Raw genomic sequence first — 252,266 nt, 5'->3', positions numbered from 1 at the left:
GTACCCGGTAACACTCATATTCTCAATCTCTGATGACCACAGTTAGATCCGTGTGCATTTGTTCTTGCAGTATCTTAAAATTAGGTCACTTTGTTTGTTAGCAGCCAGCAAGCCAAAAGTTCCATTAATAATTAGAATATTGAATTTTCGCTCTGCTTTTATGAAGTATATGAATTGGAAGTCTGAATGTTATGATTTATATATATTTTAAAGTAAATCTGTATCAGATTGCTTGTGTGCACACACCCATTTAATATGGTGTGTCAACAGTTGGTTGAAGCCTTTTAGGAACTAGGAGGCTGAGTCATTCCTTATTCAGGAGAGTGAATTCGTTTTTGAGAAGCAGGTCCATTGTGAGAGGTTTCAGATGAGTTGATTTTCTTTCCACGTAGTCTTACTTTAAAAATACGAGCATATGCGTATAAATGTAGGCAGTAAAGTAGAGAGGGTGTTTCTTGGGAAGATGATGCATCGCTCCCCAGGCAGAATGGAATGAGCCTGGCGAGCAGGAGTCCTTCCTCGGTGCCCCTGCTAAGTGTCATTCGCACTTCGTCATACTCGTGTGTGGTTCTACCATCTTGTTATTTTCAAACTCAAAAGTAATGTACGCTTTCCTTCGAGGAAATTGATGATTCTCATAATTTCGAGTCAAATCCTTTTTCCCAGCACTCATCTGATTCCCGCTGACTTAGGTCCTCGTGATCAAAATGAAGGGCCCCGGAGTTCCCATCGTGGCGCAGTGGTTAACGAATCCGACTAGGAACCATGAGGTTGCGGGTTCGGTCCCTGCCCTTGCTCAGTGGGTTAAACGATCCGGCGTTGCCGTGAGCTGTGGTGTAGGCTGCAGACGCGGCTCGGATCCTGAGTTGCTGTGGCTCTGGTGTAGGCCGGTGGCTGCAGCTCTGATGCAACCCCTAGCCTGGGAACCTCCATATGCCGCGAGAGCGGCCCAAGAAATGGCAAAAAAGACCAAAAAAAAAAAAAAAAAAAATGAAGGGCCCATTTCCCTTCCGGTCAGCTGGGTCTCCTGCCAGCTTCCCTCCCTCTGTCCTAATAGCTTCCCAAGAGCCCCAGCTTGAAATACGCAGTTGTCCCCCTTCTCCATTTCATCACTGGATGTGCTGGCTCCTTAAAATGGATGGTTTCCCACTAGTAGTACAGCATTTTTTGTTGTTGTTTTAAAATAAAATGACATCATGGAAGTATTGCTATGGACTTCTGAAATTTTAATTTTGTCTTCATTCTGACTCATCGAAGTGGTCACTGTCAAGCTAGGGGCTAACACTGCATTCTCTGTGCCAGGTATCGTACATTTTACCAGTTCTTTTGTGGAGAGAGAAAACAGGAGCATTTTCAGGATGAGGAAGCTGAGGTTTAGAGACATTTAGAAACTGCTCATGGATCAAGTGGCAGGTTCAAGATGCAAACCCTATGCTATTCAAGTTCGTGTCCTTTTCCTAGCAGAGCTGTTTCACCTGCTCTTGTCATTTCTGTTTTCTGAAATCATTAGTGACTCCCCATTTCAAACCAAGTCAAGTCTTTGTAATCTGTATCTTTTATCCTTTACCTAATCAGTTCTCAAGTTCATTTAAACACAGCCAGACTGTTCAGATAGACAGTGTTTATTTCCATCTCTTGCCTTTGTGTCATTTTCCTCTTCTGGAAAATTCTCTTTTGTTGGTTGTGTTTCCACAAACCCAGACAATCCTGCACGCTTCCATTTCTCTTCCTAAAAGAAGCAGCACATTATGGACGGCCTCTTAGAGCATCCTGCATTGCACCAAGCTATGGCGGAACCACATCAGTGGATACGGTATTTTCTACGGTGGAACAGGCGTGAGCTTTGCAATTCTCTACTCTGATTTTTTCACTCTGGCAATTTACTAGCAGTGATCTCTCTGAGCTCTGGTGTTCTTATCTATAAAATGGGAATAATAACTAGCTTAGAACCTGGTTTTGAGAGTTAGATGAGGCAAATAAAGTACCTAAGTGATGAAGGAAACATCGATATGAATGAAAAAACGGATTCTTTGAACAGAACGATAAAATTGGTTAACTCCTAGATAGACGGATCAAAAATTAGAATGGAAGAGAACACTACAACATATACAACACAAGTATTTTAAAAGGATATAACGAAAAACCATATGCCAGTAAATTTAACAGCTTACATGAAACAGAAAAATTGCTCAAAAGATAAGTTAGCAAAACTGACTCAAGAGGTTTAGTAAATTGAATTTGTAATTAAAAATATTCCCTCAAGGAGTTCCTGTTGTGACGCAGCAGAAACAAATCCAACTAGGAACCATGAGGTTGTGGGTTCGATCCCTGGCCTCGCTCAGTGGGTTAAGGATCTGGCATTGCTGTGAGCTGTGGTGTAGGTCACAGACGCAGCTCGGATCTGGCATTGCTGTGACTGCGGCGTAGACCTGCGGCTACAGCTCCGATTCAACCCCTAGCCTGGGAACCTCCATAGGCCACAAGTGTGGCCCTAAAAAGCAAAAACAAAACAAACATTCCCTCAAAACACCAGGCCCAAGTGTGAATTCTATCCAACATTTAAGGAAATCATCTTGATTTTACAGAAACACTGACAGTGGACAAAGGAACACATTTTTTGAGACCAACTTTAACCTCACACCAGAAACAAAAAAGAAAAGAAATGCCACAAGGAAATAAAATTACAGACCAATACATACCCTTCTTGAACACAGACACATTCCTCAACAAAATATTACCAATGCAAATCCAATGATAATTTCATCAGGATAATGTCAAGACCAAGTTATGTATTCCACAAGAATACAAAATTGGTTTAATATCAATAAAATGATGAAATTGTTAATAAAGCTTTCTAGATATTTCAGCATCCATTCATGATTAAAAGCTTCCAGAAAAGAGGTAGACAGGAATTTGCCTAAATATAAAAGACATCTATCAAGAAACTTAGACCTCATAATGGTAAATGAATACTTTTTTCCTCCCTAAAGTAAGGAACAAATCCAGAATATCCACTATCACCATTATTGTCCAACGTGAATCTGGAGGCCCAGCTTGTGCAATAGGGTGCAGGGTAATAAAGAGAGTACGATGATAAAAGGCAGAGCACTTGGAAGGGAAAAAACTATGTGCCATGTGTGGCATGTGTGCCTGGAAAAGCCTGAGGGAGCTACCAAAATGCTACTAGAACCAATATTTCCATACATCAGCAGGGAGCTATTGGAAATTAGAAATTTTAAAATGCCATTTTCGATAGCATCAAAAAGAGACTACTTAATGGTACATCTGAAGACATACGCAGAACCTGTACACGGAAGACTACAAAACAATGCTCAGAATGCAGAGGAGATAAATGAGTCGAAAGATAGAGGACAGTTTGTAAAACACAACACTGTTAAAAACATCACTTCTCCCAAAACCGACTGATGTAAGGCAATCCCATGTAAAATCCCAGCGGATGTTTGGAAACAAATTAGCAAACTGACTCGGAATTTTAAATGGAAATGCGAAGGACCTCAGAATATCCGGAGTGAGTCTGAGAAACAGCGAAGGTTGAGGGACGTAACATCTCTGATTCTGATACAAAAGCTGTAGCAGCCAAGACAGTGTGGAAGTAGCATAAGGACAGAGAGGAAGGCTGACGGTACAAAGTGGGGAATCTAGAAATAGATGCAACACTTGGGGTCAGTTGAATGAAGGAGAGGTCCTGCCGTTCTCCATCCTTCCTTGCCAGCGTTTGGTGTTTGTCAATGTTTTGGCTTTTAGCCATTTTTTTATTCTTTTCTTTTCTTTTTTGGTTTTTTTAGGGCCATACCCGTGGCATATGGAAGTTCCCAGGCTAGAGGACGAGTCAGAGCTATAGCTGCCGGCCTACACCACAGCCACAGCTCATGGCAACGCTGGATCCTTAACCCACCGAGCGAGGCCAGGGATAGAACCTATGTCCTCATGGATGCTGATCAGATTCGTTTCCACTGAGCCATGATGGGACCTCCAGATTTTAGCTATTTTAATAGATGCACAGTGATATCTCATTTTAGTTTGCATGGAGATACCTAGATGCCACAGTGCCATTTGTTGAAAATGTCATTTTCCCTTTCAATGACCTAGGTCCCTTTGTTGAAAATCAATTGGCCGTCATTATGTATGTCTCTGCTTATTGATCTATCTCTATCCTTATGCAGATACTTGCTGTCTTGATCACTATAGGCTAAGAGTAAGGTTTAAAATCAGTCCTTTAATTATGTTCTCCTTTCTACCTGTTTCTGCCCATTCTAGCTATTTTTCATTTCTATAAAAGTTTTAAATTGTCAGCATCTTTTAAAACACCTGCTGGGGTTTTGACAGGAATTGCACTGAATCTACAGATCAATTACCATCTCAACACTCTTGGGTCTTGATTCAAGAGCATGGTGTGTTTCACGTTTGTTTAAATTTGTTTGTTTGTTTGTTTGTTTTCCCAGCAATGTTTTGTAGTTTTCCATTTTCAGATTTTGCACTTATTTTGTTAACTTTATTTTTTAAGTGTTCGATTCTTCTTGATAATATTGTAAATGGAACTTTCTCAGTTTTGTTTGCAGATGTTGAATTACTAGAATATAAATAAAATTGATATTTTAATATCTTGTATCCTATGCCATTGTTAAGCTCACTTATTAATCCTAGAATTTTTGCATTTTTTTCCAAATATTTTCTAGGGAGGAAACTAAGGATACCTTATAGGTAAATGAAATGTAAGATCCTGAATTGGATCCTGGAACAGGGAAAGAAAAAAAAAAAGACATTGGTGGAAAAACTGGTAAAGGTCTATTAACATCTATAGTGAAAAGTATTGTATTGATAGTTTCTTAGTTTTTATCATTGCATGATGGTTATCTGAAATGTTAACATTGGGTGAAATTGATTAAAGAATACATGGGAACTCTGTACTGCTACTTCAACTTCGGGATAAGTTGAAAAATTACTTGGAAAAGTAAAAGAAGAAACAGTGAAACGATGTGAACTATTGATTGTAGTTAAAAATAATGTATAAATACCGGTTCGCTAATTGTAACACATCTGCCACATTAATACAAGATGTTAGTGATAGCAGGAACTGTATGTGCAGAAGGAGGGTATAAGGGAAACTTCTGTTCTATGTGCTGAATTTTTCTGTCATTCTAAAACTGTAATGTATGTTAATTAAAAAAGTTAAAAAGGAATGTGAAATAGATATATGTATATGTATATATACATATATATAATTTTGTCTTTTTAGGGCTCACCTGTGGCATATGGAGGTTCCCAGGCTAAGTTAAGGGTAGAATCAGAGCTGTAGCCACTGGCCTACACCACAGCCACAGCAACGCCAAATCCGAGTCGCATCTACGATCTACACCACAGCTCATGGCAACGCCGGATCCTTAGCCAGGGATCAATCTTGCGTCCTCACCATTACTAGTCAGATTCGTTTCCACCGAGCCAGGATGGGAACTCCAATATATTATATTTTTAATTTGAGAAAGAAAAGAATTCTGTAAAATTCTTACAAACTGCAGACAATTTAAAGCTCCAACCTTGAAACACTGTCTCTAGAAGTCAGTCTTGCTCAGAAAATCAGATAGGAAATGCATCTATTAGAAAAGTTTTCTGCCTTCTTACAGACAGCAGGGGAGCATCAGAAGATTGAAGGCAAACTTTAAAAAGACAGGAGAATAAGAGAATGTTGTTTGGGAGAAAGACTGAGGTCTTAAAGGCAGACTGGCCAGGTTTCAAGTAGAAAATGGGACTTGGAAAGCCACGGCGGGCTGACATGAGCGGGTGGTGGAGTAGCAGTTGTTTTGAAAAGAGCCACTAGAGAAAGCAGACATTTGTTAATTGTTAGCAAATCCGACAGACCTGAGAGGGCTGGCCCAGGCTGCCCTCTCAGGTCCTGGCTCTCTTTTGTTGAATTTTTACAAAGAGAGACAGGCCTAGGCTCAGGGGACTATTGAGATGCTCCCTGTTAAAGCCACAAATGGAGGGCGTGTAGTAAGAGTGAGGGGAACCATTACTCCATAAGGGAACAACACTCACCATCCCCCAATGTCTCTTAGGAAATGTGGGTTATTTAAGCCGGAAAAAAAAATCAAGGCATGAAAGACATAGGAAGAAACATTGAACTTCCCCAAAACTGTCTAAAAGAATTTAGATGCAGGGCTTGTTCCAGAATACAGCGATCGCTGGCGATGTCTGCAAAGAATCTGGCTGAGGTGTGGTGGGGGCAGAGAGACCACAGCCCACTCTGTGTCCCACTGTCTCTGCAGGGCCCAACAAGCGGGCATTTGCCAAGCATTGCCTTTCCACCCTCATGCCAGCTGCTCTCCTCCCCTTCGACATCTCAGATCACTACTCCCCGTATCTGTTTTTGTCTTTAGCTGAAGATGGCTTTTAAGGTTGACACGTTACTCAGCTCTCCCGAGTCTCTCCCATATACACGTTATTAAACTTCTGTTTGATTTCCCCCTGGTGACTTGTCTCATGTCTGCTTACTTCTTAGATTAGCCAGAAGAACCTAGAAGGTAGAGGAACATTTCTGCTCTCCGACACCTTAAGTGGGCCACTCTAGGGGATGCTCACAGAGAATCTAGACACACAGGAGAAGACGGGACCAGGAAGATCCGCACAGCATATACTCCGAGTAATTTCACTAAGTTTCAAGATGAGGCAGGCAGCTTCATGCAGAAGAGGAGGTACAGATATTACTTATGCCCTGAGGACCATGCCTGAGAAATTTATCAAATGATAACTCTAAAGTAAGGCACAGAGATAAGAAACCCATTGAAGGGAAGCCAGGCAGAACATGGCAACATTCAAGTCTGGTTTCTTGACTGGATGGCAGAACACCTTGACTGCGACCGTAGAGGAAAGAGCAGCTGACAAGATTGGTCTGAACAACTGATGCTTTGGCAATTCCAGAGTTTTGTGGTTTTCTCTCTTCCAGTCTGAGTGATCCCAAAGGAAAAAAACATAGAAACCTATGTGCTTAGAATGTGTATTTTCCATAAGGAAAAGCTGGGAGAGAGAGAGAACTCCAGCAAACAATACCAGTCCAAAGTGAATCAGAGGGAAAAAGTGAGTGACCTAAGAAACTACTAAAAGTGTTAGAAAATTGGCTGAGCCTTCCAGGAAGGAAAAGGGGAACGGCCATGAGTGAGTGAGGGTGATTCTTCAGCTGGGAAAAAAAAAAAAAAATCGTGATGAGGAAAACATTTCAAAGGCTAAGGTTTAAGGAGGTGGCAGATTGAGTCAGGAAAGCAGTCGCTGTGGGACAGGACTGTGAGTGGCTGTCCACCCCAGCCGGTGGACAAGGAAACTGCCAGATATACCCACCTTCGGTGTGGCACATATAGCTCAAAGAGGAAGTGCTAATTAAGAGGGCTTTAAATATGTTGAAGGAATAGAAAGTCTTTAAAGGAGACTGATGTCTGGACCTGCCACCATTGGAAATGTTTTATTTTTTATTTTATTTTAAATTTATTTATTTATTTTTTTGGTCTTTTTGCCATTTCTTGGGCCGCTCCCATGGCATATGGAGGTTCCCAGGCTAGGGGTCTAATCGGAGCTGTAGCTGCCAGCCTACGCCAGAGCCACAGCAACGCGGGATCCGAGCCACGTCTGCGACCTACACCACAGCTCACGGCAACGCCGGATCGTTAACCCACTGAGCAAGGGCAGGGATCGAACCCGCAACCTCATGGTTCCTAGTCGGATTTGTTAACCACTGCACCATGACGGGAACTCCGGAAATATTTTATTTTCACAGGACAAATAACAGTGAGTGCTCACTGTAAGCCAGGCGCTGTACTATACATCTTTATCTATTTAAGTTATCGATTCATCCTGTGAGCTTGGGCACTCCTAACATTACAGCTTTACAGATGAGAAAGTTGAGTCACGGAGAGATTAAGTAGCTTGTCTGAGGCCACATCTTTGGTACCCCTAGAAGGATCCCATTAAGGTAGGATAGGACTACTTTGATGGAAGATCTTCGCCCCTCCAGAAACTTAGCCATTCTGCTTTTCATGGTCAAGGCCATTGGCTTTATGGGTGGAGGAGTATGGCAGAGAACTGTTTGAAGGGAAACGCCCTGCCTCCTTTCTGGTTTTCAGTCCATGAGAAGGGATTTTCCCTAAACGCTCTTGGCCTCTTGTTCCGTCCCTTCCATTCGATGGATGTTGATAGTTACCTGACTGGCAGGTAACTTTTCTTCTTTTCTAACATAAACATTGTGCTATAACTTTCCCTCTCAGTACGGCTTTATCTGTGTCCTACAAATTTTGATATATTTACATTTTACTTTTTTTGAAGTCTATTAGCATATTTGTAAATTTGCTTGTATTTTATTTTTTAAAATGTTTTAATAGTTGATTTACTATTCGTGAAATGTTCTGTCAATTTCTGCTGTACAGCAAAGTGACCCAGTTATACATAATATATATTCTTTTATTCACATTATCTTCCATCATGTTCTATCACAAGTGGTCAGATATAGTTCCCTGGGCTAGACAGCAGAATCTCACTGCTTATCCATTCCAAATGCAATACTAAGCCTGAACTCTCAGTCCCTCCCACTCCCTTCCCCTCCCTCTTGGCAAAATGTTTACATTTTAATTCACTTCAATGTATTTTTAAATTTACCTTGAGTCCTCTGCTTTAACCCATGGACTCTTTACAAGTCTGTTTAGTTGTTTGGAAATTTTCCTGTTTTGTCTTTCTGGTATTAATTTCTAGTTCATTTCCATTGTCGTCAGAGTAGGATTTCAAATCTTTTAAATCTGTCAGGATTAGTTTTATGGCCCAGGAAATGGTCTCTGTTAGTCTCTACATGCCATGGGTGTTGAGCAGAATGTATATTCTGCTCTTACTGGGTGGAGAGTTCTATGAATGTTGATTCGATCCTCTGGGTGATGGTGTTGCTGGGTTCTTCTCTATCCTTCATGATTTTTTGTCCAGCTGTTCAGGTTGGGTTATTTTTGTTGTTCCATCTTTGAGTTAGTGGATTTTTTCCTCTGTTCCTTCCATTTTATTGTTTAGCCCATGTATAAAGTTTTTTGTTTCGATTCTTTTATTTTTTAGCTTTAAAATTCCATATGGTTCTTTTAACATTTTCTGTTTCTTTGCTTCAGACTGTCTTTACTGAAACTTTCCACATTTTCACTTGTTTTAAGCACATTTATAATTGCTCATTGAAGAATGTGCATGATGACTGCTTTACAATCCTTGAAAAATAATTTTAACATGTGTGTCATGTTGGTGTTGACATTGGTTGATTGTCTTTTCTCATTCGGTTTGATATTTTCCTAGTTCTTGGTATGATGAGTGATTTTTGGTCAAAACCCGTAGAGTGTGCGTGTTATGTTAAGAAAATCTATATCTCATTAAATCTTGTTTTAGTAGAACTCTTTTTAAGTTATAGGTGATTTACAAGGTTGTGTCAATTTCTGCTGTACAGCAGTGTGACCCAGTCCTACACATATAAACATTCCCTTTCTTATATTATCTTCCGTCATGGTCTATCCCAAGAGGCTGAATACAGTTTCCTGTGCTGTATGCAGGACCTCACTGCTTATCCATTCTAAATGGAATAGTTTGCTTCTATGCTTTTGTAGAAATCTTGATATACTGGGGTAGAAGAAAAGGGACCCAACCTCATTCCTGCCAGTGGGGACAGACGTCCAAGCTCTTGCCCCACCTCCAGTGATACCGGACAGAGGGTATCAGGTGGTTGGGGTGGGAGTTTAGACTTCTCCAGTAGGGTGGGAGAGTTAGCATCTGTCTCACTGCTGGTTGGGGGCAGAAGTTCGGGCTGCTCACATGGTCTCCACTGACTGCAGAGAGACGGGGTCATTACAGCTCAGCTGGGGTAAAAATTCTGGCTTCTGGCTTCTGGCTTCTCACATGGCCTTTCAGTCAGCACCCTGACTCCCTAGGAAGAGACTCCTTGGCTTGGCAAGGGGGGAAATCCAGGTTCCCCAGCTGGCTTTTGCTAACATGGGTGGGGTAGGGGGCAGCCACAGGGGTTTTTTTGTTTTGTTTTTTCTGTGAGGTTTGCTGGAATAGAGCAGTTATTGTCTAAAAGTTTTCTCTTGGGCCAGGCCACCCTTTCCTGGACCTCTGGCTTGAGACACTTTTCTTGGGGCTCTTTCTGGGGTCTATGCTCCTTGGCATTTCCAGTTGCGGCGTCTCCAACCTCCAACCCGAGGCAAAACACATTCAGGAAACTTACTGCCATATTGTTCCTCTGGCCTTGAGGTCACCAGCTGGCTGTCTCCTTCTATCCATCTTTGAGTGTCGTCTTCTGTTCATGTGATAACACCAGGGGTTCTAGACGTACTTGGCAGGAAGAACAGGGGAAACTGTGTCTATTCCATCTTCTGGAAGCAAAAGTCAAGTTCCAGGAAGTGTGATGATTGCTCTGGCGACCCGAGAGAAAGAGAAACGAGGCTTCAAGTCACTGGACATGTGCTGTCCAAGGCAGTGGCAGGGGATCCCGTGACACGGTGGCCAGTGGGGTGAGAGGAGAGAGGGCTGGTAAGCAGTCCTCTGCCATGGCCCCAGCAGATCGATGTCAGAAGCAGTGACATCTGATGTTTGTTTTAAAGCAGTTTCCTCCTCTGCATCCCACTCTCTCTCCATTTCCCCCCATCTCCAGTCGCTGGTGATTACCCAGAGCGCGCTGGTCCTCCGGAGGGAAGGGATGAAGGGGAGGGTGATGTGCCTGCACCAGGATCCAGGAGGCAGGGCGAGGTGACAGTGCCAGTGGCCAAGAGCCTGCAGAGCGATGGATGGAGGCCTGGGCCTGGACCAGTCCAGGGCACTGCCACCTAGAGTCACCGCGAAAGCTTGACTGTCCTCCCTGCTCAGGGGTGACGAGGTGAGAGCAGCAGGGAGCTGAGTCATTATGAGACTGAGGTTTTCACGGTGGGGTGGGCGGCGGTGCCTTGGCGGGCTTGGCTGTAGGCTCGCCGCTCTGTCGCTTGGGTGGAGAGAAGCACCTCTCCTCTGGGTACTCTTCGTGCTGACTCTGCAGGGAGCCGGGGCTGTTCTGGCTCACTGACTCCACTCTGATGCTTCCCAGGGGCCAGGCCAGCGAGAGTGACTCAGCACACGGGCCCACCTGTACCTGTGCGAGCTCCGGGCCTGCGCTTTGGGGATGGTGGGGAGCGTGGGGAGTGGGGTTCCTCGGAAACCTCTGACCTTGGTTCCAAAAATGTATGAAACTCATCTGCTTTAGAACATCCGGACCTGGAGAGATGACAGGCTGCACAGTGTGTATTACTTTTACTATTACAGGGTCTCCAGAGCACGGGGTGTGACGTGGCCTGGGGCTCAGGGTGGCGGGGGCTGGGCGATGGGGCGTTCTCCCCTACTTTTCCAGTAAGGCCAGCACATCTGCTCAGATCATCTCTGCCCAAAATCTACGTCTCATTGTTAGTGACCTCCCTCACGCCCCATGGCCCGGGGGTCCCCAGGACCTGACTGTGCTGCCTTCCGAACCCCATGGATGGTCTCCCTCCCGCACCCTTTCACCTGGAGAAGCACCTTGAAAAAACGCACTGCTGGACAGGTGTCATGCGGAAGACACGCTTCCTGATCCCTTTCGCTTGGTGACGTCCCCGTCCCGGGAGGAGGGGAGGGAGGCTCAATGTGCCCGAGTGTGTGTGGGTATCGGCGTCCTCACCCACATGCTTACATTCGGATTAACGGCTCTGTGGGGTTTTGTTGGTTTGTTTGTTTCCACCATTTCTCATAGCCTGGAATAATGTCCGCTCCTGTTGGGCTCTAAACAAATACTGTTGGGAAGAAGGCTGCAAAAAGGAAAGGGGCAGGGGGGAGGGGGGAAGGGGGAAGGGGGAGAAGGCAGGAAGGCAGGGAGATGGGGGGGAGGGGAAGAAGGAGGAGGGATTATGTTTTCTTCTCCAGGGACCTGAGCTTGTCGCCCACAAAGCCACGGAGCTTGGGCCTTTGCCCCTAAAGATGAATTTCGAAGCCCTGCCCCCAGCTCCACTGCCCCGCAGCCTCCACAAGTTCTCATCCCTCACTGGCCACTTGAGTGTCCTCAGGGGATGCAGACGCAGGTGGAGGGCCTCCCTGTGACCCGCAGAGAAAACAGGGCGGGCTCTGCTTCACTGACTGCCTGCGGACGGGGACAGGCGCCCACAGCAGCTCTATAAAGGCTCCCTGGCCAGAGCCCTAGAGCGGGCAGCGGCTCCTACCCTTTCATCCTGGAAGGGCCCAGAAAAATGGCCCTGGCCCTGTGGGTCTTCGCTCTGCTGGGCTCAGCCTGCTTGGTGTCAGCCAACATCTTTGGTGAGTTCTGTTCTGACCCTGAGGCCCTGGGGCAGCGGCTCTGGAGGGAGCTCCCAGGCCAGAGCTCCATGGCCTCAGAACACTGGTGATTTCATTTCATCCTCTCAATGTCCCAAGGTCATTTATTTGCGCTTTCCTTTTCAGATGAAGAGACCGAGGGTCTGAGAGGCAGACCGAATGGTCTGAGGTCACAGAGTCAGTCAGTGGTGGACAAGAGATGGGAAACCAGATCTTCCCCCCAGCCCCACCCTGTTTGCCATCTTTGGCACTGACACTGGTGTTCTTTGTTCCCTTAGCGACCTCAAGTCCTAGGTCATCCGTTGAGGGTCTGAGAAATAGTCAACAGGTGTGAAAAACACCAGCCTACCTGCGGCATGAGATAGACCTCAGTCTGAGCTGCAGCTCAGCCACTTAATGGGTGACTCTGAATAAGTCTTAGCTTGTTTCCTCACTGGGAAAATAGGCAGTTGCCATCACGATTTCTGAGTAAGCTTCTGCATGATACATGTGTTCTTAGTGGAAGATAAGACGGGTAGGACTTATTCATTAATTTGTACCCCCATGCTGTGCCAGGGAGGTGCCCTGTCTGCGGCGAGTGCCGCGATAAAATCAAGAACAGCTCCGTTCTGGTGTTCTGACCTGACCCAAGCACGCCCGGTCCAAGGGTCTATTCTGCATCCTTCTCTTGCCAGCCGTGTGGCCTTGAACAGGTTACTTGCACTGCCCAAGTCTCAGTGCCACCTGAGTAGGATGGAGCTCTATGCTCCCAGGTGATGCTGGGAGCTAACGTCCTAACAGAAGTGTGAGTGGCTGCAAAGTGGCAAGTGAGAGCAACCTCGTTGTTGATGCTGGTGCTAGAAATAAAAACTGGAAGAGCGTCCATGCCTTTAGGGAGTGTCTCTGCTATGGAACCCGGACCCACGACTCCTCCCTCACGAGTGGCTTCCCTTCGCAGAGTACCAGGTGGACGCCCAGCCTCTCCGCCCGTGTGAGCTGCAGAGGGAAAGGGCCTTTCTGAAGCGAGCAGACTACGTTCCCCAGTGCGCAGAGGATGGCAGCTTCCAGTAAGGCTCCCGTCAGTCGTGGGGACTCGGGCCCCAGACGCCCTAAAGCACAGGCATCCCTGTTCGCTGTCCACCCTCTGCCCTTGACTCTCCTCCTTGAACGAGGGGTGTGGCCACTGTCATTGGGAGGGAGGGCGCCTGCCCCTCAGTTCCCCAGACGAATCCACCCTGAATAGCCTGACCAAGCCTGTCCTGATCCCTGCTTCATTCCAGCCAGACCAAAGACTCCCTTCCTTTCTTGTCAACCTCTTACCGTAATTGCTTTAACAGGAGGTGTGCCTTGTGGGGAGGGTTTCAAACAATTTATGCTTGGGTGTCTCCTCTCCTTCTGCATCCTCTTGAGAAGTCAGAGGTGGAAGAAGCAGAGGACGCCCGGCTTTCATGTCAGTGGCTGCCGCAGGCCCTGCTGGGTGCAGCTCTATCCCCACTGGGCTCCTCTGGGAAAGGGGTTTATCAGGCACCCTAACGCGGTCGGGACTCTCCCTGCAGAGTGCAGTGATCATTGTGGAACACTCAGGAACCCTGAGCGCATGCGTGCAGGACCACATTCCCGGCGCCGTTCTAGCCATGCTGAACTCGGGGAAGCCCGCCTCTAGAACTGTGTGCTGGGAAACATCCGTGCCACATCCCCGCCCCCTCTGTTGTGTTCACACCCTCTGTGTGCCCAGCACAACTCCTACCGACTCCTGAGAGTGCCAAGGCCAGTCCCCACTTGGAGCCCTGGGAATTCTAAGGCTCGTTCACCTTTGCCGCCTTAGTTATGCCCCACGTCTCTTTCCCAGCCGCATGCGGGTCCAAGCCAGCCCTGCTCCTCCTCAGGAGGTTTTGCATACGATGTTCTCTCTGCCTGGACCCCCTTTTACCCCTGATGCGCCTGGCATAACATCCAGGCACCCCTCCACCTCAGTTTAGCCATCATTCCCCCTGGGCGCATACAGAGCGCTTCCTGAGTGACCATCACCGAGGCCACTCTCTTCTTGCTCCTGGTCCACCTAAGGACCGCCTCTACCCCCTGTGGCCTCCATGTGGCAGCAGCGTGGACACCAGGGTGGGCATTTGGGGAATGAATGGCCAAGGTGGGGCTGTCCCAGGTTTTGGCGCTTTTCCCGTCTCCAGTCACCTGCCCCCTGATCCATGCCAATCTCCCCCCAACTTAAAGGAACCACAGCTTGGAGGGATGGGAGGGGAGAAGAAAGGCACCTCACTGTGTCTTCCGGAGCTGATAACGGTGTCCTTGTCGTGTGTCCCCTCCCTCAGGACCGTCCAGTGCAAGAAGGATGGTGGCTCCTGCTGGTGTGTGGACGCTGACGGCAGGGAAGTGCCCGGCAGCCGGCAGCCAGGGCGGCCTGTGGCCTGTAAGTGGGAAGGGGGGACCCGCCGGGGACAAGGCACATCCTGGAGAGAGCGCTGGGCTTGTCATGGACAAGTGCCCCTCTGCGCTGCTGGATCTTCCTTTTACAATCAGGCCCCATTTCCTACAGGGCCGCTGGGAAAAGAATGAGACAGTCAAGTCATTGCCATGGCACAGTCAAGTCCTCTGCACCAGGCACCATGCCCCCACGAGCCAGGCATGGTGCCTGGCACAGAGGAAGCGACAGCCTACAGACACCAAAGGGCTTTGAAGCTAGAAAGCGGCCACGTGCCCAGGAAGGCTTCTCTCACCAGGGGTGTTTCTAGAATTTGAGACAGGGATGAAACCTTTCTGGTCAAAATATTTTTATGATGAGTCATCAAAGAGGCCCAGCCCCCATCTAAAGTGTGACGTAGTTTAGCCTAAAACGAAGGTCAGTTTAAGCTGGTCACCTTAAAATGGTGAAATCAAGCCTAGGACCAGTTATCCTTTAATGGAGAAAAGCTCTGGTTTGGGTGCTGGTTTGGGGGGCCAACACACTGGCTTGAGGAGCAGGCTGGCCCCCAACACTGCAGCTGAGTGACCTCTGCCAGGTCTCACAGCCTCGTGGAGCTACAGTTACTTGTCCCTAACACGAATGTGGAATCTGCCATAGGACCAGCTGTGATGGTTGTGAGGATTTAAAGCACACATAAAACACCGGGCACACAGTAGGTATTCAACAGGAGCGGTAATCATGAATGTCCCTAGTCCTCAAGTACCTGAAGAAGACAGGTGTATTTCAATTCTCTAGATGAGGCAGGTGGGGCACAGAGAGGTTAAGTGACTTCTCCGAGGTCACACAGCAAGTGTGTGGGGGAGATTCACATTCAGACAAGCTGTTAACAGCCAGCCTGTACTCCATTCACACCCATCTCTGTGGCACAGTGGCTGTGGGGTGTCACGCGGACCAACGGGGCAGGATGAGATCTGCCCCTCCCTGGCTCGGTCTGCACGATGCCAGAAGTCCTGGGATGTGGAGTCGGGCAGTCAGAACGCTGGTCCTGAGGCTGCTGCCCACTCTTGAGCATCCCTGGGCTCTGGGATGGACGGCCTTGCCTTCCCGCCTCTAGGGAGAGAGCTCGAGGCCCCTGGGCTAAGCCCCCTGCGTTGTGGGCCCCCCCCCCCCCCACCGGCTCTGACGCGGCTCTTTGCTGCCCCAGGTCTGTCGTTCTGCCAGCTGCAGAAGCAGCAGATCTTGCTGAGCAGCTACATCAACAGCACCGCCACATCCTACCTGCCGCAGTGTCAGGATTCGGGGGCGTACGCGCCGGTGCAGTGCGACGTGCGGCGGGAGCAGTGCTGGTGTGTGGACGCCGAGGGCATGGAGGTGTACGGGACCCGGCGGCTGGGGAGACCCGCGCGATGTAAGTCTCGCCCGCCCGGCACCTGCCAGGACCAAGCCGGGACCCAAACCGAGGCGGGGCCCCCCCCGGGGGGGTGGGGTGGTGAGGCAGAGGGCCTGGCCATGGCACAGAGAAGGCAGGCACCCGGGGAGGTGGTATCACCTCTAATAGTTCCGCACCGTGAACAGCAATATTCCCCGGCGGAGGGTTAGACGCGTAGGCGGGACGTCGAGGGGCGTTTTCGGCCCCGGCTGGCTGAGGGTCACGTGTCTAGCACGTGACGGTCACGCGTGTCACGTGTGCAGCGCAGCTGCCTGCGTCTAGACGGCAGACGCACGCACCTTCTCGTTTGGAAGAATTAAACGGTGTTCTTGGACGTGTTTAGGTCCGGGGAGCTGTGAGATAAGAAACCGCCGTCTCCTCCACGGGGTGGGTGACAAGTCGCCGCCGCAGTGTTCTGCCGATGGCACCTTCCTGCCCGTCCAGTGCAAGTTCGTCAACACCACAGACATGATGTTTTTCGACCTGGTCCACAGCTACAACAGGTGAGCGCCACTGGCCCGGGCTGTGCCTTTCCCCTCTCCGCTGGGGCTGGATCCCGGGAGGCGTGTGTGTGTGACACACACACAGCCTTTGGGGGCGGAGGGAGGCCTCACGCGCATTTGCTGCGACGGACAAATGACGGGCTACAGCATCTTCCACGAAGCAAGATGGCACTAGTAGCTCTTCAAATGAGAATTACTCGAACCCTCTGGCCCAGCAGCCCGCAGAGATCAAAACACCAGATTATGAAGTCCGATGTACCAGGGATGTACTAGGGTGTCTACCGCATCTTTTTTCTCTTTGTTTTTAAATTATTATTTTTTGGCTGCACTTGTGGCATATGGAAGTTCCCAGGCCAGGGGTCAAATCGGAGCTATAGTTGCCAGCCTACACCACAGCCACAGCCACACTGGATCCAAGCCGCTCCTGCCGCCTACACTGCAGCCGGCGGCCACACTGGATCCTTTAACCCACTGAGCGAGGCCAGGGATCAAGTCCGAATCCTCATGGATACTAGTCACGGTCTTAACCCACTGAGTCACAACGGAACTTCCTGTTTTTTATGGTAGCCAAAAACTGAGAACAGAATGACTTAGCACCCCAAGGTGGATGGCCGGATAAATACGTACCCACTGTAAATATTTATGCAGCCCTTAAACAGAAGGCATTAGGACTATATCAGTTGATGTGCAGAGGATTCTGCCGCATATTATGATAATGCGACATAAGAGATAAGGTGCAGATACTATAAGAGCGTTTAATTTTTAGAAAACAAACAGTTCCTTCTATGTGCCTCTATGATTATGCTGGTGTCCATAGAGGACTAGGTGAGCACAGAGAAAAATATGAATAAGTACATACTGGGTGGCCGTCACACCCACCTTGAGGCTCAGGTTGCAGTGCAGATGGAGGAGTCGGGAGGAGGAAATCAGCAGAAAAGGAACAAAGATGGTTCTGTCATAAACATGGGCCATATTTATGCATTTTTGTAATGACGCATGTGAATGCATCTATAGTAAGTGTACAGATATAAATAACAAATATAAAAAGGGAGCTGCAGTATAGACCTCAGCCTAAATAACAGGTTAGCTTCTCGTCCTTCAAGATGGCTGCTTTTATTTCTGTAAAGGGCCACACAGACTTGAGCTATCATGGAAACAGTCTGAGTAAAAATAAAGAATGTGAGTCTGTGACTACTCATAAGAATTCTCTTGGAGGACTTGAGCCTCTACATCACTGACTTGAAAAGGAATCAGTTTCTTGCCCCGAGAGAGGGGATTTCCAGGGGCTGTGCCAGGAGGGGACACAGAGGAGCAGCTGATAAACAGGCAGTGTCCCAGAGACAAGTCTTATCTGAGCTGCCTAGGATTTTAAAAACTGGAGGGGAGTTCCCGTCGTGGCTCAGTGGAAACAAATCTGACTAGGACTGCTGAGGTTGCAGGTTCGATCCCTGGCCTCGCTCAGTGGGTTAAGGATCCGGCTTTGTTGTGAGCTGTGGTGTAGGTCACAGATGCGGCTTGGATCCCGCGTTGCTATGGCTCTGGCGTAGGCTGGCGGCTACAGTTCTGATTCGACCCCTAGCCTGGGAACCTCCGTATGCCGCGGGTACAGCCCTAGAAAGACAAAAAAGACAAAACAAAACAAAAACTGGAGAACTTTAAGTTGAATCCTATGAAATTTCCATGCATGTCAGTAAAAATACTTGAACATCAGCAATTTCGTAGATTCAACCAAATACACAAAACTCTGAGTTCCTGATTCTGAAGGACAAGGGTGGGGCTGCATGCGTTGTTCCAGGGCACCAAGGAGCTGGCCTGGGACTCTCCTTTGGGGACTGAGCGCACACCCTCACTGCTCGGGGTCCCACCGGGTCCTGCTGCCACGCTGCTCCTGCTCCATCTGTTTGCATTGCCTGCCCGGCCTCAGAGCATTTGCCCTGTGACCCTCATCCTGACTCTGCCACTGCCGGCAGAGTGACCTGGTCACTTGCTTCCTTGAGCCTCAGTGTCTGTAAGCCCATCTGTAAGGACAACACCTGGCTCCTCAGGTCCTGGTGAACATATGCTGAGCCCTTGTCCGTGAAACCACCGTGAAAATCGTAGGTCATCAGTGTCTGCAGGCACCCTCACGCCTCACCAGCTTCAGCAAACCCCACCCCAGCCCCAGGCCTAGAGAATGGCTTGCCCGTGCGCACGTAGCCATCTCCAGGCAGCCTTATTTACTGATGCTTCTTGATGCAAACCACTGTGTGCTCCGTTCAAGTTCAACTGAATGCTCACTATATACAGGGAAGAATTTGCGATCCTTTAATCCACTTGGATATTTACACAGACAGAGAATGATGATCTCTAGCAAACACCGGAAGAATCTGGAGCACAGAAGTTAAGGAAGCCACCCTAGGAAGCACACTTAGTGCATTCCAGAGCTGTCTGGCTCCTTTTACCATCCCACAAAAGCTCAGTTCACCTCTCCTCTTCAGCGCAGGCAGCGCAGAGCCTTGCATACAGTAAGTCTAAGGCGTCAGAGAACCTCTTGCCGGCTTGAGGCACAATGCATAGCTCCTTCCACTAGAGGGCAGTCGAGTTAAAGGCAAAAGTTCAGGACTAAGCGTCCATTGTTGAAGAAGAAGAAAAAAAATTTACCCCTGAAACAGGATCCTTTCTTTTATATAAGCAAGCATGTTTCTGAGTGAATTCTGATTTAGGAAGGTCATGGGAAGGGTCGGGTGGCTGGTTACTAGAAGCCCCGCCATATTCAGGTATTTTCTGATAAACAGACCTGGGCAGTGCCAGCCCCGGGCAGTGCCAGCCCCAGAGACCCCACCGGGCAAAGTGTCAGGAGCCTTGGAGCCTACACGCAGAGTCTAGACATAGCACTCATGGTTTCCAGATGAACAAAAAAAATACCGATGGCCAGTGATATTTGAATAAGCAGATAAGCAAAGAGTAATTTTTTTTTTTAATATAAGTATGCCTTCAATATTGCTTCAGGAACTTTAAGCCTGAGTGGGGCTTGGGTATATCTTATTAACCTTTGGACTTGGTTTTTAAAGAGAATGGATTGGGGTCAGCGAAGAGCAGAGTGGGTGCTGGGGGGTGGCTGCAAGTTTGGAGGCTCCTGTACTTGGCCGGGTGAGAGGTGCTGTTGGCTTGGACTAGAGTTGGGCATGGGGGGGGGGACGAGGGGGCGGAATCGGAGAAATGCAGACCTAGTGGAATCCATGGAGCTAGGTGACGGCAGAGAGGTGGGCGGTGAGGGAGGGAAGCAGTTAAGGATGATGCCCAGGTCTGGGTGGATGGCAGAGGATAAGTCCGGAGAGGAAGAGTCGCATGTGTGCTTCTGGAGTATTGAGTCTGGGAGATTTCTTTGGGAAGTTCAGACAGAGAAGTGGCAGAAGGCAGTTGACCTACTTCCGATGGGCCACAGGGAGGCGGCAAGCCTGTGGGCAGCTCATCGCCAACCTGCTGTGGGTTCTCCATGTGCTGGGCGGTGATGTAGCCTTGAATTGGCTGGAGCATTTGTGCATTTGAAGTCTGTCCTTTTGCCTCTTGCAAAAGGCTGCTGCTGACTCTACCTATTTGGGCTGGTGACTGAAAAACCCCAAGTCCTGGTGGGGAGTGAGTTTGGCTAGTTCTGACCCTCCCCTGCCTTTCCCACTGCCCTTGCCTAGCCGCCAACTAGGGAAGCGTTGTGGCTAAGCCGGTGGCAGGTAAAGGTCTTAAGAGCTGATGCCGTTATCAAGACCTTAGTGATCGAACTAAAATTCAGCCGACTGATTTCTTTTCTTTTTGTCTTTTTAGGGCTGCACCCGAGGCGTATAGAACTTCCCAGGCTAGGGGTTGAATCACAGCTGCAGCTGCCGGCCTACACCACAGCCACAGCAGTGCGGGATCTGAGCCAAGTCTTCAACCTACACCACAGCTCATGGCAACGCCGGATCCTTAACCCGCTGATGGAGGCCGGGAATCGAACCCTCATCCTCATAGATACTAGTCAGATTCATTTTGGCTGAGCCACAATGGGAACTCCCCAATTTTCTTTCTTGAGGACACTTTCATTATCATCCTGAGGTTTTGCCCTTTATTCAACAAAAGAGAAGCATCCTTTTCTGTTCGTTGAAAGTTGAGCTGGGCCCGAATTGAACTGGAAGAACATGGAACTGAGTGATTTAAACTTCCTGTGCCTTAGGTGGGCACGGGCTTCAGAACGTCAGGCCAGCCAAGGGACTCATCCCCGTCTATTAGATGCCAGGAAAAGCTGGGTGTTGGGCTTAGAGAGAAGAGGGTCTAAACAGAAGTACATGCCTCCCAGGATATGGGGCGGGAACCAAGTACAGCCTAGCCCACTGAGTAACTCTCGTGGCGGTTAAGGTCTGGACTTGAACCCTAGCTCCCACTGTTGGTTCAAGATGGTGACCAACATACCTCATTTTTTTTTTTAACCTCTAAAATGAGCATTAAAAAAAAGTACATCCTGCGTTTTAGGAAGATTAAATGCGTCAGTGTACGTAAAACACTTTGCAGATTTCCTCTTACACAGTCGTGTCAGTAAATGGAAATGCTTATTGTACTGTTATTAGCACATTTATTTATTTATTTATTTATTATTTTTATGGCCGTACCTGTGGTATATGGCAGTTCCCAGGCTAGGGGTCGAATCCAAGCTGCAGCTGCAGCCTGACACCACAACCACAGCAACACTCCATCCAAGCTGCATCTGCAGCCTGTGCCGCAGCTTGTGACAATGCTGCATCCTTCGCCCACTGAGCAAGACCAGGTATCGAACCGGCGTCCTTAGGGGCACCACGTTGGGTCCTTCCCTCACTGAGCTCCGACAGGAACTCCCTATTAGCACTTTTAGAATTGACTTCTCTCAGGTTCCGATGAATGAACTTCTGTCATAGATGTCCAACCGTGGGAGCAAGTGAGGTTTTAGGTTTTATTATGCAGCTCACTGACTATGACATTTAAAAAAAAGATGCACACAATCATAGACCGACAACATGGGAGAAGTTCCTGATTCTAGAGCGCGCTCACAGCTGTGGTTTGTGTATTCCTTTCCACTCACGTTAACTCATACTTGCGCGCCCCGTGTTCAGGCTCTGAGCGACTCCTGCACGTTCTGCCCCTTTCCAATCCTGCTCCGTTGGCATAGGAGCAAGTGCATGTATGTACGTGCCCTTTTTTCATAAGGTTATACATGTATTTGTTCGGAGGCTTACTATAATTTACTTCTTAGTTTTCCTGTCTTGGGACGTTAAGGTTGTTTTCAGTATTTTGCTGGAATAGATGACACGGGAATAGGCCTGTATGGAGAGCTGCTGTTTCTGCTAACTTATTGGTTGGGAACGTATTTCCAGACGTGGGAACGCATTATGCTTGGTTTCATGGACTTGCTGTACAGCTTTATGTCACCCAGGCTCCCTGTTACTTCCAGGATGGGGAACCCAGCCAATTAGCTCCTGATAGCAAACGCCAGGTCAGGGGTGATTTAAGCATCCAATTCATAGCCCTCGTTAGTGATGTCATATTGATGGGGTGTCTTTTTCCAGCGATGGGACTGGAAAATGCCCTACATAAGAATCTCCTGTAGCGGAATCTGGCTTCTTTTCAAGCTCTGGAAACGTTGTAAAGGCCCTGAAGTCGTCTGATCTTCCCCAGCGAGCTCACGGATGATGCGTACATATGTTTATCAAGCACACTTGGCCTGTAGTCTCTAGAGTTACATTCACGGAGAAGAACTCGTTAATGCAGTGTCCACGAACCATTTTCTGCCTGATCCTAGGAGACAAACGCTTGGGCATCACTTGGTGCAATGCCATGAGTGAGGAAGGCGCTAATTAGTAGATGACAGCCAAGCACAGCTTTATTTGCACAAGTCCAGCCTCGCTCTGGCCAGGTAAAGCCAGTTTAGGGGAAAAAAATATGTTTATTGCAGGAAGCCTGGAGCAAAACTCATGAGATCAAGGAGCAGACACTCCTCTCCCCAGATGAGACGAGGCCACTCGGGCATATTTCTACAGGAAGATCTGATGATTTGCCTTTTATGAAGTAGTGACCATAAATCCCGTTGTCTCCTAGGTTCCCAGATGCTTTTGTGACCTTTAGCTCCTTCCGGAGCCGGTTTCCAGAGGTGTCTGGGTATTGTCACTGCGCTGACAGCCAAGGGCGAGAACTGGCCGGGACAGGTAAGCGCACCTCAAGCAATCCAAGGGGAGGGAGGGGCAGCCACCCAACCTGAGAGCCCAAATGTCACTCCCTGTAGAGCAGAAATAGTAGTGTCTGGGCTGCCAGCTCCCCACCCGGGTGCCCTGGCTATCGAAGAGGGCATGGCCTCCTCCAACCTTCCAGGGAGGTGCTTAGAATCCAGTGGCTGCTAGTCCTCATGCTGCCTTGCCCCCCCCCCCGAAAGAGGCGCCCCTCTCTGTGCATGTGCAGCACTGAGCTTGGCCAGCGGAACCTGGGCTGGATTTCAATCTGTCACTCTCTCAGCAGCGCTCCCTTGTGCTGTGAACAACCTAGGCAACCATACACAGCCGCCCCGACTTTGGAAACCATGAAAGCCTTGTTCAGGCCTGAAGCACAGTGATGCTGGTGCAGGCTCCGGCCTTTTCACATCTGTCTGCCCGCTGAGGTGAGGGCTTCCTTTCTGAACTGAACTCATTGCTCCAAACGCTTGCTGTCTTTGCTCACTCAGGCCTGGAGCTGCTACTCGATGAAATTTACGACACCGTTTTTGCCGGCCTGGACCTCGCTTCCTCCTTCACTGAGACCACCCTGTACCGGATCCTGCAGAGACGATTCCTAGCAGTTCAACTCGTCACCTCTGGCAGATTCCGATGTGAGTACTAGGGGACAGCAGAGGGGTGTGTTGCTGCTAGGAGGACCCTGCTTGGGTTTTCAGGTCACTGCCGTCTCCGTGGCTGTCCCTCCAAAGTGGAGGCAGGGGTTTACACCAGTTGACCCACGTAAACACACCTGCCATCCTCTCCTCTGCCGCGTGGGTCTCTCCTAGGCCCTACGAAGTGCGAAGTGGAGCGGTTTGCAGCCACCAGCTTCGGTCACCCCTACGTTCCGAGTTGCGGCCGAGATGGGGAGTACCAGGCGGGGCAGTGCCAGCAGGAGGGGCTGTGCTGGTGTGTGGACGCCCAAGGACAGGAGATCCCGGGGACGCGGCGGCCATCGGAGCCACTGTCTTGCGGTGAGTGCCCTCCCCAGGCCTCCTCTCCGGTTCTGCTCCCATCGTGCTACTTGAACTGCTTCTCCAGACCAAGCACTCCAGAACCGCTCACTTCCACTGCCTCCTGAGACTGTCCGACAGGCCCTTCAAGTTCAAATGGTGGAAACCTCTGTATCGTCATCAGTCCTGTGTCAGACACGGTTGCTTCCTCAGGGAGCTCAGAGAATATTAGGAAAAAAGAATTGTGTCCCTGTGCCACCAGAGAAGTGTGTATCAGTAACCAGAGGTGCACAGAGAAGCACACATGTCAGGTCTGCCTTGCAGCATGTACGGTGAGGAGACATCCAGGAAGGCTTCATGGAAGAGGTGGCACTTGATGAACACCTTCGAAAATAAAGATGCTTCCTGGAGTTCCCATTGTGGCGCAGTGGAAATGAATCTGACTAGAATCCATGAGGACACAGGTTCAATCCCTGGCCTCTCTTAGTGGGTGAAGCATCTGGCATTGCCGTGAGCTGTGGTGTAGGTCCCGACGTGACTCAGACCCGGTGTTGCTGTGGCTGCGGTGCAGGCCGGCAGCTGTAGCTCTGATTCGACCCCTAGCCTGGGAACTTCCATATGCCTTGGGTGCAGCCCTAAAAAGCAAAAACAAATGAACAAAAAAGATGTTTCCTGAAGGAGGAAAATAAAGAGAGGTGTTCCGGAGAAGCGGCATTATAAAGACGTAAATACGGAAGCTTCCCGACTTAACGGTGGTTTGATTTAGAATTTTTCGACTTTGCAATGGTGTGAAAAATGATATACAGTCAGTCAAAACAGTACTTAGAATCTTGATCTTTTTCTGGCCTAGCGAGTGATGCACAGCGTGGTATTCACCCTTGTGATGCTGGGCAGGGCACCAGCCGCAGCTCCATCAGCCGCGCCTGTAACCCACCCCTCAAAGCCATCCCCAGACAGCCGTGCTGCTTTTCACTTCCAGCACAGGAGTCAATAAGTTGCATGAGACGTTCAGCGCTTTATTCTAAGATGGACTTTGTGTGAGGGCGACTTTGCCCAACTCTAGGCTAATGCGAGTGTTCTGAGCGAGGCGAGCGAGGCTCAGCTATGATATTAAGTATTCAAGGCATTTTTGACCTAATGCTATTTTCTCCTTACCCACGTCACCCCTTCCTGGTCGAGGGAGATCTGCAGTGGGCATTGGTGGGCTAAGGAACACAGCCTGCAAGAGGGCAGAGAAAACTACCTGTTGGAACATGACTGGGGAGGCTGGGAGAGGCCGGGGGTGAGGAGGTCAGAGGAGGTGTTGAGGTTCGGGGCTGGAGAGTGCCGTGGGGGGCTTCGTGTAGGAAAGACAGCTCGGGCATTTTGGAGCAACAGTTGGACAGGAGCATCAGGCTGCAGGCAGTGGGGCATTTGAAGGTCATCGCAAGGTCCTAGAGAGAGAGAAGGGGGCGATGTAACTCTCCTGGGGCTGCGGTAATGAATTGTCACAGCCTAAGGGGCTTAGGCCAGAAGGATGGTCTGACACAGCTCTAAAGGCTAGAAGTTGAAAATCAAGGTGTCGGCAGGGCCAGGCTCCCTCTGAAGGCTTCAGAGGAGACTCCTTCCTTGACTCCCCCTAGCTCGGGCCAGTGGCCAGCTGTCGTGAGCATCCCTTGGCTCGTGGCAGCGTCCCTCCAAGCTCTGGTTACATGGCTGTCTTTCCTGCACGTCTGCATCTGTGTCGTTTCTCCTCTTCTTAGAATGACACCCGTTATGTAGATTTGAGCCCACTCTACTCTGGTCTGTCCCTTACAATGACCCTATTCCAAAGATCGTCACCTTCCAAGGGTCCAGGAAGGACATGAGTTCTGGGGAGACACTCTTCAACCCAGCATGGGAACCAACGCTGACGCAGAAGCAGTGGGCTGTGGAGGGGGCTGCGGACTTGAGACAAGCCCTTAGCATTCCACAAAGACTCAGTTCCACCTTCCAGTAAGGTTCTGGAGGGCATCAGTGATGGAGAGGAGGAATCTGGGAGCAACGCAGGCTTCTAGTGGCATCGTCCGGGGGAGGTGGGTGGATTCAGCAAGATTTGAAACAGTGACGGAGGAGCACAGCCTCCTTAGAGCCTCAGCGTAGACAGTATTCGTGTTCCTTCAATGATTCCTGGTGAACCGTGTGGTTTCTCCCACGGAAGATGTTGAGGAGTCGGTACTCAAATACTCGGCAGAGTATTTGGTAGCGTCCTGTCTGCTAAGTGTGAGGATGTAGAAAAGGAAAAATTTCAAGCTCTGCCGTGAAGGTAGTATTTACAGTTACTCTTGGTTCTGTTAACCAGAGACTATTGTGCCTCCAATTTCCAGGCGAAAATGAAGAACTGTGATCTTCCAAACGAAAACCAAAAGTACTTCCAAATGCGTTGATCATGCGGGTTTTTGCTTTTTCTCTCTGATGTATGGGTCCCATCTCCACGGAAACAATTGCCACATGGAACCAATATCTGAATGGTTTTTTTCCTTTGCCTTGGTAACACTACATAACAAATGAATGGACAGGACATGCTCTTAATTTGGAAAGAAAGTAAGCTGAGCGGTGAACTTGCTCTCTTCCATACCTTCCTGTAATACCCATTAGAGGAAGCCCTGGCCTCGTCAACGGATGTGTTCTGTGTTCTGATGTTGCCAGTCTCTCTCTCTCTCTGACCACATGTTCCAGCTCTTTCTCTGTTGCCTGGTTGCAGAGGGAAATTGGTTGCCTGCCTTTTTGGCACCCTTGTGAACTGAGGGGAAAGAATTCCTTTGAAAAGTGGGAGTGGGTGGGTTGAAAGGACTTCTAAGATTTAGGGTTTTGTGGAGGAAAATTGAGTTTCCCTCCTTCCCTGTATGTGAGTGACTAAAACAGAGCTTCAGTTTTTTTAGTCTTTTTAGGCCGCACCTGTGGCATATGGAGGTTCCCAGGCTAGGGGTCTAATCCGAGCTGTAACCGCCGCTGCTGGCCTACGCCACAGCCACAGCAACACTGGATCTGAGCTGCGTCTGTGACCTACACCACAGCTCATGGCAACGCCGGATCCTTAACCCACTAAGCAAGGCCAGGGCTTGAACCAGCAACCTCATGGTTCCTAGTCGGATTTGTTAACCACTGAGCCACGACGGGAACGCCTGAATTTTTTTTTTTTTTTAATGGCCGCACCTGCAGCACATAGACATTCCCCAGCTAGGGGTGGAACCAGAACTCCAGCATGTGGCAATTCCAGATCCTGAACCCCACTGAACGAGGCCAGGGATCGAAGCCACATGCTCACAGACACCGTATCAGGTTCTTAACCCATCCAGCCACACGGGAACTCTCAGAGTTTGAGTTTAAAATCTTTTTTTCTTCATGTGACTGCTGTCAGCTTAGGGTATTCATATAGAATGGCCTGGCCATGCATGGAGTTGCCTGAGTTGATAACTATTTAACTAATAACTTCGAGGAAAAGTCAAGATGCCCAGAAGCCTAATATGTTTGCCAAGTGGGCATCATTATATTCTATTAAGGGAACTGTCCTAATTGCTGTATTATAATGTGTGTTACAACAAGGAAACTATTTCTTCTTATAGGAAACATCAATAGCACTTAAACTATGGCCTTTATCCTCCAGTGGACTATAAACCAGTTAGCGGAGACGAGACCACCCACAGGGTGGAATTAGGCAGCCACTGAAAGAGCATCTCATGAAGCATTAAAGTTCATTAGGAATTCCAACGGGAGGACACTGGAAAACAGCACTTCATTATAAACAAATAGGAACTTGGTGCAGTAGTTTCCTGGGGCTGCCGTAACACGTGGCTACAAATTGGGTCTCTTAAAACAGCAAGCATTCCTTCTCTCGCAGTCCTGGAGGCCAGGAGTCTGAGATGGAGGTGTCAGCAGGGCCACACTCCGTCTGGAGGCTCAGAGCAGAATCCACCCCTCCTTGACCCTTCCTAGAGTCTGGTGTTCGCTGGGTGTCTTTGGCATCCCCTGCTTAACAGCTGCATCGCTCTGGGCCCTGGCTCCAGCTTTTTGTGTTTTTCTTCCCTGTGTTTCTCTTCTGTGTCTTCGACACAGCATTTCTTAAGGACACCAGTCACTGGCTTTAGGGCTCGTGCAGTAGGCCTTCAACTTAACCGATGCCATCTGCAAAGGCCCTATTTCCAAATGAGATCCCATTCTGAGGTTCCAGGTGGGCATGAAAGGTGGGTGAGGTGGGGCACCGGATGTGAGATGCCCCTGCAGTGAGTTCATGTGGTGACTGTGTGTGGTCAGGCTTCCAGAAAGCGGGCGGTGGTCTCTGAGCCCTGCCTCGGGAGGGGTCTCCCTGCAGTGAAGCCAGGTGAGGAGGTCCAGTCGAGAGACCCCTCCCTTCCCAGGGCGGCGCCACACGCTCGGCCCGGAGGGGAGGGAAAATGAACACGGAGAGGAGAGAGGTAGAAACTCAGTCCATGAGCGAAGTTTTCATCTCACTGCGGAAAGGTCGGAGGGCTCGGGTCAGGACCCCTCGTGATGATAAACCACTGCTCTGTTTGCTCCATCTCCCGCAGCGGAGGGCCAGTCCTGCCCCTCGGAGAGGCGGCGGGCCTTGTCCAGGCTCCACCTTGGGCCCTCGGGCTACTCCGGCCAGCGCGGCTCGTTCTTGGCTGCCGAGCGAGGACCGGTGTCTCAGACAGTCCCCAGCTTTGCTGCATCCTGCCCGCTCCCGCTCAAGGAGCTCTTTGTGGAGTCCGGGATCCTGCAGCCAGTGGTTCAAGGGCAGAAGAAAGAGGTCACCGCCGCCACAGAAAGTCTCCTGAAGGAGGGTCTCAGGGGGATTTTCCCCTCCCGAGAGCTGGCTCGTCTTGCCCTTCAGTTTACCGCCAACCCCAAGCGACTCCAGCAAAACCTCTTCGGAGGGAGATTTTTGGCGAACGTCGGCCAATTTAACTTGTCTGGAGCCCTGGGCACAAGAGGCACTTTTAATTTCAGTCACTTTTTCCAGCAACTTGGTCTCCCAGGCTTCCAGAAGAGACAGGCACTAGCAGATCCAGCCAAGTCCCTCTCGGTGGGACTGGATTCAAATCCTGCCACAGAAGCCCCCGAAGCCTTGAAGATGGGCGTTGCTATGAATAAGACAGTTGTGGGCAGCTTTGGCTTTGAAGTCAACCTACAAGAGAACCGAAATGCCCTGACATTCCTTTCTTCCCTCCTGGAGCTTCCAGAATTCCTCCTTTTCCTGCAGCATGCTATTTCTGTGCCAGAGGACATAGCAAGGGATTTAGGTGACGTGATGGAAATGGCACTCAGCTCCCAGGGCTGTGAGCAGACACCTGGCAGCCTGTTTGTCCCGTCGTGCACTGCAGAAGGGAGCTACGAGGATGTCCAGTGCTTTGCTGGAGAGTGCTGGTGTGTGGATGCCAGGGGCCGAGAACTTGCCGGCTCCAGGGCTAGAGGCGGACGACCGAGGTGCCCCACAGCGTGTGAGAAGCAAAGGGAGCGCATGCAAAGCCTCTTGGGGAGGCAGCCCGCTGGGTCCAGTGTGTTTGTCCCTTCTTGTACCCGCGAGGGCCACTTCCTCCCCGTCCAGTGCTTCAGCTCAGACTGCTACTGTGTGGATGCTGACGGTCAGCCTATTCCCGGAACTCGAACTGCTCCTGGAGAACCCAAGCAATGTAAGTCCATTGGGTATCAAATCTGCAGACTCTCAGTCTCTTCTGGGGCTTGACACAGCACCATGCAGTCATAGCTAAAGCCTGAACTTCTGGGGTTTTTTCTTAAAAAAAAAATATTTAGGGCCACACCCATGGCATATGAAAGTTCCCAAGCTAGGGGTCGAATCAGAGCTGAAGCTGCTGGCCTACACCACAGCCACAGCAACACCAGATCCGAGCTGAGTCTGAGTCCTACACTGCAGCTCACAGCAACGCCGGTTCCTTAACCCACTGAGTGAGGCCAGGGATCAAACCCGCATCCTCATGGATACTAGTCAGGTTCTTAACCTGCTGAGCCACAACGGGAACTCCCGAACTTCTCTTAATAGCACCACCTGCTGGCTGATTTAAAAATTGTCCAGTGAGGAGTTGCTATTGGTGCAGTGATTAATGAATCCGACTAGAGACCATGAGGTTTCTGGTTTGATCCCTGGCCTCGCTCAGTGGGTTAAGGATCTGGCATTGCCGTAAGCCATGGTGTAGGTCTCAGACTCGGCTCGGATCATGTGCTGCTGTGGCTGTGGCATAGGCTGGCGGTACAGCTCCAATTTGACCCCTAGCCTGGGAACCTCCCCATGCTGCGGGTGCAGCCCTAAAAATAAAGAAATAAAATTGTCCAGAGAGATCTCGATAATGTTAGGCATTCGAATGAGTGAATAGGGAGGTTTATTTGCCCTTAAGGACCTGCCACGTTCGTTTCCGCTGTGCTGACAACAGCTGGTCTCAACCGTGTCGATGTAGCGATGGGCGCGGTGGTCTTTGTCTCTGGGTGATAGTTACAGGTTGAAGGTTGATGGCGTTTCTGTGGCCGTACAAGGTTTCAGATGGAGTTTGGACAGTAAGGGCTTCCGTCTTGGTCCTTTGGGCTTATTTTAACTTCTTCACCCAACACACCTGTGCTTTGTCCCCCCATCCAGGCCCCACACCCTGTCAGCTGCAGGCTGAGCAAGCCTTCCTTGGGACAGTGAGGGGCCTGATCTCGAACCCCAGCGAGCCCCCTGTGCTCTCCAGCATCTACATTCCTCAGTGCAGCGCCAGTGGGCAGTGGAGACGCGTGCAATGCGACGGGCCCCCTGAGCAGGCCTTTGAGTGGTATGAACGATGGGGGGCTCAGAGCAGGAGTGGCCAGGAGCTGACGCCTGCAGAGCTGCTAATGAAGATCATGAGCTATAGAGAAGCGGCTTCCGGAAGCTTCCGTCTCTTTATTCAAAACCTGTATGAGGCTGGGCAACAAGGCATCTTCCCAGGGCTGGCGAGATACTCTTCTCTCCAAGATGTCCCACTGGCCGTGTTGGAAGGGAACCTGACCCAGGCCACAGGGAACATCCTTCTGGAGCCCTACCTCTTCTGGCAGATCCTAAATGGCCAGCTCCCCAGATACCCAGGACCGTACTCGGACTTTAGCGCGCCTTTGGCGCATCTCGACCTTCGGAGCTGCTGGTGTGTGGATGAGGCTGGCCGCAAACTGGAGGGCACCCAGACTGAGCCCAGCAAGGTCCCAGCGTGTGAGTTAAACCATGAAGAACTGAATGTGTGTGTGTATGTTTAAAGGATATGTGGTGGGAGTGTACCTGCTGTCAAAACTGGAGTCAAGTTTGGAGAAGGCTAAGGGCTAAGAGAAGGCCAGGGCTAAGAGAAGGCTTTGCACATGGAAGACATGCAATTATAATTTGAGGCAATGATTTAGATAGTTGATTATAAGAAAATTTAAAAGTGAATGACACTGGGAGTTCCTGTTGTGACTCAGTGGGTTGTGAACCTGAGTTGCATCCATGAGGGTGCAGGTTTGATCCCCGGCCTTGCTCAGTGGGTTTGGGATCCGGCGTTGCTGTGAACTCTGGTGTAGGTCAAAGATGCAGCTTGGATCCTGTGGCTGTGGTGTAGGCTGGCAGCTGTAGCTCTGATTTGACCCCTAGCCTGGGAACTTCCATATGCCATGTGTGGGGCCCGAAAAAGACAAAAAAAGAAAAAGTGAATGGCGTTAACTGTGCCAGCAGCTGACTGTGCAGATGTAGGGCGATTGCTTCCCTTTTCTGGGCCTCAGCGTCGTGGACCGACTGTGTCCTTCCTCAGTGGATGTGCCGAAGCCCTGGTCCCCAGAGCTGCTGGTGTGTGGATGAGGGCTGTAACCGTAACAGACTGAGGGCTTAACCAAGAGGCATTTATTTCTCACAGTTCTGGAGGGTGGAAGGTCAAGGTGCCATATTTGATTCCTGATGAGGGCTGCTGCCCTTTCTCACAGGTGGCTACCCTCTCGCCATGTCTTCACATGGTAGAGAGAGAAAGAGTTATGGTCTCTTCATCTTTTTATTAAGACACTAGTCCCATCAGGAGACCCTCACCCTGTCATGACCTCATCTAAACCTAATCACCTCCCATAGGCCCCGTATCCAAATACCACCCCCTGGGGATGAGGGCTTCAGCATATACTTGGGGAAGACAGAGATGTTCAGTCCATAACACCATCCATTCCCTGATCCATCCATCCATCCATCCATCTGTGCATCCATTCATCCATGCATCCATTCCCCCATCCATCCATCAATTCATCCATCCATCCATCCATCCAGTCATCCATCCATTCATCCATCCATCCATTCCCCCATCCATCCATTAGTTCATCCATCCATCCATTCATTCATGCATCCATTCCCCCATCCATCCATCAATTCATCCATCCATCCATCCATTCATCCATGCATCCATTCCCCCATCCATCCATCCATCCATCCATCCATCCATCCATTCCCCATCCATTCATCCATCCATTCATTCATGCATCCATTCCCCCATCCATCCATCCATCCATCCATCCATCCATTCATCCATGCATCCATTCCCCCATCCATCCATCCATCCATCCATTCATCCATGCATCCATTCCCCCATCCATCCATCCATCCATCCATCCATCCATCCATTCCCCATCCATTCATCCATCCATTCATTCATGCATCCATTCCCCCATCCATCCATCCATCCATCCATCCATCCATTCATCCATGCATCCATTCCCCCATCCATCCATCCATCCATCCATCCATCCATGCATCCATTCCCCATCCATTCATCCATCCATTCATTCATGCATCCATTCCCCCATCCATCCATCAATTCATCCATCCATCCATCCATTCCCCCATCCATCCATCCATCCATCCATTCATCCATGCATCCATTCCCCCATCCATCCATCAATTCATCCATCCATCCATCCATTCCCCCATCCATCCATCCAGTCATCCATCCATCCATTCATCCATGCATCCATTCCCCCATCCATCCATCTATCCATCCATCCATCCATCCATCCATCCATCCATCCATCCAGTCATCCATCCATGCATCCATTCCCCCATCCATCCATCCATCCATCCATGCATCCATTTCCCATCCATTCATCCATCCATTCATTCATGCATCCATTCCCCCATCCATCCATCAATTCATCCATCCATGCATCCATCCATCCATCCATGCATCCATTCCCCCATCCATCCATTCATCCATCCATCCACTCATCCATGCATCCATTCCCCCATCCATCTACCCATCCATCTATCATTATCTCCCTATCATCCATTAATCCATCCACCTGTCCATCCTTCCATTTGAGGCAGCTGGTCAGGATGGTTGGTTCTGGGGTCATACTGACGAGACTGGAATTCTGAAGCAGCTACTTGCCAGCTAGGAGCTTGTTGAAGTTCTATGACTTCCCATGACTCAGTCTGTCATCTGTAACACACAGATAAGAATAATATCATACTGGGCTATTGCATGGATTAAATTAGATTGTGTAAATGTTCATAGGACCTGCCTGGTACTGGTATGGAATAAACATTAGCTAAGATTAATCTTCTTACAAATTAGGTACTCCATAAATGTTGAGTGAAGGCAGTTGTGGAGATAAAACAGAAACAAGAGTCCAGGTTGTGGAAAGTGCAGGGGTGAAGGAAACAGCGGAGGCAGAAATGTGTGTGTGTATGTGTGTGTGTGTGTGCATGCATGCGCACGGGTGCTCACATACTTCGAAGGTCAAGAGGAGCCACGCATGGTCTGCCACGTCTTTACTCCCCAGGTCCTGGCTCTTGTGAAGAAGTGAAGCTTCGCGTCCTGCAGTTCATTAAGGAAGCAGAAGAGATTGTCATGGTTTCCAACAGTTCTCAGTTTCCTCTGGGAGAGAGTTTCCTAGCGGCCAAAGGAATCCGGCTGACCGATGAGGAGCTGGCCCTTCCCCCACTCTCCCCATCCCGGGAGACTTTCTTGGAGAAGTTTCTGAGCGGGAGCGATTATGCCATTCGACTGGCAGCACAGTCCAGTGAGTGCCCCTTGCTTCTGGTTTCTCATTCCTTCTTTGGGGGAAGCAAGAGCTGGAATTAGTTCCTCTTCCATTATCTTCGGGACTGTGGTTTCCCTGGGCCCATGGGCGCCAGAAAAGACAAATGCATCTTGTGGTCCCGGTCAAGGCAGGAATATTGCCCACCTCTCCAGGATGCCCCCGGATCCTCCAGCAGAGCCGTGGGGCCAGGCTCCACGTTTTGTATTGCAGATGGTGCCTGCAGCCCACCAGGAAGCCAAGAATTCTGCTGGTAGTTTGGCCCCCAGGCCTCTGCCCACTGCCCCTTTGCTCCAGTGTGGCTGGGCTCAGAGCCCAGGTCTTTCTCATCTCCCGCTCGTCCTCCTCCATGGGCAGCCTGCTGGGCAGCAGGACCCAGGCCTCTTGCCGTCTTCTCACTGACCCACCACAACTTGGCAGGACACACGATTCATTTATCCCCAAGCCTCCCTGAGTTCCCCACCGCTGTGTGGCGGTCTTGGCTGCTTCTGTGGCTGGGTCTCTGGGCCTGAGTCACAGAGCAGCACAGCCGTGCTCCCCGCACAACCTGGGTTCTGAGACAGAGCACCCACACCCACAGGTGGGAGCCTCGTCCCTGAGTTCACAGCTCTGGCAGGCCTGCTGCCGCTTTGGCGTTGGCTCTCGCTTGCCTTTGGTCCCCTAAGCCCAGTGCCATCTTTGTTCCCTGCCCCTCCCTCTCCAGCCATCTCTTTGGGCGGCGGGGGGACAAGGCACCCCATCTTATCTTTATATCCTGGGGCCCGGCCTGGTGCCTGGCAGACAGCAGGACCCAGGAAATGCTGGTTAAGCATCCCCTTGCTCCTTCCCGCCTCGTCGTCTCTCCTCTCTCGCCTTCCCTCCCCGGGCACCTCTTTTCTCTGTTCCTCGGAGACCAGGAGATTCCGCCTTTGGCGAGGAAGCAGTTTCTGCAGACCTGTGTGTGGACAGGCATGACGTAATCCAGGGGCCAAAGAGGGACTCGTGTTCCCCGAGTTGTGACCATGTTGGTTCCGGAGGGAAATTTAGAGGAAGCGGGGAGAGAGCTGTTGGTGCCAGAGGGCTCCCTGAGTGTCGATGCCATTTTCTTCAGAAGTCGGGCGGAGGCAGCGCCCCTCCCTCCACGGAGCCACAGCTCTGACGACACCTGTCTCAGGCCACTGGGAAACTAGGAAGGGTCTTTAGCACAGGACGCGGGTTCCCACTTTTCTTGGGACCCCTCCAGATGAGCAGAGGCGTCTCTGCTGTTGCGTAGTTGGGGGGTTCTTTTGGGCAGACCTCCTGGTCCCCGAGAGTCTGGGGATTGAAGGCCCAGCACAGAGACTGAGGCGACTGAGCGCCTTTGGCCAGCAGAACATGGCAGCGGTGCCCGGGGCCTGGGGTGCGGGGGGTGGGGTGGGGTGGGGAGCAGGGAGGGAAGGGAGCTGGCCTGGCGCCTGGGAGACGTGCAGTGAGCACGTTATTCCCACACCAGAAGACACCATGAGATGAGAGTTCATTCAAACTTCAGCCACCATTTTTTTTTGTTTGTTTGTTTGTCTTTTTAGTGCCTCGCCTGTGGCATATGGAGGTTCCCAGGCCAGGGGTCCAGTTGGAGCTGCAGCTACCGGCCTAGGTCACAGCCACAGCAACACCAGATCAGAGCCACATCGGTGACCTAGTTGCAGCTCATGGCAATGCCGGACCCTTTGACCCACTGAATGAGGGATCCAACCCGCATCCTCATGGATACCAGTCAGGTTCTTAACCCACTGAGCCACCATGGGAACTCCCAGCCAATGGTTTTGTTTTCACATTTTTATTTTGAAAGGGCAGTGTGGTGAGGGCCTGCCCGCTGCTCAGGGTCCCTCTGTCCTCCTCGGGGTGGAAATGTTTGTCACATAAACAAAAGCCTGCCAATTGGGCAGGGACGTGCTTGCTGTTCTTAGGATGGAGCCCACGCGGCTCTGCTCACGCCTCTGCTTCTGTCTCCACCTCCAGCCTTTAGCTTCTACCAGAGACGCCGTGTTGCCCTGAGTGATGCCCCCCGCACATCGGGCCCTCTGCAGCCCTACCCCTACGTGCCCCAGTGTGATGCACTGGGAAGCTGGGAGCCCGTGCAGTGCCACGCCGCGACTGGTGAGGGGGCCGGGCAGCCTGGAGGGGGCGAGCAACACCCCTCATTTTCATTTTGGGAAAGAGCCCTCCCCTGGGGGCAAGCGAGCTGGACTCTAGGCTCCTCTTTGGCAGCTGGTGGCCGAGTCCCTTGGGTCCTCTGGCCTTTGGTTGTCCCATCGGTACTATGGGAGCAGCGACCTTCTAGCAGCCTGAAGGTCAAGTGGGTGGTTGCTGGGGGGATGTGGGTGCCAAGGCCTGTGCTGTGGACAGTGCTGGGGAGGGCAGACAGACCAGGATGGACATGGGGTCTTGCTGGCACTGCTGTGAAGGCAAAGGAGGGAGGTTGTCTGCGGGATGCCCGGGGCAAGTCCCTCAGGGCGCCTCCTGAGCCTCCGGCTGTGGCTCTTTTCCAGGGCACTGCTGGTGCGTGGATGGGGAGGGAGCATACTTGCCTGCCTCGCTGGCTGCCCGCTCCCCACAGGTCCTGCAATGTAAGTGAAGCCACCTGACTTGGACAGCAGGGGGCGCTCTAGCTGGTGGTGAAGGTGTTCCCCAGGCAGGGCTTGGGGGGGTGGCCCAGGGTAGGGGGCAAGCTCTTCACACCGGTCCTGCATGCCACCAGGCCAAACGTCCCCCAAGTCCCAGGCCCGGAAGGTTCCCTGACCTTGGCTCTTTCCAGCTGGTGCTCCTCGGTGCCGGCGAGAGAGGCAGCTGGTGGGGGGTGGAGGCCCAGGTCTGCCCCCGACCACCCTCCCCACTTTCATCCACGGCTATAGTTTCAGCAGCCACCTCTCGCCATTCCACAGCCCAGCCCTCTCCTGAGTCAGACGCTCAGAATCACAGGGTCATATCATCTCTGCTTTACCTCTCACCCAACATGGCACAGGTGATGTGCCCCAGGCCGGCCTTGGTCCCTGTGGCTCAGCCTGCTTCTGCATAGGGCACCCCGTCCACCCAGACCCATGGCCCTGACACTGGGGCTCAGCCTGCCCCCCCCCTCCCCCGGCTCACTTGGCGCCCACGGCCAGTCAGTCAACAGTCCCCCCTCCCCACAGGCCCCAGCCCCTGTGAGACATCCCGCGTGCGTGGGCTGCTTTCTGCTTGGAAACAGGCTGGTTCCCAAGTCAGACCATCTCCAAAAGACCTGTTCATTCCAGCCTGCACAGAGGTAAGGCTCTGAAGACCCAGGACCTTGGAGGGAAGCCAGAACTTCCTGGGTGGTGATTTTTCTAGTTTTCAAAAACTTTATTTTAGTTAAAAGTGCACAAGTGTTCTACACCTGTGGTTTGTCCCAGCCCTGGCAGAACCTAGCTATGTGATCTTGAGAAATTTACTTACCTTTTCTGTGCTTCTCTGGGTTTTGTTTTTTGTTTTTTTCCTTTTTAGGGCCTCACCTGTGGCATATGGAAGTTCACAAGCTAGGGGTCGAATTGAAGCTGTAGCTGCCTGTCTATACCACAGCCACAGCAATGCAGGATCTGAGCCACATCTGCAACCTACACCGTAGCTCACGGCAATGCCAGATCTTTAACTCACTGAGTAAGGCCAGGGATTGAACCTGTGTCTTCATGGATACCACTTGGGTTCATTACCCTTGTGCCACAACGGGAGGTCTTGGGCTTTCTTTGATCATAAGATCAGCCCACATTTTATCCTCCCTGGTGCTAGGATTGTATTGAGACTCAAAGGAAATACATTTCATGAAAACTCTGAAAAATAGTCTACACGTATGCAGTTCCTGAAGCCATCTGGCCCTGTCACCATGTCCATCAGATTTCAGTTTCTCATAAATGAGAAATAATATTTCACCATATTTCCCTCCCCAGCTCCCTGGATGTCATGATTTAGTGCACTGACTGATGTGGAAGCTCTTAGAGAATTCTTGCTGGAATCAGCCTCTTACATGCTGACTGATGAGAACCTCTGTGCCTTGTGCCCCTTTCCCGAAAGTAGGGTTGATAGCACCCCACCCCCTATCTGCTCAGCTCCAGGGGCACCAAGAAAATCAGACGACACCAGCAGTGTAGACGTTAGCAAAACTGCAAGTTACTGAGCAGTTTCGCTGTTATTATCATCCCATTTGGCGCTGGGAACGTGGACCCCGGTTAGCGCTGAGCTTTGTAGAGAGAGTAGCCTGTGGGTCTCTTACTTTGGCTGACAGCCCCCTACCCCTGGGCTGATCATCGGCTCCATCACCCTGTGTGGCAGTGTCACCCAGGGAGCAGGAGACGGGGAAGCCTCGGCCCCGATGGCCGGAACAGGGATTCAGAGCAGGTCTGGCACCCCCTCTGGTGGTGTGCTCTCCTAGCCTGGCTCCTGGGCCACTGATGCAGGGAAACAGGACCCAGACGTCACAGCCCAAACTGGACCGCTGTGCCTTTGCCCCAGCTCCCTGGTGTAACCGGCTAGAATGTTCTCAACTTTAAGTCTTCATCCCATAGTTTCTCAAACCTCTGCTTGGGTCTGAGTCTCACCTGTGTAGCCTGAAAGTCGTGCAACCTGGGACACATCGCCTGACTTCTCTGGGCCTCTCTCGGTGGAGTGGGGCCAGTGGACTCCCTGCCTCCTCGGGACTGAATGGCTCCCAGTTTCCGGGGGTGGCTCCCCCAGGGTGGGCCTCCTGATTGTGTTCTCTGAAAATGTCAGGAGTCATTATGACGGCGATTCCTTGTCTGTGAACAAGGCACAGCAGAACAGAAAATGGACAAGTGGCCCACAGATGCTCAAGGAAACCCTCAGTGATGGACAGAGCTTGGATTAGCCATCCCTCCAGCACACCTGCTGTCACACGTGTGTGTGTGTGTGTGACATGGGAGAGATGGCACTTTCTTCCCCTGAGAGTTCCAAGAAGGAACGAGCTCCCGGGTCCTAGTCCCGCTTCCTCTTTTGAAGATGGGAAACCAGGGCTCACGGGGTTGAAGGGGCTTGCCCAGTGTTCCCCAGTTAGCCCTGGAACAGGCTGGGAGAGAGGGGTCCCGGCCAGACTCAGGGTTTGGTGGCTGCCTTGCACTGTTTTCTTTTCTCTTCCTTTTATGGCTGCACTGGCAACATGCGGAAGTTCCCAGGTCAGGGGTTGAACTGGAACTGCAGCTGCTGGCCTATACCACAGCCACAGCAACACCGGATCCAAGCTGCATCTATGAACCCTGCTATAGCTCACGGCAATGCCGGGTCCTTAACCCATTGAGTGAGGCCAGGAATCCAACCTGCGTCCTCACAGATGCTGGTCAGATTCGTTTCCACTGTGCCACAGCGGGAGCTCCAGGAACACTCTTGACATCTGCCTGCCAACCTGTCAGCCACAAATCACCTTCCCCAAGTGACCTGACCTCGGCTTTGTCTCAGACAGGAGAGTTTGCCAGGCTGCAGGCGTCGGAGGCCAGCACCTGGTGTGTGGACCCGGCCTCAGGAGAGGCCACACCGCCTGGCACAAACAGCAGTGCCCCGTGTGAGTGTCACCCCTCCCCCTTGGTAACCCCCCTCCCCCACGAGCGCCGGGTCTGGAGTCCCAAGAGCTGGCTTCACATCCCAGCGCTCCCGGAGCAGTGGCAGCCTCCCACCTCATAAAGTGGCAGTGACATTCCCTCACCCCAGCGAAACGCTCTCGGGAGAAGCACCTGGCAGGGAGCTGGGCTGCTCTTCGTACCTGCGAGGCGCAAACCGGGGCTGCTCCCTATTAAAGTGGGCACTGTGGCTTTTGTCACAGGGGACCAGCTGCGCAGCACAGCCTGGCCGTGCAGTCTGGTTTCCACAGTGAGGTCAAGACATTGTCCCCAGAATGCACATGTATTAATGTCCCTTCGTTGCCCCGAAACCACCGACACTCCCCGTGGTCCTTAGGGCCGGGCCCAGGCGCCTCACCGTGGCCCGTGGACCCCTGAGTGTCAGCTCCTGTATCTTCTTTTACTTTTCTGTGTGTCCATCTCAGCAGCGGATCCAAGTGTAATAAACCACAGGTAGACTTTATACGTGGGTGAACATTCTCTCCCGGGCCTTCCTGTGTTGTGGTCCAGCCTTTGCGACACTCTCCCCACCCCGCCTGGCTGACGCTCGCTCGGCCTGCCCGTCAGTCCCTCCAGGAAGACTTTATGGGCCTCCGTCTTCCATAGCCGAGTCCAGTGCCTTCTGACAGGCTCCTCAAGCTGCCCTGCGCATCTCTTCTCGTGGCCCTTAGCATCAGAACTGTGGTTGCTCACATGCTGTTAAATGTCCTTTAAAATTCCACGCTCCTTGAGGGAAGGCAGCGCGTGTGTGTGTGTGGGGGGGGGGGGGGGGCGTACAGAGCTGAGTGAGGCCCAGGCGTTGCCCTGTCCTAATTCAATCCCCCAGCGGGGAGGCAGCCCCAGACCCTGGGGCCCTGCGGGCAGGTGGTGGTGGGTGGTGGCAATGACAAGGGCTATGGCAGCGGTGCAGGCCAGGAGCCCATCTGGCTTGTCTTTGCCACAGGCCCAGGCCTCTGTGAAGTGCTCCAGAGAGGAGTCCCCTCCAGGAGAGCCAGTCCAGGCACCACCCCGGCCTGCAGGGTGGAGGACGGAGGCTTCGCCCCAGTGCAGTGCGACTCGGCCCAGGGCAGCTGCTGGTGTGTCCTGGGCAATGGCGAGGAGGTGCCCGGGACCCGCGTGGCTGGGAGCCAGCCCGCCTGTGAGAGTGAGTGGTGACATCCCGAGGGGCTTCCTGGGCTGGCGGGGGTCCCGCTCGTCTTTACCTGTGCCCAGGCTGGGGCTGGGGGGCTCCACAGGTGCCAAGACAGTGAGGGTGGGAGGGGAGATGAGTGAGCCGCGTGAGGGGTGTGGTTGCAGTTGAATCCTGTGATGTTGACCCTGTCTGCTTCTTATATGTGCTAGGCCCTGGGGCTCAAACCAAGGAGAGCCGGGCGCTCAGAAGCTGGGGTGCTGGCTGGCTGAGGGGCTCTGGGTCGTGGCCCCCCCATCCTCCCCTGGGGAGAAGGATCTCCATGGGGGGAGGGTCCATCTCAGCTGGGAAGCTTCAGGAATCCATGGAGGTGTTGACTTGTTTATACCTAGTTTAAAAAATCTTTTGAATATTTAGTATTGAAATATATAATCACGTGAATATATTGTAGGATATTGAAATACATTATTACTGATGAAAAGATATTATTTAATTATTAATTACTTTTATTTATCCTACATACTTAAGTCACAGGATGTTACAGTTATTTAAAAACTTACCTGAGCAAGGAGGTTAGATGTGAATTTCATTTCAGAACAGTAAATAGAGACATTCAGGGGTTCCCGTGTGGCTCAGCAGAAACGGATCTGCCTAGTATCCATGAGGATGCGGGTTTGATCCCAGGCCTCGCTCAGTGGGTTAAGACCAGGTGTTGCTGTGAGCTGTGGTGTAGGTCGCACACATGGCTCGGATTCCTCGTTGCTGTGGCTGTGGTGTAGGCTGGTGGCTATAGCTCCAATTCGACCCTGAGCCCCTGAACTTCTATGTGCTGTGGGGGCTTCCCTAAAAAGCAAAAAAAAAAAAAGATATTAATTACAAATGGGGGTGCTGGGCCTGGCAGGGTTGAGAAATCTCATACTGAAAGACTCTGATTTCCTTGCAATTGCCTTTCTTTCGCTTTCTTTATTGTGTTGTTAGCTTTTGCAGTCTCTAGGCAACATTTTGGAACTGCAGACACATCTCATTAGGTCCAGTGCTTTCCACGTGTGAAGGGAATTTTTATATTTTTCAGTGTATGTTTATATTGTAAGAAGAAGGGGGCCCTCGGAGGAAGTCGCCCCTCTCTGTGGGGCTCTGTCCCCTTGGCCCACTCCCTCGCCTGCCCCTGACCTGCAGTGCGCCCACAGCTCTCACCGCACGCCCCCGACTCGCCCCCTCTGCCTGGGCCCTTCTGGTCCCCTTTCTGGAAGGGGCAGCGAGGGCTTTGCCTTGGCTGGGAGGGCATTTCCTCTGTCATCCCAGCATGGCCTGAGACGCTTCCCTGACGCATCTCACCCCGCCCAGCTGCCCCACTTTCCCACGGCCTTCACCCCAGTTTCACCACAATGCAGATTCCCTGGCTGTGGTTTGCCTCATCCCGCCCCGAGGCCGGGGAGGAGGGCAAAGGAGGAAGTATGGGGACCAGAGTGAACAGAAAGCCCTCGGCCCCAGTGTGGGACGGGGTGCTCTGCCTCCTTGGCTCTGCAGGTCCTTCCGGAGGCTAACGCGTTTCTGCCGCTTTTGGTGCCAAGGGAACCGAGGCTCAGAGGGGCTAAGCAGCTTGCCTGGGGGCTGTGCATGCCCATGCGCTCAGCCTGGAGGGGCGGCCTCCTCCTCTGCCTGCTGGGCTCTCCACGCAGCCCTGAGATGCTGTCTAGGCTAGAAGAAGGGCCAGGCCCCGGGAGAGGTCCTGGGCCATTGTAACAGTGACGACAGGGTCATAACGCTGACAGCAGGCTGCTGGCCGGGGAGCCCTGAGGACGAGGACGGGCACCCTCTTTTGTCTGAGCAGGTGCTGGCCTTTTCCTGCTGGGGTCGTGCCTAGGTTCACAGAGCCCGCGCTCAAGCCCTAGCTCTGACCCTCCACAGCCTCACACCTCAGTCTCTTCATCTGTAAAACGCAGATGATAAAACCAGGGGCACCTGCTCCGTGAGGTTATTTCGAATGAAGTTCAGGTACACACTCATCACGACAGCGTCCCCGACCTGAGAGTCACGGCAAATATCAGCGAATGTTTGAAATTTACCCTCAGACGCGAGTCCACTGTCCTGAAAGGGAGGATTCACATCCTAGAATTTCCATCCTAGTCAGTAGGTATTGCTCTGTTGTTAATAATGATCATTAATAATAATGTTTAATGACCATTTAGCGGGTGTCAGTAACTCCTCTGAGCTGTTTACACGGTGTCATTTGTTTTCCTTCAGACCGCGCATCCCTAGAAGGCAGGTACGTTGCTCTCCTCACCATTTTATGGGTGAAAACGAGTCCCAGAGATGTTAATGAACTTGCTCTAGGGGCTCAACTAGTAAGTGATGGAGCCAGGGTTCAAGGCCGGGAGACCTGCCCCCAGCCCACAGGCCGCCTCTCCCCACCCCCTGACACGCACAGCACTTGGTAAGCGCCCTCTCGAGAAGCCCACTGCAAACTGCCGTGCAGAATCATCGCCAGAGGCCATCACCCTTATTAGATAAAAGCCCAGGCTACTCCCTGGAGGTTAAAAGGGGTCATTCTCCATCTCGCAGGCGCCCAAGTACCCTTGAGTCACGTGTGGATTGCAGATTTTTAAAGCCAGACGTATACAGGTAGCAGGGCTGTGCTTAGAGCCAGATAATGAACTAAATCTCTAGTCAGGTGTGAAATTGCCACACTGAGTGTGTCTGTTCTTTAATTTACTCATCCCCCCACTTATGTAACAGGCACTCAGGGAGCCTGTGTTCTGGGTCAACATGGTGCCACCATGGCCTGGGCGAGCAGGGGAAAAGCATCCCCCCCACCCCACCCCACAGAGGCTCCATCCAGCGGGGAGACCAGGACGCAGATAATTAGCCTTAAATAATTGATACCGTGAAGGAAGCCTGAGTTGGTCTAGGAGAACCATAGAAGGTGTTTGAAAGTTAGAGAGGCGGAGCTGATAACTGAGGACCAAAGAAGGAATATTCTAGGCAGATGGGTAGGCAGAGGGATGGGTGTGCAGCGGGTGTATTTTCAGGGAGTGACAGCTATGCCCTGGGGCAAAGCGGGGCTGGCAGAGACCACAGCAGAGAGAGGAAGCCACGTTAGCAGCCTCAGGGGACTTGGGGCTGGCTCTACACAATTTCTTTTCTTTCTTTATTCTTTTTTTTTTTTTTTTTTGTCTTTTTGTCTCTTTAGGGACACACCCAGGGCATATGGAGGTTCCCAGACTAGGGGTCTAATCAGAGCTGTAGCTGCAGGCCTGCGCCACATCTAGAGCAACTCAGGATCTGAACTGTATCTGCGACCTATATCACAGCTCATGGCAACGTCAGATCCTTAACCCACTGAGTGAGGCCAGGGATCGAACCTGCGTCCTCATGGATACTAGTTGGGTTCATGAGCCACGACGGGAACTTCATCCATGCAGTTTCTTTGCCGGCCTTTGAGACTGGATTGGACATGGGAGCGGAAGGGCAGGGACGAGGCCCCAAAGCGGGGAGCTGGTGAGGAAGCTTCCATAGCGGTTCAGGCAGAAGATGGCAGTGTCTAAAGGAAGGAAGTATGGTGGGGATGAGAAGGCATCAAGAAGGTGCGAGCCCTAGCCTCAGCTGATGGGCAGAGGAGGGGGACTGGGCAGCTTGGCCGCCACGTTTCTGGCTGGGGACAGCTGGGTGGCTGGAGGTGCCGGGCTGTGAGCCAGGACGGCTGAAGCAGGAGCAGGTGTGGGCAGCAGATGCGGAGTTCTGGGCCCTGGCTTTGAGGTGGAGGAACCGGTAGTGAGTTGAACTTAGAGCTGAGAAGAAGCTCGAGAGGGTCTGAGCTGGAGGTGAAGGTACAGGAATCACCCCTGCTCAGGTGTCTGCTAAAACTGAGAGGGGACAGGCTCGGCCAAGAGGAGAGTGGGGAGGGAGGGCAGCAGGCCCAGGCCAGGCAGGAGGGTAAGGTGGGGGGGTAGGGGGTGGAGGGAAGCTGAGGAGGGCCCGATGCCAGTGAGAAGTGGGAGGTGGGAGTGTTCAGCCCCCAGTGCAGGCCAGGTGCCCACGGCTACCTCCTTTCCTCCTCCCAGGCCCGCGATGCCCACTGCCCTTCAACACGTCGGAGGTGGCTGGCGGGGCCGTCCTGTGTGCAGCAGCCTCGGGCCCTGGAGGCGCCGCCGTGCAGCAGTGCCGGCTGCTGTGCCGCCAGGGCTACCAGAGCGCCTTCCCGTCGGATCTGCTGCTGTGCAGCCTGCAGAGGGGACGCTGGGAGTCACAGCCGCCCCACCCTCGTGCCTGCCAACGTGAGTGGCCCCAGGAAGGCCTGCCTGGCCTCCTGCTCCCTCTCCAGGCTCCAGGATGAGGCCTTCAGGTTCCCCATCCAAGGGTAGCTTGTCCTCGATAAGCCAGGTGGCATCAGAGCAGGAGAGAGGGCCCAGTGGGGCATTTTCTTCTAGAAGGAGCAGACGTGCTTCCAAGTCCCCTGGGCTGAAGCTTTATTTGTGGCTTCTGTGGAGGGATCTGCTCCTTGGCACATCTGCTGTCATCACGGGCTCTGCTGCGGTGACTTGGATACATGACTGTATCCAGGACACACATGCTCCAGTGGCCGTATTGGCTACTACGGCGTTGGTGAGCTTGGAGCTGCTGATCCAGCCTCTGAGAGTGACACTGCCACACCTGCCTCTCCCCCATGTCTGTCTGGAGTTCCAGAGCCAGTGCCTGGCAGAGCCGGAGCCAGATGCTGCTCCAGGGTGTGGCACCTGTTCTGATCGCTGTGGGCCCGGGGCCCTATTTAAAAACAGACAGAGCTCCTGTCTCTGGCTCTCACATTGAACCCACTTTCACATGCATGCGGCTGTGAGGCCACACCAGGGTCTGACTACACCTTCCTGGCAAAGGCTGGCTATGGATGCCAAGACCAGCACTGGGTCCAATCAGGGCAGTGGAGGGGCATTCAGGAGAGTGACCCAGATCCTGGGACCGTCACAGGCTCTAGGTGGTTGGTAGAGGGTCAAAGGACAGTATTTGTTGCAGAGCGTTCTGAGATAGAGAATGCTATCCAAAAAAATTCAGAATGTGATTTGGACAAATACGTGGCCTGTCCCCCCTGATGATGACAGAGTGGCCTGAGCTGAATCAAAAGACCAGACTAGTCATGAGCAAGGGACTTGGAAGAAGAGAGGCGCAGGCCCTGAGCTCCTCAAGTGGCGTGCGTGCAGGGCCACCCTGCATGATCGTGCAGGTTGTGCACTGAACAACTTTAGAGTAAGCCTTTCACATGGGATGCGGGGTCCCCTTTTAACTGGCGAATCCAGGGCAGTGGCCCTATTTGAATGCAAGATGGTTTGGATGATTTTTCAAGAAGAATGTCTAAGACTCCATATAAATGTAAAGTAGTCTGGTTTAGAGCTAAGACAGGACCGAGCTTGCTACAAGGGCGTGAAGTAATTTCAGAGTCAAGCTATCTTACTAAGAAGTAGCCTCAGCAAAGGATCGAACCTGCACCATAGCAACAACCCAAGCTGCTGCAGTGACTATGCCAGATCCTTAACCCATTGTGCCCCAAGGGAACTCCCAAAGATGGGTTATTTTTGCAGAGGAAAAACCAAACAAGGGAAGAACACCACATGGAGTTCCCGTTGTGGCACAGTGGTTGGCGAACCCGACTAGCATCCATGAGGATGCGGGTTCTATCCCTGGCCTCGATCAGTGGGTTAAGGATCCGGCGTGGCCGTGAGTGTGGTGTAGGTCGCAGATGTGGCTCAGATTCCGCATTGCTGCGGTTGTGATGTAGGCCGGTGGCCGCAGCTCCAATTAGACCCCTAGCCTGGGAACCTCCATATGCTGCAGGTCTGGCCCTAAAAAGACAAAAGACAAAAAAAGAAGAAAAGAAAAGAACCCCACAGCTGGGTCACCCTGCCTGCTGACCTCTGGTGCCCACCCGCCCGCAGGGCCCCAGCTGTGGCAGACCATCCAGACCCGGGGGCAGTTCCAGCTCCAGCTTCCGCCAGGCAAGGTGTGCAGTGCCGACTACGCGGGCCTGCTGCCGACTTTCCAGGTCGTCATATTAGATGAGCTCACGGCCCGCGGCTTCTGTCGGATCCAGGTATGTGCCTGGTCTTCCCCACAGGCAGGGGCTTGGTCTGAGTTTAGGGTTACCTGGCAGAGAACTTCAGAGCTCAGATGAACCTAGGGTTCCACCCTGGGCCATTTTCCCACTGGGCAGACGGAGGCTCAGAATGAGAACGTAGGTCAGAGGCTTACGTACCGAGCGGCAGAGGCGGAAGCGGTATCCAGCTCATCTCTGGCCCCTCTTTCCACACGGAGAAAATCGGATCGGCTGTGTGCTGCACGCCTAGACTGTGCATCCTTGGTGTTGCTTAGCTAATGCAGTCCTCTCAGGGACGCTATTATTATTGTTAGGGTTTTGTTACTAGAGGGTTAGAATGATTGGCCAGAGTCGCAGAGCCGGGAAATGGTGGAGCCAGGCTGGGTCATGTGAGGACAGAGCTGAGGTCCCCACCCATGAAGACAGAGCCTGGGGATGAGGGGCAGGGAGGCCGAAATGCCACAAAGTGCTCTCTTAACCTCTGAACAACCATATTGGTTCATTCTTTCCTTCATCCTTTTCTCGTCTTCATCCCTCCACTTAGCAGGTGTTCGAGGGCCTCTGACAGGCCAGGCGTGGTTTTAGGCACTGAAGATTGTCAGAGATAAACAAAGCCAGGCACTAGTTAAAGTGGTCGGGACAGCGTTAATCGGCAATCTGCTGATCCTCGGCAGCTCCCCAGCCTCCCGAGGCTAATCTTTCCGTCTCGTGGGTACTGGTGGTCCAGGCTCCACAGGTCTGTTCTGGAGACTAAACTAGCTCGTAGGTTAAGCACCCGACAGGGGCCTTACCTGATGGAGGATGTTCGAAAAGGGTGCGTGTTGGCTCCTGGGGGTGCTGAGTGCCTGGCACGTGGCGGCGGTGCTCATCCAGTGACAGCAGCATGAGTACCTGTATCCACTGGGCCCCGTGTGGCACGTGGAACACAGTCGGTGCTTGGTGCCAGTCTGTGGCCGTGTGAGAGGGCGTTGTCCAGCCCCTCTTTTTTCTCTTACAAAAGAAGCATTTTTATTTTCTATGCAAAGGTGACTCAGAGAATCTATATAAAGTTGGGAGAGGGACAGAGCAGGGAGCTTCTGGGGCAGCCATTGCCCCACAGCCATTGCCCCAGCAAAGGGGGCCACCCTAGCCTTGGCTGTGCCTATTCTTACCAGGGTGCCCAGCGCATGGGCCTTGGCTTAGCCTGCGCTCCACCCCATCTGAGTTTGGGGGTGTTAGAAGCGGAGAGCAGAAGCAGAAGTAAATCGCCTTCCAGAAGCATGTGTTTCCTTGTTTATCCATTTTCTTGGCAGCCGAGAGCTCTCGTGCTGCAGGCTGAGGGCCTGGCCCAGACCCGACTCTGGATCGAAGATTTGACCCACGCCTTCGCTTCCTGTCCAGCATCTTCCTTTTACACAGAACAGTCTCCTTCGCCTCCAGACGCCCAGGCTTCTGATAAACTAACACCCCTGGGGCTTGAGGTGGAAGCTCTCGTGTCTCTACCTTTCAGAGGTCACAACGTGAAGAGAGCACAGTGAGGCTTGTGTCACCCCCAGGCTAGCCAGGCCAACACTGCACACCCCCGCCCTGCTGATGCTCAGGGCGCCCCGCCCAGGTTGGGAGGAGAGGCCGGGCCACGTAGTCACAGTGAGGGAGGGTGGGTACTTCCCAGGAGGGGGTGTCCTGCTGGATGTAGGTCCTGGGAGAGTTGGCAGAAGTTGTTTCTCCAGTGACACGTGGCCCCGTGAATTCAGAGTGTTTGGGCTCCTGAAGCTCAGGTTTTACTCCACCTAGCCCTCTCTCTGCAAGCTGCGTGCCCAGGGCAGGCTATTCAACCTCTCTGACCTGGACCCTCCTTTTCTAGCTCTCTCAGGGCTGCATCCTTGCAGAGGGCTCCCACGGTAGGAACAGGGTGGCGGGGGTGGGGGGGCAGAGCAGACCTCCCAAGGCCAGGGTGGGGGTGGGGAGCTCTGATCGCCTCGGGCCAGTTCCGGTCAACCTGCCGTCGGGTCCTCTGCCCGACCTCCGGCCATTTCGGCGCCTGCCGTGGGCTCAGCAGCGCTGGCTTCCTGCTCCGTGTTCTCGCAGTGACGTGTTCTCCACCTCCATACAGGTGACAACCGCCAGGACCCCCGTTTCCATCCCTGTCTGCGATGACTCCACGGTGCGGGTTGGGTGTCTGAGCCTGGATCGGTTAGGAGTGAACGTCACCTGGACGCTGCGGCTGGAGGACGCCCCCCCCGCCTCTCTCCCAGATCTGCGTGACATTGGTATGGCCTGCGCTGCCTCCTAGAAGCCCCTTCGTGTCGGTGCCCCCATCCTCAGATGGAGCCGGGGCAGCCCCCACCGCCTTCCTCTGGGGCCTGGGGAGGGCGTCACATGCCTGGCCTGGGGGACGAGCTGGTTACTAGAAGCTTATAAAGAGCAATAGAGTTCTGATCAATGGCTGACTAGAGCTGAATGCTATTGCCCGACTGTGCTTTTGTGAACATTTTCCAATTCTTCTCTTGGTTGTCTAGGTTCAGAGAAGGGAGACTGGTGGGAGGAAGGGCAGAGTGGGGTCAGGGAGTCTCCGTTGGTTTATAACGTGTATCCCGCCTTTTTCCAATCAGAGAACCTCCAGTCAGACCACGTACACTGTCTCCACCACTGCCACACTATTTAAACCAGGGCGGTGATGAAATGGATGAATCCAGAGTAGAAAGATCTCAGGGGGAGCAGGTGGATCCTCTGATCATTACCCTGAGCCCGGGGCGGGACCCTGTCCATGGATTTCTGACCAGAGGGTGGAGCCTTGGGGGTGGGGGCTGCCCCACTTCCTCCCCCCCCCATCTGGTGGCCAAACACCCAGGGTCGAGACTGGCTGGAGCTTGACCTGTGTTCTATGAGGGGAACTTCTGGAAAACACCAGAGTGTCACCAGGAGGCAGCTGCCTCTCTGCCATTCTGCAGTCCTCGTGACAATAATTACCCCCCTCTCCGCTTTGTGAATTAGGGGCTCCTTTTTGTTTTCCCCTGGAAGGAGCCTGCATAATCTGGGCATGTCTGAGCTGCAAATACGTGAGGTGTTTACTGCTGGCATCCGTGGCCCGGGGCGGCCTTTACAGTAGCCTGTTGGAGCGTGACTGTGTGTCCTTGCTGAGCCCATCCCTGCTGCAGACGTGGGGCTTGCTCACCTGCTTTCTTCCTGGGAAATACCTATAGATCGACAGCTGGAGGCCTTCTCCGCACTGAGCTGAAGGCCGAGGCGGAAAGTTCTGCCCGGCCTTGACCAGTCGGTCCCCTGATACTCTCTCTCGAAATCCTCACCGACTGCAGAGAGGAACCCCCAGCCCATTTTTCAGGGGGGAGACTGAGACTCGCAGGGTGGCTGGGCGAAGGTTGAGAGGGTCGTGTCTCTGGATTAAGGACTGCAGTCAGGGCATCCTCCGCTAATGGGGTCACACCGCTGGCGGAAATCTCGGAGCCAAGGGCCTGCATTGGAGTCCCTCGGGCCCCTGTGTGACTTTGGGTCCATCACCGCCCTTCTCTGGGCCCCAGTCACCCCCTCCCGCCCCACAAAATGAGATGCTGTGTCATGCCTCTGTCTCCTCCCGTCGTGGCTGTTCCGAGCGGCTCTGCACCTGGACCCTCCCTGGCCCTGGCAGGACACTGCGGTGACACTCCTACCTCGTCCTGTGTCTTGCAGAGGAGGCCTTAGCAGGCAAGGATCTCGTGGGGCGCTTTGCAGATCTGATCCAAAGTGGAACATTCCAGCTTCACCTGGATTCCAGAACGTTCCCAGCAGACCCCTCCATCCACTTCCTCCAAGGGGACAGCCTCGGCACCTCTCCCAGGACACGGTTTGGGTGCGTGGAAGGATCCCGCCAGGTCCCGGCCACCAGCAACACCAGCCAGGACCCGCTGGGGTGTGGTAGGTGCCTCTCCTCTCTGAGTGTGTGAGGTTGTGCGAAAGGCCACGCGAGCCCCCAGAGTGGTGGTTCCTGCATGCAGAGCCGAGACTCGTTCATTTATTTACCAACGAAGCTTTCCGATTGCCCACTGTGCGTGGACGTGCGGTTAGTGCCCACTAGATAGTAGCTGAAACTAGCAGCGACAGAAGGAAGAGCCCCCGCTCCCCAGTTTGAGGTAACCCTTCCTTTTAGCCCTTGACAGGCTGGGACCCTGTGGCCTGGGCTGCACTGGCTTTGCAGAGAAGGCCGACGTGTTTTGTGACATGTCCTGGTCTGGTTACAGTAACACTCCCCTCAGCCCAGGACCTGACGGCCTAGAGGCACTGGTCCCTGGTGGAGGTTTTGGGGGCTGTTCTTGGCCTTGCACGTGAGCAGCCTTGGAAGCCACTTTCACTAGACCGCAAATGCCAGTCCCTTGAGTGGAAGCTGTGTGAGTTTCCCTTTGCCACCATGACAAATCGTCACCGTCTTAGTGGTTAGAAACAACACACACTTGCTAGGCTGCAGTTCCAAAGGGTTGAAATCTCCTAAGGGTCTCACTGGCTTCAAATCAAGGTGTCAACCAGGCTGCACCCCTCCCGGAGGCCCTCGGAGTCTGTTTCCTTGATTTTTCCATCTTCTGGAAGATCTTGCACACAGATCTTGGCTCCCGGCCTCCTTCCTTCATCCCAAGCCAGCAGTGCTGTAGCTCCCTGGCTGTTCTTCCATAGTCACAGCTGCCTGGGACACTGTCTCTCACGTCTAGGGACGCTTGTGACTGCACACAGCTGGGTAGTCCAGGACGCTCTCCCTCTTTTAAGGTCAGTTCTTAGGACCTGATTCCATCCGCAGCCTTAGGTTCCCTTTGCCACGTGACCTAACACACTTACAGGTTCCCGGGAGTAAGTAGGCGCTGGACATCTTCGGGGGCCATGGTTCCGTCCACTACTGAAACTTCCAGAGTCTCATGGTGAGAAGCCTTCCTCCCATGTGACGGGAGACAGAGAGGCATTTTTATGGAGCTAAAGAGAGAGAAGATTTTTCTCATTAATTTTTCCACTATTTACATTGGTTGCCACACAAAAGCTACAAGGCCTTTCCTTTCATGAAATCCATGCCAAGTTCTAAACTCCACGCTGGATTTCAGATGCGGCTACGTCTTAACACCGAAACCAGAGGCACAACTGTGTCTCGCTAACATTGACAGACGACTTTGCAGTGCACAAGATACCTTCACGGCTACCTCCCTCTCACCGTCGCCCCCTGGTCACCTCCCCATTTGACAGATGAAGAAATTGAGGCTCAGATGAAGTGAGGTCACACACCGGTAGTGCCCAGAGCAGGGCTGACTCAGAGGACGGACCCGGGGTCACGAAACCATTCTTTGTGGATGGGTCACCCCAGGTCTTCTTGGACCAGAGCTGCCCAAACTAAGAGGATAAGAGGTAGGAGGAGGAGTGGATGGTGCCACTTGCCAGGGTGGGCATCACAGGGTCACAGCAATGGAGGTGTTTGCAACACCTGCCACCGTGTTCTCAGACTCACTGTGAAGAGCCCTGGGCTCCACTGCCAGAGACTTGGCATTAGTGAAGGGGTGTGTGTGTATTGGGAGGAGTCGGGCCAGGAGCCTGTGTTTGTAGTCACCCTGGGGAGTGTTGATTTGAGGCTCTGGGAGCCCCACTCAGAGGCTCCCTGACCTCGGGTGCCTCCTCTGGAGCGCAGAACCAAGAGGCGGAGAGAGGGACCAGCCACGCGCCAGGGCAGAGAACTGGGGTTAACTCTGTGCCTTTTTTTTTTTTTTTTTTTGGCTTTTTGCCTTTTCCAGGGCCGCTCCCATAGCATAGGGAGGTTCCCAGGCTTGGGGTCAAATCGGAGCTGTTGCCGCCCGCCTACACCAGTGCCACAGCAATGCAGGATCCGAGCCGCATCTGCAGCCTACACCACAGCTCACGGCAATGCTGCTACCCACTGAGCAAGGCCAGGGATCGAACCCGCAACCTGGTGGTTCCTAGTCAGATTCGTTAACCACTGTGCCACGATGGGAACTCCAACTCTGTGGCTTTAGGCAAGTCCCGTTCCCTCTCAGGGCCCCATTTTCTGTGTGTAAATTCAAGGAGGTGGACTGGAAATCTGGTCCCAGATTCCTTCTAGGGAACTCGACTGAGTGTTGGACTACTGGTTCCTGTCTACCAGGATGGATAGTCGAGCTCACCGGGCACATGGGCCGGGGATGCTGAGCCAAGAGCATGGGCAGACTTGCCCGAAGTGTGTCAACCAGCGGGCACATCAGAAATCAGAATCCGGCCTCTGGGTGACCGGGCTCAGAGGGAGTGGGAGCCACAGGGTGGGCCTGGGGAGGGGCCCGAGTGAAAGGGCTGCCTGCGCTGTGGGGCAGGAGTTGACCACTTTTTTCTGTCAGGGGCCAAAGCAAGGGGCTCAGGCCTCACAGACCCTATGGTTTCTCTCTGGAAGGCTGACCCCATCGTCCACTGTAGGGAGAAGAGCATTTGCCAAGGAGAAGCTGAGCTGAATTTGGCCCGAGGGCTGTAGTCTGCCTATCCTTGCTCTACCCCAACCTGGTTCTTTTCTCCAGCTCCTGCAGCCTTTTACCGATTGTTCATAAAGAATTGTCGATCACCCCATTCGGCCCCACCGCCTTGCTCCAGAGGGTTAGAAAGGTCTAGAATGGAATTCACAAAAGCAGCACCAAGAGTATCGCTGACACTGATTTTTTTCTCAGTATCAGTGATAACATGCATTCTCTCCTGAGTTTCTGTATCGCTCTGGTCCAGAGAGCCGGGTATTTTTAATCCCAGGGCATGGGCCAGGCGCCTGGACGGTTAGGAGCGCTATAGGAAACTGCTCTGGGAAGTCACGTGGACTGGGTTCAAGTCCTGGGTGCAACACCTTCTAAATGTGGGTTCTTGGGACTTTGTCCGTCTTCACTGAGCATAAGCTGGAAATGAGGGGCAGCCTCTCATTCACGGGGTTGTGATTCACATAGCAGAATGTAACCGACACACATTACATCGCTGCACACACGGGGAACCGTCAACAAGTGGTTTTGTTGTTAATTGGCCACGTGAGAGTCAAAGTCAGCTCTGCTGGTTCCACACTTGCGCTCTCTCCACCGCTTCACCAGTCTCCCGCCTCGGCAGGGGCTCTGAGTGCAGTCACGGCCTTGGATGCATGTATCTGTTCTTCCTGACTCTCTTGCCTTGGGAAGCACATCTGGAATGCAGCTGTGAGGCTACAAGCAGAGCTTTGTCCTGGGGCGATGAGGCAGGCTTTCTGTGTGGCGGCTTGGGGGGCTCATCTGAAGGTCCCCTGCGGAGGCGATGTCTCAGGGGGACCTGTGGGAATGTCCGCCTCCCGTGGTTCACGCAGGCGTGGCAGCCTTGGTCCAGGCAGCGCGTGCTGCGGGGGTGGGGGGGTGCCTTTGTGTGCAGCTCTGATGGGGCCAAGGCCAAGGCCTGCTTGCCTCAAGGCCAGCCAGATGGCTTCCCCTCAGAACTACCTGCTGGCCGCCTCCAGACCAGCTGATCCTTGAGGGAGAATCCCAGAGAGATTGTCTAGATTTTCAATTTCCATTCCGGATAACGTTCACTTTCGTTCCTTCACTGCAAGGCCTTATAATAGAGCTAATTTTCTACAGATTTCTTTCCCGAGGTAACATGTTCTATCTTGTTTCCTTCCCCCTCTTCCTTCCTTCTTTCCATCCCTTCCTCCATCCCTCCCTCCATTAGCCGTGCATCTGAGCTTTCAAAACAATTTTGCGTCAAACACGGCATCATGTACTCAGGGAGGCAAAAGTCAGGGCTCCACTTTCAAGGAGCTCAGGGTCCAGCTGAGGTCAGGTAAGAGAAGAGACGCGGAGATATTCCCTGAAAAGCTTTCTGCACCCCAGCCAGGCAGGCAGGAAGGCTTGCTGGGGTAGCAAAGGCTGGTGTGAAGTCTGAGAAGCAAGTCGGAACTGCCGCCTGGACCAGAGCAGTCAGGAAGTGATGGGTGGGTGTGTGTGCATGTGTGTACTTTGTGTGTGTGTGTGTACGTGTGTGTACTTGTGTGTGTGTGTGTATGTGTGTACTTGTGGGTGTGCCCCTGTGTTGAGGGTGCTAAAGTGATGAAGGGCATTTCAGAAATGGAGATGAGTGCAAAAGCAGAGAGCTAGGAAGTGCTGTGGCATTATGGGGACAGTTCACATGATTTGTGTGACCCGAGAGTGGAGGGGGGGCGTGGCAGGAGGTGGGGCCAGCGTGGGAGAGGCCTGGGGGCACAGCAAGGGGCTTTTAAGCTGGCGAGGGGCAGGGCCAGGGTGGGCAGAGTGCAGGACTGTTCTGCTTCCTGGGGTATTTTTCTTCAGCAGAGGGCCTGGCTGTCATTGTCTGGGGACTCTGGGGACAGGTCGGCAGGAGGGATGGCTAACCCCAGAGCATTGTGAAATGCTCAAACACAAACAGGCCACCTTGCCTCATTTTACGAAGGAGGGACCTGAGGCCTGAGGGGCTTTCTCGTGCTTTCCACGGCGGGATTTAACTGAAGGGTGAACACCCAGTTGCTACTGTGGACTCAGGGTCTCCAAGAGGACCCAACTTCTGGGGAAGGAGGCTGGCGATGGGGCTGCGCCCACCCTGTGAGGTGCAGTTGGAGGCGCAGGGGAGCAGAAGGCAGGCCCCTCGGGCGGGGTCCGAGGCTGAGCGTGTGCAGCCCAAGCCAGCCCCCAGCGCCCTTCTTTCCAGCCGTGCACCCGGGGCTCAAAGGCAGCAGCTGAGGCTGGCTCGCAAGGTTTTGGTTTCCTTTGGCAATGACCTTGGAGACTATTTGAAAAAACAGCCCTAGTACCGAGGTAAAAATACTAGAGATGACCACAACGTGACTCATAGAGGTAATGAAACTGCCCTCTGAGCGAGGAGGCTCACTGCGCAGCGCAGACCAAAAACCACGCCGTTCAGTTTCCAGGATGGGCCTTGAGTTTCTGATTTACTCAGAGACGCCGCGCCCGCACTCGGGCTGGGGAGAGTGGCTGTAAGGTCACCACCAGCTCGTTCGGGTGCGTCCCCCTGTTTGTGCTTCTCAGCCAGAGGGACAAACGTGGCTGAACTGGTGGGCGGAGGACAAGCCCTGGCTTGGCAAGAATGCGGCTCAGGCCCACCCTGTGCCGTCACCACCTGGCTGACCATCAGCCTTCTCTGGCTAGAGTGGCGGTGGAGCCTTTCCCACGCGACGGTGGGGTGACCCGTCAAAACACCTGGCACTGAGATGGGCAGAGTCTAGCATCTTACTCCCCCCTCCGCCCCTTTGCACAAAAGCAGGCTGGGGCATCATGCATGCATGTCTTGGGGCTCGGCTCTGTCATCTGTGAAATGGGGATAAAACACGAGTGCCCAGGTGTGCTGTGGGAGGTTCACGCAGTGGGCAGGGAGAGCGGGCACGGAGGGAGCGCTCCCCGGGGCGGGCACGCTCCCGGCTCCCAGCCTCACTGGGTACCAGCTCACTGCTTCTGGCGGTTATTTGGCAAGCTCCCAGGAATACGACCCTGAATCAGAAAGGCAGCACCGAGAAGCCCCTTTCAGCAGCCGCAGCTCTGAGCTGTCCCAATCACTGCGGCCAAGTTCATGCACTTGGCTCGCACAGAGCTCTTGGACTCCAGTGTAGAACCTGATGAGACAGGTGTCTGTGCAGCTTGGACTTCTGGTTTCTCAGCTCACAGCACCTTAGGGGAAGCAAAGTAGGAAGGACCGGGAGCATTACAATCAGAGCACAGGAGCACCAAGAATCTGCAGATGGACGGGGTGGGTGGCTCAGGAGGGAGACGAATGCGGTGAGGGAGGCATCGGGGTGCGTGATGTGAGGAGCCGCTCTCAGGGCCACACTTGGCATTTCTTTCTTTTTTCCTTTTTCTTTTTTTTTGGCTGAGCCCTCAGCATACGGAAGCTGCCAGGCCAGGGCTTGAACACGCGCCATGGCAGCAACCCAAACTGCTGCAGTGACAATGCCACATCCTTAACCACTGCACCACAAGGGAACTCCTGGTGTTCCTGAGTGTGTTGGAAATCCTCCCACCTGACCCTCAGGGCCTCTGTCGGTGCTGCGCCAGGGGCGTCTCGCTCACCTCCCTGTAGCCCCGGGACTGAGCCAGGCCATCACTGACTGACCCCGGGAGAGGCCACGTGTCTCAAGTGCATAGACCTTGAGGTTGGCTGCAAGGAAGGACTCCCCCAAGTGGAGAAAGAATTAGCATCTGTGGAGCACTTATGAGTCTGGTATTTCTGTCCATTGTCACCAGACTGCGACGAGATAATGTTATTAATCCCTATTTTCTTATCCCTGTTTAAAGCAGGGAATGGAGCTTCTGAGAAGTCCAGTCATTTAGGAATAGTGGGGGGACGGACTAGGCCCAGTCTGTATGACCCCAGTTGGCACCCCCCACTGCGCTCATCACAGTCCCATGGCAACCTGCAGACGGACCCTCGTCTTTCGAGATGTACTGTAACTCCGTCCCATGACAGCCCTGCCTTTGTCTACTAAGCTCTAGCTCAGTAACTGGCTTTGTTTGGCATTTATCTTTCCCTTCCTTGAAGAAGTGAAACTTATTCCTGCCTCAGGATCTTTGCACTTGCTGTTCCCTCTGCCAGGAATTCTCTCTTGTATCTTTGCCAGGGAGCCGTCCACCCATCAGGTCTCACGCATCCCCTCTCAGAGGGGCCTTCCTCGCCAGCACGCCTTCTCTGTGGCTTTGTTTCGGATGCCCTCTCATCAGCTCCTGGAGAGCAGGAACCTTGTCGGCTTTCTTTCCAGCTCATCCTTGATGCATAGAGGCTGAAACACAGCACGTTCTCAGTGGGCATTTGTTAAATGAGGGAGCTTCCGTGCTGACTTCGGAATGTCCCTGAGCCCGTGTACTCGAGGCTCCGGCTGTAGAGCAAGTGTCTTGTTCTCCAACGTCATTGCTCTGTTTGTCTTTTCTAGTGAGGTGTCCTGAAGGCAGCTATTTTCAGGAGGAGCAGTGTATTCCCTGTCCTGCTGGATTCTACCAGGAGCAGACAGGTAGCTTGGCCTGTGCCCCTTGTCCTGCGGGCACAACAACCACTTCCGTTGGAGCTTTCAGCCAGACTCACTGTAAGTCCTGCTTCCGAAGAGAGACATGGCACCTGGGGACACGGCGGGGCTCAGATGTGGGGACAGACAGCGCTTCTCTGTGGAGGGCCGTCCCTTGCATGAGAGCATGTTTAGCAGCATCATTGGTCCTTATCTGTTGGGTGGCAGTAGGATCCCACACACACACCAAGTTGTGACAACCAGACACGTCTGCCAACAATGCCAAGAGACTCTTGGATGGAGGGTCACATTGCCCACCCGTGAGAACCATGGGGTCCACAGTATCGTAACTGCCCTGCCGCGCCCAGGCCAGACATTTTACCTTTGTGTTTCCTTCAGTTCTCCCGACTCCAGGTAAACATTGTGGGCCCGACTGTTCCATATCAGAAGCTTAAGGCTCACAGGAGATATTTAGCTCAAGTCACTCAGCAAGTAGGTGACAAAACTGGCCTTTGATCTTGGTATTGTCTGATTCTGAAACTTCTGAATTTTGTAATCTGTTCCACCTACGGTCATTGGCACCATGTAGCTCCTATTCCCTCTCTGGCCCCATAAATCTGTCAGGACTGTGTGTATGCGTGGCTTCCCGTATGTCACGTGATTTCACTTGGCCTGTTTACCCAGTAGCCATCTGGGTGTGTTGGGTTTTCCCTAGCGGGGACCCATAACTTGCCTTGTCGCAAATCTTTTCATGTTGGTTTGAACGTGTGTCAACGTGAAAATTAAAATCTGAATAGTATTTAGAATTTTTAAATAATGAATGGAAAAAGAGAGCAGGTCACCTTCTGTGCTGAAGGCAGTTTCCTTGGTCAGGAGAGCAGTGGAATTAAAATAAAAGTCAGAGGAAGAAAAGCATGGGGCAGGTGCGGGGAAGGGAGGGAGCTTCCATGTGCCCTCCAGGTGTGCCATTCTCGCTGTCCCTATGTGTCTGCCCACCCGGAAACTCTCTGACCCCGTCCTTTGGGGTTCGTGTGGCGCCTTAGTCACATAGACACAACGGATTAAATCATCAGCCGTTAGTAACTGATTCAACCTCCAGCCCCTCTGCCCTCAGGGTTGAGGGTGAGAGTTTCCACCATCTAATCACTGGTTGGTCCCCCTGGCACCAGCCCCCACCCCCCAGGTGGGTCCAAAAGTCCCCTCATCACCATGACAAAAGGCTTCTTTGTGGCTTTCATCCTTTAGGGAATTCTGAATTTTGGGACCTCTGTGCCAGAAATAGGAATAAAGACCAAATACGTATTTCTTTAAAAATTTTTTTAAAGTATAGTTGATTTACAGCGTTGTGTCCATTTCTGCTGTACAGCAAAGCGATCCAGTCTTACATATATATACATATATTGTTTTTCTCATATTATCTTCCATCGTATTCTGTCCCAAGAGACTGCATATAGTCCCCTGCGCTATTCAGTAGGACCTCATTGCTTATCTATCCTAAATGTAATAGTTTGCATCTACCAACTGCAAACTCCCCGTCCATCCCATCACATTTCTTATCATAAATCACAGCATCACAGGGAGGGGTGTGGGCTGATAGCAGAGTGGGGGGCTTCGCTGAGGAAGTGAGGACTGGGCAGTGAAGAGCCAACTCCTCGGAGACTGGGGCGAGCTGTGCCTGGGAGCAGCAGGTGGCAGACCCTGGGTCCCAGTGTCAGGGAGGCAGTGCCTTCAGGCTGCAGGTGGACTGTGGCAGCCTGGGTGGCCAGCTCCCAGGGGCCTCGGTGCCTTGTCCTTCAGTCAGGGTGGGGACACCCACTAGGTTTAAGCTGGAGAGCGCCTGGCCCAGGCGTGTGGCTGGGACGTCTGCTCCAGCACGGGGAGCCCAGGGCCCGGCGTGAGGGGACCCCAGAGGTCTGGCACTGAGTGAGAGTCGTGTCCATCTCTCGGTTCCAGGTGTCACTGCCTGCCAGAGGGATGAGGCGGGCCTGCAGTGTGACCAGGACGGCCAGTACCGAGCCAGCCAGAGGGACAGGGCCAGCGGGAAGGCCTTCTGCGTGGACAGTGAGGGGCGGAGGCTGCCGTGGTCGGAAACGCAGGCCCCCCTGGTGGACGCCCAGTGTCTGAGTATGTGCGGGCCGCGGACCGAGCCACGGCTGGGGAGGGGGCGCCTGCTCTCAAGGGCTTTCTAGAGATGCATCTGACCCCCGCCTTTTATTTCTAAAACCTTTCAGCTATGTGGCAGATGGAAGATTAGTAGGGTAAATCAGTATTCGTCACCCAGATCCAGAAATTGGTCGTGTTCTGCTCTCTCTCTTTTGATCACTGGAAAGCGTACTTCAGGGGCTGTGGAACCTCACCCCTAAATCCTCCGGCTTCGTGAGAGATGAATTTCACATCGTCAGTGTGCTGAGGTTTCCTTCCTTGTGGGTGGTTTACCTCCGAAAAGCTGGTCAGCCTTTGCCCCTCAGTGGCCTGTGGCGGGGAGACTCCAGTGCCAGCCCATGTTCCCTTAACGCTGGGCGACCGAGAGCAACTGCTCAACTTCTCTGATCCTCGTCACCCCATCAGCCTCCTACCGGCCTCCTGAGACACCGTGAGGGTCAATATCAGCCTGTGAACCTGACCTTCACTGAGCCCGGCTCTTCAGTGATGGGTGTGGAAGCCCTGGGGGAGCTGACAGGCGTGCTACAATCCTCGGTGCCGTAGGGGTGGGGGCCGAACTAGCCTAATCCCAGTTGTGCCCCTTACTGGGCAAGGCCTTACTTTCAACAGTTTCCCCATCTGTAAAATGGGGGTGTTGGTGCCTCCCTCTGGGGAAGCTGAGCGCGTCGGTGGTGCCGTGGCTAGAAGAAGTCGTAAATAGTTCAGAATGATTGCTTTATTTCCTCATCTGTTAAGCAAGGAGGGGGCCTAGAGGATGGGCATGGCCTTTCCCGTCTGGCCTCCGTCAAGTCCTTAGGACTCGGATTTCTGTCTAAAGAGAGGGCCGGCACTTGTGGGCTTCCTGTGCGCCTGGCCCTGGGCCCGGCCTTTGGGACAGGCCATCGCCTGCAAACCTCAGCATGCTTCTGAGGGGTCGGTAGCATCATCCTCCGTGATTTAGTTCAGGAAACTGAGCCAAAGAATGTTGACGTGACTCGCCTCCGTCCCACAGTCAGGATACCCCATATCTAGGATTCCAACTGGCGTGTGTCTGACTCCCAAGCCTGTGCTTTGACCTAGATTTTCTGCCTCCTCGTGCAACACACACTCCCATTGGCACACGCACACTCGCACACGCCAACATGCTTGCACACACATGCACGCAGAGCCTGCCCGCTCTCTCTGGGACAGCTAATGATGTGAAACAGCCAAGCAAACCTAAGTGAGAGATTTCCGTTTTCTAACGCTCAGAGCCATCACTTCCCGTCTCTAGCAAAGTACTAAGGAAACCCAAGGATGTGTGTGTGTGTCCTTGGATAAATCATATGCCCGACGAAAGCCGAAAAAGAAAATATTTCTTCCCAATATCCCTCCTCTCAGGCAGACGTGGCCTTCCGGGCAGTTAGAGCCGCGAGTACCTTCAGAGGTGAGCCAGGCGGATCTGTGCTCTCCGTCTCCACTGAGGAGAGGGTGTTCTCCGAGGGAAACAAGCTGCCCGAGGATTACCCGCCCTCCTGGGTGCTTGCATCTTCACTCCAGGCCTCTTTCCGTCCCTGTCACTGGCTCGCCTGGGCGGATCGTAATATGCGCTTTGTGCAGCGGTTCCTGGCTTGTCTCGCCCGCATTCATCTGGAGCAGAAAGGACAGTGTAATCGGTGGCACCAGAAACATTTACGAGGAACAGCTCAGCTCTGCCAGCTTTGCTGATGCTCCCTGGGGTCCCGGCTTATGAACAGCCTCCAGATGGCTCCTCGGCATCCTTGGCTTCTTATGCAAAGCTCTGAGCTTGAGTTTCCTCTCTGGAAATATGGAAGGATTTCCCTGTTAAGAAGCTGGGCCCCCACTGGGATGGTAACACGCCTTCTCGGAATCCTCTCAACCTGACTGTGAGAGGAACTTTCCCTTCGTGGGTGGAACTGCAGTCTCATTGTTGAGGCCTTGGTCCTCTAGAAAAGGCAAAGATGCCGAGGCCAGCTGCATAATTCCCCAAAGAGCTATCGACCCGGGAGGGCTGGGCCCCTCTCCACCCCCACACCACCTCTCCCTGTCCAGCCTGGGTTGTCAGCCATGTGGCTGGAGTGATTTCTTGACCTAAACCTCTCTTTGGCTTCTCTGCAGAGGCCCTAGACCCTTCAGCGTCTAATCACAGATCTGCTTTCCTTGCAGTGATGCGAAAATTTGAGAAGCTTCCAGAATCGAAGGTGATCTTCACTGCTGATGTTGCTGTGCTCGGGTCCATAGTTCCCGATTCTGAGTCCTCGCTGATGCAGTGCTTGGCAGGTGAGGGCTGGTGGGAGGGGAAGGCCAGGCACCTGGACAGTGCCATAGAAATATGCTGCGCTGGTCTTGCAAGACACGGTCAAGTACGACCCCTGGAACGCTCATCCATAGTACTCTATCGGAAACGCTTTGTGAATCAGTGGGTTCCCAGAATGGACCTCCAGCTCATAATTTCACGTCAGAGTTTGTAGCGCATCCACCACCTGCCAAGAACGAGGCTCTGCCAAAGGTTAGGGAGCAGGACTGAAGGACGTTCGCGCCTTGTAGAGCTGCTGGTCCAGGTCAGGAGATGAGGCTGTCTGTGTCAGTGGTGAGGCCAGAGGAGGGTGGTAACAACTACCAGTTATTGAGTGTTTATCTTTACGAGCGTTGTCTCACAATCCTCCAATCATCCATGAAGCGTCACTGTGACCCCTGTTACAGACGAGTGTGTGTGTGCGTGTGTTTGGGGCAGGGAGTAGGGGTTTGTATCCGCTGGTTCTCAGCATCTCCTGGGAGACAGATGGGTGACTGTCCCGTGGTGCTTGCAGACTGTGCCCGGGACGAGGCCTGCAGCTTCCTCACAGTGTCCCTGGAGGGCTCGGAGGGCTCCTGTGATTTCTATGCTTGGACAAGTGACAACATTGCCTGCACGTCCTCCGGTCAGGTGAGTGATGGCAGCCACATGGCGGTTCTGTCTCTTGTCCATCCTGCGTCAGACACACCCTGATTGGACCCACACCAGTCTGATCAGGCGATGGGAGGAGATTGCCAGCAGCTGGGCCCACAGTGCCCCTGGGTCTTCAAAGCGATGGCACTCTGGGGGATTGGCGCTGCAGTGGACGAGTGATGGTTCAGGAAGAGGCTGGCATAGGGACTTCATCTGAGCAGCACCATTTCCTAACCAGTCAGTTAGAAGAGGATTTCAACCCTGAGCTCTGCCTCCTGTCCCCCAGCGGCTTCTCTCACTGGGCAGCTTGGGCCAGTGGACATGCTGGGACACCGGCCAGAACCCTGACTACCCTCTGACTCTCAGACTCCAGCAGCCCTTCCCATTGTGGAAATAAGACTGTATTATGGCTTAAAAAGGAAAAAAGTTAAATACGAGTTAGACCCACATGAGATGACTCTTTCTGCAGGTCACAGCTGGTAGAGTATCGGCAGTTTCATTGTTACCATGAGTTACGACAGAGGGGGAGGAAGCGAAAAGCAATTCTCCTAACTTCCTGACTCCTCAGCACATGCAAATCTCCATTTTCACGCTGTCGTTTTTTATGGATTAGAACATTTGGAACATGTCTTTGCACTTATAAGCATCTTTTTGTTAGTTTACATGCTAATATTTTAAAATACATAATCTTGATTTTCTTACGTAGTAATTATCTTCCTGTATCTAAAAAAACGAGCCTTGTTCTTTTTAATGGCTGCCTACTAATCCATTCTGTGGATTGTACCTACGTCATTTCACATTTAAGGGCGTGTGGATTTGCTAGCAGTTTCGCATCAGCACCAACACTGCTGCCTTACATGCCCTTTGCCTGGGGCCCAGGGCTGGCACGTGCGTGCATATTCATAAGCGACATCCCAAAAACAGCGTGGAAAGTGCATCTCTGAATTTTGGGACTCAGGCTGGGGCCGGGAGCTGCAGGTTCTCAAGGAGGGCAGGGAGGGGTCTTGGATCCAGTTTCAGCCCCAGCATCTTGGGGCAGGGGACCACGTGCAGGTTCCTTAAACTCAGTTTCCTCTCTGGAAGCGGGAGTCTTTAGCTCGCAGGAGTCGAGAGGCTGACCCGAACACCCTGTGGAGTGTTGAGGACGCGTCCGCTTCTTTGAGTTGAGGATTAAAGTGCTCCGAGGAGGAGGATGGTGCCTTCGTTTGCTTTTGCCATCAAGATTTGGACCTGCCTTAAGATATACCCAGGGGACAGGTGTGATCCCTGGCCCAGGAGCTTCCGTATGCCATAGGCGTGGCCAAAAAAAAAAAAAAAAAAGAGTTTGGGTGCAGTGGGTTAAGGATCTGGCATTGTCACTGCAGCAACTTGGGTTGCTGCTGTGGTGTGGGTTCGATCCCTGGCCAGGAATTTCCAGAAATTTAAACCAAACATCAGTCGGGAGAAAGAGGAAGGGGGCAGGGGGTGGGGAAATGGGCCTAGGCTGGGGACCTTCAGCAAGAACTCGCCACCATGGACTCATTAAGGCCAGGCCTGCGCTCCTGGTCTCGGTGTCACCTCCCTGTCCTGGGACGGTGAAGACCAGCAGGCCCCAGGTGCTGCTCCTCATCTTGGCTGGTCCATGGCAAGTGATCCTGCTAACGGGACACCACCGTCCAGACCTCTCTCAGTTCCTTTGTGGTCCAGGGGTCTGAGGGTACCCTGAGGGTCTGTGACAGTGGCTCCCTGGGGGACTGTCAAGTCCTAGGGACTCCTGATGTAAGGACAGTCCACTCTCTCCCTAAGGGGTCAGAATCAGCTTACAGAATGAATAACAACACAAAAACGGCTGACACCCGCTGAGGGCTTCCTAAACCGCTGGCACTTCGATGAGCAAACAGATCAGATGATTGGTCCTCTGATCCTCTGCTGACAGCTGTTTGTTCAGTAAGGGTGGATTTCGGTCCATGAGAAATCCAACACTTCTTTTATTATTTTTTTCTTTCTAGGGCCATACCTGCAGCATGTGGAGGTTCAGAGCTACAAGCTGCTGGCCTACACCACAGCCACAGCCACACCAGACCTGAACTATGTCTGCAAGCTACACCACAGCTCGTGGCAACACCGGATCCTTAACCCACTGAGCTGGGCCAGGGATTGAACCTGTGTCCTCATGGATCCTAGTCAGGTTCATTACCACTGAGTCACAGTGGGAACTCCCTCTTTTCTTTTTTAAGCCGAAAGAGGAATGATCTCTAACTCCAGCTCAGTCAGAGACACCCTCTCACAGGAAGAGTCATTAGGAGGGAGCTCTGGGTTCAAGCCCCAGCCCCGCTACTTGCTTGTTGCTCTTTAGTCCCCTGGTTCCTCAGAGGCCCCGTTAAATATGGGGTAATAATGGCATCCCCATCAGAGGGTGGTTGGGAAGTCACATGTGTAAGAGTTCACAGGGCGTTTCTGTCACAGAGGAGATACCCCATGACCTTTCTCACAGTTGTCACCATTGCTGTGAGTGTGTGACCCACTCGTCAGGTTGGCGGGAATTCCGTCCCAACCATGCGTAAGGCTCCTCTCGGGGCGGGGCCCTGTAGGACCCCTGAGCAGGAGGGACCCGGCCACACGGCCCAGAGCTGCAGCCTCAGTCCCAGGCGCTGCCTTTGGGCCGTAGGGCCTGGACCAGGCTTGGGGTGGGGAACGGACTCCTGCCCCAGGTTTGGGGGTCAGCCCGCCAGGTGCTCCCCCCAGCCCCGGCAGAGCCTGACTGCAGACAGGCCCAGGGCTCCTGTAACCTGGGAGGGGAAACTCAGTCCTCCTCAGCCTGCAGGAACCTTCCCCCCAAAGGCCCCTCCTCCCTCCCAGACCAGCACCTGCTCAATGAGTTCAGGGTTTTCAAACAGCAGGGAGAGCCATTGCCTTCAGAGAGCCTTTGTTGCGGCCTCCCCCTCCAAAAATTCCCGGAGTTAAACTGGGAAACTCCAAGTGGGGCAGCTTTGAGGGAGAGGGCAAGATACGAGAAACAAAACACCCGTGGGTACAGATCGACCTCACCTCGCCCACGCCTCGAGACTGCGGAAATACAGATCAGAGAGAGTGAGGGGGGCCGAGTCTTTAGAAGTGTGACCTCCTCATTTCCAAGCGAAAGAAGCTTCCTCTGATCCTCCCCGCACATAAGACGGGTGAAAAACAACGTCTTCCACAAGCTGGGCCCTGAGTCTCTCTCCCTCCTCCCACACCCCCCTTCCCATAACCCACAGTCCCTGAGAACCACCGGACCTACGTCATCAAAACAACCATGAGATTTCAGGTCTCCATCTCTGCTGCTTCCTCCACTTAAAATCCCCCTTCTCTTGTTTCCATCTGACAAACTCTTAGACATCAGAACCCCACCCAGATTCACTTTTTCTGGGAAAATTTTCTAGTTCCCCCTTTTCAATAGCATTAATCACTGCTTCTTTGAGAGTAGCTATCTCGTCTTTTATGACAGGTGTCTTTGCAGCTACTAACACTCTGGGCTGGGAGTTCCTGTTTACATGTCTGTGTGCCCCAAATAGAGAGGAATCTTCTCTTCCCGGCCTCTGTACCCCCCTGCCTAGTTCTGATTAGAGTTTGATCAATGGCAGTGTCTGTCAGATATCCCAGGATGATAACACAGCCTCCTTCCACCTTCAGGAGGAAGACGCATTGGGGACCTCGAAAGCCACCAGCTTGGGAAGTCTCACGTGCCAGGTCAAAGTGAGACCCGGGGATGGAGTCGCTCCAGCTGTGTACCTGAAAAAGGGTAGGTCAATGAGCTGGACGGCTCCAGGCCTCAGTGGTTTAACTCCTTCAGTGTTTGGAGCTACTTTCCCGCAGGGTGGGTCGAGAGGGGCCACACTGCCCCAGCCCAAGGAACCAGGAGGCCCATCCTGCAGGTGAGGAGCCGAGGTGCGCGGCAGACACAAAGGCTGCGGACCAAAGCCAGCTGAGGCCAGACCTTGTGCCCCGAGCAACTTCACAGGGCTGCCTGTAATGTGGGGGTGTCTCCAAAAGGGATGGGGTCCTCCTCCTCCCTCTCCCTTTGCTCTCTGCCTTCCCCGAAGCTGCCAGATCTTGTCATGGGCAGTCCAGACCTCCAAGCCCGTGCCTCTCCCCGCCCTGCGCGCAGGACCCTCTCCCACTGCAGTGCACCTGCGCATCACCTGGGGGCGGGGCCGGGGAGACTGCAGTGCGCATGCGCATCACCTGGGGGCGGGGCTGGAGAGACTGAGACGCCAAGGCAGCAAATCAGGTTAGGTCAGAGATTGAGCCTTTGAAGTGGCCTGGCGGGGCTGCCACAGCTGCGGGTTTCTGGACCACATTTTGAGTAGCAACGGTGTCTGGCATTTTGTAGCTTACAGCTCTCTTCCCCCGGCGCCTTTTCATTCCACCCTCCCTGAGATTCTTGGAAAAAGGGGAAAATTGGATCATAATGCTTGTTTTACAGATGAGGCAACTGAGGCTCCCAGAGATCAAGAAAGTTGCCCTAAGTCATATTGCTGGTAAATTGGGGAGCTAGGCTTCACAGAGGGAGACAGCGACATGTCTTGGTCCCTTATGGCATGTGCAGGAGACCCAGTGACGCTCTCCCACGGCCAGCACGCTTCTGACCTGTCTGTCAGGGCCAGGAGAGGTGACAGCTCTGCAGGGTCCTGAGCCTGGTGCCGCGACTAAGCTTTCCCGTGAGCTGGGACGTCCTCCTAGTCCCTGCTCTCTGGGCCCTTGTTTCCCACGGTGGAGCTGCGGGGGGCAGGGAGCCTCCTAGGTGGGTAGGCCCCAGCTCTGCCTCCAGGAGCTGTGTGAGCTGTGGGATCCTGAGCCAGTGTGAGCTGTGTGAGCTGTGGGATCCTGAGCCAGTGTGAGCTGTGTGAGCTGTGGGATCCTGAGCTAGTGTGAGCTGTGTGATCCCGAACAAGGTCCTTGGCATCGTGGGCTTCCGTGATTCCGTTAGTCACGGAGTCACAGGCAAACCGAGGCTGTCGGAAGGTGCGAACGAAGTGACACACGCTGTGCTTTTGGAACAGTGTAGGGCAGGTGCTAAAGGACCAGTGCGGCAGGGGGCTCTCCGATCCTTTTCACTCTTGCTGGAGAGTTTCCGATGACCCAAAGCTATGACTATGGACCAGAGGACAGGCGCGGCAGCCTGACTGGGGACTTGGGGGTTGGAATGAAGGTGGCAGGCATGGCAGTCCCCTAGGTCCCCAGCTCAGGGAAGGGGGCCTGGCTCCCAGCATCTCTGGACTCCCGGCAGCAATGCAGAAGACACCTCTGCCCAGGCCCAGTGCCCGGGCTGACCTGGGGAGCAGGCTTAGGCCACTGCAGGGACGAACGCCTGTGTATTTTTGTCTCTGATCCTTCTTTTGCCAAATATCTCCATCCTGTCTTGAATGAGCGATCCCCTGAGAGAATGGAGTCCAGCCAAGCTGGGTTTTCTCTGATCTCTGGCCAGAGTTGTAGAATTTCTGCCCCAGGGTTTATTCCAATTATTTTTACTACTTGTTTTTAAAAATGACAGAATACCGAGGTTATATTCTGAAAAGGAAAACCAAAATAAATAACTCCTCCCCAAAATGTTCTTTAAAATCATGCTTTGGCCTTTTATCACATTTTTAATAATTGTGATTGTATTTCTTGTAAAGTGTTTGTTATTTTTTCCTCCTCGTCTCCTGAAAGTTTGTACTTTGGGGGAAAATCGCAAGGGAAATTCTGAAGCTTCTTTGCTGCCAGACTAAACCAAAGGCAGGACTGTGCTTTGCTTTTTGTTTTGTTTTGCCTTTTATATTTTTCAAACAGAAAATGCACAGACTCAGCCATTCCAGATCTTGGTGTAATGGAAAAAGAAGGAGGATTGGGATTTAGTGGATCTGGCTTCAGACTCCCACCCCTTCAAGTACTAGCTCTATCTTTGATCAGGAATGACTTCTTTATTTTCCTTTCTGTGAAATGGGGATAAAATGCCAGCGCTGAGGGGGAAAGGACATAGTTTCTGAAAGTCTCCTTCACGGTCCGTGGGACCGAGGAAGTAGACAGCACGTTCATCCACCTGCCTGACCTTAGGTGACCTGGATGACGTGACAGCTTGATGTCTCCAGGACCATCCTCTGTTCATATCCACTTAAAGTCCATGGCCTTGACCTTAGAGGAGGAGCCATAGGGTATTTCAGAATCTAAAGTAGTCAGTGCCTGAAGATCTTTGGTTTTTTGTTTTTGTTTTCATAGAGATTTCTAGCTCTCACTTCACAGGTGCAGTCTAGAAAGAGGAAGCGTCCAGGTAGAACCTGGGACTTCAGGTGTGACCTCCTCCAGCTCGGGTAGAGCTCCCCTCCCAGACCTGGTCCATCGTCTAGGACTCCATTTGGGTCAGCCCATCATGGAGCATCTTATACCTGGTCACCAAGTACCTCTGATAGGATATGCACGTGGCCAGGCACTGTGGATGCAGTTATGATCTAAACAGAGTCACTGGTTGATAAAGGAGTTGGTCCAGAGATAAGAGTACTTCAGAGGATGATATGCGCTTTGATGAAAATGAAACGGGACATTGGGATAAAGATGGATGTGGGCTACCTAGAAAAGCCAAATTCTCAGAGAAGCACCCAGAACAGTGGTTCCTAGGGCCTGGGGGAGGTGGGGGAGCTGGTGTCGAATGGGGCCTGAGCTTCAGTGGGAAGGATGAGACAATTCTGGAGGTGGGTGGGGGTGATGGCTGCACAGCATCTTGAATGGTCTCCATGCTGCTGAAGCCTTGTACACTCAAAAATGGTTACAGTGGTCAATCAGTTGTTGGGTGTATTTTCTGACAATTGAAAAGGGAAAAGGAAGGTGGACATGAAGCTGCTTTGCCAGGAGCTTCAGAGAAGGGGTTGGGACTGAGGGTGAGGAGGATCCCTCCTGCCTAGACCTCAGGGCGGGTGGTCCTCTGGGCGGGGCTGTGGGGAGGAAGCCCAGGGGGCTGAGACATGACTCTGGCGTCCCAAGTGGTCCTGTGCAGTAGAGCTTCCTGCAGGGAGGGAAACGTCCCATAAATCTCTGTGCTCTCAAGTGACAGCCAGTAGCCGCATGTGACCAAAGAACACGTGGAATGTGGCCATTGCCACATGAACTCCCGCGAACTGAAATTGCTATATGCGTCGTCACGTGGCTGTGATGACTGCACCTGACAGCAGGGAATCACAGCTGCCGGGGGCACGTCGCTGTTGCAGGTGGCTTAATTGTAGGGTGAAGGATGACAGAGCCTTCGCAGAGGCACAGACGGAAGCTAAGAGAAATCAAGGGAGGGAGGAGAATCCTAAGGGGGACGGGTCCTTTAAGATAAGCGGGGCTTTGGTGGGGAACAGGCAGGGCTTTCGCCTGGTGCAGGGCGGTCAGGCTGAAAGGGATGAGTGAGCCGGTGCTGGCAGGCCGAAGATGCTGGCTTTTTGGAGACCTGTCATACATCCTCTAAGCCCCGGGCTCATCACTCAGCCTTTAAACGTACAGCGTATCTTTTTAACTGCTCAGCATCCGTGAGGATTACATACCATCAACCCTGCTTACAGACGGGGAAGCTGAGGACTAAGAATTCGATTGCCAGGGGTGCTGTGGAGCTTTGCACGAAGATCCGTCTGCCTCTGAAGCCTGCACACTTGGCTCCTACACCCAAGGTCTCCACCACCTTTAGGCGCATGAGCCAATTCAGACCCGGTGACCCGCTGAGCCACTGGGAGGTCAGGTTGGCCGAGAGAACAGTGTTCTCTATGCCGCTGATCAGCCGTGTCAGCCTGAGCCGGACTGTTCACTTGTCAGACTCTCTTTCCTCAAATGTCAAATGCATAAAATAATAGGACAGACATTTTGGCTATAGTGCAACACACACACACATTTATAGATATTATATGTAAATAATATAACATATATGTAGCATACATAATATATATGTATATGTCACTGAAAAATCTCATATTTGCAAAAGGATACTCTCGAAACAACAGGGCTTATGGGAAAACTAGAGTTAGGGACAGGCAAAACGCAAACCATGCCACTTCTAGCCTAAGGACGGACAAAAATAATAACAATGCTGTTTAAAATGTGAGCAGAATTTTTTTTAAAAGACACGTTAAATCCATCACAAACCACTGCTTCAGGAAATGTGAAGGGCAGAGCAGCTTGCCAAGAGAGGGTGCAAGGAGGGTTGAGGATGCTGAGCTGTAGGACCAGATATGTAAAGAGAAGGGAGAATCGTGGTGGTCACTTTGAAGACAGAGCCACTAGCCACTCGGAGGCCAGAGGAAGCAGGTGGGCTGATGGGCATCGGGTGGTCCTGTGTTTCTGCAGCTTGCGGCCTTCAGATGCATTTGTTAAGTGCTGTGTTGGCCTGTGGTTTGGTGGCATCAGGCGGTGACATGCCGGGGAAACTGCAGATCAACCAGTGCAACCCCAGCATTGCAGCAGCCGAGCTGCCCGTGTTCAAACCACTTTGCATTACAGAAACACGCATGAGGGGGTATAGCTCAGTGGTAGAGCATTTGACTGTGGAAACACACATGATAGCAGAGCAGGCTGAACCTAACTCAAGAGCAATGAACTTGAAGTGAGATCATCTAGGTAAAGCCTCCGTCCTGTGTCTGGGATCTAGTCAGAGCTCAATCAGTATTTGCTGCTGATAATAAAAATAGGTAGTTCCCATCGTGGCTCAGTGGTAACAAACCTGACTAGTATCCATGAGGATGTGGGTTCAATCCCCGGCCTCGCTCAGTGGGTTAAGGATCTGGTGTGTCGTGAGCTGTAGTGTAGGTCACAGATGCGACTCGGATCCTGGGTTGCTGTGGCTGTGGTGTAGGCCAGCAGCTGTAGCTCCAATTTGACCCCTAGCCTGGGAACCTCCATGTACCACAGGTGCACACCTAAAAAAGCAAAAAAAGAAAAAAAAATCACAAAAGCCAATTCTCCACACCTCCCCTTCAGCCCCTCAAAGGTATGGTGGGCATCTGTCCAGGTCTGCTGACTTGGGCCCATAGCTTTGGCCGGCTACATGCTCTTCACACACAGGAGTTCCAGAAGTTTCATGGTGCAGAGAGCACCGGCTGAAGGCACTCTGCACCTGGCATGATCAGAGGATCCACTCTCAGATGCCCAGCACACTCTGCTCAACTTGGCATTGTTTGGAGATCTTAAGAATTTTTTTTCCTGCTTTTTCCCAGGCCAAGAATTTGCCACAATTGGTCAGAAACGCTTCGAACAAACTGGTTTCCAAAACGCGCTCTCTGGACTGTACAGCCCCGTCGTGTTCTCGGCCTCGGGAGCCAGTCTGACTGAGGCCCACCTCTTCTGTCTCCTTGCCTGTGACCGAGATTCCTGTTGCGATGGCTTCATCCTCACACAAGTCCAAGGAGGTAACGTGACAGTGACAGCTGGGCCTCCCTCTTCCACGACCTGTGGTCTCCAAGTTTGGGGAAGGCGAGGGCTGTGAAAGCCAGGATGCTCAACTGGACGCGGCCGAGGGAGCTGCAGGCCCGGCGAGCCCCCCTCACCGAGCAGGTGATAGTCACACCCGCAAAGTCAGGGACATACTTGGACCCTTCCAGCAGGTCACCTACCAAAGGGCCGCTTCACATGGTCATCCTGCATTTTTCCTTCCTGCTGCCTCCATTGTACAGACTGAGAAACTGAGGCTCGGAATTTAAACCAGCTGCTCCTCATCACCCAGCTCATGACACAGGCACATGGTGATGGGGCTAAGGTTTGAGCCCAGCAGCATCTCCCTGCCACTTCTGTCTGAAGCCTGGGTGGCCATACTGGCTCTAAAATGTTAGTTCCTTCCCGTCACCCATGACCATGCACTCTGATTATTGAGTGGGCACCTGCTGTATGCCAGCTCCTGTGATCCAGAGGCCTGGAATTTTCAGTTCTCTCTCAATAGTGGGGAGGGACTTCTGTTTATAAGAACAAATCCATGCCCTTGGCTCTGTAGCCTGGTGCTTGAGAAGGACTTAGGTCAGATGGACCTGGGTTCTGGTTGGACTCTGTTGCTTTCTGGCTGTGCAGTCTTGGACAAGGTGCTTAGACTAAGTTGTAGTTCTCTTCTTCATGAAAGAGAGAGAGTGATAGTCCTATTTAACCTCTTGCTATAAAGATACTGGGTGTGTGGAGTTCTCACTGTGGCTCAGTAGGTTAAGAGCGTTACATAGTGTCTGTGAGGATGCAGATCCGATCCCTGGTTTCACTCAGTGGGTTTAGGATCCGGCATTGCTGTGAAGTGCAGTGTAAGTTGCAGACAAGGCTCAGATCCTGCGTTGCTGTGGCTGTGGTCTAGGCTGGCAGCTGCAGCTCTGATTTAACCCCCTAGCCTGGCAATCTCCATATGCTGCAGGTATGGCCCTAAAAAGACAAAACAGGAGTTCCTATCGTGGCACAGCAGAAGCGAATCTGACTAGGAACCATGAGGTTGTGGGTTCAATCCCTGGCCTTGCTCAGTAAGCGAAGGATCTGGTGTTGCCGTGAGCTGTGGTGTAGGTCGTAGACGCGGCTCGGATACTGAATTGCTGTGGCTGTGGCGCAGGCCGGCAACAACAGCTCTGATTCGACCCCTAGCCTGGGAACCTCCGTATGCTGCGGGACTGGCCCTGAAAAAAAAAAGATAAAAAACCAAAGCAAAAAAAAAAAAAAAAAAAAAGACAAAACAAACAAAAAACAAATTGAAGGTTTTTAGCAACCCTGCATCAAGCACGTCTATCGGTGCCATTTTTCCAGCAACATTTGCTCATTTCTTGTCTCAGTGTCAAATATTTCAGACTTTTCCATCATTATCACATTCCTTACGATGATCTGTGATCTTTGACGTCGCAGTTGTGAACAGATCACCACTTGCTGAAGGCTCCCATGATGCTCAGCCTGTTTTAGCAGTGTTTTTAAGTTACGGTACAGACCTTGTGTCCTTAGATGTGGCGCTGTGCTTACACACTTGGCAGACTGCAGGGTAGTGTGAACACAACTTTTATAGGCACTGGGAAAGCCCCAAATCCGTGTGACTCACTCTTGCGATATTGGCTTTGTTGGGGTGGCTCTGGAAGCAGACGCACACCAGCTCTGAGGGGTGTCTGTCCGTGTCTTTCTGTGTGTCTGTATTTAGGAGCATTTCGATTCAAATCCCAGGGCCCTTTTGCCTTCTTCAAAGTGAAGTCTCCTCCGAGGACACCGTCCCTGCCCCAGATGTCGGAATCCTCCCCAGACCCTAGGGTTTTTCAGGTTGGACAGGTTGATTTCATTCCTCTTAGGATCACATGTGGAATAGTTATTTTGTCCCATGGAGCAGAAAGCAGAAATGTTCTTCCAGGACATTTCGGGCGAGCCGCTTGCCTGCCCTCCCCTCCCCGTGTAACCTGCCATCTGTGCCTTACGTTGAGCCGAACCCACAGCTCGCAAGCCCGCCAGTTAAGCGTCTCTTCGAGACACACATAAAACATCAGGCAGATGTTTTTCCCAGTCTTGCCTGGTGGGCAGACCTGGAGTTTTAACTGATGAAGCTTTGTCTGGATCTGCCAATGGCCAGGGACAGACTCCCACGGCATCCTTTTCCTGCCGTCTGGAAAGTCACTTCGTTTCTGGTAGAGGCCCCTCCCGGCAACCGCCACCCTCCCGCAGGGCTCCAGCCCCTCCTCCTCCAACCCCGAAAAGGCTTTGTTTCCACTGATAATGAGTAATGAAAATGCATGAGGCTGCTGCATTTCGTGAGCGTACTTGTACCTCAGCAGGTAGTTGAGGCCACTTGGAAGTGGGGCTCAGGGGCACTCGTGGGGCCCGAGGCTCCCGGGAGTGTAACTGAAGCCAGCTGACAGGATCAGCAAAGTGGCTTCTCATCTCGGGCTGGCGCCACCTCTCAGGCACCTGGAGTTCTCGTCCTCCCTTGAGCATCCGTGAAGGAAGAAGGCTACCTGCGTCTCTCTCCCCGCCTCTCGTTTCATCCCGTGGTTCCGTTCTGTGGCTCGTGGAAGGGGCAGCCGCGGAACTCAAGAGGAGGTCTGGGGTCTGGGCAGGCTCTTCGGCACCTCTGCCGCCCTGGGCTCGGGCTCCGGCCAGGCCGGGGGAGGCCCTCTTGGCCTCTGGTCCTTCCTCTAGGGCTGAGCAGTCAGACAGCCATTCTCCCTCTCCGTGTCTCCACTGCCCCATCTGCGAAATGATCAGGTCTAACTGGGTCAGGGATTCCAGAGCCAGGCTCTGCGCTAGAATCATCTGAGGTGCCATTCACAATCTCTGAGTTCCAGCTGCCACCCCCACCCCCACCCCGCTCACGAGCTGTCAAATCAGAGCCTCTGTGGTTGGTGCTGAGAAACAAGCATGTTCAAAACTCTGTTTCTGACATAATCGGCCCAAGAACCGCGGGTTGAGAACCACCACTTTAGTGGGTCTCTAAGGCGGCTTCTCACCACAGAGATGCTAACGGTGATAGTGATGATGAGGCTTTTTATTTTATTTTATTTTATTTTTTGTCTTTTGAAGGCCGCACCCACGGCATATGGAAGTTCCCAGGCTAGGGGTCTAATCCGAGCTGTAGCCCCTGGCCTACCCCACAGCCGCAGCAATGCCAGATCCAAGCCGCATCTGCCACCTACACCACAGCTCATGGCAACGCCGGATCCTGAACCCACTGACGAGGCCAGGGATCGAACCTGAAACCTCATGGTTCCCAGTCAGATTCGCCTCCCCTGCGCCACAGCAGGAACTCCTGATGAGGCTTTTTAACTATTCAGGTTAAAAGTGGGACAAGAGAAAGCCCAAATGTCAGGTTCATAAGCAAGACATCCACAAGTCATCTACTTTGGGGAAATTTTAGTGAGAGAAATCTGAAGCTTATCTGAATTTTACATAAATTAGGGTAAGGAAGGGAGCAGTAGCTGGGAGGTGATATGTTTCCTTTTTCTCCCCCCTCCAGGAGTATCCGAGCCACTATACTGCCTAACAGGGTTACGTATCCAAATGATACAGGAATTATTTAATTTCAGGACCTTGGTAAATTTGGGTAATGTCCTTACCTTACAGGAGGCTGTTTCCCCATCAGTGAGGTGGAGATAATATTGTAATAAGAATTAAGGGGATTGGAGTTCCTGCTGTGGCTCAGCGGTAATGACCCAAGTAGCATCCATGAGGACCCAGGTCTGATCCCTGGCTTCACTCAGTGGGTGAACGATCCGGTGTTGCTGTGAGCTGCAGTGTAGGTTGCAGAAGTGACTCAGATCCCAAGTTGCTGTGGCTGTGGTGTAGGCCGGCAGCTGCAGATCCAATTTGACCCCTAGCCTGGGAACTTCCATTTGCCACAAGTGAGGCCCTAACAAGCAAATAAAAAAAAGAAAAAAAAGAAAAAAAAATTAAGCGATTAATGTCTTCACAGGCAGTGACACTTCATAGGCATCCAAAATATTCGAGGTATCTGTATTTACACACCACTTTGAAATTGCCATCAAATTCAGTTAGCTTGGAGGCCTTTCTACAACTAAATAAAGTCATCATATTAGGGCAGCCTTTTAACAATTCAGAGTTAGAAGATATATTCAAGACAAAATAGTCCAACACCTCCCAACCACCAAATCTAATAGTAGCTTTCTCTCTATTTATCCGGGGGATGTGGGCACACAGCTGTGGTTTGGCTACATCCAGAGACAAGAAGCTCATTCCTCACAAGGAAGCTTGTGCCATGGTACAAAAACTCCTGGCTTTTAATAGTCCCTTACTTTCAATCTAAATACTCCTTCCAGATTGATTGATTGAGAGTGAGTGTGTGGGTGGGTGTGTGTATGTGTGTGTGTATGAGAGTGGGGGCGGGGAAGGAGGGGCGGTGGCGGGGGAGAGAGAGAGACGGAGGGAGGGAGAGAGACCACTCTTTATTTCCTTGAAGCCTCAAAAAGATGGAAAATGGAGACAGAGGATTCTGGCAGAAGGACCCCTGGTGGCATCGGAGATGACCCTACTGCTGACCCCATGAAGAAGGGCTGTACGGGGGGAGGAGAGGGTCACAGGCCTGGGGTCCCCTTAGGAGTTTGCCCGTGAGACAACTGCAGGACCGTCAGGGAAGGATAACCAGGCTCCCGAGGTCCGGTGTCCCTGTCCGCTCCCGAGGGGTTGCTGCCTGTCCAATCCCACCAGCCTCTTGGGCACAGACGCGGCAGGTCTCCAAAGGGGCTCTGCTTGTCCCCAGCACATCGACCGCCCCTCCCTCTCGTGACTCTGCAGGTCCCATCATCTGTGGGTTGCTGAGCTCCCCTGACGTCCTGCTTTGCCATGTCAGAGACTGGAGGGACCCTTCTGAAGCCCAGGCTGATGCCACGTGTCCTGGGGTGACTTACGACCAGGACAGCCGCCAGGGGACGCTGCGTCTGGGAGGCCAGGAGTTCAAGAGTAAGTCTCGGCCTTCTAGCTCTGTGTGTTGCTTCACTGTCATTGTCCACACCAGCAAGGCGTGCTGCTCTGCTGTGCGTCCTCCCCGTAGCCTGGGGTTCCGTCTGCCTCTGGGTTGGGCTGAGTGAGAGCTGGTGTTGACCAGAAAGAGTAGGGGAGGAACTGAGCCGAGGTCAAGGGAGCCGTGTGGTTGGTCTCTCGAAGGTGATCCCCTAAGGGCTGGCGGAGACCAGGTCCTGCCTCCCAGAGAAGTTTCCGGGCCCTTCTTCACAGTGTACAGCAGCTCTTGGGAGTCTCATGGCACAGAGCTCGATGTCACCTCCTCCGAGAGCCCGCCCTGATTACCCAGAGAGCTTATTGCCTCCTCCTCTGCGGGGCTTTGCACACACTCCATGCCTTGCTCTTAGGCAGAGGGCTGTCCCCCAAACTGTGCCTTTTTCTGGCTGCTCACCAGCTCAGCTGAGAGTTTGCTCGTGGTGTTGCATCCCAGCTTTGGACACCAGCTGCGTGGCCTCGAGCAAGCCAGTGGATATCTTCAGGCCTAATTGCTAGTGGGGTAATGACCGTTCCCCTCTCACTGGGTTGCTTTGAAGATGAAAGGAGAGGTTGAATGATAATAGTAGTGACAGAAATGTCTGTTACATCATCACACTCACTAGGAGCCAGGCGCCACTCCAAGGTCTTGGCCTGTTCTTTTTTTCCTTATTAGGGCCGTGCCTGTGGCATGTAGCAGTTCCTAGGCTAAGGGTTGCAGGTCTTGACCTTTCTAACTCACGGATCCTTGACGGGATGCTTGAGGGAGGCTCTAATATTATCATTATCCCCATTTTACAGCTGAAGAAATGGAGGCACACGAGGTGAGGTCTTCTCAAGGTCTCAGAGTTTCTAAGGAGATGGGCTGGGACCTTAAAGCAGGCATCCTGGCTCCAAAGTGAGCTTCTTAACTGCTTCCCTATGTTGGCACTTACAGATGTTGCCTGTGGAGAACTTAGCACACATAGTGTTGCTGTTAGATGGTGCTATCATTCTCATTGAGGAATGTCATTGTTGGAGTCCCCACCGTGTCTCAACAGTAACAAACCCGACTAGTATCCATGAGATTTCGGGTTCAACCCCTGGCCTTGCTCAGTGGGTTAAGGATCCAGTGTTGCCATGAGCTGTGGTGTAGGTCAAAGATGCAGCTTGGGTCTGGTGTTGCTGTGGCTGTGGCTGTGGCCGGCAGCTGCAGATCCAATTTGACCCCTAGCCTAGGAAACTCCATGTGTAGCAAGTTCGGCCTAAAAAGCAAAAAAAAAAAAAAAAAAAGAAAGAAAAAAAATCTGTCATTTTTTTTTTGTTAAATTTTTAAGAACTGGATTTATTATATAACACACAGTAAGAGCTGTGTCTTATTAATTTCTGGATTCACACCATGGAGCATAAAACCTGGCATGGAGAATATACATAGTATGTGTGAAGTGCCTGTTTACCAAAGCCTGGAAAAAGTATTGTGGAATTTGGTGGAATTCCATGAGGATTAGTTTCTTTTGGGGTGAATAAAATCAAATAACTTATTTATATGATGGGTGGTAAACATATGGTATCCATTACTCTGAGAGGTAGCCCCGGGGGAAAACTAGCATTTGAAGAAGGACATACGATCCATTCACGGGCAATAAATCCAGAATGAATTGCTTAACACAGAGCACGTGCTTGGGTCGTGCCCAAGACATGAAGACTGTGCCCTCGTCTGGTCTCCTGGAGAAGGAGTGATTACCAAAGCCTTTTCTTTCTCTTTTTTTTTTTTTTAATTTATTATAGTCGATTTACAATGTTCTGTCAGTTTCTACCCTACTGCAAAGTGACCCACTTATACATTTAAACACATTCTTTTTTTCACATTATCCTCCATCATGTTCCATCACAAGTGCTGTACCGCAGGATCTCATTGCTTATCCACTCCAAATGCAATAGTTTGCATCTACTAGTCCCAAACTCCCAGTTCCAAAGCCTTTTCAAGTTTTCTTTTTCAGTGTCCTGTGTGTGTATGTGTGTGTCTATTTTGGGGCGAGGGCAAAGCCTTGAGAAGGGAAAATCCTTTGTTGGGGTATCTCAGGCAGCCTGAGGTGTATGCCTGATGTTCAAAATTGAAGGTTGTCCCCAACACTGACTGATCAGGAGTCCACCCCCAATTGAGGCAAGAGGGCAGAAATCTTTCCTTTCCACACGAAGAGGTCAGGGTTACTTAAGTTCTTACTAAAGTGTGAGTAGCTGATAAAAACCTTTCCTAATGGAAAGTACTGCTGGAGGAGTCCGAGTACCTGAACAACGGAAGGAGACCTGGCGGGATGCATTAGGTGCATGCGGGAGGGCGCTAGGATGACAAGGACCTACTCTGTCCCTCCCTTTCCTTCCACTGAGAAAATGGTTAGACGGTCCTTAAAACTCAGACTGGGAGCGGCCCTCGGGATTCGAATCCCAGGGTGAGTGCTTCCTGGCTGTACGACCTCCCCGCGCGGTGCTCTTTCCAGTTGTAAGATGAGGATAAGGATGACCTCTGACACGCAGGGATGTTGGAAGGATTAGAGGAGAAATGCAGGCGAAGAGCTCGATGTAGTGCCTGAGCGAGGTGGGTCCCCAGCAGATACTAGAGATCACCGGGCAATGGTTTGCATTTAAACTACTAGAGTTGGGAGTTCCTGTGGTGACTCAGAGGAAACAAATCTGACTAGCATCCATGAGGATGCAGGTTCGATCCTTGGCCTCGATTGGTGGGTTAAGGATCTGGTGTTGCCCTGAGCTGTGGTGTAGGTTGTAGACACGGCCTGGATCCTGAGTTGCTGTGGCTGTGGTGTCGGCCAGTGGCTACAGCTCTGATTGGACCCCTAGCCTGGGAACCTCCATGTGCTGCGGGTGCAGCCCTAAAACGAGCAAACAAACAAAAATACTGGCCTTGGATCCTGCTTCCCCACCCCTCCACCCCCAGTTCCATGACCTTGTCAAAGTACTTAAGCCCCCTGAGCCTCACGGTTTTTGTCTGCAAACTGGGGACGTTGCTTAATGCCTTGTGTAATGCAGAGCTATAATGCTGTCCAGGCTGCAGCTTAAGGTACTGTTTTCTGAACCCTAAGTCCCTGGTCCTCCACCTGCACATCTGGCGGAGGCGCTCTGTAGGCCGACGGGTCTGGACCCCTGCTTTTACTGACCAGTTCACTACCACTGAGCCACAGCAGGAGCCCCAGTGGGCCTCCTATTTGCCCATCCTAGCAGCTGATGGAGGATCAGAGGCCACAGAATGGCCTTCTGCATGTCTCTCCTCTTTTGTTGAGCCAGCCAATCCTTTCCTGGTCCTCGCGCGTTTAGCGCAGACTTCTCTTAGCCCCGAGAAATAAGCCCCAATCAAACATCCCTATGGATCACCTGGAAGTCATTTGATCCGTGCTTCTCACTGGCCGGGAGGTTTCCCTTTCCTGTCACTAGATTTATGGGTAACCCTTGTGCCTGGGTTGACTCAAGTGTGTCTCAGTAGAGGAGTCCACTCAGGGGCTGTGGCTCCCACCTTTCCAGTGGGCATCTCAGGAAGTGTTCAGCTATTTGGGGTTGGCTGGGTTGATCTTCTTGTTTCCAAGAAAAAGACCTGGGAAGCTCTGGGACTGCACGTGCCTCATTTGTGACAGTGTCTTTTCGTGCAAACAAATACACACCCAGACAGATTAGATGTTCCCTAATGCCCATAGGGATTTAAAATTTGATAGGAAAACAAGTCTGGGCAGAAATCCTCTTGGGTTTATTCTAAATCCCAAAGGCTTCATGATGTTGAGTGATGGCGTGGCTCAGCCGTTGGCTGGTGTTCCCTCCCTAGGAGTCTGTTTCATACCAGGGACTGTCATTATCTCGGGGTGCTGGGGGCAAGATGGAGGGACTTAGATGGCATATGTAATGCCCACTCACCAGCTGCATCTGGAGTGGATGTATGATGGGTCCCTACACGCAGGAAGGCCCTATGGCTCTTTACAGTAGCTCTCATTAGCACGAAGCAGAGCCTGAGGCGAGGATTCAAGAGTAGGTTTAGGTTTAAGTAGAGACACAGAGACGTGATCCAGAGAAGAAAAGATGGCCAATAAAAGTTGGACTCTGAAACCTGGGTTTTCCAGCTTGGGATTCTGCCTACTTCCAGGTTTCGGAGTTAAATGAATCACCCCAGATGCAGCACGTGATCTCCGAAGAAGTGGCCTGGAGTCAATTAAGACCCCACGGCCCCCCATCAACCCTCAAGAATCAGGCTCCATGCCAAGCACCTCCCACCCCACCCCACCCCTCCCCGCCAAATGTCTGTGTGTTCCTGCAGCCTTGGTTACAGAGAGCAGATGACACGAGTCAGGGGCTGAAGGCCTGTTTGTGTGACAGGGACCTTCTAGCTCAGTGAGCGAGGAAGGCACGGAGCAGACGTCTGGCATTAGCCAGAGGGAGGAGGAAGAGGGTCTGCTCTGTCTCAGGTACCTTCTCACGGTCAGCAGTACTGAGCTGGCACAGTTTGGGGGTTGGAGTGGAGCTTCAGAAGTCTGCACTAGGAAGGCAGGTCTGTGCTTTCTTGTGCTTGGGCAGCTGAGGCTCTGCGTTTGCCTGGTAGCCTCTGGAAATCATCGATGGCTCTGTTTTCCTCATCCTTTCCTCCTTGTGTTCCTTACTGGGCTGAACCAGCTGCTTCAGTGGCGGGGATTTTGCTGGGTGCGGGTCACATAAAGAGGAGGAAGGCCCAGTTCTGAACCTCTGGAAGCTCCCAGCACGTTAAGGAGCTGGACAGTTGGAGTCACGTGTGAGGTTAAAGATAGAAGCATTTGTTTAGCACTGTGCAAATCCAGAAGAGGGGCGCAGGACCCAGCCAGAGGCCGTGTTCAGGGCAGCCTTCTGGAAGGAGGTGATTCTTAAAGACTGAGTAGCAATTAACCAGGCGAAGAGAACAAGGATTCTAGGCAGAGAGAAGAAAAATCCATGCCACGATGCAGAGGCCTGCAGGCATTGAATGCACCTGCGAAGATGGGTGGGTGCCTTGGAGACAGGGCTGGGGGTGAGGCTGCTCAGACGGTCAAGAAGTGGACCTCAGGAAAGTAAAAGCTGAAATCTTGCAGGATTGGAGGTAGGTTTGCCTTTAAGGAGAAGTACCCCAGGGGCTGTACTATGTCTGAGGGAGGGGAGGGAACCAAGGGGCTATGGGAAAGTCTAATGAGGTGGGGAGATGGGCTGAGGGCTCAGAGGAGGGTGGACTTAAACAGTTTAGGAACGAGCCTGGTTGGGTGTGAAGATGGATGCCCAGGAAGGAGTCGAGGATGACTGGGAGGCTGGCAAAGAGGGTGGGGCCGTGGCCTGGTTTAGAAGGCGTAGGAGGAGATGAGTTTGGATGTAGGTGGGGGTGGGAGATGATAAAGATAAGAGGTGAATGGCACTATTATCCCTTTTTATTATTTTGGCCGCACCTGTGGCATAAGGAGGGGCCAGGGATCAAACCTGAGCCACAGCAGCCACTCAAGTCACTGCAGTGACAACGCCGGATCTTCAGCCCCGCTCTGCCGCAGAAGTCGGCCACATTCCCTCTTTTAGCTTAGTGTTGGTCTGTGCCTTCCTCTGGGGACTTGGTGATTGTTGTAGTCATGAAAACCACCCAGGGGTGAATAACCTCCCTGTGGCCACGTACAAAGACGCCTCCCACGACGTAACAGTCTCTGTGGATACTAGTCGGGTGACCCTCTGGATCCGCCAAGGCGCTCAACCTTCACGTGCTGAATTTAACCGCATTGCATTGGATTGAGTTGTGCTGAAATGCACAGAAACCAAGGGCGAGGTTAAGACTCACCATGTTTCCCAGGCTGGAAGGCCCAGGGCTCCGTTGCCTTGAAAGGGACGAGTGGCTCAGCAGGCCCGGTCCCCATCACAGCTGAGTGCCTTCTGAGCCAGACATCTGCACACGACCTGTGTGGAACACCCCCTTTTCTCTGAGCCATGGGGGCACGGGTGACTTCCTCCCCCTCTGTGCAGAGCTGCTCCCGCACCCAGGCACGTCAGGATGTCCTGGATGAAGTGAAAGGCTCCCCGGCGGCTCTCCCCAGTCACAAAGGGGACGGCCGAGTGGGGGCGGCCCGCCCGCAGAATTCCCAGAGGATTCCTATTCCTGGAAAGGGGCAAGAACGGAGACAGGCCCTGAGATGCGTGGCGGCCCAGGCTCTCGCTGTGCAGCGTTCCCCAGGGGAGCCTGGGTCTGCAGCAGTCATTGGCTTGACGCTTAGATCTGAGAGCAAACAAGCGTCCTGCAGATAAGCTGTCATTCCGCCCACGTTTCCAGGCTAACAGAGCATCATACTGCGTGGCCCAAATGCTTTCGAAAATTTTACCTAACGTACGTCTGTGTTAACCACAGATTAAAATAGGTCTCCGTCTCTATCGTTTCTAAGAGTCACTCTGCCACATAGACTTGGGTGTAAAAATCTTTTAGCGCAGCAGAAGCGAATCCGACTAGGAACCATGAGGTTGCGGATTCGATCCCTGGCCTCGCTCAGTGGGTTAAGGATGGGGTGTTGCCATGAGCTGTGGTGTAGGTCGCAGACGCGGCTCGGATCCTGCGTTGCTGTGGTTGGGGCGTAGTGCGGCTGTGGTGTAGGCTGGCAGCTATAGCTCCGATTTGACCCCTCGCCTGAGAACCTTCATATGCCGTGGGTGCGGCCCTACAAAGCAAAAAAATAAATAAATAAAATTTAAAAATAAAAATAAAAAATAGCTAAATCCTCTCATTTCACTTGTGACAAAGTTCAGCGTGCCCTGGCCTGACCATCGCAGTAAGCAAGTGTTATCATGAGGAGGTAGTGACAACAGAAGACAAACTAAGCAGAGGGCCCCTGCTGTGGATGGATGTCATAGGGAGACACCGTGTGGTCCCCTCTGTCGTGTCGGATAAGCCCCCGAATTTCGAGATCTAAGTATAGGTCTCACGGTGAACCTGGGGTGTGGGGGTACGTGCTTGGAAACAGGCCGTGCATTCCTAGGTCAAGATTTCTGAACGGGTAACTCGCCTCATGGACACCAGCAGGGTCCTCCTGATTTTGGGGTGGGGGGTGGCTACCAGAGCATAGAGGCCACCTGGACCTAAGGACCATTGAACAGTCTCTATTAACTGCAAAGCCCTTGGTGACAAAGAAGTGACTCACCGCCCAGTATGATCCGGGTTGGGTCAGTGGAAAGACGGAGAACTGCTTGGGCCCAAGATGGCATCAGTTACGCTAACAGCTCTACTTTGGCCAGCTCTGGATTTGTGCCAGGAGCTGGCAGAGAGCTCTGAGAAACTTCGGGGACGCTCCTTGTGTGGGAAATGGAGTTCTCAGGCCCAAGAGGGGCCAGCGTCAGGAGGTGAGGCAGTGCGGTCGTGGTGGGTCTCCGGTAGGAGCAAGCACACTCCAACTCATACAAATAAACATCTTCTTTGCAGGTCTGACACCACGGGAAGGAGCTCGGGACACCTTTACCAGTTTCCAGCAGGTTTATCTCTGGAAAGGTAAGCTCTGTGGCTGAGGGGGTTGAGCCGGGCGTGGACCACAGGTGACTGCCTGGCCCCGCCTCTCACCCGCAGGGCACTGGGCGCCCCAGAGAGAAAATGTAGATTTACTTTCCATGTGAGCGCTCAGCGGGGACCGAAGGGCCCCAGCTGTCATCAGATAAGATACCAAAGTGTAAGACAAAAGTGAAAAGTGTGGAAACTTAAGAAAGGGTGGACGAAGTAAGCACTGGGCGATCAAGTTCACTGACCACAGGCTGCCCTTGTTAGTAGGACGGGAGCTCTGAGCCTCTGCCAGCGACGGGAGGCATTTCTCCAAGTGGACTCGGCCCCCGGGGCCCGCCTCCCTGAGGCTCTGGGTGAGGGGATGGGACCCCGGGCGGGTGTGCCCTGGACCCCAGCATAGAGGTGATGTGACTGTAGGTGCGTGGAACAGGTCAGGCTCAGATGAAATGCACGTTTGGCGTCTCCTTTCTGCTTTGTTTGCCCTCATTTGCGTTTAATGACCTTGTGGCTTGTGATGACCTTGAGCTTGTGGCTACAAAGAGCCAGGGCCTCTGAAAGGCGTGTGGGAGGAGCCCAGCGTGGTGAGGGGTGTGAGCGAGGCATGGCCTTGACCTGGAAGGGGCTCCAGCCAGGGGGGAGGCAAGATCCCCCACCACTGTGTCACTTCCTCTTCCCACGATCCGTCCTCACTGACCCCTAGACCCCTGAGAGGTAGGACTGGTGACCCGATTCTGTACCTGTGCAACGGTGAGAGAGTGCAGAGTGTGGACTGAGGGTGACTGGGTATGAATTCTGGTTCCATCACCTCCCACCTGTGTGTGTGGTAATGTGTCACACCCATGTGTACCCTTGAACACATAGGTAACAGGACCATAGAACTGGTTGTCGTGACCTTGTAGAGTTGTGTGGACATTGGCTCCGTGATGGCTGTAAAGTGCCTGGGACAGCGCCTGGTGCATCCCCAGCGCTGATCAGCGTTCGTGGTGGCGGCGGCGGCGATGACGTTGGATGAAGAAAGAGCAGGAGGAGGAAGAGGAAGACGAGTGGGCGGGAAAGGGACAGGAAGGGCCCATCATCATGTTCATTTTCAGTTGATATAATGAGTTTATACACTTTTCTCATTTAGTCATACGTGTATGACACATGTGGGCAGTGACATTTTGTTCCTTTTTCCAAACAGCAAAAAAAAAAAAAAAAAAAGAGACTTGGAGAGGGTAGGCGAAACACTCGCAGCAGGTCCTGGGCGGGACCAGACCTTGGTTCCAACTTCTTAGACATTTCCGTGTCGTGTCGCACAACACAGCCTGTGGCTGAGGGCCTGTCCACGGAGTGTGACCTTTACACCTGTAACGTGTGTGATATTGTACACCCATGATACTTCCATCAAAACGAAAACGAAGAAAGAAATTGCTGGTCAGTGATTTGCTGGCTGGTGAGAAAGTAAAGACGTGCTTCCCCAGGACGTTTGCCCCACTGAGCAGCCGCACCCAAAGACCCGGCTAAACCCCCTTCCCCGTCATGGGAGACCTGTTCCCAACTTGGGAATGTCGTTGAATTTTTTGGAATTCCCATCCATCTGCTTTCTACCTGCGTGTTCTGGGTTAGGTTGTTTCACGTCTCCGTTTTCTCAAGAGTCAGATGGAAACTTTGCCCGTTACCTTTGCAGGCGGCGGCAAAGACCAGTGTTTACGAGCATGTTCCGTCAGCTCTAAAGGACTTGGCAAATGTTAATAGTTTCAATATTAAGGACAATCATGGGTCTTTTCTGGAGAGGTTGGCTGATGTTCCATAGAAGGCCAAAGAATGCAGACCTCCGTCCCCGGAGTTGTTCCAGATCTTGTGGGGGCAGCTGGCCGTGGACCGTGGGCATTTCGCACACTGGCATGACTGTTTTCTTGACCAGACGAATAGCTCCCCTTTTCCTCCCCAGTAGTAGAACAACAGTCTTTTTTTCCCCTCAGATTCTGACATGGGGTCTCGGTCTGAGTCTATGGGGTGCAGAAGAGACATGCAACCAAGGCCAGAATCTCCAGAGGAAACAGGTACCCGCCCCGGACCTTTGAATACCCTCGGGTCCCTGGCTGTGGAGACAGGGTGGTGATGCCCGAGGGTCTGATCAATGAACGGACCCATGAACACCGCTCCGTTCCAGGGCCGTGGGCTCCCCTCTGAGCTCCTAATCCACCACTCATTTCATAAATACAGACGGCTCCTCGGAGGGGCAGGCGGTGTGAGAGCCGAGTCCTGGGGGCCCCGGCTGACGGAGCAGATTAAGTTTTGTTGATTTGTAGGGTAGACTTTTAATTTTATTTAACTCAGCCAATCTTTTTAAATTAGGAGACTTTATGTAAAAATTCGTTTCCAGCTTCCGTAGAGAAACAGAGGAAAAGCTCCAGCAACATGGGCTTCAAATTTCTGCCTGGTGACCACCCTCTGAACTGAACTGGGCTTCCCCCTCCATCAGGGAGCGGCTCTCCTGTTTGCCCCAGGCCCCCCACCTCCACCCCCCAGCACCCTACACTCCTGCTGGCCCGCCTGCCCTGGGGCCTTTCTCTCTGGTTCCCAACCGTAGCAGCCCCTCTGAGGGGTAGCCAGACTGCCCGCGGCCCGTACACGAGAATGTTTTCCTGGTACTTGAGAATAGTCTGTAAAATCCATCATTAGCCACGGTGCCAGGGCCGCTTCCACGAAGCTATCGCCTGATTCCCACGGGAAGGAAGCGGATGACCTCGGAGGGCTTCAGGGTGACTAGAAAAGCCCAGCTCGGGTTTCCCTTCCCAGCTGATTACATTCCTGCCACCGAGAAGATAAGGCTGCAGCAGGAGGAACCCCGTGGGTGCCTCCTCTGCATGGGGGGTGAGGCGCCTTTACCCGGCCTGGGGCTCCTCCGTCCCCTAGGAGGGCCTCTCTGCGTTGTGTGTGAGAAAGAGAGAGAGAGAGAGAATGAGGGAGAGAGAGAGGCAGGCCATGGAGGTAAAGGCACAGGAAATTGACTCGCTCCTTCTTTTGCAGATTTGACAGCAGAACTTTTCTCTCCTGTGGACTTGAACCAGGTCATTGTCAGTGAGAACAGATCCCTCCCCAGCCAGCAGCACCGGCTTTTCAAACACCTGTTTTCCCTTCAGCAGGCACATCTATGGTGCCTTTCTCGTAAGTGTCCTTAGATCTCCTCCTGCTCCATCTCCACCCTGTGGCCAAGCATCACAGGCCTAGGTTAACAACCCTTGAGACCCAGACAAGATCAAGTTCAATAGGCATACCTTAGGGATAGCTGCAGTCTTAGGGCTCTGAGTGATCTAGAAGAAAGGACATAACCCATGTCTTCAAGAAGCTAATGTAGTTAATCTCCACTCTGCTCCCAGAACTTGTCATCTGTCCTTCCATCCACGCATTGATCCATCCATCCATCCATCCATCCATCCATCCTACCCAACAGGCATGTACTGTGTTGGGCATGAGCTGTGTGCTAGGCCTTGTGTTTGACCTTGGGGTTGAGAAAATAAAGCCTGACAGGAGAGTGGGAACAGGCAAGGTTTAAACCAAGGTTTGTAAATCACCAAGGTTTATAGCCTGTGGTCTGAGAGCCTGATGGCCTCTGAGATGGTCCTGGGCAGAGCCAGTGGAATTTCAACCTCTCTCCTGCCATATTGCTGGGTTTACAGCTCACCCCTTGCCCCTTGGACTCTGCCTTTATCCAGAGCCACACGGACTCTCTGTTTCATGCACAGCCTGCTCCCCCGCCAGCAGAACCCTGAGGTTTTTTCTTGGACCTTCCAGACTGGACAACTTTGACTGACCTGGGCCTCTGCCCTCTAGGACCAATCCCTACAGAGCTCTTTCCAGGAGCTCCTGAAGAGGTAAACTCTCCCCTGCCGGCCTCTCGAGGACTAAAGCCCAACCGCTCTCTTGCCTGCAGGCTGTGTCCAGGAGCCCTCTTTCTGTCAGCTGGCAGAGATAACAGACAGCTCACCCTTGTACTTGACCTGTACCCTCTACCCAGAGGCCCAGGTGTGTGACGACGTCATGGAGGCCAGTCCCAGGGGCTGCAGACGGATCCTGCCCCGCAGGCCGAATGCCCTCTTCCAGAGGAGAGGTGAGCTTGCTGGGATCGGCCCAAGCGGCATATTTGGTGGGCTGCTGGCTCTGTGGGTCCAGAAATATCCACATCGCTGCTTCTCCTTTTAAATATAAAGCTACCCACGCTTCTGGTAGAGATGCAAAGGCTTTTAGAAATGCATCAAATTGCCTGTAGAGAATAATCTCACTCTGGGATCCCACAGCTCACGGAACTCATGTTTAACGCATGCAGCAGTTAGAATTCCAGTTGGCCACACTCTACAGAAAATCCCAACAGCTGTGGCTTCAACGAGATGGAGGTGGATTTTGCTTCCGAGAATATTAATGACATTATTTGGGGGCGGGGCTTCACCCGACGCAATCTCCGTTTCTTCCACGATGTTGTGATTTTCTGTTTACTGTTCTATCTTCTCTGCTGGAGGCCCTTCTCAGGCACTTGGTGTCCTTTGATTTTTCATTCAAATGGAATAGAGGAACCCAGAAGCTGATCCAGAAGCTGATCCAGAAGCCCTGAGTGTGGGGTGGGAGCACGTTGACTTCAGGTTTCCCTGTAGGATGATCCAGTTGGGCCACCCTTTGGGAAATCCCTCATGTCTGTGGATCTAGGCCCTTCTTCCTCTAGAGGAATCTCGTAATATCCGGCCTGGGGGCATGAGCCTGGCTGCTCATGGTTTGGATGCCAAATAGGGTTGGAGAATGAAGACATCCCAGTAGTTACTTTATAGACTGACTGGAAAAAAATCCTCAGGTTTCAGTCCGTGGTCCCACCATTGCAACTCAGCCTGGTGCCCCCAAGAGACCCCAGGCTTCTCTGGGAGGCAGGGGGCAGTTGTTGGCTGTGGGGGAAAAAAGGGGGCACCTGGAGACCTAATTGCTCCTTCAAAAGATTTCCAGCCCATTCTCTTTCAGCTCACTTTCGTCCCAAGCTGCTGATACTTAGTCCTCTGGGGGGTTCCAGAAGGTGTACAGGGCTGCTTCTTGGTTCTGCCCACAGAAGGCTTGAGACATCAGCTTTCTCGGGTCTGTGAGATCAACTTTTACTCCTCTGTGTTTTTTTCAAGTTTCCGAACTTGCGTCGCCATATCCCCTCTCCCGTTCTGTTTTCCCCTGTGAGTCAGGCCTTCGTACAAATCCCTTTACTATTATTTCAGCGAGGTCGGGGACGGGAGTGGAGTGTGAGCACGTGGGTGTAAGACGCCGTCTTTAATTGGAAGCTTTCCGTGCGGTCGTGGACCTCCGTCCCCCTATTTTTGTGGCTACAACTCATCTTCCCTAAATTCTGTAACCACTCTCCTCCTCCTTGCAGTTGTGCTGCAGGACAGAGTGAAGAACTTTTACACCCGGCTGCCGTTCCAGAAGCTCACCGGCCTTTCCATTAGACACAAAGTGCCCATGGCCGACAAGGCCATTTCCAGTGGGTAAGCTGCTCCCTCTGCTCGCCCCTGGCCCACGGCCAGCACGTATGATGAAGACCCTTCTGTTTTCGTAAACACGGGGACAGGCTATCAGCTAAAGGTACAAGCATCAGAAACTGTAAAACCCAAAGCAGAGGGTGAAAAGGTAATGATGACTTGACTGTATCCTAACACCGTGACGCAGGTCAGTTTCCAAGAGTCAGCGCGGCATTTAGCCTTGAACCTCCTGTTAGCTGGGGCAAAAGGGAAGCACTGACCCATGTTTTATCAATTAATAAAAATGACCAAGCTTTGCTGTAGACTTTTCTTTTCCCTGTCCTTTTGTGGGCTCACCTGTGGCATACGGAGGTTCCCAGGCTAGGGGTCGAATCAGAGCTGCAGCGGCCGGCCTACACCACAGCCACAGCCACACCGGATCAGGGCCATGCCTGCAACCTACGCCATAGCTTGCAGCAACACTGGATCCTTAACCCACTGAGAGAAACCAGCATCCTTATGAACCCTACATGAGGTTCTTAACCTGCTGAGCCACAGCGGGAACTCTAAGAGTTGTTATAAACTTGATCAGTGGAGTTTCCTTGTGCTGTATTCAGAATCTGCAGAGTGAGTAGACCTTTCAGTAGGGCCACAGGTATATAAGGACTTTTAATTTGTTTATTATTTTTAAATGTATTTTGTTACTGATTTCGTTAGTTAGCTGTAATGTAGTTATTTTCATTAAAGGTAATGCTTCTTCCCACGTCTGTGGATCTCACCCATCAGAATCACAGGAGGAGTTGTTTTTTTTTTTTTTTTGTCTTTTGTGTTTTGAGGGCTGCACCCACAGCACATGGAGGTTCCCCGGCTGGGGTCTAATTGGAGCTGTTGCCACCGGCCTATACCACAGCCACAGCAATGCCAGATTCGAGCTGTGTCTGTGACCTACACCACAGCTCACGGCAACACCAGATCCCTAACCCACTGAGTGAGGCCAGGGATTGAACCTGCAACCTCATGGTTCCTAGTCGGATTCGTTTTTACTGCACCAGGACGGGAGCTCCACAGGAAGACTTTTAACAGACTGCATTCCTGGGTCCTACTGAATCCGCATCTCCAGAGGGCTCAGGAATCTGAATTTTAACTAAGCTCCGCCTGCTGATGTTAGAATTTGAGGGTCACTGATCTGTGAACTATCGACCTAAGAAGCGTTGTTGCTTTATGAAGCGATGTCGTGTTGCTGGCATTTCAGGTCTGCTTTAGAAAATGCAGATGAGAGGATGATATGGGATAGTCTGTCCTGAGATCTCACGCCGATGGGAGGCGGGAGAGGAGGAGGCTTGGCAATAGGGATCTGCCCGACCCTGAGCCTGGGACGGGGCTGTGGGAGCAGAGCTTGTGCGTCTGAACGCCGGGAAGCGTCCTCATGCAGAAAGCAGGCCCCCAGGAAGAATGCCGGCAGTCACCTGCCAATGGCCCTGTCCAGGGCGTGCCTGCAGGCCTGCTCTCTCTCCTTTTCCGCCAGCTTCTTCGAGTGTGAACGGCTGTGTGACGTGGACCCGTGCTGCACCGGCTTTGGCTTTCTGAACGTTTCCCAGCTGAAAGGTAATAATGGCAATAGCATCTTCCTCTGGCCTCCCTTCAGCACTTGGCAGTCTGGAAAACACGCTCACAGAGTTCCCGTCATGGCTCAGTGGTTAATGAATCCGAGTAGGAACCATGAGGTTTCGGGTTCCATCGCTGGCCTTGCTCAGTGGATTAAGGATCCAGCGTTGCTGTGAGCTGTGGTGTAGGTTGCAGACGTGACTCGGACCCTGAGTTGCTGTGGCTCTGGTGTAGGCCAATGGCTACACCTCTGATTAGACCCCTAGCCTGGGAACCTCCATATGCTGTGGGAGCGGCCCTAGAAAAGGGAAAAAGACCATAAATAAATACATGAAATAGAAAACACGCTCACATCCATGGCCTTATCTGAGCCTCGGCATGTCCTCACAGCGGGTGGGAGGAGTAATCCCCATTGGCAGATGGTAAGTGGGTCTTAGCAGTGCGGAAGGGGTGCTGGCTAAGACACCTGATAGCTGGGCACAGCTCCTGGACCGTCGCCCAGTCAGCTCTACACAGCACTTCCACCTGACCGAGGTAGGCATCCTTCCACGGCTCACTTAGCTGTCTGCCACTCATCCTTCAAGACCTGGGACGGGTCCCTCCATGGGGCGAACTTGGTCTCCATCCCTATGAAATGCATTTGAAACTTGATTCTGTCACTTACTACATGTGTAGTTCTGGACAAGTCGCGTAATCTCTCTGAGGCTCGGTTTCCTCCTCTGTAAGTAGGGGTACACCTGCTGCCCTCCTCACGGGGCTGTGTGAAGACCACGTGGTTTGATGCGGACCCAGCCCTGGGAACTTGGTGGCTTGTTGATAGGCATGTGCCGGCCCCGTCCCGTGCTCCTAGACCAGAAGCTCACGCAGGCTAAGATCATCCCTGGAATGTGGTGGTGCGCCCCAGATGTCTGCTGAAGGCTGAGTTTGCAGACTTGCTCTCATTCAGTTGGAATCTTCCCTCAGAATCATTTTCCTGGTTCTGGTCCCGTTTTGCTCCAGGAGGAGAGGTGACGTGCCTAACTCTGAACAGCCTGGGACTTCAGACGTGCAGCGAGGAAAACGGAGGAAGCTGGCGCCTGCTGGCCTGTGGCTCTCCTGACACTGAGGTCCGCACCTACCCCTTCGGCTGGTACCAGAAGCCTGGTGAGTGACTTGTTCCGAACAGCTCCATGGGCGTCTTTAGTGACTGGGTCTCGCCTCCATATGAAGATGATGTCTTTGGGCTGGGAAGTAGACTAGTCAGGATTCGTTGGGTGCAAGCAACAGAGACAAAAGGAATTTTTTTTTTTTTTTGTCTTTTTGCCTTTTCTAGGGCCGCTCCTGTGGCACATGGAGGTTCCCAGGCTAGGGGTCCAATTGGAGCTACAGCTGCTGGCCTACACCTGAGCCACAGCAACACGGGATCTGATCTGTGTCTGCAAACTACACTACAGCTCACGGCAACGCCAGATCCTTAACCCGCTGAGCAAGGCCAGAGATCGAACCCACAACCTCATGGTTCCTGGTCGGATTCGTTAACCACTGAGCCACGACGGGAACTCCGACAAAAGGAATTTATTGCAAATCTGCTTGTAGACTCAAAGGAAAGATGACCAGCTAGGTCTCAGCTCCATGGAATGAATGGACAGTCTCTGCAGCTGCCACTGTCACCATCAGTCTGCTCCAGAGGGTTTTGGTGGCTGTGTTCAAGCTTGAAACTTAAGGGAGAGAGTCTGGCCCAGCTTGGGCTGTGAGTCCCACCACTGCCCAAGTGTGGGGCTGGGGGCAGCTTGAGGGCTAGTCCCGCAGGACTGAATGCACGGGGGCGGAGGGGAAGGGTCCGCAGAGTGCAGTTAGGGTGCTGGTCCTGGACAGGGGAAACCAGCACATGTGCACCCAGCCAGGTTTCTCGTTTTGTCGCTTAATCAGGACATGGCACCTGGTGATCTCAGGGAGGGAAAGGACATCACTGGTGTGCATCTGACGGTGCCCATGGCGTTAGGATTTCAGGGCCAAGGCAGCGTTGGTCCAATGTGGGATTGTACCCCAGCACGTTTTAGGGGCTCGGTTTGAAACTGGAGAATGAAGGCATGAATGTTCTACACAGGGTGATGGAGAAGCTGCTGGACTCAAGTGAAGAGCTGGCAGCGTCTTCCCAGCTCTGCCACCTACTATAGGGTTGTCTTTAGGAAAATCACACGTCTTGCTTAGGTCCCCCGCCCATGGGGGCACTTATTGTGGCTCTATCAGCGCTTACCTGCTGGGTGTTTGTGGGCGTGGATACACTTGGGGAACAGCAGGTGACTGCAGGGACATCCTCACTGGGTGTCCTGGAAGCAAATTGGCACAGATGTCCAGACACAGAACAGTTGAAAGGCCATCGTGGTAGGAGTCCCAGAGGCTGAGCTGAGGTTCAACATCACAAGCCTCTCCCGTTAATGGCTTCCTCCATAGTTTCAGAATCCTTAGTATAGGATGGGGGCTGGCCTTGGCCTGGCCCTTGTCCTTGAAACAAGAGTCTTGGGGTCTCTGATCTAGAGGAAGCATAGAGGGCTGTGACGCTGATTCTCAGTTGGCACATCCCCCAACGCAGTGCTTTGTCCAAAGTAGGAAGGAGAAGAATCTGCCGTCACCCCTGTGTCTGCACCCCGTGTGTCTACACACGGGCCGGCCAGGGTTTCTACCTGGTTATACAGTGTAACTCAGTGCCCCTGGGGAGTAGACATTGTTTCCTTCATTTTAAGATGAGGTGAGTGTGGTGGAGAAAGTGGAAGTTATTTGACCTAAACCACAGAGCCAGCGAGAAGCCTCGTCAGGTGGCAAACTCAGCTCTGACAACTGCAAATGTCACTCTTCCCCTTTGCAAGTTGCCTCCTGGCGGGTCGCCTGTATCCCATAAGTGACCGGATGTGAAGATGTCTAGACACCTTGTCTGACTGGCTTTCCCCCAGCTCAACTCAACTGACAAACAGTCAATTGACTAGTAAACCAAAAAAATAAAACTGATTAGTAAACTAATAAATTAATCCAGGGTTAGGTTGGCTCCTGTTCCAGAGCCATGTCTGGTCTGAGAGGCCGGGGCTGGGGCTCCTTGGTGGAATCTGGTCCTTGGCCCTCCTTCAGGAGCCTTCTAAATCCCTGAGACGTTCCGCAGCCTCAGGGCAGGGATTTTCGGAGTTGATTGTTACCAGGCTGATGTCCACCTGATTTGATCTGAGTTTACTCTATTTATTATCTCTGTTTTATTTAAAACATCTTGAATTGTTTGAAGAAAAGCATCAGGGTTGTATGCTGAAATGGCCTCTGGGGTTTCTAGTTATCGGGGAGGGGGCATGTCCCACATAGAGGAGGCTTTAAATAACCCCAGGGGCTGGGGACGAACGCCTGCCTAGGATGGTGGTCCCTGCAGGAGACCCGTGCCAGCTCTGGGCACTTAGGGCGTCAGAACTGAACTCTCACCCCCCTAGTGCCACCCTGCCCATCATCCTCCCACACCTCTTCCCTTCTCCTCACCCCCTCAAGGCTGGAAAATGTCATTTTTTCATCTTTATCTTGCTCAGGGAAAAGTTGGGTGGAAAGAAGCTAAGAAATAATTCATGTGTTCCGAAATACGGGACTCAGACCAGGGTACTACATCATCGTGGCAGGAGTTGGCAGGACAGGAACCCAAGGTGCTGATTGTCCCAACTCTTTCCATCTGTTCTGTTTCTTTTTATCCCATTGCACAAACCATTCACTTTTTCCAACATGTATCCTGTAGGGTCAGGCTGGGGACTCAGGAGTTCTGACCGGGAACTGCAGGGCAGGGCATTAAAAATGCACTCAACAGACACTGACTGAGCATCAGCCATGCCCCGGGGGTCTCTGGTTTTACAGATCCAGCCTCTATTCCCTGGGCTCTTATGTGCACCAGGCTGGATGCCAAGCACCTTATAAATATTCTCACAACCATGGGCAGATGAGAAAACAGAGGTTCAGGGAGGTTAAGTCACTTGCCCAAAGTCACAGAGTGGGTAAATGACAGAATTTGGAGCCAGACTCTTTGGACCTTGACAGAAAGAACTGGGTGCACATAACCATAGAGCCATATTATATGGCTACACACAGCCGTGTGAGCCTTACCCCGTTATGTGACATGACTCCTGGCCTCCAGGCTCTCACAGCTTAAGGAGGAGTTCCCGACTGTCCATGAATAAGCCATCCTTTACTGGCTTGCTTACTCCGCAAGTCCAGAAGTTTTGCAATGTTATTAGACTTTTCCATACGGAGTCATATGCTGTGCTGGGCACCGGGAAATGCGAGCTTAATAAGACGTCGTCGTTTTTCTTAGATGCTCACATCCTAGTGAGGAAGAGGTGGGCATAGATGATTAATTGCCACATCATAGGCTCAGTTATAGAACAGTCTCATGCATAAAATGCTATGGGAACATGGGAACAGAAATGAATTCTGCTTCAAGTGATGGAAGCCGGCTGCTGGAAACCTCCTCCGGGGCCTCTGTGACGCTTCAGGGACCACCCGCTGCAGGCCCCTGGTCCGCTGTCATGGAGCTAGCTAAGCAGGCGGGTTTGCACACCACACGCTGCCTGCTTTCAGTGTTTGGACATGCAAGGAGAAAAATGTAAAACTGCCAAAACGGCCTCAGTCTCTCAGGCCCCCGGTGGAAAACACCTCGAGATGCCCTTGCTTATGGGAACCACGTGGTGTGAGTGGCTCCGAATTTCCCATTTCAGAGACGTGGAAGGAGGGGGCTAGCTCTCCGAGGGTTTAGGTGACCTGGTGGAACCCAGGGTCCCCATTACAGCAGAATCAGGCTCTCACAGGTCGGCCTTGCTCCCTTAAGCCATCTCCATTGCAAGTGGGCGGCAAGACACGTCCTAAGATTGATGGATGGTCTCCTTCTAAGACCCAGGCTGAGAAAAGGAATCTCACTCGAGGAAACTGGTTCGATGAGTCAGACCTTCCTCCCGGCGGGGTCCCATGGACCCTACAAAACCACCTTTGGACTCATGATGTATTCGGGGCCCAAACGCACTCACCTGCTGGATTCGGAACCTTTGTCCCGTCTTGTAGTCTGTTCTCTGTAGAAGACAAAACCATCCCAGCACACAAGCTGACACTGTTGCTACGTGCCCCCCTCCTTATCTTTGTATTAGATGCTCATACGGTCATAGGAAGGAGCCTCTGCAGGGCCAAGGGAGGCAGCGTGGGGGCGGGGGGGGGCCTCTGGGCCTGAGCCTTGACGGATAACCTCTGCATCAGCACTGGCACCGGAGGCATGGACTTGTACTCAGGGATCTTGGCAAAGAATTTGTGTAAAAGACGGGCCCTTGCTGCTAGTCCATGGCTTGGTCATTTAGTGTGTGGACGTCTTTACTGAGCAATGCGCATGGACCCCTGATTTGACGCCAGGCTGGGAGCACAACACAGGTCCTGTTTCTGAAGAACCGCGCTGAGGAAGGGAGAGGAAGGGCTGTGCGCGTGCTGAGCTCCCACTGCGCGGCCATCACGGAAGCGACAGGGCTAGAGGGGCCCCCAGAAAGGGCTTAGCCTGACTGGGAGACAGAGTGGGAGGAAGGAACTTTTCCCGAGCATGTCCTGAGGTCAGAAGCAGCTCCCAGCCCACTCCCTATCTTCACTTAGGGCCCCTGAGCCTGGGAGGCCCCGGCCTGCCCACAGGAAGCTCAGTTTCCCCTGCATGGGAGAACTGCTCGACCTGGGACGTGTGTTGCTGTGGAAAGATCCATGGGGCCTCTGGAGCACAAAAGGGGGACAGGAATTCTGTTCTGGAAGGGAAGACGCCAAAGCCACTCTGGGGAAAATCGAGAGATTAAGGAGAGAGGGGCGAAGGTGCGCGGCCACTGCTTAGGGATAATGGGTGGGGCAGCCTCCGGCCCCGGAGACCTTCGGGCAGCAAGCCTGACATGTCCCTGGTCCGGGGCGGGGGCTGGGGTGGGGGTGGGTGGAGGGGCGCTGTGTCCTCAGAGCAGAGGCAGAGGTCGAGTCTCCGCGGAGCCAGGAGAGAGGCACAGACTCAGAGCACCGAGCACCCAGGGGGAACTTGCAGTGCACTTTCTGATGACTGTGTGCAGCTGATAGCAAGTTCCACAGGTCTGAGAACAGAACTGAGAGGCTCAGGCTGAGCAGTTGTGAATGCAAATGAGGCTGTGCGCAGCTCCTTCCCGGCAGCAGGACCCAGAGAGGAAGCATCTTAGCAGCCAGGCAGGGAGCTCGAGGGGAAGAGGGCTCTCTGTGGTCCTGCTGCCTCAGCTCAGGGCTTCCTGCAAGGCTGGGCCTCTGGCACTGGTACCCTCTACTCTCAAAGAGAGCTGGGTGCCTTCACCCTGCAGCTGCACATGGCCTGCAAGTCGGGCAGGGGCTTTGGTTTGTTTACAAAGTCAAATGTGGCTTCTAAAAAAAAATCGGAGCCTCACAGCTCCTCCCTTCTTGGGCTGAGCAGATGCGCTAGGACCCCGTCACTCTTCTAGATACGGGAAGAACTTGGAAAGGAGGTGACCACCTCTTCTGATGATGCCTCTGCAGCCCGTATAGAAACTAGCACACGCTGGAGGGTTCGCTGTGCAGTCCGTTCTTCATCGTCACTCAGCTCCCATCAATAGCCTCTGCCACTGACTTAGCACAGAGCTGACCCCAGGGCCAGCCCAGGCTTTTGCAGGCAACGTCTTACCTGGTCCCCGTCCCCAAATAACCTGATGAGGTAGGGTCTGTCATTACCGTCTTTCCGTGCTGTGCTGGCAGACATGTGCTCCCTTCTGGAAATTTATCTGGACCTTTAAAGCAAGCTCGGTTTGCAAAGGAAACACATTTATACAACGCTAATGAGATGCTGCTGATGGCAAGGGTTGGGGGGAGGCCCTGAATGGTATTTTTGTGGAGGTTTTGCCGTTTCCCATGGTGTAAATACTCTGGCCACGGCCCATTTCAAGCTGCTACCAACTTGATGTCACTGAGAGCGGAGTCAGGAAGAAGCAGAAAGAGGGCCATGCATTTGCTTAACAGTGTGAATTAGCTGAGCGACTTGCTCGAGGCTGCGCAGTACAGTTCTCTGTAGGGGGCCCCAGGGACCGAGTTCCTCCCAGGATGGAGGGTGTGGAGGTTTCCAGTGCCCCCGGGGCCCAGGGAAGCTGAGAACTGTCGCGGCTCAGCTATTCCTGTGCAGGGAAGATGGTCCCACCCAAAGGGCTGCCAGCGCCCTGTTGGGAAACACTGATGGGGGAGGGGGAGAGTAGTAAGTTAGGCTGCAGCAGTAGAACTAGATGAGAAAGACGCAGCCGAGACGTGCACATAGCAATTCTCCCAGTGGATGTGCCGCTCCCCTAGGCGTTCTCACAGCATTAGATGTTTATACAGTCGCCAGCGTTTCATTACTGTTGTATAAATGTGTTTCCTTTGCAAACCAAGCTTGCTTCGAATGTCCAGATAAGTTTCCCAAAGTTACTGGGTCCAAGGGTTTGGACATCTGACTGCCCTTGCTGTAAACTCACCAACTGGCTCTCTGAAGACGGTGCTAGCTCTCAGGGTCCCTGCTCTGAGAAAGCAAAGCTGGACATTCAAATCAACAAGCTGGACAACCAGGAGCAATGGAGCGTGGCAGCTGGTTCTTGGTCCCTGTGAGTTTTGTGTGAGGAGCTCACAGAATGCCGATGGAGAGAGGTCTGAGTTCAGCGACCCTCAGCATGAGTCCCTCAACCAGCAGGGGCAGGGTCATCTGGAGAACTTGTTAGAAATGCCAGCTCTCAGGCCCCAGCCCAGACATGCTGAATCCAACACTCTGAGGGTGGGGCCCACACAGCGTGTGTTCACAGGATTCCAGTGGAAACCAGGGACCTAGAGTGGGGAGCAGGTGCTTCTAGGGAGATGGAGCCAAGCAAGAAACACACACTGCAGCTGGGGCCTCAAGAACCTGGGGAGGCTGGGTCATGGTAGACCTGACCACAGTACAGAAGGCAGCCAAGGGGGTGGAATGGGAGGGGACCCGAGCCAGGATGTTGGGGCCAGAATGGAGTATGACCCTGACCCAAGGCTTTTCATGTGGGCAGACAAGGCCGAGACTCAAAGGCAAGGGTGAGTCGCTATGATGGGCGACAGTAAGTGGGACTAATGGCCAGCCTTTATTGAGCACTTACTGTGTGCCCAAAGCTTTACATACGCCAGCTCGTCTAAGCCTCACAATCCCCATTCTGCAGATAAGGAAACAGAAGACAAGGAGGTAAAGCAACTTGCTCAAGGTCACACAAAGGAAATTGGCCAAGCCATTCCCACCCTGGGTCACTGACCCTTGACCCTGGGCCCCACTCTTGACCCCGGCCATACTACCCTGCAGCTCGGAGAGGGAGGAAATCCAGCAGCGCTCCTAGTTTGGGCCACTGGGAGAAGAGGCTGCTGAGGCTTGGTGATTTTAGTTTGCTCAGTAAGGGAAGAGGTTGGGGATAATTAGCACTCATGGTGACCCAGTGGGTGACCCAGTGGGTTTCTCATTTAATTCTCACGTCATCCTTGTGTACCAGGCTATGAAACTGGGTGCAGAAGAAGCCAGATAACAGGTCCTTCTGCATTGCTTCTAAGGGGCATATGGAGACCAAGCCCAGGTCCATGCCTCCCCACCCCGTGCCCAGCTCCATTCCCTGCCATGCCACCTGCCCTCCACAGCTGCTATTTAGCAGCTCTAACCCTGTGCCTGGCCCTGCATTCTCTCCTGTAACACTCACCGCAATCCTCAACCTAGATCGTACCCCCCGCCCCCTTATAGATGTGGAAACTAAGGCCTGGAGGGGCCACTTGCCTCCCCTAAGTCAGCAGACTGAGTTAAGTGACAGTGGTAGGCATTTCTTGTGCTCACATCATGTCTTTGACTGTCAAGTCTCTGCAACATGGTAGGTGTGCACTTCTTCCCCCGGCTTTGGAAAATGTTGTGAAAATGACAAAGAGTGTGTGTCACTCACAGGTGAAGCTCTGAGAGCGGGAGCGAGGTCCCCTGCCTTCTGTTTCCCCTGCTGCCCCATCTGAGAGGCAGGGGGCTGGATGGAGCCACCCTCCACCTGGCCTTGAGGGAGGTGACAGAGGGAGAGCGCCCCCCCCAACTGCAGCGAGCATGTGGCTCCACGGAGAGATGACCCTTGGTCCCTTGGTTGCTTTAGGCCCCGGGGATGCTGGGATGTCCTTCAGCATCGCTCAGTCCATCCTGTCGGATGCGGGGGTGGTGCCAGGCCCCACGTGAACTCTGTCTGCCTCCCAAGTACAATCTTGCTGTCACCGAGTTAGACCTCTACCCCTGCCTGCAGGACTCAAGGATCTAAAAGCTGAAGAGGAGCTAAAAGGTTGCCTTTATCTTCTTTCCAGCTGTTCAGAATGATGCTCCCAGTTTTTGCCCTTCAGCGGCCCTGCCTCCCGTCCCAGAGAAAGGTAAGCTCATTGTCTTCTTGTCTCTCTGCTGAGCGGGCCAGCTGTCTTTCTCGGCTTCCTCCTCGCTTTGGTTTAACAGTTCATAGTTCACACGACCCCCTCCGTTCATGAACTCCCGCTCCTCTCAGTCAACCACACGCACAGAGAGGCCGGACACCTGCCCCGCGTCCGTTTTACGGACGAGGAAACTGGCTCATGACAGTTAAAAGATTCGGCCAAATCCTGCAGCCAGCCGGAAGCCCAGTGGGTAGGGGCCCACTGCTCCCAGTTTGCCTTCTGGGGTGTGTTTCCCCTTGTCACTAATGTGTGCAAGGACTCGACCTGCACAACCCCGGGGTACCGTGTCAAGAAGAGTGGTGTTGATGCCCCAACGTCAAAGAGTCAGCTCTTCTGTGTGCAGAGGAGTTGGGGCTCAAGCCACCCAGGGTGGCATGGCAACATCTAGGGCCAGGCACTGGCCCTGAGCCCAGCAGCATGACCCAGGCTCAGGATGCCGCCCCCTCCTGCACGTGGCACTGTGCCCACCACCCCACGCCCCGTCTGGTCCCCTAGCAGCAGGAAGTGCGGGGCGCAGGCGGGCCTGCGTGGGCCTCACCGAAGGTCCCTTTCCTGCCTCCCTTAGTCAGGAAATGAGAGGCTCTCATCATTCCTGTCCTGTGACATCATGTCTGCAGGGTGCTGGGCGTCTGTCATCAGGTCCCGGCTGCAGGGACTGGGCGAAGTGCGTGTGGGAGAGAATCGTTTAGAGTCAAGGCTGGGCTGAAAGTACCCATGTCCTCAGCTGTGTTGCCGCTTCCTTCACTCAGTTAAAAGGGCTAACTTCGAGGCGGGAATATGGGTGCATGTGCACGTGTTTCCAGAGTGTTCTATCCAGAATCTAAGCACTTAAAGATTTCATGGCTAAGACTTGAGGCCTGTATGACCTGGTGTCGCTTCCTGAGATAGTGTGAGGCCGGGATCATGGCCCGGTTACAGGGCCAGAGGTGGGGCTCCGAGAGACGCTAACAAAGCCACTGATTCTGAGTTTTATCAAGATGATGCGCAAACAATTGAAAATCAAATAGTCCCCAAAGATTTGTGTTTTCTTTCCTTCCTTTCTTTTTTTTTTAAACAAACTGGTTCTCTGTCTCGTCTGCACCTGCCTGCCTTTCCCACTCCCAGGGCCATCACATTCTGCTCTTTTAGCTCTTTTTTCTCTCATCTTGGCCTCTATTTTTCTAAATAATACGTGACTCCTGCTATTCCTCCATCTGTCAATTTTGGAAATAACTCCTCAGTTCCCGCCTTGACGGATGAGGACTTAAAGCTCTCTTTTATCATCCCTCCAACAGTTTTCTCCCTTCATCCTCAAAACCTAGTAATAGCAAGACTTGGGGTTGAAGCAAGAGCGAGTGTTCCATTGTTATGGACCCGGAAATCTGGCTCCCAGGAGCCTGGGGGGTAACAGCAACCTGGTGTTATTACCCACCACGCTGTGCAGAGGTCCTTGGTGGAGCTTCCCGTTTCTCGCCTATGTTCCTCCCGCCCCCGTCTTCCGTGGCATCTTGTGCATCTCTGGCTTCCCGGCAGATCCATGGGGCAAACCGGTCACGTGATTTTTCCTTCCGGATCTCAGCATTGTTTGAATTTCCTCTAATAAATGGGAAAATAGGACCCATCTCTGGAGGTTTCTGTGACGATCAAATGCTTAGCACAGTGCTGAGACCAAATGGAATCTTCATTAAATGTTGAAAAGTTTCGAAAAATAGTATATCAGATGTCAAATGCACGCTGGGAGATAGGAATCGATCAACGCCTGAGTCTCCTCGGGTGGTTTGACAACGTTTCTGCGCTGTTTCCGCTAACATGTGTATTACTGAGACTTCAATTACCAACCGAAGAATTCAAGGAGTGGGGTGTGGCACGTGTCCCTTCAGACACACACAGAGTCTGCGGAACTGGGTGGATGTTTTGAAGGCGGAATGAGTTGTCCCGGTATTTTTACAAGTGGGATCTGAAAGCAGGAGAGAAGTGGGGGCTGACATTCCAACTGTGCTTCGAGTGCCCGGGTGGAATTAAGAGAAAGTGTGAGCATGGGGACTTCCCGTGGTGGCTCAGGAGAAGCGAGGCCGACTTGTATCCTGGAGGATGTGGGTTCGATCCCTGGCCTCGCTCAGTGGGTTAAGGATCCGGCATTGCCATGAGCTGTGGTGTAGGTCACAGCCGTGGCTCAGATCCAGAGTTGCTGTGGCTGTGGCATAGTGTGGCTGTGGCGTAGGCCGGCAGCTGCAGCTCCAATTCGCCCCCTAGCCTGGGAACCTCCAAAAAAGAGCGTGAGCATGTTTCTCTGACGTGACTCAGAGGGAGGGCGTACTCTGCCTACGGGGTGTTGGTGTGTGTCTGTGATTCTGAGATGGGGGTGTGTGTGCGTGCGTGTGTGTTCACGCTTATGCACACATGCATGTACATACCAAGCATGGGTAAAACCCTCGTCTTTAGGAGAAAAGAAGCAAGGTTTGCAGACAAGCTCAAACCAAATGCTCTTATCTGACTCTGGGGGGCCAGATGCTCGCACATCCCCGTCCCAGCCTGTCCCTTTAACCTAACAGAGCCTCCGTGGCCGCATTTGAAAAATAGACCCTGTTACCAACCAGCTTTCCTGTGAGCATGAAGTGTTTAGTAGATACTTCCTTTCCTCCCTGAATAAAAGGTGCATGAAGATGAGGGGTTTACGCCCTGGGGTGTGGGCCGTGGTGTCCCGCAGACCCCCTCAGGAATGAAGGGCTATTCCCCAGACAGACCCCACCGTCAGACCCCGCGGGGAGAGTCACATCAATGAGTGACAGTTTTGAGGATCGCCGGGCACCCCTAGCCGTGAGCGGAGGCCTCCGCTGAGGCTGCACTGAAGCTCGAGTTCTCCCTCTGCCCGGCCCGTGCCCTCTCCCACCCCATTTCCCAAGCAATGACCTGCATCCTGGATGCCGTCTCAGAGTCTGGTTCCTGGAGAACCCAACCAGCCAGTCAGCATCTTCAGTGAGGAGAGTGGGTTTGGATCCGGATTGGTTTGCCACCGGAGACATCAGGGAGCTGAGGAATCTGGCCCGGGAGTACGCAGCGGTTAAGTGATGAAACAGGACTGAAGCTGGCAGACCAACTTCAAAGCCCGTTGCTGCACCAGAATGCCCCAGTGCTTCCCTCAATTAGATGAGGGACTCACTCGCTGCCAGGGCTGACGTTTTTGAGGATCACACAACTATGTCTCCAGCCTAATGGAAAACACTTGCAGAAAAGATCAACTGAATTCCATCAACCCCTTGGCACCGCTGGGCAAGGACGGAGCCGACCGCGTTGACTGACTGCAGTCATGTGTCCCGAGAAAGACTGTTGGCGCAGCCACTGGCATCTCCACCTGTGCCAGACTCAGGCTTGGTCACTGTCTGGAGGACACCATGGCCTGAAGCATCAGGCACTGAACATTAGTGATCTCACCCGGGGCACATGTGAGGCTGGAATGGGTGCTATGGAATGACCCAGGAGCGCTGTCACCTTCCGGCTGCAGCCACGGGTCTGGTGGTGCCTTAACCCCCGCCAGCCAATTCTTAACCCTTTCGGCTTTGGGCTGAAAGGGCCACATGAGCAGGCACTGACTCCAGAATGACTTGATGTTTGTAGAAACCTTAAATCTCTTTTCCAAATATTTACACACACACATGCACACACACTCCCTGTCTTGCTGTCCTTACTTCAGGAGAAGTGCAGCCCAGGGATAGATCCCCTAATCCAGGGCCCCGTGGGGCGAGACTGGCAGGCTCGCACTGTTTCCTGCCTTCAGTCCGTGGAGAGCCGAGTGAATGTTCTAGGGAGCAGCTGCTGCGCGCAGCGGGACAGGTGGGAGACTCAGGCCAGTGTGCGCCCCGTGCAGCCTCATGGCTGGAATTGGCAGCACTGAGTGTGCTCTGGGCACGGGCTCCCTCGGGCAGCTCCCCGGCACCTCTTCTCCGCTCCTCTAGACCCAGGAGCCGGCACGGAGGAACAGCCAGCAAGCCGGGATCACAGCCAGGGTTGCTCCAAGGAAAGTAGGCCATGTGAGGGAGCGAAGAAGGCTTCGCTTCTCTCCAGGAGGGAGCCTCCGGCCAGCTGGGGAGGCGCTGGGTTAGGCCCAAGTTAGGTTTCTTCTGCCTCGGCTGCCATGCTCCCGTTCATTCGCTTATTCATCCAACAAGTCAGCGAGCACTTACTCTGCGCTGGGCACCCCGTGCTGGGGCTACGGCAGTGAAGGGGGTCTCAAAGAGCCCCGCCCATGGAGAAAGTTCACCCCCTGCATCTTCAGGGCTGGTCCTCTGCTCTGAGCTAACGTCACCTCCTCCAAGACACCTGCGACCGCCCCGTGGAAGCGGCCAGTTAGCACTCTCTACCCCTTCACCCGCCTTCATTACCTTCAGGTCTTTTTGCTGTGAAATTTTCTCACTTGTTTCCTTCTTGAGTATTTGTTTGCCTTCCTCTAAAACGGAAGCCGCACCAGGCAGGAACTTGATCTGTCTTGCTCCCTGCTGTATTTGAGCCCCTAGAAGCATGACTGTATCTAGGCAGTTCCCAGGAAATGTTTACCAAATGAATGGACGTATTCTTTTTGCTTGCTCACTAGATTTCCTGCTCCAAAGGGCAGGTATTTCGTCATTCATGGTTTGATCCTAAACACTTAGAAAAGTGTCTGGTGTGCAGTAGACTCGCGGTCTTATTTTATCATTTAAAAATGTGTATGCAAACACTCGCTTTGCTCCAGGTTGGTATTTAATAGTGATTCAGTTGATGTTTGTTGGAGGAATGAGCAAATGGAGGAATGGTAACCACATGTATGGATTGGAAATCACGTGGGATACGGGAATCCTGTCTTTGCCAGTCCTCGGGTATGTGAACTTGACCAAGTTAAAGGATATTTGTGAGTCTTAGTTGTCTCACCTATAAAATGGAGATGATGATGTCTTCAAAGTGATATTAGGCTTGAAAGAGGTATTCTATGTAAAACTGCTGTACCCAGTGCCTGGTGAAGGTTGGCTGTGTTGTTGGAACAGCTAGCTTAGATCAAGCCCTACCAGTTCTAAGGGATCCTTTTTGCAGATAATCTTGGTGAATTCTGCTCATGCAATTGTACAGTATACAACTCGTGCAACTGTACATAGTGTGCCTGAGAGGCATTTGCTGAATGTTTGCTGAATAATTGTGTCTTAAACATTTGTTAGATCTTAGACTAGGGAGCAAATTAAGGATATACTTTGATAACTTCCTTCCCAGACAGTGCCAGTTTTGTACATGGTCCATTGGGGATTTGCTCAATTGAATTTAAGGGAGATGGAGCCAAGAACAAAATATGCCAACCTAGGACCTACCTTCTTTTTTTAATATAATGTTTTCCCCAAGAGTGGTCGCATTTTAACAAGTGCGTAGACCAAAATGGCTTCCTCTTTAAGAGTGGAAATTCAGAGCATTTGGTAAGCATTTTGGGGAAAATGTTTCAGGTAGGTTACCCTTCCCAGGACCTCTCAAGTCCTTCTGTATGGCTGACTATGAATTAAGCCATCTCTGAATGTAATCCATTACAGTGGTAGATTTCCCTTAGTTTTATGGGTTATAATAATTTTAACTGTTGATTAAAAATGGTAATACTGGAGTTCCCTGGTGGCCTAGCGGTTGAGGATCTGTCATGATCACTGCTGTGGCACAGGTTTGATAAATGGCCCGGGAGCTTTTGCATGTCACAGGCATGGCCAAAAAAAAGGGGGGGGGGTAATACTAGGTTACCAGTGCCTAGTGTTGCATAAAGTTTTTATTTATTTTTTTATTAAAAAAGTATTTTATGATCCTTTGCGCATTCTTCACTGATTTCCCCCCACTGTTGAGTCTGTGCTGGATGTCCTGGCCTCCCTGGGGGAACTGAATTTGGTTTTTCAAGGAAGCAATCGCTTTCCTTCCCTCATGACTACAGTCCAGGAGGGGAGCCTCGCCCAGGAGAGACGGAGGAGGGGAGCTCGGTACAGACAGAGCGTCTGGCATCATGGGAGGAGCAGTGGGGGACAAGGTGAGAGGGGACGGGGTCAGAGGGTGGAGGAGGAGGTGTGTGTGGTCCTGCTGTGATGCAGTCAGGAGGAGAGGGTGAGCCCCCCGCCAGTGGAGCATGCAAGCATGTTGGCTATTCCTTTGCTGTGTAAGGGCGTGGCTTAAATGGCTTCTGAGTTTCTCTTTAAGTTTTCTATTTTTATAATTCTGATGATTGGCACAGTTGTGTTTTTAGGTGTGGCTTTTTTTTTTTCTTCTGTTTTTGTGATAACTTACCACAGGCTCCTGGCAGATGTTTTTAGAAGCAGAAGCAGTGAAGCAGAGGGACCTTGGCATTGGGTGAATCTGGGTTTCAATTCCAGTTCTGTTCCTACTCTGTGTAAGCAGGGGCCACTCACTTCACTGCTCGGAACTCAGGGTTCCTCAAGGCAGCTTTCGTGATATCACCTACCTTCACAGGCTGCTGTGAGGTTTGGATGGAGCCGGGTAGGGAAAGTGCTTGGCACGATACTTAACGGTCTAGTGGGTAATTAATTGGTTAAGTTGTGATGGCAGCAGCTCCTGCTCCCACAGTGACAGGAGAGGCAGAGGGCAGGGGTGCCGTCTGGGGGCTTAGACTGCCTGGGTTCAAACCTGCTCTGTCTGGGACCTTGTGCAAGTTACGTGCAGTCCACTGAGGGGTAGGGTGGCCACTGTCCCATGCTCATGCTCACTGTCCCTAGGGAAGCCTCTGCACTATTGGCATGACTTTACTCAGCTCATCTGGGTTCTCCGTAGGCATTTGTGCTTCTGAATTTCTGCAGGTTTCCACAGCTCCCCAGGATCACTCACAGTGACTCCAAGAAAGAGGAGTTCAAATGCTCTCAGCAACCCCCTCACGCCATCTCCCAGGTAGCCTTTGTATGGGGGTGGAATCTGGGGGCTTCCACTTGATAGGAGTCAACTTCTTAGAAATCAGAGTCAGTCAGAGGCTTTGAATTTCCACCAGGAATTTTGCTCGTGGTGGATTTAGTGATTTGTCACAAGGACATGGGCAGAGTGTAGTTCCAAGTCTGGTTTCATGTGTGTGCTTATTTCATAGTTAGACATTTCTCTAGAAGTGTATTTGAAGTTAGCTGTGTAAAAGATGGTTCCTCACCAACCCCAAGTTCATAACCTCAACAGATGATGGACCAGCTCAGACGTCTTTGTAAATCCCTGCCTGAGATGTTCATGCCACTAAGCAGAACCAATTTATGAGTCTGGAGCTGAGCCATGGGGAGAGAGGGGCAGCTCTAGGAGTGGGGGCTGGGAGGGCAGTCTGGGTCAAGTCCTTGGCTTGTCAATCATTCTATGACTTTGGCCGTGTTATTCCCCACCTCTGAGCTTCAGTTCTGTCCCTTGCAAAATAGTAATAGTAATATGATTAATGCACAGGTTGATGTCTTTTTAAACGCTGCAGTGTAAACCCAAGTGTCTCATAAACTGCAGTGCATCACATCAAAGTGAGGTATTATGAAATAATTTGCCCGTTATTTGCTTGCTATGTGATTCATTGATCAACTGATGTATTCAATAATTATTTGCTGAGGTCTTAGGGTATAAAAATAATTATAGCATTCATCTTTAGAAAGGTGAAAAAATAATTTGTATCCCATTTCTCCTTTATTAATTAAGGATCTTCGTTCATTTACTTATTCATTACATATTTATGATTGAAAAGTTCATGCAAAATAGCGATACTGTTATTCCTGTTTCATGCATAGAACCCTTAATAAGTGCTAGCCATGGCTATGTCTATTGTTAATAGTTTTATATGCTATTAGGATAAGACTTCAAGAATTAATGAAAACTAAAGCAGAGTTTTTTGGGTTTTTTTTGTCTTTTTGCTATTTCTTTGGGCCGCTCCCATGGCATGTGGAGGTTCCCAGGCTAGGGGTTGAATCGGAGCTGTAGCCACCAGCCTACGCCACAGCCACAGCAATGCCAGATTCGAGCTGTGTCTGCAACCTTCACCACAGCTCACGGCAACGCCAAATCGTTAACCCACTGAGCAAGGGCAGGGACCGAACCTGCAACCTCATGGTTCCTAGTCGGATTCGTTAACCACTGCGCCACGACGGGGACTCCTAAAGCAGAGTTTTGATCTCAAGAAGCTCATAATTGGAGTTCCCATTATGGCTCGTTGGTAAGGAACCCAACTAGTATCCACAAAGATGTGGGTTCAATCCCTGGCCTTGCTCAGTGGGTTAAGGATCCCGCATTGCTGTGAGCTGTGATGGAGGTTACAGACGTGGCTCGGATCCCACGTTGCTGTGGCTGTGGCATAGGTCAGCAGCTATAGCTCTGAATCGACCCATAACCTGGAAACCTCCATATGCCATGGATGCGGCCTAAAAGGACAAAAAGAAAAAAAAAAAAAAAAAGGAAGAAGCTCATAATTTAACAGAGAAAAAACATGCAACACAGCCTACTAGTGGAACACTAGACATATTTATAAGATGGTCAGAGCAGAAGGAAAACCATGGCAGAGTGGCGGAAGGCGTCTTAGAAGGGATTCTGAGGAAACAACATCTGGGTTGGGTTTTGAAGGATGAAACTTCATCATATGCATCAACTGGCTTCACTTTGTAAGTGCGAACAAAGGGAAGAGTGCTTGAGCTCAGACAATGCAGAATGTCTTGTGGACCAGCAGCTGTGAGGTTGGGGTGGGAAGCAGACTGATGGGAGATGAGGCTGTAGAGGCAGGCAGGGGAGGCAGCAGACGGAACACGGGGGGCCTTGGAGCAGTGGGTTTGCAAAGAAAATCAGATGACTGTTTACCTCACGCAGAGTGTCCTCTTCTAATGGTAGAATCTGAAGTTTAGACTTGAACAAATATTTATTTTGACTTTCCTTCTGTAGCATTCTTTCTAGCCGGACACTCTGTCTACTGAAACACCAGTCCAGGGTCACACTGAACGTGTCCGCTTGGGCCGCCCCATGGGTAGCGGTGCCGAGTCCAGGACGGAGGAGGTCAGGAGGGAGCCTGTTAGAGTGTGCGTGGGCCAGGATGGATGTCGGCTTGCAGGGTGCAGCTCAAGCCAACGTGCTGAGTTTGGGGCGTTCCGGGGCCACCTGCTTGGAGGTGTCTAGTGAGCTCTGAATGGCTCAGCATGAAGCTCGGGTGAAGGTCTGGCCTGGAGGTCCTTTTGATAATCGCTGGCATGTCGGGGGTATTTTAAGTCATATCATGAGCTCAGCCACGGAGAGTGTCTGGGATACACACAGTAGAGGTCAAGACAGAGCCCCGAGGAAGTGCAGGTCCCACGGGAGGAGCCAGAGAGAGGCCACGAGGCGCAGCAGCCTTCGGTGGTGTCATGGAAACCAGGGGAGGACGCTGCGGTCAGCAGCCTCAGGCAAGATGGGGCTGCCAACACCTTCACTGGCTTAATCACGAGGAGCCCTTTGCAAGTGCAGCAGGGTGATGAGGGAAGCAATGACAGAGGGGTGATTTGAGAACATGGAAACCACAAACTTTCCCAAAAATCTTTGTGCTAAAGAAAAAGAATGAGATTGAGAGCTAAAAAAGACCTGTGGAACATTAGCTGGCGACTGTCCATTTTTAGGTCATGAATCACCCATGATAATGTATTGAGAACAACACGTCCCTCCACGGGTACCACATTTTGCCTCTATTTCCAGGGAAATGAACCTCCTGAAACCCAGATGCCAAGTGAAGAAACCTTCGGGTACAGTGAGGGTTATTTCCACAGTGGAGAAATGGATGGACATTTTCACGCAGAGAAGAAAGCGTCAGCATCCAGGGTTAGACTGGGCATCTAGGAAGGACGGGAATGGGGCTGGACCGGGGGGCTAACTGGCAGATGGATGTCCCTGGGGGGCGGCGGGTGAAGGAAGAGCACACTGGCTTCAAACAGGGGGAGCTGGCTTCAAACAGCCCCCCTTTCTCTGTTTAGGAGAAGCAAAGAGGGCAAGACGGGACGGTTCATGGGAGGTTGAAGCGGGCAGGGGGTTGAAGCCAGTGCTGACAGTGGTTCCTCTTTCTCTGAGAGGCAGGAGCTCAGGCCCCGGCTAAGTGGGGCCAGGTCATGGCGATGCCGGTGCCTGGGAACGGCAGCCTTGGAAGCAGTGGTTGTGGAGAGCGGGAAGGAGAGAGGGCTGCGTTGTCAGGCTCTGTTGAGAGTTCAGCTGAGGGTGGAGATCTGAACGTTGTAAAGGCGCCCATCTGTTTGTGGGTGTTTCTTCAGCTGTGCTCAGGCCATGACAAGCTGCAGAGGAGGCAGGCCCATCCCTTGAATCCACCTGGGAGGGGAGAAAGGTGAGGGCCCTGGCGGAAGGGACGTTGAGGCAATAGACCAATGGATTCTCTTGGTTTATGCTAAGCCAGAGACTATGGATAGCATGGAGCAGGGAAGAGGGTGGGAATCACAGTGACATTAAGAGCTGCTTTTAGGAGTTCCCATCATGGTGCAGTGGTTAGCGAATCCGACTAGGAACCATGAGGTTGCAGGTTCGGTCCCTGCCCTTGCTCAGTGGGTTAACGATCCGGCATTGCCGTGAGCTGTGGTGTAGGTTGCAGACGCGGCTCGGATCCCGCGTTGCTGTGGCTCTGGTGTAGGCCAGTGGCTACAGCTCCGATTCAACCCCTAGCCTGGGAACCTCCATATGCCGCGGGAGCGGCCCAAGAAATAGCAACAACAACAGCAAAAAGACAAAAAAAAAAAACAACAAAAGAGCTTTTAGTGGAAGAAAGGATAAAAGTGCTGGGAAAAGGAGGATTCTGCAGAGTAACAGCACGTGGAGCTTCGGACAAGTAGGATTTACCTGGCCATGGGGCTCAGGGCCAGGATGCGGTTGTGGAGGAGCTTGGCTGGGGTGAGTGGAAATAAGGCTTTCTGGGACTGAAGAGGTTGGGAAGCTGAGACCGAAATGTGAAACAGGCCATCTACTTTCCCCGTGGATGAAGGCACTCGAGAGTTTAGCACGAGTTGGGGGGGGGGATGAAAATTCCCAGCTGCCTGGTAGAGAGTTTGAAGAATGTGGGAGCATGACCAGGCCTCCCTAGTTAAGGATAATGGGAATTATCACAAGGCTCCATAGCTGGAAGATTATGAGCCAGCATGAGGTCAGGAGATGAGCTGAGGGCACAGTTATGGTAAGAAACCTTGTTCCCAGGACACAGTCGATGGGGAAGGATGAGGCTGGCTCGAGGATCCGCTGTGACAGCAGGGACCTGATTTCAGAGAGCAGGGGAGCTGCAGGAGGCTGGGTCAGGAGTGAGATGAGGCCGCGTCAGGGGAGGGAAGACGGGCGGGGCTGGGACTGGAGGACAGCTCATTTTGGCCGACTTTTCATTCTACCAATAAGAACAGTTCTTGGAAAACAAAACAACTAAATCATCATCATTTTGTAAAAGGAGTTCAACAGGCCAAGTTAGGAAGGCCAACTATAAACATAAAGTTATAGAATTCCACCTTTCAGATGGCATCTTTCAGAGAACTCCTCCTTCCTGGACACAGGACGAAAACTCCCTGTCAAGTTTCCGGTTGGGTTTTTGGTTCCCAGAATGTAGACTCTCCATCCATCATGATGCACAGTGCCTGAACCCATGGCCCTTCTGGACCAGAGGTCAGCAAACCACAGCCTGCACTCTGTTTCTGTATAAGACCCAGGAGCTGGAAATTTGGCATATAGAGATAATTAATATGAGTAAGTGGCCAGCAAAACTTAAAATATTTACCGTCTGGCTTCTACCAGAAAAGCCTCACTGACCCCTGTCCTCTCCTGAAGATTTGCTGTTTTCTCCATCCTTCCAACCCCCAGATCATCCGAGCTTGTTGTTTCTGGTCCTCCCAGGCTGTATAACCAGAGCTACGCCCCACTGGGCAACAGTCTTGACCAGGAAGATGAGGGGGTGGCAGCAGTCCTATCAGTACTCTTAAGGGTCATATTTCGGTTGAAAATGCCTTATTTTGCAAGCAACAGCAGTATGCCCTCAGACATTCGGCAGCGTGGCACAGAGGTAGAAGCTCTGGTTTTTTGGAGGCCAATACACGAGGCGTACATTTTTAATAAAGGCTACTGAGTGCTTCTTATGCACCCAGCAGTTTACAGGTGTCGGTCCATTTAGCCTTCACCGTGTGTCCAGAGCCCACTGGCTTTTCATGCCATGACATGCACTGGGGCAATGGCATGGCATTGGGAAAGCTGCATGGGAGGACTGGCCCCAGCTGCCTCTACCCCTTCCCCCAGGGGAGCTAGAAGGATCGGTAGCAAACTCGGACCCTTAACATATGGGAAGCTCTGCTCTGTAACATAGGTGACATGACTCTTCCAGCTTACGGAGTGTAATTTACCCAAAGTCAGAGCTGGCAGTGGGCAGAGCTGGGGTTTGGGCCAGCAGAGTGCCCCCAGACTGGTCCCGCCCTAAAACGTGCCCTCAGCGGTGACCAGATCAGCCATGCCCATGGCTGTGTGTGGATTAAATGAAACAACTCCTGTAGCCCATCACAACGTGTCTGCCAAATCGGAACCGTTTAATGAATGTTAGCACGTTTAATGTGTGTTATTTGACATGATAAGAATTATCATTAGGATCAGCATTTCTATGCAACAGGAGGCATAGCATTTCTATGAACCAAGGAATGGGTATTTTTACTAATATTCAGTCACTCTGTTAATTCAGGCTGCTGTAACGAGATAGCACCAACAACAGAAATTTATTCTCTCTCACTTCCGGAAGCTGGAAGTCCAAGATTGAGGTGCTGGCAGGGTGGGTTCCTTCTGGGGGCTGTGAAGGAACGAGCTGTTCCTGATCCCTCTCCTTGGCTTTAGAACACGGTCTTCTCCCTGTGTCTGCACGTTATTGTCCGTCCATGCTCGTCTCTGTGTGCAAATTCCCCCCTTGTAGAAGGACCCCAGTCTGCTTGGGTTGGAGACCATTCTGGAGACTTCGCTTTAAACTTGATGACCTCTGCGAAGGCCCTGTCTGTCTCCAAGTAAGGTCACGTTCAGAGGTGGGGGGCTTAGGATGAATCCATGTATGAATCTTGGGGTGGGATGGGGGCACAACTCCCCCCATAGCACTCACTGCTGTCCCTCTGCTCAGCTGGGAGGGCGGGGGAGGGCCGCGTTTAAGATGAAGGCCTACTTCCTGGGAGCTCAAAAATACTCATGTGGGGACTGAGCAGAAGTAAACAGGTCTCTGGGTATTTGTCTAGTGTTTAAACATTAATACAGCCTCAGTAGGGTCTGCTGTGTCAGGCATTTCTCTTTGAAGACACGCTAGGCCAGCAGCGAGCTCTAGTCCCATTTTCATCTTTCAAAACGATTGCACAAGAACAAGGGCGCAAAATCTTCTTTCTGTTATCAAAGGAACATCTAGGTGTGTTTTTGTTTTGTTTTGTTCTGCGTTCAAATGAGGGCAAAAATAGCCCAGTGTGACGTGGCTCTCACTTGAAAGGCGTGTTGCCTGGTGAGAAAGGAGGATGTCTGTGTGTGGGTCCCGTCCAACAATGATAGCACTCAAGTGTCGCTCCCCCGCCAGCGAGAGCTCGTGGCCATAAAGCTGTGAACGTAGCACCAGTGAGTGTGGGACAAAGCTGTGAACGTAGCACCAGTGAGTGTGGGACGCTTTGCTCACGCCAAGGTCACAGTGGCTTGCTGGTGCCTGAAGGGCTTTTCCTGTCGGAAGAGCTTTTCCTGTCGGAAAGGCTTCAGCGCTTGGATGTTCACCCCTCACCCCCACCTGCCAGCCTGGACGTGGAAACCACCTCCAGTACTTCCTCCAGCTTCTTCCCTATTCAGCGCCCACGACTTTGATAAGTGATGGGGAGCTGAAAGGAATTCTTCCTGGTTTTCTTTGCAAGAAGAGCCGTAAGAGCCCTGGGTTCTCTTCAGTCGAGAGTTTCTACTCACTTCCTTTATTCTTGTTGATTCTTAAGAAAATCGTATTGGCCTTTTCTCATTTTAAAAAATAGGTCTGTGGTTATTTGAACGTTGGGCATCTGTGCCTTGTTTGACCTTTCTGCACTTTGATCTGATTAAAAAAAAAAAAAAAAAAAAAAAACGTTGACAGGCTCTCCCCATCCCCCACCCCCAGCATTTTTCAAATGAGAGCGATGGGGGCCAGAGCGGGAAGGTACCCTTGGCTACCCAGCCAGCAAGCAGCAGACCCATCCCTCCTGCCTTGACGCAGGCTGCAGTTACGTGGGTGTTTGTTTTGTTTTGTTTTAGCTATTTTTAAGAGTTGAAATGACTCTAAGCCATTTTAAATTGATGCCTGGAAAGGAGGACAGGAAGGTAGAAAGACAGGAAGGCAGGAAAGGGGGAAGAAAGGAAGGAAGGAGAAAAGGGAGGGAGGGAAGGAAAGAAGGGAAAGGAATTCAACACGGTTTTCCATATATTGGACATTTTCGAACATATTTTTAGTCGTGATTTTTTTTAAGCTTATTTTACATTAAAAGGGAATAATGCTGGAGTTCCCGTCGTGGCGCAGTGGTTAACGAATCCGACTAGGAACCATGAGGTTGCGGGTTCGGTCCCTGCCCTTGCTCAGTGGGTTAACGATCCGGCATTGCCGTGAGCTGTGGTGTAGGTTGCAGACGCGGCTCGGATCCCGCGTTGCTGTGGCTCTGGTGTAGGCCGGTGGCTACAGCTCCGATTCAACCCCTAGCCTGGGAACCTCCATATGCCACGGGAGCGGCCCAAGAAATAGCAACAACAACAACAACAACAAGACAAAAGACCAAAAAAAAAAAAAGGGAATAATGCTATCTGGAAGGGAATGGAATTATCTGGATGCTGTGCCAAGGAGGTTGCCGGCCACGCTGCCCCAGAGCCCCTCCCTCCCCTGGGCCCCGCCCACTCGCAGCAAGGCTGTGGGCACAGCGGAACTCAATGGGGGCTGTCCAGGTTCAAATGCTGACTCGCTGCCTTTTAGCTGTGTGGCCTTGGGCGAGGCATTGGCCCTCTCTGGCCCTCATTCCCTTTTCTCCCCTGTAAAATAGGGATGATGTCATCCGTCTCAGTGTTGTAAGACAGAGTCAGAGCATCTTGAGTTTGCCAGCCCACTAGATGGGAGCACCTGTCCCCATCCCAGAGGAAGGACTGGGTGACATGGGCGAGCCTCTCTCCCTTCAGGGTCACACTTTCCCCTCTGCCAGTGGACAGGCGAGGCCATGCTCCTCTGATGGCATGTTCTCCACCAAGGTCTTAGGACCTGTCAGTGATATTTCATACGCAGCTTGTCTTTATAGCATCAGAGAGTCACCAAGATTCCACAGGACAATGCAGGGATGGTGTTTGCTGCTGGGAAGGGGGTACGGCTACCGCCAGGCAGATGGAAACCATGCTGGCGGGGGTGGAGACCAGGCTCTACCTCTGACCTCAGCAAACACCATGTGACCTTGGAGAGTCCCTCTGTGACCGACCTTGGGGCGTGCCATGTAACTCTTCCTCTCTGTGGCTCAGTGTCCCTATCTGCTTGAAGTGGATGGATCTGAGCTGACATAAGGAACTCAAATGACGTAGTAAAGCAACATCTCTGTCTACTGAACATGTCTGGTGTAGGGTGAGAATGGGGCGCCCAGGCCCACCCTGAGAAAGTGGGAGGGGCGTGCTGCAGGTGGAGACCCCCGAAGGCTTGCCCTGTTAGCTCGCCGACTTAGGGCAGTGAGTGTCGTAATCAGATTTGGAGGTGACCCCAGCCACCAGGTGTGTCGACAGCCTGAGGGGGTGAGATGGGTCTGTGACAGAGGATGAGGCCAGGCTCCAGATGGAAAAGAGGAGCTGAGGGGCTGGGGGCTGGGAGGATGATGAGATCTCCGGGTTGGACAGCTGGGTGGCTGATGGAGACAGGTGGCAGCAGGGGGTAAAAGCAGGACGGAGTCGGGGGCGGCGACAGGTTCATCTGGGGATGCACTGGGCTCAAAAAACCTCAAAACTGCCGAGTACAATGTCACTGACTCAGCAGCAGGTGTCCTGTGGACACTGAAGCCTGGTGGCTGGTGGGGCAGAAGGTCTGGTTCCACTGCGCTAATGGCGTCAAGAGTCCCAGGGCCAGAGGCGGGAGGGAGGTGCCGACAGAGACCCTCCTGGGCTGGAGGCCGGTGTCCTGGGACAAGGAGGAGCCAGAGGAGCCGGGTCAGGGCAAAGGGGTTGACATCAGCGGGAGTGATTGGGCTCCATGCCTCTTAGAGAATTTCCCCCAGCGCCCCAGTCAGGTACTTCGCTGCCTAGTTTGGGAAGACTGTGACCCAAACACAGCAGGCACCCAGGAGCCCCGCCCAGGGACTGCGGGAGTGGCTGAGTTCACTAACCCCACCCCGCCAAGGCCCTCGCAGCTCGCCTGCAGTGACTCATTCATTCCCCAAGACCGCTTCAGGAGAGAGCGTCTGGTGATATGCCCATTTTACTGATGAGGAGACTGAGGCTCAGAGAGGCCGCGTGGTTTGTCCAGATTCACAGAGCTGTCAAGTGGAGGAGCCAGGGTGAACCTAAAGAACCTGGCTGCTTAATCATATGGGTCTCATTTACGCCGTCCTTCGTCACAGCTGCCAGGCGGCACGTCCTCCCTAAATCTGGAACCTAGCGTGGGCCTCTTTCCAAAGCAGTGGCCTAGACAGCAGCCTGAGCTTCGACGCTGTCTGTGTCTGTGAGTGAGTTCAGGTCCTGTTAGAAAACAAATGCACACAAATAAAGAGCTTTCCTTTCGGTCAACAGTAACCATTTAAAAAATGCAGTGAAGAAAAAAATCCCATTCTGTTCTTAGTGACATGAAAAGTTAAACATAACGTGAAAAATCTTTTTCTCAAATTAATGTTTCCATGTCATGTTCTCCCAGTGTTTTCTTGACAAAATGGCCTTGACTTTCGTCTGGTGAATAAATAGACAAAAAATATTTGTGAAAAATATAATATGGGAAATATTCTACCATTTGATGATAAAATACATTTGAAAGTGATTATAATTTAAGTAGGGTGGAAATAGAGTCAGAATTAACAGAGGTGACTGGGTAAGAATTGGTACTCACCAAACAAAATCCATTAACATGTAGGGACTTTAATATATGATCAACTCGGATTTCAAATTCAAGGAGAAGTGGTTTTCTTTTTCTTTTTTTTCTTTTTTTTTTTTTTTGTCTTTTTGCCTTTTCTAAGGCTGCTCCCATGGCATATGGAGGTTCCCAGGCTAGGGGTCTAATCTGAGCTGTAGCCGCCAGTCTACACCAGAGCCACGCAACGCCAGATCCTTAACCCACTGAGTGAGGCCAGGGATCGAGCCCGTAACCTCATGGTTCCTAGTCAGATTCATTAACCACTGAGCCACGACGGGAACTCCGGTTTTCTTTTTAAAACATGTGATGCTGACAATGCTATCCATAAAGTGCATTTTAAACAAAAGAAAAAGTAAAGGGAATCAGCAGACCACAGATGCTGCATTTCGGAGCAGGTTGTCCCTCTGCATGAGCCCGAAAGCCCCACCACGTCACTCACCTGGAGCGGAGGTCTGGCATTGGCGTAAACCACCATTTCTGAAGCTGAGGGAGCTGGTTCAAGCCTAAGCACTGCCGCTGGCCAGCCAAGCCCTTTGTGTGTGTTGCTGGGTCTGTTCCCTCATCTGTAGGTTGTGGTGTCCTCAGCACAGGTTATCGTGAACATTAAGTGGTATCGTCCGGTTCTTAGAAGATTAGTAAACGCTCATGAAATGCTACCCAGATGCCGCCGTTTCAGGCTTCCCCGTGCTCTTGCATTCACAGGGAACTTGTTCTCGGAATGTGTCTGAGATGCACGTGGAACCCTCAGCGTGGGATTCTGCGTGGTGGCTATGGCTTATCCAGGGGGTCCTGCCGGCTGCGGAGGGGGACGGGAGGGTGTGGCCAAGAGCTGGCTCCAGGCCCTGGGGTGGCGGCAGATGAGCTGGCTCTCACTTTGGAGGTGAAATTCGCCCTTCAATTCGAGCACTCTCCCCTAGACATCACCGTGAACGTGGAGGGCAGCCAAGGCTTCCTTTCTGAGACCTTAATTGGCAAGTTCGGTTCCAAGACCCCACCATCACCCATCTCTGAAATTGCAGTGGACTCACGTCTAAAAATAGGCAGCTCAGTTTGATCTTATTGCAAAAGTGTCACTTGTTCTGACCATGAAAATAGCAACACACAGAGGCCTTTCAGAAAATGAAAGGCCTGGGTCTCCTGTGGGAAAGCCACAAAGTCCCAGGGTCCCAAGGACGCAGCTCCGGACTCTGAGGCCGCCCCACCCCCTGACGGGTGGGGGCACCACCTTCCTCCTCCTGAGGCCGCAGCAGGTCTGACTGCATTATTTGGCCACTTCTCTGGATAAACCTTTTATTCTCTCTCTTTTTCTTTTTTAAATTAAAATCAAAAAGGGAGGTGGTGCTAGATTGTCCTGCTCCTTACTTTACCGTTCTCATTTTAGTGACCCTCAGGGCTCTGGTGTCAAAGACAGCTTCGAGATAAAAATGACAGGCTTCCTTCTAAAGCTAAGAACCCGGTGCTGTCAGAGACAAGGACCTTTCCCTACGTGGGGGTCATTTTCCAGAGAGGATGCTTAGCTCTGTAGGGAGCTCAGAGAAACGGAAGCAGCACTGGCTTAGAGCCCAGAGGCCAGGGTCTGTCTCTGGCTTGGTCACTGTTCAGCTCTGTGTTCTTGGAAAGTCGTGTAACCTCTCCTAGCTTGCGACACCTCATTTGTGAAGGGGGCATTAGAGCCCCCTCCTCACCTCCCAGCTGGGGCACCACGGGGAATCAAAGGGATGCTGTTTTGCAGACAAGAAAACTGAGGCCAGAGAGTAACAGCGCCAGAGGGCTTGGGTGCTAAGTAACGACACTTTGCAAACTGTAAAGCGTTGTATCTAAGACGGCCATGGCGTTCTGCCAGCCCAAGGTAAACGCTCACATGCAAATGTAATAAGGATAAACTACCATGGTCTTCTGAGGGGAAAAAAAAATAAATCAAAGACAGAAAGGAAAAAAAGCATCAAAGGCAGGATTTCTCTGTTAACTATCAAGGCTGCCCCCAGAGAACAGCTCTGTAGGGTGTTCTAGCATCCGTGCCCCTGTGTGGTCACAGAGGCCTATTTTGGGAGGTGCCATTGTGTCCAGTTTGATGCCGTCTGTGGACAGAATAATGCATCCATCAGCCTGGACCCGCAGGGACACAGGTGCTCTGGCGGATCCCTTCGCCTCTGCCAAGCATCTCTCTGGCAGCCACACCCAGAGGTCCCCCCCCCCCCCCGCCACCATGACCCCACCACCACTGAGACCACATGTCAGGTACAGGACTGGAAGACAGCTCAGCAGAGCAGTCAGAGAGCACAGACTCTCTGGATGCAAAGATCTGCTTTCGACCTCGTTCCCTCCTTAAGACCAGCCCGCTGCTGGGCAAGACATTTGAACTCCTTGCCTCGCCGTCTTCATCTTTTAAAGAGGATGTCTTAGCTGAGGTTTCCCGGGAAACAGACTCAGTCGGAGATTTGGGCGCAGGCTGTCTAGCGGGAAGCGCCCTTGGGGGCAGCGCCTGGGAGGAGGGGAGGGAGCAGGACTGGGCAGGGGGAGAAGTAGAATGTTGATGCAGGCCAGAGAGGGGCCCACGGATGCCTCAGTGGACTGTGAAGCCAGGCTGGCCCTGGGAGTTGTCCCATCTCGAGGCAAGGGGGCTGGGCCTCGGTATACCCACATGGACTGGTTTGGGGATAAAAGCTGACCTGTGGAGAGGCAGTAGCTGGCCTAGACCTGGTAGCTCCTGGAGAGGGACTTAGCTGGGAGCCGCAGCCACCAGATTCCCAGCAGATGGGGCATGAGAGCCTTGGTCCCAAAGGCAGCCTGGACGGTCACCTCACAGAGCACCGCACAACACACTCTGCGGGGCCTGTTCTTGCCATGGTTACCAGCATCATTCTAATTTTCGCCTTAGAAAAACTGTAGCATGATGTTTGTCTGTTCAGTTTCTCTCCCGTTCTCCTGTGAGCTGCTCAATAGAAATGGCCATGCTTTTTGTTGGTTGGTTTTGTATGGATGGATTTTTTTTTAACCTCTATATCCCTAGGTTTGAATGCAGAACTTGGCTCACAAAACAGCTCTTAAAAATCACTGTAGAGTGGAGAGGTGGACAAAGAATTGGGGTCACATGGGAGCGGAGGCCACCGGGGGGTGCCCTGGGGCTGTCCTTTGGGAGTATGGGGGTCACTCCACTGTCTTCATCATGCACCAAGCGATAACTCTGTGACTGGCGTTGCCTGCTTTCCCTCCTAGTTGCTCTGGACTCGTGGCAGCCGCTGCCCCCCTCTTCAGTGGTTGTTGATCCGTCCATCAGAAACTTTGACGTTGCCCACATCAGCACTGCAGCCGTCGGAGACTTCTCTGCTGCCCGAGAGCGCTGTTTGTTGGGTAAGGGGAGTTACCACCCTCCAGATAGGGGGCTGACTGGAGATCCCTCTCACCCCGTGCTGCTCAAGGTTCTGACGCAGAAACACAGAGGAGGGAGTTCCTGCTGTGGCTCAGCAGAAATGAACCCTGCTAATATCCATGGGATGTGGGTTCGATCCCCAGCTTTGCTCAGTGGGTTAAGGATCCAGCGCTGCCGTGAGCTGTGGTGTAGGTCGAAGATGCGGCTTGGATCTGGTGTTGCTGTGGCTGTGGTATAGGCCGGCAGCTGTAGCTCCAATTTGACCCCTGGCCTGGGAACCTCCATATGCTGCAGGTGTGGCCCTAAAAAGCAAAAAAAAAAGGGGAGCACATAGGAGACCCCAAGATAACCTGGAGTGCGTGGCCAGAAGGAACTCCCCTCCGGGAGGAGAACCGGGCTCTCCTCTGCAGCCTCCTCATCCTCCTGCAGGGTCAGCCCACGGTCAAGGACTCCAGGGCAATAAGCCAGCAGAAAATGAGCAGCATTGAAGCAAGTCAGAGGAAGAGTGGAGAAGGGATCTAGGGGGTTAGTCTGGCAGAAAAGATGGCTTCGGATGATAGGAGGGCCACCGTGGCAAGGAGGAAGGACATTGTGCTTGCCAACCTCATGGAGCAAAGCGAAGACCCATGGGTAAAACTCAAATTTCAAGAGACGTTTTTCAGTGCCACATGAAGAACTTTCTAATAGGCAAAGCTGTCCACAGGTGCATGCTTCCTTTAGAGGGTTTCGGTCACTGGTATTTAAACAAAAGCTAGGTGACCACATGATCAGAAAGTTCTAGAAAGGCTTTACCTTCAGAAAGAGACCAAGATTAGATGATGTTTATACTTCTCCAGCTCTGAGGGTCCATGAATCTCCATCTCTACAAGGATGGATAACAATATTCACCTGTTATAACCAGGACCACTGTGTACAGTTGTATAGGTTGTACATTGCACAACTCTGGGTGGTGCCATAGCACAGAGGCTGGGCTAGGAATAACACCTCTATGCAATGCACTGCTTGCTCAATCGAGTGAAGCAACACTATTTTCAGAGTCATTCTTAGGACTGAGTATCCTAATGCCGTGAATCATTTAAATTGTCTTGTGCACACCTGATATACATGGGAAAGGACATAACCTCTGTTGGGATGTGGTGGGCATGATGGGAAGGGGCCCAGAGGGAGATGAGGCTGAAGAAGAAGGCAAGGGTGGAGCATGGACAGCTTTGTCTTGTATGACTTGTTCCTGAGACCTGGAGTTTCAGGAGCCATGGAGGTGCTTTCAACAGCAGAATGATAGGAGAACATTTGTGAATAAATAAACAGTCAAAATCCTGACTGTTGTGTGGGAAATATATTATGGGATGGTTGGGTCGCCCACTACCACTATTCTATTCCCAGCCCCTAGCACTGTGCCTGGTGATTAAATGAAGAAGTGAGTGAGTGGGTGGGTGGGTGGATGGATGAATAGGTGCATGAGGCCCGATTGTATGGAAGGATGGCTGGCAGGCTCCTCCCCTCAGAAACTTTGACTTTGGCCTGACCCTGAAGGAGAATGAGGAGACTGAAGAGGCCAGCCCACCAAGCGTCTTCTCTCCTAGGTTAATTCCTTCTGTCCAGGAACCCCCGTCATCTTGGGAAGGAAGGAAGGAAGGGTGGGAAGATGAATGATACATAGCTTCATGGATGTGTAATTGAATAAATGGATGGAGGGGTGGCATGGATAGATGGGAAGACGGATGCATGGATTCATCGATGTATGATTGGATGGATGGTGCATGGATTCATAGATGATTGGATGGATGGATGGATGGATGGATGGGTGCATTCATAGATGTATGATTGGATGGATGGATGGTGCATGGCTCTGGATGCATGACCAGAAGCATGGATGCCCTACTGAGGTGATTTTGCAGGCCTGAGCCCCACTCCTCTCCTCCTACTCCAGAATGTTCCCGTCACCAGGCCTGCCTCGTCACCACCCTGCAGACCCGACCTGGTGCTGTGAGGTGTATGTTCTATGCTGATACTCAGAGCTGCACACACAGCCTGCAGGCCCAGAACTGCCAACTTCTGCTCCGTGAAGAGGCCACCCACATCTACCGGAAGCCAGGTACGTGCCAGCCGGAGACTTTGCAGCCATTCCTGAGGGCCTGGGTAGGGCTGGGAGGGACTGTCCAAGCTTGTCATGAGTTGTGGGCAGTGGCTTTTGATGTTCTTCAGGGAAAGTCACAGTCATCCTAGGCTACGTGGCGCTCACACAGGAGGGACGGACGGAAGATGAAAACCCTACTTCTGACTTAGAGCTTCTCTGCTCTGCCTTTATTCATTACTTCCTTGAGTTACGGAAGCCATTTTGGCCTTGGAGTTTCTGAGTGAAAGAATTAATTAGGCCACTCTGCATTTCCGTTTTACAGTTTAGAAATTGTTTCACATGTCTTATCTCATGTGATTCTCACGCTGTCCTGCGAGGTGGCAAGATAAGGGTTTTATCCCTGTCTCAGCAATTAGGAGACTCAAGTCCAGAGAAGTTAAGTTACTTCTCTGATTTCACACAGTTTGTGATGACGGAACAGAACGGAGACTTGGAGCCAGGTCTCCTATCCCTAGAGGCAGGGAGAGCAACATATAAATATATCCTTAAATGTAACACAGTACAGCCACTATGGAGAGCAATATGGGCGGTGCTTAAAAAACCAGAGTTACCATATAATCTTGCAATCCCATTCCTGGGCATCTATCAGGAGAAAACCGTAATTTGAAAAGACAGTACATGCTCTCTTATGTTCATAGCAGCACTATTCACAACAGCCAAGGTAGCAACCTAAGGGGCCACCGATAGTTGAGTGGATAAAGAAGATGTGGTTCATATATACAATGGAATATTACTCAGCCATAACAAATGAAATAATGCCATCTGCAACAATATGGATGGACCTAGAGATTATTGTACTAAGTAAACCAGACAAATATCCTTTGATGTTGCTTATATATGGGATCTAAAAAAAAAAAAAAACCGATGCAAATGAATTGATGTACAAAATAGAAATGGACCTACAGACATAGAATACAAACTTATGCTTACCAAAGGGGAAAAGTGGGGAGGGTTAAAAAAAGAAAAGAAGCTAAAAAGAAGTAAGTGCCTCCCTAAGTGAAATAGGTTAAGAGCTGAAGAAGAGGAAACGTGGGAACCACGGGCCTGGGGGTCACACCTCCCGCATTCGACGTGCTCATGGGATGAAACGAATAGCATTTTAGCAATGCCGACTGTGTCGGCTCTCTCATTTTAGCAGCAAATGTTGGCAAACTCCCTCTGATAACTTAGGCTTTATGGCCCAAGTCTCTGTTACAGCTGCTCAACTCCGCTGTTACAGCAGGAAAGCAGCCACAGAAAGGAAGGAATACACGTGCTTGGCTGTGTGCGAATAAAACTTTATTTACAAAACCCAGAAACAGCAAGATTTGTCCCCACTCCTTTCTCAGAGTATTAATGATCCTTCAGGCCTCTCTGGATCCAGTGGAATCTACTCGGCCCCCTCCTCCACCTCAACATTTATTTATTTATTTATTTATTTGCTTAGTTATTTTGCCTGCTCCCGAGCCCTATGGAAGTTTCCGGGCCAGGGATGGAATCTGAGTCACGCTGGTGACCTACGCCACAGCTGCAGCAGTGCCAGGTCCTTAACTGACTGTGCCACAGTGGGAACTCCTCCACCTCAGCCTTTGGATCATGGAAGTGTCCCCTGGCCCAGGAATGCTTTGATTCCTACAAGCTAAGGTCTTGGACTCAAATCGCAAAACTTGCCTTCTCTCAGGACATTTGTGTCCTTTAGTCAAGTTAGATAGATTTCACCCGCAGCACAGCCAGTCCGCAGGGTAGTCCGGCTGGGGGATGCCTTCCCTTTGAGGTTTGAGTTCTGTAAAGCAGATCAGACTGCTTCTCTCTTAAATCTGTGTGGCTCAAATTCAGTGTGAAACGCTCACTTCCGGCAGAAGATGCCCGCGTGTATCTACACAGATGCTGTTTGTTCGCACCTCTTGTGCACCTGGAACTACAGAGAATTTTCTTAACCTAGGTAGTCACATGGCCTCAATCTGTGGGTATTTGGGAACAAATCCATATTTCTGCAAAGGATTTAAAAAGGGAGAAATGCACAGCAAACGGTTTCCCCACGTTGGATCTCGTTCAGTCCAGGATTCACTGGGCAGCCTCTGGAGGGAGGTCGAATACCGCTGTGTCCGTGGGAAAGCAGGCTTGCATTCCCTCGAAATTCTTCAGCTTTTATATTTTCTGCCTTGCTCCCCCTTCAGCTGATGCCACGTTCAAGAAATGTGGCTGTTTCCTGCAGAGCAAGAGAGCTGACCTCAGATAGTTCTGCTGCTTTAGCACCCACTGTCCTGAAGGCTGGCCCGAGAGCCTGGGATTTGTAGTTGAAACCTTGTGAGAGGGAACCCGGGGATGGGGGGGCAGGGGCGGTGAGAAAAGTCATGATTTGTGATTGAGGCTAAATCACAAAGCAGCAACTAATTTCTTTCCATTCTGAGTTCATCCTCCTTCTTATTTTTTCAGGGCCGCACCCATGGCAAATGGAAGTTCCCAGGCTAGGGGTCAAATCAGAGCAGCAGCTGCAGGCCTATCACAGCCACCCAGCAACGCGGAATCCTTTAACCCACTGAGCAAGGCCGGGGATAGAACCCATATCCTCATGGATATCAGTTGGATTCTTAACCCACTGAGCTACAATGGGAACTCCTTCCATTTTGAGGTCTAACCCACAGGCCAGTATCTCTGCAACAGAGAAGGTTTCATTCACTCTTTCCCCCCCCCCCTTTTTCCCATTCATTCATTCATTCATTCATGTGTTAATCTCCTGTCATTTGCCAGGCACTGGGCTTGGCACATTACCGGCGTCATGTTATTTATTCCCAACATCTTTGTGTGGTAGAGACTGCTTCTGTTCCTATTATGCAGAGGGGAAAATTGAGGATCAGAAGAATCGCAAAGTTTTTCCAAAGTATCTGGTCTGTAACTCGAAACGCAGGTCTGCTGGCCTCTGCAGACCACCCTTGCTTCCTTCTCACCACGCTGACCCTCAGTGGCCTGGAAGTCAAGAGCACACGTCACAGCGGGGCAGGGGTCTCACCCTGGCACCTCTGACCTCCAGGACTGGACGACTCTTTGCTGCGGGGACCTATCTTCATTGCAGGACATGCAGCAGCATCTTTCGCCTCTGCCCTCTGAGATGCCAGTAGCCAGACTCTCTCCCCCACACTTGTGACAACCCAGAATATCTCCAGACACGGTCAAATGTCTCCTGGGGTGAAAACCGCCTCCGGTTGAACCCCAGCATGGTACCGAGCTCTTGAGGAAGGCATAGACTTCCACCTGCCTGTCTGTCTGTCTCCTCTCCCAGGCTCCTGTTTAGTCATCGTATATGTGTATTTTCAACAGAAGAAGCTGGAGAGGAAGCTGCCTCCTCTCCCTATCAGCCCACAGTGAAGCTGAGCAAACCAAACGTACCATGTGGAAATAACGAGAGACTTAAGCACACACACACACACACACACACACACATACACACACACAGCATCTCTTCACACTAGAGTTGGTTTCCTCTGGACAAGGCCCTAAGGTCTGTGGGGAAGCAGACACAGACCTGCCTTAAGTCCCTGAAAATGGCATTTGGCACCAAGCCAGGGCTCCGCAAAGGTGTCCTCAGTGCCTGCAGGAATGGACGAAGATGTAGTGGGGGAGATGAGATGGGGCCACAGGGCGGCTGGTCCATGTCTGGGGATTAGCAACTCCAGCCTCACCTAATAGACCGGGGGCGGGGGCGGGGGGGCGGGGTCGGGACACAAGCAAGGGACGGGGGCACTGCAGGCCTGGGCCGAGCCTGGCCCTTGACCTCGTGCGACCCTCTGACGCTGTGGTCAGAGTCAGGACTCAGGCAAGTGTGGCTTGGGACCTACATCACCCTGAGGTCCTGGCAGCTGCCCATCCTCCGCCCCTAAACCTGTTTGCTCAGCGGTGACATGCAAATACCAGGTCTTAGTTATAATCTGGAAATCCAAAAGCTTTGAAAGAAACATGTGAGGAGTTCCCATCGTGGCTCAGTGGTTAGCAAATCTGACTAGGAACCATGAGGTTGCGGGTTCGATCCCTGGCCTCGCTCAGTGGGTTAAGGATCTGGCATTGCCATGAGCTGTGGTGTGGGTCACAGATGTGGCTCAGATCCTGTGTTGCTGTGGCTGTGGCATAAGCTGGGGGCTACAGCTCCAATTCGACCCCTAGCCTGGGAGCCTCCATATGCCATGGGAGCGGCCCTAGAAAAGGCAAAAAGACAAAAAAATATATCTATGTTTGTAAGTTTGTGGCAAACTGGTCTGGGTGCGATGTCTGACTTGAAGTGAGCGAGGAAGTGGCGGTCTTCCTTCAGGCCTCTCACCGGGACCCCCGCGTTTCAGCAGAGGAGTACCTGGCGTGTCGGATGATGGGGCTGGGCGCCAGGTCCCCCGGGAGGAGGGAACCTTGCCCGTTCTGTGCCCTTCTGTTCTCTTTAAAGTCCGAGTAATTCAGAATCATGGTGACATCCAGCCCCAGGGCGCCGAGTAAGGGGCTGTGGCTCGGAGCTAGCCTTTCTGGAAGGACTTCGGGTGGCACACCTGGGAGAGGGGTAACTCCTCCTGGGGAAGGTCAGAGGTCTTTGCTGGGTTTTGTTTTTTGTCTTTTTTTTTTTTTTTCTCTCACATTGACCACTAACCAGAGTAGACTTAGGCTATTGGGACCTGGATGAAGAACTAACATTTTTCAAGTGCAGAAGGCAGTGTTTAGGCGTTTGGACTTGTTTCTTAAAGCGCAGTCAGAAAGAAGACCTGTGAAAGAAGTGCCTGTTCTTTCTCTTCCTCCTTCCCCTCCGCTGCCCCCTCTACAGACATCCCTCTGCCCGGCTTGGGTTCATCCGCACCTACTGTGACCATTGCCACCCACGGCCAGCTGCTGGGCACGTCCCAGGCCATCCAGCTGGGCGCTTCGTGGAAGCAAGTGGACCAGTTCCTGGGAGTTCCGTATGCCGCCCCTCCGCTGGCAGAGAGCCGCTTCCGGGCCCCGGAGCCCTTGAACTGGACAGGGACCTGGGATGCCACCAAGCCACGGTAAGGGTCCAGTGGAGGACATTTGGGGGAGGCCCAGAGACGTTCTCTCCCGTTCTAAGCCATCAAAGTGAGACTTGGTAGCAGAGCAATGCATTCAAGTTTGAGCCACGCGTGGAGGGGGTGTATTAGCTAAGGGGGCATTGAGCACTCTAACTCCAAAACCCCCGCTGACAGTGAGTTAACACTGACTCGATCCTGTAAGGTCCCTGTGGCGATGAAGCGGCTGGTGGCCTCTGCTCCATGCAGTGATGCTGGGGCCCAGGCCAAAAGAGACTCTGCCTTCTTCTGCACCCACTTTTCGAGGTTCCTTCCAGGAACCTTCCTTGACTTTGCATCAAGCAAAGACACCATAGAAGGGTCCACAGGGAAGGTCTGCACAGGCCACACCCACAGGTGTGAGAGCCCATCACCAGCCCCCGAGTGGCAGCACGGGAACTCAGCCTCCTGGCCATGACTGACTTCAGTGGAGCTGAAAAATAAGCAAAGAAGGAAAGGCATGCGAGCTAATGAAAGATATTTTAAAAGGATTTTTTATTCCCCAAATAGAAACGATATTAAAAAGAATTTTTTAAAAGGGAGAAAAAATGGAATATCAGATTATCCTTATTCCGCTACTTTCAGTTTTGCCCATTCGCTGTCATGCATATGCCACTGTAAGTAGTTGACAGATTGGATAAAATGTGAGTTTCTAATTAAAGCAGGTTCAGAGAACGGGGGAAAAGCACATTGATGCCTGCCTGTCTCGTCCCCACCAGCATCTCCCCTTCCCACTGGCACTTGTAGCCCTGTCCTGAGGCAGCTGTCTCCTCCGTGTCCATCACCACCCACAGCCAGTTGCTGGGCAGGTCTACAGACCCAGGGCCTGATAGGGGGACAAGCCACGAGGCTCTGGAATACTCCAGGCAAGGGACAATGAAAGCTTAAACGAGGACAGTGGCAAAAGGATGCAGAAAGCCATGACTCAGTCTCCACCACTGGGAGACAAAGGAAACAAATATGCACTAATTTGACCACTTTACCGTGTTAGGATCCACCCATTTGTCAGATGCGGTGATTGAGTCCCATAGGCTTTGCCGTGGGGGATAGTTGGAGAGCTTGGTTCAGCAGGGCCCGGTGTTAACGAGGCATGGCCAGGTAACTGTGCCTCACCAGGCATGTCCCGGACTCGGTCTCAGCTCTTATGCCAGGAGATGTTCCCACTGGCACACTTGGACTCTGTACTGATGTACAAAACAGCTTGGGACCCCTTGTCTGGGCAGCCAAGAAGGGCCCAGGTCGCAGGTGACACCCACTTTCCCTTGCTCTGTCTGGACAGCCTTCCCTTTGGGCTGGCACCCTGGCCCTGGGGGATGTTCTTGAGGCCCGTGCCAGAGGGGGTGATGGGCATCCTGCCATTTCCAGAAGCTGCCTAATTGCTGGTGGGCCACTGGGCCTTGGGGATGGGGCAGTGCGCTCCGCAGCCCATGATGGGTGGGAAGGGGGCTGGGGCGTGTCCCCTGGGTCGTTTTCCCTGCGAGCCATGCATTCCATGTGTATCTGCAGGGCCAGCTGCTGGCAGCCAGGCATCAGACCGGCCACAGCTCCTGGGGTCAGCGAAGACTGTCTCTATCTCAGCGTGTTTGTCCCTCAGAGCCTGGTGAGTTCTCCTGCCGCTGCTGTGTCTGTCCTGAAAACCGCAGCTTTAGAAACCCCTCCCCGGCGCTGCCAGCATGGTCCCCTCAGTGCTCTCCCAGCTGGTTTTTGGCTTCCAGCAGCCGAGTGGCTGAGAGCGAGCAGAGGGTCCTCCTGGTCCCTCGGAGGCCTCATCTGACCTCCCCACATCCTTGCACCTGCCTGCACATCATCCGACATCATTCTGCTCCAGGTCTCTAGAGACCATCCTAGGCCAGATGCAGCTGTGAGCAAACCAAGGCCACTGCCCTCGGGGGCTTACATTCTAGAGGGAGGAGCAGAAATAAACAGCTAAGCAGATAAATATTGGACAGGTGTGGTATTGCTAAGACTGAAAGGAAAGCACAGCAGTGGGGGAGGGGATAGAGTGATGGGGGGTGGGGTGGGGGCATGCCGGTGGGTGAGGGCCAGTGGTGCAGGGTCCTTGGGAGGCCACTGGCTGGGGAAGCTTGGAACCGGATCTCATTAACCTGTACATGTGGAAAGCAGCCACCCTCCTTGGAGAGACCCTTTTGGGGGCATTTCCTCCCATGTGTCTTTCATTCTATGCAGTTCTAGAGGGTGAGGTTTGGGACGGTGACCTTGACTCTGGTTAAGCTCTGTTTTGAAGCCTGTATCTGCCTAAGTAGCAGCTGTGATCCTGACATCAAGGGTTTGAGTTTCCTGTTTTGGGGGAAGGGTCAGAGCTCATGGTACAAAATGGAACCAATGAGCCTTAGGAAACATGAGTTTCTGGTGACACTAACCCCATGTTGACAGATCCCATGGCACATGTACCCATGCCACTGCTTTCTGGTCCCCTAGTTAACCAACAGCGAGAGGCAGTGCACTTTGGAGGTCTGACCACAGCCAGCTGACATGAGTGAGTTTTGAAACAAGGGCACCAAAACGTGCAGGGTCTCCTGGGTTGCATTAATAGAAGTATGGAGCCTAGAGTAAGGGAGGTGATGAGCTGCAGTCTGCCCAGTGCTAGTGGGATCAGACCTGGGATGTTGAATTAAGTTCTGGCTCCAAACCAGCCTGCCACTTCCCACCACCTAATCAGCCTGGAGAAGCAACTCAAGCTCTGTGTGCCCCAGTTTGCTGCTCTGAAAGCGGGGGGAGAAATAGCATCTTCTCATAGAGTTCTTGGGAAAATTATATAAAATGAGGCAGAGATATTAATTAGCCAGTGGACAGCCGATGAGAGAGACATTGGAAATGGCCATGCGTGGGACAGGGACTGCACCCAAAGGAACTCGGGCAACACAGCCTGGAGAAGATCGTCCCTCGGGCCATGTAGGAGCTGCCAACGATGCGGAACCAGCTGGGAAGGGACAGGACAGGAAGGGAAGGACCATCTCTGGAGGCCTCTGCTCATCATCAACCGGGCGCCTCCCAGCATCCTTCCCTCTGCCCCTCCTGATGCCTCTCAGAGGCTTTACTCCCGTTGGATGGATGAAAAGCCCAAGGCTCAGAGAGGTCAGGTGACTTGCCTAATTTACTCAGCTAGTGCACGATTACTGGAAATTTGGTCACCCAGCTCCCAGAGTTCTCAGCTAGGGCGGTGAGTGGTGACCAGAGAGCATAGACTTTCTCCGTAGCCTGAGGAAGAAGTTGGTGATATTACAGTTTATAGGGCACTTTTGTGTCTGTGATGTCGTTGGTCTTTATACAACCCTAGGAAAAAGTGATAGAAGGACTTATTTATATCTTCTCCCTCCTCGTTATAAAGGTGCAGAACCCCAGGCTAAGAAAGGCTTAGGGACTCACTAAGAGCTCACAGCTGGGCTGAGTGGAGACTCGGGTCCGGAGCCCGTCCCCCCTTGGGAAGTGCCCAGTCTAGAGAGCTTTGCCATGTTGGTTTTCGGCTCCTCCGTCACCCGCCCTGCCTGGCCGGGTGGAGGAGTGTTAATGCCACAGCAGCGCTTGGCCCCAGAGTGACAGACCCTGTGGGGGAGGGGCCGGCATCTGGATACTTGCATCTGGCCAGTGGGGTCACAGAGGCTGAGAGCCACCCTCACCCCCGAGCTTTGTCTTTGCTTCTCTGACACTTGCCAACCACGGACCAAACGGCCTTCTCTCTTGCTGATGCGCTACCCAATAAAAATAACGCAGGGCGCTTTTAGGAGGGGACACAGGGCCTGCCCCTGACCTTTCAGGAAGCCCACAGCAAATGAAGCCAAGGCCCCTGGAGCTGGCCTTTTCCCAAGGCATCTAAACAGCCCTCATATTTGAAGAATCCACAAGTCTCCCAGGGGGTGGCACCTCTGAGATGAAATGTCGCACAGGTGATGAAGGGCCCAGGATAGTGGCTGGGAGGGAGGCTGGGGTCAGAATTCTGGCCGACCCTTTTCTCTCTGTAGATGTTTCAAGAAGCCAGGTCACCACTCCTGGCCTCTGTTTTCATGCCTGTAGAATGGGGGTGTGTCATCCACCTGGTGGGGTGGGAGCTCTAAGAAACCTTCTAGGTGAGCCTTTCCCCGGGCGCAGCACCTCCAGGCAGGTCCTTCCTTGGGGTTCGCTGTTGGTGAGGGAGCGTCCACGTATCATGTGTCAGAACCCGGGGTCCCCAGAGTGGAGAAGTCCCAGCCCAGGGAGTCAGGGCCCGGCCGGAGTGAGCGAGAGCCTCCCAGGGCCTTGCCTCACAGTGGCCTGGAGTGGAACGATGTTCTAATAGGAATGGCTCAGCCTGGGCTGGGATCCCTGCTCTGCTGCTTCATAGCCCTGTGATCGTGGGCAGCCTGTTTAGCATCACTAAGCCTCTGCTTCCTCGTCTGTAAAATGGGAAGATGCCAACCTCACAGCGCTGTTTGAGGACGAACAAATGACACACACAGATACTCGATGCCTGGTGCTCGGTCAGGGCGTAACGAAGCAGCTCGGGGTTCACAAGATGGGGTTTCCGGCAGGTGACCACACTCACGGACTCTCCAAGGAGGACGCAGAACCCACTTCCAGAATAAACAAGGGGTGGGAACTGGGCTGCTGGGAGCCCGCGTCGCTGCACGGGACTCGCCATTCATGCCTCTGGTAGTGTGGGCAACGTGTCTTTCCTTTTGATGCCCCTCAGTCTCCTCATCTGTGAGATGGGACTCGTTTGGGCTGCTCTAACAAAGTACCACGGACCGGGGGGCTTAAACCACGAAAATGTATTTTCTCACCATTCTGAAGGCCAGAAGTCCAAGATCAAGGTGTCTGCGGACTTCTGGCTGTTGTTTCCTTCCGAGGCCGCCCTCCTTGGCTTAGCTCGATTACCTTCTCCTCTGTCTCCACGTGGCCTCACCCCCCATGTGTGTCTAAATTTCTTTGTCAGATAAAGACGCCAGATTAGGATTGGATTAGGGCCCCTGGTGTAGGACCTGCTTCCCAATGCTGTCACATTCTGACTCTGGGGAGGGAGCACCGTTCAGCCCATAACTGAGACGAAATCTGCCTTCAGGGCAGAGTCGTGTGTAGGCTCAGAGCCTGGCTCCTATGTGGGAAGGTGCCCTCACCAAGCTCTGGTGTGAAAGCGGGCCACCTGGTGCCCTCTCATTTCTCCCATCCCCGCAGACCCCCAACTCATCTGTGCTGGTGTTCTTCCACAACGGCGCTGAGGGACCGCTGGCCATGGCCGTGGACGGCTCCTTCCTGGCTGCTGTTGGCAACCTCATCGTGGTCACCGCCAGCTACCGAACGGGCGTCTTTGGCTTCCTGAGTTCCGGTGAGTGGCTGGCGGCGGTGGGGACTGCAGACCCCTGCGCTGGGTGTGTTCTCTGTGTGCGTGGAGCCCTTTCTTCCCTCCAGACGCCCTGTCCCTTCCCCGGCCCTCCTCCCGCCGCTCAGCAGGCAGTGGAACGTCTAGCACATTCGAGAACCCCTCGGCCATGCCGACGCCCACGGCTGAGTCACGGCTGCCCTGATTACATTTACCGGGTGTCTGAAGCTGTTCTGAGTACCTTACATGTTTATCTTGTGATGTATTTGTCTGGGCACGTGTGTATTGAGGCCCTGGAGGCTTACACATGTGCTCAGCTCACATGGTCAGGAAAGAGCGGAGCTGGGATTCACCACCAGTCTCACCGTGCCCTGGGGACTCTAGGGCTGCATCAGAGCTCTCGGGGCAGGAAGAGCCATTTATTGGAGTGAGGGCTGCATAGATAACGATCTCTGCCTCCCCTTTAATGCCAGCAGCACTTGCAAACCCTGGCCTGCGCCCTGTCCGGAGCCCTTTCTCACCCTGGTTACTGCCTCCACCTTTCCCACCACCCCCAGGGCAGCACGGAGGCCTGGACCTGTTCCAGCGCCACTTGCCCGCCCACATGTCTTTCCCTCCATGTCCAGCTGGCACCTACTGCACCCACGGCGGTGGTAGGGCAGTCCCTCGTCAGGCAGCCGTGGCAGAGGACAGACACACCAGGCCAAGGGCTGGCTCTGCCCTTGACTGTCCATGTGACCTTGAACAAAACCCTTCCTTTCTCCAAGTCTCAGTTTTCTCCTCTGTAAAATGGGAATTTTTACCCAACTTCCAAAGTGACGGTGAGGCTCAACTGAGGTGCTCCGTGTGAAAGGGTATAGAGGCTGTGATGGGCTTTGCGAGTCAAGGTCAGGCACTGAACTTCGTGTCTGTTCTCATCTAAGACCTGGAGCGTGTCGCTTGCTGAGTATGGCTGGATGGGTAGGAGGTTGCATGGCCACAGTGATGGAGTCCTCTAGAATGTGGGTGAGCCGGGCAGGCATCCAGCATAGCGGAAGTCTGGGAAGGCTGGGGAATGCGGGCTGGGTGGGCCACGTGGCAGGAGGCCCTGAGTGTTATAGAAGATTCCAGGCCTGCATGAGGAACCTGGAACAGGCTGCGAGTTAAGGCGAAAGGCAGCCGAGTGCCAATGAGGGGAATGAGGGTGACGAACAGATTTCAGATTTTCCTTCAGGGGAGCGGAGGCCACTGCTGGAGCACCGCACGCTCTGCCTGCGTTTTCTTTCCCTTTTTTTGAACACACGACTGACAGTCTGTTAAGTCAGTAGCTCCTTTGGCCAAAGAGATGGTGTGAAACTCAGAATCCTCCCCGTGGCATTCGTTCAGGTGGAGCCTTCCACCGACATGGCTGACTCTCAGGCTTAGAGCATTTCCAGACAGAAGAGAGTGCATTTCCATATGTCATCCATCTGGGAGGGGGTGGGATCGTGATGTCATGGGCTGTCATCTTATTGAGAATTCTGTGGGCTTCTGGGAAGGCAGGCTCATTTTTGCTGCCGGCAGGGCAAGTGTCGGGGGAGGCAAAGGAAACATCCAGAACACCCAGTCCTTCTCACTCCTGACTTGCAACACTGCCTGTTCCTTAAAGCAAATTGTCAGCAAAGAGGGAAGGAAGGTTAGCAGCCCTCTTTCCTGGATTTCATCATTTCACCCTCAAGGCACAGATCAGCACCCCGTGGCCATTTCACTGATGAAACACCGAGGCTCAGGGAGGCTAAGGAACTTTGTGTCCACAGTTGTGAGCAGCTATAAGTGGCATCCTTGGTGTTCATTAAATCCCACTGATGAAACACTCAGAAGTATATTGCTGCCCCCCCCACCATGTTTAGGAACGCCCTTCATTCTTCTGTGTGGGATCAGCCTTTTAAATTCCTGTAGCCACAAGCAGCTTTGCTTTGCTTTGCTTGATTCCCTAGACCTCCTGGTATTTTCCACATTCCAGAGCTTTCACGTCTCTGCCTTCAGCCTCCCTGCAGTTCAGCCCCTAGGGGAGCCATCATTCAACATCATTCAGTCAAGAAACTAGAGGGTGGGGGGCACTGGGATACAAACACTGGCTTCCTGACAGCAGACACAGCCTACCACCCGCTGTTGGCACAGAGCATCCTGTATCCCATGGCAAGGCCCAGAGCAGAGGGATGGTACTCACAGCCTAAAGGAACGCTTAGGAGGGAGAAGAGAGCAGGGGCGATTCAGCTAAGCCCCCAGTAAACTTCTGACACAAGTACATCATCCCCTTCCCCCTTAAAAATCTACATAGGAGTTCCCACTGTGGCTCAGTGGGTTAAGGACCCGACATAGCCTCTGTGAGAATGTGGGCTCAATCCCTGGCCTTACTCAGAGGGTTAAGGATCCAGTGTTGCTGCAAGCTACAGTGTAGGTCACAGATGCAGTTCAGATCTGGCGTTGCTGTAGCTGTAGTGTAGGCTGGCAGCTGAAGCTCTGATTCGACCCCTAGCCTGGAAACTTCCATGCCACAGGTGCGGCCCTAAAAGGGAAAAAAAAATTTAATTGAAAAAATTTTTTAAAATAGAGAGAGAGTTTTTTTGTTTATTTGGTTTTTTTTGGCCTCACCCAAGGCATGTGGAAATCCCGTAGGCCAGGGATCAAACGCCAGCCACAACAGTGACAATGTCAAATCTCTAACTACTGGGCCACCAGGGAACTCCTATAATGGTTTTAAGTTTACAGAATAACTGAGCAGAAAGTCCGGAGTTCCCAAGTACGGCTTCTTGCCCTGCCTATTTCCCATCAGCACCCTGCCCCACTGCAGCACGGTCGTTACCCTTGCTGAGCCCGCAGTGATAGGTCATTATTGGCTAGAGCCCTGCTCTACAATGGGGCTCACTCTGTGTTGTACAAACGTGTCATGACCCGTGTCCGCCGTTCACGAGAATTGCTTCACCGCCTGCCCTGAAACTTCCCTGCGCTCCACCTCCTGGCCCCTCCCCCTTTCCATTTTAAATACTTGGAAAGTGCAGCTCAGGACACAGGTCTGGAAAAAGACAGGCGACTCCGAGCATCAGCCCCAGCCAGGTGTCCCACATGGCACACAGGCTTTGCACCGGGCAGAGCAGGGTCTGGGAGCGGCTCCTCGCTCTGTAGGGCCCAAGGGCGCTAGGCAGGTGGGATACAGAGTTCCCTCCCCCAGCATCACTGCACGCTGGGTGTTTGCGGCGGGGCTGAGAGAGGTGGGACCAGAGCACAGCCCTGAAGATAGGAATGGGGCTCGGCCAAGGGCAGACTGCAGGGCGTTGAGCACAGGTGATGAGCTGACCCCGATGGCTGGACGAGGGCTGTGCTGGGAAGGGAAGGAGCCCCACTGCTCAGAGGGGCTGCAGTCAGTCTTAAAGGAGGTGGAAAGCCAGGAAGGAGTCAGACTAGATGCCGCAGGCATGAGGGCGTGATGAAGACTTCTGAGAGAGAAAATTCCGTAACTAGAATACTCCAACTTTTTAATGAAAGTAGCACAGCGTCTTGCACAACACAGATGTTTTGTCCAGTGTGTGTTGAGTTGGACTGAATGTTAGGACGCAGAGTTCTGCGTGTGCACTGGACTAGAGTGCCTGCCGACTCTGTCTCGGATGTGCTCTTTGCATCTGAACAAACTTTCCCTCTCAAGTCTCAGGTACTGCCAGGGAGGGAAATCGTTGGGCTAGACTGTCTTGGACCAGCTAGGTGGCTGCTCTGTGTGCCTGTCCCTGAGGCTGTCTGCCCCGGGGGCCAGGTCCTTGTCTGTCTGGCTCTCTGCACTGCCTCGCACAGTGTCTGGCACAAGATGAAGCCCTGTTCAGGCTGGCCTCCTGATCAGACCTACCTCCTAGGGGTCTGTAGACCCCAGACTGCCAGCCCTGCAGGTGAAAAGCCAGTAAATGGGGAGTGGGGAGTTAGGGGCAGCCCCCCCCCCCCGCCACTGTCCCTAGAAATGCAGGCTGTGGGCGTTCGTCCCCAGACCGGGTCCTGTCGAGCTGGTGCCCTGCTTCCTTGCCCTCCTTAAGACTTGGGAAGCAAAGGGGATGTGTGTGGTGCAGTCCAGAAAAGTCCTCGGGGGGCATGGCGCCAGTGTTCCCCAGAACGTGGGACGCATTTGAAGAAATTCTGAGTGTCTCTCCAGCTGGAAGGGTAATTTGGGCCGTGCTGTCCTCCGAGCTGGCGTCCTTGGCAGCTTGTGAAGACCGGGTGGGGAGTTGGGATCCAAGGTCTTTCTGTTTTTCTATTTGGGAATAGGGGCTCTTGTTGATAGTTTCTCACTTGGTCCTGAATCATGTTCATTGTAACTAGAGTCATTTCATTCACATTTTTTTTCTTTCTTTTTATTGGTCTTTTTAGGGCCGCACCCACGGCATATGGAAGTTCCCAGGCTGGGGGTCGAATCGGAGCTGCAGCTGCCGGCCTACACCACAGCCACAGCAACACAGGATCTGAGCCGTGCCTGTGACTACACCACAGCTCAGGCAGGCAATGCTGGATCCTTAATCCACTGAGCAAGACCAGAGATCGAACTCATGTCCTTATGGATACTAGTCGGGTTCATTACCACTGAGCCACAATGGGAACTTCTTATTCACCTAGCATGTAGTAAGGACCTGCTATGTGCCACTGGGTTCAGTGGGGGGCAGGGTCTATCAGGGAAGCCAGTGGCGATCAATCCTCTGGGAGAGGACCCTCATTTCCCTTGAGGGCTGCCTGTGAACTGATGGTGTAGCTGAGGTGGGGAGAATGGCCGGGCCAGTGCAGGGGGTGAGGGCAGGCTCTGGGCGGAGGAAGTCGCGTGCACCAGGCGCAGGCCTGAGAGAGGACGGGGCTGGTGTGTTGGAGCGTCTGATGGGAGGCCTGTGGGGAGGAGGCAAGGGGAGATGTGGCCGCAGAGAGGGCTGACCCCGTCCCGGGGGCTCTGAATACATCCACAGAACTGAGATGGTGTCTACATAGGCTGGGGCGGGGGTGGGAGTCGGGGGAGAGGGAAAGACTCAAAATTAGGAGTTTAGAGGACCACTCTGGATGCTGCGTGGAGAATCCATGGGAGGGATGTGCGGATACAGGAGGCCAATGAGAAGCGTTGAGGAGGGAGCAGCAGCGCTCAGTGCGGGGAGCTCAGCAACTGGGGAGGAGGCGGGGCGGAGTGGAAGGAGGAGTCAGGGAAGTCTCGTGAGACTGTGTGGGAGCAGAGTGGGGCGGGGTGCTGCCTCCGAAGGAGACAATCAACTCTGGATCTTACGGGGTGGGGTGCCCAGAAGACTTGGGATCAATTCCCTTTGGGACCGAATGGACTTGAGGTGCCTGGGACACAGCCTCCTGGAGGAAGGCAGGGCCTGGGGGAGCCAGGGCTGCTGACCTGCTCCCCAGAGTCAGCCTCACAGAGGCGGTGGTTGAAGCCAGGGGCTCTGCTGAGTTTCCTGGAGCTAAGTCAGAAAAGAAGGGGTGTTTGGGAGTCATTGGTGGTGGACACTGACAAGGAGGATCCATTGAATTCAGAGGATGACCAGCGGGCATGTTCTGGAGCATCCAAATGCCAAGAAAAAGAGACTGGTCTTGCTGTGTGTGTGTGTGTGTGTGTGTGTCCGAATCATCTTCTGTTTTAAAAATGATGAGCTTTAAATAAACATTTACTGAATTCTGTGAAACAAAGAGATCAACTCAGCAGAGTGCGTTCAAGATTGTGGAAGGTGGCGGGGTTGAGAGCCTCAGGCAGGCCTGGCCATGGTCAGGGAGGAAGAGGCGCCGGGGTCACGGAGGAAGAGACAGGAAGTTCGTCTCCTTCTCACTGGAGGTGCCAAGCAGGGGGCAGAACGTGGCTGCCTCTAATGTGAGCAGCTGCCCTCCTCCTGCATGGCCCGCAGAGGTGGGAACATGTCCCCTGTCTCCTGGCCAGCATGGAAGCGAGGACCCGTGCTTGTCGGGCCTGATTCAGGAGCCCACGTCCTTCCCCCTGTGCCAGTGCACTAGGAAGCCGCAGTCCTGGCCTCTGTGGATGGGAGCCCGGGTCTCCCACAGGCACCACAGGCCTGGCTTAGACAGCACGAGGGTGGTTACACCCAAGTTGCCAAGTCACGGCATGTTGAAGGCTTTCCTCTTTCTGAAGGATCCAGCGAGGTGAGTGGCAACTGGGGGCTGCTGGACCAGGTGGCGGCTCTGACCTGGGTGCAGACCCACATCGGAGTGTTTGGCGGGGACCCTCGGCGCGTGGCCCTGGCAGCAGACCGTGGCGGAGCCGACGTGGCTGGTATCCACCTTCTAACCAGCAGGGCCACCAACTCCAGACTCTTCCGGAGAGCGGTGCTGATGGTGAGTCACACGTTCCGCCCTCAGTCTTGCTGAAGGTGGTCGTCCCTTGCCCCTGATGGCTTCATTTGCTTGGATGCCCTTTATCCTTTGTTGTGAGTGTGTGTTCTGCTCACAGCCATCTTTCCGTGCCTGTGAGCCAAGGTGCCGAGGGCTGCTTTCCACTCGAATCTGAAGTGCTAATCGTTCTCAATGGAGAAGTGTTCCTATTTCCTGGGAGTGTCTCACTAGGGTTTAATGGATGTGAAAGGAGTGCCAGGCAGCTGGATCAAAGTCGCAGAGTGAGGGCCAAAGCAACAAAGTTTGGCCACCCTTGTTGTTGACTGGTGAATGAGGGCAAAAAATAGAACTGAACACCCAGGATCCCACTGGATGGTCTGAAGTACCTGCTAGATGATGATGATGGTGGTGATGGTGATGGTGATGGTGAGGGTGATGATGGTGATGATAATGGTGATAGTGATGATGTTGATGGTGATGATGATGTTGATGGTGATGATGGTGGTGATGGTGATGATGGCAATGATGGTGGCGATGGTGGTGATGATGATAATGGTGGTGATGGTGATGATGGTGGTGATGGTGATGATGGTGGTGATGGTGATGATGGTGATGATGGTGGTGATGGTGATGATGGTGGTGATGGTGATGATGATGATGATGGTGGTGATGGTGATGGTGGTGGTGATGGTGATGATGGTGATGATAATGGTGATAGTGATGATGTTGATGGTGATGATGATGTTGATGGTGATGATGGTGGTGATGGTGATGATGGTGATGATGGCAATGATGGTGGCCATGGTGGTGATGATGATGATGGTGGTGATGATGGTGATGATGGTGGTGATGGTGATGATGATGATGATGGTGGTGATGGTGATGATGGTGATGATGGCAATGATGGTGGCCATGGTGGTGATGATGATGATAATGGTGGTGATGATGGTGATGATGGTGGTGATGATGTTGATGGTGATGATGGTGATGATGGTGATGATGGTGGCGATGGTGATGATGGTGGCGATGGTGGTGGTGATGGTGATTATGGTGGTGATGGTGATGATGGTGATAGTGGTGATGGTGGCGATGGTGATGATGGTGATGATGGTGGTGATGGTGATGATGGTGGTGATGGTGATGATGGTGGCGATGGTGGTGGTGATGGTGATTATGGTGGTGATGGTGATGATGGTGATGGTGATGATGGTGGCGATGGTGATGATGATGGTGATGGTGATGGTGGCGATGGTGATGATGATGGTGATGATGGTGGTGATGGTGATGGTGGCGATGGTGATGATGATGGTGATGATGGTGGTGATGGTGATGGTGGCGATGGTGATGATGATGGTGATGATGGTGGTGATGGTGATGGTGGCGATGGTGATGATGATGGTGACATGGTAACATTGGTAGGGATGGGATTATTATGATGGGGAAAATAACCTGTTGACCTGTATAAGCTGTATAATAACCTGTATAAGCTCTGATGGCCATTCTGACATTGATTAGCTTCTAATTTTACTGAAGATCCAACCAATGCCAGGTATTATGCTTATTGCTGGGCATGCGGTGCTAAATAATTCAACATGTCTTAGTTTTCAGGAAGCTTGTACTCTGCTGGAGTGAGACAGGGAAAACACTGAAAGTGGCTGTTTCATAGAGGGTCTTGGATGGCTCAAGGAGAAGCCTCCAGCCAAGCACAGGGTGGGGTGTGGGAGGGGGTGTCCCAGAATACCTCCTGGGAGGGGAATGAGCGAGCTGACCTGAGGGCTGCTTAGGATGTAACTGTGGCACCAAGGAAAGCTTGGCTCTTCTCTGCGATCTGCCCATGCTGGTGGACAGGGTTCAGTGGGCAGTGGTGTGGAGGCCAGGAGGCAGAGGGAGGCCATACCTCACTCGGGTTTTGTCCTGAGTCATGGGAGCTTTTGAAAACTTGTGTTAGTTTGCTAGTTTGGTTTCCCATTTTAGCCATTTTTAAGTGTACAGTTCACTGGCATTAAGTCCATTCACAGTGTTGTGTAACCATCAGCATTAATCATTGCTCACACTTTCTCATCATCCCGAACAGAAGAAACTCTGTACCTATCAGACAAAAAGTCCCCCCTCTCCTTTCCTCCCAGCCTCTGCCGGTCTTTGTTCTATTTTCTGTCTCTGTAAAGTTGCCCCTCTTAGGTAACTCAAAAGTAGCAAATCCTACAAGAACTGTCCTTTTATAACTTAGCATCCTGTCCTCAAGGTTCATCCACATTGTAGCCTGTATCAGAATTTCTTTCCTTTTGAAGGCTGAATAATATTCCATTCTATGTATACACCATGATTTGTTTATCCATTCATTTGCTGGTTGACATTTGGGTTGTTTCCACCTTTGGGCTACTGGAAATAATGCTACTGTGAACACTGGTGTGCCATGAAAGGGTTTGAAGCAGGTGGGAAACTTGCATAGGCTCCGTTTTAGGAAGTCTTCTGTTAGAGTGAGAGAGAGTGGAAGAGTGAATTTAAGAGGAGTGGCGGAGTTCCCCCTGTGGCTCAGCGGAAACAAATCTGACTAGCATCCATGAGGACACAGGTTCAATCCCTGGCTTTGCTCAGTGGGTTCAGGATCTGGTGTTGCCGTGAGCTGTGGTGTGGGTCGCAGACACGGCTTGGATCCCACATTGCTGTAGGCTGGTGGCTGCAGCTCAAATTTGATTCCTAGCCTGGGAACCTCCATATGCTGCAGATGTGGCTCTGAAAAGACGAAAGACAGCAATGACAAAAAAAAAAAAAAATAGAGGAATGGTGCTGGAGGAGAAAACAATGAGGAGACGATTAAGTGACACAGATCGAGGAAAGATGAGTGCCACTGAGGCCGGTGCCACTGAGGCCAGCGCCACAGACCTGCTAGCTATTCTGAGGCCTTCAGACCACACCCAGCTCTGTCCAGCCTTCCTGGGATCCAAATGCTTTATCATAAGGAGAGTAGGAGAAGTGTCAGTGTTTGGGCGCAACGATGCTAGATCCGCATTCCTGAAAGACAGCAGTGCCTCTGCCCCTTCGTCTTGCTCCTTCAGCGGCAAGAGCGCCCTAATGCTCCTTGAAGGGTCCATGCTCTATTCTGCCTCTTACAGGCAGTTTCCTCTGCATGGAATACTTTTGTCCCATCCTCCTCTTGGCTTGCGCTACTTGTATTTCAGGGACTCCTTCCAGACTGTTCAGCCCAGAGCCGACCCCCTTCCCATGGCTGATGCCATCTGTAAATCTCGTACAGCATTTCTCATGCTTCCCCATCAGCAACTAATTACTCCTGTTGCCATGTGAGTCTCTCCAGGCCAGAGGGGCCCGCTGTGCCTGGCTCTCCACAGAGCCCAGGGCACCCAGCGCTGCTGCCTTAGGGCTGATGCTCCACGATTAGCATCCTTGCAGTGAAGGAGCTGTGAAGGGGGTGGGGTGTGTCCAGGGGCCCACAGGCTGCGCCGTCTCCCTCCTTCCCACCTTTTTCTTGTGTTTCGTGTCCTTTGTTTCAGGTTTTTTTCAATCTCTCCCTCCGTAGTCCGTCCCCCTTAATGGCAGGAGGTCTGAGCGCAAACATCTTTCGATTCCTGGTGTTGAAAACACACCTCCCCACCTTTGAGTTGGTCCTGGGGGGAGGGGGTCCTCCAAACTCACCCTGAAATGAGGCCTTCTGTGGGACCCAGAAGACACCAAAAACACCTCCAAGAGGCCCAGAAGGCAGACTTTTCCTTTTGAAAATTCTGGAGAGTTTAGATGTTTGGGGAATTTCAAAAACTAATCTGTTTTGACAAATGGTAGTGTATTTAAAAATAAACCCTCCGTCTGTTTTAGTCATTTAGAGGCAGCTTTTACAACTGCTCCCCACAGTCTCTGGGATGCATGTGAAATTATTTGGAGCTGAGAGAACTAAAATACTTCAATACATTAGCAGTTCTTAAACATGCTGTCTACCCACAGCTGTTCGGGGGGATGAATGTGAGTCCGTGATATATTCTGAAATAAAATGTTCAGTCTTTCTGCAAATCTCGGGACCAGAACTGTTGAAATAGCCAACGAGGCACTCTCCTGTGATAATGAGTAACTTATATTTATTTGTTTAGCGTGTTTGGAGCTTTGAAACACTTTCAGGAGATTATCTCATAGACTCCTCATGTTGATTCGCCAGGGGTATTTATTTTGTTTCCAGTCTAGAGAAAAGAAAGCCAAGGCTCAGAGACCTTTAGTGACCTGCTAAAGAACACACAGCAAAGAACGGGTTGCATTAGGGGCTAAAACCTGGAGCCAAATCCTTCATTATTCCACTCTGTGAAGCTGCTTCTCCAGGAACCTGGGGCTTGGTGGGAGGCTGAGTGCACCAGAGAAAGAGCCCAGGTCTCGAATTAGAGACGCCTGTGTTAAGCTCCCAGCCTTGTCTTCTTTATGGATAAAATAGGCATGATTCATTCTATCTCCCAAGGGCTCAAGACTTCGTGATATAAGGTTTATCAAGTGTCCTGCACACCATGGAAACTCCAGAAACCGAGTCCCCCGACGTCCTGTGCCAAAGAAGGCAACGCCAAGCAAAAGCAGGTCCAGGGCATGTCACCTGCCCTGGGGGCCAGCCAGGTGGAAGAAGGACGAAGGGGTGCTTGTTGCAAACCTGAATTATGTGGTATTGACCCCCCCCACACACACTGGCCAGTTTTAAAAGCCAGAGAGGTCCTGTCCTCTGTGCTGTGATTCACAGGGCCCAGAAGAAGCTTCCATTGCTCTCCTGTGCCGTTGCCCCAATTCTGCATTCCTCAGAGCGAACTCCAGGCCTGATTAGTTGGTCTCCTGCTAAATTTTCCTCTCCTTCCCTGCTCTATTCCCACGTGACCCCAGCTATGCCATCATTCCTAGAAAAGGCTATGCCTTCCTCTAGATCTTTCCACGATGTCCTGTGGTCAGCACATCCTGTTTCCCACCTGGAAAATCACTCCATCCTTCAGGACTCAGCCGAATGGGGCCTCTGAGCCTTTCTCCATCTCTTAAAACAGAAAGGATCTCACCCTGGTGAAGAGAGTTCCATGCAGTGATTTTCAGGAATTTGGCCTTGTTTTACGTGCTTGTTGGTTTTTTGAACATATCTCATTCCATTTCTTCTGTGGCCAGTGCTGGATTGGGTATGTGACTTACTCTTCAAGTGTTGCCTTAGCTTAGTAACACTTAGCTCAGCTCCTGGTTCAAAGCGGGCATCTGAGACCAAGCTGAGTTCCATCAAACCAGCGGGGGGTGGTGGTGGGGGATGGTGATTTGGGTCCAGAGCACAGCCCCCTGTTTTCACTCAAACCCCCTAATGTGAGCACTCATCCCTCTGCTTCCCTTCATAGAAACTGGCCTGGCTATTCACGGGCTTTGATGCTTCCAGCTAGATTTTAGAAGAAGTCCACTGACTTTTAAAAATATTCCTGATGGGAATTTGATCGTAGTGTCATGTAATTTTTCAGATCTTTTCAGAAAAAGCATCTATGTGTTTAGGTCGTTAAATCTCATCTCCACGAATCCAATGACCATCACAACCAGGAACCTGGGATTTTTGCCTCCTTACGTCTTTTCATAGAGTCTCGAACTTTCCTCCATGAAAGTTTTGCAAAGTTGTTTTGAGGCAAGACCTTACGCGAATGGTCTGGTAGTTTCAATTTTACTTTCCAGTTGATAAAATTCTGGTGTAGGAGGAATAAGGTGGTTTCGAATTTGCTGTGTGTTCTTACCTCCGGTAATACTGTTGGTTCTAACTCTTGGTTCCATTGGATCTGCTCTGACGTTATTATCTGCAAACCCTGGCAGCTTTATTCCTATACCCCTTTTTTTTTTTTCTTTCACAAAATTTTTCAAAATAATTCAGTGAATTTTATTATATTTATAGTTGTACAACCATCATCACAATTTATTTCTGTATACCCTGGAGCAAGAGCTCAGCTGCTCTAACAAGGAGACCTGTTATGAAAGCAGCTTAATAAACAAATAAGTTTCTTGGAGTTCTCGTCGTGGCTCAGTGGAAACAAATCTGACTAGTAACCATGAGGACACAGGTTTGATTCCTGGTTTTGCCCAGTGGGTTAAGGATCTGGTGCTGCCATGAGCTGTGGTGTAGGTTGTAGATGCTGGCTTGGATCTGGTGTGGCTGTGGCTGTGGCATAGGCCGGCAGCTGCAGCTCCAATTGGACCCCTAGCCTGGGACCTCTGTATGCCCCTAGCCTGGGAACCTCTGTATGCCTAGCCTGGGAACCTCTGGGAAAAAAAGGTTTCTTTTTTTTCTCTTTCTCATAATAAAAATGAGGAATCCAGGTATCTTGTGATCTCTCGGAGGCCAGATTCCTTCTGGGGGTTCCTCTGTCATCTCAGAGCCTTGCTTTCAACTGCAGGGCTGAGTCTGGGCTGCTGGGGACTCCAGGCGGTGGGGAGGGGGCAGGAGGTAAGGAGGGCCACCTTGCTGACCTAGGAAAGGAAGGACACATATTCCCCCACAAGGTTCTCCTCTGGTTTTCACTGCAATGGCCTCGGCACCAAGATGGTGTCTGGGATTTAACAGGTGTCCAAAAACATATCTGTAGGAAGACATTCTTAGAACAGCAAATAGAATCACATTCTTAGAACAGCAAATTTAACAGGTGTCCAAAAACATATCTGTAGGGAGACATTCTTAGAACAGCAAATAGAATCACTCACAGGAGTGTCCAGGTGAGACAGAACTTTCCTAACAGTCGCTCACAAGCTGTTCTCTCCCTCGGTCCCGGACATCCCCCTGCACGTTGGGTGAGACCCCCCTTAAAAGTCATACAACCCTGTGTTCTCCCGGCTGTGCCCCAGGGAGAAGCCAAGCTGCTAACCAGTGAGGCTCCCCTCTCTCCAGTTGCAAGTTTATTTGAAAATCCAAACCCACAGAGTTTTGGAATGAGCCAGAGGCCCACCACACCCAGGAAGCTCTCCTCACGTTCCAAGAATTAAATATTTATTAGGTTTATCTTAATCAAGAATAAATACATGATTTAGCAACGTGTAATGCTTCCCACTTAGGAATCCCCCCCTCATGCTCCCAAACGTTCCAGTGACGTCAGCCACCACGGAAAGCAACCCAGAGGACACTGCACAAACACCTGGAGTGTGCGAGGTCCTGCTGCGTGTGGGGACGTCGGCGTCCGGGTTACATTCATTTCCCATACACTGGCCGGCCCCTTAGAAACAGCCCTCGGGGAGTGTCGAGGAAACCACAAATGTCGTTCAGATAAACACCCTGGAATCTGATAACACAGAAAAGCATGTAAATGCATGTGATCTCAGCTGGCCAGAAGGCACGTGCTGAGCAGACCGGCTTTTCTAAGGGCAGCACCCCTCCTCCCCGGATGCCTTTTGCAGCGGGGAACACGGGTCACGATGCCTCTGCAGCCCTTTCCTAACGGCATCCGGAGAGAAACGCTTCTCCTTCTCTAGAAGTTGGCTGTTTTTTCTGTCCTCGCTTAAAAATTATGTTTGACAGAATTAAGCCATTCTGATGTCCATCTTTTCTGGAGCTCAGCATTTTTATTTATGTGGATGCCAGACTCTTCTTAGAATAAGATACTGGATGGATGATTTCTTTAGAACTGATCAATTTCCCTTTTTTTTTTTTCCCCAAAAAGTCCAGCCATTCTCCCTTATTCAGTCCAGCCAACCCTTCCACTGTCTAAAGATGCAGCTGAAACATGAGCTCCTGGGTCCCTTGTACCCAACCCCAGTCCCACACAAAGCCGTGAGCTGGGTCCTCCTTTGCACCCCTCTTTCACAATGTTTGTTTACACACTTGTCTCCCTGTTTATGCTGCTAGGGCCTGTGTGCATGTATAGTGACACCATATATTTTATATAAATATATATATACACACTTTTTTTAAACTTGACACCTTATATAGGGCTTAACATAGCTCCTCTTCTGGCAATCATGAGTGCAGAACTGATGCACTAATACAGACAAGAGCCTCAGCCTCCTAGAGAAGCCTTCTCTGTGCTGTGAAGCCATGGTTGGGGACGTCATGAAGTATCACGCAGTTTCGGGACCCCCACCTCCACCCCCTGTGCTTTCCCACCAGCAGCCACCCTGTCTCCCATTTGTCTTGGCCTCGGCAGAAGTAAGGAGGCCCTCTGCCTTCTGCACACATGGCTTTGGAACGAGACCGCAGAGGGACCTCCTGATTCGGGGCTGGTAAGGAAGGTTAGCGTTTAGTGTCACTGAGCGCCCTTAAAAGGAGAGGAGCTGCGACGTAGAGGTCTCTGTATGGACGGACACTTAAGAAAGTTCAGTGCAGGGGGTCAGTCTGCAAACCCAGACCTGCTTCTGGCCCATCTTCGTCTCAGGCTTTTCTCATTCAGCTGTTCTCTGCAATGACCTCAGAGGGCACCCATCCGGGCGCTGCCGAGTGGTCCTCTGAGTCCCGTGGGAGAGCGCTGGTCCCTCCCACCTACACGGCAAGCACGCATGCGCGCCGGGCTCTCCCACCCGCCTCGCCAGGAGGCCGGGAGTCAACATTTTGCAACGTGCCAATGAGGGGTTTCCCTTTGTCATGAGGCAGATGGAGAAGGCGCAAGTTCAATTCTCCATGTGGCTTCTCTTGGCTCTTGGAAGAGGTGAGGCTTCCCAGGGACCAGGAAAGCGTGCAAGATCCCAGGTGACAGTTCAAACCTCTGTTATTTTGGGCAAACGCCGCAGTGTCTGTTCTTGGGCTAGTCTTCAAAGTATGGTGGTGACGAGAAGAAAGAGCTCTTCCTTTTGCTCCCGCTGTACATCAGAGAGAGGCTTTTCTTCTTCCGATCGAAGGAGGTGTTGTCCTCGCCGGTCAGGGACAGGTAGGAGGCAATGCTTTCCCGGAGGCCGTAGCTGAAAAGGGACTCATCCACGCCCAGTGGGCTTCCTGCCCCCTCGGGGTCCTCCCGGAGCCTTCCAGTGGGAAGAAAGTGGGCAGAGAAAGGGGCAAAGAAGAGCGATGGGAGGGATGGAGGACAAGAGAACGAGAGAAGGAAGAAAAACAAGTGCCTGGTTAATAGTTATCTAACTTGTAATTCTGCTTCTTGCACTTGTGGCTGTGTGATCTTGGAGACATGACTTAGCCTCTCTGAACCACCATTTCCTGGGATGACTAAAGTTTCCAATTATAGATATTAATGAATTTTTTTATGATATTTACAAGGAGGAGCTGGTTTATTCATTTCCCAGTCAATTCTGATCCTTGAGTTTCTTTGAATTTGCCAATGGGATGTCTGAATCAGTGTTTAATTAATAAGATAACTCATCCATTCCCAACTACAGATACCTCTTAAAATGCAAAAGCTGACTATCAAATAAGCAGAACAAATAAGAGACTATTTATTTTTCCCCTTAAAAAATTAAAGTCACCTTAGGATTTTGCTGGTGTGTCTAAACTTCATGAGTGAGTTTAAATTAATAGTGAATTTATATAGGATTTCTCTGTGTGTTACCCTCTAGGATACTAGCAGTTAGAAAAAGCAAGATGGTTCCCTTTCAGCTGAACTGTCCTGCTAACACCGAATGGGGGCTCACTAAATGTTTGCAGAACTTGGGGTTGGGGGGAGCGACGCCATGGCGGGGCTTGCTGGGGCCATGCCACCCAGTCCATGGGGCCGGAGGTAGGGTCTGCCTCCCAGGGGACAGCGGGATTCCTGGGTGTGCACCTGCTCAGAGGGTTCAGCGGGCTGGTCGTAACCGGCCGTGGCCTGATATGTGGGGCTCACATTGCTGGTTTGGGGCTTACGCGTTCATGGAGGACACACACACACACACACACACACACACACCTGGATGCCCTCTTCCAGTCGAAGGTCTTCTGGCGCAAGGTGACGGGCGAGTCGGGGGCCCTTTCTGCCGGGGTGGCCGTGGTCTGAGTGAGGCAGGGTGTGGTCAGGACACAGCAGAGGCCGTCAGCCACCTCTGAGGAGACAAGCAGAGAACCGGTCAGCGACTCTGGGGCGGCCCAGCAGTGATGGATAAGGGGCCCTGGTCATTGGCAAGGGGAGACAGAGGCCAAGGTTTGAAAGGGATGTGGCACAGCAGACAGCCACGTGCCTAGCTGTTGAAGAAATACTAACGTGCCGCAGATAAACAGTGCACTCAGTCTGACACAGGTGGAGAGTCGAGTTTAGGATCCAGAATCCACCGAACTTGGGTTTGAGTTTCCACTCTGCCCTCACAGTGAATCACCTTGACCCTCTCTGAGCCAGTTTCTCGGCCGCAAAATGAGTGGACTGAGCTAACGGTTGAGAAAAGCGGCGGGGGGGGGGGGGGCACCAGAGGCCCCGAGCACAGAGGTTTCACACCAAGACCCAGGGCCTTCAGCTTGGGGGTAAGCCCCCCATGTCCCCAGGGCGTGGGGGGGGGGGGCTATTCACTGCAGCTTCACCCACAGCACACAGAGCAGGGCTGAAACAGCACAGGTGGGGCCCATGTCTCTGTAGGAAGAAAGGGAGATACAGAAAAAGTCAGGAAGGAAGGGAGAGAGGAGGGAGGGTAGGAGAGAAACGGAGAGAGAAAGGGGGGAAGGAGGTGGGGAGGGAGGAAGAAGAGAACAAAAAGGAGAAGAGAGAAAAAAAGGAGAAGAGGTAAAAGGCAAGAGTGAGAAAAATAGAGGAAGAAATGAAGAATCATCTCTCCTCTCTACTCAGAAACTCGAGCACAAAGGGAGTGAAAATTAAATCAGCCCTTTCTTTTTATCCTCTGCCAGTGGACATCTCTGAGCTGCCCAGCTCCCTCATCTTTCAGGGCCTGTAAGGTAGAGCCTCCCTCTCTTCCGAGCCTTCCCCTAGCCCGTGTCATCTGCTCTACTCAGATGTCCTTATCCACGGAGGAGATGCTACGTGGCCCTCTTGGGTGAAGAGCCCCCTGCTTCTCAGGTCCTGGGGGAGGTGAGGCAGCCGAGGATGTGAGCTGCTGCTGGTCCCTGGCAGGATGCAGCCACCCCGGCCCCACAGCCCATCCATCACCCCTCCGGCGGGCGCTGCCTCCCATCTCAGTGGTGGAGCTCTTGGGGTGTCCTTGCCAAAGAACAGAAGGAAACTCTAGCTGAAGAAGCAGGCCTGGGCTTTCCGAGGGCGGCGGTCAATAACGCTTTGTCTAGCGGCGACTTTCGCCAAGGACTCAAATGTCCACCCACGCTGGCCCACGCGGAGAGACGGGAGATTGGACCCCGAGGTTACAGGGATCTTAATTGGATGCGGAGCTGAAATAATTACCTGTCATGGGCTGGAAATTGAAATGACCTCCAGGCTGGGAGGTGAAGGAGACCCAGTCAAACAGAAAGACCACAGAAATCAGAGGCAGCAGCGGGCGGTTCCTTAGGGGGGTTAGTTCTGAGGATGAGAAACGCGTTTTGGCAAGGAAGAGGTCGAACGCCCGAGCCCGTGCTGAGTGAGCCTGGCACGCTCCAGCTCGGGGAGACCGCAGCAGCTCTGGCGGTCCGTCCTGTCACGCCCAGTGGGGGATGAAGAAATCAAGGACCCTGAGGTCAAGTCACCTGCTCAAGGTCACAACTAATTCACAGGCGTGATTCCTTTTGGTCCTAACAACAGTCCAATGAGAGGCATTTGAATCCCCATTTTACAGATGAAGTAACTGAGACTCCAAGATGGTAAATAATTTGCCCAAGGGCACCAGGATAGTAAATATCAGTAATTTGTAAAACACAGGTGCCTTTTCCCACTGCTTAGTTTTTGACTTAGTTTTTGACTCTGCCTTTCGGAAGAATCTGGTCCGAGGGAAATTGGACGCGATGTTCCCTCCCTGGGGGTCCCGAAGGCTCTGGAAGCTTTTCAGGTCTCCAAGCCCTTTTCGGTCACTCACAGAGGTGACTGCTGACTGCAATCCCCCCGTGCCGATGCAACAGCTTAGGGGTACGTTTTTGGAAGGCGCTGCTTCTGCACTGGCTTGAGATCCTGGGGTATCCTCGGCCCGGAAGCCTTGTGGACCTCCCAGTCCGTAAACATCTTTGCTGGGGCAGCATCCTTTTCGTGTTTGCTTTTGTCTATGCAAAACTTATGGTCACCACACCTCTCAGATGATTCTTATTAAAAGCCAAATACCACAACCAGGTTTTTACTCATGATCAGTAAAAGCTGACTGTTTCCAGGACTCCCTTCCTCTTTCATTTTTAGCTATGCTGCTAGGTGTTGGGGTATCACAGGAGTGATGTTTGTTATCATTTATTTTGCATCCGCCATGCCAGGCTGTGACGGACGCGTTACGTGAACCATCATATTCAGTAGTCGGCCACCGGTGGGGAGGCGCTTCTCAGCCGCCTCCCATGAACGGGGAGCTGAGGCTCCAAGAGATAGAGGTCTTTGGCCAAGGTCACAGACTCCGGACCCCGCCTTGGGCCTGGGTCTGCCGAGCGGCCATTCCTCTTTCAAAGCATGCACTTCTCAAGGGTCAAGTGTGACAACCAGCCGGTGGACTCCATCTTTCACCTTAAATTGCCCTTCAGGAACCCGTATCCTAAAGAGCCCAGTGTGGAGGCAGCCATCCCGGATCCAGGAGGGGAGATGCTTATGAAGTGAAAGCAACCTCTGGCTTTTTCGGACCCCCTGCCCACATTCATGCACCTGGCAAGGTCAGCCCCCTCCGAGCTGTAGCTCAGTGAACCCCCTCAACAGCTGCTGCGTAGAAACACTTAGCATCTGGGATACACGGGGAAGAAGATGGGCACTTGCCCAGAAGAGCTGGGATACGAACACAAGAAGCTTCCGGAGCCAACTTTTAGAAAAGGAAGCCCCTTTTTTCCATCGGGTAAAACACAAACTCCCGACCAGCCATTCAGGCCTTTCACAGTCTCGCTCAAAGGTCCTCTTCTGGGAGTTCCTATTGTGGCTCAGCGGTAATGAACCTGGCTAGGATCTATGAGGACTTGGGTTTGATCCCTGGCCCCGCTCAGTGGATTAAGGATCTGGTGTTGCTGTGGCTGCGGTGTAGGCCGGCGGCTGCAGCACCAACTCGACCCCGAGCCCTTGAGCTTCCACACGCCAGATCCTCTTCTGAGTCTGAGCTCTGCACCAACACACCCTGCTCCCACCCCCTTGGATCAGCGTGGAGCAAGCATCTGGAGCTCTCTCCTGGCCCAGGAAGGACGTAGGGATGCATGAAGTAAAACCCCCGGTGTCTCAGAGCTTGTCGGGAAACACGGACTACTGCACAGTTAACTAGGTCACCGGGCAGAATGCCAGTGCCTGGCGTGCCAGGGAGCAGAGGAAACGGGCTTAAGGGCTTCATCAAGAAGGTGGCTACCTGCTGGTCTTGAAAGTTGACAAGGATTTTGACCCCCAGAAAAGGGGAAATGAGCGGCATTTCGGAACAAAGCCGCAGAGGCCCAAATGCATGCTCACTTAAGGAGGTGCGCTCCGTCTGTGGTTGTGAATATCGGGACATCCCACTCCGGTTCGCTTCCGGGTGGGGAGAGGGTGAAGCTGAGGTTAGTTGTGTTTTACTTTCTCGGGCAGCTTCACTGGCAGCCTGTCTTAGCCTGAAATGTGCAGCCCGAAGTGATAAGAAAAGAGGGAATGGAGAAGGCAGGGTGGGCAAGAGAGCCGAGTCACCGGGTGTATCTTGGGGACCATGTGCAGCAGAGACCGAGGGGACAGTTAGCAGAGAGGGGCATCGTGGACCTGTCCCGACGGGGTGCTTCTTACCCGAATAGTGGTTCACCAGGTCCTCCAGGCACTGGAAGGTGAGCCTCGGGGAGATGTAGTACCAGTTGTTTGGCAGACGGAAGATGCGGTAATGCTTCACCTGCCGGTGCTTCACCGAGAGCGAGTAAAACCCTGCAGGAAGCGGAGGACCAGTCAGTGGCATTCCACATGTCCCCCCCGCCCCGGGGGGGCCACCAGCTCAGGGGCCGCCACCATGGAGGCAGCGCGATCCCCTCGGCCTCGCCATGCAGCAGTGATATGCGTCCTTGTGGTTTGAGCAGTGGCTGCTTGAACCCTATCTGCTTGACCGTAGCTCCCTCTTCAGGGCCCCCACAAGCAAGAGAATGTTCATTTTGCAGCCCTGCATCTGCATTAACCAGATGGCGGTGCAGCTTTTCAAAGTTTGAGTTGCCATCTGGAGGGCTCCCACATTCCTGGTGGGTCCTTAGACCAAATGAAGTGGCCGGAGTTGGCTGGCACCTAGTGTATCCCAGATCTGGGGTCGGTCACCTTGAGCCTTTCCTGAGCACACGTCCTCAGACACCTGGGCTGTCACTGTCCTTCCCAATCCCCCTTCCCAGTCACTTCCTCCCTCTGCCTTATGCTTGATTTTCTCAGCAATTCGGAAATCACGGCAGTGAGACACTTTCCTGAGTGTTCCCAAGCACACAAACGTGTCCTTTCTCCTTGGAGGGTGATGACCCACGACGGGCTCATCAGAGTAGATCTTCCAGTGAGTGGCTGCACCGCTCTGAGCCTCATTTCTCCGAATGGCAAGTGAGAGGCTTGGATGTAGGTCATGTTTAAGCGCTGCCCCCCCCCCCCCCGCCCTGCCGCTTTTGGGATTCCACTTCTTGGGGTTCTAGCAAAGCAGCACGAGAGGAAGGACACTTGCTATGTGAGTTGGGGCTGAGCTATTTCTAAGCAGCATCCCTGTCGATTTTCAGAAAGACCTTGGGAACTCTTGTCCTCACACATTTTATAGATGGAGAAGCTGAGGCTTAGGGCACCAAGTGAAATGGCCAGAGGCATATGGCTTGGAAGTGGCTGCCCTGGCGCCTGACCTCTGCTTTCGGGGAGCAGGCCTCCAGGAGCATTCTGCTCCACACCCCTCCCTCCATCCCACGCCCACCCTCTGAGTCAGTTCAACACGTGTCTTCTGGTAATGTCAGGGGGGGATGGAAGTACGGTGAGCAGGTCAAGGGTAGCAGGTGGAAACTTATGAGAACTTTGCATACCCAAGGGAGCAGAGCCAGCCACCCCACCCGGGCCCAGCTCGGCTGTGGCTCGGCCCAATTATTTTTAGATCAGCTCTGTCAACTCACATTGGGTTTGAAGCCGCCCCTGTCCCCCAGCCATGCCTGAGGCTGGGTCTCCTCCCTCGGGAGGCCCCTGGGACCTGCTCAGGAACTTTCACCTTGGCTTTGATCTTGCTCTCAGCCAGTGCATTCAAGCTTTTGAAAGAAAGCGTGTTGTTTCTGGATTTTAAAATCACATAGATTTTAAGATCCCTGCGTCCCCAGAGGAAAGCTGATGTCACTTTGGTGAAGGCTTCCAGCCCCAGCTGGCCCTGGTGCTTAGTGAGTGCATAGGAGATACGCTCAGGTGCCACATTTTCTCTTCTCTGAGAGTGAGTGTGCAAGAAGCAGCCTAAGCACTTGAAAATATTTTCTATATTTAAGAAGGTATTATTATTCTCACTACCTCAAGCTCCTCATGTTTTGCTTCTGCGAGTTTGAGTGCACACTCTGTCCCAGACACCTGCCGGCCGCTTGCCTGTCTGTCGTGAACCCCGTGTTATAAACGGGGGAACCTAGTGAGGGGGGGGTGACTGCTTAGTAATTCAGACAGCCCAAACTAGAGTTCGGGACACTTGCTCTGAACCATGACAAAGCCCGGCTCTTTCATTTTCACTGAATTACTTAATGCGTAGGATGTGAGAAAACTATAACAACGAGGAAGGCTTGGTGAGTTTGAGAGCATGCACCTGCCTGGCCCCAAGTCTCTAAGTGGATTTCATTGTAGGTCATGGCGGGGACTAAGTCTGAGTGTCTGCCCTGTAGCAGGGGCATTACAAGTGTCATTACATTTGAATCGCACCACAACCTTACAAGGAAGGGGGTTTCTCTCCATTTCACAGATGAGAAAACTGAGCTCAGAGAAGTCACATCCTACCCAAGACGCTGAGCTTTGCAGCCCACGTTCTCTCCGCTCCAGGCCCTGCCTGTGCCTGGCATTCTCCTCTCTTCTCAGTTGATGGGAAACTTTCCAGCTGGGGTCTGCAGGGCCTGATGTGGTCAGAGCCCATACCAGTGCCCCCCCCATCCCCCAGGTCGCTGCTGCCTGGCTCCAGTACCCACGCTTGGGCACTGGCCTCCCTGGGGGTGCATGGGTCACTAGGAGCTCCCCATGCAGGATCGATTTGCACGTGTCATGGGAGGCGGGAACATGAGCAGGGAAATGAATGAGTCGGTCAGGAGCACAGCCTGCTTGTGTGACCTGTGCACTGGAAGGTGGCTTGGAGGCTGCTCACCTTTCTTGGTCTCGCTCTCTCTGATCATGAAGGAGCCGATCTTCGTGTCTGGTAGCTGGAGCAGCTCCTCTGCCTTGTCTCTGCCCAGCCCTTCAAACAGCCAGCTGCGGAGGGGAAGACAGCCATGAGTACTGTGCGCACACCCGCCCCCTAAAGACGCAGAGATGCAGGGATGACGCTCAGGCTTAGCTACAGAAAACTGTTGGGATTAAAAAGAGCAAGGCAGAGTTCCGTCCTGGTGCAGTGGAAACAAATCCAACTGGGAACCATGAGGCTGTGGGTGCAATCCCTGGCCTTGTTCAGTGGGTTGAGGATCTGGTGTTGCCGTGAGCTGTGGCGTAGGTTGCAGATGAGGCTCGGATCCTGCATTGCCGTGGCTGTGGCGTAGGCCGGCGGCTGCAGCTCCGATTAGACCCCTAGCCTGGAACTCTCCATATGTCTCAGGTGCAGCCCTAAAAGGCAAAAAAAAAAAAAAAAAAAAAAAAGGGGGGCAAGGCAATCGATGGTTTATTCATTCTTTCTTTGAATCTTTCAAATAAAATTCCCGAGTACCCACTGCTTGCCAGGTATTACACTGGATAAGGGAACACAGAGATAAAACATCCTCCTTACCCTGTTTCTTAAATGCCAGCTGCCCTGTGCCCACTGTATTGTATAAAAGTCCAAAACATGATAAGGGACCTGTCTGGCAGTTTATTTAACATCTGTGTCCCTTCTGCTCTGACTGCCCTGCTCCTCCATTACCGTCCCATGGGGGCAGGGGCTGTCCGTCATTTCAGGTTTTGTTTTTGTGTCTAGGTTGTCAAGCCTGGTACATATCTGTGATCTGTGAATGAATGAATGAACCCAAGAAAGAAAGAGGAAGAAGAAAGAGGAAGGAAGAAAAGGAAGGAAGGGAGGGAGGGAGGGAGGAAGCAAGAAAGGAAGAAGAAGGAAGAAGGCGGGAGGGAGGAAGGAGGGAAGGGAAAGAAAGAAAAAGAAACAACCCCTGATTTCACCACCTACACCCCACCTTGCACTCATTCTATTTCCTTCCTGTCTTCTAGTCTTCAACGTGTTTTAAACTCGGTTGTCATTGCATGATGCATTTACGTGCATTTCTTGTTTTTTTCCTCACTTCACAGTAAAAAAAAAAAAAAAAAGCAGTTGTAATACCATAGCCCAGCTTTCCAACAGAATGTTCAGCTTCCAGAGGAGAGCGGGCACCTTGAACGCTCTGCTTTCAAAGCAGCCCCGGACACAAAGGAATCTGTGTTCTACGGGGACGCGTCCTCCCTCATTCGGCAGAGCAGCCTTGGCCAGATCTCACCGTGCAAGGAAACGCTCTGTCAGCAGCTGGCTGGCGTGTACTCGGAAGCAATCCCACATCGCCTTTTAAGTGTTTCTGTTTCCCTGAACAGCCCCTGGCTTTTAATCACATGTCTGATTTAGCCCATGCAGTTGCTCAGGTTTACCATCCCCATGGCGTGAAAGTGGGCCATTGGCAGGGCCTGGCTGAGGCCGAAGTGCACGTGCCAGCAGCCGCCCAGGCATAACCGTGGACACGGTTTATTTACGGACTGGGCTCCCAGTGTGCTTTGTTGCTAAGACCGTGATTGTGCCATATTTGGCCAAATTCTTTAGGTAGTGCCTTTGTTGTCCATAATGCACGGCATGTTAATTATTTAGCGTAGGTGACAGACATTCATCCTTTCAAGTCCTGAAATTCCATGAAATTCCACTTGTAGAAATGAAGACAGTAAAACAATGACAACAACAATAGCCACGTGACTGCTAATGACTGCTCATTATGAGCCACATATCCTAGGAAGCGCTTGAAATCTAATCCTCCTATCACCTCCTAAGGCCAAGAGGAGTATCTCTCTTTCACCCATGGGGACCCTGAGGGCCAGAGTGCTTAAGGGCTTAAATAATTTGTCCTGAGTTGCTCTGGTCACAGCTGGTAGAACTGGAATCGGGAGTGTGTTTTGCCAATTTCATAACCACTAGACATCACTGCCTCTCTTCCGCTTCTGCCTTTTGAGGCCGTTTGTTGCATCTGCTAGATGGGAAGCTCCATAAATAAGGTCGTGATTCCTTCTTAATCCCTTGGGGTCTTCACCAGCACCCCGACCCCTGCTCCCACCCGTATTCAGCACCCCATCTTCAACATGAAGGTACTGATGCATGTTTGCTGAATGAATGGATGAATCGGTGACACAGCTGATTCGAAGAATTACGTGACTCACATGCTTTCCCAGTTGTAGCTCTCTCAGCAGCTACGGCCCCACTTCTGCCCACCGTTGTCATCGTCGTGCTAAGCATAGACACGGCCGTGGGTATCTGTCATCAAAGCCGTAGTGCTGCGATGGAGTGCACTGAGCTACACGCTGCAGACTCTTCAGGCACCTCCGCCAGGCGGCAGGTGGTGTGCGGAGTCCTTCTCTGCGTGTAAGGCCGTTATGTCTGGACCCGTCAAAGGAAAACTGCCGCTCCCTTCTCCTTCCCATGTGCCAAGGTCAGGCCTTGGGAGCCTGACACATGGGGAGACCGTGGCTCAAGGGGGTTAAGGAAGGATTCCAAGCCTGCCATGGGTGTAGGCGGAGCTGCATCTGCCCCAGCCCCAGGTGTGCTGGCCTCCGGGGCCACTTGTCCTGCCAAAGTGGCCTCTTCTGCACAGCTGCAGGGGGAAGCGGTGTGCTTGCTTCCTTGTCTGCCAGGCCTGATTATTTCAAGAGCCTCCTCTTTTGCTTCGCCTCCATTTGTCAAACTGGGAATGTGCACGTTCTGGGCAGTGCTCGTTCGTCGTGTTCGGGATGTGATTTGATAACACAGCTAATATGTATTGAGTGCTACGGTAACGCCAGGCATGGCTCCAAGAACCGCACATGTATCATCCTATCTCATTCTCCTAACAGCCTGGCCTCTGGTCCCTTTGCTGCATGTTCTTATTCCTGTCATTCTATACAATGATCTCTCTTTGACGGGTGAGGAAAAGAAACTGATGTTGAGCAGCTTGCTCACTGTCACACAGCCAGTAAGCGACAAAGAGGCAGAATTTGCACCAGACTTTTAGCTGATGCATCCTGCGATCACAGTTCCTGAATCTGTGGTCGCTACAAGGACACTGCCTTCGAGCTCAGAGTTCCATTTGTCTTATCAAAGGGAAATCGAGTCTCAGAGAGGGAAAGGAATTAACTCAAGGTCACACCCCTTCCTTAGGGACGGAGCTGAGATTAGAAGTGACCGTCTCCTTTGCTATGCAGCAGAAATTGGCGCAAGTTTGTAAATCAGTGATATTCTAAAAAAAGAAAAAAAAAAGTGACCCTCTCAAACCAATGCCTTCCTTTCTGCTGTGCCATGCTGGGACCCCTCTATGCAAATGTATGAGTCACCAGCATAATATCATGCTTTATTGATGCTATTTTAGAAATGTACTCACCCATGGTAAACTCTGGCCACACATATTCCAGGAATGTAACTCTCTCGACCAGTGCTAAGAGAAATGGCTTTCCACCAGCCCCCTTCACTGTAGAGACAAGAACAGAGAGAAAACAGTGAGTAGGGAAGTGGCACAGGGAAGGAGTAAATGCCCCGAGTAATCAGATTTAAGCCCGCGTACAGTGGGATGTAATTTTTTAAGGTTTTTCTGAGGTCTGTCATTGGCTGTGTTGGCTAGAATTTCTCCCTATGACAATTGAGGTTTTAAGGATCTCTGCTTATTCCCAGCTAGCCAGGAAATCTCCCCCTACACTGGCAAGAGGCATTTTTCAGGGATCAGCAGCTGATGTTTCTAGCTGATGTTCCACAGTTGGAGGTTTTTTTCAGCATAAGCATCCACAATGCTGAATTCCAGCCTGAGAAATAACCAAGACAGTGTCACACGTCTGCATCAATGAGCATGACCTAAGTGAAAGAACTCAGAGCCCCTGTTTCTTCTATAGCCTCTCTCGGATCATGGAGCGACAACAGGCTAGAAAGAACTACCTTTCTGTTTATCATCGGAAGATTTTTTTTTTCAGACCCCTGGGTCCTCGTCCTGAGTCTGCACTCATATAAAATAGCAGCCCTGCCTCTGTGGGGGGAGATGAGGCCAACATAAGAAGCAGACGTTGGATCCTAAGGGTCTCAAAAGCCAAGTTAAGGACTTGAAAGTACATCCATCAGGCAGCAGGGAGCCACTGAAGGCTTTAGAGCACCGGCAGCATTAAGGAGATTGAGCATGAAGGCCCACTGCCCATGTGGAATGGAACAAGTAGAGCTAAAATCTAACGATTCCCACCAAAATCGAGTTCTTCGTTGGGGGGCGTGGTAAACGTTTCGGGAAGCTGACTCACTCAGAAATCACGCGCAGTTTCTCCCCACGGCGGAATATCGGGGGGCTGATGTCAGGAGACGGGTAGTCACTCAGCACTGCCAGGAAGTCGCTGTCCGTTCCTGGGGAACAAGGGCAAAGGGGTGTTCTTACTCGCGAGGAATGAAGAGCAGACCTGGGAGGTGAGGGCAGAGGTGACACCCTCCTGGGAACATGTGACTGTCCTGAAAGAGCAGTTTCTAGCTGGCCCCCCTCTCTCTGGGGGTGGTGGCGCAGGCTGCTTGAGGAAGCTGGAGAGTCAGCTCGCCTGCTGTCATTCTCAAGCCCACCCTGGCCCTGATGTTCTCATCTGAGAGGTGGGGATCCAGAGGTCTTTGAGCTGAGGTCCTAAGACCTGGCGCCAGGGTCTGCCCTGCTTCTGCTGATCTGTGACATCTTGCCGAGTCCTGGCATGCTTGCCAGCCTCAATGTCCCCATCTTTAAAGTAGGGCCAACAATACCGCTTTCCAGGATTATCATGCGCTGAAAGTACGTAGCAGCACCTGAGAATGATGAGGTGCTCTTGAAATGCGCCCCCTGATTACCATCCCCTCGGGTACCTTCCTGGGGGCTTGCGGATCCCACGTCTGCAGCACATCAGTGTGGGGGGTTGGGGCCAGGCTCCGTGAGTTCTGAGGACCCACTAGGGCCAGGGGATATTAATCCCGAAGCTCAACAAAGCCCTTCTTCCTCACAGAATGTAAGGTAGCATGTGCTGAGGGTCTACTTAATGGGGACTTTTCTTGGGCAGAGGGAGAAAAATCCAGCACTTCTCATCACTCATATGTTGACAGTAATTCTGGTGAAGTTTTGAGAAGGGAAACGTGCTCTCTGGTTCTTTCTGGTTTGGGCACTAGCACAGCTTCCTGTGGAGCAGAGAGAGAGGGATAACACGTGAATCGGCTTTCTGACACTAAGCGAGGCTGTGTGTCACAGCCTTAGTGACAGGCCGCAATTCAGGTGCCTCTGATGCAGGCTAATACTGGGGTACGTCTTTGGGGAAACAGCACACCCTGCAGATTGGCAAACGCCGTAGTGGCTTGCGGCCACTTTGTGTTTGTCAGTCTGTCCGCTGGCTGGACATCGGAACTCAGCCTTCTGGGTAACACGCCGTTTGCTTCTTTGTTCACCTTTTTTTCAAAATTATAGAGGGGTCATTTACAGTGTTGTGTCAATTTCTGCCGTGCAGCATAGTGACCCGGCCACACATAGGTACATTCTTTTTCTCATGCTATCTGCCATCGTGTTCTGTCCCAGAGTCCCCCATGCTGTACAGTAGGACCTCATTGCCGATGCATCTTAAATGCAATAGTTTGCAGTTATTTATTGATCACCCACTGTGGGCCAAGCATGGCAAACAAACAAGCCAAGTCTGCTGCTCTCATGGGGCTCGTGTTCTAGAAAGTACTTCAAGAATCGGGGGGAGGGATGATCCCTGCCCCCTTGACCCCAGGAAAAGCTGGAGAAATCCCAACACTTGGGCATGGCAGGTTCAGGGGCCCAAGCAGGCCACTTTCTAGGATCCAGACACGCTCAGGCTGGGACCTCTCCCCCCCTGCACCTTACAGCCCACTTGTCCTGCATTCTCCGTCCTCAGCCAGACGTGTCACGAGGGAGCTTAAATACTAGGATGAAAAGAATGCATGAGAAGCAAGCTATCACCGCTGAAGGGTTGTTCAGTTGGGGAAGCTGAGTTACAGGCAATAAATCCTGTCCAAGCCAGTGCCCCTGCGTGTGAGCTGGAAAAGCGAAAGTGGTTTCGGTGGCCGTGGTCACTGGATGGAGGCAGAGCTCATGAGAAGGTGCAGAGTTGGCCAGGAAGGGCTGCCATGAGGCTCTGACCTTCCCCGAGCCTGTGCTGAGGCCTCCCTCCCATCCTGCTTGGCCGAATTGGAAAGAGTTCTTCCCCTGTGTAGCCCACCCCGAGCCTGATACTTAGAGGCCACAGCACAGTTGGACTTAAAGCCCAAAGTCTGGGTTCTAATAAGGGATGGATCTGATTTTCTGGGACATGAAGCCAAGGCAAAGCTGAAAGTCCTCTTCCAGAAAAAGAGCAGGAAATGGCAGACAGAGTATCAGGTAGGGGCCCTTGGAAGGTGCTGTGCCAGTGAGGGGGGCCTGGCACATAGGGTTTGTTCAGCTTCCTGGTAAACTAGCCCCGGTTCCGAGGCTGATGAGCCACTCTCCAGTGTGGACACACTTTCCCCTCTGGGATATGTGGGTTAGTCTGGAAAATGGGGGGTCGGGAAAATGCCTTCTTGATGGAAATCTGTTCTTCCTGGTCTCATGGCCCCCAAGGACCCCCATATTCCCCCAGTATGGAAGGACCACTTAGGGACGTGGTCCCCGTGCCTCAGAAGCTGTGGCGTGGGCTGCTCTGTTCTCTCAACCAGCCAGGGCCCCCCCGCTCCAGAGCCCGTGAGGGGCTGTCCCCTCTTCCCTTCCTGGAGCATGCCCTGCTGTCCCCCCCCCCAAGCCTTCCCACCTCTGTCAACTCAGAATCGGCCCCCAGAGGGGAGATTAGCCTGATGCCCTGGAGATGCCCACTCTCTGCGGCCCCCTCTTGGGCCCTGGGCTTTTCCTTTGAGGCTGTTAGACAGGGTTGTGGGTGTTTTTGCGTTTCTGTGACCGTCAGGGAACGGCCGTGAACTCCAGGCGGAGCTGACCTGCCCAGGATGCCCAAGGCAGGTTTATCACATGCAAAGGTAAAGAGGTCTCGGTGCTGTCAGGCCCTTGCAAACTACCCCTGTGCTGAGTGGATCAAGGGCCCAGGAGAAGGAAACCTCGTCGGCGCTGGGGGCAGGCAGCCTGGTAGCTGGTCATTACAGAAATGGCCCCTTTGAAAAACAAGTATGGAAATGAGAGGCATGACGTGTTTGATCCTTGGCATAACGGAGCTTTGAAATGGGCTGTGTGTGGAATTCCTGTCCTGGTGGAGCGGAAACAAATCCGACTCGGAACTGTGAGGTTGCGAGTTCAATCCCTGGCCTCGCTCAGTGGGTTAAGGATCCGGCGTTGCCATGAGCTGTGGTGTAGGTTGCAGACATGGTTCGGATCCTGTGTTGCTGTGGCTGTGGCTTATTCTGGTAGCTGCGGCTCTGATTAGACCCCTAGCCTGGGAATGTCTATATGCCGAGGAAGTGGCCCTAAAAAGCAAAAAGGGGGGGAAGAAATAGGCTTAGTGTCTATAGGGGGGTTGGGGCTTTGATCTCTGATTCAGGAGTAAGGCTGTGAACCATTGTCTTCTCATAATGTGACAAACAGAAACAAAAACAAAATCCTATTATAAAACCGATTGTGTCAATGGGGGAAAACAGGCTTACAGGGTTGGAGAGTTTCAATTTCACAACAGCAGAGTTGAGTTTCCTGTGGAATTTCCGTAATAGCGATGTTATTAGAGCCGTAACACTTAAACATCACTGAGAAAACCCTGCCTGGAGCATCTGCTGCAAGGTTACAGCCAGTGCCCGCCCCATCGCCTGTGTCCCTGCGTTCGGAAGACAGAAGGCAAAGTCAGTGGAAAAGTGGAAGTTTGGTCTGTGCTTTTGTGGGAAGGACAGCCTTTGTTCTAAATAAGGTCTGGTGCCACCATCCCATCTAAGTCCTCCCTGGGCTTTGGTCCCAGCAGTGAAATACACACGAGGTGGGACATTTAAATTTCTCTCAGGTTCAAACACATGATTAGGGACTCCTGAAGCCCCTGGCTTTGTGCAGAGCTGAGCATCTGAATTAAGTCTGATAAGTGGGTGATACAGAAAAGAGGGGCTGGGAGGAAGCGGGCGGGATTACTGCCGACTCAAGATGAGGAAATAAATCCAGTGGAGAAATGTGTGCCGAGCACACAGAGGAGAACTCCTGGGGGAATTTTCAGGAGAGAGAAGAGGCTTTGCCATCATTCAGACCTGGCTTCAATTCCACCTCCTCTACTTCAGGGTTTTGTGAGTTGGAGAGAGATTCCTTTTTAATCTGAGCTTGATTTCTTCATGCATCAAAATGGGAATTATCAAAATCAACCTCCTCGGCCCGGGTGAGGATCCGGGAGGAGGGACGCGTATAGAGCCTGCCTCCGTCCGAGGCAGCTAATCTCATGTTGATGGTGAACCTTCTGGAATCAGGGCCAGTTTCAGCCAGTCATGTCCTAAATGTTGAAAAGCCTCTGGTCATGTAAATTTGCAAATATTCTTACCTTCTAAAAACAAACTCCATTTGGTGAGAACCGAAGACAAAATTCAAGAGACCAAACACTTGCTAAAAGCTCAATTCAAAAATGAGTCAGACTGAACCATATATATGAAAGTGGAAAATGGGCAGTGACCCCCAAAAGGAAGGAGACTGAGGCGGAACTAACTCACCACACATGTTACTTGGTGAAAAGAGGACAGACCCTTTTTTGCATTGTTATTCTTTAGAGCGGCATTATCCTTTCTTTTAAAATGCTGAAAAACTCTTAGTAGATCCCATTTATAACCACGTTGCCAAACCAGCCATTCTTCACGGCCCATGCTCCCCTATGGCGCTACGGGACAGCTATGCCAATTTAAAGGGTGTAGAACCAAGGCGGGAGGCGCTTTAGGAACGTGTCAGGGGGAGGGCACGGAGGTTTCCAAGCTCATGGTCAGGTCCCTGAGCCACTTAGCTCTTTTGGGGACTTAGCTACCAGGCTCCCCACAGTTAACCCTTGACCCTCGACAGGTTGGGATGGAGGCTGATTCAAGTGAGCCTTCAGAGTTGGCACAAGCAGCTCAGTGCAGTGGGCAGGAGCATAGGTAACCTTCTCTGAGTGCAGTTTCTGGTTTGGCCTTTCCTTGAGTCATGCCCAAACTCATGGCCTTATTCTTCGTAGCTTTTATAGGAAATGGACACACACACACACACACACACACACACACACACACACACACACACACACACACACACACAACTAACCAGTCAGACAGGGCAGGGACGACTGGCCCCATAGAAGGTCTCCTGGGTTCTCTTGGTCACTGTGAACCACAGCTTGTGCCTGTGGGTCCTGTGTTACGGGCTGGAAAGTAGGATGCAATGGCCTAAAAAGCTCGTGGCTTCTCCATCTGTCAGATGGGGCAGAGTGGGACTGAGCGGATCCCCAGACTCTTAGCTGGTACAGTGAGGTGGAGAGTCTTGCCCAGAACACACACCTAGTACGTCGGGGCCCTGGTTTCACAAGCAGGTAACCTGTCCTCAGAGGATGCAGACCCTGCTCTGGACGACCCGCCCCTCTCCTGCCCACAGCTGGCCTCCACCTGCTCTATCTCTTACTTAATAGTGGTTTTTCTTTGTGTTAATTCACTTAAAAACATCTTTAGTCCTGACCTAAGCAACGTGACATCAGGGGTTTGGTGGACTAGTTATCATTTGTATGGCATCCATGAAATGTGTAAACATGGGCCATGTGATAAAAAAATGGAATGATCTGGTTCCTCCTGAAGCCACCGTGTGTACCAGCTGTGGGGTGAGCGAGACCAGGGTGGGAGACGGGCCTCGCGTCAAAGATCTGACGCGGTTTCCTGTCTCACGAGGGCGCCTGAATGTCTGTGTCATTAAATCTGGTGACCTCGGTCTCCCTCTAGAGAACACGTCCCCTCCAGGCATATCATGTTGTGGGGGTGAGGAGGGGGACGCCTGATTCGGGCCCCAGTCCTCAAGTCCCAGCTGCAGGGTCTTGGGCGAGTAAGTGAAACTTCTTGTGCCTGGGTCGCCACGGCTGCCACGTGGGGATGTGAAGAGCAGTCATCTCCGGCGCGGGTTGAGAATCCAGAGTCTAAGGCACCTGCAGTCGCAGCTGGCACGTGAAAGCGCCCGGGGACTCCTATTACCCCCATCGTACAAAGGAGGACGGGGGAACACTTCGGGCAAGAGCTGCCTTCCTCTCTGTGTGGGAGGGTAGGGGCAGGACTAAAGCTAGGTCTATGGTCTGCCGGCTGGAGGGGGCTTAAGATGCTCCAGGGGCTGGGAAGAGATCAGGCATGCCACTCCTGACCGCCATCACCGGGTTCCCACGAGCAGGTCTGGGGTGGGGGCCAGGAATCTGCCTTTTGATGACTTCCCAGGGGTTGGGGCAGGTGGTCTGAGCACGCGCCGAGAAGTACCCTGCTGGCTCTGAGGCTCCCTCCCAGCTCTTCCTCCCTGGAGCCCCACCCACCCCTCTTTCCACCCACCCAGTAGCACGCTCAATGCTATGTAAATGCACAGCTTAGCATTATTTCCATCTTTGCACAGAAAGGGGTCTGAGCAGCATCTGGTTTTGCGTTGCCACCTCTGCCAGTGAGGTCTCACTTCAAGTCAGGGCGATAAGGGGGTCAGAACTGGGGAGGGAGAAAGGTCACAGCAGTGTGACTGACTCCTCTTTTTAAGGTGGAAATACGTTACTTCCCTGCTCCTGGGGAGTTCCCTGGGGATTATTCAACTCTGCACCGCCTATGTGTGAGCCGTAGCCAGAGTCTGGATGTGTAGAGAAAAGGAGTTCTTTGGGATGATTTGCAAACAAGCTTTGGAATCCCCAGTTCTATCATCTTTACACTTTTGTGTGTGTGTGGGGGTGGCATTCAGACACAGCCTGGTGCAATCAGATAATCTCAGATAGAATATAAAAAGGTGATTCTGCCACATAGCTGTCATTGCCACTTCGTGCTGTTTCTGCTGCCAGGGAGCAGCTATTCTGCTCTCCGTGTGCCTGTCTCCCTCGTGGGAGGCCCAGTGAGCTCCCTGAGGTCATAGAGCCCCCAGAGGACACCACCAGAAGCTCAACAAGGTCATTTGCCTCTGAGACCTGCCCTGGTTCCACCAAGCCCTGCAGCTTCTGTGGGTTTTGTGATATTAGTCTCTGGGAACAAGATGAATGAGGAATGTTCTGGAAAGCTTAATATAGAAGAAAACTGATGGGCAAACCCATATTCCAAGGCATCCACAGTCGTGGTTTAAGGGAAGAATGAACTCTTGAAAGCTCAGAACACTTGTTCATCTGAAAGTCCACAGATTGGCCTCCTGCCCGTTCGTCCCTGGCTTTGGGGCGCCTCACCCCCGCCCCTCGCTCAGGCTGACGTCAGAGGAAGCACTAACTACATGTTGACCCCAAGCAGTCCGCTCCCACACAACCTCCTAGGTATCTGAGACCCATCAAAAGCGTAAGCAGGAGTGTTCCCTGAGACGTGCGTGTTCTGAGAAAGCCGGATTTCCTTGCCTCATTTGGATGGAGGCTAATTAGTGTATCCACTGTGTCACCCTGTCCCTTACACAAGAAGGTGTCAGAGCAAAGAGGAAATCAGGTTGGGACTGATCTCAAAGGAAACTTTTCAGGGGTGGGGAGTGGAAAAGCCGCCGCCCGCCAGCACTTGATGTGGTTGCCTGGATCACAGACTGAGTGTGACCTGGGGAATTCTCTGAACTGGGGGGCGGAGGCTCGGGGAGACCCCTCTTCCTCCTCTCTAGAGGCGACCTCCCACCCACACGGTGGAAAAAGAAAAACTTATTTCATGACGATTTGCATTTAAAAAATCAAGGCAAATAGGCAGGGCCGTGGAGGCCCATGTTTTCATGGGGCTTGCTAGAGCGTGCCGGCCCTCCTCCCCGCGGGAGAGGCCACAAGGCACCCTGGGCTCAGCATGGGCCCTGGGCATGGCTGTGTCAGTTTTCTGGAGGTGGCCATGACCGGAGGAGGAGACTAGGGCTTGAGTAGGTTTGGAGAAGGTGGGAGAAGGGGTCCAGGCCCTTGCCCGCGGCAGGCACACGGCCTCTCTGCACAACTGCACACAGTTCTGAGCTTTGCATGGGAGGTGGAGGGCCCCGCCGCTCAGGGCCCCGGCGCACCCAGCCTGCTCCACCCAATCACGTGGTTCCTCCTCCTTTGTCCTGGGGAACATTCTTAGTGTCTTTCCCCACTAGGTTTGGGGAGGGGTATTGCCGAGCTAGAAAGGAGAGCCTCTGAATTGCCCTGCATCTGACGAGAGCTGCAGACCAAAGAGGAGGGTCTCTGCACCGTCACTTGGGGACATCTGGGAAGTCATGAGACTCTGTGTAAGCTGAGTGTCTCCCTTTTGGGAGAAGTGAAAAGGCAGCTCCTTTTTTAAGGGGCCACAGGAGTCATGGAGTGACTCCACACTGGGAGGCGAGTGTCTCAAATCCCCCATGACTCACCCTGGGGAAACCAACGGACCCCCTGACCACACCCCTCCCGACACCCTAAAGGACCCACAGGTGCGGCCCCGCTGCCCTGATAGGGGGTAGAGGTGAGGGTGTCCACGGCCCCCAGCACCACTGAAGCCGGAGCTCCACGGGCCTGCTCGCGGCCTTTGCCTTCTGCTGGCCCATGTCTCCTCCCGGCTCTGGAGCCATCCCTGCTCGACTCTGTAGCTTCGAGAGTCTGGCAAAACCTGGTATCTCTGGGAGAATCAGATTTTTGTCATCCTTGTGCCCTCCCCCTAGAACACCTGGCCCCTGTGATTCTACCCGTGGCACAAGGATTCCTTTATTTTCAGGAATATGTCCTAGGGCGGGGGGCCAGCTTTGTAAAGTTACACTGGGAAAGCTCTAGCTGAGCCTGATCATATGATATACCCATGATAATGTTTTATACCCGTGATAATGTTATAGGCCCTTCGGGGTCTGGTTTCAGAATCAGCCTGGCCTGGGGTGGAAGTCAGACTCTGACAATAGCTAGTGCACACGTTACATTCGTTTCGTTGGCCTCAGTTTCCCCACCTATAAATACAAGAAAGGGATGGAACACGCTGCTCTCAAGGTCCATCACAAAATGCCCACGATTTGGCATCCTTCTAGGGCACCAGCATCCCTCTTTTTTAACATTTAATATGAACATGTTAAGACAAGCAAAGTGAGAGAGTCAGAAGGAAGTGCCGTGTGCCCATTGCCAGGTTTCAACAGCCATCGGCGCCCCCACCGCCCGATCTTCGCCAAAGAAGCCAAACTTACCATCTGGGCTGGGCGCTGGCCTCTCGGCAGGCGCTGGGCTGGATCGCACGCTGTTCCCCATCTCTCTCTCCCCCCGGGCTGTCGAAGCCGCTCGAAGCCAACGGCACAGGGAATCCACACGGAGCGTCAGCCACGCGCCGGGCCCTCTGGGTGGAGAATGACCCAGATTAGAATACATCGTGTATCATTTTTTCAGGCCGCTGGCTTCTTGAAAGGCGGGTGTTTTTATGTGAGGACGAGGTTCGTGAATGTTGGTTACGTTTGTGCAGCTCGACTTCTTTTATCAAGGGAATGACAGAGAAAAACCACAGAGAGGGAAGTTGCTCGCAAGGGCTGTTGGTGGAGAAAGTTTCCATTCCTCCGCCCCGGCTGACAGCAAACAGGCGGCAGCATCTGCAGGAGAGGCTGAAGCTGCTTCACTCGCTGGGGCTCCACTCCTGGGGCCCGGCCCTCAACTCCCTGGGGCCGGGCGTGCACGCTCTGAAAGCTCAGGAGTTACACGTGGCTCCACAGCCAATGGGGGGACGAGGAGCGGGGACTTTCTGTTTGCACTTTCTCCCTTCTGTCGGAGCTTCTCAGCCTGCCCTTAGCCACGGGGACGCAAGAAAACACCCTAGCGAGACTGTGTTTGTTGCCTGCTTCCCAGGCTGCTGCGGCATCTGCTGTTACTTTTGATTATCTAGACTCCCTGCATCTCTAACCCCATGTTGCAGAAAGGACACTGAGGCTCAGAGAAGGTAAAGGTTTTGTCCAAGGTCACACAGCACGTAACTGGGCAGCTGGGGATTTGATCGGCTGATGCTCAGTCTCTGATTTTTTCCACAAGATCCAAAAAGTCTGGCTCTGCGCATGCACGCTAGGTGACCTTGGCAAGCTCTTGACCTTTCTCTGCCTGCTTCAGGGAATAGTAGCCAAACGACATCAGGTTGTGGCTGCAATATGAATAGATAAAGCCCATGAAACACTGAGGACATGGCCCAGCATAAGATCCATGTTAGCTTTTGCCATTTACAGTCTATTCTCGGAAAGTCCATAGTGAGAAAAGCTTGAATTCTGGGTCTTTGGACAAGTATTTTAGGAAAGGACGTAAATGATTCCAGGATAGAAGTGTCTTCTCAGGTTGCTTGAAGCACAGGGAAGAAAGCTACACCCACAGACATGGCCATTGCTGTCTCCTGGGGACAAAGAGAAGATGGAGTAGAACCCCCCAGCTGGCGTCTGTTCCACCTGGAAAATCGCATTCCGCCCCAGTCTCTGACTCCAGGTTAGGATCAAGGCCTCATGCATTTGAAAGTGTCCCAAAGTCAGCCAGGCCAACCTCCACCTTGGCCTTAAATCCTTCCTCTGTGCATGACATGTTAGGATTCTAGAAAGACCTATGCACTCAGAGCCAGGCCTTTCAGAGGCTGAGGAAGGTCTGTACCACTTCCTAATTTGGGGGTGGGATGGGGAGGTGGGGGACCTGGTATATTATGAAAAAAGGAAGACCAGATGGGTGTTCCTTGAAAGTTAATCTATTTTAACTATTTACATGAACAGTTTATCACTTATCACTCAAACTAATAGATTGTAACATAATTGTGCTATTGTAATACAGTTGTGCTATTTCCAAGATAAATACAAGGCTGGCAAATTCTCTAAACCCATAAGGTGCCACAGCACATGTGGCTGGAGTGGGCATGTGCTTAAATTAGGAGTCCCATCTTCTGATCCTCTTGGGAGCAGGAGTGGGTTAAGAGTGAGGTCCCTCCTGATAAAAGACCAGAGCTCGTCTTCCTCCGTCTTGTCTCTTCTCTCCCCACACACGGCCAAGGGGGTGCTTTGTCCCTGGCAGGGCCCGTCCTGCGGGCTGGGCAGGTTTTAGCAGCGTCACCCTGGCTCCAGAGGGCAGGGACGAGTTTTCACTGTCCCTGGAGGGCCCCTTGCCTGATGCAGGCTCTCACAGAAATGTGCTCCAGAAAAAGGCTGGAGACACCAGGCCAGAGGAGTGGCTGGCAGCCTCAGTCCCTGCAATTCAGCATCTCCTGTGCACCACGTGGTTCCACCCAGCTGACAGGGAACCCTGCTGCCTCTGGGCTCCCCCTGCACCCCGAGGTACATCCAGGGAAGGAGCAGAGACTGACTCTGGGGAGCCGGCACCCGGCATGGGAGGCCCCATCACCTCTGTCCTGCTCCCAGTGTCTCCCTGGAGCCCTCGGCCTTTCTGTGCATCGTCACCAAGGCCTTCGAGCTTCCAGAGGAAGCTCCCAGGGCAGGTGGAGGAGAGGCCCCGGCAGGCTTCCCCATGCAGAGATAACTCAGAACCGGGTGTGCCAGCCTTGCCCCCTCACTCTCCAGAGGGTCCCCACACTGTGTCACTTGACTCCCCAAAAACAATACACTCGGCTCCCTGCAGCCTGATGCTTGGCCTCAAGGATCAACTGGATGCCAGGGCTGGTGCCTTTCACCTCCAACCTAGAGCCCCCAGTAGGTGGGTGAGCTCCCACCTCCCCAGACACCCCAGGCCCCCCCTTCTCGCCTCTTCTATTCCACCTGCCTGCCCTGCGCTGTTTCCAAGCCACAGCCTCCAGCCATCAAGTGCGACTCTCATCTTCACACTGACAACTCCAGCAAAGTCATAGGGGAAAGACTTTGTAATCTATCTAAGTGAATTCTAACGTCGCCTCGCTTTCGACAGCTTCAGAATGCTTTAGGAGCATTTGTGCGCCAACCAGGGGCGGGGGGTGGGGGTGTGTGTGCGCAATTCAGGGGCCCCAATGCAGGAAAACTAAACAAAACAAGACTTGAAACTTGCATTTTTTAGATGGGAAAACTGAGGTCCAGCCAAGGAAAGAAACACACCCAGGGTCTCGAGACGAGAAAGACGGGGTAAATGCTGGCGCCAGACTCTCCTCGGACCCACCCTCTCCCTGTTTCTGGCTGGCGGGTGGGCACGCGGAGAGCAGGGGCTGGGCTGGGCGGCACGCACCACATCCCGCGCGGTTCAGAGAAACCCGTCCGCCCAGCTGCCCCTTAGGGGTCTGCTCGCTGGCTTCCTACCACCTCCAAGAAGGAGTTAAATCATCTGAAAGAGGCTTTGATTCAAGAAGAGTGAAAGTGCCCCCCGAGACTGAGAACTGGAGTCCCCCTAATGGCATGGCTGAACAATCTGATTTAATCTGTGGCAGTTTTGTGCACTGCCTGGAGGCAGGGGAGAGGGTGTAGGAGACACGACTGCGTCTAGAAATAATAAGGAGAGAGCCAAGGAGAAAAGAGTTCATTAGTGTTGGCTCTGAACAGTCTCGGTGTATCTCTCCCTCTTCTTTGTGCTGTCAGAGGGTCAGATCCGGTCTTTGCTTTTGCTTTCTCCGCAGTCTTTGGACCAAGGCTGCCTTCTCTCAGTGACCTTGGGCCTCCGTCTACTCTTCTGAAAAATGAGATGAATGGAAAACACGATTTCCGAAGCCACTTAACCCCTTTAAATTCTAGCAATCCAGACTCAGTGGCTTTTTTAATATTATTAATAAAAGACCTATTATCACTTTTTCTTTTTCTTTCTTTCTTTTTTTTTTTTTTTTTTTTTTTTGGCTTTTAAGGGCCACACTCACGGCATATGGAAGTTCCCAGGCTAGGGGTTGAATTAGAGCTGTAGCCGCTGGCCTACGCCACAGCCACAGCAATGTCAGATCCGAGCCGTGTTTGCAACCTACACCACAGCTCTTGGCAATTCCAGACCCTTAACCCACTGAGCGAGGCCAGGAATCGAACTGGTGTCCTTATGGATACTAGTCTGATTTGTTACTGCCAAGCCATGACGGGAACTCCAATGGTCACTTTCTTATGAAATCCCATTAAAAAGAATCCAGACCTTGTCTTTATACCCTTAGGATCAGAGGAAGGCTGTTTTCCAGGCTTTCATTTTACTTTTATTTTTTATTTCTTTCCTTTTTAAATTATAGTTGATTTATAATGTTGTGTGTGTTTCTGCTATAAAGTGACCCAGTCATACATACATACATACATACATATATATATACCACACACACATATATATATATACATTCTTTGTTTTCCAGCCTTTCAAAAGATTTTAAAGAAATTATTAATGCTATAGGTCAAAAAAAAAAAATCCCAAATAACTAGCCAGGCTTATACTATCTCAATTTTATAAAATGTTAACACACATATGCATATATTAAAGGAAATTATTTCCAAGATGTTTCTAAGGGCTCTCTCTGAGTAGTGATTTTATAGGGAAATTTGTCAATTTCTTCTTTACACCTTTCTAAAAAAATCTTCCAATTTTTCTCTTATGTGCCTGAATTGCTTTCATAATCAGAAGCAGAACTAGGGAAGAATGAGAGAGCCTTGGAAAGGGGGGTTTCAAGGCAGGCAAGCCCGACTTCAGAGTCCAGCTCCTGACCTGGCTGTGTGTCCTTTGGCGAGTTACTGTACGTCTCTGAGCCTCGATTTCCAAATCCAGAAATTCGAGATACTAATACATGTCCTGAAGGGTTATTTGGGGGATTAAATTAAAGTCCTATTGAAAGCAGAGATAAGTTTGGTAAGATGGGATAACTACACATTTGCCTTCGCTGGATCCCTTGGGGGTGCAGGCTGTCTGGCCAAGTCATCGTGCGAGCTTGAGCGGTCCTTCCCCTCCCTGGGCCTCAGGTCCTCAAGTCTAAAGGGGAAGCGGTTGGGCCAGACAATGGCTCATGGTGCTTTTGCTTCAGCTATCCGCCAACCATGAGTGGTACTCAGAACCCACCCAGCAGCCTTGGGACTTGCTCAGGGTTGCCTGTGGTCTGACCCACTGCACGGGAAGGGGTGGGGTGGTGGCAATAAGAGCTGGGACGGTGCCTTGGCATCGGTTGGTTCCCCTGCCAAGGATCTCGCAGGATTTCCGGGGGCACCCCACCACATCCTGACCTCGCTTAGCAGGTGCACACCCCTGTGACCCACATTGGTCCCTGCTCTCCTCTCTGGGCAGGTGCACCTGTTCTCCTTGCCCCCATCCCACCTTGCTCTTGTCCCCCTAGGAGACGGCGATCAGCCTTGGCTCTCAGGGCACTGGCCAGGTAGGACCTGCTGAGAGCAGGCAGCCAGCTCAGAGAGCCACGTGCACCCCACTCCTGCCTTGCACTCCTGCCTGGTCAAAATCACAGGCTCCCAAGGGCTGCTTGGAGGAGACCCTGGGATCCTATCACTCAGACTATTTCAAATCTGCTGGGTGACCAATGTTTTGAGAAAGTTTCCCCAGAAGTTCAATATGTAAAACAGATAAGCTGCTGGTTGGGGGTCAGGGGCTCAGCAATCTTGTCCCTTTACTTCCACAGATAGGACCCCTGGGATATCATAAAGCACCGATTGAAAAGGAGTGGGTCATGCCCTCGTATGACAGAGGAAAGGTTCAGAGAGGGCAAGCAGCCTGCTCAAGGTCACTCAGTAAGCTTGGATAACGGCTATGACTGCCTGTCCAGCACTCTGTCCACCGCGGAGAGCCCTGCCCACTCGTCAGGCTTTACTCACATGTCCATGAGCCTGTGTTCTGACCCCTTCCACCCTTGGGTGCCTTGGAGGGAAAGGGGACCTCATGTACCCTCAGGATAACAGGAAGGCTTGGCTTTGCCCTAAGACCAGATGGGTGGGTCCTATAAAACATTTTATGGTCCTTTCAGGGGTCATGGAAAGAAGCCAGATTCGAGACCACTTGGTGCTGGGGCAGATTTCAGTTTCACCTCTTAGGACACCCCCAAACTTCTTCCTATGGTTTTTGTTTGTTCGTTCTTGTTCGAAAAATGAGTACAGTCCTGTCTGCCTTGCTGGGTTTTCACAAGTAAGGATTAGTGTGTAGGCGTTACCAGATGAGCACAAGGAGGGGTGAGGCGGGGGGAGGGGTTCCTCTGTGGCTCGCCTTTCTGCCAAAGTGAATATGCCACAAGCAGGTGCCATTACCCCAGACCTGGCGGCGTTTGTGTGACACGGTGTCCGACGTGGAGAAGTGAGCAATGAAGTTCCTGACACGGCTTTAGTATCTCATTGAAAGAAAAATTTCACCCCCCCCCCCATTTCTTTCCTTCCTAGATCAGCTTTACTCGCAGGCCCCTGCTACATAGAGCTGGTAGGATTTTCCCCCAGTCTGTGAGTCTGTTGGACACTGAACCCCTTTGCTGACAAAAATCATGTTACGAGTAAGGTTCCGGCCCCACCGAAACTAGAAGTTGAGATTGTAAACACCGACGACCGAAAAAACGGTCGTAAAGACTCTTGTTTTGATGTTAGATCACACGGATACGCAACTACACAGACTGGGAAAACAGGGAACACAAGGTAGGATTTTCTACTCCTTTCGAATCTGGATACGTGGGAGATGCAGGTCTCATCAGAAGGAAGAGACAGGTGGAGGCGAGTGTGCAGAGGCCAGAGGCAGTGGCTGCTGTAGCATATCCCGCTTCCCAGCGAGGCCTAGTTTTGCTTTTCATTCACACGCGTGAACCCCCAGCGAGGCTCACGAGCTTATCGTAACGGCACTTGTATACGCTGAGCTCCTCGTGAATCACTTGTCAAAACACGCACGTGCCCCAGGTACCCTCCTTTCAGCTCACCGTCTCAGCCTCACCTCTTCGGGGACACCTGCACTGCCTTGGAGGGGGATTGCATTTTAACACGCATTTGTGCGGTTGTTTGATGAATGATGCTAAGGGCCGTGAAGAAAGATCTGTTTTCACTCTGGGCTGGAACACAGTGGACGTTCCTGCCCGTAGGAAATGAAAAGGAATTGATGAAAACTGAAGAAGCACCGTGTCTGGGAGAGACAGGCCACTACCACTCCACCTCTCAGAGGACCGAGGAAGCCGAGGCCAGCGCGTTTACATAATTTGGCCCCGTTTATCACCGAGCTGGTAAAAGAGGGGACAGGATTTGAAGCTCGGCGTTGGCTCCAGAGCCCAGCTCTTAAGTCCCCTGCTCTGAGGTGAAAGGAAATAGAAAGAGGGTGACAGGAGGCTGACTCGAGCCCTTTTAATGACAAGGTCACGGTGCTGCTCTTCTGTGGGTCACAGGTGTGCAGCAGATGGCATGTGCTGATAGAGTAGCACGTCAGGAAGTCTTTTCCAGAGGCTGTGAGTTTTAAGCTGCTTGTCTCTGTGACTCAGATGGTGTAGGGGTTGGGGAAGGAAGAGTAGGGGGAGATGGCGTATGTGTGCTTTGAGAAGGAGCACGCGGCCTCCCAGGGCTAGTGTAAGGGTGAAATGTGAAGACTTCACTGACACCTGGTTCCCTCTGCTCTCTGTCCTGGATCGCAGCATCGTTGGTCGTCATGCGGCTCTTTCTGGAAGCACACTACTCTCCCCTGCCTCAGGCTGTAAACTCCTAAAAACATCTTCTCCACGTCTGTCACATTCCTGGGTGGAAAGGGGTTACCCAGCAGGTACCCAGCCCATAGCCAGCGTTCCCTGAATTCGGCTGCATAGCCAAAGGCATCTCTACCCAGCACAAGGCAGGCAGGAGGGGCCGTGCTTTCAGGGGCAGCCTGGCCCTCTCAGGGTGGCCCTTTTCCGCTAATGACAATCGAGGGGACAGTTCCCACTCTCTTCTGAAGCTCCTCGAGTCTCCCCCCGTTCCCTCCCCACCAACACCTGCCAAGTCCTCTGGCCACAGTCTCAGCAGCCTGGATGGTGCCAAGGAGGGAGTGTGACTTTGCAAAGCTGTTGGACAGCAAAAGGGAGCCACTCTGAGGCCACACAGTTTCTGTCTATAGCTCGAGTTACCGTAATGAACTGAGCCCCCTCCCTCGGTAGTTCTCAGATGGGAGGAAGTGGTTTGGACCCAGTGTGCTTGTTTCCTTTGGAACTCTTGTGGGGGGAGAGGGAGGGCGGAAGTCAGCCGCACAGTGTGGCCTCAATGCATATTTATTAAGGGAAGGATGGCTGGATGGGCGGATAGGTGGATGGATGGATTCAGATAAAGATACTAACAGAGCCTTCGGGTTGCTGATGACAACCAAATGCTCTAGCCTGACATGGCAGAACATCTTAATGAGAATTGTAAGCTACAGCTTCTCTCAGAGCTGGGGGAAATAAATTCCTGCTGAATGTCAGATGAAAAAGTAAAAACCAGCAGCATCTATTAATGTAGGAAGCTGATTGGGGTTTACCAGAATGAATAAACGCTAAGTCTTTAAGAAAGACGCACTCCCTTTGGAAATACTTTGCCAGCTCTCAAAGCTCAGAGGGGGAACAATTTTTTTTTTCTGTATTAGGAAATACAGTTTGCTGCCGTCCAAACCTGTTTCACTTATACGAGATGAAGGAATACGGAGCAATAAGCATTCCGAAAGATCGCGTGTCCAGGTCACCTGCTGTGCATTTTGACCCATTGTTTCTAACATTACCTGTTACCTTTTGCTGCCTAGGGATGCACGAGTAACTTGGGGTCCTGTAATTGTCCAGGTTAGGAATGATCTTTTTTTTTTTTTTTTTTTTTTTTGTCTTTTTGCCATTTCTTGGGCCGCTCCCGTGGCATAGGGAGGTTCCCTGGCTAGGGGTCGAATCAGAGCTATAGCCGCCGGCCTACGCCAGAGCCACAGCAACGCAGGATCCAAGCCGCGTCTGCAACCTACACCACAGCTCACGGCAACACCAGATCCTCAACCCACTGAGCAAGGTCAGGGATCGAACCCGCAACCTCATGGTTCCCAGTCGGATTCATTAACCACTGCCCCACGACGGGAACTCCAGGAATGATCTTAATAGCTGCTGTTACGCTCTTAGCTGCGGTAATAAGCGCTTACCTATTGTGTACAACCTAAACCTCTGACAAGCACACAAAGAAGCTGGTCATCTTTTTACGAGGAAGAAACTAACCCTCGGAGAACTTGCCCAGAGTCACATGCTTAGTTCAGGGTCAGCCTAGAACGTTGGCCCAGGTGTAGCTGATTAAAACCCTGGGCTCCCCTGGTTCTAGATCTGCTTAAGATCCAGGAGTCTAAACATGCCTCAGCCTATTCCAGAGGTTGTTTTATCACTCTTAGAAATTTCAGAGCACATTAAGCCAGAACATAGACGTGGGCTCACCTCCCCAGTTTTACGATAACCTCAGCCTGGTTCACAGCATCTCCTAGCAAACCACACAAGGACAATTTGCAGACCGTGGGGTGTATTTCTCCTAAAATAACAAGCACTGCTTTAAATACACGCTTGTGTCGTTCCCACAGTTGCTTTCACTGAGGCTCTTCCTCCCTCACCTCAGCCCTGGGGGTTCTCAGAGCCGCTTACCAGCTGTAGGACTCGGGTGAATCACTCAACCACTCTGAGCCTCCTCTTCTCAGTTGTCAAAAGCGAATGATGATTGTAATCTTACGAGATTGTTCTGAAGAGGTCTTTCTATGCACCACCCCTCCTCTGCCACTCAGCCCGGCAGGCACCATCCCTTCACGCCTCAGGTACAACCCCAGTTCAGGACATTCTGAGGCCACAACCCAGGTCGCTTCCCTGACACCAGGCCCTCTGGACACAAGGGACCCTGAAAGGAGGGGGGAGCGTGCCGCATTCCCTGGGGAACTGTAATTCTCCAAAATTGAATTCTTGCGTTGTGCTTTCAGATTTTACATGCCTTTTGCATGCTGGCCTTTCCTTTAATCCTACTCCCGCCGCACACATACCCCCACTTGGATATGGTTGCTTATTCTCATCAGTTGTCTTTGGCATCTTCCTGCAGAAGACCACACAGCCACACTCCGAAAGCACTGCTGTGATCAGTCTGCCTGCCTGGACTCCATGCACCTCAGGACTCCACGCCAGTGGCATTTACTGAGCACCTACTATGTGCCCGCAGCTGGCCTTGGCACTTTGCATGTTAGCTCATTTAATCTGCCAGATACCTGAGCGACGTGTGTACCATTATTCCCTCTTGGCAGAGGGGAGAATCAAGGCCTGGAGAGGCTGAATGGTCTCATCCAAGGTCACACTGCTGAAGAGTCTGACAGGGAGCAGGAGGGTCCCCAGTAAGAAGCCCACTATGTGCCAGGATGTCCAGCGCCTGGACAGTCTCCTCTGCCAGGAACATGCCCAGCCTGAGCGCTCCCAGCCCCTCCTGCCAGAGTTCCAGTCGCTGGGCAGCCATGCGTGACCACAGCATTAGATGCTGAGCCGCGCTCCAGCCCAGTCCTCCCAGAGCACATCTGCCCCCAGAAAGTCCACACGCTGCCAGTTGTGTGTCTCAGGGGTCCCCCCACCTCCCACCAGGCCCCCCAAGATACCTTCAGCAGCTGGGCATGGTCTCCCCTGGGAGTAGCCGAGGGACTGCCAGGAGCACCGTCACCGCCTCTCCATCAGCTGCTGCCTCTGTGGCCGAGTGAGCGGGCAGCCGGGCCTCTCGCGGGTGCCAGGGAGCCCATGCTCTCGAGAGGTGCAGTTGCTAAACTGGCTGCAACTTCCTCTGCTAGAAACAAGGAAGGCGCGGGGCTTGCAGGAGGCGGGTTCCTGTTTTCAGCAACCGCACTGAGCAGACTTCTCTCTGTAAGGACAAGGCAGATAATGGCATAATTCATTTTTTTTACAAAGCACTGGGGGACATGGGCAGCTTGATTCTAAATGTTCGGGCCACGCTCGGCTGGCCGAGCCTGGGACTTTTTTCTCCAATTAAAACGCAGAGGAGGATGAGGGCTGCTCTCACAGTCCCCCAAGCTCCCTGGGTCCAAGGCGGCTGTGGCTCAGAGCCACAGCTTCTCTTTTCTGAGTTTCTTGATGTCACTGCCCAGTGGACCCCAGAGCAGAGCTTCTGGCCCTGGCTCTGCTGTAGACGAGCTTTTAATTGGCAGAGGCTTGCAAGAGTGGGCATCAAAGACCCTCTACGGAAGGGAGCAGCCCACCAGGCTTCCAAGGGAGGGGGCATGCTGCCCCTCGGCCACGCTTCAAAGAGAAGAAACTAGAAAGGTTATGAAAGAGTCCGCTCCCCCAGGTTCCTGACTGAAGTTGACTAAGAAAACGTGGCAGCTGAATGTGTGGGGCTTGACTGGATCCTGGATCAAGGGAAAGGACCAGAAAGAACGTGACTGGGATAGAGATGGGGGAGTCGAGTACATACTGCTTACTAGGTCGTCTGGGTCATGGTCGTTTTCTCGGGGTGATACTGACATTAGTCATACCCAGATTAATGAAAATGTGGAGAATGTGCTAGGTCTTAAGAAATACATGCTGGTGTCTTTAGAGGCCAAGAGTCGTGATGTCGCTCACTTTCAAAGGGTTGGTTAAAAGAAAAAGAAAAAAATACACGCACACACGTACAAACAAAAGGAAGGAAAGACCCAAAGCAAATGTAGCAAAATGTTCCTAGTTGGTGAATCTAGGGGAGGGCATTTGTCCGTTGTACTATTTCAAACTTTCTGATGGGTCTAAAGCTTTTTAAGTAATAGTGTATCATTCCCTATTCACATCGTGGGAGTCTTAAGCAGGAAAGCCCAGGCATAGGGGGCCCACAGGCCTGTCTGCGGCAGAGATGGAAGCTGCCGGATTGCCTGGGAGCTGCCTGCATGAGCCGGGAATGCCAGAGGCTGCCCTGGCAGCCCCCCTGAGAGCCCTGGCTCCCCCCCAGCCACCACCGCCCTCCCCCACTGCTCCCCCCCCCCCCGCCACCGGCTTCACAGAGAAGACAGGACATCCAGTGACTTGCCCAGAATCGCACAGCTGGTCCCCAAGCAGCCAGGGCCAGTATCTAGGGCTGACAGTGCAGCCCAACCCGGCAGGACCAACACAGCGATTGGGGACAGTCATTTAGAAACCTCTCTTAGTATTGTTATCGAAGATGCTTAAAAACACCAGGGCTCCTTCTAAATTTAGAAGGACCTCTGTACTAGAGAGACGCTTCCTTAGAAAACTTGTGAAAGTCCACGCTCTGCGCAGGCACCCTGGGAAAAGGTCAGAGGAAATGTTGCAAAAACCGAAGGGGCCGTTGGTCGCAATCAGGAAGAGCAGACAGGCAGGAAGAGGCTCCCGTGGATTTTTTCGCCTGAGTTCACACAGAGCGGTCAGAGAGGTTTGGATGGATAGTCAGCAGGCATGAGCCTTTGGTCTCAAGAGGGGCTCTGGATTCCAAGAGGTCAAGGCCACTCAGCATCACTTCACAAGGAATGCAGTGTTTAGTCCCCACTACACACAGCCCGGTCCAGGATTAGCAGGTTCCCAGTTCTACTCCACAGTGTGTTCCTTCTTGCTCTATGTGTAAGTGTCATAAAGATTAGAGGCGGAAAAGGTAACCTCAGGTGCTAGTAGACTCCCCGTCAAGGGAGAGGATCAAGTGTAATGTAGTTCACTCTGTGGGCAAGTTCAGTGAGCCTGTACGAAACGCGAGGCTTCTACTGGGTGCCATAAAATCGTCAATGGGATTCTTGTGTCCAAAAGGGTTAAAGCACAGGCGCTTCAAGATCCCACGCAAGCTAGAGGTTCTCTGAGAGCCAAGTTTGTGCCCCTCCTGTGGCTGGATAAGTACCGACTTAATCATTCAGTCGTTTATTCAAGAACTGTTTTTTGAGCATCTGCTGTGTGCTGGGTGCTGTCCTCAGGGCTGCGGTAGAGAAATGAACGAGGAACGGCTTAGAAGGCAGCTGAGGGAATGTGGACAGCGAAGAGAATTCTGAAAGGAGCCCAGAGGGTTGCCAGCATGACGGTCAAGGGGAAGAGCCCTGAGGCAGAGACAAGGGCAAGTGCAAAGGCTTGGGGTGGGAAGTGCTTGCAGAGGTCAAGGAGCAGAAAGCAGGGGACGGGGTCTGGTACTGGGGGATGTCAGGACGGGAGCGTGGCACTCTCTGGTCCCTCTTCACTCCTCCCAGCGGCTTTCTGTCTAAACTTCGCGCCCAAGAAACCGAGGCTCCTAGAGTTTAACTTACGTTCTCTTGGGGCCACTGCAACATTCTGAACTATTGTCAGATGGTTGAACTGTCACCCATCTGATGAGGTCTAGCCCCTGGAGGTGACTTCGCTGTCACTGTTTTGCTGGCTTCTATCTGGTCTTCTTATGTCCAGATGCTGCCCTCACTCTGTCCCAGCCCCGTATGTCCAGACGAGCCTGAGCCTCCATCGTCAAGCACCCTCTTCAAGCACCTGCCAAAGACTCCTGCATCCCACAGGACGGGCTCCATCTCTTTTCCAGGCATTAGTTGCTCATCAAAGTTTGTCCTCTGTCCTCCTCCCACCAAGTCCCCACTCAAGGCCTCCATGCCCCACCCACCCCAGGGGCTTCCTGCACCCCCTGCACGGGCAGGCAGGCCCCCCCACCTCTTGGCCGTTAACTCTGCTACAGCCCTTCCCATCCCCGTGTGGGACTCGTGCCCTCTCGTAGGCCCAGCAGGGAGCTCACCTTGTCCTTATGTGTTCCCAGGCCTCCCCCAACCACAAGGGACCACTGCCTCCCCACAGCACCCCTCGGAGCTTTACCTGACCCACAAAAATAGGACATGCACACTTTAGAGTCAAGAGCAAGGGAGGGGTTGAAGATGCCCCAGAGTTGGGTGACCTGCAAAGGTTTCCCGATCTCTCTGTGAACCCAAATGGACTTCAACTACTTCCGCCCTAGGCTGCGAGGGTCCCTAGAAGGGCTGTGTAGACTGCCTAGCATCAGGCGAGGCCCATAGTGGGGGCCGCTGAATACGGATGCCTCTCTTCCCCTTCAAAGTGGAACAAACTCTAGGGCGGGAGAGGCAGGTCTCACACAGGACCTTTGAGCCCAGCACTGAGCCTGGCCCCAAAGAGATGACCCAGAGTCACATCCTTCTCATGAACAAAGGAACGAAGGTGGGGGCTTTGCCTTCTCAGTACTGACTCTTCACCCCTGGGGAAGACAATGAGCTGACCACGAAACCCACTTGGGCGACCTCAGACGGTGTTGTTTCTCTGGGGGACGGGGGTTGTTCATGTTTCTGGAACCATCTCCAAGGTTGAGTAAGTGGTCCATCTGGATGAGCTGCGTCCTCCCGCTGGAGGGGGACACTCATGTCCATCATCAGACCTCGGCACCTCTTTGGGAGCCTCGCGGAGCTGACAGTGCTCTTAGGAGGAAGGAAGAGAGCAGCTGTTTGCACTGGACTTCTCTACTGCAAGGAATTGCACAAAGGCGTTGATTCACCAGAGCTGTTCTCTCTGTCGTTGCTCAACTGACCCTTCCGCGTCCACCTGGGAGTGATGAAGAGGTCAGCGGATTTCCCAGAGCCTGAGAAGCTCGCTGAGCAGGGGCCCAGTTTTAGTTCGCAACTCTGCAGCGTTGCTTTCCTGACTTCCCCTAAACGCACTAAGATGCAAACTCTTTGGTTTTCTAGATCTAACAGGCATATTTATTTATTTAAATGGACCTCGTCTTCCATAAAGACTCACCTCACACCAGCCAGGAGGCTAAGCTCTGGGGCCCAAGGGGGACTGGGGCACATGTCCTGCCATCCAGGAGGTTGGTGCACAGGGGCCAGGAATGTGCCACGAGGACGGGGTGGCACAGTGGGGGTTCCGTGCAGTGGTTCAGAATGTTGCAGCCTGGCGGAGGGGTGGTGTTCAGCTGAACCTTGAACATGAACGGAGTCCCCCTCGGGCCACACATTTGGCGGGGCTGGCCCGTGCATGCCACTCGTGCCTTCTCAGTATTTTCTCATTGTGGGGTGACCTGGGCTGCATCCTGTCTGGACTTGAAGTGACTTCGGTATCTGCTGCTCATCCGTCAGCCCATCATCTCCTCTTCCCTCCCAGATGCATCTGGGACGGGCTGACGTGTGGACCTCAGATCGGTGCTGTCTCGCCCGGTGCCCCCTCAGCCTTCCACCTCCACCCCTCCGCCCCCCGACTGCGCCTGGCCTCTGCGCAGATTCCTCCCCAGGGCTCACTGTTCCAGCCTGCCCTCCTTCTCAGTTCCCTTCCACTCTCTCTTGCTGCTGCGACGACAGGCTCTGCTGGTCTTGCCTCTGAATCACTCCTGCTGTTCCCTCATTTTAGGGTCCCCTGGGCCAGCCAGGACTTGATCCTTTCTTCTCAGGGACTCAGAGCCCCCTTGACCCCCTGTAGAAAGTGAGGCCAAGCCCTGTGCCCCCTACTCTTGTCCTCTGTCCAAAGCGGAGGTTCTTCAGTTGCCCCAGTGGCCTGGTCCGCAGAAGGGCTCAGGCCCTGGTGGGGAGAGGGGAGGAGACACGTGGTGCCACCTGTCTGCTGCCAGGCCCTGTGCCAGAACGACCTGGGACTGTCCTGGAGACAAGATCTTTGCTGATTGCTTTTATCCCACCAGCAGAACTGACACCATGGTACAGGGTGACATCCTAGCACAGCTGTTTCCTTGAGCAGAAAGGGCCTCTTCCTGCTCTGGAGAGCAGTCATCTCCAAACGTTTTGACCGTGGTCGCAGAAGAGTTGTGAGTAAGCAGTCCCCGTATTTGCTCATTTGGTCGCTATTTATGTACATGGCCATTGACCTCAGACACAGATGACTCTACAACGTAGGGTGTCAATATGAAAGCTATTTTCAAAGCTTGAGGCTACTTCAGTGATAGTTGTAAGTACATATTCTAGAATTTTCTTCCTGAACTCCAGGGGATCCCTCGTCTCACGCATCCCAATTGGGAGACCAAGACTCTTCTAGAACCATAAAGGAGGGAGGCAGGCACCGTTTCTAAATCGAGAGCAATCTTAACAAGGAGTCTTGAAACATGACAGGTTGTCTTCCGTTGGCGCACATCCTTGTGAGTTGCGCTTAGAATAAAGACAAGAGGCAGTCTTCCCAAGAGAGAGGAGAGGCGGTGCTTCGCGTGGCCTTGTGGTCTTGAAACTTCAAGAGTTTCTCTAGCATGTCCTTTTCCCAACCCTATGTTAGTCTGATGTCCAGAGACCATTAAGTCCCCTAAAGGCAGGGAGCACCTGGCATGGCCAGGGTGATTCTCCAGTGTTTACTAGGAGGAAAGGAGAGAGGAGAGTTGGAGGGTAGTCCCGGGAGCAGGGGACTCCCTTCTGGGTAGATTACAAACTTTCTTAAGGCCTTAATCCTCTTCATGTTCCCCACAGCATCTGGCATACAGGCGGTGCTCAAAGATGCACCTGGAATTATCCTGATGACGGACGAGCACACAGAGCAGCGCGTGTGTCCCTGGGGTGGTAGAAACAGCTGGATGGACCTTTAGAGATAAGGCCTCTGTGATTAGCTTCCCAGCGTGACCAGAGTCAGGCCTCTTAACTACTTTGCCCCTGTGATATCATCTCATGAACAATAATAACAGTTAAACTTGCCCACGCACCTCGAAATGTGCTTCAGCAGCACAAAATGAGGGGACGCTCTATCACAGCATGGCTGTGGCTTTCATCAAAGGCCCCTTTCTGACTTCGAACTGTCTTGTTTTGTGAGGCTTTAATACTTCTGTGAGATATGCTTTTCCCTCACGATAAGAGTCTGTGGTTGTCACCTACAGAGCAAGCTCGGAACTGGCCTTGATGTAATTTAGAATGCAGTGTCATCCATGTACAAGCCATTGGGTGGGTGTGAAATTGTCAGCCGGTTCTTACCTCATCACCCACTGAGCCCCAACTCATTACACCAGCAGCATGGGGCCTCCGGGGAGAGCCAGGGAAGGAGAGGCAGGCTCAGCTGCTTAAGTTCTCCTGGGCCAGAGCAGAAGTTCCACCCCAAAGCTTTCTTGGGCCTGGAGACTCTTTCACTATTTTTTTTAAATTTTAGTTTGCGTAAGCAGTACAGTGACAGATCATAATAACAGATCTCTGAACAGGGCTCCACAGGTAGTAAAGTACTTTTCAAATCGGTTATTTCATTTAATTTTTGCAAGAACTCTTTGAAATATCAATTCTGATGTTGAGGACGGGTGCTGCTTATTGGACACCTCGCACCTGTAACCCTATTACCTTTTAGCTCAGCGCTTCATCTCAGGGGCGAACGAGGTAACTCTTCGTTTTGTCCTCCTTTTACATTCGAGCAGGTGGAGGTGTGGGGAACTTCAGTCGCTTTCCTGAGAGCAAAGCTGAAAGAGGAAATGCTGGGCCTGGACCTGGGCTAGTGATGGATCTGTGCTCTCGATGCCGCACCTCGAGACACTATTATATACCCATTTTACAGATGGGGAAAACCGAGATCCAGAGAGTAACGCCACTTGCCAAGTCGTCAGCACAGGACTCAGTGGGATTTCTCTAATCCCAAAGCCCATGCTCTGCGTTATTTTTCTACACCTGACTAGTTGGAAGGGGCTGATGTTGCAGATGATGGGAAATGGATTCCAGGAGCTCGACAGGGGCAGGGATTCGGAAGAGGACCTGTTTGGTTCCCAGTGATGCACGGCACTTTCGCAGGAGTCTCCTGGGATTGTCCGCAGGCAGGCATTCCAGCGGAGAGGGTCTGCTGGAAGTTACAGGCCCCGGGGCTGGCAGGGCCGCTCTAGTTGCAGGTCAGGGGCTGGGCTGGGACCTCACACCCAGCTGGAGCCGAAACAGGATAAGGAAGTGCACGGTGGGAAATGCCAGGCCCACCTGAACACAAGGCCGCGTGCAGGGAGGCTGCATGGTGAGGCTCGGTCCTGAAGACACAGCCATCAGGACAGGACAGGGTCCCGGGTTTCAGTTTAGTTCAATGTGCAGACAGTTTGCCCTCAGAAACCTCAACGAGCACGTGCGCGATGGCCTCTGTGGTCTGGACGTTAGGTGGGCGCCCCGGACAGTCCACTTCCGGGCCAGGCCCCTCCCGCCAGCCCTTCTCCTCACCGCTGTGCCCAGCGCAGGGACTCCCAGCCCGGAACCCATCTGCAGCCCCCTGTGGCTGAACCCCCGCCCCTGGGGCGGCCCTCACCCATGCCTTTGAACGTGGCCCCCAGGACGCCTCTCCTGGGCCAGTGCCCTGCAACCAGTCTAGCCTCTTGCCAAGGCACCCCTCCTCAAATGACCCCTCCAAGGATGTCAAATCAGTGCCCAGTGGCCTCCCCCCCACACTTCTGCTCTGCTTCTGCTGTCTCTGTACTGGGTCACCACAGGTCATTGTCCACATAGCCCAGGTCACCCCTCCTGATGACACTGTTCCCCCAGAGGCTGTCCTATCCCCCCAGCTGCGTTCCCTCTTGCACTCTCAAGACCACCTGCGCCCACTGCGCTTCTCCAGGGCAGGCGCCGTGGCCCTTTCTGCTGGCCAGGAGCTCTCAGTGCCATTAACTCCGGGAGGGAAGGGGGCAGGAGGAAGGAAGCAGAGGAGGGGAGATGGAGAGAGGGAGGTGCCCAGAGGTGACAGGGAGGAAGCTGGGAATCGAACATGGCTTTCTCACTCCGAGAAGGTGGGGCTGGGCTCTACCACCTTTTAGACACTCGTGCCTGGTGGGGTAGTTCACAGCCATGGCTGACTGCGGAGTCAAACTTCCAGTGAGAACAAGCGGATCAGTCTCTCCCACGGGCAGAGCGGCTGGGCTTCAGTTCTGGGCTGGAGAGCCCATCCCTCACCTCCCTGTCTTTCCTCTTTGAGAGTAAATGTCCTGGGCCTTTTCAAATCCAGCCCTGGGCCAGGGCTGGCCAACCCCCAGAGCTGCCGCCAGGACCCTGTGTAGACCACACCACCAATCCGCATGGCAGACAAAGAGGGAGAAATGAAATCCTGACTTTATGAAATGGATCTGGTGAAGTTAATTGATTTGCCCAACATGACAAGGCCACAGAAGGACAGAGCGGAGACTCAAGGGCCAGTCTTTCTGAGTCCCAAGCCCCTGTTCTCGCTTCACTTCTCTTCTCTTCTCTTCTGGCTGCACCTGTGGCATATGGAAGTTCCCAGGCTAGGGGTTGAATTCGAGCTACAGCTACCTGTCTGCACCACAGCCACATGGATCTGAGCTGCATCTGCAACCTACATCCCAGCTCAGGGCAACGCCAGATTCTTAACCCACAGTGAGCTTCCTACACCTCTTGCAGCAAGGCGGTGGGACAGGTGCTTTATCGTTGAAGGGACTGAGGCTTAAAGAGGTGACTCATTTGTTCAAAGCCAAAGAATAAGAATGTCGGAGAGCCCAGGCTGACATCTTCAAGGCCAAGGCTTTCTGTCTCCTTCTTACAGTCCCAGCTGCCCTGGGCATTATTCTAGACCAGCTGGTCCCTGAAACAAAGCCACAGGAATACACGACTGGAAAGAAACGTCTAGACACTTTAACAAGTTATAAATATGGAATTATTCTTACAAGGCAACACCACCCACAGTATCTGTGAATTGTTCTGAGAACCTAGGGGAAGACTCGAGAGCCTGCCCTTTGAATTCCCTTTGAAATAAGGGACCAGTCATCATCTCGGCTGTCACTTAGGGTATCACTTTTAAAGGGTGACACCTTTGCCTGGGAAATCGGTACTTTTCAGGCGCCAAGCATTTCAATGGTTTCTGGCAGCCAGAAGGTGACTGAGGCCATTGGATGTCATGTTTGTGACAGATGGAAAGAGGCGTTTTGTCATGTCTCCAGGAGCCTGGAGGAGAAGCATGACAGGAAGGCAAGCTCTGATCCGCAGGGGCAAAGCCAAGGCCAAAGCCAGTTCCTGGGGCTCTAGGGAAGGCGCGCCGACCTCGGATGCTGGGGCCAGGCCTCCACGCTGCGCAGCCACAGGTAGAGGGGACAGTTTGTAGCCAGGCCACGTGCTGCGGAGTGTTTGCCAAGGAGGGGAGGGGCGTGAGAGCAGATTGTCGGCCTGCCCCATTCCCCTTGGAAGTGGAGGCCTGGCGGTGGGTGACCTGGGGAAAGTCATTTACCCCGTCTAAGGCTTTGTTCCTCTTTAACAAAAGGGACACAGCCAGCGGTCCCTGGCGCAGAGGTTAAGAAGATGTTGCGAGGCACCGGGCACACACCAGGCACCCACCACCTGCTGGCACCTTCCTCCTCTCCTCCGTGTGCAGGCACAGCCGCCAGTGGTTTAAGTTTGCAAATAATAATACGCCAAGGCACTGCTTCTGCGGGGCCTTTAGGCAGCACATTGTAGAAAGTTTTTAAAAAAATGTACATTTAGAATGCCAGGTGGGGAGTTTCCACTGCGGCTCAGTGATAACGAATCTGACTAGTGTCCATGAGGAGGCAAGTTCGATCCCTGGCCTCGCTCGGTTGGTTAAGGATCCGGCGTTGCCAGCGAGCTGTGGTGTAGGTCGCAGACGTGGCTCAGATCCCGCATTGCCGTGGCTGTGGTGTAGGCTGGCAGCTACAGCTCCTGTTTGACCCCTAGCCTGGGAACCTACATATGTCACAGGTGTGGCCCTAAAAAGAGAAAAAGAAGAAGCATGCTATGCAGGACTCCTAGACCTTGGGTCAAGCAGTGGTCTCTTAGCTATGACTCCTAAAGCGCACATGCACGGCGAAGAAAAAATATTTAGTTCTCTTCTGCTTCCCTTTAAGAGTTGTCTAATTTGAAAGTGGGGACATGCAGGCAGAGAGAGACTGAGGGGTTCAGAGGGTTCAGCCGGCGTCCCAGGCACAGAGGAAACAGACGGGCCCTGAAGCCATGCCTTCTGCTCAGTTCGCACCTTGGACAGACTGGGAGGCTTGTTTTTCCCACAGGTTCTTTCTTTCTTTCTTTCTTTCTTTATCTATTTATTTTTTTGTCTTTTTGCCTTTTCTAGGGCCGCTCCCACGGCATATGGAGGTCCCGAGGCCAGGGGTCTAATTGGAGCTGTAGCCGCCAGCCTACGCCATAGCCACAGCAACGCCAGATCCGAGCCTTGTCTGCGACCTACACACTACAGCTCACTGGCGAGGCCAGGGATCGAACCCACAACCTCATGGTTCCTAGTCGGATTCGTTTACCACTGAGCCACGACGGGAACTCCCAGGTTCTTTTTTAAAAAATTTATTTTTTACTAGGGTATGGTCGATTTACAGTGTTGAGTCCATTACTCCTCTCTGGCATAGTGACCCTGTCATATGTACATGACTCAGGGTTGATCCCGGGATTGGACACTGTTCCCTGTGCTATACAGCAGGACCCCATTGCTTATCCAGTCTAAACATGAGAGTTTGCATCTACCAACCCCAAACTCCTATCCATCCCACTTCTTTCCCCCCCCCCATCCCCCGGCAACCACAAGTCTGTTCTCTATGTCCGTGAGTCTGCTTCTGTTTTGCAGATAGGTTCATTTGTGCCATATTTTAGATTCCACTTGTAAGTGACATCATATGGTCTTTGTCATTCTCTTTCCGACTGACTTCACTTAGTGTAAGAATCTCCAGGTGCATCCATGTTGCTACGAATGACATTATTTTGTTCTTTTTATGGCCGAGTCGTATTCCTTTGTGTATATGTACCCACAAGTCCTAACCCCTGCCACCAGCCGGGAGTTATGGAGCACGACCCCACTTTTCTACACTGGGAGTTGTTTTCAAGTTTTAAAGGGAACAACAACATAGACGTAGTCAGTGAAGGGCTGGCCTGCCGCGGTCCTTCTGAGAGACATCGAAGGAGGAGAAGCCTCTGGAGAGTTTGCCCTGAACCCGGCCCTGGGTTGAGTTCTCACACAGCACCCTCTGTCCACCTCCTGCGGCAAGGTGCATGGCCGGAGCTTCAGAGTGGAGGGCGCTGGGGCTGGGAGAGGAAGGATTTTGTACACACACACACACACACACACACACACACACACACACACACGCACACACGTCTCCATAAACAAAGAAGCACTGGCTGAGCCACCTTCCAGCCCGGACTTTCTGGCGCTCTCCTGGGGTCCGATTCATCTGCTCCAGGTGTACCTTTCTGGTCGACAAAGGACAGAACAAAGGCTAAGATAGACCTTTTTTTTTTTTTTTTTGTTCCTCCTCCAAAATCCCCTGGGCTTTCACCAACTCAAACCAAGAACTGCTGATCCTGAAGAAGAAGAAGAAGAAGAAGAGGAAAGCGTGCTTTGGGCCCGAAGACTAGGGTTTCAAGATCAAAGTCATGTTAATTATCATCCCTTTGACGGAAATGTTGCTAAAATCGAAGTGTTACAAATTAGAGTGAAACTCGTGCTTTTAGGGATCCAGAAAAGACGATTTCAGTGTGGAAAAGATTAAAGAGAATACTAACACCAACTTGGATGGAGAGCAGATTTAAAAAAAAAAAAAAGGCTATCTCGGCCTTAGTTCGCAGAGTTCCCCCAAGTTGTCTCGGCTGCCTCAGTGGTTCCCCAACCCAGCTAGTCTGTGATATTCTGGTCACAAGTTTCCAGGTCTGGGCCTGTCACCCCGAGGGGGTCCAACGCAGGGCAGCGGCAGTGATGCTGTGGCCCCTGCCTCGCTCTTTTCTCCTCGGGCCGCACGAGCCTCTGCGGGACTTCCTGCTTCAGACGGGCCTCTCCCATTGCTGGTGGCTCCCGTCCGGCCACTCCTTTGAGTTCCCTTCTGCTCATGTTCAGCGAAGGCCTGCCCTGCACCAAGCTCTGTGCTAGGCTCTGGGCGTGGAGGAATAGCTGTGCTGGAGTTCCTGTTGTGGCTCAGCAGGTTAAGAACCCAACCAGCATCCATGAAGATGTGGATTCGATCTCTGGCCTTGCTCAGTGGGTTAAGGATCCAGGGTTGCACTCAGCTGAGGCGTAGGTCGCAGATGAGGCACGGATCCTGTATCGCTGTAGCTGTGGCATAGGTCGGCAGCCACAGCTCCCATTTGACCCCTAGCCTGGGAACTTCCATATGCCACACATGCGACAAATAAAGTGAAAAGAAAGGAAAGGAAAAAGAAAAGAAGAAAAGAAGTCATCCCAACTTCTAAATAAAATAAAATGAAATAGGAGGAGTCATCCCCCCCTCTGCCATCAGAAGTGCAGCCTAAGGAGGCTTTGTGCCCACTTGCTGAGGGCTCCTCGGTGCTATGAGCCATTTTCTTCCCTGAGCTGTGAAGACAAATGATTCCAGGACATTCCTAAAATACCTCCTCTGACACCCTGTTCAGACGTCCCTTACTGAGTCCTCCTGGTTACCTGGGTGATGCCTGCCCTGCATCCCGGGCTTCACTGCCTTCTCATTGCCCCTCGTGCCTAGGCTTCTATGCCCTCTCAGCTTTGCTCCTCACCACCCCCCACCCCGTGCACACACCCTCTACACTCCGGAGAAGTGGCTGGTCCATCCCTGCATCCAGCCAGCCAGCCCTGGTTTTCACTACACAGTCACCGGCGTCCTCACTCAAGCCATGTTTTTCTGAGTCCAAGTCCTGTCCTGACGTTGCTGGGATGCTGAAAACCAGCTGCTACCTGCTAGTGTTCTGGTGGGTAATCAGACCTCAATTCACCTGCCATCCCTGTGCACCTGCCCTCTGTCCTCTTCTCCATCAAGTCCCACTCACGTGCAGCACCCTCATGCTCAGAACTCTCCCCCTGCCCCGAATTTCCAAAGCACGAGAATCCCTGGCTCTCTCTTACCATGAAGCTAGAGAGCCTTGTCTGAGGCCACTAATATGTGGGTCCTGCCGGATGTAGTCTGTGTTTTCAAAAAGCCGGATGCGAGGGTGGGAACTCCAAGACAGAAGTTGCGAGGGACTTGCAAGGGACTACCTGTCACTGGGTTTATAACGATGCATCTAATGAAGGGACTTTTTAGGCCGTGACACGAAGTCAGATTGTAGGAGTTAAACACATGGCTGACAATATTCGGCATGATGAGACTGACTACCTTTCCTGAGGAATAATTCCACGTCAGGTATTTACATCCACTATCTCGTTTAATCGGGACATCAGCTCTGTAAACATTCATCATTCTATCCCCATTTTTCAGATCAGGAGCGGGAAGCCCAGAGCGACACGGGGGAGTTGGCAGGATGGCAGGGAGCAGAGCTGCGGTCAAAACCCAGGTCTGCCTGGACCCTGAGCCATGACCTTCCCCTTCGCCTCGGCCTCCCATTCACACAGGGACAGAAAGGGACTCGGGACCACAGCCATAAGACTGAGGGCGCACAGGTTAGAACAGGTTGCAAGGAGCCAGCTGCCTGGGTTCCAATCCCAGTGCCGTGACACAAGTGGCCATGACACAAGTGGCCCGATCCCTGACCCTGAGTGGGGTCCCCTGTAAGGTGGGGATAACCCTGTCCCCACCGCACAGGGTCACTTTGGTGTAAACCAGCCTTTCCACGCACAGCCCTCCGGAGTGCCTGGATGGCGGCCAGAGCGCTTCAGGTGATAATTATCGTGGTCTGTCGTTACGTCCATGGGCAGGCCACTGCGTGCATTAGCTCCCGAGTCCACACAGTGACCCAGGCGGGCCCCTAGCTCCCCGCCTGGCCCCTCTTTCCCCTCGAGGTAATGTCACCATCCCCCTCGCAGATGAGGGACCCACATGCGAGGTGGGTGGAGGGGTGTGAGGGGCGCAGGGGAGGGGCTGAGGAGCCGGCACCTCCTGGAGGCCTGGTCTTCCCCCCAGAGATCCCCCCTCGGACTCACCCCTCCCCCTGAGAAAGGGCCACCAGGCCTCCTGGAGCCGTGGCATCTGTCACAGAAACTAGCCCCTCCTGCTGCTTTTCATGGCAGGCCTGTGAGGCGCTCACTGAGGTGTCTGTTTCAAGGAAGTCTGGTGTGTCCGTGTGTGAGCATCTTTCTACTGTGTCTTGGTGCGTTTTGGGGGGGATGTGTGTGTGGCTGCGTGCGTGTGCACCAGTGTGTCTGTGCCTGACTGCACTGTGTCTTCCTGTCTGTGACTGTGTGGTCCTCGCGTGTGCTTGACCGGGGCAGGTCCTGGCTCTGAGGGGCCGAAGCGGCTGACTGAGGTCAAGACACCTTACCATGTCCAGAGGCTCCAGAAAGAAAAAGCAGCGGTCAGCAATCGCGGTTTTTCCCTGCGCTATTTTTAAAGCTAAAAAAAACCCAACATCAGCAAGCGGAAACTCATTGCCACTTGATAGCTAGGTCAGATTTAGATAAGGCGCGGGCCCAGGGCTGGGGACAGCTGCCGTGACAGTGCAGGCGGGAGACTCTACCCTGGGCCCCACGGTGCCATCAGCGGTAGGGACCTCGCCACCCCGCATGGGGAACGGGGGATGCCCCACCATCTCCTGGGCATCACGGGACCTGGGCAGTAGGTCCGTGGTTCCCGTTCACCGGTGAGCGTCACTCTCTCACCCAAGGCCACTTCATCCGCGAGTAACGGGGCTGGAGCTCGAACCCAGTCCTTCTGCCCCCAACACTCCCACCCCTGCTCTTGGCAGGACTCTGGGCACCAGCCACTCCGCCAACCCCCTGGTTCTTTGTCTCCAAGCAAGTGCTTCACCGTGAGGGCTGAGCCAGCCGTTGGCCTGTTTAACCACTGATTTTCCGTGAAGTGTGTGGTTTCCTTCAGAAAGATCGATTAAAACAAAGTGCTTGAAGAGAGGAAAGTTCTTTGAGCCAGCTCGCGATGGCAGTGTCACCCACGCCTTTAACCACTTCCTCACCGGGTCCAGGACTCCAGCTCTTTATGTCCATGGAGGATGCGGAGCTCACCAGCAGCCCCGTCCGCAGCCCCCATCTCCTCGCGGCCTGCCCGGGGCCAGCCCGGCTCGGCGGCCAGCCCGCCTCCTGCACTTTGTCAGCTCACGGGGCTTTGACGTTGAGCATCGTGAGTGTGGATCAGTGTGTGCGTGCGTGTGTGTGTGTGTGCGTGTGTGCTTTCTCTTCAGACTGAACACGTCCGGGGGTTCTCAGAGAAGCAGACCCCATGTCATGGGAGAGATGAACCTGCAGGCACAAGGACTCCACACATGACCCTGACTCAACGCCACCCAGGCTGAACACCCGGCCCTGGGTAGGCCGGGGTTTCACTTGAAATTTTTTTTTAATTTTTTTAATTCAAGTATAGTTGATCAACAGTGTCTTGCAAAGTGACCCAGTCATACATGTGTGTGCATTCCTTTTCTCATACTGTCTTCCATCGTGTTCTAGCCCAAGAGCCTGGCTATAGCTCCCTGTGCTGTAGGACCTCATGGCTGATCCATTCTACGTGGAATAGTTTTATTATTGCTTGAGCCTGGGAATTAACACTCTCCCTGGTTTATAGACGCTGAAGCTCGGTGCAAGCCCTGGGCTGAAGAGCCGCAGAGACCCTCTGTGCCTTAAAGCCTCTCATCTACAGGATGGGGCGAGAATTCCCCCTGCCTCCTGGGATGCTTGTGAGCTTAGGTACATCAGTATCTGTCAGATGCTGAGGATGCACAGAAACTCTCCATCGGGGTTAGCTCTTGTTTCTTAAGCATCTCACCCGCCCTGGAGCTTTGTGGATGGTACTTCCATCTCTGTGGTACCCAGGAGGGTGGGTGATGAGGAAGAGGGAGGTCATCCTTGGACTCCGGCCCAAGTCTGGGGCACAGAGCACCTACCCTGCACTGCATTCCGCTTCTGGGACTTGAACTCGACCCTCCTGGCAGACAGGCCCTGTCCTGGGCCCAGCCCCCGCCTGCCCTCTGGGCCTCTGCTCTGTCCAGTGCCGTTCCGAGTGCTCTGTCTACCCTCAGGGCAGCCTGTTCTGGTTGCAGACCCTGTGCCTTGCCTGTGACCCTCAGCCCTGACCTCTGGAGGCAGCACTGGAAGGCACCACCTCTTTCCAGGAAGCAGGTCCAGCGGGCACCCAGAAGCACAGGCCTCCCTCCCTCCACGCATCTGTCTCTTGTCGCTTTTAAACAGCGGATACCAGCATCAAGACCCAGGGGGGTGTGGGCACCCCGCTTTACAGTGTCCAGAATGCTTCCTCTCGTCACCTCAAAGGTTCTCTCAAAGACCCGGGGGGAGCAGCACCCTCCGGTAAACTTGTCTCTCGTACAAGGCCTCCAAACTCCGTGTTGCTGGTGTTTTTAGCTCCGGGCAGGGCCTCCAATGGAAGCAGACACCACGGAGGCAGCCAGCTCGGCACTGTCTTTACATCAGGAGCAGGAGGGCAGAGGTCAGCCCCAGGATGGAGGAGGTGTCCTGGGCGTGAGAACACACTTGGCATCGTGTGGGGGTGAGGGCAGGACCCAGGGGTGGGCTGGGGGGTCCGGAGCCCTGGCTCTGCCGCTCACCAGCTGTGTGACATTGGGCAAGATACTGAACCTCTCTGTGTCTTGCCTGCCCCTTCTCTGCGATAAGGGGGTAGATAACATTTACGTCTCAGGTCGAGGAGAGCATCTAAGGAGCTCATATAGATGGAGTATTGTAACTGTGGCTGGAACATACTAGATTCTTGATAAGTGCGAATTCTCCCCCTCCTCTCGGCGCCTCAGTTTGCCTATCTGCAGAGTGGGGTGGCAGTCCTACCCACCTCCTAGGCTTGTTGTGAAGATGACACAGGCGAAGCAAAGTCCTTGGGAGGGGACCTCCTGGCCGGAGGTAGTAAGTGCTTCATGGACAGTCCTCTCCGGCCCAGCCACCCCTCCTCACAGAGGCTGGTTGAAGATCTAGAACCTTCCACTTTCTGCCCAGGTTCCTGGAGCTCAGCAGAGTCTGGAGCCTCAGGCTTGTCCCACCTCTGACAAGACTGGCGACTTTAGCCAGGCTACTTCATTTCCCTGTGTTTTATTTTCCACATTTATAAAATGGAGACAGTAACAGCTGCTGCCTCACATGCTGTCTTGTGGATGCAACGAGAGGAAAAGGCCGAAGCTCTTGCGTTCACGCCCGTCCCCAGTCAGTGGCCGTCCTGTTACCCTTGTCAGCGGCAGCACCACAAGTGACGCAGTGGCGGCAGCAGTCCTGCCCGTGCTGTCCCTGCTCCCGGGGTGCGCAGCCAGCGTCTGAGCTGGAGGCGGGCTGTGACCCGCAGAGGACAGGCCCGGGAACCCACTCTCGTCAAGACCCCGCTCAGCTCACCTCTTCCACCCTGGGCAGAAGGCCTGATGCCACCACCAGCTGCCTTCTCAGAGGGGAAGTGCTCCCAGCGACCTGAAGTTTTCACAGAGACCTGCAGTGGCCTTGCTGAGAGCCTTTCCCTTCACAGTGACGGCGTCTCCATCACCTCCTCGGTGGGCATCTGGGTTAAAGTCCGACTCATCTTAACTGAGCCAGGACAGCTTGCTGTAGAAGGAGCCCTCCAGGAGGGGGCAGTGGGACGTGTCCACTTCTGCAGAGTCCCCCTCCCAGGGGACAGCTCTGATCTTTACCTCCGTTCAACCACCGTCAGCCCTTTGCCTCAATCTGTAACTATATAGACTCAATCTATCCCTCCATCCGCTGCCCTCACCTTCCAGGGAGACTCGTTCAAGATCCCGCAATGAGATGCTGCTGTGCCGCACTCAGAACCATGTCTGGTCACTTATGATGGAGCATGAGAATGTGAGAACATAGAATGCGTACATGTATGTGTAACATACGCGTGCTGTGCAGTAGACGAAGAATTGTGTTGGGGAAATAACCATTAAAAAAAAAAGAAAGAAAAAGATCACACAGTATATTGACATGGTGTTGATCAGTCCCGGCCTCCCAAAGGCCTGCGGGCTTCCGGGAGAGGGTCCGGGACTCCCACGCCTCCATGAAGGATGCGGGGCCCTGATGCCGTCCTGAGGTCCCTGGGCTGAGCAGGTGGATCGTCTAGACCTTCGGCCCTGAGTCTGCTTTCTCTTCCAGGGCGGCTCCGTGCTCTCCCCCGCCGCCGTCATCAGGCCGGACAGGGCTCAGCAGCAGGCAGCAGCTTTGGCCAAGGAGGTTGGCTGCCCCACCTCGTCCATCCCAGAAATGGTATCCTGCCTCCGCCGGGAGCCTGCCAGCCTCCTCAATGACGCCCAGAGCAAGGTGGGCACTCGTGTGTGGGTGGGGGAAGGACGTTCTCGGGTCTTTTACAAACAGAAACCAGGACTAGAGGGCAGACGGGACCCCCTCCAAGGCCACGCGGTAGGTGGATGACCAGGTGGAGCGAGAATGCATATTCCCTGGCCCCCCACCCTGGGCCCTGTGTGGGCCTCTGTACTTAGTGGACCAAGCCTGGGCCCCCAGGGTCGACAGTGCTCTCTGCACACCGCGTTTTCTCTGGGCGATGGGGAGAATGATGGGCGCTTACAGAGAAGGAAGTGAAAATGAAGTGACATAGGTGAAGTGTCTTGTCTGTGCCGGGTCCGTGTTGGCCCCTGGTCACTGGGACATGTACTGAGTGCTGTGGTCATGGCTGCAGTGGAGTGAGGCCACTGTGCCCCCTTAGACAGGACAGCTGAGTGCTCCCTTCTCCAGCCTGGAAAACCCTGCTCATGGCCCCCAGTCCCTGGCTGGCCCTGATATTAACAAAGGGAACACCAGCATGAATAGCTCTTGTCATCTGAGCTGGTTTAATCCCTGCGGCAGTGACTCAGGGACTCCTAGCCCTGGAGCGAGTCTTATCCTCAGCGCCTGCAAATGTGGGCTGAGCGGAGAGTGGCGGGAGCTGGTGAGTTCCTTGTCGTCTCCTGCCTTTGGCCGCCACCCTCGCCATGATCAGTGTCTCCTCCTGCCTTCCTTGTCCAGATACAGGCTCAGGCTTATCCATTCCTCCCCCAGGGTCTGCGATGCCTCCCTGGGACCAAACACTGCTCAGAGCAAGACTCGGCTCCCACCCCTGGCACTGTTGCCTGGTCTCCTGCGGCCTGTGGTCCTGGTCACTTTCCTCTTATTTCCCAGTAGAGCCTCGGATGAATAACCAGCGTTAGTGTCCATTATGGTTGAGACCTGATTAAGTGAAGCAGTGCAACTGGCTCTTCCAGTATCTTTAAAAAAAAAGGATAAAGTCCTTAGAAATAATGGCCCCCTTTGCACCCACTGCAGCTCCTGGCTGTGAGTGGCCCTTTTCACTACTGGGGTCCTGTGGTCGACGGCCAGCTCCTGCGAGAGGCGCCAGCCAGGGCACTGCAGCGGCCTCCACGGGCAAAGCTGGACCTGCTCATCGGGAGCTCTCAGGACGACGGGCTCATCGACAGAGCCAAGGCCGTGAAGGTAGGCGGGAGGAGGCTCGGGGCCCTGGCTGCCTGTGGCCAGTGTCCCTGGACCTACATCTGACCTTGATCAAGGGTCATCGGCTTACTTGCTTATTTATGAAAAAATCCCTGGAAAACCACATATGCAAAGGCTCCATAAGGAGTTTGGGAGGTGGTGGGGGATGGGGTTCAGAAATAAAACACCTCCCGAGCTCCAGAAATAAGACACATCCACAATTTACATTTGTGAAGGAATGGCTGTGGGAAATTGTGGGTGGGGCCAACCCAGGAGCTCTGTGGCTTCAGGGTTCCAGGCTGTGGGTACCCCCGCCTCACCAAGGATGCCTGTCCCCCAGAGACCGGGAGAAGGAGAGGCGGGGGCCTGAAGGGATTCCTGGCAGCGAAATCCAAGCACCAGCCCTCCAAACCTCTGAGCCGTCCCAGGAAAGCATGGACCAGGCACGCTTCCTGTGGCTTCTCGGGGACACAGCAAGGTGCCAGAGCCTGGTGCTGTCCTTTATCTGCCTGGGCCTGCACTTCCTGCTCAGGCCACTAGGATGCGGCTGCCCTGGAAGAGGTGGGGCACGCTCTCCCCTGGCCCGCCCGCCTGCCCCTCCTGGTCAAGCTGTTCCTGATAGGCCGTCTAGGTTGTCCACCTGCGATGGTGGCCCCAACGTGTGACACACAGTAAGCACACACCCCCTCAACACGGGGCTCAGACTGACGCTACTGATTATGAGGCAGTAGCATTGTAATTAGCAACAACCACAAAAATCATTCGTGCAGCCAAATGGGATCTTGCCTCCAGTGGGTTCCCCTGTTCCCCTGGGTGATCGCCCTCACTCCGGGGAACCCCTCCTACAGCGAGGAAGGCGCCGCTTTGGCACGGTCTGTGTACGAGGCACTAATCATAGCATTGACCATTGTGACAAAACTTGGGAAGCCGCTCAAATGGCCAGTAATAGGGCAATGGCTGACCAAATTAAGATTCATGTAAGCTATGGAATATGATGCTGAGGGTGAAAAGAATGTACCAGAGACATCTCTCCTGGCTTGCGAGAGGCCCGTGATGTGCTGTTAAATGCACAGCAGAAGGTAAGAACGCAGAGGATCGTGAAATGAAGGTAGCATTCGTGTTTCTATGAAACAACCAACCCGCGTACGTCTTTTAATATGTGAATGTGTATAACTGTATATGTTTCTGTGTGGTGGTGCAGGAGACACAGCAAGCGGTTAATTAACGTGGGCTTTCTCAGGACGTGTGGCTGTGTGAAAGAGAACACTGTGAATTTACTGCTGCTGATGTCACTGATGGTCATGTTACACATAACATACATGCATATAGGTGTGCACACACATGCGTATGGATAGAGAGCAGTGTGGTGTGTGTGCGTGTGCATGCGTGTGCATGTGCTGGGGTTGGTGGCATAGAACTGAGCTTAGTCACTATAAGCGTCTGTCCAGTTGACTCACGGCCACGGAGAGGGGTCTTTTCCCTCTGATCCATCTCTGCTTTTCTGCGGGGACCCAGATGGAATTCAGCTCTTTACCAGGCTGCAGCTTGATGTCTGAACCAGACTAACACTCAGGAAACACTGAAAACATGCCACTCTCCGCCACGAGGCCTGGCTTTTCTTCTCTCAAGTAGTGGGTCTTCACATGACTTTAGATTGAGACTGTCACTCGTTTAAAAATAGTTACGTATAGTCCTTGGAGTAAAAATTATAAGTATGCATACTCCTATGCTAATTGTTATAAAAGATTCAAAACAAAATCAAAAAAACCCTTAAAGCCTCAGAAAGAAACAAATGTTCTCACGTCTGTGCTGTGCGCTCCACCCATTCAACGTGGGGACGACACCCTCTAGGATAAACGTACTGGCCCTGGACCCTTGTCCAGGCAACACCTCGTTTCAGAGATGTCGGAGCAGAGGAGAATATGGCACCTTTGCACAGAAGATCCGATATCCAGCTCTGATTCTTTGGACCAGGCCCTGACAGTGCATCCCAGCCATTTCTGACCTTAGAGAGGAAGACGTACATTCGTGGGAGCTGCGGATCAGTCTAGACAGGTGGGGAAGGCAGGCCCTGGCAGCAAGTTCCCACACTCCCGCCACCTGCAGTGGAAAAGCCATCCATTGGTGCTATGGGCAGGGGATCGTTCTTTCTTTCCTTTTTTTTTTTTTTTGCCAAACTCTTGACACGCGGAAGTCCCTGGGCCAGGGACCGAACCTGTGCCATGGCAGTAACCTCTAGGCTACCAGGGAACTCCATGGGGACTTCTTATTGGCCAATTGGTGCTGGGGTTGACCAAAGGGAAGCCCACATTTATATTTTCGAATGATGCCAGCCTGTCATAACAGGGTGGTCTGCGGCTGCCTTGGTCTTTCCTGGTCCTCACCCAGTAGCATCTTGGGAGTTTCCCAGCGCCATCCTGAATTCCCTAGCCCTCCAGCAGGGAGCCTGCATCCAGAGGCTCAGGATGTCTTCTCTGCATCGCATGTCTGCTGCTCTCATTGGGTTCCCCTCTGAGGCTCTCAGGGAGATGTTCCCCTGGTCCTTGTGCCTGGTGCCCCAGGAGGTGGATAGGAGAGCGAGCCTTAGAGTCTGGGCGCCAGGATCAGGTGGGGGCTGGGAGGACATGGCGGGGCAGCACCCAGCCCTGTTCACAGTGCGCATCCAAACCCCGGCCCGGGCGGCGCGCCTTCAGCACTTCGGTTCCTAGCTAGACTCTTCCTCTCTTACTTCCCCTCTCCGTTTACTCGCCTGTGAACAGGCACTGCTGCAGCCATCGGGGGTTCTTGTGAGCCTGTGTCCTGCTGGGACCCCAGCCCGGTGCTGACAGTGCAGAGAACAGGGAGGAAGGGGGACGTAGGGACAGCTGGATTTGAGGCCACTCCCACACTTCCGGTGCCATCACCCGCTGACATCTAGGCATGCACCTCCAGCCTGACTCTACTTCCTGCCTGGGCTTTTCCCTTGAACTCTAGATTGGGTTAGCCCACGGTCCACTTGACAGCCTCATGTAGATGTCTCAGTGCTTCTCTGACTACAGCCAGAGCGAACTGCCCGCCCCCAGCCAGGTCCTCTCGCTGCCGTCACCATCTCAGCAGCAGCAGAGGAAAAGCCACAGTCCTTCGTCACCACTATCTGATGTGGCCCCCGTTTGGGCCCAGTCTCCTCTCCTGATGCTCCTCCCTCCCCTTGCTCTCTGTGCTTCCACCCAGCTGGTCCTCCTGGTGCTCCTCAACTCTGCCAAGCACACTCCCACCTCAGGGTCTTGGCGCTCTCTGTTCCCTCTTCTAGAATGTCCTTCTCCGGGTAACTCACCGCCTCACTTCCTTCAGGGTCTGCTTCTTGAGTGAGAACTTGCTGGACCACACTGGTGGAAAGGCTATCACGCCCCCACCATCCTCTCTCCTCCTTCTCCTGCTCCCCGTCCTCAGCACTGGTACCCCTGGACATGTTATATCTCCCGTAATTCCTCCTCAGTGAGAGTGCGAGCCCCACAAGCTCTGAGACGTTCTCTCTCCTGCCTTCCGCCGTATCTCTGATGCCTACGGAGGGCCCGGAACACATTAGGTGCTCAGTGCGCCTTCGTGAGATTAGAAGAATGAAATTATGGATCTAACCTAGGAATCCTCGAGGAAGTAATTTGTCCCCAAGTGACCCCGTGAAGCGGGAATTATTATCACTGATTTTCAGCTGGGAAATCAGTTCTGAGAGAAGCCAGAATTGAAATCCAGGTCTTTCCCACCCCAAAGGCATCCTCTTCCATCCAGCCCTCTGGGAAAAGCCCAGCCTTCTGTCCACAAGCTTGCCATCCACCAGGGACAGTGTGCTGGGCGCTCACGCGGCCACAGAACCAGCTACCGTCAGGGTCCCTCAGTGCAAAGGGCTTTGCATTTTATTTTATCTCAGCCAGAGTGCTGTGGGCGCCATACTCAAGAACCAACATTTAAGGCCATTGTAATGAGGAAGAAACAGGTTTCGAGAGGTTTAATGATTGTCCCAAGGTCACCTAACAAGTCACTTGCAAAGCCAGGTCGCCACTGCAGGCCCTCTGGGCTCCTGTTGTGGGTGCTAAACCCTGGAACGGGATGGCAATGCTCTAGCACCACCTGCACCCTACAGACAGCTCATAGCCCAGCAGAATCCTGCCCAACACAGGACTGCCATGGAGCCCTGTAAACACCCAAGTGAGCTACCAGCTGCCCTCTGGACGCGGTCCTGAAGTCCCTCCTTTGTTTCAAACACCCTGCTCACGCATGCTCCGCGTTCCCTCCCCTTGCTTCAGCCTGCACGTGACCTGCCTTCAGGGTTGGGTGGTAGGATTTCTCCACTTCTCCCCACGAGGCTCCATAGCACCCATGTCCTCCAGCTATTATTAGTCGAGGAGAGCCCCAGGATGCCCGTTCCGAAGGCTCACGCGTCCTCCTCCTCCTCCTCCTCTCTCTGTCCCCACCAGCCCACCGCCTCCCAGCCTGTCTGTGCGGAGAAGCACGGCCTACCAGCGGCGGGAGATCACGTCCACCCACAACCAGGGTCTCCAGCGTGTTTTCATCACAGACACCTGCCCGTTTAGTTCTGCAGCACTTAGCGAGGTCACCTACCCTGTGCCAGATGCTGTGCTAGGGCTTTGGGATAAATGCACATAGAATCCCTGCCCTCAGGGAGCTCACAGTCAGGTAACAACATAGAAAATGGGCCAAAGCAGATAACTCAAATGCAGTTGGATGCACTCTTCAGAGAGACGGACATCTCACTGCAGGACCTCAGGGCAGTTGGGAAAGAGAGGGTCGCTGGGCCCGCAGTGACACTGCCAGCAGGAGTGTCCCAGTGACAAAGAACCTGACCGGGACCCGGTCCCCGCTGCTGTCTGTCAGCAGAGTGGGGAGAGTGTCCTGCGTGTCCGTGGATTGTAATCAGGAGGATTCGAGTTCAGAGCCAAGGCCTCAGTTTCCCTGTCTGCAAAATCGGGAGATTATCAGTCACTATTCTCCTAAAGATGTGGAAAGACATCACCCACGCAGCAGCAGCAGCCTGCAAACAGCATGCGCGCAACAAATACCAGGTTTTTACTGAATTCTTTAACCGTCTCAGTCTCAAAGCGTTTGTCCCCAATCCAGAGGATTATCCCGAGAAAGCGGGAATACAAAGGACATACAGTCGCTGCATCGCCTCCCCTGACCTGAGCCACTTGTCCAAATCATGGCAGAGGCACACACGTGCTCTCTTCTCACGCCAGCCCTGCATCAGTACCCTCCAGAGCCCAGCCCACAAACACACCCCATCCAGCTTCCTGGGGAAGTCCCAGGAGGGGCAGACGACCCGCTCACCCTGAGCCAGACCCCTGGACGCTCCCGTCTGTCACCTCTGCAGAGACCCACTAAATTCCTGCAGACCAAAGAGGGTGGGTAGGGCCTCCAGCAAATCCATGTGAAGCCCCTACCCACCTACTCACCCCCCCAAGCCAGCCACAGCCCAGCCAAGGAGTCTTAGTGACACCAGCGAAGTTAACCACATACCCTTGGAGCATCTGCGCTGCCTGAGACGCCTGGAAGGGCTCCGTCCGCGGAGAATAATCTTATTTTCTGAAGTAGCAGCTTTCTGTTGAAATTCTTCATCAGTCGCCGTGGTGGGGATTTTTTCTTCTTTTCTCTCTCCCCCCACCCTCTCTCTCTCTCTGTCTTTAACGGGTAAAATTGACAGTCTGCCTACATTAACCGGGCATTAATTTGCATGATCAAAAGCAGATTTGTTCCAAGAGCCAATGCTCTGCCTTCCCCTCTACGCACAAGCTTCTCCTAAGAAGGCGAGAAAAATCAGAATGGGCTCCTTGCCGCGCTGCCCCTGAGCTTGGCCAGGAGCAGGTGGGGTGGGGGCCCTGCGGGGAGCGGGGAGGGGGAGGGCAGCCCATCTGAGAGTTAGAAAGTGGCACCTGGCAGCCCCAGGCGCTGGCACGAGCCCCAGCCCAGGAAAATCAAGCCTTTGGTGACAGCTTATGGCAGAGGAGCGTGCAAGAGTCCCAGGAAGTACACGGGTTTCCTGCGAGAGGGGAGGCTCTACCCACTTCCCCAGCCCTTGGGGCCGGGAGGTGCCTGGGCCAGACCCTGGGCATCGTGGGGCTCTGAGGACAGTCCAGGACCTGGAATCAGAAAAATGGGTCTTGGTCCCCAGCTTCAGCCTTGCAGCTCAGGCAGCTTGCTTGACGAGCCTGAGCTGCCGTTTCTTCATCCTTGAATGGGCACAGGGCGACCAGCCCGGCAGATTCCAGGACGTCTGGGCAGAGGAAACAGCCCCCAGCTACCAGGAGCCAGGGAAGGGCCCTGGCTCTGGGTTGCACACGGTGACCCCTCCACGCCGGCGCCATGACCCTGCGTCCCTGGGCATTGTCACCAGGAATTACCGTTCTCAGGGCCGAGAAAGCCGGGATCAGCGGGTTCGACTCACACACCCACCCCCCACCCCGAATCAGTGAACGTATTTTGCGGCTGAGCCGGTCAAAGATGAGTGTCAGGCTGGGTTCATTGCTACAGATTCACTAGTAATGTATTTTTTTCTTTGGATTTTCAAAGAAAATCATGGGCCCCTACAGTTAGCGTGGGGCCTGACGCTGGGGCCCGCAGGGTGCCGGGAGGTCAGCCTAACCCTTCACGTCCACACTCCGCGCTCAAGGCTGCAGCCATCACGCTGACCGACCCCTCGTGGCTCTCCTCCAGGCTCTGCGGGAGCATTGTCGCCTGAGCAGATGAGGCCCATGGAGTTTCTGTTCTAGGGAAAGACACGTGATGTGTAAGCAAAGAACGTAAGAGCTTCAGCCCATGAGGATGCTCGGAAGCACCTTGTAATGCTGACGGGGAGAAGCCGTACGATGCGGGGAGCGCTTTAGCAGGGAGGTGGCTTCTGGACCTGAACGATGAGGGGGGGCCCGCTGGGAGGAGCGAGGTGAGCAGCTAGTGCAAAGGCCCTGCGACAGGGCGGGTTTGGGGGACGCCGAAAGCCAGAGTACTGGGGGCCCAGTGGGTGCTGGAGGGAGCGGACGTGGAGGAAGGCAGACGTGGAGGAGGGCACCTGTGAGAGGACCCCGTCAGGTGTCGTGAAAGTGACCTTACTCTCCTGGCAGTGGGCAGCTCTAAGCTAGAGTGGTTATACCGATCCATCTCTCCTAAAGAACCTTCTGGCAGCCCTCTGGAAGATGGGCTCCAGAGAGGTAGCAAAGGCAGTAGAGCCCAGGCTGAGGTGCGTCGCGAGGTCCGGGAGCCAGCTCGTGTTTAAGTTGGAGTTCAAGGTGTGGTGCTGGTGAGAAATGCCCAGGCTTGGCTCAGCCGTCTGGTGAGTGAGCTGGGACTTCCAGACAGAGCTCAGCGCTATGGATACCGATTTGGAAGAAAACCAGGAAAATTTGGTGTCACAGAAATCCAAGAAAAGAAAGCTTTTGTGAAAGGAAGCTGGGTTCAAGCATAGAACGTCATTGGCAGTGGTGTGAGATGAGGTCAGCGATCCGGCCCCCGGACCTGACAGGATGTGGGTCCCAGGCGCCCGGGACGAGGGCCGTTTCAGTGCAGTGGTGGGAAGGTCTGGCCTCTCCCCCGTGGGGAGACCGCAGGGTGAGGAAGTGTCACGTTTGTCCCAAGCACACCCCCTTGCACGGCTCCTCCATCTCCACTGGTCGCCAGCACTCGGCTGGTTTTCTCGGCCGCTTTCGTCACTGACAGCCTCTGTCCTGCTTTACCACACCGCTTCCACGGCAAGATCTGAGTCCCGTTCGTTTTGAATCCGCAGTGACTGGCCAGCAGTAGGTCTTTCATGTTCATGAAAGGAACGAGGGAGCGCAGGAAGGGAGGCCAGGTTGGTAGTCCCCAGAGACGGGATGAGCGAAGGGGAATTGGATGAGGACAGGCAGAAGGTACTGATACCCAGTGTAAAATAAAGATGCGCTAGGGGTAAATAAGGCCAGGTGATAAATATAACTGACAATGTTGTATGTTATGTTTGACAGTGGTGAAGAGAACAGATCCTGAGTTATCAAAAAAAAAAAACCCCAAAAAATGGGAGTTCCCTTTGTGGCTCAGCAGGTGAAGAACCCGACTCATATCCATGAGGATGCAGGTTCAATCCCTAGCCTGGTTCAGTGGGTTAAGGATCAGGCATTGTCTGGTGTAGGTCGCAGATGCAGCTCGGATCCAGGGTCTCTGTGCCTGTGGTGTAGGCCGGCAGCTGCAGCTGTGACTCAGCCCCTAGCCTAGGAGCTTCTATATGCTGCTGCTGCGCCCCTAAAACGAAAAAGAAAAAAGTGAACCAGTGCGTATTTGTGTCTCCATTGACTCTGGAGCTCTCGAGAATTCTGAGGGCATTTGTTGATGGATTCAGCCTTTCCGCGTTCCCCTGATGGATTGCCTCTGGAGACCCTGCTCTGGGTCTCTCTTCTCGAACTTACGATGTCATAACCATTGTGCATAACTCAGGAGTGATCAGTGTACAGAAACTAATTAAACATCCTCCGTGTGCAAAGCCCTCCTCCTCCAGTCCCCACGCCCCCAGAACAGTGTCGCCGCTTCTGCCCCAGAATTCGAAGGAGATGATGAGGGCAAGAGCCAGGCTGGAGCAGCAGGAGGGGGCAGGGGGGGAGGGTTAAGATGTGCCCAGGGGGCAGATCAACCAGATGGGGTGCAACAGAGCGCTGGGGGCTGGGGAAGTGGGAGGAGCCAGGAAACCTCTCTCTCCTAATCAGGTCACTGGGTGCTGGTCTTAGTCACCGGGGTCAGGGGAGTAGGAGGAGAAGGTGAGTTTAGGTGAGGACGCGCACAGGCTGGGGAGGGATGATTAACTTACAGACTGTCGTGGAAACAAGGAGAGGAAATGGTACCGCGTCAGCAGCATGCGTGGATGGAAGGGGACGGGAGGGGCAGGGACGCAAGCTGGGGGGCTCGGCATTTAAAAGGGGGCAGGACAGGGGGAGGGGCTCAGAGAGGACCCCCAGATGGAGAATTTTATGGCAGAGGAGACGGGGAGGATCACAAGTCCAGGCAGGAAAGAGCCCCAGGATGAGCATGGAGCACTGGGGCCGCCGCTGGCCTTGGCGAGGGGGGAGGGGAGGGGAGGAGCCAGGTGGCTGGTCGGGGAGGGGTAGGCTCCCTGGGCTGGGCCTGTGGAGTTGGATGGATGCTGGGGCTGGCACGTCGTTCTGGGTGGGGGTAGGATTCCTGGAGAGCGCATCCTGAAGGTCCTAAGAGAGTGGAGGGTATGCGGGGGAGGGGGGGGCATCACTGAAGAAGCAGAGGGGCGGGTCCCCAGGGTGCCGGGGCCTCAGGAGGAAGGAAGGCACCTCGGCCCAAGAAGAGGGAGGGATTCGGGATGAGCATCTGGACGGGCCACAACGTCCCCGAGAAGAGAGGACGACGAGGATCACCTGGCTGTGAGCAGCGCTGTGGGCTCACGGGGCAGGAGAGCGGCCGTGAGGGGCGTGGCCTGTGGGCTCCCTACGGGGGCCTCGCAGGGCGAGGGCGCCGGCTCAAGGTCACGGCAGGTGGGCTGCCAGGCCTCTCCCCGGGTGGCCCTCCGTCTTGGCTCCAGCAGGTGGTCCCTGCAGACCACGCGCTGGGTTCTCCTGGTCCCCGAGAGGCCACACCGCCCCCTCGGCCCTCCACTCCCTCTGCCTCTTCTCGGCTCCCCGGGCCTCCGCTGGCGCCTCACCTCCCTCAGTCTCAGCTCCACCATCTCTGCGAAGCCCCAGGTGGGCCCATCTGATAAGCCCGTCTGTGACTTTGAACCTCACCAGCCAGCAGCTCCAGGGCCTCACGTGTCTGCTGGTCTTGTCCGTGTCCTAGTCCTGACAGTCTCTGGCACAGAGATTTGCCCTGTATCCTCTGTCCCCCAAGTTCGACTAGAAACCCCCAAAGGGCAGAGAACTTAGGCTGTGTGGTTCCTCCATGTACCCCACGTGCCAGGAGAAGTTTGTTGACTGAATAGTGAATCGAAGATAAAAGGCCAGCAGCAAAGTGATTTTCATTATATCTCTCAAACCTGGTGTGAACAGAAGGGCGCTTATTAATCATTTACTAACCAGAGGGGAGAGAGCAGTAATGTGTATTGTCACCCATTTGATAATGAATTTCGCTGGATTCTAACATCAGGCCCAGGCGCAGAGAGGAGCATTTACTGAATGAATTGATGGAGGCCTCACGCAGAGCCGGGCCTGACCCCGGGCCTCTCAAGTGCAAACCCCGTGCTCAGTCCACTAGGTCACAGGCTTTTAAGGTCACCGTGGGCACCTCCACGGTCTCTAAATGTTTCCAAGGGCTCTACCTTTTCTGAGGGACCCATCAAGGGCAGTCCTTTAAAACTGTGCACGGGGGAAGTGCCCTAAGGAGTTCAGGCCAATGGGCCCCCGAGGCAGGTGTCACCTGTAATTATAGCTTGTGGAGTCAGCCCTGGCTGGTTGTCATGGGCTGAGGGCCCCGCTCCCTCCCGCTGACTCTCTGATTAAACCAGCAGCAGCATCTGTGCTTCTGTCCCGGCCAAGACCGAAGGGACCTGGGCCTTGCAGAAAAGGGGCCCTTCACATTCCCACATGCTCTGGGGCTCAGGTCCACACTCCAACATATTGACCGCGGCCACAGCCACGCCCCAGCTAGTCTCAGCGGCTCGGCTCCCCTTAGAATAGGACACGAATCCCCATCTCTTAGCAGCGGAATCTGGGCCCCTCCTCCCAGGCTCCTAGCTGTGGAATTGTTTAGACTGTTCGAAGCCCTTCTAGCCAGGCCCAGGGCTTGGGACCCTGCTACTCCTGAAAGCTGCCTCTTCAAGGAAAGCATTTCTGCAGAACTTGGGGGGAGGCTCTGTCCTTCGGGTGGGGTCTGTCACGTCTGAGCAGTGATTCGGAAGAGACGTGTCAGGGGTGTGGAGTCATAGCCAACAGGGCCAGCAGGGACCAGCCTTCTCCCTAAAGCCTGGGCTCCCTGGGCCAGGTGACCCCGCAGGCGTCGTGCCAACAGGCTGTAGGTGTCATCTCGTCTAACCTCAGGACGTGTTATGAAGAGGGGATAGCACTGTGCCCATTGCACAGGGGAGAAAACAAAGGCAGAGAGGGATTCAGTGACATGCCCAAGGTCACACAGCTAATGCGTGGCCAAGTGGGCATCCAAGCCTAGGTCTTTCCAGCTCTGGGATTCGAACCAAGGAGGTTCGACTTTGGACTCGCAGCCTCACCTGTACTATCTCTATGAAGGTCAGTGTCTCTGCTATTCGTTTGTTCAACCCATATTTTTTGGATAACTGCTAAGTGCCTGGCCACACGCTGAGCCCCACGTGGCCCTCTGCTGCTTGGTAATATTGGAACCTCGGGCAATAAACTGACAACAATAGTAGTTGGGGTTTCAGCGCAGCAGCATCTCGGAGGGGCCCTGGCCCGAGCCTGGGACACGGGAGTATAATCGCTCACATCTATTGATCGGGTGCCCAGAGCTGCGCTATGCCCTCTGTTGGCGGGTTTCCTTGGAATTGGCCGTGAGCCTGTGCCCTTGTCCAGCTCATTGGTGATTCTGGTACCTTGCGGGATACACGGGCTCAGTGTTTGGCTCTAATCGGAGTTGTGCACATGGTTACCAACGTAATTCTTTGTGATAAAATATTCCAAAAACTCAGAAAAGGACAAAGAGAAACACAATGCAGGTTTTCCCCTAAACTATGAGTAGGTTGTGAAGTCAATGAAATAGGTTGCAAGGGAAGCGTTTTTGAAATAGACTGGGTTAGACTAGATAGGATAGACTGGAACTTAGCAGACACACCACACAGGGTGACAACCGTGAGCGTGAACGTTACTCGGGAATGTTACCACAGGCCTTCGGGTTGGAGTGTGTGTGTGTGTGTGTGTGTGTGTGTGTGTGTAAATTCCGCGTGTATAAAAGGTCTCTTTTACTCCAGATCGTGGTCAGAACTATTTGCAAATCACTGATAATAATAATAAACACTCATGTTCGCACGATTCAGATTTCACAGCTATTAATACTTTGCCAGATTCGCTTCAGATGGTTTTCCAAGAAACAACCTGTTACAGACAGAATTCAGAGGAAGCCCTCTCCCTTTCCCTCATCTTTCCTGGAGCTGGAGTGTGGCCTCCAGCAGACAGGCCTCGGATCAGTGATCCACTGCTGGTCCAGCCTCTCTGGGTGAGCCAGGCTGAGGGCAGCCCACCCCAGGGACCCCAGAATCAGCTGGAAGAGTGTCTCAGACAGAAGGGCTTGCTTGCCAACTGCACCCACTGCTCGAATTCTAACCCCAGGTCCTGTGTGCTGGGGGATGTTTAGGAAAACAGTTTAAACATCCCAGGATATCCTGATAAGCACATGTCAGTGTTGACATAAGAGCCTAGAAATATGTAAACACACGTCCTAGGACCGTCCAAAGGCCGAGGGGTCTGGACCTCCCACTCAGGAGCTGCGTCTCTTGTCTTAAAATGAGGAAACTGAGTCCTGGGGGAGAACGTGGGGGCCCCCAGATACCCCCCCCCACCCCGAGACAGTGGAAATGTTGGCGCAGGAAAGGAAGAAAGAGGAGGAAGACAAATACTCCATGATTGGATATGAAAGACTCACAGACAAAATAAAGGAGCAAAGCAAACCAACCAAGTGTAAACTCATGGCTACAAGAACAGAGGGGCAGAGCGGGGCGGGCAATGTGGGTAAAAGGGATTGACCTCAGTTTCATTTACTGGCTCAAGCATATGTGGTGGATGGAAACTAAGCCTTCGGTAGTGAGCACGCTGTAGGCACACAGGGGTAGAAACACAGGATACCCATCAAACTTACGCTATAAACCAAGGGTATCTTGATTTTAAAAATAAATTTAAAAAAAGAGAGTAAGGGGTGGGGGAGAACAGGAGGTGGGTGGGGAGGAAGGCTTCTCTCCATCTGGACAAGCGTCCCAGTCCCCAGGGCGCGCCTGCCCCCGCCCCTCCGGTGCGCAGCAGCCCTGCTCCATCCCTCCCGCCCTGTGGCACCTGTGCGGAGGAACCGCACAGCTATTTGCTTATTTTCCATCTCCGCCCACTTCGAACTCGAGGCCCGTGAGAGCAGGGAGCTCGACCAGCGCGTTCACGGCTGTTTCCCAGGCCTGGCACGCAGCCGGCCCAGGACCAAGAGTGTGTTTATCGGTAGAAAAGGGCTCCGTACAGAAAGCATCCCTATGTTGATTGCTTGAGTCTGTGACTGAAACTGAAGTTGGCGCTTCTAACAAAACCAGATGACAGGCTGGCTGAGAGTCCAGTGCCCTGAGCTCGGGTGAGACCTGGGATCAGCCTGCAACCCAGGCTCGCCTTCCTTTCACTGAGTGCTTATTAAGCACCAGGGCACCACCCTAAGCACTTCATGTGTATTAACCCTTTTAATCCTCGCTGTAACGCTGCCTGGAGGGGCTCCACTGTGTCTTCTTTAGGCAGGGAGAGGAAGGCGCAGGGGGTCCAGGTTCTTGTTCAAGGTCACACAGCTGGAACGAGGCAGAGCCAGGATTCACACCCAGACATTCTGGCTCCAGCACCCATGCATCTCCCACCATCTCCCAGTGAGAAAAGTCTAGACCAAGGGCTGGGGGTGGGGGTGGGGTTGGAATACTGACTTGGACCTTTCAGAATCTGATGAGGGAATTCCTGTATCTTTTTTTTTTTTTTTTTTAAGCGATTTGAGGAAAGTCAAGGCCGGACCAGTAGCAAAACAGCCTTTTACCAGGCTCTGCAGAATTCTCTGGGCGGTGAAGCGGGGGACCCGGGAGTGCAGGCTGCGGCCACATGGTACTACTCCCTGGAGCACGATACCGACGACTACGCCTCCTTCTCCCGGGCCCTGGAGGCGGCCACCCGGTGAGCTGCCTGACCCGTGGGTGGACGGGGATGCTCAGATCACCCTGGAGAACCAGGGGCCTGGGGTCTACACTTTGCTCTGCCTGCTTCATTCAGTCCACAGCGTGGCACCTGCCCACCAGTGGGAGACAATGGGGTGACCCCACCCTGCCCTCCATTGTGCTCCTGCTTCGGGGGGCGCCTGCTGTATATCCTGTGCCATGAAGAGGGTGCACCCATAGTACAGAGGAGAAGACAGAGGCAGAGAGGGATTCAATAACTTGCCCAAGGTGCTGATGGAGAGCCTTCAGGGGGGCTGGCCCAGCAGACAGGACCCCACATCTTCCTGCCCAGTGGCTGCCCTTGAGAACTCACATAGGGAGCAAGCCAAGGGCAGCTAGAGGAGTTCCCTTGTGGCGCCCTGGGTTAAGGATCCATCATTGTCCCTGCAGCAGTTTTGGTTGCTGCTGTGGCACGGGTTTGGTCCCTAGCCTGGAAACTTCCACATACCGCAGGTATGGCACAAATAAAAAGGGGGGCCACCCAGAGCCCAGGCCCCATAAGCATCGGTCCTTTGTTAAGCTCCCGCAGGTGACTCTGCTGTGCGACCCGAGTTCACCTTGCACAGGAAGCAGGCCTAGGCGGGGAAAGGTTTGTGCCTGATGTCACACCCCAAACAGGAGACCCAGAGCTTCAGAGCCATGCGGCCGCTCCTGGTTGCTGCTTCTGCATTAGCTGCTTATGTGTCTTGTTGCTTCAGTTCAGTGCCTCAAGCTTCCTTCCCTCAGGAAGTCTGCCAGTCCCCCACCCCAAGAGGGGTTAATGGGTCCCCCACCCACCTAGGGCTCTCCCATCCCCAAAACATCCCTCTCTCTCAGCCCCCTCCCTGGCCCACTGCCTTTGTCAGAACTAGCCTGTCTATACCCATGGTGGGCTCACTGGGTCAAGAGCTGTGCTTTATATGAGCATGTAGCAGGTGCTCAAGATACGGGTTTTGAACAGAATCAAGAACTAGTCAGGGTTCCAGTTCTGCCTTCGGAGCTCCCTGGGCATGAGGCCACAGTGGGGTCGCTGGCTCTCCTGCACCTCTGAGCCCCTCGCAGGCCACTTGGCATGGTCCGCGTTCCTGGCAGGGCCCCTCCAAGCGGAGAGAACACGGTGGGTTTCCTCATCCTGTAACCTCTGTCCTCGGGGAGATCCATGTTCACCCTCGCTCTCTGTCTCTGGGGACAGAGCCAATGTCAAGGCCCAGAGGCCTCTGCTGAACTTGACTCTGGTGGGAGGAGATGGCCTGAAGGGTGTTGAGACCTGCTGCCCTGCTCTGTCTCTCCACCCAGGAGTCTGTGGTTTCTAATCAGAGGGTCAGTAGCTCAGAATAAAACTTTGTTCCTCCCTCTGGGATCCTGGGGACCAGGAAGGCTCTAATTTTCCCCCTAGCGGAGAGCTCCGCTTTGAACCAAGGAGCAGAAGCTATTCCTGGAGGCCCAGCCCAGCCTGGACCCTAAGAACTCGCAGATGTGCGGGCCCCGGACCCTGAGAGGTTCATGGCCAAATCAGGACTGGCTCAGATCCATGTTGCAGAAAGAGCTCGGGCCAGAGATCAGAAACCTACGTTCGGTCTTGCCCCAACTGTGTCTTTGAGGACAGTCTGGGGGCGGGATGGGGGGCGTCTGAGGGAGGGTGGTACCCAGGGAGGCTTCCCTGAGCAGGCGGACCCAGACCTCCCTTAGCTCAGGCCTTCAATCCCCCCTAAGAGCCCCCGGGCCTCCCTGCCTTTCCCCATCTGCTCCCACCCAAGTCCGGCCCGGGCTCCTCAGGGGACCGGGAGATGAAGGGGGCTGCTTTCGTCTGCCCTTCCAGACCCCCCCTTAGCCCCAGCCTCACTGAGAGCCTTGCCTGTCAACACGCCAGCTGCCCTCCAGATGCGCTGAAGCGCTGCTCTTAGGGGCCGGGGAGGGGTGGCCAGCCCTCCTCGTCGATGGGCTCTCATGGATGTTCCCAGAATATCTGCAGGGCCGGGCCCTTTGAGATGGAGCATCAAAGAAGCCCTGAGATGCTGAGTGGGATTCAAAGCCTGGTGGGCCCAAATCAACCGGGGTCGGCCTGATTCTAGCCAGGCCTGCCTGCCTCCTGGGCACCCAGCTTGTGCAGGACCCCCGCAGGACCCCGCTGCTGAAAGCGGGTGCTGCTGGGGTTTCTTCATGTCACCCCTCAAAAAGGGAGAGACTGAGAAGCTTTGGGGACCTAAGGCCGGGCTCTCGGCCTCCTCACTGCTGCCCTTCAGGGCCGCATGACCCCTTGCTGAGGGTCTGTCCTGTGCATTTGGGGATGGAAGGTGCCACTAAAAGCCTTCCACCCCTGCTGGGACAACCAGAAGTGTCCCTCAGCTACTGCCACATGTTCCCTGGAGGTGGGGGCATCCCAGTTGAGAACCACTGGCTAAAGGTATCATACACCTGAAGCGTCCTTGAGGTCTCTGCCTTCTTTTGAAGTGCGTGCTTATTATACATTCAGTTCTATAGTATGTTGTATTTATTTTTATTTATTAATTTACTTTTGGCCCACAGCATGTGGAAATTCCCGGGCCAGGGATCAAACCTGTGCCACAGCAGCAATACAAGCTGCTGCAGTGACAATACCAGATCCTTAACCCACTGTGCCACAAGGGAACTCCCCTGTGTTGTATTTATTTAACTCTAAAATGTTTTGCTCCCAAGTGTTTGAGTAAAACTGATGTTCTGGGACCATGTTTGCCCCATGGGCCTCTTGGTCCCGAGATGCATCATACAGACGCAGTGAGTGATCCATGAAGCAGGCTGGGCCGTGCACGAGCAGGGGAGCCAGTTGCAGCGAGAGGAAAGCTGGTGGGGTGAGGAGGGGGTGTGTTCCCTGCGGGCCAGTACAGAGCGGCTGGCGACCCAGGGACCCTCGCCTGGGGGCAGCCTTCCCCCGGCACAGCTGTGGACAGAGCTGTGCTTAGCCGGATCCTCCTCTGTCCCCCTTTCCCCAGGGACTACTTTATCATCTGCCCTGTCATCGACATGGCCAGCCACTGGGCGAGGACGGCCCGGGGAAACGTCTTCATGTACCACGCTCCCGAAAGCTACAGCCACGGCAGGTAAGGTGGCTGCGTGGCCACGGTGGGTGGTGACACTGGGAGGAGATCTGGCAGAGTGTCCCTGTCACTGCTGCGATCCGCAGAGAAGCAGAGAAAAGAAGGCAGGCCCACCTGCCTATAAGTCCTGGCCCAATGACATGGGACATGTCACTTAAGTTTTCTAAGCCTCAATTTCATCATCTGAAAAATGGGTAGAATACTAATCACCACTTTCTCTGACAGGGTTGCAGGAACGACAAGTAAAATAAAAGCTATAGGAAGCAGTTTGGGGGTGCAACATGAACTCGCCATTGACTGACTCGGGGGAGGGTCCGTCTTTATTAACCCTCCATGTTTGTGTCTCTAAAAACTGAACCCTTTGCTTAAGAAAATAACTTTCCAAAGGGTCAAAAGGTTTGTTTCAGGGTGTTTTTGCAACAAAAGAAAAGTTTTATTTACCCCCAGTTTATATACCCTTCCTACTTCCAGAATAGGTTCACTGTATCTTATAAGAAAAGTCTCAAGTGCAATAAAATTGTCAGAATGGAAAAGGCAGATAAGAGGGACGAGTAGAGAAAGCCAGTGGTGAAGGACGGGCAGCAGCTGGGCTCGGAGGTCAAGGGCAAGATTATCAGAAAGACGAAAAGCACAGAGGTTTGGTTATCAGAGCGCTGTCAGCTGAGCAAAAGCACAGAGAGCAGTGGCAGGGGACAGATTTGGTCCCGGCCAGTGGGAGAGCAATGCAAGGACGGTCTGGGACACACGGGGTCCAGGGCGTTGGAGGGAGGACTGTGGGGCCACGGGCTCTTCTTCTTCCTGGCCTTACAGTCCCGAGCCGTCCACCCGTGTGGAAAACCCCAGATCGCTTCCCAGGGGGGCTGGTGACTTCCCGCGTCATCTGCTGTGATTCCCACAGATCACACCGGCTTAGCCACTTCACGTGGGAGCTCCTTTGGGAAGACCTGACCCTCCACTGAAGTCAGAGAGCAATGTTGCCCACCTGCTCAGCCCTCCATCAAGCATCTGCAGATAAGAGAAAGCCAGGGGGTCAGGTCTCCCAAAGATGCTTCATTTCCTTTTGCGAGTGGAAGCCAGGCCTGCCACATGGAGCGAGGCCATCCATCACGCACGGCCACAGTCTGGGTCAGGGCAGCAGGGAGATGGGGTGTGAGGAAGCCGACCTCAGAGATAAAGGTTGAGCTCCACTACTTTCCAGCTGTGCCATCTTGGGCAAGCTCCTTTGCCTCTCTGATCCTGTTGCCTCATCTACAGTATGAGGCCACTGGTTTCCTCTCACTGGGTTGGTGTTAATAACGTCTGGGGCATCAAGTATCCCACGTTAACCTGTGTTACTTTGCAACAGCATCAAGGGAGGTCTTAAAAATACACAGTGTCTCGTTATAACTGTCACCATCCCTATAGTGGGTGGAGGGCTGCCTACGCTACCAGGTCTTAACCCCTGGAACCTGAAAATGGGACCTTATAAGCACAAAGGGGCTTGCAGATGTGATGAAGTTCAGGATTTCGATGTGGAGAAACTATCCTGAATTATCCTGATGGGCTCTAACTAAATGCACCAGTTTCTCTCTAAGGGCAGTAGAGGGAGATTCGCTACACACAGAAGAGGGGGGCCACGTGACCACAGAGGCAGAGACTGGGATGATACAGCCACAAGCCAGGGACTGCCCACAGCCACCAGGGCCCGAGGACTGAGGAATGAATGGCTTCTCCCACAGGGCCTTCAGAGGGGAGGTGGCCCCAACAACCCCTGGGTTTGGCTCATTGAAACCGACTTTGGACTCCTGCTCTCCAGAACTCTGACACAGTAGGTTTCTGTGGTTTTAAGCCACCAAAGGAGTTCCCTGATGGCTCAGCGGTTAAGGATCCATTGTCGCCACTGCAATGGTTTGGGTTCGATCCCTGACCTGAGAACTTCCGCCTGCCATGGGTGCGACCAAAAAAAAAAAAAAAAAAAAGCCAGCAAAGGTGTGGTAATTTGTTACAGCGACCACAAGAAACTCATACAGTCCCTAAAACATTCTAGGGAACATTCATAGTTTCCCTAAGCAAGTTCTCATCATTCACCTGATTTCCCCCGACTGGGAATGTGCAGCCCTTCACAGAACGTCCAGAAGCTTTGTGAGGTCAGCAGTGGTGAAGTGACCATCTACATTTTACAGAAAAAGAGTCCGAGGTTCCAGGAGTTCCACGTAGTTCCCCCGAGAACAAGCAGAGTTTAAGTATAGAGCAGTGACCTACTCTGAACCTCAGACTCCTCTTCCCACTAAAACATGCGGTCTCTGTGCTCAGAACTATTTATAATTTCAATCGGATCCACTTCCTAGATTCCAGCAGCTGCCTCCAGGTTGCGGGAAGGAAAGGAGGTGCCAGGCTAGGCTTCTGGGAAGAAGGCATCTGGGAGAGAAGGAATGATGAGGAAAGAGGATGGTTTGGACGGAGATAAAAGGAGGCCTCAGAATCCCATGGCCCCAAACGGCCCCAGAGGCGGGGTGAGGGTGGGTGGGAAGCTGAGCGCAGAGTGACCCTTGGCGGCCCTCCCAAATGCCAGGCTCTCAGGATCCACGCCCAGGGCACGAGTCCTTCAGCCTGGTTTTCCGCCTCCCTCCCTTTGAGGGCAGAGATGCAGCAGGTGTGGTCCTCTTGTGGTGAGTTCATTGGATGCTTTCAATGGGCACACACACCTTAGCACTCCAAAGTGTACAGTGACCATGGAGTTCCCTGGTGGCTCAGGGGGTTAAGGAGCTGGTGTTATCCCTGCTGTGGCTCAGGTTCCGGCTAAGGCACGGGTTTGATCCCTGGCCTGTGAACTTCCACATGCCGTGGACACAACCAAAAAAAAAAAAATTTACAGTGGCCAAGACATAAGAAATGCATCTGTTAAATGACAAAAACAAACAAAACAAAACATAACAAAAGGACCTGGGTAATTCCAGCCAGAGTCAGGGATGCTTGGCCCCCGCTGTACTGTTTCCTCGCGCAGCTGTAACAGAGCACCACGGCCTGGGTGGCTGAGAATGCCTGGTCTCTCCATGAGGAGGCCGGGAGTTGGAAATCAAGGCATCCGCAGAGCCAGGCTCCCTCTGGAGGCTCTGGGGGAGCCTCTGTTCCAGGCCATTCTCCTGGCTTCTGGTGGCCTCAGGCACTGCCGGGCTTGTAGATAAACATCCTTGCCCTGTGTGTCTAGATGCACATTTCTCTTTTTTATAAGGACAGCAGTCAAACTGGATTAAAACCCACTGTAACGACCTCATTTTAACTTAGTTGTCGCCGAAAAGACCTTATTCCCAAAGAAGGTCATATTCTGAGGTTCTAGAGGTCAGGGCTCCAACGTATCTTTCGAAGGGGTCAGAATTCAGCCCATAGCACCCCCCCCCCTTCTCTCTGACGTGACGGAGCCCTGCCCGGGAGGCTCCTGAGGACTGAGGGGCCGAAGCAGGCTGTTCTGGACCTGGGAGCGGGTGGTCCATGGGGGAGGCATCCTGATGTAATCCCACCGCATCTTACCCTCCATCCTCTGGGGCCAGTGTGGGCCTCTTGTTGCTAAAGAGCATCCTCTCTGCCCTGCGGGGACCCACAGACAGGGCCCCCCTGCGCCGACCCACAGAACCTCCCTTGAAAGGAAGCCACGCTCCTGCATCAGAGCCACACGAAGTGCCTCCTGGGTCTTCATAGTCACAGCACCTCAGGGCCCAGTGACCCCCCCGGCACAGAGGGGAACAGTAGGTGCTCAAGAAGTCATGCCAGCCGCCTCGTGGGACAGGCGGGAACAGAGCCTTTCCCCCGCAGTTTGTAGGCTCCTTGGGACTTGGTTTTGCCATCTGCAAAATGGGAGTCAGGAGGCGGGAGAGGTCAGGAGAAGTGGTTCTTCTGGGCTCTGCAGAGCCCTGGACTTGGAGCCCCTGGGAGGAGGAGCGCGAGGTGGAGGGCGGGGCCTCCCAGCCCCTTTCTCTCAATCTCACAGCTGAGCGTCCAGTAAAATTTCAAGCGTCTGCAGGGTAACCACCGTGAGAGAAACCACGGGGCTCAGTCACCTTTAAGGGGCCTTCTGACTGTCATATTCCGTCGATTTTGGAGGAAAGAAACACTCGGGGCCACCGAAATATTTTACAGGGAGAGATGGTACCCGCTGCACAGAGGCAGAAGGTGTCCTGCTTAGAACAGGGCCTCTAAGCCCGCTGCCTGGTTAGAAGCCTGCCTTGACTCCTCTTAGCTCAGGAACCTAAGACAAGTCACTCAGTCTCCTTGGTGACAGTTTTTGTATCTGAAAAGTGAGAAGAGCAAGAATAGTACCGACTTTAAAGGGTTATTGTGAGAAGTAATTGCAATTAATTGGGGCCTGGCAAAGAGGACGCGCTAAGAGCGTCTTGTTATTCTCGTCCGTCAGAACGCGCTCTTGGCATCTTTCTGGGCGCGGGTCATCTCGCCCCTGACAGGGACCATAACACGGCGCCATCTATGTAGTAGATACTCGAATCAATGAATGAATCACAGAAACGAACCCATTTGATTTTTGGCAAGTTTATCTTTTCTGCCTGAAAAGATCCCTCTCTCACTCTGCCCTGGAGCTGTCACACCTCTCATTTATTTCTGGCTCAAAACTACAGACTTAAAAATATATGTGTGTGTGCCTTATGGTTTAAGCCATCTGTCTAGTATCTCCATTTCTCTGAGCATATATTAGATTTCCTGGCATAGCTAGTGAACAAAACCCAATAAATCAGTTTCTTAGGGATTCTTGTTACTTGCTCACAGCATTCCTGGCTCTCTAACTGCTCACCTGGATTGTAGATGAGGTTTGCATCTCTGCAGTTGAGGGCCCACTCCTGTGAAGAGAGTGTAGGTGTCATGGATGGGGCGAGGGGAGGGACAAAGAAACGAAAACCTTCAGTGCGAGAGGAAGGTGCAATTTTAAGATCCAGATTCAAAGACTCGCAGAACATGCAGGATGATTTCATCCAACTCACTTTACAGATAAAGAAACAAATGCCCAGAAAAGACTGGAATGATATATCCTGGCTCCAGAGTCAGTAAGGGGCAGTCTGGACCCAAACGGTCTCCTGCCCTCTCCAGTCTTCTTACAGTTGTGTCCACTTTGAGTGCCAGCCGTGGCTAAGTCCGCTTGCTCGCTGTGACTTTGGACGAGTTGCTTAACCTCTCTGAACCTCCATGTATCTCCATCTATCCAAGGGGATAGTAATAGTGCATGTCCCCTAAAGCTTCTGGAAGGGTTCAGGGGACAGTGCTGGCATCAGGGTGTGTGTGTGTGCATGCACACGTGCATCTGTACACACAGTACCTGGCAGTTTTGATCACTAAGGCTATGTACCCAAGAACAAAACTTGGCAGCTTTCTTCTGCTCAACTCTGCTCACTGGGGCGATCCTGAGCCCCGCTCTCTCCCGCATGGTTCCCATCCATAGCCCGCTGTTTCAGGAAGAGGGATTTTCAGTGATGACTATAATCCAGGGTGACTCAACCCGGGCGCTGCTGACACTTCCGGGTGGATAGCTCTTTGCTGTGGAGGCTGTCCTGGATGTCGCATCCCTGGCCTCCCCTGACTCAATCCCAGAAGCACCTTCCCAGGGGTGATAGCTGAAGATGCCTCCAGACATGGCCACCATCCTTTGGGGGCCAGAAGGCCCTCTGCTGAGCAGCACTGCTGGCATCCCTTAAAATGGGAGCCTGGAGGGGAGGGGAGACCCCTTTCTCAAGGGGAGACCCCTTGAGTCAACACAGAAGCCCCACCCCCAGGTGCTGCCCCTGCCCCACGGACCCCCCTCCCCCCGGGCAGACCAGGCACCACGAACCAGAGCATCTGGCGCTCCTGTTACAAAGCTGCTCCGGAAGGCTGACGGGCTCTCTCCCTGGCCACACAGGGCAGGGTCCTGGCCCACTGTGCCCTCGCAGCAATCTCTCTCTCTGCTGGGACTCTTCCCGCCCTGCCAGTCCCGGCGTGGCCACCTTGTTGCCTGCATTCGGTGTCTCTCTTGAACCAGCCCTCCCAAAGGACTCACTCATCCAAGTGTCTTCCTAGCAGGGGCCCCACAGTGCTCTGCCCCTCCCGGACCCCCAGACCCGGTGGCCAGCCCAGGTTTGGGGGTGTCCTCCCCAGCCTCCAGGAGCCAAGCCCCAGCAAGTGTAGAAGGGAGTGCTGAGGTCCTCTCTGGCGTCGTCCCTCCTTAGGGGGCTCGGCCCCTCTTCCTGCGGGCCTCTGCTGGGGGTGACCTCTCTGAGCATCAGTCTCGTCATCTGGAGATGGAGCTAATACCAGTGCTTACAGTAGCCGGAGCGTGTGGAGATCGAATAGGACAAAGCGGCCCAGCCAGCTGCCCGGCGTCGGCTGGCCCTCAGTAGGTGCGACAGACACTGTATGTTATGCTGGGGGCCTTACTGGGGGACGAACAAATCCTAGGAAGAGAGCAGCCACAGGTGCCGTGATTTCTGGGTACTGGCCCTGAAAAGGGTCGCTTCGGAGGGGAGATGGGGCCCATCATCTTAGGATTCCTGGGGTGGCTCCGGTTCTCCGTTCCCATGGAAATTCCTTGTGGGGGGCTGTGTGTGAGCCCTCATGCTTGAGCTGTGTGCTGTGTTCAGGTCCTCATCCCAAAGCCCTTCGTCCCCAGGGTCCTGAGATGTCGTTCCCATGTCTCAACAGGGTAGAAGGTATTTTAAAGAGATGAGACTTGCCTTTGAATGGTCAGTGGGGTAAGGCTCTTGGCACTAACACCTATCCAGGCTCCATGTAGGATGCTGGACGATTCTTTTTTTTTTTTTTTTAGTCTTTCTAGGGCTGCCCCTGAGGCATATGGAGGTTCTCAGCTGCCCGCCTACACCACAGCCACAGCAACACAGGGTCCAAACTGCATGTGCAACCTGCACCACAGCTCATGGCAACGCCGGATCCTTAACCCACTGAGCAAGGCCAGGGATCGAACCCGCATCCTCATGGATGCTAGTTGGGTTTGTTAACCACCGAGCCACGATGGGAGCCCCTGGACGATTCTTTCACTGGGGGAGAAGCAGCTCAGAAGTGAAAGAACACACCCTTGCAAGGTTAAGCCCACCAGCGTGTTCACCCATCTCTTCCATGACAACTGTCCGCATTTGAGCTGCTCCCTCCACCTTCCTCTCCTCCCCAATAACATGCGTGTGGTTCCATCTGATTCATGCGACCATTCAGGTGACAGTGAATACCTGGCATAGTGCAGATGATCGATATTTGGGTAATTTTTCTTTTAGGAGAAATAAGTTTCCGAGAAGAAAAGAAAAAAATCAAAATGACTAAAGAGGCAGCAGCGTTTCTCCTTTACACGTTGTCCTAAGCCTGGAAAAACAAAGCCATCAATTCCAGAGTCAGGACACTGTGTACACCACTGCATTTGGAGTCTAGACGTTTCTCTGCATTCCAGGGGCCTTTAACATTCCAGATTCCAGTGCTATCTTTCTAGTGGACCATCTTAGTGAATTAGTTGGAGTCAGCAAACCAAAGAAAATATTAAGGGGCTGAATTCTTGAACTGGGTCCATTGGCCTGGCTACATCCTGTGCGATTAACAAGATTAGTTCCCAGGAAAGATGGAAGTAAACCATTTTTTTTGACCTCAGGATGTATAATGGCTTATGCTGTGCATCCTCTTCAGTGCTGATTTGACAGGTATTTGCTGTCTTCCATGCCCCAGAGTCTCTTCTAGATCCTAGAGATGGAGCAGCTGGTAAGACAGAGAAGGGCTGCCCTCTTGGGACTAACACTGTGGTCAGCGGGTGGGGTTGAAGAGTATCTAGGAATAGCGTGCAAAGCACAGGCAATATACACATACATAAGCAGTCAGTTAACTGCGCTAGAAAGGAGAGTGGGAAAGAGCTTAACATGTTTGAGGATAAAGAAGGACAAAAGAGCTGGAGTCTACTGAAGAGGAGAGTAGTTGGAGATGTGGGGAAAAAAGATGGGGTCTTACAGTTTACATAGGAGTTTGTAAGCTGTGGCAGGCAAAGAGATAGTATTTTGAGTGTGATGGGAAAGGCACTGAAACTTTTTCAGACAGGTTATATAGCTTGCCCGATGATGTTATTGTTCACCCTCAAAACACAACTGACGAAAAGCCAGGGCTTTAAAAAAATAGAATGTAGACGAGAAACCTTGTTATCCAATATGATGATGATTTAATCAGAAAAGTCCACTAAGATGGGAACTTTTGAAAAATTATATATATATATGTATATATGCCTTAGATATTTAATCTTAACGCTTAAGCCTATAAACGTGCATTTGTTTGCCATTCTTCTAGTGCAGGGTCAAAAGTCTGAGTAGGAGAATGCTGTTTAAAGCTCTCCCTTTGGAATTTCTGCAAAACCATAACCACAATGTAAGCTCCGCGATGTCCGGTTTTGGTTTCTTGAAAGTGGGGCATCCACACAGGTAATGAATTTAATTACACTCTAGAATTACAAAGAGACCTCTAACTGACACAAACAGGCTGGAGAGAAACACAGCTGGCTCTTGGTAAACACATAACTTCCTGGTGAGAAGAGATGCATTGGGCCAGGAAAGCTCAGCCTTGTCTGAGCAACAGTGGATACGCCTTAGTAGAGAATAGCAGACCCAGGTTAATCCAGCACGTCCGTTGAAAGCTTCGCCTGTGTTGCCAAACCATGTATCATCCAGCTCTGCTGGGCTCTGGGGAGTTATGGAAAGATTACAAGTATTTCATTGGGGGCCAGAGCTGCAGTATTTAAGGTGTCACAGCTTAGGGAACCCTTCTGTAAAACGCACGCCTAAGCATGTCATTACTTCTCAATGAATTCAGAGGCAGACTCGGAACTTTGCCTGTTGGATTTGCCCAAAGAGAAGCACCCTGGTAGGCTTCGAATTGTAAATTGTTTAACAACCCCTCAGGAAAAGAAAAAAAAAAAGCCTGGGAAGCAGAAAAACTTTTATTCCTCCGTGTTCCCTAGTTTCCTCTGGAGGAAGTTATCTAGAGATGCTGGCTAAAGATAAGAAAAGAGTATATTTTATGGGGAGGAGGTCAACCAATTTCCTCCTGAGGGAAAAAACAGCAGGGATAGAAAGTTTCTGGAACTGACTCCCACATCCATCCGGCGACGGGCTCCCCCAGCCAGGCCTCTTCAACCCAGCATCAGTGAAGGACCACCTCCGTAAGGGAACGTGAGGCTTGTTTATGTCAAGTAAGATCCTACCCACTCCCTCCCCCCCCCCAGCTCAGGTCACTGTCTGCAGGGCCAACAGTCACGTGTGTTCCTGTGGGGACCGCCCCTCCGTCATGCTCCCTGACCAGCCCTGAGGTCCACAGGTGACCCCTCCCTGATCCCCGAAGCTGAGCTCAGGTCCGGAGCGGGTACGTGAACTGTCTCTGAAACCTGTAGCTTCGGCTTTGGGCCTCCCGGAGCGCAGGCTTAGCCTCTGCACATCCGCACCAGCAGCTTTAAGATGAGCAGATGACCGGAAGGTCGGGACCATCTGCAAAAAGAGCCAACCTGGTGTCTCTGCCGGACGATCGCAGCGACCCTGTGATTTCTGTCTCAGCCTCTCTTCCCTCCCCTCTGCAGCTGTGGTCCCCAAAGAGATGCAGCTCGCAACTGGCTTGGTAGAAACCGCCGATGTCCCCCATTCTTAAAGATGTGGGCCCCAGTCCCTCCGGCCTCGATCCTCGCGCCTTTCACGGGACCGGAGCCTAAAGACCTTCTCAAGCTCACTCTTGAGCGGTTCCCAAACTTTTGACTTTCCTGGACCAGGAATAAATCCAATTTCCCTTTTTAACGTCAGGCACTCTCGTAATAGATGAGGCCCAGAGCTTCGGGGACTCTGTTGCCTGACGCGGCAGCTCCCTCCCCGCCCTCACTCCTCAGTGCCAGCCGCCCCTCCCACCCCAGCCTCTGGACAAGCACGGAACCCCCTCCTCCGGGATCCACGGGCCCCAAGTCTCTGCCCAAACACCCGTCCCACTTCATCCGCTCGCTAGAGACCCCGACACCCCTTTCAAAGCCCAAGTCAACCGACACTTCCTCTGACTCTGCACAGACCCCTCGCCGTTTCCTTGCCGGAAACAGTAGTATCAATTTTCTCTCTTTTTATGAAGTTTTGTAAATAATTCTATCATTTGATATCTGTTATGCAATTCAGAGATTTATTTATTTATTTATTTATTTATTTGCTTTTTGTCTTTTTAGGGCCACACCTGCAGCATATGGAAGTTCCCAGGCTAGGAATCAAATGAGAGCTACAGCTACCGACCTACACCACAGCTCACGGCAACACTGGATCCCTGACCCACTGAGAGAGGCCAGGGATCGAACCCACATCCTCATGGATACTAGTCAGATTCATTTCGGTTGCACCACAATGGGAACCCTGAGAATTTATTTTCCTAAATGTTGGCTTACTGTGTTTCCCATTAGACTATGACCTTGGTGACAAAATGACAGACTTTTTCCTCTTTCCCCCCAGCACCTGTTCGGAGCAGGTGCACAGTAGCCCTTAGAAGATGCGACCCAAGCACAGTCTTGCCCTGATGCCCTGTTTTGCCGTTACCCTCACCAAGCTCTGTCTACATCCTGAAACTGGAGCACACGCTTAGTTTTCCCCTGGGCTGTGTGGCTGGTCAGATCCTCCCACACTCTGGCTGAATGTCCCAACCTGACAGCAACAGCAGTAGCCCATGCTTGGATGGCAATTTTTAATTTTTAGAGGGATTTCCATCCACCAGTGTGTCTAAGCATTAGTGAGGCTGGAGGCTGAACAGGGATGCTCAGACCCATTTCACAGACAGAGAAACCAAGGCTCAGAGAGCCAGTGGTGGAAGTGGGGTTTGAGCCCAGCTCACGCAGCCAGGGCAAGGAGCTTTCTGAGACCCCACTGCCATGGGGTGATCCAGAACCGCTCTGAGAGAGATTGAGTACCTGTCGGGTTAGGGAAGTTTGGCGTTATTATCAAAGACCACAAAGGACAACCAAAAGCTAAATCAAAGCAGCATGACCACACGCCGAAGTGACAAGCACGGGTCTAGTACATGAGGCATCAGTGATGATCACACCCAGCACAGAGCAAAGAAACTAAGGCACGAACCGTCTGCCCCCGGCCTCCAGCGGCCCCTCAGCCAGTGAGTCTCTCCTCCTACCTCGTCAGTCCCTGGGGTGTCCGCTGACGCTGAGTGCAATCCTGTCCTCCTCCAAAGAGTCCGGGACTGTCAGGCCCAGACTCACCGAGGCCTCGGTCCTCCGATCCCAAATGCCCTCTGCCGAGGCTCCCACTGCCTGCCCTCCTCCAGATGTCTGCCTTAAACGGCTCAAAATAACCCCAGCATCCTGATAAAGATCAGCCCTGCGAAGGAAAAAACAAAGCCGAAGTCCTCATACACAGCAGCTCTCAAGTTAAACAGATCAGCTGGGCTGCAAGGCCAGGCCTTTTCCAAAGCCGTGCTCTGTCACCTTTGGGGTCACAGACCGTGGTGGTCTGGCTCATGCACATCTTCTCCCAACTCCATGTCCTGTGACGTCACTTGGGGAGCCTGGCGTCGCCTATGGTGGGAGACGCTAGCAACTGGCCAGAGCCAATCGGTAGGCATTGACCGTCACACCGGCAGCACAGAGCCTCCTGAGAACGGGATGCATGTGGCGAGAGCTCTGAAGCCTCTCCCAGGAAGGATGCACGTACACACTGTCCCACTATGTTACACCTAATTTCAGGGGACTCATGCTCCTCTGAAGCCCTGCCATGGAACCCCCAAGTCAGAGACCTTCATTCTCCAGCTTTCCCGTGATTCTCATGGGAAGAAGGAAAATACGAATGGGCATAAGAGCCAGACACAGAGTAAGAGATTGGAAAAGTTCTGTTGCGAAACCTCATTTGGTGTTTGGAGGAGCGACTGACACCATTTTGCAGATGAGAACACTGAGGTCCAGACAGGTTATGTATCTTTTCCAAGATTTCACAGGTACTAAGTGACGGAGCCAGATTTTGAACTCTGTTCTCGACACCGTTTGGGATGCAACTTTTTCTTTGGAAGAAAGAGTAGACGCGGCCACTGCAAGAGGCAGAACGATGGCCCCTCCCACTGCCCACACCCCAGTCCCCCAACCTGTGGCTGTGTCACCTTACTCGGCAGGGGGTCTTGGCAGAGGTGATGACGATTCAGGACCTTGAAGGAGTTCCTGTCACGGCTCAGTGGTAACGAACCTAACTAGTGTCCTTAAAGATGTGGGTTCGATCCCTGGCCTCGCTCAGTGGATTAAGGATCCGGTGTTGCTGTGGCTGTGGGGTAGGCCGGCGGCTGCAGCTCCAATTTGACCCCTAAACTAGGAACCTCCATATGACATGGGTGCTACCCTAAAAAGCAAAACAAAAAAAAAATCCAAAATTTTTTTAAAATTAACAAAAGGTCACGGACCTTGCAATGGGACTTTGTTCAGGATTAGCCACGTGGGCCCGCTCTGACGACGAGAGCGCCTCAGAGCAGGAGAGGGGCCGGGGCGTGGGCCAGACAGACCGGCGGCGGCGGCTTGGCGGAGTGAGACCACGAACTCGCGTGCACGGGGAATGGCCTTCCGTTCTCAGCCAGCGAGAGAACGGGAACCTGGGCCCTTCCCCTCGAGAACGGAGTCCTGCCACGACCCCTGAGAAGCAGGGAGCAGGTTCCCCCGCAGAGACTCCCGAAGGACCAGAGCCTGCTGACCACTCGATGGGGCCACGGAGACCCATTGCGGGCCTTCCACTCCTGGGACCTGTGAGATAGCGCATTCGCGTGGTTTTTAGCCACTTATTTGTGGTACGTCTTAGGACAGTGGTAGGAAGGGAATACAGCCACTTTCTCTGCAGGACCTTCCGAGAAACAGGCTGGTTCCCTTGTACCGTGTGTGTGTGGGGGGGTGGGCAGGCTCTGAGGGGGGCAGTGGAGAGAAGGGGCCCACCCAGGAGAGGCCCACCCTGGGACTCGGGGCTTCTCGGGTTCCTCTGTAGCCACTGATGTGACAGACCTCGCCCGGCCAGGGCAGGGCGGTGCTAGTGGAGGAAACCCACCAACACGACCCAGAGGACAGCGGGTCTTGGACTTGAACACCTGGTCCCGGCATCACCGCTTAGCAGTTTCGGGTCCTCGACAGGGAGATGGCCTCTTTGAGCCTCAGTCCCTCCAGGGTGAAACTCTAGGAATGACTCCAGTGACATCTCCTCACAGGGCTCTCGAGATGATAAGGGTGAAAGTGACTTGGAAACTGCCAGCCTCAGGTATGGGCGAGAGATTTTTATCGCCCCTGATATAATGTCTGTCTTCCTGGCATTTTTTGTCTTGTGTTCCCTTTCTCTTTATAGATCATCATTAAGAAATTGGGGGAGTTCCCGTCGTGGCACAGCAGAAACAAATCCGACTGGGACCATGAGGTTGTGGGTTCGATCCCTGGCCTTGCTCAGTGGGTTAAGGATCCAGCGTTGCCATGAGCGGTGGTGCAGGTCGCAGACGTGGCTCAGGTCTGGCGTTGCTGTGGCTGTGGTGTAGGCTGACGGCTGCAGCTCCGATTTGACCCCTAGCCTGGGAACTACATATGCTGCGGGTGCAGCTCTGAAAAGAAAAGAAAAAAAAAAAAAGAAAAAGAAAAAGGAAATTGGGGCATTGGAGTTCCCCTTGTGGCACAGCAGAAATGAATCTGACTTTTTGATCTCTGGCTTTGCTCAGTGAGTCAGGGAATCCGGCATTGCTGTGAGCTGTGGTGTAGGTCACAGATTTGGCTGGGATTCAATCCCTAGCTCAGGAACTTCCGTATGCCACAGGTGTAGCTGTAAAAAAATTTTTTTAAAAAAGACAGAAATGAGGGCATTAATACCCCGCTTACTGCCCACAGAAGTGTAGACAAAGACAGAGTTTGGGGCCTGGGAGATGGCTTGAGACCCTGGATCCCCCGTGTCACTTCACCTTTCTGAGCTTTGGGTCATGGCCTGGAAACTATGCAGGTGACACAGATACTTCCTGGTGGATCAGAGACCACCCAGGGTCCCTGGTGCATCATTGGGAGCTGTGGAAACAGTAGCTATGAATAGTCGCTGAGAATAGCTGGCAGCTGAACAGGCCAGCTGGGCAGCCACAGACCCTGGGCTCCCATCTGAGCTTGACTGTGGAGACTTCGGACACTGAGCAAGGCACCTGCTTCCAGGGATCTATACATTCTGATGCCACTGGTGCTTCCCGCTCCTGCTCAGGAAAGCAGGCAAGCTTACAGCTGCTCTAAGGAGGTCGGGGTACTGGACAGCAGCTGCAGAGACATCACCCTTTGGGACTGTCATTCTCTCCATCCTAACCGAGTGCCCTATGTCCAGGACGGCTCACCCTGCCTTGTGACCTTCCTACGCCTTCCAGTGGAGGCGCCCAGTCCTGACACAGAATAGCCGTCGTCACAGTAGCCCGGCGTTTGTGAAACACTTGCTTTAAATAGCATCCACACGTAACGGCTGCTCTGGTCTGTATTTCACGATGAGGAAGCCAAGCTTCAGAAAAATCAAATGACTCATCCAAAGTTACATGGGTAACAAGGGACAGAGCGAGATCTCAGCTAAGTGACTCAGGGGCGTATCGCTTCTTCTGTGCCCTGCTGCTGGCCCCGTGAACTAATTCTTAAGGTCACAAGAGGAGTTCCGGCTCATGAGCCCTTCAGAGTCCCCAGGCTGAGCTGGGTGCCCAGCATCCAGCCCCAGCCCCATGCCTGTGGGTCACCACGGTCCCAGCCTGAGCTGAGGGACAGCAGAGAAGATGCCTTCTTGGCTCGACTGTCCCCTCTCACATCCCTGACCTTCAGGGTCCCCTTTCCTGCTCTGAGCTTGTCACAATGAATTGCTCTGAGCCAGAGCCCCTCTGTCTAGTCACTGAACATTGCATCTTGCTTTGCAGTAGTTTAATCTCTTTGCAAGTTGCCTTTATCCAGTGGCCTCCTAGCCTGAGCCCTTTCTCAGCACATGTGTCTCCTGGGTATATCTGCCCATTACGCCAGCACAGATGAGAAATACGGGGCACTCTGTACCGCTGCTCAGAGATGCGGCTGTTACCTTAAAGATGCTGATTGCATCAGGAAGTGGAGGGTGGGTGAGGAGGAGGTGGATGAGAAGGCTGGGCTTTGGAGCACCTGGCTGCCTGCTGCACACACCATCTTCTTCCAGCTTCACCACAGCCCTGCCCGGTAGGTGTTTATACTCATTCCATGGATAGGGAAGCAGGGAGGTCACGTAATTTTCGAGAAGTCACCCGGCTTGAAAGTGGAGGAGCCAAGGCCCGGGGACAGTGCCCCTGGCCCCTCCATACCCTTCGCTGGCATCGTGCTTCCTAAGCAACGTCCCGATCCACCTGCTGTTCGAGTTACCGCGTGTCTCTGCGGAGGTCAGGAAACCTCTCTGGACTTCATTTTTCTTGTCTGCAGAATTAGAGACTGGCTCTGGTGATAAGTTGGGCCAATTGCAAGGTCCGAGAGCCCCGTCTCCACACAAGACCCGTTCATTTCTGGAGCCAAGTGCAAGTTGAGGGGGTTTCCCCAAACCACCCTCCTGGTTGAGAATTCACCAGAGAGACGCACAGGCCTCACGGAGCACCGTGGTTGAGGTTATCTGGGGGCAAGGATGCAGATTAAGATCAGACGAAGGAAGGGGGGCAGCCGAGTGCAGGGCCCAGGGGGTTCCGCGCGCCAAGCTCTGTGTCCTCTCCTCGTGGAATCGGGAGGGGTTGCTCTCTGGGTGTTGATTGTGACAGTGCACATGGAGGGTGCCACCCAGGAAGGCCCCCCCCAAACTGGTGTTCAGAGGTTTTACTGGGACCCCCTTACAGAGACTTGGTGGATTGCGTGATTGTCGGCCTGTGTGGCTAATCGCAGTCCCCACGTTGACTGTTCCCGTGTGAGCCAAACCCGTCCCCCGAAGTCACATGGTTGGCCTCTGCATGGCCAGAGCCCCGCTAAGACGGCTGAGTGGGGCCACGTGTACGGGAGGCCCAGTGTGGCCAGCCCCTGCCCTAAACAGAGACACTCGTGTTAGGTGTGACACAGCTTACCTCCCGGACACCGGAGACAAACGCCACACAACTGTAAAGTCCCCGCAGCTTCTCTCCCAGTGCTCGACCCCCACGGCCCCGAGGGCCACGCGCAGTCTGTGCAGTGCCAGCTCAGTCCACTTAAACTGCTCACCTGGCGTCCAGGTCTTTAGTCCCTCCTGCCTGCTGCTTATTAGCTATTCAGTTGGTCACAGCATACTTTTTTTTTTTTTTTTTTGCTTCTTAGGGCTGCACCCGCAGCATATGGACATTGCCAGGCTAGGGGTGGAATCTGAGCTGCAGCTGCCGGCCTATGCCACAGCCACAGCAACATGGGATCCAAGCTGCATCTGCAGCCTACACCACAGCTCACAGCAACATGGGATCCTTAACCTACTGAGCAAGGCCAAGGATGGAACCTGCAACCTCATGGATCCTGGTTGGGTTTGTTAACCACTGAGTCACGAAGGGACTCTGCTCACAGCCTACGTATTATTGGCCAGCTATGTGCCAGGCGCTGCACCAGGATGGGGTCCCGGGATGAAGGTCCACCTCGAAGCTCGGGGGAGTATAAGCCATGGATGAACGAGGACTGGCACAGAGACGGGGTTAGAAGGGGTCGAACAAGCACCTGTCTAGTCAATACTATAAGTGCCGTGGTTGGACTGTGGTCAAAAGGACCTCCTCTTGGAAACGTGCTCACAGACATTCCCAGAGAGTTAAGCGCTCAGCACTGGGTCTGCTCCATCCTGGATTTGTGCCGTGGATCTGCCCCATTGGACAAGAAGCCAAGCAGAACCTCCACTAAACTAAGCGCCAGCCAGGAATCCCAAACATACAGAGAAAAGCATCTTCACTGCGGCATGAACATAGGGTTCATGTCGTTTGGTTCTCCCGGCAGTTTATTTTTCTCTTAACTCTTGCTCCTTCTTCTTTGCCTGTGTTTTGCAGCCTGGAACTGCTGGCCGATGTCCGCTATGCCTTCGGGCTCCCCTTCTACCCCGCCTACGAGGGGCAGTTTACCCAGGAGGAGAAAAGCCTCTCCCTGAAAATCATGCAGTACTTTTCCAACTTCGTCCGATCTGGGTGAGTGGACCACGTGTGCCGGAGGCTATAGTGTGTGTGTGTGTGTGTGTGTGTGTGTCTGTGTGTGTGTGTGTGTGTCTGTGTGTGTGTGTGTGTGTGTCTGTGTGTGTGTCTGTGTGTGTGTGTCTGTGTGTGTGTGTGTCTGTGTGGCCCCCCCCACCCCCCACCCCAGCTCGGTCTCCCCCTTCGAGCCAAAACCACCCTTGTGTAGGTTGGTCTTGGGAAAGAAGCATCCCAGTCATACACTCCCGTGTTCAGCCACATCCGTCGGCTCCAGATCAGACGCCCGCACCCTCGGCACGTTGGCACTGGGCTGGATGAGTCTTTGCGGTGGGGCCATCCTGTGCACCCTCTGCTCTGGTCTCCACCCACAGGATGCTGGGAGCACCTCACCCCTATTCCAGTTGTGAGATCAAAAATATCTCGGCCACAGAATTCCCTTGTGGTGCAGTGGGTTTAGGATCTAACTACAGCAGCTCAGGTCACTGCTGTGATGTAAGTTCGACCCCTGGCCTGGGAATTTCCATATGCCTTGGGCACGGCCAAATATATATGTATATCTCAGACATTGCCCAATGCCCGTTGGAAGACAAAATTTCCCCAGAGGGAGAACCTCTGCCTACATGATCAAAGTCAGTTGCAGTGCTCAGGACCCGTTCTTGTCTATGCTGCCTCTGCCAGACCTCTATTCTAGCCCAACTAGCACACTCGCTGTTCCCACTTCCAGGACTGTTCCGGCTGTCCCTTCCACCCTGCGGTTTACCCGTCTCCCTTTCTGCCAGACAAGCAGTGGTCACTAGCACGGGGCTCAGGCCCCTGGAAAAAGTAGAAGGTAAAAAAGTCACGGTCCAGCTGTGAGCTACGGACAGTCTGAAACACGAAACCCCAGCCATCATTAAAAGCAGGACAGGAGTTTGTGTCGTGGCTCAGCGGGTTAAGGACCTGACTGGTATCTATGAGGATGTAGGTTCAATCCCTGGCCTCGCTCAGCAGGTCGGGGATCTGGCATCGCCATGAGCTGTGGTGTAGGTTGCAGACCTGTGGCTGTAGTGTAGGCCGGCAGCTACAGCTCTGATTCAACCCCTAGCCTGGGAGCCTCCATATGCCCAGGGTTCGTCCCTAAAAAAAAAAAAAAAAAAAAAAAAAAACCAACAACCCTGGAATCAGATTGGGCAGGTTCAGCTCCTGGTCTGACACCTGAAGATGTGTGACTTGGTCCTCAGAGGCCATGTGGGAAGTGATCCCAAATGATGAAAGACAATGTTCCCTCATGGAAATGTCTTCTCACTTTCCCAGAAATCCCAACTACCCTCATGAGTTCTCCAGGAAAGCACCTGAATTTGCAGCCCCCTGGCCCGATTTTGTCCCGGGAGACGGGGCAGAGAGCTACAAGGAGCTCAGTGTCCTGCTCCCCAATCGACAGGGCCTGAAAAAGGCCGACTGCTCCTTCTGGTCCAAGTACATCTCGTCTCTGAAGGCCTCGGCAGGTAGGGAGCCAGGGTCGCTGGGTCACGGGGGTGCCATGGGCACAGCCGGGTGGGGGGAGCTCCTCTTTGTCAAGGGCCTCCTGTTCTGATGGGGGATGGCAGAGGAAGTAAGGGGGGCACAGGAAGAAGACCCTGGGGGGCCAGGGCGGGGAGGGTTGAGTAGGGACCCTCTGCAGCATTGGTGTCGGGGGGAGAAGGCAGTATCTGGAACCTTATGCTCGCCGCCCCTGGAGGCTGGGAAATGACTTGCAGAGGGATTTCTAGCCAAGGAAGAAGGGGGCATTTCACTTCTTCCTGTTGAGGAGAACTTCCTGTTGCAAAAGTGCTAAAGAAAGAAAATGAATCATAATGACGGCACTGGGAGTGTAGAGATCAATGCAGTGCCTTCAGAAGCTTCCAGAAGAGTAGGGGAGTGAGGGGCATAACCCAGGGGACATCCTTCAGCTTTCCGGGTGCTGAGATGAAAGTCTGCCCCCAAACTAGTGAGATCTCAAAAGGAGGGAGGGCTCACTTCTCCCCGGGGGGTGGGGTGGTCTGGGAAGGCTTCCTGGAGGAGGTGATGTGGGGCCTGAGGTTTTCCACCTGACAGGAGCTTTGCATGTGGGGAGGGTAAGGGTGGAACCATCAGCAGGGAAGTGACCTTGCCCAGCATAGACTTTAGACTTTCAAGTCTGCATTTATCTTCCAAGGCCAAGTGGTTCTCTTGGTTGACGAACTGAGGTTCTCTGTTGCTGAACCCAAGTCCCGTTGGACCTTAGCATGACCCTAGAGCCAGGTGATAGGTCCATGTCCCTCTTTATGGCATGAGTAGGGAGCTCCCCTCGGAGTCTGGAATCTCTGTGGATCAAAGGGAAAGAGATGAGGGAGGGGAATCCTGATCCAGGTTGGACCAGCCTTGGCTCTCCTGTTTCAGATGAAGCTGAGGACGAGCCCTTAGCAGAGAGTGAAGAAGAGGACCGGCCTGGGCTGACAGAAGACCTCCTGGGGCTCCCGGAGTTAGCTTCCAAGAGCTACAGCAAGTGATAGCCCCTGGGGAGCCCCCCCCCCAGCTGCCACCCTGGGCGGCTTATTCTCCTACACAGACACTCACTTTCAATAAAGGCTCTACCTGCAGAGAAGCATTGGTGACTCAGATTTCTTCCTTGGAGATAATTCCTGGAGACACCAAACTGTGTCTTCATCATCCTCCTGAGGTTTGGCTCCCAGGCTGCTGTTTCCTTCCAACAAATATGCATAGAGCTTCCTCTGTGCCCCAGGCCCTGTGCTGGGCGCTGGAGAGGCAAGGATCCTGCCCTCTCGCAGGAGACAGAGACAGAGGTTTATGGTGGCACCGGAAGCAGGGCTCCATCGAGAGTAGGCCCCAGCGTGACGCGGTCTCATCTTGTGTCAGAAAGATCCTCCTGTGCCTGTTCTGTAAGGAAGTTGGACAGTGACTTAGGCTGGGACAGTGTTCAGGGTGAGACAGTGAGGCCTGGGTGGTGGCAGTGAGGGGAGACATCCACGAACCCTTTACGAAGCAGAATTGGCAGGACCCGATGGAGTGTGAGAGGGCGGAGACGCAAGGTTGCAGAATTAGCACCTCGGCTCTTGGTTGATATGGGTCGCCAGATAAGCAGCTGATTTTATCATTCGCCTCCTGAGAGACGTACTTATGAAGGCAAGTCGTTCCATGTAAAACCCTCTCTCTCTCTCTCTCCCCCCACTCCCATTACACATACACACAATTAAACAAAGCCAGAGCAGGTGGAGCTGGTGAACAGCCTGTCATTTCCGGGGCGTGTCATAAAATGTGTTCCCACGTCGTCTCATTTGAACTGAGACCAAAGTCGGTGAATACTCATATGTGGGGACTCTCACCCCCTTGTGCAGCTACAGAAAGTGAAGCTCAGAGAGGCTGACATGGTGTCTCAATTCACATGTGGATAAAGTAGAGGATCAGAGTCTTACTCGGGTCTTCTGATTTCCCTGTTTCCTTGCACTTTCTATACTTCGAATAAGTCTATAGTTGCCTCGTGTGTCCTGTGAAACCTGTTGATGGCCCTGGAAACCCCAGGTAACCTCTAACCTACATTATAGGCTCTTTCCATCAGGATGGTTCCATGCAAGAGGCAAGCGGTCTGGGATTGAGCAATGGCTCAGTGATGCCATCAAGGACCCAGACTCTTTGCTATCTTCAGCACATGGATGATGCCTCACCTCACTAACACAATATGGCTGCCACAGCTCCAGACATCACACCCACTCCTGACCACATCCCATGCTGGAAGCAAGCAGAGCAGGGTACAAAGTGCCTTGTCTTCAAGCGTTTCTTTTTTTTTATTGGAGGAAAATCTTTCCCAGAAATTTCTAACAGATTTCCCTTTACATCTTATTGGGCTACTTTTAGACCAATCACTGACAATGTGGGATGGGCTTACCATGCTCTGATTGGACCAAGCCTGGCTTATTTTCTAGAGGAGGAGATAGTGCTGTTCCTACAAAGCTGGGGTACGGTTAACAGAGACAATGGAGAGAGTTATTGGATAGATAGCTGTCACTCTGCCTCATAACTAATCTGCCATCTTGAAATTGGTCACGATAATCTGATCTGCGTCACCCTGATTGTTTTACCATCACCTCGATGGCTTTTGTTTATTCGTTTGTTTGTTTTTTGTCTTTTTTATAGCCGCACCTGCAGCACATGGAGGTTCCCAGGCTAGGGGTCAAACCGGAGCTGCAGCTGCCGGCCTACACCACAGCCACAGCAATGCCAGATCCGAGCCACATCTGCAACCTACACCACAGCTCACGGCCATGCAGGATCCTTAACCCACTGAGCAAGGCCAGGGATCGAACCCACAACCTCATGGTTCCTAGTCGGATTTGTTTCCACTGCACCACAATGGGAACTCCTCACCTTGGTTGTTTTAAGTACAGTTAGTTAGTCTTCAGCTCCAGGGTTGGTTTGTTCCCATTTCCTTGAGGTCAGTTCTCAGAATTGTGGCAGCTTATGTCCTGGCCACAGTCTTCTCATCATCTAGTTAACTTCTACCTGGTGGGGCTGTCAGTATCTTCAAGGCAGCCCCCAGGACTTGGCTCAGAATATTACCTATAGCCCTTGAGGAGAAACTAAAGGCCCTTGTCTTTGTTTAATGGCTAAACTGTTATTATTTGGTCTTGTCTGGCTGTTTTCCTTTGCCTCTGATTAAATTTATTCTTGGACTAAAGTTTTTCTCCTGACAAAAGGCAGGTGGAGGACATGGAGGGGAAGTGCCACAGGGTCCCGCTCCGTCTCAGGACCTCTAGGAAGGTCCTGAGCCCACTGACACCGCGATGTCAGCCCCCTGGGATTCATGCCAGATTTCTGAGCTCCAGAGTGCAGGGTAATAATTTTGTGCTGTTTTCAGCCCTTACGTGTGTGGGAATTTGTTACAGCAGCCATGGAAAACTAATACATCATTGCACCCTTTCAGAGGTGTATTTTATCCTGTCCTTGGACCAAACCTCAGGCATAGCTTATTACCTGCCTGATACTAAAACATTCACTCCTGTCCAATACGAAAACCCCCAACGCACCATCCACAGCCCAGGTGGTTGGGGTGGGTGATGGGCAAATACTCGCAGAGCCAGAGTCTCGGTCCCCCCCTCTGTAAGCCCTGCACGTGTGGCCTGGCACCTCTGCCACCCGCTACGTGTTCTCAGCCTTTGAGAACTGAGACAGGCAGCATCCCATTTTAACATCCTGCCATTGTCCTAATGCCTACTTTGCAGATTCGCCCTGCTGATGGAGGGTGCTGTGTCCATGAGCAGAAAAGAGTAAATTGCTGTCCACAAAGCCTGGAGAGTTAGCCATCAATTCAGGGCAACTACTACGGACAAGCCAGCCCGTGAGAAAGGCAGGGGTCGGGGATGGAGTTGGAGGGTCCAAGGGCCAGGCTGTCTTGGCTCTGCCCTGGAACAGTGCTCAGAAAAGTCTGACCGGGAGTTCCCGTCCTGGCTCAGTGAGTTAAGAACCTGACCAGTAGGAGTTCCCGCCGTGGCGCAGTGGTTAACGAATCCGACTAGGAACCATGAGGTTGCGGGTTCGGTCCCTGCCCTTGCTCAGTGGGTTAACGATCCGGCGTTGCCGTGAGCTGTGTTGTAGGTTGCAGACGCGGCTCGGATCCCGCGTTGCTGTGGCTCTGGCGTAGGCCGGTGGCTACGGCTCCGATTCGACCCCTAGCCTGGGAACCTCCATATGCCGCGGGAGCGGTCCAAAAAATAGCAAAAAGACAAAAAAAAAAAGTACCTGACCAGTATCCACAAGGACACAGGTTCGATCCCTGGCCTTGCTCAGTGGGTTAAGGATCGGGCATTGCTGTGAGCTGTGGTGTAGGTCGCAGACATAGCTTAGATCCTGTGTTTCTGTGGCTGTGGCGTAGGCCAGCAGCTGCATCTCTGATTTGACCCCTAGCCTGGGAACCTCCATATGCTGCAGGTGTGGCCCTAAAAAGACAAAAAAAAAAAAAAAAAAAAAAGAGGGAAGAAGAGAGGGAGAGAGAGAGAAAGGAAAAGGGAAAAGCCTGGCTGCAGAGACCACAGTTAGACCCTTTGAGCTGGAGACCGTGAGCCCACATCACAGGAAAGAGCTGAGAGGCGTTTGCCTAGGAGCAATGGCCAGCCCTGCCCGGCTGCTCTCAGAACCCGCACCCAGCTCCCATTCTAGCACTTTCTCCTGCATAGAAGAGATGCCCCTGCAAGTCCCTGTCCATTACCAGATGGGCTAGGCCAGGACAGCCACAGAGACGTCACCAATTCCCCCCCACACTGCCCCCCGCCGCCTCAGCTGGGGGCAGGAAGGGCCCAGAACATGCAGTATCAAGGCAAGGGTCACCATGGAGTCAGGAGGTCAGGGGGCACCAGTGAGAGCCACAGTGCCCTCCGGGATCACTACGGCAGGATCCAGGAAAGGAAGTGAAGACACATTCACTGTGAACCCAGCGCTGGTCTGAGTCATCTTCCGGTTGAGCGGGTAGCGCTCAGGAAGGACAAGGAGATGAGGCAAGGAAATTTCTCAAAGGGAAGTTGTAACACAGCTGCGAGTCCCCTTCCTCCAAGACCCTGTGCAGAGACCCTGCAGTGTTGGGCACCCGGGGACTCCAGGATCCCCATTGGAGCTGGGAAGACAGGGACAGCTCCTCCTGGACCAGCCAAGGATGTCAGGCAATGGGTCCAAGAAAGGTCTGCCCAGTGCGTGACAGTCACCTGGCATGCCTCTTCCCAAACTTTTAAGAATACATAGGTCTCCAGGCTCCGAAATTTACATTTTCAAGTAAGCAATACCTGCGTGTAAGGGAGTTAGTTCCCTGATGGCCTAGAAGTTAAGGATTCGGCGTTGTCACTGCTGTGGCCTGGGTTCGAGCCCTAGCCCGAGAACTTCCACATGCCCAGGCTTAGCCAAAAAAACCAAAACTAAAACAAAACCAAAAAACCCTGTACTTGGAGTTCCCCTTGTGGCTCAGGGGGTTAAGAACTTGACTAGTATCGATGAGGATGCAGGTCTGATCCCTGGCCTCACTCAGTGGGTTAAGGATCTGTGCGTTGCTGTGAGCTGTGGTGTAGGTCACAGAGGCTGCTCAGAACTTGTTGCTGTGGCTGTGGCAGCTCCAATTCGACCCCTAGCCTGAGAACCTCCCTGTGCCGCAGGTGCAGCCCTAAAAAGACCCAAACCCTGTCCTTAAGGACTTAGCTCCCTTGGTCCTCCATCTGCCATAATCCCCCTTTCCCACCTTCTCACTGTTCTCATCTTGGTTCAGTCCCCCAGACCAAACCCTGAGACTCAGGACAGTGTGAATTTATTCTATTCGTGATCTATCAGCTTCATATGCTTGATTTCCTGCTGAGAACGAAGAAGACAACCTCCCTCCCCTCACGTAACTTCCAAAAGCTCAGTAACAGTGTAATTCGTATTTCTTCTCCTGGAATTCCACTTTCCCACACCCCCCAGCCTGCTCCTTAAATGCGAAGTGTGTCTGCACCCGGGGGCCTCTTCTTCTTTGCTCTCCTTGCTCTGAGATTCCTTTCATTCTGCAACCTCACCCAAGCCTCATACGCATTGTTCCCTAGGCGGTTCCACAGCGGAAAACCAGTTAACCTCCTGTTAAGGTTAAGACTGTATCTACATGGTGCACAGGCCAAGCTGAGAGCTAGAATGACGCGTCCTGTTCTCTCGGTCCATGATTCAGCCCCTGGGCATCTCAGGAGAGCTATTCCCAGCCTCAAAAGTAACTTCTCTTTTTTTGGTACTCCATCGGTTCCCCAAAGGAGTTTCTGTTTAAATCACAATATTATCGTATAGCTTCTTGTTTTATTTTACATTTATAATCTCTTTTTCCCTCTCTCTCCTCTTCCCTCCTCCCTTCCTTCTTCCATTTCCATCTGTCTGTCTTTCCTATCTTGAAGGTGTGTGTATGTTCTTACCTCACCCTTAATGGGTTTCAGCCGGGTTTGGGAGTCACCGCCGTCAGGGCAAGAAAGTATGTGGCTTTTGGGTTCAGACAGGATGCTGACCCAGCGCCTGGCCCACGGAATGACCCAAATGCCACCACCCTCCACCAGTCGGGGCACTGGCTCCGCCTGGAAAGCATGGACAAGTCGCCACTCTTGGCACCGCTGTGAGGCTCCTACAAGGCCAGAAAATCCATGTCCCGCATAATTGCAAATTGATGGGCGATCCCCGGAAGACGTTTTCACCGCCCATATGTGCTTCTGTTCAGCTCATTCCCCACCTTGGGCCAGGCCCTCTGCTCGGCGCTGAAGATGCAAAGGTAAATAGTTCCAGTGCTTGAGGATCTAGAGGGGCTCTCGGTCACATAAGCAGTGGGTTTCGGGGCAAGGCAAGGACTGTGATGGTAGGAAATAAATAGAGGTTTTGGGAGCCAGAGGGGGCTCCTAAGTCAGATAGGGGCATGTTCCTAGAAAGGTGACCACAGGCTGAGTTCAGAGGATGAATATTTATAAGCCTGGCGGTCCCGTCCTGGCACAGCAGAAACGAATCTGACTAGGAACCATGAGGACGCAGCTTCAATCCCTGGCCTTGCTCAGTGGGTTAAGGATCCGGCATTGCTGTGGCTATGGTGTAGGCCAGCGGCTGCAGCTCCAATTCAACCCCTAGCCTGGGAACCTCCATGTGCCACACATGCAGGCCTAAGAAGACATAAATAAATAAATAAATAAGCCTGGCGTGGACAGCTTAGGGGTGTGGGGATGGTGCTGTAGCCCCCCTTCCCTCCAGGAGCAAAGTCACAGCCCCATCCCAGCAGTTGAACAGGAGCCCTAAGGCTGTGATCACCTCTGGCGAGCTTACATGATTGGAAGCCGCCTCCATCCCGCTTCCCCGGGGAGCCCCAGCTCCCTTCTGAGTTCCTTGCCCCTCAGCTCCCTACCCACCCTCCCAGGGCTCCTGGGGTTTCGACCCTCCTCCCCTTCGCTGGTCCTGCCTCCACCCTCCACCCCAGCAGGTGTGCAGCTTCCCACCCCCAGGGCCAGGCTGCTCACATCCGTGCTGGCACCCCCGGCCCCACCGTGCCTGCGTGAGCCAAGGTTCTGTGCCTTTCTGAGGTCGGAAAATGAGTCACAGCGGGGAAACAGACAAGTGAGGGGACTTTACCCAGGAGCATGGGGGCAGTGACCGAGGTCTGGGGCTCTGCCGAAGGGCTGCCTGGCCTGGAGGGTGGGCTGGGTTCACAGAGGAGCTGGGGCCCAAGGTGGGTCCACTGTCTTGTCTCTGCTGGTCCTTTTCTAAGGTGGCCCCTGGGATCTTCTCATCCTCTTTGTCTCTTTATATTTAACTATGAAGACCATATTTATTTTTACATTTTAATTTTAAATTTTAAAATTAAAATATAAAAACATTTTAGTTTTCTTTTAGATTTCACAAATATCTTACATATTGGTCTGTAATTTTTAATTGGACTTAACTATCAAAGACACTGCACCTTTGATGTCTTTGAGCAAAACAATGTTTTATTAGGTGAATGCTTGCAAGTATTCAACATAAAATTCAATTTACTTCACATGTTTGCAAATACGTTGTCAGCAATTCTTAAATATTTCAAATCAACTAATTCTAAGGAGAGAAGGTTTGTTCTCAAATAACTCTTCTGAGGTGATACAAAGACTGAAGGCAGCCTATGATTTGAGTCCGGGTCTCTAACCAACAATTACTAAGTCATGACTGATGAACTCATATACAGGTGCTTCTAGGTTGAGAGGTGCAGGCCCCCTCCTGACCCTGCCAGATGCATCGCAGTGTGACCCATGGCAGGGGCAGGAATAAGCACCAAAATCTCCTGCGTTTGCAGTGGGAACACAAGCAAGATGAGTACAAGCACCTGTTAAGATAACCCATTCAGGAGTTCCTGTCGTGGCTCAGTGGCTTACGAATCCGACTCGGAACCAGGAGGTTGCAGGTTCGATCCCTGCCCTCGCTCAGTGGCATTGCCGTGAGCTGTGGTATAGGTCGTGGACGCCTCTCGGGTCCTGCGTTGCCGTGGCCGTGGTGCAGGCTGGTGGCTACATTTGCGATTAGACCCCTAGCCTGGGAAGCTCCAAATGCCGCAGGTGAAAACAAACGAACAAAGAGATTCCCCATTCAGGCTTCCTTCCTCATTCTAAATCATGCCGGGGGTCCCTCATTGGGCCACTGCAGCTGCAGCTTCCTGGTCAGTTTCCCTCTTGGTTCACAGAGGTTTGCCTCCCCATTTGAAAGCCATGTTCTTGCCCTCTGGAATAGCGGGTGACTTGATTTCAATTTTCACCACGGCCAACACATCAGCAGAAGCACTCATGCTGCAAACAAACTGGGAGACGACATTCTTGGCAGCATATGCAACACCCACTGCAGTTATTGCAGTTACCAAACAGGAGAAACCTCGTCTAGCAGCGCTGCTCTCCTTTGAAGACTTTGTGCCACCTAACACGTCGGTGCGACGGCAGCCAGAGAAGTCAGGCGCTCTGCTATCCGTGTGGGAATAACAAACAGAAGCAGGATATTGAGGCTATGGAGGTGACCAAAGGCCAGCCTGTGGCCTGGCCACTCAGCGATTCCTGGCACAGGAAGGGCCACTTCCCGTTTAGCATTGGTGACTCCGAGGTGGTGGGCAGCGCGGCCTGTACCAGAGGCCGCAGTGCACCTGCCACCCCGCGGGACGTGCCCACCACCCCACAGCACGCCTGCCACCCCGCATAAGACAGGCGCAAAAGCACCTGAGCGGGCAGCGCCAGACAACCTTAAATATTTTTAAATATTTATATTTAAACGGTCTCCCTTCCGTCGGAATAATCCCTCCTCCTTACTTCCGTGCACAGGTCTGGCTGTCCCCAAACAGCCCTGAGCCAGCTGCGTGCGTGGCCAGCAGTGGGCTGATGAGAGGGGAGGGCCATCGGCTCCCTCCCGAGGATCAGCATTTTATCTCCCTGATGAGCTGGAGCCAGTGATGGAAGAGCTGGGGGAAGGGTGTCAGGGGAAGAAAAACCCAGCAAACCAGGACAGATAAGGGGAGGGCCCGTCCCACCCCCAACAGCAGAGAGAAGACCCAGGACTTCCGGGCCTGTCCCCTTAGGTGGAAAATCAGTGTGACCTCAGACACCTGCCTGGGTGTCTGGACCCATGTGGTCCTGGAGGGGGACAAGGCAGCCTGGAAACGCCAAAGCTCGGCCTCAGGAGCCAAAGCCACCGTTCTTTCCTCCTTCCGGGGCCCCTTCGAGCCCAGGGCCTCTGGCCTTTCCGCAGCGTGGTCTGTCTAACTGTAAAGTGGGGAGGCAATGACTTCAGGCACAGCATGGTGGGACTCCAACAGCTCAGGGCCCCAGAGGCCAAGCTGGTGGCTCTGGTGGCCCGGTCGACGGCCAGTTAGCAGAGGGCGCGCCGGGCCCGTTACACGCAGGCTCTGCACCTGGCCCGCTCTGTGTCCTAGAGAAGGTTACTTACCCTCTCTGAGCACCCACGGAGTTAGTGGTGAAATGGCCACGTCTACGCCTCTCAATGGCGTGAATGCATTCACATCCATTGACGGCGCCTGGAAGCTGCTGTACAAGAGCAACTGCTCAGGAGGGACGGTCATACCTGAGAATAGTATTAGTAACTGGGGGGGGACCTGCTCTCCTGATACAGTGCTTTTCATTTAGAGTTTCCTGGCCTTTAGCCACGGCCCTTCTCACTTTGTTCCACAGCGTAGACGAACACGGTTTGTTCGGGGTTCTCTACCAGACAGTCTGAAGCCCTCAGCTCATTACCCTTTGAAGGATGAGCTATAAATACACCGGGTCATTAAAAAGAGGAAGAAGTGCACCTGGGCAGCCAAGAACATGTAAATTCGGCCGGAGGAGATTTCAGGGCCCAGAGCCCACCCGGCATCATGGTCTCCCCTCCTGCTTCTGCAGAACTCTGCGCTTCTAGGTCAGGGACCACAGGCCCGCTGGCTGTCCCCTCAGGGGCCTCCGGAAACCCCCCTCCCGGGGTCCCTCAGGAGGGTCACAAATGCAGACAGCCTCACGCTCCGGGGAGAGAGGGAAGTGGCCCCTGGTGGGGAGGGTCCAGGGCTTGGTCCCAGCAGGTGTGAGAATTCCGTCTGTGGACGGGAGGCGTCCGGAGGGTCTCAAAGCTGGAGGGTCCAAGAGGAAAGAGGAGGTGCAGTGTAAAAGCTGGGTGATCTTGCGGGGGTCTTTGAACCCCCGAGCCCCAGTTTTCCCATCTGTACGATGGGATGCCCTCAGGCATTAGAGGAAGATGCGTGAAGTCACCTGCCATGTAAGAGATGGTCCGCCAAAGTCAGCTTCTGTTTCTCTTGCCTCTTAACAGTATTATCATTTCCATTTTGTAGCCCAAGCCCTTAGAAAGTTCTCGGCACAGGGAGTGCTCCGTGATTGCTTTTCAGAAGGATGGAGGAGAGCTTGGGGATCCCAGAATTGGATAGAATTCTCAAGGGTGGACAGAGTTCACTGCAGGGTGAGGTAGACTGAACACTGGCCCTGCCAACCCGGCGAGCCGTGATTCCTGGAAGCATGAATACATTGTTACGTGACAAAGGGGGCTCAGCAGATGTGATTAAGGTTGGGGCCTTAACAGAGGAAGGTCTCTGGAGGATCTAGTTGAAGCAGGAGCCAATCTAATCACCAATCCCTTAAAAGCAGAGAACTTGCTCTGGCTGGTGGTGGACGAGATGCTGCAGAAGGGGAGGGTGTGGAAATTCCAATCATGAGAAGGATTCAATGTACCATCGCTGCTTCTGAGCTGCGGGGGCTACATACAAGGACAGAGGCTCAGGAGCTAAGGGTTTCCCCACCACCCCTCTGACAGCCATCAGGGACCTCAGTCCTACAACCTCCAGGAACTAGATTCTGCCAACAACCTGAAGGAGCTTGGAAGTGAATTCGTCCACAGAACGTCCAGTCCAGGAGTTCCTATTGTGGCTCAGCAGGTTAAGAACCTGACTAGTATTTGTGAGGATGCGGGTTCAATCCTTGGCCTCACTCAGTGGGTTAAGGAACTGGAGTTGCCACAAGCTGTGGCATAGATTTCAGATGCGGCTCAGATCAGGTGAGGCTGTGGCTGTGGTGTAGACTTGAAGCTGCAGCTCTGATTTGACCCCCTAGCCCGGGAACTTCCACATGCCACAGGTGTGGCCCCAAAAAGAAAAAAAGAAAAGAAAAGAAAAGAAGGAAGAGCAGCCCAGTCACCACCTTGACTTTAGCCTGGGGCGGCCATGGCAGACTTCTGACCTACAGAAACTGTGCCAGAATAAATCAGTATTGTTTTCAACCCATTTGTTCTGCCAGCAACAGAAAACCAGTGCACAGAGCCTCCAGGTTATAAGGAAGTCAGAACCTGCACGCTTTCTGGCTCCTGTAGACACATACCAAACACACTGGAGTGAACCCATCACCAGCATCTGCTGAGAGCCAGGTCCCATGCTAGTCGCTCGCACATACCTCTCTTCCTGAAACATCATACCAGAGGTTAAGAAATCTTATCATGTGGCTACCAAGGCCCATGGACCATTAGACCTTGGCCTTTGGGGCACCAGGCAGGATAAATTAAGACAAGACCTTTTCCCTGGGGGAATCTTGGGGGAATTGTATGGGAATTGAGCTTATCCCACACAATGGGAGTCCAGCCATGTTCCAGACGACTCGAGATTTTCCCCAAAGATCTCCCAAGCCCCCTGGAGCGCTCTGGTCCTGAATTCCTTCCCGTTGATGACATCTCCTCACCACCACGTAATACCTCCATCCATTTGGTGGGTCGTGCAGACAGGTGGAGAATTCGTGGCGTGGGGGGGGGGAACAGGGAGCAGGTGGAGGAAACTTAGCTGGGAAGACAGTTTGTTGCCCCTCCCACCTTGAACTTTGATATCTTAAGTAGGTCATGCCCAACAAGGGGTGGAAATCCTTTAGCTGTGGTTTCACATGGTATATTACGGTAAATGCCACCATTCTCCTCTCTCCTCACCCCTTTTCTTGCTTCACAGAGGCTGAAACTGGGTCAAAGATTTGGGTGCCTGATGGTTTAGACTGAGACATGGCAAATGAGATCAGTTGGGCCAAAAAGAACCAAAAATGTTTCCAGTTTTTTTTTTTTTTTTTTTTTTTTTTTTTTTTTTTTTTTTTTTAATCTTAGGGCTGCATGTGTGGCCTATGGAAGTTCCCAGGCTAGGGGTCAAATTGGAGCTGCAACTGCCAGCCACCACCACAGCCACATCGGCTCCTTAACCCACCGAGTGAGGCCAGGGCTCAAACCCGCATCCTCATGAATACCGGTCAGGTTCCTTAACACTGAGCCGCAACGGGAACTCCTGTCTCCAGTTTCAATATTAGAAATCTGCCCTGATTTAATCATTATTTCTATCATCCTCCCCCCCTTTTACTGATGAGAGAGTAAGTTGGGGTTTTTTTTTTTTTTTGGTATTTTCCTATTAAAGCATAGTTGATTTACATTGTGCCAATTTCTGCTGTACAGCAAAGTGAAGCTGGGAGGATTTATGTAAGGTTCGAAAGTGTCCAGAAATGTCCAGGAGAAGCCACTGTGAGACACGAAGGCAAGATCGCCATGCGTGGCCGCAAACTGTAACCCTGACCACGGCCGAGCTCTCCTGGGGTTGCCCCGGGCCGCTCCCTAAAGTTCCTCGTTTCCTTCTCCTGTGAAGCGAGCAGTGAAAAATGCATTTCACCCAAATCCAGAGAAGTCTCAAGAAATCTGGCCCAAGGCCACGCCCTGCCAGGGATTTGGACCTGGAAGTCTGGCCTGAGGTTTTGAGCTGTGAATGTCCCTGCAAGGCTGCCTCTGTTGGATGGGAGAGGCGGGGCCTTTGCGGCTGGCTCTCTGAAGGATGGGCTGAAATTAAGCAGGCGGGGGAAGCAGGGCCTCGCTGGGCAGAGGCCCTTTCAGGAGGCAAAGTTCAGGGTGTGCCTGCGGGGATACCGGAGAGTCATCTAAGGTGACCTTGAAAATCTAAACTGACCTGGAAATCCTCTTGCCAAGTCCGGTCGACACAGCTATGACATGGGCCCTCTCAACGGTGGCAGGTGGGCTGGGAGGACTGGGGGGCTGGGTGTGGTCTGGGCATTCCAGCCCCCACAAGAGGCCAAAACGACTTCTCCAGAGCTCCGCTTCTGCAGCCCTGGAGACTGTCCAGAGGAGACGACAACCCCTGCTGGGGACAGAGAGGCCTCCAGGGGCTCCCCCTCTCCAGTGACTTCACTGGCTACAGAGCCACCCAGCCAGACAGCAGGTGACATCATAACCACAGCTGTGGGCCAGCTCGCCAGGTGACATCATAGGGCCCAAATTGCTCCTGAATAAGTTAGCAGTGGGGAGAGAGGGAGCAGGGTCACCGGGGCCTCTGCTGCCAGCTCCTGTTGGTTCTTCTGGAACCTTCTGGGGGTCTTAACCCGCTGCTGCTTAGATCCGTTGGTGCCTAACAACTCTGATTGCAGAGGTAAGGGTCATCACTAAAAGCAAACTAGCTGAAGGAGAGAAATTAACTCACCCCAAACCCCGTACCCAGAGACGGTCACGCCCATTGCTCAGAGCATTATAATCTTTCTGCTGTGTATTTACAAACATGTTCCTATGGCGTATCATCAGGTACACACTTAAACAGAAAGGGAAGCATATACAACATACGGTTTTGGAACCTACTTTAAAAAAATTATTTTATTTTTTTGCTTTTTAGGGCCACACTCGCGGCATATGGAGATTCCCAGGCTAGGGGTCGAATCAGAGTTCCAGCTTCTGGCCTACACCACAGCCACAGCTATGCCAGATCTGAGCTGCATCTGTGACCTATACCACAGCTCACAACAACACCGGATCCTTCACCCACTGAGCGGGGCCAGGGATTGAACCCACATCCTCATGGATACTAGTCAGATTCGTTTCTGCTGTGCCAAAAAGGGAATTCCAAAAAAAAAAAAAAAAAAAGACCTTTTAAATCAAACATGGACACTTACTGTGACACTAATTATTCTTCTGAGTAATTGGTAACCATGGCATCTCACGCTAGTACTGAGTCTTGCAGTGTTGGAGGAGGTGGGGCTTGGCTACCTTGAGTAAAAATCATAGAGAGCCAGTACTGACCTTGAAAATCTCTTAAAAGTGTCCACTAGGTACAGTTATGGTATAAAGTAAGCCCTTTCATTTTATTTTTATTTATTTATTTTTAATGGCTGCGCCTGTGGCATATGGAAGTTCTTAGGCCCGGGGTCAAATCGGAGCTGCAACTGCCAGCCTAGGCCAGAGATGGCTTGCATTTATGGGCATCTGGTTCCAAAAGTTTCCATATTTTCATCGTGTTATTACTAATGACTTCGTGCCTAGAGTTGAATATTCACGAGTTACAGCAAAGGCGATGCAGTTTCAGCCTGCTCTGCAGGGCTGGGCCTCCCTCAGCCGCATCTTACCCTCTCACCAAGGACCAAGGAGAGCTGAGTGTCCCAACAGCCCCGCCACAGAGACCACATCCTAGAGCTCTGTCGCCCCAGAGACTCCCACGCCCGGCCTCTTCCATAAACTCAGCTCTCTTGGGAGGGTCCGCTGTCTAGGATGTTTATAATGCGTCTGACTCCACACCAACTCAGGCAAACAGATTGCGGAGAGAGCAGTTATCACCTGCAATTCACAGATGGGAAACTCAGGCTCAGAAAGGGCGAGTGACTTCACCACCCTCACGGAGCTGGTCCCTGGGGTCTCCTGCGGGGTGTTCCTCTGACACCAGCCCCAGAGCAGCTTTCCATCACAACGCTCCTTCTGTCACCCACTGTCACGCCGTGTTTTAGCACATGGTGGGGAAATAAGCCGCTTCTCCGGAGGGAGAGTTGGGGCAGTACCTTCAAGGAGCCGTGGCAGGATCAGGACTCAGGACTCCTACCCCAGGCCAGGGTTCGTGTGACCCTGCTCGTCCCTGGAGAGGCCCCTGTAGGCTCATAGCCTGGTGACAGACAAGAGGTGGGTTTCAGCCACTGCCCTGTGCCTGGCAGGGACTAAGTAGCCTGGTGGGGACTCAGCCGAGGCTGCTGTGCAGGATGGGGCTTCCCCTGCCAGATACAGCAAGTGTGTCTGCATCGCTCAACCAAGGTCTCTGCTGCTGACCACGGCTCTTCTTCGTCCTGGCTGGACACATATTTGTAATGTCATAAGTCAAAATTTGTCATATTTTTCCTTTTCAATTCTTTGTTCAAGGGTTTGTTTTTTTTGTTTTTTTTTTTGTCTTTTTACCTTTTTAGGGCTGCACATGTGGCATATGGACGTTCCCAGGATAGGGGTCGAATCAGAGCTGCAGCTGCCAGCCTACACCACAGCCACAGCAACATGGGATCCGAGCCGCGTCTGTGACCTACACCGCAGCTCATAGCAACACCGGATCCTTAACCCATGGAGCGAGGCCAGGGGTCTTCACCCACATCCTCATGGAGCCGGTCTGATTCGTTACCACTGAGTCACAACAGGAACTCCCTTTGTTCAGGTTTTTAAAGGGGCAGAATTTCTTCCTGCCAGGCCAGCCCCTCTCCAACTCTGCTGGGGAAATGGGCTGCTGAACACCCAAAGCTCCAAGTTTCTGGCTGAGAGGCTGGTCTTTTCTGTTGTAGAGACCAGCTCAGGGGCGAGGGAAGAAAGAACTGAATTGCAGAACCGCCCCTGCTGAGGTCCTGGAGCGGGAGGGTCAGGCGGTGTGACATCCCCCTTCGTCGTTTTCTCTGCCTTTTCCCCCCTTCTCCCTCCTCCTTCCTGTGAAGCCTCCCCGCCCCCTTGGGCACCAGGAACTCTCTGCTCCGCCCCCCAGAGAATTTCCCTCACTGCCCCGTTACCATTTAGAATGCTGGCGTGTAATCAGTAACTTGCCTCTTTGCATCTCTGGACAGTCAGCACTTCAAGGGCTGGAAATGGGTTTTACTGGTTTCTGCAGTTTAAAAGCATATGTAAATGACCTCATGTCCCAAACTCTCCAACCTTTGCTGTAGTTACTCTTTCTTTCTTTCTTTCTTTCCTTCTTTCCTTCTCTCTTTCTCTCTTTCTTTCTTGTCTTTTTGTCTTTTTAGGGCCCCCGCGGCATATGGAGGTTCCCGGGTTAGGGGTCTAATCGGAGCTGTAGCTGCTGGCCTACACCACAGCCACAGCAATGCGGGATCTGAGCCATGTCTGCAACCTATACCACAGCTCATGGCAAGGCTGGATCCTTAACCCACTAAGTGAGGCCGGGGATCGAACCCGCGTCCTCATGAATGCTAGTCAGGTTCCCTACCCGCTGAGCCACGACGGGAACTCCTGTGGTTACTTTTTCTGCTAAGGAGAACAAGTGGCCCTGACTCCCATCCCTCATTGCCCTCCTCTTGAAAAATGAGGTGGCCTAGGGACTGAATCCGAGTGGCCTGCACAGTAAGCCACTGAGGACGGGGACCCCTCCTCCTGGCCAAGAGGGCCGCACTCGAGCTGAGCTTCCCTCTAGCCCCGGTCTTGCGGCCACAGCAGCAAATGTCTGGGACATCAGCCTCCGGCGGTCCTCCAGCCCTCCCAAGTGCTGGGCAGCTGGTTTCCTAGAAAACAGCTGTAAACAGCTGGCACCAGAAAGCAGACCTCCTGGCCCCTGGGAACCTGTGCAAATCCCCACCAGCGAGGCTGACTTCT

General features: G+C 52.8%; 2 protein-coding genes, 1 non-coding gene and 1 pseudogene across 5 annotated transcripts; 1 reads left to right on the top strand and 3 right to left on the bottom strand.

Annotated features, from left to right (window-relative positions):
- The first annotated feature begins 12,199 nt into the window (after window positions 1–12,199).
- Window positions 12,200–236,247, top strand: TG (thyroglobulin). Of its 2 annotated transcripts, XM_021088574.2 has the most exons (48): window positions 12,200–12,330; window positions 13,286–13,394; window positions 14,652–14,749; window positions 15,948–16,151; window positions 16,516–16,675; window positions 22,754–22,860; window positions 23,370–23,513; window positions 23,688–23,873; window positions 28,400–29,503; window positions 30,460–31,047; window positions 33,621–33,860; window positions 35,856–35,993; window positions 36,386–36,463; window positions 37,028–37,140; window positions 39,318–39,420; window positions 40,419–40,619; window positions 44,666–44,878; window positions 46,529–46,683; window positions 48,779–48,935; window positions 50,353–50,577; window positions 57,566–57,715; window positions 59,588–59,758; window positions 61,943–62,056; window positions 62,587–62,702; window positions 66,354–66,462; window positions 71,879–72,070; window positions 76,902–77,066; window positions 84,520–84,585; window positions 86,553–86,633; window positions 87,604–87,741; window positions 88,508–88,684; window positions 89,975–90,086; window positions 91,585–91,664; window positions 92,664–92,807; window positions 101,004–101,066; window positions 121,354–121,488; window positions 123,438–123,602; window positions 128,422–128,641; window positions 130,184–130,277; window positions 133,847–133,997; window positions 140,113–140,315; window positions 198,279–198,443; window positions 199,443–199,610; window positions 213,264–213,445; window positions 216,435–216,542; window positions 233,505–233,639; window positions 234,936–235,126; window positions 236,040–236,247. In XM_021088574.2, the coding sequence occupies exons 1-48, from the start codon at window positions 12,264–12,266 to the stop codon at window positions 236,147–236,149; spliced, it is 8,295 nt and encodes a 2,764-aa protein (XP_020944233.2). In that variant the 5' UTR covers window positions 12,200–12,263; the 3' UTR covers window positions 236,150–236,247.
- MIR9795 (microRNA mir-9795) lies at window positions 117,635–117,718 on the bottom strand. The gene has a single exon (NR_128477.1). It is a non-coding gene; the product is annotated as a microRNA mir-9795 (primary transcript).
- Window positions 147,266–205,422, bottom strand: SLA (Src like adaptor). Of its 2 annotated transcripts, XM_013996470.3 has the most exons (9): window positions 205,119–205,422; window positions 180,047–180,303; window positions 169,807–169,952; window positions 160,841–160,940; window positions 159,946–160,032; window positions 156,525–156,628; window positions 153,992–154,123; window positions 150,116–150,248; window positions 147,266–149,240 (listed from the first exon to the last, which is right to left on the bottom strand). In XM_013996470.3, exons 3-9 carry the CDS (start codon window positions 169,865–169,867, stop codon window positions 149,027–149,029), a joined length of 831 nt encoding a protein of 276 aa, XP_013851924.1. In that variant the 5' UTR covers window positions 169,868–169,952; window positions 180,047–180,303; window positions 205,119–205,422; the 3' UTR covers window positions 147,266–149,026. The 2 variants fall into 2 exon arrangements, with proteins under 2 accessions (XP_013851924.1, XP_084877746.1); XM_085021620.1 differs by lacking the exons at window positions 180,047–180,303; window positions 205,119–205,422 and having other exon boundaries at window positions 169,807–169,999.
- Window positions 236,248–243,295: 7,048 nt separating the features above from the next.
- Window positions 243,296–245,501, bottom strand: LOC100157688 (cytochrome b-c1 complex subunit Rieske, mitochondrial-like; annotated as a pseudogene).
- Between the last annotated feature and the right edge of the window lie 6,765 nt (window positions 245,502–252,266).

Source organism: Sus scrofa, chromosome 4 (assembly GCF_054392235.1).
Source record: "Sus scrofa isolate SSC_HxYL_T2T_F1_AM1 chromosome 4, Sscrofa_HxYL_maternal_Yorkshire_Landrace_v2.0, whole genome shotgun sequence".
In the NCBI taxonomy this organism is placed as follows: domain Eukaryota; kingdom Metazoa; phylum Chordata; class Mammalia; order Artiodactyla; family Suidae; genus Sus; species Sus scrofa.
This window is presented reverse-complemented; position numbering and strand designations above follow the sequence as displayed.

What these genes read in the sequence shown, in the direction of transcription:
- SLA (XM_085021620.1), bottom strand. Translation starts at nt 169,984, where the DNA reads ATGTATTCTAATCTGGGTCATTCTCCACCCAGAGGGCCCGGCGCGTGG. An exon ending in GCCAGCGCCCAGCCCAGATG is followed by an intron (nt 160,941 to 169,806) that starts GTAAGTTTGGCT and finishes CTTGTTCCCCAG; the next exon opens with GAACGGACAGCGACTTCCTG. An exon ending in GTGGCCAGAGTTTACCATGG is followed by an intron (nt 156,629 to 159,945) that starts GTGAGTACATTT and finishes TCCCCTCCGCAG; the next exon opens with CTGGCTGTTTGAAGGGCTGG.
- TG (XM_021088574.2), top strand. Translation starts at nt 12,264, where the DNA reads ATGGCCCTGGCCCTGTGGGTCTTCGCTCTGCTGGGCTCAGCCTGCTTG. An exon ending in AGCTTTCAGCCAGACTCACT is followed by an intron (nt 57,716 to 59,587) that starts GTAAGTCCTGCT and finishes TCTCGGTTCCAG; the next exon opens with GTGTCACTGCCTGCCAGAGG. An exon ending in GCTGATGCAGTGCTTGGCAG is followed by an intron (nt 62,057 to 62,586) that starts GTGAGGGCTGGT and finishes TGGTGCTTGCAG; the next exon opens with ACTGTGCCCGGGACGAGGCC.